The sequence below is a fragment of the Melanotaenia boesemani genome, chromosome 11, assembly GCF_017639745.1.
Source record: "Melanotaenia boesemani isolate fMelBoe1 chromosome 11, fMelBoe1.pri, whole genome shotgun sequence".
Lineage (NCBI taxonomy): Eukaryota > Metazoa > Chordata > Actinopteri > Atheriniformes > Melanotaeniidae > Melanotaenia > Melanotaenia boesemani.
In genome coordinates, this window is record NC_055692.1 from 34,834,900 (window position 1) to 35,123,257 (window position 288,358).

Sequence of the window (288,358 nt, forward strand, 5' to 3'; positions counted from 1 at the left end):
ATGATCCAGTGAGGATCATCAGTCAAATGTCTTCTGTGCAGCTGATGTCCAGTGTATGACAAGCCTTTAACTGCAGTAACAACCCAGTCCCCAGTAGGAGGCAGCAGCACACAATCTGCCACTGAATGCAGACGATGTGCTAACACAGCAGCTAATTTAATTAGCTTTGGTATGCTCAGGACTAAAGCAGGAGACGCCGCCGTCCAGTTCCACATGTTCATCAGCCAATCACATGGCAGCAGCTTGGTGCATGTAGTCATGTAGACGTGGTGAAGACGACCTGCTGAAGTTCAAAATGAGCATCAGAATGAGGAAGAAAGGATTTAAGTGGCTTTGAACATGGTTGTTGGTCTGAGTATTTACTGGGATCTTCACACACAAGCATCTCCAGGGTTTATAGAGAATGGTCTGAAGAAGAGAAAATATCCAGCGAGCAGCAGTTGTCTGGACCAGAATGTCTGGCTGATGTCAGAGGTCAGAGGAGAATGGACAGACTGGTGGGAGATGATAGAAAGACAACAGCAAGTCCAATCAGCACTGGTTCCAACCAAGGTCTGCAGAACATCACCTCTGATCACACAACACGTCCAGCCTTGAAGCAGATGGACTACAGCAGCAGAAGACACACCGGGTGCCTCCTAGGAACAGGAAATAAATTTAGCTTCTGTCTTCCTGAACTAAATCGTCTTGCTGGAAGTGAGAAGGTGGTTTTCAACCATCATTCATCAATATTAAGAGTGAGTCAGCAGATTTCCGACTTTCTTTATCAGCCTATCTGTTACTGGTTGTGGGCTGATGATCACATACGTTTGGGGCAAAATGTGTTCGTGGCAGCTTCTGTGTAGGTGTTGATGGACAATAAAACACTCTGTAGGATTTTTTTCTTATTATTTAGCCTACACATTAAATGCTGTACTGATGCATCTGTTTGCTTCTTTATCAAATTATGTAGTAATTGTGGACCTGACTGAATTATGTTAAAGAAAAACATGTTCTTCTCTCTTTAGTTGAACCTGGTTGAGATCACGTCTCCAGGAGAGAAGAGCGGCAGCAAACAGAGACACAGCTTCTACTTTACTTCTACTTTAACTGGAAATCCTCTCATCGGATCATCTCTCATGTCTTCTGTTTTCTTTCTCCATCAAACACAAAGTAGAAAATGCTCTAATATTCTTCACGTGATGGAGACACTAGTGGTTTTAAGTTTAATATTTGACATTCACATTTAAAGAAGTTCAGGAATTAGTGGTGTACATGATCGTAAATGGGCCGGTCTGGACCAAAGTGGCAGGGCCTATTTTTTGTCCCAGTCTGCCTCTGGTGGTCAGTGGTGGTGACTGGGAATTGACCACGAGCTGCTGCTGGTGGTGCGCTCATTCAGCCCAGTTGTGTTTCACCTGACACCCACTGACCCCGTCAGCAGCTGACTGTTAGCAGGTGGTGGTTGTGGGCTATAGCTGGAGCCTGGAGAACTGACCAGCTGAGGAAATCCAGGATCTGTGACATGGCAGTGGCTGAGCTGTTGAACGAAGTGTTACCGGATAAATCACCTCCCTTATGTTTAGAAAAACATGCACACAGCTGTCTTTTAGGTTTCAGGTGATGTTAAAGATGATCATGCATTGTTTTAATGCTGCAGCCAGAAAACGTGGAAAACCACACAGCTGGGTCTTTTAAAGGTCCGGTCCACCCAAAAACATCAGACCTGATTCGTTCACGCAGACACACACGGCCTTTAGTTCCATATGAAACTCTGGAGTTCGTAGCAGGAGGAGGCGGGAGATGAGGAGGACTGGGTTTTAAGCGTTTACAGCATGGACACGTTTTATGAATCCAGCTCTTTATGATTAGTCATACTGTAAAATATCTTAGATCAGGGGTGTCAAACATAAGGCCTGGGGAACATAAGCAGCCCTTCAGATGGTCCAACCCGGCTAGAAGGATGAATTTCACAACTTTATTATAGTAAAAGTAAATGTCATAATACACTGAAAGTAACTGTCGTGTTTTAATAAAAAAAACCTGTCGTATTTTAATAAAAGTAATTAATCTTATTCATTCATTCTCTGTACCGTTTGGCCCGTTATGGGTGCAGGTAAGCTGGAAAGGCAGGTACACCCTGGACAGGTCACCAGCCCATCGCAGGACCAACACATAGGGGACAAACAACACACACACACACACACACTCCTAGGGAGAATTTAGAGTCATCAGTTAACACGCATGTCTCATGTTTTATGTTTTAATAAAAGTAACTAATATTGTGATAAAAGTAACTTTTATTTTAATATAAAATAGTATAATAAATATAACCAATATTTTAATAAAAGTAACTAATAATATATTAAAAGTAAGTGTAATATTTTAATAGAAGTAACTAAAATTATATTAAAAATAAATTAATGTTTTAATGAAAGTAACTAAAATTATGTTAAAAATAAATTTATTGTTTAAATAAAAGTAACAAAAATTATGTTAAAAATAAATTTATTGTTTTAATAAAAGTAACTAATAATATATTAAAAGTAAGTGTAAAATTTTAATACAAGTAACTAAAATTATATTAAAAATAAATTTAATGTTTTAATAAAAGTAACTAAAATTATATTAAAAATAAATTTTATGTTTTAATAAAAGTAACTAATAATATATTAAAAGTAAGTGTAATATTTTAATACAAGTAACTAAAATTATATTAAAAATAAATTTAATGTTTTAATAAAAGTAACTAAAATTATATTAAAAATAAATTTAATGTTTTAATAAAAGTAACTAATAATATATTAAAAGTAAGTGTAATATTTTAATACAAGTAACTAAAATTATATTAAAAATAAATTTTATGTTTTAATAAAAGTAACTAATAATATATTAAAAGTAAGTGTAATATTTTAATACAAGTAACTAAAATTATATTAAAAATAAATTTAATGTTTTAATAAAAGTAACTAATAATATATTAAAAGTAAGTGTAATATTTTAATACAAGTAACTAAAATTATATTAAAAATAAATTTAATGTTTTAATAAAAGTAACTAATAATATATTAAAAGTAAGTGTAATATTTTAATACAAGTAACTAAAATTATATTAAAAATAAATTTAATGTTTTAATAAAAGTAACTAATAATATATTAAAAGTAAGTGTAATATTTTAATACAAGTAACTAAAATTATATTAAAAATAAATTTAATGTTTTAATAAAAGTAACTAAAATTATGTTAAAAATAAATTTATTGTTTAAATAAAAGTAACAAAAATTATATTAAAAATAAATTTAATGTTTTAATAAAAGTAACTAATAATATATTAAAAGTAAGTGTAAAATTTTAATACAAGTAACTAAAATTATATTAAAAATAAATTTAATGTTTTAATAAAAGTAACTAATAATATATTAAAAGTAAGTGTAATATTTTAATACAAGTAACTAAAATTATATTAAAAATAAATTTAATGTTTTAATAAAAGTAACTAATAATATATTAAAAGTAAGTGTAATATTTTCATACAAGTAACTAAAATTATATTAAAAATAAATTTAATGTTTTAATAAAAGTAACTAATAATATATTAAAAGTAAGTGTAATATTTTAATACAAGTAACTAAAATTATATTAAAAATAAATTTAATGTTTTAATAGAAGTAACTAATAATATATTAAAAGTAAGTGTAATATTTTAATACAAGTAACTAAAATTATATTAAAAATAAATTTAATGTTTTAATAAAAGTAACTAATAATATATTAAAAGTAAGTGTAATATTTTTAATACAAGTAACTAAAATTATATTAAAAATAAATTTAAAGTTTTAATAAAAGTAACTAAAATTATATTAAAAATAAATTTAATGTTTTAATAGAAGTAACTAATAATATATTAAAAGTAAGTGTAATATTTTAATACAAGTAACTAAAATTATATTAAAAATAAATTTAAAGTTTTAATAAAAGTAACTAAAATTATATTAAAAATAAATTAAATGTTTTAATAAAAGTAACTAATAATATATTAAAAGTAAGTGTAATATTTTAATACAAGTAACTAAAATTATATTAAAAATAAATTTAATGTTTTAATAAAAGTAACTAAAATTATATTAAAAATAAATTTAATGTTTTAATAAAAGTAACTAATAATATATTAAAAGTAAGTGTAATATTTTAATACAAGTAACTAAAATTATATTAAAAATAAATTTAAAGTTTTAATAAAAGTAACTAAAATTATATTAAAAATAAATTTAATGTTTTAATAAAAGTAACTAATAATATATTAAAAGTAAGTGTAATATTTTAATACAAGTAACTAAAATTATATTAAAAATAAATTTAATGTTTTAATAAAAGTAACTAATAATATATTAAAAGTAAGTGTAATATTTTAATACAAGTAACTAAAATTATATTAAAAATAAATTTACTGTTTTAATAAAAGTAACTAATAATATATTAAAAGTAAGTGTAATATTTTAATACAAGTAACTAAAATTATATTAAAAATAAATTTAATGTTTTAATAAAAGTAACTAATAATATATTAAAAGTAAGTGTAATATTTTAATACAAGTAACTAAAATTATATTAAAAATAAATTTAATGTTTTAATAAAAGTAACTAAAATTATGTTAAAAATAAATTTATTGTTTAAATAAAAGTAACAAAAATTATGTTAAAAATAAATTTATTGTTTTAATAAAAGTAACTAATAATATATTAAAAGTAAGTGTAAAATTTTAATACAAGTAACTAAAATTATATTAAAAATAAATTTAATGTTTTAATAAAAGTAACTAATAATATATTAAAAGTAAGTGTAATATTTTAATACAAGTAACTAAAATTATATTAAAAATAAATTTAATGTTTTAATAAAAGTAACTAATAATATATTAAAAGTAAGTGTAATATTTTAATACAAGTAACTAAAATTATATTAAAAATAAATTTAATGTTTTAATAAAAGTAACTAAAATTATGTTAAAAATAAATTTATTGTTTAAATAAAAGTAACAAAAATTATATTAAAAATAAATTTAATGTTTTAATAAAAGTAACTAATAATATATTAAAAGTAAGTGTAAAATTTTAATACAAGTAACTAAAATTATATTAAAAATAAATTTAATGTTTTAATAAAAGTAACTAATAATATATTAAAAGTAAGTGTAATATTTTAATACAAGTAACTAAAATTATATTAAAAATAAATTTAAAGTTTTAATAAAAGTAACTAAAATTATATTAAAAATAAATTTAATGTTTTAATAAAAGTAACTAATAATATATTAAAAGTAAGTGTAATATTTTAATACAAGTAACTAAAATTATATTAAAAATAAATTTAATGTTTTAATAAAAGTAACTAATAATATATTAAAAGTAAGTGTAATATTTTAATACAAGTAACTAAAATTATATTAAAAATAAATTTAATGTTTTAATAAAAGTAACTAATAATATATTAAAAGTAAGTGTAATATTTTAATACAAGTAACTAAAATTATATTAAAAATAAATTTACTGTTTTAATAAAAGTAACTAATAATATATTAAAAGTAAGTGTAATATTTTAATACAAGTAACTAAAATTATATTAAAAATAAATTTAATGTTTTAATAAAAGTAACTAATAATATATTAAAAGTAAGTGTAATATTTTAATACAAGTAAATAAAATTATATTAAAAATAAATTTAATGTTTTAATAAAAGTAACTAAAATTATGTTAAAAATAAATTTATTGTTTAAATAAAAGTAACAAAAATTATGTTAAAAATAAATTTATTGTTTTAAGAAAAGTAACTAATAATATATTAAAAGTAAGTGTAAAATTTTAATACAAGTAACTAAAATTATATTAAAAATAAATTTAATGTTTTAATAAAAGTAACTAATAATATATTAAAAGTAAGTGTAATATTTTAATACAAGTAACTAAAATTATATTAAAAATAAATTTAATGTTTTAATAAAAGTAACTAATAATATATTAAAAGTAAGTGTAATATTTTAATACAAGTAACTAAAATTATATTAAAAATAAATTTAATGTTTTAATAAAAGTAACTAATAATATATTAAAAGTAAGTGTAATATTTTAATACAAGTAACTAAAATTATATTAAAAATAAATTTAAAGTTTTAATAAAAGTAACTAAAATTATATTAAAAATAAATTTAATGTTTTAATAAAAGTAACTAATAATATATTAAAAGTAAGTGTAATATTTTAATACAAGTAACTAAAATTATATTAAAAATAAATTTAATGTTTTAATAGAAGTAACTAATAATATATTAAAAGTAAGTGTAATATTTTAATACAAGTAACTAAAATTATATTAAAAATAAATTTAATGTTTTAATAAAAGTAACTAAAATTATATTAAAAATAAATTTAATGTTTTAATAAAAGTAACTAATAATATATTAAAAGTAAGTGTAATATTTTAATACAAGTAACTAAAATTATATTAAAAATAAATTTAAAGTTTTAATAAAAGTAACTAATAATATATTAAAAGTAAGTGTAATATTTTAATACAAGTAACTAAACTTATATTAAAAATAAATTTAATGTTTTAATAAAAGTAACTAATAATATATTAAAAGTAAGTGTAATATTTTAATACAAGTAACTAAAATTATATTAAAAATAAATTTAAAGTTTTAATAAAAGTAACTAAAATTATATTAAAAATAAATTTAATGTTTTAATAAAAGTAACTAATAATATATTAAAAGTAAGTGTAATATTTTAATACAAGTAACTAAACTTATATTAAAAATAAATTTAATGTTTTAATAAAAGTAACTAATAATATATTAAAAGTAAGTGTAATATTTTAATACAAGTAACTAAAATTATATTAAAAATAAATTTAAAGTTTTAATAAAAGTAACTAAAATTATATTAAAAATAAATTTATTGTTTTAATAAAAGTAACTAATAATATATTAAAAGTAAGTGTAATATTTTAATACAAGTAACTAAAATTATATTAAAAATAAATTTAATGTTTTAATAAAAGTAACTAATAATATATTAAAAGTAAGTGTAATATTTTAATACAAGTAACTAAAATTATATTAAAAATGAATTTAATGTTTTAATAAAAGTAACTAATAATATATTAAAAGTAAGTGTAATGTTTTAATAAAAGTAACTAAAATTATATTAAAGATAAATTTAATGTTTTAATAAAAGTAACTAATAATATATTAAAAGTAAGTGTAATATTTTAATAAAAGTAACAAAAATTATATTAAAAATAAATTTCTTGTTTTAATAAAAGTAACAAAAATTATATTAAAAATAAATTTATTGTTTTAATAAAAGTAACTGTTTTAATAAAAGTAACTAAAATTATATTAAAAATAAATGTGATGTTTTAAAGTAACTGCAATATTTTAATGAAAGTAATATATGAAAGGTAACTGTGATAATATTATAAAAATAACTAGTATTGTAATTAAAGGAACTGTAATATTGTAATAAAACTAACTAATATTTTGATTGACGTTACTGTAAAAGTATATTCAAATTAACTAATATTTTAATGAATATAACTGTAATGTATAATAAAAGTAACAAAAATGTTAATAAAAGTAATTGTAATATTAAAAGTAGATGTCATTTTTTTAAATAAAGGTAACTGTGATAATTTAATAAAAGTACCTGTAATAGTATAAATAAAGTAACTAAAATTTTAATAAAAGTAACTGTAATATTTTAAAAACAATAACTAATATTTTAATAAGAGCAACTGTAGTAATTTAATAAAAGTAACTGTAATATAATAAAGGTCACTGCCAGTAACTGTCACGTATAATAAAAGTACCTGTAATAGTATAAATAAAGTAACTAAAATTTTAATAAAAGTAACTAATATTTTAATAAAAGTAACTGTAATATTTTAAAAACAATAACTAATATTTTAATAAGAGTAACTGTAGTAATTTATTAAAAGTAACTGTAATATAATAAAGGTCACTGCCAGTAACTGTCACGTATAATAAAAGTACCTGTAATAGTATAAATAAAGTAACTAAAATTTTAATAAAAGTAACTAATATTTTAATAAAAGTAACTGTAATATTTTAAAAACAATAACTAATATTTTAATAAGAGTAACTGTAGTAATTTAATAAAAGTAACTGTAATATAATAAAGGTCACTGCCAGTAACTGTCACGTATAATAAAAGTACCTGTAATAGTATAAATAAAGTAACTAAAATTTTAATAAAAGTAACTAATATTTTAATAAAAGTAACTGTAATATTTTAAAAACAATAACTAATATTTTAATAAGAGTAACTGTAGTAATTTAATAAAAGTAACTGTAATATAATAAAGGTCACTGCCAGTAACTGTCACGTATAATAAAAGTACCTGTAATAGTATAAATAAAGTAACTAACATTTTAATAAAAGTAACTAATATTTTAATAAAAGTAACTGTAATATTTCAATAACTAACTAATATTTTAATAAAAGTACCTGTAATATTTTAATTAAGGTAATTGTAATATTTGAATAAAAGTAGTTGTAATATTTTAATTAAAGTAATTGTAATATTTTAATAACAGTAACTAATATTTTAATAAAAGTACTTGTAATATTTTAATAAAATTAACTGTAATATTTTAATTAAAGTAATTGTAATATTTTAATAACAGTAACTAATATTTTAATAAAAGTACTTGTAATATTTTAATAAAATTAACTGTAATATTTTAATTAAAGTAATTGTAATATTTTAATAAAAGTAGTTGTAATATTTTAATTAAAGTAATTGTAATATTTTAATAAAAGTACTTGTATTTTACATTTACATTTACATCTAAAATATTTCCAAGGCAGGGGGAGAACTTGTTTGTTATGTTTCTGACGTAATAGATGTGACTTGGATTACTACACATGTGTAAATGTACACGTATGTACATTTAGGATAACTTGCTCTGGTCAGAATGTGAAACACTGGATTTTCCTCCCCAGACTTTACAGGTTTGTAAACTGCAGGTTGCACTTCCATCTGCAGGATGATCTCCAGAAGATTCTGACTCCACTCTTGGAAAGAATTTTATTATCAAAAGCAAAACTTTTACACTGTTATAAATGGTAAAACACCTGGAAGTTGTTTCTGGACCAAGAAGTACAGATTGTGAGGTGGAGATGTGCCCTGACTTAAACAGCTATAAACACGCTTGCAGCGTTTCTCCAACACCTTCTGACGCAGGTGAGCAAGTCCTGCTGAGCGGCTTAAAACGCTTCAGACTGTCATGGCAGCTTCCAGGTTCTGGGCTTTAGTGTTTGATTTCTGGTAAATATTTATGTTTACAGCAAACACAGAAAGGATAGATTGTGAAAGAGTTTGGTAAAATGGAGACGGCGTGTTATGAAAAAGTGGTTTAACCCTGTCAGAGGAGAATCTTCCAGATTCTACCTTCATGCTCTTTCCTTGGCACCTCTGTGTTGCTCTCCAGGCCCTAAACTGTGTTCAGACGGTGAGGAAACAAATTATCTCATCAATATCACGCCATTAAAATAGATCTAAGAATTTATGATGGTTTATTCTGTTGATGAGTGTGTGTGGTGTGTGTGTTATTGGTGTACATCTACAACTCTTGCTGTTTTGACCTAATTAATAAAAAATAGGACATCAAGTCAAAGCAGTCAGTGGATTTATTAGAAAAGTTTGAGTTCATTTTGCTTCCAGACCGAAAAGAATAAAAAAAGGTTCATTTGTCCTTTTTACAGATAAATGTTGATGAACTTTTGGGAGCTGATGGCGGGAAATCTGTAAAAGTAACAGCCCCAGGTCGAATACTGTTCACACACTGCATAAAAATGTAAATAAATACAGAATACAATTACTTCCAAATCTCATCAGCCCAAATTTTATTCCCAGTATAACATAAAGAACATATCAGGGATTGAAACTGAGGCATTTTATCATTTCATGGGAAATATGAGCTCATTCTGATTATGATTAATTTTATTTAGTTGTTTTTATGACTTGAAAAGTGAAGATGTGGAAGTTACCCAGCTGGAGAGCAGTCACATGACACTTATTATGAATCCTTCATCCTCATCTAACAGGTAAACTATTGAGAACATGTTGTCTAAACACTAGAACTATAGCGAAAGGTGGATTACTGCTGAGATGAGGTCAGTATGGAGACCAGAACAGGTTTTCCTTTGAACTAGGTTCCTCACACCCGGAGTTTTGTTTAAGTTCAAGTTTATTTGTGAAGAACATGTCCTGCAACCCCAGTTTGTGGGGTATTTCTGTCTTTTATCAGACGTGTAAGTGTTTGTTTTCACAGCAAGGTTTCTAGTTTGTTGCACTTAGAAATGTAATTTTGCTCTCTCTCAAAACTCTGCTCTCACACTCAAAACGTCTCTTCTTTCTCTCTGATCAGTCGTTCCTCCGTTCAAAGCTCTGCTCTCACACTCAAAACGTCTCTTCTTTCTCTCTGATCAGTCGTTCCTCCGTTCAAAGCTCTGCTCCCACACTCAAAACGTCTCTTCTTTCTCTCTGATCAGTCGTTCCTCCGTTCAAAGCTCTGCTCCCACACTCAAAACGTCTCTTCTTTCTCTCTGATCAGTCGTTCCTCCGTTCAAAGCTCTGCTCTCACACTCAAAACGTCTCTTCTTTCTCTCTGATCAGTCGTTCCTCCGTTCAAAGCTCTGCTCTCACACTCAAAACGTCTCTTCTTTCTCTCTGATCAGTCGTTCCTCCGTTCAAGCTCTGCTCCTCTTCTCTTCGGGTTGCAGGCTTGAATCTCCTGCGCTCCAGCTTGCTCTCTTTCCCTCACACTCAGACATTCTGCTCTCTAAACTTCTGCTCCTGGATATTCTGTCCTCTCTCTCTCTCTCTCTCTCTCTAGATATATATATATAATTTTTTTTTCTGCAATTAAAGGAAAAATCTGTTCAAATTTTTTAAATGGCAAAACATCAACAATAAACTATAAGAAAAAATTTTGTCATAAAAAACTAAACTATGAATAAACATGTTGCCCTCATGTTTGCTTAAATATTTAAAATTTGTGTTTTTGATTTGATGTTTATATGAAAATATCATTCATGTTTAAATTCATCTATAGAATTTCATGTTTTTTTATAACAAACATATTTAATATTATTATAATTTCATTAAAAGTGTTGAACAGGACGAACTGAGTCTGAACCCCCACGTCTGTATAATGTGTAGAGGATTTTTTTCTTTCAGTCTTTATCCATATTTTGTTTCTGGATTAATCCTCTCAAATCGATTAGTTTGGCCTGTCTCGGGATGAATCGAGCTTCAGATGATGTAAAGTGCTTCAGTCAGCGCTCAGCTCCGTCCAGCATGTGTGGTCCTTTCAGCCTCTCGTGCCCCCCCAGCTGTCTTTGTTAAAGCCCGGCCGTCTTTGCTCCGCCTCAGATAAACGTTCGTTTCTGACTCCAGCTGTGAAACGCCTCCATCATTTCATCACATCATCAATTTGAGATATAATGAAGGATTCAAAACGCAGATTAATCATTATATTCACCTGAAAAAAAATTAATCTTTCTTTTAAAACCAACAAGGATGTGGTGGAATTTAGACAAACTAATTAACTAAACTTGTTTAGGCTTTGAGACAAAGATTGAAGTTTTCTTGGGTCGTCATTCCAGTTGGATTGTTTTATCACTGGATGCAAACCAAACTAGCAAATTATAGCTAATATTTTTCATAAATCTTTAATAACACTATATAAAAACAATAAATGTGGCTTTAATAAAAAGTAGCCTGGTGTAGAAAGTTTCCTACATGAGTAAATAAAAGTAAATAAAAGTAGAATCATCCTTCTGGAGTGACAGGAAGTCAAACCACATCCCGATGCGCCACGGTAACGGTAGAAATATTCAGTGTGTGACCCAGCAGTGGTGAACGATGGGGCAGCTTGACAAATCCAGAAATATATCAGGTTTTGTGGGTTCACACCACCAGACATGATCTATTACCTAAACATGATCCAGAAACCTGGAAGTCTGTAAAGTCCAAAACCAGAAAACCAAACTGACTGGATTTCAGACTCAAACATTCACGTCAGCTTCAGAATTCAGACACGTTTAAATTATTGATTTATTTAAAATTTATTTTCTTATATATAAAACCAAATCCTTAAATTGTTCCTCTAAATAAGATAAACCACAGGAAATACATTTAGTTACATATTTATTCATATTTGTTAATATTATAAGCTATTGTCATCATTTTTATCTTTCTCAGTACCAACCTCGTAATGAAAAGCTTTGTGTTTGCATGATCTTCACTCACTGGAGAAATCATTCACACTCGACTCTTTTCTTCTGGCATCAAGTGTCTAACAAATGTAAAATTTATGAAAAATAAAATAAAAACCACTTGATGAGAACTGGAGAAATTAAGATTGACTTTTAGTCCACATAAACACCATCATATAAAAACAGAAGCACTCAAAGAACGCAGACCTCCATCAAGCCTTTTTCTTTTTTTCTGCCAGTGACTGTTGGCATTGTTTTAATGACACAATGAGCCCCACCCCCCTCATCCACCTCCAAAACCTGATCTCTTCTTCTTCAGTCTATTTCCACTCCATTTAGTCCATAACTTTTACTTCTGTTGCTGACAGACAGACAGACAGGCAGACAGACAGACAGACAGACAAACAGGCAGACAGACAGACAGACAGACAGGCAGGCAGGCAGGCAGGCAGGCAGGCAGGCAGGCAGGCAGACAGGCAGGCAGGCAGACAGACAGACAGGCAGGCAGGCAGGCAGGCAGGCAGGCAGGCAGGCAGACAGACAGGCAGGCAGACAGACAGGCAGACAGGCAGGCAGGCAGGCAGGCAGGCAGGCAGACAGACAGACAGACAGACAGACAGACAGACAGACAGACAGACAGGCAGACAGGCAGGCAGACAGACAGGCAGGCAGACAGACAGACAGGCAGACAGGTGGACGGACAGACAGGCAGACAGACAGGCAGACAGGCAGGCAGACAGGCAGGCAGACAGACAGACAGACAGACAGGTAGACAGACAGACAGACAGACATACAGACAGATAGGAAGACAGACAGACAGACAGACAGACAGACAGGCAGGCAGGCAGGCAGGCAGGCAGGCAGACAGGCAGGCAGACAGGCAGGCAGGCAGGCAGGCAGGCAGGCAGGCAGACAGACAGACAGACAGACAGGCAGGCAGGCAGGCAGACAGACAGGCAGGCAGACAGACAGACAGACAGACAGGCAGACAGACAGGCTGACAGACAGGTGGACGGACAGACAGGCAGGCAGACAGACAGACAGATGGACAGACAGGCAGACAGACAGACAGGCAGGCAGACAGACAGGCAGGCAGGCAGACAGACAGGCAGACAGACAAACAGACAGACAGGCAGACAGACAGGCAGGCAGGCAGGCAGGCAGGCAGACAGACGGACAGACGGACAGACAGGCAGACAGGCAGACAGGCAGACAGGCAGACAGACGGACAGACGGACAGACAGGCAGACAGGCAGACAGGCAGGCAGACGGACAGACGGACAGACAGGCAGACAGGCAGACAGACAGACAGACAGACATACAGACAGACAGATGGACGGATGGACGGATGGACAGACAGAGAAAACTGAACTTTCTATTGATGACAGATAAAAATAATTTAGGAAAACAGATCGTGTGAATCTTTATTTGATTTTTTTTCTTTTTTTTCAGGAAAGAAAACACAGGAAAGATAAAGAAGAGCTACATGACTTTCAGGCTTCACAGAGCCTTAAAAAGTTCATCAGTTAGTTAATCAAGACCTTAATCTGGACCAGTTCAGGATAACAACACTACGTTCCAGTTAAACTCCAGCTAAACACTGGCAAAGAAAACATGTTCAAAATAAAGATTTACAGAAAGACAGAAGTCACTTTTCAACATTTGTCATTGTAAAACAGTCTGAGAGCTGCAACATCTGTCTGTCTGAGACGTGGACTGACAGAAAATCAATGTTTTTTTTTATAGTTTTAACATGTTTCTATGAAGATTTTACAAAGTGTAATTCTGGTTGCTGCATAATTACAATTTCTCCAAAATCTTTTTTCCACCATTGTCTTTAAAACCACATCTCCGCCGTGTTTGATCCCACTTAAAATATACAGAATAGACACATTTCTTTCTTTCTGGAGGGAAACACAGTCCAAAACAATCTGCCACATCTTCATGTTTTTAACAAAGTCTGTGGCTCCAGAGTAAATAATAACATCTTCTTTATCAGAACACGTTTAGTGGATGAAACCTATTTTTAATTCAGCTGTAATTAACGCTCATATTAAATCAGTCAGATTTTCTCTGGAGGACAAAATGTTGAACACAGTCCAAAACAAGGGAGGTGAACCTGAACGCATCATGTGAAGCAAAGTTTTCATCAGACTCATGGAATGACAGCAGATGAATGGAGTTCAGTTACAGACTCACATCAGTCTGGACTGGTCCAGACTGGTCCAATTAACTAATGACATTTGCGTTTTAAAATTGATATTAATTGATTGATTATTCCTGTCAGAGCTCCTGAATAAGCCTATTTGGGAAACATCTCTAAGTTATTTCTGTTCTGTCATTTTAGGATAAAACAAACATATAAATAAATACTCTCATGGCTCTTTAAAAAAACAACATAAAAATAGTTTATCTGTTCTGTCCCACCAGCTGAATTCCGATACAAATAATACAGATACATTTTTTCAAGAAACTAAAATATATTTACACAACATTATTTGACACAAATAAATAAAATCCTTTTAAAAATGACCTGTTTAATAATATTATTATTAACTCCCTTCCATCATTCACATCTGCACTCAAAACCCACCTGTTTAAACTGGCATACGCCCTATAACCCATGTATACTGACTGTTTTGTGTAATTTTTATATCAATGTCCGTTATCTCTTTTAACTCTTATGTAATTTATATTTTTATTGTCTTTTTATTTATTTTTTCTTTTTGTGTACGGTGACCTTGGGTGTTTGAAAGGCGCCAAGAAATAAAATGCATTATTATTATTATTATTATTATTATTATTATCAATAATAATAATAATAATAATCTGTGAGGTTTAACACATCTTCAGTGTTTGCTTCTGGCTACATGTCAACGTGATTGCCGCCATATATGACCATATATGGGCACCGGACTTCCTGCAGCCCCGGAAAATACTTCGCTCGACTCTGTGAAGCTGCTTTGCGCACAAGCGCGCGCAGCATAGCAGAAACGAACGTGAACGCGCGTGCCTTACATAGTATTTAAAGCACGTCATGGCAGTCAAGTTTCTGCTCAAGACCGGGAGTAAAGACAAGAAAGTAAAGAGGAAAACTGCCTGGAAACCAGTCTGCTGTAGACCTGAACCGTCTCACAATTTCTATATGAAAACTGATCAGTGATTAATCAGGAACTTAATTTATTTGATCATCTCAGAGCCAATTTAATAAGTCAGAGTCAGACTTCGTTTGCTGTAAAATGAGGATACTGTTCAATATAGCTGGGGGGTGGGGTGAGGGAGCTGGGTTGAGGCTTTTAAATGAAATCCATCAGGCCTTGTGACATAAGAAGAAAGCAGTGTTTGACTCTTCATCCTGATGTTCCTGTCCAGCAGTCCAGCTCAGCCAGGAGAGCCTGTTGGCAGGTTATAAAGCAGCCATGGTTGCTTTATATGAAAATAAAGTAAAGAAGATTAAACATGCTTAGGTGGAGAAAGCATGTGTGGAGCCTTTCTGCAGCATCATAACATGTAGCATGTTTAGGTGGACAAAGCATGTGTGGAGCCTCTCTGCAGCAGCATCAGAACTTGGAGCCCTGTGGCCTCAGCAGAGAGGGGTGGGCCCAGCTCTTTCCCGCCGGACAATGCCATTATTTCAGCTCCACTGATCAGGAATGTGGGATTTCACAGGCCGCTGCTCCTCCAAGCGTCCACCGCCGCACCTCCACTCAGGCCTGGTCCCAGTCTGTCCTCCTTCTGCTCAACAGCCCTCCAACACATGACAGGAAAGTTGTTTTATATGAAAATAAAATAAAGAAGATTAGACATATTTACAAAACATGTGTGGAGCCTCTCTGTATTGAATGGGTCTTCAGGGAAAATAGGTTGGGAATCCCTCAGCATACCAGGCAAATGCTTGGGGCCCCAAGCCAGAAGGGGGCCCCCGAAGACTGACCAACTTTGTATTACTACAGAGCAGTGACAGTGTAATAACAGCGGTCCAGCCGGTGCAGAAGTTCCTGAACGGACCCAACCTCCACTTGTCCTTTCTTGCAGCAAGTAGTGATGTATGGGTTCTACATGAATAAACAGGTGGAGCAGGCTTATCAAAATGAAGAGATGTTTTCTGAATGACTGTGAGAAAAGATAGATAGATAGATAGATAGATAGATAGATAGATAGATAGATAGATAGATAGATAGATAGACAGATAGATAGATAGATAGATAGATAGATAGATAGATAGATTCATACCAATGTCTGGGTGAATACTCGATTCTGATTTGCTGGAGGGTGTTCATTAAAAAGTAATAATGGACACCTATGAAAGAAATTCCAGTCAAATACACTTATTGTTGTAAATTATTGCGCTGGCTAAACGGTAGTTGGTAACCGTGGCAACAGAAACTCAGACGCTGGGTTGCAGACACGCCAGATCATGTCTGTGACGGTGCATTGCTTTGAAAGCAGCTTGCAGGCTTATTGGGCTCCATCAGTCCAGGAGAGACGAGAATGGAGCAACATTCTGTCGTCCTCCAACGTCCCAACCAGCAGTGGTCAGAGTCCACAAACGTTAAATCTCCGTCCTTCAAACGCCACTATGGACATGCCAGTATCCTTATGAAATGTCACGATCAACGGCAATGTTGTATTTAATTTTAAATATGTTGTGGCCTGTCTTTCTGTCTTGATTACCTTACTTACATACTTGATACAGAGTGAATGGTGGATAATATAAAACTATTTAGGATAGACTTACTTGATACACATTTAATGATCAGAGTGAATGGTGGACATGCAATAAAAACTTCTTGCAATAAAAACAGTTTAGGAAACGATCTGTGGACTTTGTTTGAAACAAAATGTTGCATCATCCTCTGGACACATACAAGCTGTAAGAGCTGCACCTGCCCACTGAAATGTTTAAGTCACGTAACATAACGTTAAGCAATCATCTCCCTTCCCTCCACTGATCGGGTCTAATGCGACAGCTGCGACCAACCAAGCTGCAGGTTCTGTGTTAGAACCGGTTACCTTGGCAACGCGTCACAACGAAATAGTCCACTCAGCCGCTTCTTGTGAATAACTTAGTATTTTAATGGTGAAAAACAACATTAATGTAGTAATAATTGATTTAATATTTCTTTCTTTCGTATGTGACCATGGTCCACCATGGACTTCGTGGAAACAACTGGAGTCGGACAGTTCGCGCCTCGGTATTATCCATTAATTTATGATAATGGACACCTCGTTGGGCATTATCCCTTTCATACAGTGATTAAAATACTTAATCAGATTAATCAAAGCTTTAAAATTGATTAATCATGATTAATCACAGCTTACAAATTAATCATGATAAATTACCATTCACAACTATGCCTGAAATCTGCCTGTTTTTACTGTATTGTATCAACAGAAAGAACCAATACTACAAAAATTTACTGTTAACCCTCTTTCCCTTGGGTTAACGTCAGATGTCCAATGGTCAGTAAATGCAACATGTAATGTACTTCTACGTGTTCTTAATCATCTCTACCATGTTCTAGATCAGTGGTTCCCAACCTGTTTTCCTCTGGGACCCCCTTCATGCATATACTAAAATGCCATTGACCCCCTGCTACACCCTATGGTGAAACCATGCTGGTTTTATGCTTTCAAAAGTGAGATTCTCACCATAAATACTTAAATGAACAACACACAGCCTTACTTTTACTCATTCAATAGGGACAATTTGTGGACATTAATCATAATGGCTACAATGTTCAAAGCCTCAGGGACCCCCTGTGCTCTTTGAGGGACCCCCTTGGGGGTTCTGGACCCCAGGTTGGGAACCACTGTTCTGGATCATAATTCCGAATTCATACAGCATCATCTCACCAACCGTCTCCATGGTGATCATTTCTGTCCTAAATCCAGCAGATGAAACGACTGAAGTTAAACAGCCAACACTCATGAAGAAATTAATAAAACTGATGATCTGGATAAAAACAGCTTTTTCCTTTTATCATTGAAGTGTGAGTGTTTGTACAGCAGTGATAAAAATCCCACAGCCTGCCCCTGCAAAGGTGAAGTATAAACCCTGTCTACCACCAGCAGCTACTGTGTTAGAGAAGGTCCTGCCAGCAACAAGACTTTGGGGTAAATATGTGATGGTGTGAACCATGAACCTCTAGTTTCCTCCTTCTCAGCTGAACTTGTAAACTAATGCAACAAATGCAGATCAGCTGACAATCAACAGCTGCGCTGCACAAACTGAGATGACCAGAGATCCTCTAGAGCAGACACATTGCTGCAAAACACAGCTGGGCTGTCGCGAGTTTAAAAAAGAATGTGGGAAAAGTCCGTGGGTTGCTCCATTTATTCTCAAGTCCATCCATAGAGCCACCTGACTGATCTTCTCCTCATGCATCTCTACGTCCCGCTGTCATAACAGAGAAATGATGGCTGTATGGGGCTTGTGTTAATTATATTACAAATTTCAATGCATTTAATAAATATAAAATTTACTCATTTATTTATTAATAAATAAATTAGTTAATGCCATTAACACGTTATTTTAACAGCCCTATATATGTGTATATATATATATATATATATATATATATATATGGACATCCAAAAGTTTCTCCAGGTATCTGCTGGAGCCACTTCTCCAGTGTTCCAGTGTGGGGGACACGGCTCTGATGACCACTGGTACTACTGTTGCCTTCACCTTCCAGGCTTTCTCTGAGTCCGGGGTATTTCTCCAGTTCCTCGTGTTCCTTTTTCCTGATTATTCCGTCATTGGGGATAACTACATCCATCACTATGTCCGGTTGGTTGGCCACCACCATTTTGTCGGAAGTCCCACAAGATCTTAGCCCTCTCATTCTCCACCACCTTGGGAGGTGTTTCCCATTGTAACCTAGGGGTCTCCAGTCCATATTCTGCAGATGTTTCTGTACACTATGCTGGCTACTTGGTTATGGCGTTCCATGTATTCTTTGCCTGCCAGTATCTTGCTGTGAGGTGCCAGATTGTTTCAGGGGCTTCTTTGCACAGCCTGCACCTGGAGTCCTGCCTGGTGTGGTAGATCTGGGCCTCAATTGCCCTGGTACTCAAGGCTTGCTCCTGAGAGAGAGAGAGAGAGAGAGAGAGCGAGAGAGAGTGAGAGAGAGACTAGATTCACCTCTGGAATTACTGCTCTATAACACAGTTTCTGATCTGTGAGACCTTTATTCTGTCTGAGAAAATACAAATAAAGAACCTTTTATAGAAATGTGTTTTAATTCAGTCCAAAACTGAAGAGTTGGTTAAGCAGGACCTGGTCTACAGTCTAAAACGGTCTAAAATGAATCAGCATCGACTCTGAGCAAAACGTTTTCTGTTCCCACAAGAAATCAGAGCAGAGGATGCTGTAGGTCTGGGCTTATGGTGAACTCTCCAGGTCCAGGCTGACTCCCCAGATCTGGGCTGACTCCAAGTAGGGCTGATTGTGGGCTGTATGTAGGTCTGCAGCCCTGGGTTTAGAAGGAGGTGAGCTGACCAGAACCGGACCCTCCATCACGTGACCAGAGGCTGCGGACTTTGTTTTCACCTCTTTTAATAACAAATTTGTGAATGAAAAAAAAAAAAAAAAAGAATTTGTGTTCATTGTTAAAATTAAACTTTCCAGTGACGTCCCCTCTGTGTGGGGACCAATCCACGAGTTGATGAGATAAATTTCCCACCAATGACAGCAGACACCAGGAGATCAAGGAGCCAATGGGAAGCTGGCATGCAAATAAGAATTTGTCTCGGCAGGAGCTGAATGTCAACTAGTCAAAGATGGAGTCCAGAGCTGTGGAACCGTGAGGTTGCCAATGGACGAAGTAACGATTTTGTAACCGTGGAGCCGTTACAACCCCTCGGTGGGAGCGCACGCACGTGCAGAAGAAAGACTGGACCGACCCAGACGGCTTAATGTGCAGAAACGGGCCGCGGAGCTCCGGTTGGGCTTCTTGTTTGTTGAGCTGCAGCTACGGACCGGCCCTGCCTCCGCCAGGTACCGTCCACCACAACCAGGACCAGATCCAGGAGCAGTCCCAAGACCAGGGCATGCGCCGGGGATCACTGCTTCTGCAGGGTGGGGATGGCGCACAGGGTGGGTCTTACTGCGCGCGGGGGCTTTCACGAGCCCCCGAAGCTGAAAACTGTATAGCGTCTATTGTGTGTGTGTGTGTGTGTTTAGGTTATGTATGTGTGTGCGTGTGTGTGTATGCGCACGCGGGAGCGAGGCCGATAGAAGTGATATCGTGCACGCGTGCATGTTGATAAAAACAGTGTTTGTTAGGTGGGAAACATGCGAGTTTATTTATTTATTTTTAATGTAATCATTCTTTATTCCTCCCGCCAATCGAGATAACAAACCCAAGTTAATAAATGAGGTTTCAGACCCGGGGACACCCAGGGGTCCACCATGGGGGGCCCCAGCAGCTGTCCGTTCATTAGAGGTTTTTATTCCTGTTAGGAGATGAGACAGTTTAATCATGAACAACGTGTTCCCCATGTTTCTGAAGGAATCTCTGGGTGATTGGTTTGTTTCTTGAGTTGGATTATATAGGGAAGAATCAGTAAGCCAGGCCTTAAAAAGAGTCCATTTTCCAAGGCTTTCCAAACCGTTTTCCATCAGGATTCCTGAGGAACATGGATTATGGAGAAAACCTCCTTCATCTGGGCAGGATGAAGCTCTTAGCTCCCGTTTGTTCGTGATTAACAGCCTGAGTATGTGGCCTGCTATGTTCTGGCCTGAGAGCTGCTGGAGCTGTGACTGCTCTCTGGTCATATAATGATTGTAAAGGTTTCTCCACATAGGAAATGACAAAGCCCCCTCCCCACCACCTCCACCACCTCCGGTTTCCTAAAAGAGGAGGTTTCAGATTGCTCCTTTGGCCAAAGGGACAGGAATAGAAGGTATTAAATGAATGTTTCTGGTATTGTATCGCGGAATGTGCTCTCTGCCCTATAGACTACATGTTTTCTCTGGTTTCCTCCTGTTGGCTGTCAGAGTTCGTATAGGAGGAGGTTGCCTCCCTCTTTCTCTTTTCTTTCTTCCCTTTAAATGTATGCATGTGTGTAGGTTTGTCTGATGCTGAATGGATGAAACTGTAGGAAATGTGAGTGACCATCAACATCCTCTCATGGAGTTTGCCTTTTTATTTTGCAGAGATAAAATGCTTTTCCCCACATTGTAGTCCAATGTAAGCCTGTTTGGATGTTTCACGGCTGCTTCGTTCCCTCAGACGTGTTAATCAGGATAGTTTAGTGGCGGCTCCTGTGGCGGCCCCGGCCCCTGCTACTGTCTACATAGTTTAGAGTGGATGGAGCTGACGGACGGACAGAGGAGCAGTCATGTTGTCTGAGGCCCTTTTTCTGTTGTACTACTGTGAAATCAGATGAGCAGTGCAATATTAAAAGGGCATTGGCCAACCACCCCCCTTCCTTCAACCCCCCACCCCCCCTCACACTCACACACACACACACACACACCACCACGACTTTCCCTTCTTCGTATTTAAACATGACCAACCACTAGTATTCCTGGTTTAGCTCCTGCTAGCTCGCTGCAGTTTAGAAGGAAAAATGAATAAAGTCTTAATAATGTGAGATGACTGGGATCATGGTGACATACCTGCCTTCATTTATATGTTAGAAACTGACAGAGGTGGTGATGTCACGTCCACCATGTGCAGGTTAGGTTAGACAACCCAAAGTTTTTCTTCTCTTTATTTCCAATATGCCGCTGCTCTTCATTGAAAGTGCTGAAGTGTAAAATAATCAGGATTGTGGTAAAATAAGGAAGTTAGATTATTAATTGTAGGGATTTTTCTGATTTCATGTCAGCAGTTCTTTAGTAATAAAGTTGGTGTGTGAAGCTCTGACTGTTGAGCTCAACTCATCCCTTTGTAGTGATGGTATGTGTGCAGAGCCGTGTGTGTGTGTGGTATCCCTGATCTCCAGCGCGTGCGCGTGTCGGCCTGCAGAGGTCAGCTGCTTTGACGATGTTGCACTACTGTACCATCCGCTAAAGCAGTGCAATAGTATTGTCATAGCATTCGGCCTTTGTCCTACACGTCAGCAGCCAGAGGAAGATGCTGGACGTAGAAAAGAAACCAGATGAGGGCAGACTGAGTTTATAGGATTTACTGGTGAACACGGCTTGTTTCCCACCCATCCTCCCAGTTCTCCCACCTCTGGAGGACCAGTGATCCGATGCGGGCCGCACCTGTGGGCCAGAACAGAAACATCTGGGCTGGTTTAGTCTAAATTTAAATTAGATTATTACATGGGGGGAAAAACAAATAATTTAAAAACATGATGTTGGATTTTATTGAGCATCAATTATTAACACAGTGGATTTCAGAGGAATAATTAACTCTGAGATCTGAGCTTGTTTCTCTAAAATCTCCTCTGAGTTTACAGGGTTTTTTTCTTACTGAGAAAAATGTCCTAAAATTTAAGATTATTTTAATTATAAACAATTAAAAAGAAGTCAGTCTGAGGATTTGTTTTGTGTTAAAATATCTTCAAGAACCTCTTCATTAAGACTAATAACTTTGGACATTTTTCTTTTTTATTTCTACTTGCAGTGTTTTCTTTTTTCTTTTCTTTTTTTTTTTTTAACAAACAAACATGCAGGACATAAATAATTAACTCTGTTTATTAATGCTTTATATGGATGTCCAGTGTGTTAAAAACAATAATATTTGCTAATTTATTCTGCTGTACGGATTATGTGGAGGGGATTTTGAATTCAGTTAAAATTGAACTGAATTAATTGCTTTAATTTAAATGAACTTATTTTAAATGAAATGAAACCAAATAAATAATATTCAGAGACAAATCAACCAGTATAAACAAAAAAAAAAAATTCTGAAATGAAATAATTATTTTTTGTATAATAACAGATGAATAATAAAGCTGATAAAACTAATATTAACCATTAAATTAACTAAAAATGATCAAAATCAGCTGCAGTTGTTGTAATTCAGTCATCACTGCAGCAGGAGCAGATTGAAAACAACAAATAATTAGTAAATCTATTTCTAGAGAACCATCAGGCTCCAAATAAAGACATTTTAGAATAAAATGTCTGAGTATCTACAGGTTTCTCTAGCAGCGCAAATACAGTCTGAGAGGAATAAACATTAAAAACCAGCTGTAAACAAACTGGACTGGATTTCTATAAAATGGGTTCATTTATAAACAGCTGCAGTGAAGACATGTTTAAAAATATTAAACATAATATCAGATAATATGTGGAATAATTAGTCTGTGTTATAATAACGTGATGTGATCAATAACCTGTTACATTTGTTAAAAAGTTTAGGACAAGATATTTCACTCCATCCTCTTCAAACTTTACTAAATGTTTATTTTCTTTTTGTTTGGATGAATAAAATGTAGGACCGCAGGAGGTCCCCAGGCCGTAGTTTGGGCAGCAGAGATCTTGAGACAGGAAGAGTGTGTGGCACTTGTGTTGAGCTCCATTATCAGGCTGTATTTTAGCCCGGGAGATATACAGGCCTCCTGAACCACGCCTCCAAAAAAAGGAACATTCTGTTCACAGAAGGACTCAGGTTGTCTCCGTTTGCATTGCACACCACGTGAGATTAAGTAACTCACTTTGAAGTCAACCTGCACAACTTTTCTCCTTCTCCAGCTAGATTACTACACACTGCCCCACATGGAAATAATTTCATATTTTCATTTATCCCATGTTATCTCCTGTTTATACATCAGGTTTTCCCTCTGATTGAATCAGGAGACGGTGACTGAGTGTTAATATATATATATATATATATATATATATATATATATATATATATATAATACAGTGTTAATAATCATTTAATCATGTGAAAGCTAGTTCAGACAACTTCCATAGAAATGATCAGAAAACATTAAAATATTTTAATTTTAATTTTAAGTGGCTCGTGTTTTTAAAAAGAAATGGAGTTAAGATTAAAATAAAAAAAAACCCCACCTGATTTTCAGTTTAAACGTGCTGCTTTGGCGCAAAGCGGCGTGTTTGTGGCTGGAAACGGGACGGCCGGCGTAGAGGAACGTGTCGGCCTCATGCTGCCGTCCTTTTACCGTGTGTGCGCGCGTGCGCGTGCTCTCTTTCAGTCAGCTTTTCAAAGCATAATTTGAGCGTGCAGGCTTGAAGAAGTCACCGTGTGGGTGGGAAAAAAATGGGGCAAGTTTCCTATTTGGGACAGGTCGTAGGGGGGATGGGGCTCCTCGTGAGGAATGTGGAGGGCAGGGTTGCTCCGAGGGAGGAAGGGGAGGGTGGTGGGAGGTTTGCTCTCATCGTTCTCATTTACTGCTTTTCCTCTGTGTGTGTGTGTGTGTGTGTGTGTGTTTGTGTGTGCGTGTGCACGTGGGACTGTAGCGTCATATTCGGCCGCTGTTTTGCAAGCGACTGTGAAGTTTTCTGTTTCTTGTGTCTTTAAGGAGAAAAGCGCTGCAGGGGAAGGAATATCCTCCTGTTCTGATGCATTGTGTTTGCTAGCCGAGTCGTGCATGTAAACAAAGTTTAATCATGTAGAATGATCCATAAATCAAGGCAAATACGTGAGATGAGATGGTGGATTTCATGTCTAAAGAACACATGAAGTAGTGAAAGAGGAGTGCTTTTATTGTAAAGGTGGAAGTTGTCCTATATTAACAGCTGTGAACTGCCACCAGGCTGCAACATTAACAGGAAAGTTGGGATTTCCAGCATGTAGAAGCTTGTCCTCACCTTGTACTGGCAGCCAAATACCAGAGCAGAGAGGTCTATATGCAGTTCAGCCTATAGAGACAGTCGGTGGGAAGGTGTTGCACTTAGAGCTGATAACATCACATCCAACCCCAGGTGGAAAGACACCTGAAACACTACTAACAGCCTCATCAGACCTCACCCAGTTGGATCAGATGCATTCAGATACAGGACATCTTTTCTTCTCGGATCAGCATCATGGAGGGCGTCTCTGCCTGTTTTCCTTCAGGACCATCTTCACGCAACAACCAAAAATCTGTTGTAAATTTAGTGGCCCTTCTTTATTCACTTTGTGATTTGGTTTCCAAAGTTTTCAGTCTCCAAAAGGCCGGTTTCCATGTGGACCAAACGTCCAGATGATAAAAAACCTCAACTTGTCTCTGTGGACAATTTAACATTCACACAAGATTTTACAGCGTCCACGGTTTTACATTCTAAACAGTTTTACAATATCCACGGTTTTACTTCCTCCACAGTTTTACTTCGTCCACGGTTTCACAGCGTCCACGGTTTCACAGCGTCCACGGTTTTGCTTCGTCCACGGTTTTACTTACATCACGATTTCACAGCGTCCACGGTTTTACTTTGTCCACGGTTTAACTTCCTCCACCGTTTCATATCGTCCACGGTTTTACAGCTTTCACGGTTTTATTTAGTCCACGGTTTCACAGCGTCCACAGGTTTACTGTGTCCATGGTTTTACAGCGTCCACGTTTTCACAGCGTCCACGGTTTTACTTCTTCCACGGTTTTACAGGATCCACGGTTTCACACCGTCCACGGATTTACTGTGTCCACGGTTTTACTTTGTCCACAGTTTTACTGCATCCAAGGTTTCACAGCGTCTACAGTTTTACTTCATCCACGGTTTCATATTGTCCACGGTTTTACAGCGTTCATGGTTTCACAGCGTCCACGGTTTCACAGTGTCCATGGTTTTACCTCGTCCACGGTTTTACTGCGTCCACGGTTTTACACCGTCCACGGTTTTACTTTGTCCACGGCTTCACTGCGTCCACAGTTTTACTTCATCCACAGTTTCATTGCATCCCCGGTTTTATTTAGTCCACGGTTTTACTTCCTCCACTGTTTCATAGCGTCCACAGTTTTACTTCCTTCACGGTTTCACAGTGTCCACGGTTTTACTTTGTCCACGGTTTTATTTCGTCCATGGTTTTACAGTGTCCACGGTTTTACTTCGTCCATGGTTTCACAGCGTCCACGGTTTTATTTCTTCCATGGTTTTACAGGATCCACGGTTTTACTCCGTCCACAGTCTTACTTCTTCCACGGTTTTACAGGATCCACGTTTTTACTTCATCCACTGTTTTACTTCGTCCATGGTTTTACAGCGTCCACGGTTTTACAGCTTCCACGGTTTTACTTCGTCCACGGTTTTACAGCGTCCACAGTTTCACAGTGTCAACGGTTTAACTTCCTCCATGGTTTCATAGTGTCCACAGTTTTACTTCGTCCATGGTTTTACAGCGTCCACGGTTTTACTTCGTCCATGGTTTTACTTCGTCCATGGTTTTACAGCGTCCACGGTTTTACAGCGTCCGCGGTTTTACTTCGTCTACGGTTTTACAGCGTCCATGGTTTTACAGCGTCCACAGTTTTACTTCGTCCACGGTTTTACTTCGTCCACTGTTTTACAGAATCCACGTTTTTACTTCGTCCATGGGTTTACTGCATCCACGGTTTTACAGGATCCACGGTTTTACTTTGTCCACAGTTTTACAGGATCCACGGTTTTACTTCGTCCACGGTTTTACAGGATCCACGGTTTTACTTTGTCCACAGTTTTACAGCGTCCACGGTTTTACTTCGTCCACTGTTTTACAGAATCCACGTTTTTACTTCGTCCATGGTTTTACAGCGTCCACGGTTTTACAGCGTGCACGGTTTTACTTAGACCACGGTTTTACAGGATCCACGGTTTTACTTCGTCCACGGTTTTACTTAGACCACGGTTTTACTTCGTCCACTGTTTTACAGAATCCACGTTTTTACTTCGTCCATGGTTTTACAGCGTCCACGGTTTTACAGCGTGCACGGTTTTACTTAGACCACGGTTTTACAGGATCCACGGTTTTACTTCGTCCACGGTTTTACTTAGACCACGGTTTTACTTCGTCCACTGTTTTACAGAATCCACGTTTTTACTTCGTCCATGGTTTTACAGCGTCCACGGTTTTACAGCGTGCACGGTTTTACTTAGACCACGGTTTTACAGGATCCACGGTTTTACTTCGTCCACGGTTTTACTTAGACCACGGTTTTACTGTGCCCACGATTTTAGGTGTCCACTACTTCAGCAGTCCATACAATGTCCACAATCATGTGAACATTGTCTGGAAGGCTCTGAAGTCATGTCTTCAAACCTCATCATGGACTTTAACAGAGCAACTTGTGAAAGGTCCTGATGAAGGAAATAAAGGCGGTTTTACTGAGTGGAGTCGCTCTAAATATTCCTAAAGTTCAAATCTCAGATAAGGTGTTGATGTTAATAAAACCTACAAAGATTATTGGATCCATTTTAAGCCGAAATACGTCTCAGAAATTCCTACAGTGGCGTAGATTCAGCTTGTTCAGCTGCGTCTCCGTGATGGACATGAAGTTTTCAGCATCTTCGCCTCCCTGGGAGAGTTTAAAAACCAGATCTTCTGCCTGATTTCCAGCTGCATGAAGACACATGTTGTCCCACATGGACATCATCTGGATGTGTGATCCAGAAATCTTGGAGAGAAATGAGGAGCTGTGGTGGAATCAGATCAATAACATCACACTGTTTAGTGTTTACTACAAGGACAAAGTAGAATCCTGTTCTAGAGGAAACTTCAGTGTTCTGGCTGCAGGTTTCTTCTTGCAGCTGGTAAGTGAAGCCGTTCATAACTCAACTTTACATCCTTGTTAGAATATAGTTCATATTTACATCTCATGCGCTAATCCTCCAGATTTCTGCATAAACACTGAACAGAAGCTGGAATTTAAAAGATTAAATCACAAAATTCATCAGAAAATTTCATAATATTTATTTTCTCAACCGCCCAGGCCTAATTTAGAGGGGCTGAACAGTCTCAGGTGGGGGGAGGTGTTTATATTATTTAGTTCAGTTCAAGATTTTATTGTTGGTTTTCACTGATGCACATTATTAAAAAGAAAAAAAAGAAAACCAGCTAAATTAAATTGTATTCCCCGTCATAGTCCAAGCATAAATAAATAAATACATAACTGCTAAATATAATCAACCTAATAATTATTAGCTTATGGAAAAAATATGTTTTTTTATTATTAATCTGAAACAAGATGAATAATTAAACATTAAAAATATTTGCTGGGATGTTTGAAAAAAACAAAAAAACAAGCGTATAGTTCTAAATTAAGGAATAGTTTTTATTATATTGTATAATTTTACATTAACGTTGATGTTCTATTTGAATGGAAACCTGTGAGAAATTCTATTTTTGTTAGGCTTTTATTTGGTTCTGGAGTTTGTAGAAAAGATGAAGGCCTTAAACCATGAAGAGGGAGGAATTATAAAAATGGAGAGATTTGTCTCTTTTTGTTGTTTCTTCAAAAATAATAAAATTTTTATTTTTAATGACATTTTATTTATCAGTTGTAATAACAACTAGTTTAATTAGTGAAAAAAGCAAAGGTCTGTGTCTTTGTTACCCACCTTTCTCTTTCTATAAATGTAGATCTAATATTATTATATTAACATTGCATTAATCTTTTTTTAACATTGTTGTGACCAAGTTTTATAATTATTTAATGATTTAAATAATGATTTTAATGAATTTAGGTTTTTGTTTAAACTAAATCTGCCCTCATCATCATTAAATATAAAAATATGTGGTATATTAACTAGATATTAACCTGCAATCTTACATGTAAAATAATAGCTGGTTTATTTAATATCACATTTATCGAATAGAAGATTTACAAGGAATTCTTGTTGTTCATACAGTACAGATGGAAACTTGTTCAGTTTTCAATTCAAATCAATGGGTTATGTATAAAAATAATTCTTATATAGAAATTATTCCTGTTTTATTTTTGGTATCTGTAAGAAAATATTAGTTATTATTATTAATTATAATTATTAGAAAACATTATTATTAGGCAGTTGAAATACTAAATAGTAATCCTGTCAGATGGACATAAAATTAAAGGATTGTTTGTGTAATAATTTATTTTTCTCTAAAATTACATTTAGATACAAAAATAGAATCATATCAGAAAAAAAACCAACAAAAAACAAGAACAAATTTGTGACCCAAGACTCTGCTGTGGCTGATTTGTGGTGAAGATATGAAATAATAAATTATTCTTCAAATGTTGGTAGAATATATATTTTTTTTCTTTATTTTTTTTTTAAATTAAAAGCAGCTTCTTACGTTTTTACATTTGACATTATTTCACATTTAACTTCTTGAACTATATTTTACATTTCAGGCCTGCATCTCTTTCTAAAACAATTGGGACCTTCGGGAGGCGGGCCTGTAAAATTAGACCGGGGAGGGGGCAGCGTTACAGACAGGTGTAGATTTTAAACTAAAGTCTGGTGTAAAAAGTCAAGAAAATGTGTAAAATCTAACATCTGATGATGTTTTTCATCAGCGTTGCTTACTGAGGAGCATCCTTCATCCTTTGTCTTCGATTCCTGCTGAACAAACACGTCGAACCAGAAAAACATCGTTTTTATCAGAGTTTCTTCATCATTATCGTCTGTTTAACTTCGGTTCTCACATCTAAACAGTCTGGACAGACAGATGTTATCACCATGGAGACAGATGATGCTGAGCGAATGCTGCATCATCATCTAGAACATGGTAGAACTGATGGACAACATCCAACAGGAGGACACTGTGTCCATAATGTCTCTTTACAATTTAACAATTTTATTATAAAAGCAAATGAATAAAATGATAAATCTGTGGAAATCATTAGAAATGATAAGTGGATTTGGAAGTTTTTTTTTTTTAAATCTCATTTAAAAGACCGCTTTATGTGTTTCCTCAGATGGTCGTCCACCCCTCCCTTTATCCAGCACTGTCTCTGTCTCCATAAATCTCTTATCCTAGACACAAATTGATGGACGTGAGGGTGGACGTCCTCCATACTTAATCCTCTTACTTCACCGAGTCTGCGCATCTAATTTTGTTTTCAGAAAGCGCAACTCACATGGTGCGTTTCTTGATGTTTTAGGGTTTTATTTAACTGTATCTTTCATTAACAGGGGACCAGAAATACACAAATGTAATCTGATTACAAACTGAGTCCATAGATCAAACCTGATTAACATTTCTTATCAATTAACTTTGTAAATATTTATTTTAAACTGTAAAGAGACTTTATTGACACCCTGTGTATTACATGCTGCATTCACTGACACTCGGACATCTGAGGTCTACCAGGTAAAAGTCAGTTTACACAGATTCTTTGTTCGAATATTCTATTTTTGCAGCACCTGGTGGTGATTTTAGGCAAGACCCCAGCTTTGGGGATTAACCCTCTTAACGCCTGAATTTATTTATAATCTTTATAAAATAAAATGAATACAGGGAAAAAGCCCCAAAACAAGACAGGAACAAAATAAAGTCTACTTTAATCTTAAATACATTAATTATAATAAATGAATAAAAATTATAATAAATAATGTAGTGATAATTACATAAATAAGAGTGAATTAAATCAAATAAATAGGATAACTAGATAGATATAAATAAAATTTAAAAAAAGGCCAGAAGTGGTTTGATGCAAATTTGGGACACCAGGCGTTAAGTAACTAAAATAAATCTTAAATTAATTTGTAATATTGCCTCTCTGGGCCAGTACCCTGTTATCCGTACCCCCTTCTTCCTCACGGTACCCGTACCCTCTTCTTCCTCATGGTACCCTCTTCTTCCTCATGGTATCCTCTTCTTCCTCATGGTACCCTCTTCTTCCTCATGGTACCCTCTTCTTCCTCACGGTACCCGTACCCTCTTCTTCCTCATGGTACCCTCTTCTTCCTCATGGTACCCTCTTCTTCCTCATGGTACCCTCTTCTTCCTCATGGTACCCTCTTCTTCCGCAGTCTTTGTGTTGTGGATTTAAATTGTGTGTTGGGCTGTCGGAGGTTGTGGATTATCCCAGATGTCCCGAGGTGGACTGGGACACTTCCGTCCCACCTGAAACTCCACCTAACATTAATACTGCTGTTGAGATGAGTGACGTTTCCATGAGAGAAGCGAATCCAGCTGATTTGGTGTTGAGTTCAATAGTGTGTGGATCTTTTTGGCTCCTCAAAGAAAAATGGTTGGAGGTGTTTCAAGTTGAAGGTAAAGTGTTGGATTCAGCTTCACACACGTCATCTTGCACGTCAGCTCAGGAAAATCAGTCCAAACTGAGGTCTCGTGATGGATATAAAGTCAGAAAGGTGATGTGTGCATGCTCAGTATTTTGGTCTCTCTGTGGTGGAAGAGCAAACCAGCAGCTCCAGTTAAAGTCAAGCTGAGCAGTATTATGATGGGTTTACCGTCCTTTCTTCTGCTGTGGCTCCTCTTTCTTGGGGTCAGTTTGGCTCAGTAAGTCTGGTGTCCTGTTTACCGGGCTGCTGCCAGGTCATGCAGAGTTTAACCCAGCTTTCTGCATCCTTTCAGCCTCTACGCAGCGCTGGAGCTGAACCTGTGCAGCAGCATTGAGCAGCTCTCACCTGGATGATGCCTCTGCAGAACTTTGTCAAGCCTGTTCATGTTTTCATGAACCTAAACACACAAGTTTTTTTTTTTTATATAGAAAATGACAGCTTTTTTTTCATGATTTAAATCTGCAAATTTGTCAGAGAAAACATGTCGTTACGGAGGTTTTGTCCAGAACAGTGTAGTTTAAATCGGACTGAACATTATGGAGGGTGTTGGGAACGGTGGCAGGTGTAGTTTCAGGTTACCCGTCTAACGTGTGCTGGTTCCAGGCTGTGATTGATCATTGATCAGAAACTCTTGCAGGGCAGCAGTTTTTTTTCATTTAATGTAATTTTTTATTTTATCTTACTTGTTCAGTTTGGTTTTCTACGGAAGCGTATTGCTGTCATGGAAGAAAATAAATTTTCGAGCACTATCACGTTATAACGTGATACGTATATTGTACAAACGTGTTACCTATATTGTACAAACGTGATATTATATTGTACAAACGTGATAATATATTGTACAAACGTGATACCTATATTGTACAAACGTGATAATTATATTGTACGAACGTGATATTATATTGTACAAACGTGATAATTATATTGTACGAACGTGATAATATATTGTACAAACGTGATAATTATATTGTACAAATGTGATAATATATTGTACAAACGTGATATTATATTGTACAAACGTGATAATTATATTGTACGAACGTGATAATATATTGTACAAACGTGATAATTATATTGTACAAATGTGATAATATATTGTACAAACGTGATAATTATATTGTACAAACGTGATATTATATTGTATAAACGTGATAATTATATTGTACAAACGTGATATTATATTGTACAAACGTGATAATTATATTGTACAAACGTGATAATATATTGTACAAACGTGATAATTATATTGTATAAACGTGATAATATATTGTACAAACGTGATAATTATATTGTACAAACGTGATAATATATTGTACAAACGTGATAATTATATTGTACAAACGTGATAATTATATTGTACAAACGTGATAATTATATTGTACAAACGTGATAATTATATTGTACAAACGTGATAATGGGTCTTTGTCAGGTGACGTAGCGCCTCCGCTAGTTCCCAATGCATTGTGGTCCCGAGTGTATCCGGGAGAAAAACTCTGGTCGACTCAACGTCTTAGCTTGCTGAGCTAGGCAACACATACAAAGTCAAATGACAAAAGGGGAAATGAATATGACAACAATATTCGATGTTTCCCACCCGGAAAAGAAAACATGGACAGCAGGTTGAGGAAATAACAAAGAGGCGTCGAATAGCCTCGGTCGCAGCATTGAGATGGAAGGACATCACTTTTCCCATTGCATCCCCCTTCATGTGCTTGCTCCTGGGATTTCCATACAGGTACGTAAGGTTCTTGTTGTTGTAGTTTATAATAGTGATGCTGAATATGCTATCGTTTGCTTCTTAAAGTCACTGTCTCCCTTTTAGCTAACCTTAGTTAGCTTCCTAACTAGCCTCTCTTGTAAACAAAGAGGGAGGTCGGTAGAGATCGTTTCATAGGTGTTTTTTATTCCAAAGAAAAACATTGCTGAGCGAATTATTATAAAACTAAAGGTAAGAAGTAAGCATAATATGACACAAAGTTTTATGTATGCGATTTCCACTTGTGATTTGAGAGAGCAGATGGTAGTAAAGCAGGCCAACAATATACTGTTTGTCTATTTAGTAGTCTAAAGCTCATATATATATATATATCCATCCATCCATCCATTCTCTTCCGCTTATCCGGAGTTGGGTCGCGGGGGCAGCTGCCTAAGCAGGGAAACCCAGACTTCCCTCTCCCCGGCCACATTCACCAGCTCATCCGAAGGGATCCCGAGGCGTTCCCAGGCCAGCCGAGAGATGTAGTCTGTCCAGCGTGTCCTGGGTCTGCCCTGGGGCCTCCTTCCGGTGGGACGTGCCCGGAACACCTCACCAGGGAGGCGTCCAGGAGGCATCCTAACCAGATGCCCGAGCCACCTCATCTGGCTCCTCTCGATGTGGAGGAGAAGCGGCTCTACTCTGAGCCCCTCCCGGATCACCGAGCTTCTCACCCTATCTCTAAGGGAGAGCCCGGCCACCCTGCGGAGGAAACTCATTTCGGCCGCTTGTATTCGAGATCTCGTTCTTTCGGTCATTACCCACAGCTCATGACCATAGGTGAGGGTAGGAACGTAGATCGACCGGTAAATCGAGAGCTTTGCCTTTCGGCTCAGCTCTCTCTTCACCACGACAGACCGATGCAGAGCCCGCATCACTGCGGACGCCGCACCGATCCGCCTGTCGATCTCTCGCTCCATCCTTCCCTCACTCGTGAACAAGACCCCGAGATGTGTAAACTCCTCCACTTGGGGCAGGACCCCATCGCAGACCCGGAGAGAGCACTCCACCCTTTTCCGGCTGAGGACCATGGTCTCGGATTTGGAGGTGCTGATTCTCATCCCAGCCGCTTCACACTCGGCTGCGAATCGCTCCAGTGCGAGCTGAAGATCACGTCCCGATGAAGCCAACAGAACCACGTCATCTGCAAAGAGCAGAGACCCAATCCTGAGGCCACCGAACCGGATCCCCTCGACACCTCGGCTGCGCCTAGAAATTCTATCCATAAAAGTTATGAACAGAATCGGTGACAAAGGACAGCCTTGGCGGAGTCCAACCCGCACTGGAAACGATTCTGATTTACTGCCGGGAATGCGGACCAAGCTCTGACACCGGTCGTACAGGGACCGGACAGCTCTTACAAGCGAGTCCGGCACTCCATACTCCCGGAGTACCCCCCACAGGAGTCCCCGGGGAACACGGTCAAATGCCTTCTCCAAATCCACAAAACACATGTAGATTGGTTGGGCAAACTCCCATGCCCCCTCGAGGACCCCAAAGAGGGTGTAGAGCTGGTCCACTGTTCCACGACCGGGACGAAAACCACACTGCTCCTCCTCAATTCGAGGTTCGACTATCCGACGGACCTTCCTCTGCAGCACCCCTGAATAGACCTTACCGGGGAGGCTGAGGAGTGTGATCCCCCTGTAGTTGGAGCACACCCTCCGGTCCCCCTTTTTGAAGAGGGGTACCACCACCCCAGTCTGCCAGTCCAGGGGGACTGCCCCCGATGTCCACGCGATGCCGCAGAGGCGTGTCAACCAAGACAGCCCTACGGAATCCAGAGCCTTAAGGAACTCTGGGCGGACCTCATCCACCCCCGGGGCCTTGCCACCAAGGAGATTTTTAACCACCTCAGCGACCTCAGCCCCAGAGATAGGCGAGCCAGCACCAGCTACCCCAGACTCTGCTTCCTCATCAGAAGACGTGTTGGTGGGATTGAGGAGGTCTTCGAAGTATTCCCTCCACCGCCTCACAACGTCTCGAGTCGAGGTCAGCAGCCCCCCATCCCCACTGTACACAGTGTTGACGGAGCACTGCTTTCCCCTCCTGAGCCGCCGGATGGTGGACCAGAATCTCCTCGAAGCCGTCCGGAAGTCATTCTCCATGGCCTCTCCAAACTCCTCCCACGCCCGAGCTTTTGCCTTAGCGACCGCCGAAGCCGCGCTCCGCTTAGCCCGCCGATACTCATCAGCTGCCTCTGGAGTCCCACAGGCCAAAAAGGCCCGATAGGACTCCTTCTTCAGCTTGACGGCATCCCTTACTGTCGGTGTCCACCAACGAGTTCGGGGGTTACCGCCACGACAGGCACCGACGACCTTACGGCCACAGCTGCGGCTGGCCGCCTCGACAATAGAGGCACGGAACACAGTCCATTCAGACTCAATGTCCCCCGCCTCACCCGGGACTTGGTTGAAGCTCTGCCGGAGATGGGAGTTGAAACTCCTTCTGACAGGGGACTCTGCCAGACGTTCCCAGCAGACCCTCACAACACGCTTGGGCCTGCCAGGCCTGACCGGCATCCTCCCCCACCATCTGAGCCAACTCACCACCAGGTGGTGATCAGTTGACAGCTCCGCCCCTCTCTTCACCCGAGTGTCCAGGACATGCGGCCGCAAGTCCGACGACACGACTACAAAGTCGATCATCGAACTGCGGCCTAGAGTGTCCTGGTGCCAAGTGCACATGTGGACACTCTTATGTCTGAACAAGGTGTTCGTTATGGACAATCCATGACGAGCACAGAAGTCCAACAACAAAACACCACTCGGATTCAGATCAGGGGGGCCGTTCCTCCCAATCACGCCCCTCCAGGTCTCGCTGTCATTGCCCACGTGAGCATTGAAGTCCCCCAGCAGAACGAGGGAGTCCCCAGAAGGAGTGCTCTCCAACACCCCCCCCAAGGACTCCAAAAAGGGTGGGTACTCTGAACTGCTATTTGGTGCATAGGCACAAACAACAGTCAGGACCCGTCCCCCCACCCGAAGGCGGAGGGAGGCTACCCTTTCGTCCACCGGGGTAAACCCCAACGTACAGGCGCCAAGTTGGGGGGCAATGAGCAGGCCTACACCTGCTCGGCGCCTCTCACCGGGAGCAACTCCAGAATGGAAGAGGGTCCAGCCCCTCTCGAGGGCAGTTGTTCCAGAGCCCAAGCTATGCGTCGAGGTGAGTCCAACTATATCTAGCCGGAACCGCTCAACCTCGCGCACCAGCTCAGGCTCCTTACCCGCCAGAGAGGTGACATTCCACGTCCCTAGAGCTAGCTTTTGCAGCCGAGGATCAGACCGCCAGGGTCCCCGCCTCTGGCAGCCGCCCAGCTCACAATGCACCCGACCCCTATGGCCCCTCCCGTAGGTGGTGAGCCCACGGGAGGAGAGGCCCATGTCTCCCTTTCGGGCTGAGCCCGACCGGGCCCCATGGGCAAAGGCCCGGCCACCAGGCCCTCGCCTCCGTGCCCCACCTCCAGGCCTGGCTCCAGAGGGGGGCCCCGGTGACCCACGTCCGGGCAAGGGAAACCTTGGTCCTTGTTTTTTCATCATCATAAGGGTTTTGTGAGCCACACTTAGTCTGGTCCCTCCTCTAGACACCTATATATATATATATATATTCGGTGGTGACTAGCTGTCCAAATGAAACCGATCTTGTGGTTGCAGGAAAACCAGCATATGAAGTGCACCAGCCTGATCCAGACTGGACATCATCCTTGCATCGGAGGCACCCATCAGTTCGACCCACCAACACTGTGCGCCCTGCAAGACAAGGCAGACGGGAGCAGATGCAGAAAGAGGCAGACATCAGAGAGCTACAGACGGAGAATCCATCTGACCCGAGTGAAGAGAACAGTCAGCAGCAGAGTGAGGAAGTAACAACTCACTACACACATCAATGATCTCCTCATGATTAGACTACAACAGCAGTTCTGGGAAAATATGCTTTTGTATAATTTTTTTTATTGCGATTTCAATAATAATACCAATATTGATCAATAACTCCACTGTTATACAGTATAGAAACTCACTACACACATCAACAGTCTCATCATGATCATGCTAGAAAACAGCTTCCCAAAACAGTCGATGTAGTGTGACCTAAAGGTGACCCCTGGGGCCTCATTTATCAACCATGTGTACAAAAGGTTCCAAATTTCTACATAAGGTTCCAAATTTTTGCGTAGGACTAAAATTTTTAATGTTGTCCTGAGTACAAAAAAAATCCGGATTTATCAAACGTGGGTGCACACAGCTGTAAGTACTCTCTGTTCTAAATCACCATGCCCGTACCCAAGCATGGTCATTTGCAATCAGAAAAGCCCTCATTTAACCATATATAGAGACAACACTTCGCTTTAGAAGTGAAAGAGAAATCGCTTTCGTTTCTCCTCGAAGTGGTGGAGAGAAAGAAAGAAGGAATTGCTGCCAAAGATCTCATTAAAATAAACGTGAAAAAAAGTAAATAAACGCTGCAGAGAGAAATTTGAGCACTAACTACGTCTGGATGAAGAGGAGATTCTTTGTCATTTAAGAAAAAGAAAAAAAGAAAATGCTTTGTTGCCCCATTCAAGGAATGAAATAGGATTAAGAAAAATATAAATCTTTTAAAACCCACAGCACTTTTAAAACGAGCCGTATATGCTGCTGTCAGACAGAACCAAGAAAACTTCCTCCTGAATGTTTTATTATCATGACGATCGGCTGGTTTTAGATGTTTATAGAGACTTGCACACATATTTCACCATTATTCCCAGCATCATTTCTTGCATTATAGCCGCGCTGCTGTCATATAATTCCAGACTGAAAAGCGTGTTTCAGTCCAGTGAAAAGATGCATCAGTTATTGATTATGTAACACAGCTCCGTGATGGACAGGGACCCTGTCCCAGTAGTGGGACAAAAATAATGACTGACAGATGCAGCAGAACCTGCAGAAAAGATGCTGTTTCCCTGTTCTACTGCTAGGTTTTGTGCTTACGCATGGAAAATGTGCTTATTCGTTTCTTAACGCTACGAAGATCTTAGCATGTGCTTCAATTAACACATTTTTCAATGCACAAGTACAAGTTGATAAATCCCATACTTTGCTGAGAAATGCTCGTACGCACGCTTTTAGCACAGTTCCGTGCGTACGCACTGTCGATAAATGAGGCCCCTGGTGTGTGTAATTGAGAAGCGCTTAGATGGGTACTTTAACTTGAGTAGAATCTAAGTAAAGATACTCTCACTTCGTTCGAAATTCTCAGTCCTTTTCCACCTCTGTAAATCAGAAACCGGTGTAGACAGTCTTAACAAATCAAACAAACATGTTCATTTTTGTTTTCTTTATGCTAATGTGTTCATTTCTGCCTAAAGGTTTTGCACTCCCGACGTCTGAGTGACGCACCAATGAAGCCCTGGTCTACAGCATGATACGACTACAGAGGACTGTTGAAACTGCTCTCCATGTTCCAGTGTTGATTGACTACTATGTATTTTTTGTGTTGTTGCTGTCTTTTCATTGTCACTTTCAGTGTAAAAAAAAAGACAAACCAACCCATTTAAATTAAACTGTCATGCCTGTTTTGTTAGCACACATTTCCTATTACTGGTGCCTAATGTGCGAGATGAACATCATAGATTCATTTTATTAAGCACAATGTAGGAGCTATTTATTACAACACAGTATTAGTTAAACTTTTTGGCTAATTTAGTTTAGGTTATTTTTGTTATTTATTTTTGAGAAAATATTTTTGATTATATAGCAATATTTATTTGTTTTTTCTGTTTAATCACAGCCACAGGCAAATGAAAGTTTATAAATAGGTCACCTGGGGTGACCGGCATACACTGGGGTGGCACAAGGTTTTTACCATCATCAACATCATCATTGGATAGCGTGGCATAGCATAAAGAGGCACGTAAAATGTTTGCTTGCTTGCTGCGCAAAAAATAAACATCTTTTTAACCTGAATGGAACCTCATGGAAAATGGATTTGATTGATGCGTACGAAACCTGCCCAATAGTGCCCTTTTTGGAACTTTTGAAGTTACTTTTGCACAGAACAGCCACATTAAACATTTTAAACATGTTCAAAAACTTTTAAAACCTTGGGTTTTACAAAAAGTAAGGCAACTGAAGACAATCCTAAGTGTAAAAGGCATTCCTATGCCTTCTGAAAAGGCTTGACTGTGTGAATCACTAGTGTAACTGCTCATACTCAATTCATCATATCTTGTCTAAACAACAGTAAGGCACACATACAGTACCGAATTTATCCAGCACTGCAGCTTCTTCACCTTCACAAGGAATAATCATGTTTACAGGGATGGTTGCTATTAAGACCTTATACTCAGATTTGCATACAAAAAAGGCACCATCTCATTGGATGTTCTAAACACGGTGTTGGGGAAACAAGTGAGCTGAGTGTTGCGCAGGCAGATCCAACTGCAGGTGCATAAAGGTTATAAGAAGCATCTGAAAGGGAATGAGAATATTGTTTTAACTGGGCATGAGAGGAAGCAAGAAGTGGAATAATGCCACAAAGATAGCCAGGTAGCGCAGAGTGTTGGTGGGTTGAACTGATGTGTGCCCCAGATGCAAGGATGATGCCCAGTCTGGATCAGCCTGGTGTATTTCATACGCTGGATGTCCTGCAACCACAGATCGGATTCATTTAGACAGCTAGACACCACCGGATGCTTTTACTAGCATGCTCCCGTGACATTTCATACAAACATGTACCATGTATATGTGCATTGTACATATACATAGACACACACACACACACACACACACACACACATATATATATATGTAAATTAGCCATTGTGCAAGGCTTCACTGAAAGCAAACAAGCGCAAAGCATACATCCGCAACCGCAATCATCTACGATCAAGTTTATAATTTCACGTTTATACAATATAATTATCACGTTTGTACAATATAATATCACGTTTGTACAATATAATTATCACGTTTGTACAATATATTATCACGTTTGTACAATATAATTATCACGTTTGTACAATATATTATCACGTTTGTACAATATAATTATCACGTTTGTACAATATATTATCACGTTTGTACAATATAATTATCACGTTCGTACAATATAATTATCACGTTCGTACAATATAATTATCACGTTCGTACAATATAATTATCACGTTTGTACAATATATTATCACGTTCGTACAATATAATTATCACGTTTGTACAATATAATTATCACGTTCGTACAATATAATTATCACGTTCGTACAATATAATTATCACGTTTGTACAATATATTATCACGTTCGTACAATATAATTATCACGTTTGTACAATATAATTATCACGTTCGTACAATATAATTATCACGTTCGTACAATATATTATCACGTTTGTACAATATAATATCACGTTTGTACAATATAGGTAACACGTTTGTACAATATACGTATCACGTTATAACGTGATAGTGCTCGAAAATTTATTTTCTTCCATGACAGCAATACGCTTCCGTAGTTTTCTCCTTAATGCCCAGATAACATAAATAACATTTCTTATTTTGGCCTTTCCCCACCCTGAAGCAGCTCTAACTTCTGTTTGACCCGGTGATCATTTATCTCTTCTAATAAGCTTCTATGCCTGTTTGAGACCTGAAAAGTCCCAAACACAAATTACCCCCACCGTGCAGCTTCTCCCATCGGCTGGAGATGAACAACGGTTCTTGATGCGTCTGAAGGATCAGAGATGACAGAATTCCACCAGATGGATGCTTAAATGATATCTTGACTGCAGAAAAAAAATCTGGAGACCTTCCATTGTTTTTGTGAGCAATATTGTTTTTAAACCGATTTTTGACCAGCCAGAGATCTTCTGCAGGTCTTTGCTCTTTAAAGACTCGACTTCTCAGGAAGGCTGTTTTTAGACCAAATTATGGTCACAAATTATGCCACTTTTTCAATTATAATATGATATAATATAATATGATATAATATGATATAATATAATATGATATAATATGATATAATATAATATGATATATAATATAATATAATATAATATAATATAAAAATATTATGTCTGAAATATGAGGTCAGATAATTGAGTAATAACATATGGTCACACCCTCTGAGGAGGAGGAGGAGCTCTTCATCTCAGTGTTTTTCCTGCTGCCATCTTCAAATGTTGTGTTTGAATGTTGGAAGGTGTCTTTTTTTGTTGAACCTTTTTATTTCTTTGGTGTTGAACCTTGCAGACAAAACCCTATCAATATTGCTTCTGCTTTCACTTGCATCAACAGAGTAGTGCAATATTGCTTATAGGGTCTTGACTCTAAGGGATGGTCTTCCTCTTGTGGTCTTCCTCCTGAAGCAACACAGAGACCAACCCGGAGCTGCTGGACCCTGCAGACTTCATTTAGGTAATTTATAGTGATGTTTAATGTTATGTTTGTTTGTGATGTTTCGTGTCCTCATGTATGGTCCTCTCTGTGCCTTCAAATGGCCCCTCTGGGACAAATAAAGTGTTTTCTTTCATTTGAATGAAACTTTTCTAACTGCTGTATTGCCACAGAAGTAAAACTGCTGCTGTATGGTGCAAACACAGAATGTTATCCTGGCCATTAACGTCATCTCCGGATGTTGCTTTTGCAAGGCAGGTTGTCTCTTTGATAGACCCCAAAATGCCCCCCAATACCATCAGAAACGAAAAGTTCTGCACATGTCAGCTAATGACCCGTTGATTTGAGTCAGGTGTGTTGCAGCAGGGAAACTCCTAAAACCTGTAGGACAGTAGCTCAGAAGGACCAGAGTTGGAGATCTCTTTTCTATGGGTTGACCTCCAGCCACCAAGGTCCAGGACTGTAGAGTCCTAGAATCCTGCATCAGACCAGAATGGGACAACATTCCTCTCCTAAAACTCCAGCAACTGGTTTCCTCACTTCCCAGATGTTTCCAGACATGTTAGAAGAAGAGATGCTACACCATGCTGAACACCACCCTACAGACATGTTAGAAGAAGAGATGCTACACCACGCTGAACACCGCCCTACAGACATGTTAGAAGAAGAGATGCTACACCACGCTGAACACCACCCTACAGACATGTTAGAAGAAGAGATGCTACACCATGCTGGACACCACCCTACAGACATGTTAGAAGAAGAGATGCTACACCACGCTGAACACCACCCTACAGACATGTTAGAAGAAGAGATGCTACACCATGCTGAACACCACCCTACAGACATGTTAGAAGAAGAGATGCTACACCACGCTGAACACCACCCTACAGACATGTTAGAAGAAGAGATGCTACACCACGCTGAACACCACCCTACAGACATGTTGCTGCAGTCAGATTCACACTGAGATGATATTTCCCATGAAATGGTAAAATTTCTCAGTTCCAGCATCTGATATGATGTTTATGGGAATAAACTTAGGAATTAAATACGGCTTGATGAGATTTAGATAACATAGAATTCTGGTTTTATTTACGTTTTAAACAGAGACTTGGCTTTTTTATAAGTGGAGTTGGAGCAGTTAGAATATTAGAAGAGGACTATTTAATCAATCTCCCAGTTCTATTCAAGCTTAGCCTCAGAAAAAATGGAAAGCTGATTTGATGGCAGGTGTTTGTAGATATGGCAAAAGATCAGGACCAAATATAAACATATATGCTGGGAGTCTGCTACCGTAGCAGCTTCATTATCATCACATGGCTCGAAGGTTGTGCATGTATGACAATGGAGCTGTTTGTGTCAAGAAAAAGTGACCTGTGCCCATTTTTGTTGCCCTGACAACAGCATCTTATGTGTGTTCCCAGATGCAGGTCTAAGCTGGACTGTACTAACACCTGTGTCTACTTCAGAGTTATTTAGAATTTCACACTACACCCAACAGCCAGAGATCAGCGGCTGTTTGTGATTGTGAAGATTGTGAAGACCAGACTGAATCTTTTCAGTTTCTTGTTCTTTTTGTCATCCAACTGTTGGTGCAGTACAACTTGCTGTGGCTCTGCAGTCACATAAACCAGAAGAAGTATTACGTTTGATCCAACCAGAAACCTCAGATGAATCCAGAGACCGTCCCTACGAGAAGGACTCCAAGCCTTCAGGTTGGACTTTGGGACACCGGACAGCAGCTACAGGACGCTCTGTGCTTGACACTCTTTCCCTGTTGCACTACTGTGGGAGCTGCAGCAAGCAGTGCAATAATGAAAGGGCATCAATCAGGGCTATGTTCGTCCTTCACCCTGCTCCACCCTGGCCTCTGAGCCAGGGATCAGCAGACTGGACCAGAACCCGCCCACCTGCCTTTCACTGCTACCTCAGCATCTTCATCTTGTCATCTTTGAATTCAATAAAACGGGCATTAAATAAAGCAGAGGAGTTTGTGTTTTATCTAGGGGTGGGACTTTAATGTGTTAATTACGATTAGTTAATTAATAAAAATTGACGCATTTAATCACAGTCTGTGTTCCAAACAAAGCAGAACATTTGTCAGCGCACGCACAGTTTCCAGTTACAGCGACACACGTCGGAGCCTGGGGGCGAGTTTTCAGACCCCTCTAGGGATTACGTTTTTTAAAAAGTGACTGAACAGATCTAGAGACTTTTCCTGGTGATATTGGAGGCTTTTGAGACTGACGTGATAGCGCGTAACTCAGTCCCAGCTCCAGCCTGCAGAGCAGCAAATGTTCACCTCTATGCTCCATGACCAGACTCAAAGCTGCTGCTTTTAGTTATTACACCAAAACACATTAAAAAATCTCATCAAATTCAAAAGAGTGGAATAAAATAAATAAAATTAAATACATTAGGGACAATTTATAATCAATAAATAATATAAAAATAACTGGATGAGAGTAAATAAAATAGTAAATAAAAAATACATATTTCTTCAATAATAAAGCATCCAGGTTCAGACTGAGTCTAATCAGGGTTTTATTGAGGCGTCAGCATGGTTTCCTCCAGCTTTGCTGTGGTCTCTGGAGAAACTGGACCAGCGACACAGAGAGCTACTACACAAACACTCGCTCTTCAGAGCTGGGTGGTCACATTTACATTTCCTCTGCTCTGGGATTCATGAATGGGACCCCCCCACTGCACTCCCAGCCTCCTTGGACCCCTCCCCCATGCTCATCCTGCTAGTAAAGCCCATTTAAAGGTCTGGAGCAGGACATCTCTCACTGGAGTAAAAAGATGAAGAAGTTCCTTCAGAAACATAAAGACGATTTGTTGGACTCTGACAGCGAGAGTTTTGCTGCAGTTAATAGGCTCTGGACGCGCTCTTCCATGATCTCTGCATCGCTACAACAATAGTTGATCACTACAGGCTAAGCCAAAGCTTCTAGACACCGAGAGGCTTTAATCCAGTATGAATAAACTTTACACGTCTTTTACCTTCCTGTTGGTGAATGAGAGCCCTCAGACACTGTTCACTGCAGTAAAATACAGTTTATTATTCATTTTCTTCTAACCAAAATATTTATTTTGTTGTCCAGTACAGATGGGAATGCACAGAATCAGTTTACAGCGAGGGATGGGACTTGTTTAATTAATTAGAGGCTTTTGTAATTAATTCATCATTGCCCTTTTATTCAAATGGACTGTAGTGGACGACTGAATCAAATAATAGACACAGGCATTAATATTGTAAGCTCCAGTGATGTCTGGAAAAATGCATTTAATTGCATTTAAATTCCAAACAGTAGAAAAAGAAATAGAAAAGGCCAAAAATTGACAGATCTAAAGTTAAAAGTGTCATTTTAAGTATTTTAACATCTCCAGCTGTTCTCTGAAGACTCTACAACAGGTTTATTTTAACTTTTTAAAGGTTTTCATCAACACTTCATTAATGTGTTCAAATATCTGACATGAGCCGGGCGGGACCATGAGCCGGGGATGGGACCATGAGCCGGGGCGGGACCATGAGCCGGGCGGGAACATGAGCCGGGCGGGACCATGAGCAGGGGATGGGACCATGAGCCGGGGCGGGACCATGAGCCGGGCGGGACCATGAGCCGGGGATGGGACCATGAGCCGGGGCGGGACCATGAGCCGGGCGGGAACATGAGCCGGGCGGGACCATGAGCCGGGGATGGGACCATGAGCCGGGGCGGGACCATGAGCCGGGCGGGACCATGAGCCGGGCGGGACCATGAGCCGGGGATGGGACCATGAGCCGGGGATGGGACCATGAGCCGGGGCGGGACCATGAGCCGGGGATGGGACCATGAGCTGGGGCGGGGCCATGAGCCGGGGATGGGACCATGAGCCGGGGCGGGACCATGAGCCGGGGATGGGACCACGAGCCGGGGCGGGACCATGAGCCGGGGATGGGACCACGAGCCGGGGCGGGACCACGAGCCGGGGCGGGATCATGAGCCGGGGCGGGACCATGAGCCGGGCGGGACCATGAGCCGGGGCGGGACCATGAGCCGGGGATGGGACCATGAGCCGGGGCGGGATCATGAGCCGGGGCGGGATCATGAGCCGGGGCGGGACCATGAGCCGGGGATGGGACCATGAGCCGGGGCGGGATCATGAGCCGGGGCGGGATCATGAGCCGGGGCGGGACCATGAGCCGGGCGGGACCATGAGCCGGGGCGGGACCATGAGCTGGGGCGGGAGGGGCCTAAGTCAGCACCTGAAGAGTAAACGTTGCGTGCTTTCATGTCCGTCTCAATACACAACAGAGACAAAGATCTCTTGGTTTGTTGCTAGTCGAAAATAAATCAACAGAATCACTACAGGGGTCTGAAAACTCGCCCAAGCTATGACGTGACAGGTGGAGTTTCTGCTTCTTTTTGCCCCTCCTTGGCTTTGACAGTCACGCTTCAAACTTGCTTCAAGGTTTACAAGAAATGATTGACAGGACCAGGTCTTGGTCTCCCATCAGCTTCACTAAGCCTCTCGCTTCATGCTGAGCGTTGACTCGAGCAGTTTAAAGGCTGCTCAGGGAGCCAACTTTTCTAGCTTAACTTTTCTTTATTTGTTCACTAGACAACCAGAATAAACCGTTTATTGCTTCTGCAACTGCTGAGAAACAAGTTATAATTTACCAGCAGTGTGATGAAGAAAGTCTACAAGTTATGGAAACCTGGTAACTGGAGCAACATTTACAAGCTATTATTACTCCTTTACCTGTCCACTCAGAACACTGCCATGAATTCGACCAATCAGATGAGTCTCTACCTAAATCCTCTGGTTTTCAGGAGGATGCCTCCCTGGCAGAAAGCCTCATTCTGAATTCATTACAACCTATATGGACTTATGATATGTGCTAAATGAATCTACAGGTAGTCAAGATTAAAACCATTCCATTTAACACCCGGATTTCTTAAAACAACCAAATAAAAGCTTAATAAATACAATAAAAAAAACAAAGAGAAAAAGACTATATAATAACCCACTATTTAATATTAAATAAAATAATAAAATAGATGAATAACAATGGTCAGTAAATTAATTATTTAGCTATGAATACATTAATAAAAGTAAATTAATTAAAATAAATGGATTTAATCAATAAAATAAAAATAAGTAGAAAAGGAGTGAAATGAGAGAAAATGCTCTTCATCTTGAAATGGCCAGATGGTGGCGTGGCTCGGTGGGTAGAGTGGTTGTCTTGTAGCCTGAGGGTTGCTGGTTCGATCCTCAGCCTGCTGAGCTCATGTCGAGGTGTCCCTGAGCAAATTGCTCCTGATGGGTCGGGTTGAGCGCCTTGCGTGGCAGCTTCTGCCATCAGTGTGTGAATGTGTGTGTAAAAGTGCCTTATAAATACAGACCATTTTACCACTGAAAGTAATTTTATTGCTTCCAAAACTTAAAGCAACTATTTGTGTGGCAAAGCTGCTTCCAAAAATATTGTAGGTTTGTGGTTTGTTTATATGTTCTTTACTTAAAAAGTCTTAAAAAAAATAAAAAAAAGTCTTAAAAAAAGAGTTAAAAAGAATAAAGAAACTAAAAGTTCTCCTTATGAGTAGCATGATCAAAGACTAGTGTGCTCTGTGGGCTCCACAGCAATGATTACAGTAACAAGAAACTTAAGCTTCATGGATGGCTTGTTAAGCCAGAACCAATCACAGGCTGGAGCTCAGAGCAGCCTCTTCAATTAAGCTAGTTAAGCATTACTACCTCATAGTTCACTAAATTAATATTTTACCAGCATTAACTAAAGGGCTCGAACAATTTGCATTAAACCGATAATCTGTAAAAACTTAGAATCAGATTTCTATTATTTTTATTTGAACTGTTTTAATTTCCGCACCATTAAAGTTTGAATTGTTCATTTCAGCACTGCAGTTCAATCAGGCCTGAATCCAGACGAACCCACATGCTGCCTCAGTGAACGCGTGGCATGAAAAGGTTCAGACAGGTAGACAATGAATGGAAGAAGATGGCAGCCGGCAGAGTTGATGTGAGGTGCTGGCAGATTATTGACTGACCAGCTCCGGTCCACAGCAACCAGGACCAGAACCTTTAAATAGTAAACACATGACAGGCAGCACCTTAGTTTCACTTCAACACAAAGCAAATATTTATATTCTGTATTTTCCACAGCAGAGTAAAGTAAAGACGTCATGATGTTTCTGCCACTTAGTGAAACACATGAAGGAGCTGTGAGAAGTTCCAGCTTCCAGCTCTGCATCGTCCTCAGGATAAATAATGTCTAATTAAAGGCAGTTTTTCAGCAGCTTTAAGTGTGCTAACAACATCACTAGAGGAATATCAGAAATTCTTCCTTTATTTTAAAAAGTCATTCTGCAGTAAATGATGTGAAATGCAGCATGTCCATGTTGTCCCGTTTTATGTCAGAAATAATTGTGTTACTTCTAAATCATCTTGAATTATTACATGTCCTTATATTTATGTATTTAACACCTTTATGGTGTCCAACAGCCTGTTTATCCATGTTTATAATTCATGAAACTATCTGCTCACCACGTTTCATACACTAGTGAAATATGAGTTTAGAGATTATCTTCATGTCTGTGTGTCAGCTCACAGCTGTGTGTTCGGGATACATGGATGTTTTCATCAGGACCGTCATTACTGAACATGAGCTTCATCCATGAGAGGAGCAGGTTGGTCCTCAGGTTTCTCATACTGCCTCCAAGTGGCAGAAAAAACGCTACAACATGCACAAGCTCCCAACGCAGCAACATGGAGCCACAGGAGGACTTTTTACCTGGAAATGATGAACAGCGACATTGTCTCCAACATCTTTTGGCTATAAATGGAAATGAAGATCAGGCTGGTGGAGATGTTTAATGTCACAATGACCGAGATACAGAAAATAAAGTTCAGAAAAGCTCGTCAGCTTTTCTGCACAGAGATTTATTTATCTGGCCCCAGGATGATCAGTTCTCGTGTTAACTGTGTACTGACCCACTCCAGGTGCCTCCGAGACCAGAGAAGTCAACGTCACTGGATTATGACTATATTCATAGTTCTGTCCTATTTTAATGTTCAAGGCGTCTGTATATAAGTTGTTGCGTGACCGTGTGGTTGATTTTAGATATTAATGAATAATACGTTGTTTCATCTGAAGGACTGGAAATAACAGTTTTTTTTTAACTTCTCCTGCGTGTGCACAAGCGTAGCTGGTCGAGAGGGAATCTCTGGTCTTCTCTCATCTTCGTCTCCTGTTCCGTTCATCCTGACGGCTGTCGGTGACCAGCTGATCGGCTTTTCTCTCTTGTAGCTGAGGAGGAAACCAGCCGTTCATGTTTCACGCCATTACATATTTACCCCAAAGTGTTTGTGGCAGGACCTTCTCTAACACAGCTGGCTGGGGGTTTATGCTTCAGCTATGCAGGGGCGAATCTAGGAAAGTTCTGATGGGGGGCCAGGCAGGAGCACTGACCAGGAAAAGGGGGCACAAACGAGACCTTTTTTTAGGTCTAGATTTTATGAAATATTGAACTGATTATTACAACTAAAATGATCATCTAACATAAAAAAGTTAAGAAAAACAAAAACAGCAGGTTTTACTTTGGGTGAAGCTGCTGTAGGACTTTTATCACGGCTGCACAAACACACTTCAATGATAAGAGGAAAAAGCTGTTTTTATCCAGATCATCAGTTTTATCAGAGTTTCTTCATCAATGTTTAACTTCAGTCGTCTCATCTGCTGCTTTTAGGACAGAAAGGATCACCATAGAGACGGTTGGTGCGATGATGCTGTATGAATTCTGATCTAGAACATGGTAGAAATGATTTAGAACAACATGTAGAAGTACATTACATGCTGCATTTATTGGCCATTGGACATCTGATGTTTACCAAAGGAAATCTCAGTAAATATGTGCAGCACTGTTTGGTTCTGTTGATACAATACAGTCAAAACAGGCAGACTTCGGGCTTAGTCGCGAATGGTGATTAATCATGATTCATTTGTAAGCTGTGATTAATCTGATTAAAATTTTAATCATTTGACAGTCCTAATAAAAACTGAAGATCATCCATCAGAGACTTCTGTGGATACTGCTTTTAGATAAAATCATAATCATGTCTGAAATATTGTTTCCTTATTTTACTCTTTTTTTTAATCTTATTTAATGTACTTCAGTAAAAGCCCTAAATTTTCTCCAGACAATTATTCTGGAATACACCACGGGCCGGAACTGTAGGAATATTCATTTAAAGACTGTCTGCAAATAAAGAAAAGTCAGTTGGTTTATGTAGTTTTCTTCCCATCTTAACTTTCTGGGCTGTTTTTCTGTTATTCAGCTTGTAACGATACCATGAATCATGTATTACTGAAGGTAAAACCTGAGGTGATGTTGGACTGGAACATTCTGCTGATTAAACAGGAAAACAAAGAAATATTTATTGCATGCTGCCTGTAATGTAACAGTGAAACTAAACTCAAGACTTTTTTTTTTTTTTACCTGAGGCTGCTGTGGCTGAGTTTAAAGTGAAGAATTGAGTGGATTCACACTTATTTATTTTCTGGAAAATGATTGTGAAGACTTGCAAACATGACATTTTGTTTCAGGTAACATGCACAGGACTTTCTGCTGAATACAATGAACTATGAACTATGAACCTCACATGAGCCCAGATTCAAACTCCTCCACCGACGTTCTTCACAGCTTCACTGTCCTGCCTGCCACACAGTCGTATCAGCTCTCTTTTAGCCATGAAGCTAAATGAAGCTAATGGAAGTTTTACGTGCAGCTCTACCAAGTGGAGACTGTAAATAAAAGTTTTCAGGTGTTCCTGCTGATGATGGGCACAGCTTCAGTATTTCATGCTGCAGTCAATCACTGGGACGGGAAATATGTCATGCTTCAGAGTTTACCCAGCCATCACAGGAAATACGAATTTGTTTTTAATGACTTACCTTCATTTAACTAGGCTAAAAAAAAAAAATCATTTTTTAGGAGGAAGCATCCTGAAAGCAGTGGTAAGGAACAGAAAACCTGGACTAAAGAGTTGGTTTTCTGCATTAATTTCACATTTCACACCTGGAGATTGTCCATTTTTTAAATAAAGTCAGTAGTCCCATCAAGAAATCCAACTCTGAGCCAAGAGTAACCTCGTTAGATTTACTCTGGAAAACCCTCAGACCTTTTTGATGTGAACACTACTTCATCACAGACAAAAGGCCCATATTTACGTAGGTAAGGGAGCATAAATGGGCCTTAGAAGCAGCAATAGCTCCGTTTCCATCAGATTATTCTAATTATGATTTCCCAGATTTGAATTAATCAGACTGAATGATTTGTACATCTACCTCGGTAGGTGTGGTCTGGACAGATGTTACTCTTGTAACATGCTAACTAAACCAGCTAGACCAGGCCGACCTTTTAACACGTCTCTTCATCTCCACTTAAGAACCGTTGTTGGACCAAGTCAGCTGATCTGTTTCAACCAATCAAATGCAGACATGTTAACGTCTAATGAATGTAGTTTAAGTGTGTTTAGACCTGATTAAACAACCAGAATCACAAGGTGCAAACAAAACAAGCTCACTGATGACGTCAGAGTGATGTCATCAGAGGGTGCAATTTAATAACAGGACGGCTGAACTGTGGAGTTTCAAGGATCCAAAGGAAAGTGGGGTGTTGCATCATGGGAAATGAAGAGTCAGCTGTTTATAAACCTGTGTTATGGACCGCCGCCGGTCATCGATCCAGACCGACTGCCGACCGACAGCCGCCGGTCACCGATCCAGACCAACAGCTGCTCGTCATCGATCCAGACTAACCGCTACCGGTCACCGATCCAGACCAACAGCTGCTCGTCATCGATCCAGACTAACCGCTACCGGTCACCGATCCAGACCAACAGCTGCTCGTCATCGATCCAGACTAACCGCTACCGGTCACCGATCCAGACCAACAGCTGCTCGTCATCGATCCAGACTAACCGCTACCGGTCACCGATCCAGACCAACAGCTGCTCGTCATCGATCCAGACTAACCGCTACCGGTCACCGATCCAGACCAACAGCTGCTCGTCATCGATCCAGACTAACCGCTACCGGTCACCGATCCAGACCAACAGCTGCTCGTCATCGATCCAGACTAACCGCTACCGGTCACCGATCCAGACCAACAGCTGCTCGTCATCGATCCAGACTAACCGCTACCGGTCACCGATCCAGACCAACAGCTGCTCGTCATCGATCCAGACCGACCACTCTTGGTCTCAGCAGCAGTAACCTGGTTGTTTTCTTTAAAAAGTGTCAAAAACAGCTGCAAATTGCAAAAATATATCACCAGTTTTGTTGTGAAATCACTGGTTCTCCTTCATGAAACTCAGCCAATATCTACAAACTTCAGACCCGCTATAAAACCCCACAACAAATAAGGTTAACATGTCCAACAAGTCCCGGTGATGCTGTCAAAGCTCATCGTGGTGGAGTGGCTCCTGACTGGGCTGGATGAAGACGCCCTCCATGGTGCGCCACCAGTTGTGCTGGTTAGGGGAGCTCATGCCGTGTACCTCACGCTGGCCTCGGATGGGGTGGCCGTACTGCTCGCCTGTGACACTCAGGAAGACGTCGGTCCCCGTGTGTTTGAAGCGTACAACGTCATCGCGCTCCCAGTGAGCGCTGTCACACTGAACCGTCCACACATCCAGATCATCACCCTCACCGTTCTCTCCAAAGGCGCTGACCTCCTGTAGGAATCATTCACATATACTTTAAATAAACAACATTACAGTCAAAGAGAGAACAATGACGTCCTAAAAGTTTTTCAGCAAAGCTAAATCACAGAGTTGCACAAAATAAAAAATAAAAACAAAGTATATTTACATTTTTAACAAAGTTACAAAGAGGTGTGCAAGAAGGGACGAGGGGGGTCTGACTGACAGCAGCTCATTTCTGAGATTGTCTTAAAGAAAAGTAAAATGAATCTTTGACTTGAGCATCAGCAGAAATGATATTTATGAGGGTCTGGAATCCTTTTCACCTGTCCACTGATAACAAGCTGGATGCTCCCTCTCCTCTTCAGTCTGCAGGACACGCCGTCCATGCTTTCCACAAACCAGATCACACTTTCATCCATCTGACCACAGAACAGGTTTCCACTTTGCCTCGGACCATTTAAATGAGCTTTGGTCCAGAGAAGTACAGTTGTTCTGGATCCTGTTCACATCTGGCTTCTTCTCTGCATGATGGAGCTTTAACCTGCATTTGTGGATTTCAGGATGGAGTTCTTTCTACTTTATATCTAAAATTAGTCAGGAATCAGTAAGTCATGTATCCTGCATGCTCTGGCTGCTGTTTCAGATCTCTGATCCCTCTGAGTATGAGACGCTGCCGTGATCTAAGTTCTATTAAAAGTACAGATTAAAACACCGAGTACTACAGTCTGACCTGGTTATTAGACAGTGGGGAGCTGAAGCGGTGTGTGTGAAGGTTTCGACCAGTCTTCATGTGGGTAATCCGGATGGCCTGACCACACCTGATGGCTGACCCCCGCTGACATGGATGGTTGGGCTTCCCACGAATCTGCCAGTAGCTGTTGGCATCGTCTGCACTCTCCACTCCGGTTACAGACTGCTGTCCGCTGCCTACACACACACAAAAACATGAATGAGAGCCAGACTCGGCTTAAATATATAGACAGGAGCTAAAGTTTCTCTTGTATAGCAATGAAGGCCTTGGCTTTCCAAAAAATATGTTTCGTGTAAAAAACATGGCTGCCAGCAGATGAACTAACCAATGAGGATCTGCACAGTTTGGCTCATTTCTAACAAAAAAGCCTAAACCCCTGAACAGCCATGAAAAAAAAATATCACAATAAGTCAAACACAACACTAAGAGAGCTGCTCTTTCAGGAGTTTCTTGGTTCTGTCTTTGTTTTAATTAAACCTGCCATGATTCAAAATTTTGGATGTGTTCCTAAATCTACCAGCAGGGGGCAATAACGAGTTGAATTATCTTCCTGGTTAAGGATCAATAATTTCAGATCCTATGTGAATGAGGCATCATTAGGTGCAGAGGTTGCTTGAAAGTACTGAACATATCATATAAGTTATATTAACTAATAACATATTAGTTATTATATTAGTTATATTAAAAGAATAAAATAACTGAACTGAAAGACGTGAACTTTAGCTTCACTGGGATCAAACTTCTCATCTTCTGTTTGTCCGTGTAATGAATGTCCTCCTTCTTCATTCTGAATGAAGCAAGTTTCCATAAATATTTCATATGAACCGAGTTGCTGAGCACTAAACTCTGTCACCAAACAACCATGTGATAGAATCTGGAACCATGAAAACAAACTAAACAAAAAGTAAGGCAATCTGGGTTTGGTGGATTATTTCTTCCTTTAATATTCCCACAAGGTGCTGAATTAAACACGGTCGGAAAGCCTGATCAGCCATTTTTGCATCGAGGTTGAACTTGGAAGGATATTGCTTCTGTGGACTGATCAACACAGCTAAATGTGTGTGTAATTACCAAACATTTAACCCAACACTGGTGGATCAGCTTGGCTGTGAGGAACAAGGTGCCGTCACACAAAAAAACAGATTCATTATTAAAGGGAGAAATAGTTAATAAAAACAATAATTTCTTTACCTTAAGATTATATGAATAAATAAAAGAAATTATAACAATAATTCACAATTATATAATCATCCAAACCCGCCTTTTTATTGCTAATCCGCCCAAATAAATGAGTTATTTTAAACCAGTTTTCTGTGTGTGGTCAGACTGTAGTTTAGTCTACATGTAAAAACAAAATGACCTGTAACAGATTCACCACCTCCCCCACCTCACCTAAAAACTGAGGAGGATGTCACAGTACAGGGTTGTTAACATAATCTTTCACAATCTAAATCTGTCAGATTAATAATCCTAGCAGAAAACTATCTGTATTTTTTTTTTTTTATTTCTCTGACAATTTCAATCTATTTATTTAGTTTAATTGAATCAAATTCGACCACTCAAGTTATTAAGTACTCATTCTTATTTACAATAACAGCCCGCCATTTAATTCACCAGTCTCACAAATGAAAATCGACGTGGCTGTTAAATCGTTGGTGTTTATGTGATGCTGGGGCTCAGGAGCTGCAGCAGTTACCTGAGCCGTACTTGACATCGTGGGAATGCAGGCGGACGTTGTGTCTGGTGTTGAGCAGTTTGACCAGAGAGCCGCAGGTCACGTGATTCAGCTCCGACTCTCTTCCCTCGCAGTTCAACCACAGCAGCAGAAAAAGGAAAGCCCTCACAAATCCGCGGAAAACCTTAACAAGCTCCATCTTTGTGTCTCTGCTATTCGGCACACGAGCAGCCTCCACAACCTACAGCAGACATACACACTTCCTGACTTTGCTTCTGGTTTCGACCAATCACAGCGTGACAAGTCCTAGAATCCGGAAGTGATTGTCGGCATATGATTTGTCAGCGTACGGTGATGTGTTTCTGTTTGTATCGATGATTTTGTATCGTTATGTCGTTGAGTCAGATTGAGAAGGATACCAGTAGAGTTTATTTCTTTAAAGGGTTTCGGTCTAGATGCGGCTTTGCTGACTTGAACGTACGTCAACGTGCCGCCAAATTGACCATGGCCACTCTCCGTAGGACTGCACGAGGGAAGGAGTCGCAGGCATAGACATAATAAAGAATGCTATCATGTCGCAGGGCCACTGAATTTTTCCTGTCGATACACCATCATAACGTTATAGTACTTTTACATCGATACTGATACGTTTAGGCCCTTAAAGAAAATCGCATGATGGTGTGTATTAGTATTTTTATTGCAAGGGAATTTTGAAATATGAACAAAGAAAGAAATACATATCAAATTACAATAAAACATGTTAATAATTAAGTAATATCAAAATAATTTAAAAAGATTATAAAATACTTAGATTACAAATCAGTATAAGATTAACTGATTTTTTTTAAACTGAATACTAAAATAAAACAACAGAGACATGATGGATAAAATAAAACATGATCTCAGAAGTGAAAACAACGTACATGTATCAGCACTGTGCTAACCTACTATTCAAGACGGTACTAAATCTGATATTTGACTGTCAGATATTGAAGTAATGACTCCAGAGTATTGACACAGCCATCCCTATGTGGAAAAAATGTCCTTTTAACAGAAAGGAAACCCCCAGCAGACCCAGAATCAGGAAGGAAAACCTCCAGCAGAACCAAGATAAGGAGGGAAAAACTTTAGCAGGACAGTTGTAACACTACCATTTCCACTACGTAGGGATAATTAAAAAAAAATGTTTTTGATTTAAGAAAGTAATTTACTTCACCAGTAATAAACTTTGTTCAGTACTTAAGCAATTGCAGATGAAATCACAGTGAATTAAATTGTAGTTTCTTAGTGGAAATGTGATGCATTGTTCCCTGCTAATTTCAAACCACCATGCTAACTCAGTTAGATGAACAATGGCTGGCAGGTGTGCATGTTGACGTTTTTAAAGTGATGGAAACCAACACTGCAGATTCTGAGACCTCAGATGATAAAAACGTTGTGTTGTTCCCCTTGCAGTCTATGAACCCTGCAAGGCTGCTAACATTCATCTGTAAACATTGTGATTCAGATGAAACATCGTAACACAGTTTAATGGTGAAAAACCTGAAAGTGTAGACTAAACAGTATCCAGGTGCCCCCAAAATGGCGGAGAAAGCTATGGTGACGGCATGTGTGCGTTCTTTACCCACACGCTATCACACAAATACAAAAATAACAAAAATAAGTTTAAACATTATTTTACACCTGTTTTATTTCATTTTTATTCTTTCGGTGATGATAAGTTACCGTCCACGGGACTGATGCTGTGGAATAGTCCAGTCAGTGTCTCCAGTGGAAAGTGTTGAGTGGGACTGACCGTTAAAAGTGATGTGAGTTATGTTTTTAAAGGCAGTAAAGTCCTGTTTGTCATAAACATCTGCAGCTTTAATCAGAGAGAGAGAGCTGGGTGTATGGATCACGGGCTTGAAGGCAACACATTGTCCAGCAGATGGCACTCAAAGATCAATAAGTCTTCATCTCATTTAGCGGCGCAGTAATTGCACATGCAGATGGTTTATTATATATTTCAGAGAATATAATTATTTTCAGTATTTCACGTTCAATTTATTCATTTTTAGTCAAATTTCTGTCTTCCAAAGAACAGGGAGCACTATATTTATAGGACGAATGCTGGAAATGCAGACAGACATTTAATGCTGTGACAGAAGAGCCATGAGAAAGAAGGAGACTATTTTTATCTGATATTATTTGCTGTTAAAGATTTGATACATTTGAGTCAATAAAATAAAAACGGTTGATGATGAAATAAACCTGAACATGCCTAAATAAAATGTAAATATATTTATTTTGTGTTCGAGGAGGTTTTTTTATTAGATGGGATGACTGGTGACTTTTGATATGCAGTGAGGTGAGTGTGTGATACACTGAAGGTCATAGAGGAAGGATCTAAATGATAACGCTATCAGTCTGTTAGCTGTCATGTTAATAAAACACGAATCATCTATCTTATCTTATTTTATATGAGGTCCTGAGATCAAGGTTGATCTGCTTTGTATTCTTCATTTTTACCTTTCACCACCTTCAAAGCTCGATCACAACGCAACACACTTTCACCCTGAACACACTCAGCAATAAAATAAAAACTCATGCTGTCATTTTGCTGATGTGTTACAAATAAATAGAGCTTTAGTTGGCTTCCATCCATCCATCCATCCATCCATCCATCCATCCATCCATCCATCCACCCATCCATCCATCCATCCATCCATCCATCCATCCATCCATCCATCCATCCACCCATCCATCCACCCATCCATCCATCCATCCATCCATCCATCCATCCATCCATCCATCCATCCATCCATCATCCATCCATCCAGCCATCCATCCATCCATCCATCCAGCCATCCATCCATCCATCCATCCATCCATCCATCCATCCATCCATCCATCCGTCTGTCCATCCATCCATCATCCATCCATCCATCCATCCACCCATTCATCCATCCATCCATCCATCCATCCATCCATCCATCCACCCATCCACCCATCCACCCATCCATCCATCATCCATCCATCCATCCATCCATCCATCCATCATCCATCCATCCATCCATCCATCCATCCATCCATCCAACCATCCATCCATCCATTCATCCATCCACCCATCTATCCATCCATCCATCCATCCATTCATCCATCCATCATCCATCCATCCATCCATCCATCCATCCATCCATCCATCCATCCGTCTGTCCATCCATCCATCATCCATCCATCCATCCATCCACCCATCCATCCATCCATCCATCCATCCATCCATCCATCCATCCATCCATCCATCCATCCATCCACCCATCCATCCATCCATCCATCATCCATCCATCCATCCATCCATCCATCCATCCATCCATCCATCCATCCATCCGTCCATGCGTCCTGAGAAGAGAAGAGTGAAACTTTCTGAGTCTTTTCAGCATCAGCCTGAGATGTTAGCACCACAATGTAAACTCACTTCATTTTAAACATAACGAAAACACCTTTAATGCTCACCTGAAAGAAGCAGTCAGAGACAGCAGGAAACACGATGCAGATGTTACACCTGCTGTCCTCTCTTTTGTCTATCCTCACCTCCTCTGCTCACATCTCTGGTGAGAAGAATAAAATGGTGGGATATATGAATAGAGAAACTTGGAGGGGGTTAATTGGCTTTATTTTCCTGTTTTAATACTTGAACACGTTCTTGTTTTCTGTTCTATTTTTTTCTCCTTCCTTTTTGTTTCACATCTGTTTGCAGCTGGCTGATTACCTGAAGACATTTTCACCTTTTCCCGGCGTTCAGCCCCCATTTACCACTTTGTCTTTGTATTTGTATGACGCTTTTAGAGTTATTTGTTCCCCTCAGTTTCATTTTGTTTGATGATCTTTGTCTGTTACTGCTTAATGAGTCCTGAAATCCTTGTTTATGATGACTCTGATCATTCTACAGTCTGAATCTGTGAAAATTGTTAAGCTTCATCAAAACAGTAGAAAATGTTTAAAGTGACCATTTTAATGTATATTCATCCCAGTCCACTTTAAAATGAGTTTTCTGTCTTATTGCGATATATGTGTGAAGATGACATTTTGTATCATTTTCAGCATTTTCTCCATCCATCCGGACCATCCAGTCCTCCATCCATCCGGACCATCCAGTCCTCCATCCATCTGTACCATCCAGTCCTCCATCCATCTGTACCATCCAGACCTCCATCCATTTGGACCATCCAGTCCTGTATCCATTTGGACCATCCAGTCCTGTATCCATCTGGACCATCCAGTCCTGTATCCATCTGGACCACCCAGTCCTCTATCCATCCGGACCATCCAGACCTCTATCCATCCGGACCATCCAGTCCTCTATCCATCCAGACCATCCAGACCTCTATCCATCTGTACCATCCAGACCTCCATCCATTTGGACCACCCAGTCCTCTATCCATCTGGACCATCCAGACCTCCATCCATCCGGACCATCCAGACCTCCATCCATCCGGACCATCCAAGGTTAAGGGAGTTCTAGATATGGTTTATGTACAACTGGAGCCTCTGGAGGATCCTGATGGAGAGGTTCACCAGCAGCTACAGATACCTGGTGCTGCTCATCAACTGATCTCTGAATATGATGCGTTTTCCTGATGGAGACTTTCCTTCATTCGCCTTCATCTAAACCAACCCGTTTACTCTCTGAATCACACACTCAGGTTTTAATGGTACCATAATCTCACTGAAGATTTCCTGAAATGTCAAATGTTTTAATTCCTTTATTTAAATCTTTTCATTTCCAGGAAGGTCCTTATTGTTCCCCAGACTGCATAGAAACTGGGACTGTCTTCATGATGTGAAACAACCCCCTTCAGTAGTTTCCTTTTAATGAAGCTCACCTGGAAACTAAAGATCAAATCTGTCTGAGGTTGATGTCAACCTCAAACAAAAAATAAAAAAAGTCACCCAGTCCTGTTTCCCTCACCTCCGCACCATCAGTAAAATCAAACCTGTCCTCTCCCGGCTCGATTTAGAAAAAGTTATCAATGCTCTAGTTTTCTCCAGACTCGACTACTGCAATTCCCTCCTCTCCGGTCTTGACAATAAATCCCTCTCTCGCCTCCAACTTGTTCAAAACGCAGCAGCTCGGCTTCTCACTGGTTTTAGCAGAAGACAACATATGACCCTGTTTTAGCCTCGCTGCACTGGCTCCCTTTTTTAGAATGGATTTTAAGGTTTTATTGATTACTTTTAAAGCTCGTTTAGGTCTGGCACCCACATTACAGAGTTACAGACACCCTATGAGCCTCCCCGCAGCCTTAGATCCTCAGGCAGGTCCCTTTTAGCTGTGCCAGGGTCCAAACTCAAGACCAGAGATGACCGAGATTTTTCGGTCCGAGCCCCTCGACTCTGGAACGACCTGCCTGAGGAGATAAGGCTGGCACCATCAGTATCATCTTTTAAGTCACTTCTTAAAACACACTTATGTCGACTGGCCTTTTTTATAAGCTTTTTATTTATTATTTACTTTATTTCTGACTTATTTATTGTCAGACTTCTGTCTGTCTGTCTAAATGTACTCATGCATGTTGATTTTATTACCTCACTTTGCTGTGTGCTGTTCAGCACTTTGTGTTTTAAAAGTGCTATACAAATAAAGATTATTATTATTATTATTATTATTATTATTATTATTATTATTATTATTATTCCTGAGGGTTGCAGGCAGGAATGACCTCCAGTACTTCTCTGTCTCACGTTGGGCTTGACGGTAATTAAAACATCTCTTAGGCTCGTTGCTTCAGCTGTGATTATTACTGAAAATCAGATGAAGGACACAGTGAAAGTGTTTTATGGTTCCACCATAAAGTAGGTATATAAACCTGAGACAGACTGAAGGTGGACTCACTGAAGAGCAGCAGGACGGTAAGACGACTTCTCCTTTTACTTCCACCCAAATACCACTGAGCCGGACAGTCATCCTACCTGAACATCGATTATGTTAATCTCTCCTGTTAAGCTTCTAAAAAAGCAAAATTTTTAGTTCTTAGATTTAATCAATAGTTATATATTTAGCTATATTCATCTAAATGAGTCAGTTGTAGGTAAGTACGTTTAAATGTTTGTTCGGTAGAATAATTTCTAATTGACTTTATGGACATGATCAATTCATTTATTGGGACAAAACCAGTTAAACTGGTTGAAAAACTAAAAATATCTATAATTTTGTGAACTATTTTATTGCAAATAGTAAAATAGAGAAAACGTTTGTGGCTCATTTAGAGAAAAAAAATGACTTAACTATGTAAAACAGCTGCTGTAAAAGCAAACATACATCATTATTATCAGAGTTTGGTTAAAAATAAAGTTTATGAGTCCACGCTGGATTTCAGGTCTTCTGATTGAATTAAAATTGAACTTGTTAAATCCATCCTAGCTCCACTTAATCTGTCTGTTTAGATGTTGACTGTTATGACATGACCAGTGTGAGTCTGCAGTAGTTTAAGTTTAGAGGTTGGTGTGTCTTCTGTTTTATGTTGTGACAGAGTTAAAACTGTATAGTGTTTAATGTACTTATTCTCCATCTCCAGCATTCATGTCATTCATTCTGCAGGGGACTGAAGGTTAAATCATCATCTGTGTAAAAGGATTAGTAGTTACCAGGAAATCATTACAAACACCTCTAGTGTGGAGTTAATAGCTTGTGTTTGACCTTCAGATGAAGCTGTCAGTGTTGTTGCTGCTGGCCCTGCTGGGCCTGTCCTCAGCCAGCCTGCAGGAAATCATCAAGAAGGGTGTCCAGCACAGAAAAGGTAAACCTGTTTGTGGAAGTCAGATAACAGTTGTGTATTTCATGCTAAACATCTGTCTATATTTGATAAAAGTTTGTGTCGTGAAGCAGCTTTTTTTGTCTCCTCTGAATGCAGTTTCCTTGCTGAACCCTGAGCTGGAGGACCGGGTACCAGAACCAACTGATAACATCATTTTGGGACCCCTGTCTCCAGCTGACCTGGAGCAGCAGCAGGATCTGCCGTCGTCCTTCCTCTTCGGTGACAATGTGAACCTGGAATGGCTGACCTGGGACGGCTCCCTTCCCAATGGAGCTGTTTCCATCTACAATGGCTATACCAAGCGCACCGACTACGTCTGCAAATACAAGTGTGAAGCTGGCTTCTACAACCCAAGCCTGGGCCCTTACTGCCGCTATCCGTATGGAGACCGGGAGTATTATGCTCCTGAATTTGAGCTCCTGACCAACAAAGACAACTTTGAGTTCCTGGAATGGAAAGAAGGGTCGTATGGTTCGGTGCCACAGCATTCAGTCCGGACCTGCACAAGCACTAGTATCTACGTTGGAAAGAACAAGTATGGTCTGGGAAAGGTTGTTCCTCAGTTTGAGGCTTTCTTCCTGCCCTGGGAGGGTGACGAGTACTGGTATAAGAAATACCAAGTCTTGACCATTAACAGGGACGTCTACACTCAGCACATTACTGATGTCAAGTATGCCATTGATGAGGTTGCCATCTTCCAGTATCCTCCTGAGACAATGCGCATCTCAGGAGTCACCAACAACGAGTGCCAGGCCATTGTGAAGAGAGTTACCATCTCCAAGACTTCAGAGGTGGAGACCACCTGGAATATCGGCCGAGCCACGATGCTAGGCATCACAGGAAGCATCACGGCCAAGATCCCCCTCATCGGCTCCGGAGGCATTGAGCTGAGTGGCGAGAAGACGCTGCAGTTCTCCAGAGGAACGACGGTGGTGGAGTCGCTCAGCCACTCCGTGTCTGTGGAACTCACGGTCCCACCAAACCACTCCTGTAGGGTCCATATGGAGGGGCGCAAGATCAAGGCTGACATCCCCTACACGGCGAGGCTCAGTAGAACGTACCAGAATGGGGAGACCCAGTGGACGTCCATCTCTGGGACGTACGATGGCGTTCAGATCGGGGAAGTTCGGGCTGTGGTGGACCGCTGTGAACCTGTGGCTGATGCCAAACCCTGCCCCTGAAAGACTGAAGAAGACACACCGGATTACATCTGAAACATTTATGGTCATAAAAATAAATGATGTGTCACAATAAATAAAAAATGTCAAAAGTATTCTGTGTGTGCTGGTGTCTGAAAAGAAGCTGTAAATACAGTTAAAATGACATTTTTAAGTATTTTATCAAGAATTTACTAATCACACATTGTTCATTAGCTGCCTTTAAACATGGTTAACAGTTCAGTGGTTTTATTCCCTTTATTTTTCCATAAATTTGACATACAGTTTGCTCCAGAAACGAATAATCCTTACTTTGCCATTGTTACAATAAATAATTAAAATACTCAACACATTCGATGTGGTTCAAAGAAAATCCTGATGAATGTACAAGGATGGATAAAAATAAAAAAGCAGGCTGAATGGTAAGCTTTGACAGGACCACGTGTTACATTTTACCGTAATTACACAGAAATATTTTATTCAACTGGGTGTAATATACATATACATATGTATATATATATATATATATATATATATATATATATACATATTTAATGTTATTATTATTATTAAGATCCTGCTGACTGGAAGCACTGGATAGCTAAACTGGTTGAGCAGGCAGCCCATATGGAGGTTGAAGAACCAGTCAGCCTGGGTCTGAGTCCCAGTTTGTGGCCTTTTGCTGCACACCACACCCTCTTCCTCATCACGCTACTTTGATAAAAAGCCAGTAATGTCCAACATTAACCAGCTTACTGGGGTGTCCTGCAGAGGTCTTGATCAGTTTGTATACTGAGTGTATATCTTCATAAACTTTGATTTAATCACTGAGCATGCCCTTTAAATAGAGAAGTAATTCTATAATAAAAATAAAAAATAAAATAATTATTTCCTTTTACTTTAATTCACTAACATTCAGACTTTGTCTTTATGAGAAAAAAAATGTCTATTTCAACTTTCTAATCACCCTCCAGTGTTGTGTGAAACAAAAATGGTCAAATAAAGTTTCCCCATCAGCTGATTTAATGTCTGCTTCTCACTCTTTGTCCATCTGAAGAGAAGTCACTGAGTCTGATCTGATGGTGCGTGTCGCTCCGCTGAATGCTGATGCAGCTACAGGTGGTGATGGAGCAGACTTAAAATGACCTTTACACCGCCTTCTTCACACAGTCCTCAGTCAGACACACATAAATAAATTGATAATAACTGTCTGTCTCAAGGAGGCTCACAGATGGCCATGACCTCAGTGATTATCAATGAGAGCACTGTGTGAGAAGAACAATGTCCGTGTTGAGCTGCTCCTCCTCTGGTGTGATCTTGGCAGCTGGTGACGTTATACAACAAGGCTGCCTTAATCAGTGACCCAACTATAAGAGAAGATCCAATCAGTTTGTTCCCTGCCTGGGCTTATCTAACAAACCAGTATCTTGTCATCAGTGGGGAGCGAGAACACAGCGACACTTTGGACATCATGCAACTCTGAGTCGCTTCGTAGATACGGGACACAGAGTCCTGGCAGATTTCTTTGTGAAGCAGTTTTAAGTGTCTCATCAAAGAGAGTTCTCCATGCACGGATCAATAAAACATCCAGATATCACAAGCAGCAAGAACTGTTTGGTTACACCACCCAAAAGATGTATGTACAAGTTTCCAGGTCAAGGACTGGAGCATCCACACACATACCTAGTTATGTAACGTGTGGATCATCATATTCAGGACATGCAGCTGGAAGACATACAGTCCAGAGCCAGCTTCTGTTTTACCTTCCACCTCTGAATAACGTTGCTTCCATTTATCACAGTTCATCACAGAAACACCAAGTGAAGGAAAAAGTATGTTTGTTCCTTCCTGGAGAAACTTTTCTAATCAGTATGAAAGTGGACTGATGTTGTCATGGTAGCACACAGTCGTCACAAACTCTTCTATTATGTTTATTTTCTGGCTCACGTTTCACTCAAATTGTGATAAAGATTCAATCATATCATATAACATGAATGGACTAATGTTCCTCACTTGTGAATGACTTTAAATAAAAAGCAACAGCCTCACAGCAAGAAGGTTGGTGGTTTGAGCCTCAGCTGGGGGGTGGGGGGGTGTTCCAACGGTGGTCTTTATGTGTGGAGTTTGGATGTTCTCCCCGTGTGCTCTCTGGGTTCTTCGGCTTCCTCCCACCATCCAAATGCAATCATATTAGGTTTATTAGTCACTAAATTCTCCCTGGGAGCGAGTGTGAGAGATTGTTTGTCTCTCTGGTCCTGTGATGGACTGGTGACCTGTCCAGGTACCTGCTTCTCACCCGCTAAATGCTGGGTGAAACTGCAGCTAAGCAGTATAGAGGATGGATGGATGGATGGGTGGATGAATGGATGGATGGATGGATGGATGGATGATTAACTCAACTAGTTGTGAGTCAGAATATAGTTGTTGCTCAAAGGGTTCAAAGAAAAAAGAAATATACAAACAAACATTTCTACTTTAATACAGTCCTCATTTAAATTCAGCATTAGAGAAATTTGTGTAACTTTAGCTTTCTAGGTGTTTCCAGTTCAGTTAGTGTGGGAAACATGTTTGGTTTTTGGAGGTGATGTGGTCCGCTGGTCTTTCAGAGCAGATACCTCTAATAGCAGCTAAAGCAGTTTACAGGTGAGTACTAAACAGCTGAGAGGAGAATTATCTGAAGCTATAATCCTCAGTAAAATGTAGGATTGTCCACCATGTTACTAGGATTATTTTTTATCTTCTCTTCATTGGCTCCCTGTTAGAATTTAAAGTTCTTCTCCTCACATATAAAGCTCTTAGTGACTAAGCTCCACTGGATCTGAAAGATTTCAGAGTTCCAGATCTTCCCATCGGAGCTTCATTCTCAGACTGCAGGTTTACTGGAGGTTCCTACAGGAGGCAGAACCTTCAGTTATCAGTTATCCTTCCCTCCTGGTTCAGGTGGAGGTTTTCCTTCCTGGTTCTGGTTCTGGTGGAGGTTTTCCTTTCTGGTTCTGGTTCTGGTTCAGGTGGAGGTTTTCCTTCCTGGTTCTGGTTCTGATGGAGGTTTTCCTTCCTGGTTCTGGTTCAGGTGGAGGTTTTCCTTCCTGGTTCTGGTTCTGGTTCTGGTGGAGGTTTGCCTGCTGATAATCAGAATGGAGGATTTAATCGAAAGAGAAGATCTGATATGTGGATTTTCTGTAGATCATAAACCGGTCAGCTGAGGGAATGAGCTGCAGCTTTTTATTGGGGGCAATTAGTCTGCAGGCGGTTTTAAAACTCAGCAAATCTGCTATGCAGCCTCACTTCAGCGGGAACCTGGCAAGGTAAAAAAAAAAAGAACACTTCTATTCATCAGATTGAAGTAGGAGCTAATTTATTAACAATTCTCTGTATGATTGCCTGATTTTCTTCTACACTGAATTCACTAAATGAATATTCAACCACTTTTGGATCATGTATGTCAAGGAATCCAATTCTTGATCTGCTACCTTGGCTATGCTTCTAGTTTGGCTCAGATCCTCGGGTGGTGTGCTGGAAGGGCCCCAGTATTTATCTTACTTCTGTTAATTCAGCTCTGTGATTTCCTCTTGATGTTTAACATCTGGGTCATTTAGTGTCAGGTGTAAGTAATCAAACCTGTGTTTATAATTTCCTGTAACTTTGGATAATTCACATGGTTTGAAACATTGTGGTTTTTCATTGTTTTCTAAAGCGGTTTTTGGAATTAAACTGGTAAATAATACAGTAATTTTAACTTAGAAAGCAAGAAAGTATGAAATATGTTTTCCTGAATGGGTGTAACCATAGACATCAAAATGTTGTTTTTGTTTGTTGTGGCTATAAAACTGTTCATTTTCATCGTGATTGATTAATAAATGTAGTGATTAAAAACAGAAATACTTTAAAAAATAATAATTTTCTTTCTGTTTATATGTCAGGTTTGGTGTGTTTTATTGGTTGCATCTTTCCATTATTCGCACTAATGATGTTTTCTGTGTATGTGCAGATGGGGTGGTGTGTCGTTGGTGTCCTGGCAGTGCTGCAGCTCTCCTGCTCGGCTCTGCAGCCTGACCCCCTCCTCTACATCTCCCATGTGCGGGACAGCCAAGAAAAACCCAACAGTGAGTGTCTCAGGGTATCTTCATCTTTAAACGGAGCCTGTACTGTAATCTGTGAACAGTCATGTTAATGGTTTGTATAACATGTGCATGGATTCATACAGGACAAAGGTGAAGCCAGGACATAAAAGAACAACAACTGTACTCTCATGTTTGTAAGCCAGATAAACAGTTGTTTCTACAGATTTATTGAACTTCACCCCAGTACAGTCTACAGTAATTTGGAATTGGAGCTGTAGATCCCGACTTATTCCTAGTTCAGCCCCTCTTTCCTCTCTTTTTTTTTTTTTTTTTTTGGGCTTGCAATGACTTTATGTTCTACCAACTACTCCAAGTCTCTCAGAGAAGCATGGTCACAATTCTACTCCAAGAAAATATTAACAAAAGACAAACTTCTTTTATTGGTTTGTATTAAAGACAAAAAGATAGCATTAGCATTTCGCACTAACTTGTATTTTTTTCTTAGATTCTCTAAATCTGAGTAATTTGTTGTAAAAGTCTAGCCACCTCTACATTTCTTCTCTTGTCTAGAGCTATGGCTTAACCCTGTGCTGGAAAATGTGGTTCCTTCCCGTGAAGTCATCAACCCTCCCACAATGAGAGAGACTCCAGAAGCCGAGACGTCAGACTCCTTCCCAATGTTTGGTGAAAACGCAAATCTGAAGTGGGTGACATGGGATGGTGTCCTCATAAATGGTGCTGTAGCCATCTTCAACGGTTACACAGAGCGCACTGACTATGTGTGCAAAGTTAACTGTGAGGCCGGTTTCTACACACCCAGCAAAGGGAACCTCTGCCATTACCCTTATGCAGATAAAGAGTATGCATCCTCCAAGTTCGAACTACTGGTCAATGTGGACAATTTTGAGTTCCTGATGTGGGTTGAAGACTCATATGGCTCCGTCCCTCAGTATGCCATCAAAACTTGCTCCTCCTCAGACATCTATGTGGGCAAGAACAAGTATGGACTTGGTAAAGTAGTAACCCAACACAAAGCTTTCTTCCTCCCCTGGGAGGGTGATGAGTACTGGTATAAGAAATACCAGGTCCTTGCTATAAACAGAGACAGCTACAGCCAGCACATCTCACACGTGGACTACGCCATTGACCAGATGGAGCTGTTCTACCATCCTCCAGAGGCCCTGAAGCTCACTAGGGTTACCAACCTAGAGTGCCGAGATGTGGAGAAGACAGTGACTTTGGAGAAGACTGAGACGACGGAGAAGACCTGGGGCATTGGGAGGGAGACCCGGAACGGCTCTGTGTCCACAATGACAGCCAAAATTCCCATCCTCAGTGCTGGGGACGTAGACTTCACCAAGGAGCAGACGGTGACATTCTCAGAGGGGACCACCATGGTGGAGTCCATCAGTCACTCAGTGTCCGTGCAGCTACTGGTCCCACCCAACCACTCCTGCGCCGTGAGGATGGATGGACGGAAGATGACGGCAAATATCCCATTCACAGGCAGGCTGAGCAGGACCAACCACAACGGAGACACCCACTGGACATACATCACCGGCACCTATGATGGTGTAAGCGTTGGTGAGATCAACGCTGTGGTGGAGAGGTGTCAGCCAGTAACCGAGCCGGCGCCCTGCTCCCCGACACCGTGATCAGTCTGTTCAATTTACCACAAAAGAGTCACGATAAACTTTGCTTTTAAATAAAACAAGTCAAGGTGTATCTTTGTTGTCCTTTTACTGAGAAGTTTAAGGCCTAAAATTACTGTTGAGAGCCATTTTAAATGATTTTTTATTTTATGCCTGTCCAGGCGTCTTTCATGATCTACATTCAGTGTTATAGCAGAAACTACATTAACAGTTTTAATAATTTTGACATCAACATTTTAGATTTATGCTGAATGTTCAGTAATGATATCGTTTCCTCTTTCTCCTCCTGCAGTACCTTACAAAACTATATACTATATAACCAAAATTATACAGAAATAATGACTAACTAGATGGAATGAGTCTTGGTAATAAGTTGGTGGTGAAAATATGAAAGTTCTGATCTCCTGCCCCGACAAAACTGCAGATCACTTCTACCAGTGGCCTGCAAAAAGAAATTGTCCACCCTTTAGATAATACATGAGCACTCCAGTGGATGACAGTAATTAAAACCTATATTTTAAAAAAAAAATCCTCTGCAAGAGCATCCTGGCCAAGACAACAGCATCAACACAGTTACACTTGGAGGCATTTGGCAAAAATACAAGAATCATACAAAGTTTACATGAAATTAAAACTGACATGAATGATACCATTACAGACGCTGCTGATCTGAAACAACTCAACGAAACGTTATGAAAGGTTCTTGTTGAAATCTGTATTAGCTTTAAAACAGAACAAAATTCAGATGAGCACCAATGAAAAGGAGACCGAAGTGGTGTAAGAACAACCAACAGATGAGTCTGGTAAAATGAAGGCATCTTAATTTTATAATCATAGATGTCCTGATGGCTGTGATGCACTGGCGACCTGTCCAGGTGTACCCTGCCTGTCCCTATGTGCTCGGATAAGCTCCATCTTCCCCGAGACCCTTGAATTGGAATAAAAGAAAGTGGATGAATGGTTGGAGGGGTCCTGATGCACGCTAGAGGAAAAAGTAAATACAAATAATACAGATTCAGATGTAAAGTAAATGTGCGGGATTGTAGAAATCCTGAAAAATAAAGAAGTGATGATATATTTAAATCTAACAGGGATTTTTGTCACATCAAATTTTGAACGGTAGAGAAGGTGTCAGGCTACGGATCGTTTCAATGTCACAAAGCAAAACGCTACATCACATATAAAATTCTAAATAGCATTCACTAATCATAGAAAATAATCACAAATATATACAGTTTCCACAAGTTATAGTGATAGATGATCTTTTCAAACAACCCAGAATCAGCAATACACAGATGTAAAAATACACGGTAAAATCTGACAAGTTACTTTTACTAGACTCAAAGGAATATAAAAATATAATCCCTGTCAGAACTGCTGTCAGTTAATGGGGTTGATATATATATATATATATATATATATATATATATATATATATATATATATATATAAAACTTAATGTGATCAAATCTGTGTAAAGTACAGTTGATGCCTCACACAATGTGTTCAGGCTCACATCACTGAGATGAACTGGTGACTCGGGTGGTCTTGGGGGGGTGGGGGCCAGCGGCCAGCTGAGGAGTTGGCTGCTTGGGAGAGAGATCTCTCTCCCGGTTGTGCCCCTCCCCGAGTCCCTCTCCTCCCCCTGCCACCCCACATCATACACACCACACATAGGGCTCTGTGGGGCGGCTGGAGTCTGTGGGTTTGGCTGAGGGGTCCCCACCATATCCCCCGGTGGGGACATGTTCTTGTGCCTAGCCTTGGTGTTGGGTTGGCGTGGCCGGCGATGGTTTTGCCTGGAGCTGTTGGGCCCCGTCGGGTTCCTGGGCAGGGCTCTGCTGGGGGGAATGGGTGGCATTTGGGCCTGTGGGGTGCCTGCCCTCCGTGTGGCCTGCGTCGCAGCGCCCAGCGCCTGCTGGGCCTGCTCACCATCACCCTGGGCTACCCGGTGTCCCGGAGTGGGCCGCTGCTCTGTCTGCTTTGGCTGTCCTGGCCTTGGTGCTCTGTGGACCTGCTTGGCCTTTGAGGTCTCGGGCTCCCCCTGTCCCCTGCTGATGCTCGGGGTGCGGCGTGATCACGGCCACCTTGCAAACACACATTTCTTACTTGTTGCATGGCCACACACGTATGTTCACACATGCACACTCACAAACGTGCTCGTCTCTCCATCTGCTTCTGACTAGATGTTGCTGATGTTTGTGTGTTGGTACGTTTCTCTGCTGGTATGTTTGATGACTACTGTACTTTTTCATATCATCATTATCCTATTTGTTTTTTTGTGATGTGTTTTAGGCAGCCTTGGCAACTCTTATTTCCACGTTTTAATCCTGTCCTTTTCTCCCTATTTTTCCCTCTTCCTCTATCTCCCTGTCAAGTTCGGCACTGACATATAAAGACTAAAGAAAATAAGATTACAATAAAAATAATAAAAATATCAAGGGCAGCCATGTATATAACATGTCTCCCTTGATAGAGCAAATCTGTCAAGCAAAATATGGCACACAGACCACCGTTCTGTATGTTAGGATACTGGACAGGACGGGGTAAAGAAAAAAAAAAAATTTTAAAAATTAAAACAGAATATTTGACCAGGTCCAAGCATGCAGCAAAGCTCTTTCATGATCCCATATCTCCCATCCACATGTCAGTGACAATAGTTTTAGACTTACGGAAGCTAACAAGCATTTTGTGTCAGTGCATCTGCTTATTCATTCAGAAAAAAATACAGGTGTAAGAAATATAAGACAGAAAGAATGAAGGTGAATTAAATTGTTAGAGTAATGAAATGCAGTTTAACCTTCCAGAGATTTCACATATCACTGCAGAAGAAGTTTGTTATAAAATCATGTTTAATTATCTGGCAACATCTGGTCTTATTTATTTATCATTAATTTATTTATCTTATATTTAATTCCTTTTTCCTCCGCATTCTCTACCGGTTGGTGGCGGTAATGCGCCATGACGTTCTTTGCCAACCGCCAATCAACCGAAGAAGAAGAACGAGTAGCAGAAGGAGAAGGAGAAGAAGAAGAAGCTGTTCTTTTAACATCATGACATTAAAGCTCTCACGTTTCAAGATTGAAAACATTTCAGAAATTTTCATAATATCTTAGTTGTACGCGATTTAGTTGTAAAGCTTCCAGTGCCGTTTAGTATGTTTTAGGCTTTATGGTGTTTTGACCTGCCAACAAAGTACAGTAAGCTAACTGTGGCATGCTAACAAAGTTTAATAAGCTGAGACAAATATTAAATAATACCTTTGCTTTTTTGACTACTTTTCTACAGACTGTTAAGTCCAGTACCAGACTAACATGTCTTAAAACTGAGCTTGTGTACTGTGGGTATAAGCGAAAGCGGTAATTTGACAAACGACCTTTCATAAATATACTTTAAAAAGTAAATTAAATATCATGCTCTGACTTATGGGACGAACCCAAGGAGCGCGGGTTTTTTGTAAATTCTGTCGACATTTGTTACACTGTTTTAGGAAATTTTTACATTTGTTCGCGATGAGGAGATTTTTAATGAAAGTCGTGAACAGAGTTTTGATGATGGAGCCGTTTACAGCAGCGATGGGCACCGAAGCGCAGATACACACACGCGCCCGCCGGAAGCTGGTGAGTGTTTTCAACCCCATGTGGTCCACTGTGTCTGCCTCACTGTCATGTCTGGAAGGTTATTATTCTCATAATTAAACTTAAATCAAATATCTCAGGAAGTCCAAACCCTTACAGAACTCATAAAAACAAACCAGCTTATGGATTGAAATGACACTCTATAAATATAAACTTTCTCCTTTGTTTACATGGATGGCCACGTTGGTGATATTTTACTTGGTGAAATGTTTGTGTTTTGTCAAATGCAAAATAAAAATAAGGTATGAGTCCGTGTCTGAAGATTTGGCTGTGAACTATAAATCAGGCTCATTTTATCCAGGGTATCTGTAGGTGATCCTTGTAAAGGAGAGCTCTCTACAGGAGGCTCATATATTTGTTCCAGGCTGTAAATAAACATGGCAGGAAGAAAAGATGAAAAAAAAGAAAATAACTCTGGCTGTGTGGACACTGCTGACTGTGTGAATGTGTACATTAATAAGCTGATTATATCACTGCCATGTCAATAAAGCTCAGGCAGATAGATTTATTATTCTGTATGTCATTCAGTGCACAGAATAATAAATGACCTGAAAAAGTTTCTTTTTAAATCAGATGCAGCAATTAAACAAACTGAAAAATCATTAAAACCAGTAATTAAAAAAAAAAGGATTTAAGATTGAATATAATGCTAAATAAAATAGTTTTAGTGGTCTAGTGGTTTTAATTAAAGGGATTTTCTAAGGTTTGTTGATGTAAATGTAAAATATATATTTGGTGCAGTTTTGTGTGTTTGGCAAGCTGCACTCATAAAGTATGACAAACAGGCAAGGATGTCTTTTTAAATCCATTTTCTATACCACTCAGTCCAATTCAGAGTTGCAGGGAAGCTGAAGTCTATCCCAGCAATTAGCAGGCGAGAGTCCGGTACACCCTGGACAGGTCGCCAGTCCATCGCAGGACCAACATCCAGAGACAAACATTCACTCCTAGCGAGGATTTAGACTGGCCAGTTAACCTAACAAGGAAGTCAGAGTACCGGAGAGAACCCACGCATACACGAGGAGAACATGCAAACTCCACACAGAAAGGCCACTACCCCCCCACCGAGGCTCGAACCAGCGACCTTCTTGCTTTGAGTTGCGGAGCCAACCACCACACCACCGTACAGCCATTAAATTTGATAAATAAAACTGAATTAGTTCCAAATGTTAAAACGTGAGCGGAAACAAGATTAATAGAAATCAGTCTGATTTTTGAGGTAACTTAAGCATTGTGGACAGACGAGTAAAGATGCTTCTGAGTGAACGTCTACAGGATAGTTATTCAGATTGAAGATAGAGGGTCTCTGTGTCCACCAGCAGTTAGTTTGTAAATGCTGCTTCAATGTGTGTTAATCTCCTGTTCGGTTTCCAGCAGAAGTTGCCATGCAGGGCTCCAGACGAACTTCTTTTAGGAGGAGAACAGCGTCCCCTAACTTAAATTTCTAGGAGCGCAAGCAGAAAATTTAGGGGCGCACACTGAAATCACCTTGCAAAGCAAATATTCACATTTCCTCTCATTTTCACTGTATTAGTGATAAACACTTGGACAATAAATTCAGAAATGACCATGTTTACAGTTAACTTTTTTTGCAGTTGACATTACATTAAAAAACTCGCATAGGTCGCATTATACAAAACAAGTAGACACAGAACTTGTCAAATCAAATCAGATTTGATTTGATTTTCACTTTGTAGTCGATGGTATGACTGGTCCATGTAGTTCCTGACAATAAACAGCTTCAGGGACTGATGCTCCTCTCCAGCCACTGTTCCCAACGCCTCAGTAAGAACAGCCGCTATTGGCTGTCCTAGAAGTGGCTGGAAGGCACTAATTAGCATAACCGGCCTGGTACATATGGTTGTAATTGATGCTGCCAAAAATTGATAAAAAAGACAACCTAAAAATGTTTAGAACAGCTAAAATTAAATACGTAATAAAAAAAATTAATTATTCTTTCAATATTTTCTTTATTTTTTAGTTAAATTTTTTAAATGTATTTAGGTTTTTTAATTAGGAGTCTAACATGTCACAACACTTAACTTTTTAAGTATTTTGTCCTCACTCTTCATTAACAGACGTTACTGTGACGGTAAACCAGCAGGATCCTCCAGCAGCAGCTTTTACGTTTCATTTCCAGCCTGGTCATGAAACAGAGCTGAACGTCGTCTGAATGCAGCTGCTGCTGCTGCGAGAAGACCAAGCCTCGTATGAGAGGGTCTGCACAGCACCGCTCCTCACTGGGAAGATAAACTCCCTTCATTCACGTCACTTTCCAAAAGTCTCCAACAATACCAGAAAAACTCGCTAGATTTGTTGTTAGTCGCTTTTTAAAAAGAAGTTGATAGAGGGTCTGAAAACTCGCTAAATATAGGGCCAAAGTCGCTAAGTTCCAACACTGAGGGATGATAAATTCTGCCAAGACCCCCCCTTTTCCACACATAAGCCAATCACAGTGGTCGTTCGTCCCCGCTCACACGCACATTGGCTGACGTCTTCTTCGTTGGTGTTCGTCTCCTTTTCTTGTATTGAAGTTAGAGTCGACAATCCAGCAGCTAATTTACGCATTACTGTGAACTGCTGGACTTAAGACGGGAGAAGACAAAATAAACTCAGTCTGGAGCCCTGCCATGGTGATACAGTCTGATAAGAAGTAAAGCAGGTTCTAAAAACATCCAGGACTGAACCTTAGCTAAGCTAAGTCACTAGTCCTGCTTCTGTCTGCTGAGCTCAGGTTTTGGTCTGGGTGTCTTTGTGTGTGTGTGTGTGTGCGTGCATCAGGTGGTGGGACTGGGCAACCGAGGGATGGAGGGTACCAGACACAGTGTTGGCATGGCGATCCTCAGTGCGCTCGCCGCCCGGCTTGGTGTGGCAGACCGTTGGCGTGGTGACAAGTATGTGTCTGGTGATGTCATCCTGTCAAAGATCCAAAACACACACATGGTGCTGCTCCGTCCCAGGCTGCTGATGAACGTGAACGGCGTGTCAGTGGCCAAAGCAGGTCAGTGGTCTTTATACGAGCTTCTCACCACTCACCTAACTCATCACTTATCTCACTCATCACTCATCTGGGATCCAGAAAGAAGTGAAGCCCAACATAGTCTACGATAAGAAGAGTGCATCCTTCACTATAAAACCTCCTTCATCTCCATGGAAACCAGCAGGACCTTCATGGTTCATGTCAAACAAAGGCAGAGTCATAGAACACATTAGCAGTTTTTTAGAGCTGGAATCAAACTTTTCACCACAAAACAGCAAAAGTAAGACCTGGTTTCTGGTTCTGGCTGCTAGCTCCAGACGTCTCTGGTACCAGCAGAGTCTCTGCTGTCATGTGACTACTTGTTGGTTTGGTTTGCTTGAAGTGGAGAAATTAGCAGAAGCTAACGTTTTTTTCTTTTTTTCTTGGTTGCACCAGTGCTCCTAACTTTTCACATGCCTAAGTGTACAAATCTAACTTCTCTGAATGTTAGTATGTGTCCGGACTTTAGGAAGGATTAGAAGGCCAGAGCCAGAGGACCTCAGTGCAAGGGTTTATAAGGTAAAGCAGGTCTGAAAGATAAGGAGGCCCAGAACCATTTAGGCATTTATAAACTAGTAAAAGAACTTTAAAATTGGGCCTGAAACAGGCGGGAAGCCAATGCAGTGACCTTAAAACAGGTGTAATATGGGCCTGCCTTCTGGTCTTTATGAGCACACGTGCAGCTGAATTTTATAGTAAATGAAGTGCTAAAATACTCTTTTTGGGAAGACCAGAAAGCAGAGCATTGCAGTAGTCTATGTGACTAGTGATAAAGGATGCGTTAGCGTCGCCGTGTTGCCCTGAGAGAGAATAGGGCGGACTCTGGTGATTCTTTAAACTGAGGAAATACTGTTTTTGTGGTATTCTTAATATGTGGATAAAACTAAGGTCAGTCAGGTCCAGGAGCACAGCGTGTCACCAGAAAACCAGTCGCCAGCGTGTTTCAGCTGCGCCAGGAGGCTGTTCTTCAGAAGCGATAGGGAGGCTGCTGTAGCCGCGTGTAAAAGTAAAACAAAAAAAAGTTAATGGCTGGTTGAGCAGCCGTTAACGTGGCTCAATGTTGTCATGAAAAGTTGGGATTAAATGTTAAGCTGGGGAGGAAATTTGCACCTTTCAGTTCAGCAAAGCTGCTTCATTCTTGTTCACAAAAAAATGAAACAACCATCGGTGTCTATGGGTAATTCTAAAGGCAATCATTATTAAATATTATTACATTATTGAATTTGGGTGCATCTAAATGTTTTGCTGGTGCAACCAAACTAAGAAGTTCGATGCACCAGTGCTAAAAATTAGCCTGCAGCTCTGCATGTAATGCTTGGTAGTCTTTTAGCTGCTACATGTTAGCATGGCTGCTTCCTGGTGTGTACAAACATCTTCTGTACTGTAGGGCCTCATGCTGCTTATTCCTCTGCTGGTTAACACGTTAAGTAATAATACTGTTTTATTTGTGGTAATTACACGGTACTTTCTCCTATCTTAGATATAATGTCCTGTTTGGTATTTGGCAGTTTGGTGACCTGATTTTCTTTTCCAGCTGCTAAATACAACATCAGGCCAGAAGACATCTTTCTGGTCCACGATGAAATGGACAAACCTTTGGGGAAAATTGGCATCAAACATGGAGGAAGCCCCAGGTGGGTGTTCAGTTTTTTCTTTATTCAGTCAGAAAACCAGAAATGGAGAAAATGAACAACCAATTCTTCAACTTTAACTTCAATCAAAACATGAGAAGAGCCTGGATGCCAGTTTAGTTAAATCTCACACAGAAATAATTATTTATCTGCTACTGGAGCTGCCAGGGATGGAAAAGAAGCAAATAAACAGTAAACACAGAGCTTTGCTGCAGGCGACTAGAAAAATAACCTGATGCAACATAAAACGTAACAGCGTGACCACGTCAGGAGTGTCACACATCACTTTAAGTGTTTGTCTGATATAATGAAGTTATACTGAAAACTTTACTTTCACTTTAAAAAAGTTTGTCCAAGTTTCTCTGAAGGACTGAAATAAGAAGAAACTGTTAATGAGAGACTGTAAACATGTTCATCAGGAGTTTTGATGTGCAGGACGGACACGTTTGACAAATGATTATTTTTCTGCTTCCTCCTCCTCTTCCTCCTTCACCACAGAGGCCATAATGGCGTCCGCTCATGTGTGGACTGTCTGCAGACTGACGTAAGTTGCTGGACTCTTCATGTAAAACATGAGCCGAGATGTTTTTCTTCATTTTTTACTCAGATCTGATGTTGATATTTGATCTAATTGGTCGAGTGATTTCCATTTTACGTCAGCTTTAGGGTGTTATAAAATAGAATAAAATAGAACTCATTTGGAGAGGGAAAAACAGACTCAGGACCAGACTAAAGCAGAAACACCAACCTCTAAAGGGCAATTTCACTAAAGTGTTAAGATATTTTTTGGGAGTCACAAGATGAGTGGAAAGTATGTGGATGTTCTTGTTGAACTAAAGCAGGTTAAAACAAACTTTGCATTTGAACATTATTGATGAAAATAAAAAATGAACCGAGCACAGAGAGCGTGCATCACCGTGTCTTTAAACTGTCTCTGGTCTCGTCCTGCAGGTGATGCCCAGACTTCGGGTCGGGATCGGTCGGCCAGCAGGGAAAACATCTGTGGAACGTCACGTTCTGAGCCGGTTTTCCTCCGAAGAGCAGAAGGTTCTGGACTCGGTTCTCGTCCAGAGTGTGGACCTCCTTCTCTCCCACCTCTCCCAGCCGGACTCCCAGTCCCCCAGCTCACCAGCAGGGGGCAGACAGGCAGCGCCGCAGAGGGAGTCCGAGGCCTCGGCTGAAGCTGCAAACCTGAACTCTGCTGTGAAAACACTGCCTGAAGGATCAAACCTGAATTATTCTTCTTGATTTGACCTAAACTTTTAGAAGAAATGTTGCATTAAGAGACTCAAATAGAGAAGAACATGAAAAGATTAATTTATACAGAATGAATTTTTCAGTCGATTTGAAAAATAATTTTGTGCTCGTCTCACTAAAGGTAAACATGATTTTACATTTGTATAAATCACATATGCCTGTTATTTAAAAGTGTTTCTCATACTGCAGGAAAAACAGTCGATCGCTAAATGCGTCACTTTGTGTCACCATGGAGGAGACGCTGAGCTAAGAGACAATGATGCATGTCTCTGAGCTCATGATGCGTGAATATCCTGCAACACATAATGCATCTTTCTGATAAACATAAATACTTATTTATGACAACAAGGTTTGCAAATGACCCCTAAAAATGTTTATCCATTAGCTCATATTTTCCTTTATCACAACTTTACATATTTTGTAACAGTTAAATTCCACAATCCCAGTCCTGAGTATACATCCTGAATCAGAAGAGCTCAGGACAAGACAAAAAGTAAATATTGCACAAACAAGAGGAGGAAATCAAAACTAGTGATTCTTTGGTTTATTTGGACGTTTTTGGACAAAGTGTTTCAAAAATTTTTTTACATCTATTTTGCGTTTTGGTCCTGCAACACGAGCAGACAACAAATACTCCAAATACAATAAATGGAATAATATGGACAGAGACTCTTTGTTAACAAGTGGGTGAGAAACTGTTTTATTTACGTGTCTCCGATGCAGAACGTCATTAAAAAGTGAAAGTTTCTGGGCTGAAAGAACCGCATGAACAAGGTATTACTACAGGAAACCTTTTCTTTTACGATACAGTTGTATTCACACACGTCCCTTCATCGTGTAAACACAGTTAAAAAGTAATGTGGATTTTAATGAATGTGATTTAATTGGATGATGGCATGAAGTGAAGTGGATTGAAATGTGCTTTAAATTGCTTCTAGGTGACTTGTGGTGTATTAGTGCTACACAAATAAAGCTGAATTAACAGAATTCAAACTGTTGAGCTGAAAAAAGAACCTATGTTAATCTCAGAGGCATCTGGGATGGACCGTCACTCACTGGAAACCTGGATTGTGGTCAGACCAGTCCGTATTCCAGATGTTTGTCGGAAAAAACCGAGCAAAAGGGCCATCCAGACTGTTGTCAGCAACAAGTCCAAAAGCCCTGTTCTGTGGTGGTATGGGGTCTGATCAGGGTTCTACGGCGGTACGGGGTCTGATCAGGGTACTGCGGCGGTACGGGGTCTGATCAGGGTTCTACGGCGGTACGGGGTCTGATCAGGGTACTGCGGCGGTACGGGGTCTGATCAGGGTACTGCGGCGGTACGGGGTCTGATCAGGGTTCTACGGCGGTACGGGGTCTGATCAGGGTTCTACGGCGGTACGGGGTCTGATCAGGGTTCTGCGGCGGTACGGGGTCTGATCAGGGTTCTGCGGCGGTACGGGGTCTGATCAGGGTTCTGTGGTGGTACGGGGTCTGATCAGGGTTCTACGGCGGTACGGGGTCTGATCAGGGTTCTGCGGCGGTACGGGGTCTGATCAGGGTTCTGTGGTGGTACGGGGTCTGATCAGGGTTCTACGGCGGTACGGGGTCTGATCAGGGTTCTACGGCGGTACGGGGTCTGATCAGGGTTCTGTGGTGGTACGGGGTCTGATCAGGGTACTGCGGTGGTACGGGGTCTGATCAGGGTACTGCGGTGTTATGGGATCGGTTCGGGGTTCTACGGCTGAGATTTAAAATCATGGAGAAGAAAACTGAATTGTAAACCATCCTCCTGTTCAGAATAGAATATCTTTATTGTAATTGTAACATTATGAGATTTGAAAATGCCATCCAATCAGATACTTCACATATAAAATTAGTATAAAACGTACAACTAAAACAACAATAATAATAATAATAATAATAATAATAATAATAATAATCACAGAGTCTCAAACCAGATACTTTCACTACTTAGTTGTACTAACCAGGTTAGAACAGTCTGACTTTATCATCATTACACACCAGGCATTTTTCTCATGAAGTTATAATCAGACATTTTGCTTCCACATGGTCATTTTGAAACGATGTCTGACAGCTGGATCCATTATTGATCCAGATGAACAGTTTGGATTATTGGTCGATATGGATCAGTAGATTATTACAGCGTAACTATTATCCATCTTCATCTCCTCCCACAGCGTCACATCATGCTGCTACCAGGTTAAAGCTGGAACTGTTTTGCACAGAAATAGTTACTTTAGTGCGGGGCTACTCACTTCGAGCCTGTGAGGGCCGCAGTCCTGCAGGCTTTCAATGTTTCCCTGCTCCAACACACCTGATTCAGTTTAAATGGATCCAGCAGCTTAGGAAGATCTACACAATGATTCATTAATTCGAGTCAGGTGTGTTGGATCAAGGAAACACTGAAAACCAGCCCTGTTTTTGCCATGTTTAGGACTAATCCCTTATCCGGGATTTTCATTGCTTGCACACTGCCCAGGGGGAATATGTTCTGCCAGGCCTCGAGTGATTGCTTCCTCAATCAGGATCAGTCTTTCCACCTAAGCATTCCCTGATTGCTCCATATCCTCATCTGTGCTCAGTCCTACTTAAACTCTCTCCAGTCTCTCCTTCCTTGCCAGATTATTGAGTCTTGTGGATGTCCAGCGTTCTTCACATGTGCTTGTCTGACCATTTTCCCTGCTGATGGAGACATCCCCACATCATGATGCTGCCACCACCATGCTTCACTGTGGTGATGAGAGGTGTTGGCTAGAAGAAGAACCAATGTTTCTCTTTGTCTAAACCCATGCAGATGGCAGAACATCATGATTTTTGGACGGGAAACTGCTCCCAAAAGACAATAACAAACTTTGTATTGTATTTTATAAATTTATTTATTTATTTATTTATCTATCTATAATAAACACGATTTCAATTTAAGCTATATATATATACATAATTAGTGTTGGGCAACGATTAAAATGTTTAATCACGATTAATCACATAACGTTGTGATTGCAATTAGTCGCATTGTTACATGCAAAATGTCTCTTTCCTTTAAAAGAAGACCTACAGCTATATAAAGAAAATGCAGTAAATTTTGGTTTACAAACTTCAGGGGTCTCCAACCTGCGACTCTGGAGCTGCTTTTTTTTTAACATCATTTTCCACAAATATCTACATCCCTTAGAAGAAAGTCTGTTTATCCTGTTTTTATAAAAGTTTTATGTTTTTATTTATTTTAAAACCTAAAAATGGAAATAAAAATGTGGTTCTTCAAAAATAACAAACATCCTATGGTGGCTCTTCATTAAAAATATATATTAAGTTTCCTTTTTTAAAAGTCTGGTAACATCTGCGTCTCTAAAGTAGTTTTATTTAGCTGGCTGAGGGAAAAATGTCTCTTTGGATTGGAAAGGCTGCAGACCCCTGCACTAAACACATAAACAGGTTTAGCAGCAATTTTCAGATAAAATATTTCTTCATATATAAAATCAAATATTTATGAGAAAGAAGGATGAAATGTTCAGGATTTACTAACTAAAAGGTAAAAAGTCAGCAGGATGGATTTAAAGCTGTGAAGCTGCTTCCTTCTAAGCACAGAAGGAACAATATGTGATGAATATCAGCATCAGGTGAACAGACAGAAAGCAGGATGAGAATCTCACAGCTTCTAGATGGTGAGGAGAGAGAAATATTCACAATATGCACAATAACTTCCATCCATGCACCTTCACTGCTTCATTATCCACATTTCTGGATATAATTTCTCTAAACTTTCATTCTTAGCTTGACTGTTTAGCTTCACCTCTGCACCTGCAGCCTCCGCTACCGGGAGTTAAGGGTTAACATCTCGTTTCCAGATGTAGCGTCAGGTTTGTAGATGTAACTCTAAACATGTGTGGTATCTACAGAAAGTCCAGAATCTCAGCTACCAGCTCAGTAAAACCATTTCTATCACCAGCAAACACAGTTAAAACAACAATAATTAAAAGACCAGGTACACAAAGTCTGAAAAACATGTAAACACAGATGATGTTTCCCCATGAACACGAACAAACGGCTCCTCTACTGAAAGCTCACATCTCACAGATTCCACAGCTGGAAGTTTCATCTTAATATGACCAAGATTCACCGAACCAGAGGCAGAAGAAGACCCGATTTATGCTGCACGTTTGTAAAAGTACAAATTACCTTTGCTGTCTTGCATAAATTAAAAGCACATAAATAAATAAATAAATAAATAAATAAATAAATAAATAAATAAATAAATAAATAAATAAATAAATAAATAAATAAATAAATAAATACAATACAATAAAATGTTTCTCGTCTTTTGGGAGCAGTTTCCCATCCAAAAAATGATGATGAAATGATGTTCTTTCATCTGCATAGGTTTAGACAAAGAGAAACGTCGGTTCTTCTTCTTTCTTAAGTTCCAGACAGAAAACGTCTCTTTATTAATCGTAGCGTTAATGTTAATATACATATATGACAACCAGATCTTTTAGTTTGGGAGATAATGAGCATCATATGGGGCTTCAGAGGTTTGAATAGATGCACTATTTTCTTCTACTTGTTGTTTAAAGCTTTTAAAATCTGTTATCTTTTGTCATTTTTCCAGTTTGGACAATTTTTAGCAGATTTGTGACAAAACCCCATATAAAACCAAGTGAATTTACTGGTTGTGAAGAGAAAAAAAGTGAAAACAAAAACGAGGTAAAAGCTGTACGGGTGGGTTCAGTCCTGTGCTGGAACTGAAGCTTAAAGTCACAGTAACATAAACACTCTATTGATGCTAAGAACTCCACCACATTTATTTCTATTTTATTTTAAAATGGATAAGAGGGTGATTTGATATTTAATTTGCAGTCAATAGTAGCTTTAAATTTTTACGATTTTTAATGTCATGATTGTTTACATGGAGCTCTTTTTAGTTATGTGACTGAGCAGGAGCTTCCACTTGTTTGTCTCCCCAACATGCTGCTCCCCTGACACACTGTCCTCTCCATCTTATCCTTTCTGATGTGGCTTCTTTGACTTAAAACATATTGATTTCCCCTTCTGATTGTCACACTGATTACATTCTTAATCAGTTAGGTGTCTTTAATGAGTAGCATCCTGACAAGAGGCGCTCTGCATTCTCACACTGCAGAGAATGCCAGTAGAGACATGCTTCAGTGGGGGAGGTGGTGGTTAGAAAAAAGCCAGAAAAGAGCATATAAAGCAGCGGAAAGAGGCTGACGAGCTGCTGAATGTGGGAAATCAATACAAAGGAGGCCAGTAGATTGGGATGGAGGGCTGAAGAAGAAAAGCAGGCCAGAAACAAAAGGGGGGCAAACATTGTTTAAACCTGATTTTTGTGAGGCCTTCTGTCCTGCTGCAGCTCCAAGTCACAAAAGCTGCAGGGACACACTTGTGGACATGCTCACGCTCTGAACACCCCTCACCCTCCTAAAACCGCCCATCTTTCTCTGCTTTGACCCCATTGAGTCACCCTTCACCCCCATCAGGCCACTTTCTCAGCACCCCCGTCGCTGGTCAGCTTTAAGAGGCTTCGCCAGCAGCTTTACCAACTTTTCTTCTGCAGGAGTCAGAGGTCAGCTGAAGGCTGGACACCCAGGCTTTTAAAGTAGACCCAAAATTTAATCAGGAAACACAATCACCAAACCTCCCCCAGCACTCTCTGCCCGTTGGGGGGTCTTCCCTCTGCCCCCTGACTACAGTGGTGGTGGGAAGGCTAATTTATATCTCTTAAAGTTGTAAAGCTCTGAACAATATTTTTGGCGGAGTTTGCATTACAACTTGTCTAAACATCTAGAATATCTGAACATGAACTGCATGGGTTTTACTATTCAGCCATTTCTCCTCATTTTTCTCATCTCGCATCTCCTAAATCCAAACTCTGAGTTTTGATGTTGTACTTTATAATGTTTATATGTTTAGTCTTTAATCAGCATAAGCTCCCACCGCAGTGCTGCAGCAGAGTTCCTGGGAACTTTGGTGTGGAGATATTTCACCCCTGAAGCAGCTCTGATCGGAGAGTTTTTCTGTTTGCGTTCAGGGTGGGGCTTGCAGTGCTGATGTCTGGTTGGTGGATCTCCACGGATGTTCACCCTTTAATCCTGACTGTAGATTGTAAAATCCGTTAAATTTAGGTGGTTCTTTGGAATAGTTACAGTAGTTTGTAAAACAAAACATTCATGCGTGTTGTAAACAGTTGTGGAGACATATTACATATTAAAGGAAAAAACGCATTAGTTTGGTAGAAAGCAGCAGCAAATTTAAAAGAAGACAGCTAACACAAATTCACTTCAAGAAAGTACAAAATTAAAGTTAATGTCAAATGTGGATTTGTTTAGATGTCGTACTGTATTTGTCTGGTCAGGGTTTCTGATTTTATATGTTAAGAAACTCTGATTTCTAACTTCAGGACACAGTTAATATGTGCACACTGTAAAATTAGCTTTAAAAATCACATTTCAGTTTATTTCTCATTAACCAAACACTAAACATATCTGTCCACATCTAGTTAAAAATATATTTATAATTATATATGAGTTTAATTAATCATCCTTGTGTAAATCATAAAATCAGTTTGCAGATGATTTATTAAAATGATCCCTCTGCTGAATGTATGAAAATATTAGAACTGGATAGAGGATGGATTTATGGTAAATAAGATAATGCTGTGATGCTAATGGGGGGGTTGGGAGGGGGCAGCATACAAGTTAATGAAAATAATAATGTCATATATTTATACACAGAAAATAAAGAGTAAAGAGCGAGAAATAGAGGGAATTACCCAATGCACCATGGGCTGTCCCCTAGTGGTCTAAAGTGGCAGCATAACTGGAGTATTAACTTGATAAATTAGCATATTTTCCCTGGTTTAGAGTCATGCTGCTTGTTGCTGTCTTTCCTTTTCTTTCGTTTTCCTCTCCACTGTGTCCTTGTGCAGCTCAGGATGGCGGATTGAATGAAGAGAAGTCTTTATGGAATCCATTGGTTTCAATAGCGAGGTAATTATTTTATGAACTGGTTTATATGAACACAGTTATAATGAACTAAACTAATCTGTATTGTAATCACTTTGGTTTAATCTGATTATATTTAAACTACAGTGAATTTGATTGAATTGGACTTTATCCATTTTCTACAGCTTATCCAGAGTCGGGTCGCGGGGGCAGCTGCCTAAGCAGGGAAGCCCAGACTTCCCTCTCCCCGGCCACATTCGCCAGCTCAACTGGGGGGATCTCGAGGCGTTCCCAGGACAGCCGAGATATGTAGTCCCTCCAGCTTGTCCTGTGTCTTCCCTGGGGTGTCCTTCTGGTGGGACGTGCCCGGAACACCTCACCAGGGAGGCCTCCTTCCCGACCAGATGCCCGAGCCACCTCATCTGACTCTTATCGATGCGGAGGAGCAGCGAATCTAATCTGAGCCCCTCCCAGATCACCAATCTTCTCTCCCTATCTCTAACGGAGCGCCCGGCCACCCTGTGGAGAAAACTCATTTTGGCCACTTGTATTCATGATCTTGTTCTTTTGGTCACTACCCACAGCTCGTGACCATAGGTGAGGGTAGGAACGTAGATCGACCGATAAATAGAGAGCTTTTCATTTTCGCAGAAATCGGCTGCGAATCGTTCCAGTGAGAGCTGAAGATCATGGCCCAATGAAGCCAACAGAACCACATCATTGGCAAAGAGCAACAACACCTCAGCTGCATCTAGAAATTCTGTCCATAAAAGTTTTGAACAGAATTGGTGACAAAGGGCAACCTTGGTGGAGTCCAACCCTCACTGGAAACAAATCTGATTCACTGCCAGCAATGTGGACCAAGCTCTGGAACCGGTTGTACAGGGACCGGACAGCTCGTACAAGGGGGTCCGGCACTCCATTCTCCGGAGTACTCCCAAAGGAGTCCCAGGGGGACACGGTCGAACGCCTTCTCCAAGTCCACAAAGCACATGTAGACTGGTTGAGTGAACTCCCATGATCCCTAGACTTGGTCCACTGTTCCACAACCAGGTCTAAAACCACACTGCTCCTCCTCAATCTGAGGTTTGAACATCTAATGGATCCTTCTCTCCAGGACCCCTTAATAGAACTTTCCAGGGAGGCTGATGAGTGTGATCCCCCTGTAGTTGGAGCACACCCTCCACTCCCCCTTTTTGAAGAGGAGGACCACCACCCCAGTCTGCTAGTCCAGAGGAACTGTCTCCAAAGTCCACAAGATGTTGCAGAGGCATGTCAACCAAGACATCCCTACAGCATGCAAAGCCTTAAGGAACTCCTGGCAGACCTCATCCACCTCTTGGGCCCTGCCACTGAGGAGCTTTTTAACAACCTCAGCAACCTCAATTCCAGACATATGAGAGCCCACAAGAGGATCCCCAAACTCTGCTTCCATGTCAAAAGATGTGTCAGTGGGATTGAGGTCTTCAAAGTATTCTCTCCACCAAACCTCAACATCCTAAGTTGAGGTCAGCAGCGCCCATCCCCACCTTTCGGTGTTGATGGAGCACTGCTTCATCCTCCTGAGCCGCTGGATGGTCTCTGAAGCGGTATGGAAGTCCCTCTATCTGAAAGCCAAAGCTTGGCTGAAACTGTCTCATGCAGCAGGACAGTGATCCTAAACACAGCACTAGATCTACAACAGAATCAAGGTGTTAACATGGTCCAAAGTCCAGAGCTCATCCTAACTAGAATGCTGTGGTGGGACCTTCAGAGAGCTTCAGAAACCAAAGCTGCAAACCTCAGTGAACTGAAGCAATGTTGGAAAGAAGAGTTTCAAGGTTCAAGGTTAGCTTTATTATCCCCAGTGGGGCAATTGGTTTTGTGTGGACAAAATTTCCTCAACCATGAGATTAATAACATCATCCAGAAAATCATTACTGCAACTTCTTGCTGCAGAAGGAGCTTCTAGCTGCTGAATAGTGGGCTGTAATTACTTTTCACACACACTGATTTTCTGTGTTAGCTTAGTTTTGTTAACATATTTATATTTATCTAATTTTAGAACCTGTTAATCCAAGATAACTACACTTCATGGCCAAAAGAAGTTGCCATCTGGGTTTACCTAAGTAAATACATACGAGCCTCCTATTGGATAATTATCTTCCAAGAAGAAATGTGATCAGAAAAAAATCTTGATGGTGAATGATGGTGATCAGTGATTACTTAAATGTTTGGTGAAATCAAATCGGAAAAAAAACCCCCAGCAACTTTAATAGTAAAAGTAAGAACATTTCCACAGGAATGATGTGAAGGGAACTCAGGGGATTGGGACTGAACAGCTGTGTAGCCATAAGACAAGTACTACTCAATGAGGCTGACTGGAGAAAAGGCATCAGTTTGCTGGGAAGCATAGCGATTGGTCCCTGGAGCCATGGAAGAAGGTCATGTGGTCTGATGAGTCCAGATCTACCCTGTTCCAGAGTGATTGCGCATCAGGGTAAGAAGAGAGGAGGATGAAGTGATGCAGCCACCATGTCTAGTGCTACTGTACAAGCCTGTTGGGGCAGTCTATGATCTGGGGTCGCTGCAGTTGGTCAGGTCTAGGTTCAGGTCTAGGTTCAGGTGTAGGTTCAGGTTTAGGTTCAGCAACACTATGTGTCCAGAGAATGAGGTCAGCTGATACCTGAATCTACTGAATGAGCAGGTTATTCCTTCTTCCCTGATGGCACAGTGCCAGGATTCATGGGGCTCAGATTGTGAAAGAGTGGTTCAGGGAACAGGAGACATCATTTTTGCACATGTATTTGCCACCACAGAGTCCAGACCTAAACCCTATTGAGAATCTTAGGGATGTGCTTGAGAAGGCATTGCGCACCGGTCAGACTCTCCCATCATCAATACAAGATCTTTGTGAAAAATTAACGTCACCTCTCTGGCAGGGAAGGAGCCTGAGCTGGTGCGTGAGGTTGAGCGGTTCCGGCTAGATATAGCTGGACTCACCTCGACACACGGCTTGGGCTCTAGAACCACTGTCCTTGAGAGGGGCTGGACCATCTTCCATTCTGGAGTTGCTCCCGGTGAGAAGCGCTGAGCAGGTAATGCAACCATGGATGGAAATAAATCTTGTAACATTGCAGAAGCTGATTGAAAGAACACCACTGCGAATGCTGCTGGAATCAAAACTAAAGGAGTATCAACCAAATACTGGAGTTTGTGACCTTTGTTTGGTGGCGTCTTCTTTTGGCCAGGTAGATTTATTTTGTCTTCTTGACACAGTAACTCTTAAAACCAAAAGATGATACTTCCTATTTATCATCATAAGATTTATTTTATTTGGCCAATCACGGATCCATCACAGGTTGTTGGTTCATGATGGACCTATGACCTGTCCAGGACTTGTGCAGAACTTTCACCATTTCTCACCATTTCATCTGAATCAGATGTGTTGCAGCAGTAAAAAATATAAAACCTGCAGAACTCAAGACATCTAGAGCTGCTGACCATTGGTATAAAGGCTAGAAACAAACTTATGTTTGTTGTAATCATCCTCCTGTATTTGCTGACTTGTGATGTGTGAGGAGGAGTGATGTTTTATCATATTTCATTAGGAGTCACTGAGGTGCTACAGAAACCTTCATGTTGTGGCTTTAATGCCTTTTATATTCTATCTTTTTCTATAGCTGGAGTGTTCCAGTGGGGACATGTTATCCATCTGAGACCTTTTAGTGTCAGTACAGTTTCTTTAGTTCATGAGACTTTCGAGTTTTTCTCTTCTAGTATCACAGAATGGACTAAATTCATCCTGTTTTTTCATGCAGAACCATGTATTACAGTGAATCTGCTCCTGTCTGGGATTCCTTTTTTATTCTTCTCTTTCCAATGAGCAAGCATTAATAATGTTTCCTCTTCCCCTTTCATAGCCATAATCTCTAGTGATCTTGGGCCTCCCATACTAAATTATTCTTACAGGGCCATGAAAAGGCAGCAGCAGGACCTTTTAAGAGGCAAATGAGCAACCAACATGCAGCAAAGTTCCCAGCGACGGATATGTTAACTCATGGCACAAAGCAGAGCAGGATGGAGGGAAACTGCTGACATGTCGGAGGAGAAGGGAAGGAGCCTGTTGGGTGATTTATCCTTTAATCTCTTGTCTTACTGTTTACATTTCGCTTAAGCTGATAGTTTCTTCTGAGCATAACTCTAAAAGTGAAAAAATAGAGACAGCAGTGATTTTAAACACTGAACCATTGAACTAAACCTCTTTCTGTAATACAGGAATCTTTGAGCTTTGGTCCAGAGAAGACGGCCCTGGTTCTGGATCCATTTCACATCTGGCTTCTTCTCTGCATGATGAAGCTTTAACCTGAATTTGTGGGTTTCAGGGTGAACTGTGTTCACAGACGATGATTTCTGGACATCTTCCTGAGTCCATGCAGTGATTTCCAGTAGAGAATCATGTCTGCTTTTAATGCAGTGCTATCTGAGGACCCCAAGATCACCAGCGTCCAGTTTGCCCTCCAGCTTTGTCCCATGCACACAGAGATTCCTCCTGATCCTTTGAATCCTTTCATGATATTGATATGATATTATACACTGTAGATGGTGAGATCTTCACAGTCTTCACAATTTCACGTTAAGGAACATTTCTGGATTTGTTCTACAAGTTTTAGACCCAGTTTGTCTGAGACTGGCGAACTTCTGTCCACCTTTACATCGGAGACTCTTCCTCTCTGAAATGCTCCTTTTATACCAGTCATGTTACTGACCGGTTGCCAGTTAACCTAGTTAGTTGTTAAAAGCTCCTACAGATGTTTTTTATTTGTACCAGTTACTTTTCCAGCCTTTTGTTGCTCCTGTTCCAACTTTTTACAGACGTGATGCTGCATCAGATTCACTATCAGCTCACATTTTCCATGAAATGATAAAATGTCTCAGTTTCAGCTTCTGAAATGTTGTTTATCTTCTATTTGGATTAAAATATGGTTGATGGGATTTAGAAATCATTGCATCCTGACTTTTGTGGAGTTGGGGTTTTACTGCAGCCTGCAGTTAAATTCTTATTTCTTTCATCTTGTAATAAAATAAACACCATTAAGAAGGACTGAGTGTAGGTGTAATGAATAAAGCTCTGGAAATTTTGATTTCCCCGAAGAAAATCTGCATTAGACTAATTTGAAACTTATAAAATATGAAAGAAAAATAAGAAGTTGTTTAGCTTTTACAGAGATACTGACTGGAACGTCTGAATGGATGGCACCATGGCTTGGAGTGGATTCAGATAACTATTGTTTGTTTTTATTTGGACACTTCTCTGAGGGTTTGGATGATCCTACAAGCTTTAACCAGCTGAAAATGTTTCTAGTCATGAGTCAAGATATTTTCTACTGTGGACCACTTGTACATATTTTTATGCAGATTACTATTCTGTAGATAGAGGGAGAGAAAAAGAAATAAATGGACCGGTTCATGTTTTGGGAGGAAACAGTAACTAACAGTAAATGTGTGAACTGATCGTCGTCTAAACGATGAACTGCTGTAACTTCTAAACCTCCACACTCATTTGCTTCATTTGCATGACCTCTGTGGCCTGTATTGATCTAATAAGGGCAAATCAATTAGGTGTTAGATTGGAGCAGGATTCCATTTGACTGAAAACTTGAAATATTTTATATTACTGACAATTTTTTCACCCACCGGAAAAGTATTCTCTACCAAAGAATGAGATGGAAACGTGTCTCTTAGTTTAGTTTAGCTTAGCGTGTTGAAAATGTTAACACAGCACCTTCGATTTAAAGCTTCGTGTTTCTGTTTTCTCAGCAGTTTGTTTACATGAAAATCACAGCAGGTTTTATTTGTCGAAAAGATTCTGTTAAAATAGAAACGGAGTCTGTTCAGGAAAAGCAGAGTTTATATAATTCTCATCAGCTACAACTTTTGGATTTCAGTTGTGTTTTTTTATGTAATTGATCCTTTTATCAATAAGTCTGATTGGGTTTGAAGGACTGATGTTAATTTATTTCTCAGGCTCCACTTTTATTTCCTGTTAAAAAACACTATAAGTTCCTTTTGCTTATTGTAAAGAGCTACAAATAAAATGTGATTGATTGATAGATAGATAGATAGATAGATAGATAGATAGATAGATAGATAGATAGATAGATAGATAGATAGATAGATAGATAGATAGATAGATAGATAGATAGATTGATTGATTGATGTTTGAGGATGGTTTTGTTCGTTAAAAGTCCAATTTTCTGTCAAACTCTTTTTTTTTTGCTGTTTTTCATAGAAGCAACAAAAAACCTTGAATAACTGATGTCTGCCTAAAGATTCTGTATTAAATTAAGATTCTGTATTAAATTAAGATTCTGTATTAAATTAAGATTCTGTATTAAATTAAGTTGTCATGTACGTGTCTGGTTCATCAGTCAGGAGCCTTTTTTCTGCTTTAAGAGATTCAAATGTCAAGTTTAACAAAGAAACAACATTCCTCACTTTATAAGATTACAAGAAAATCTGAGAAGGTAAATATAATGAAACTTGACCAAGATCCTTCAGTCCCATAACACTCAATTAATAATAACTAAATATTACAAAATAATAATAATAATAATAAAAAAAAATAAAATAAGGGAAGATCAGATAAAAGAAGAAGAACTGAATCTTTGTTGTCCTCACCTCTGTGGAACATTTTTTTGTTCCCTTTTTAATGTGATCATGAATTTTTGAGACCTGAGTGTAAATAAAAAGATAATCGCTTTCTAAAATTTCAGTAGTGAAAATGAAGTATGCTTAATATATTTTGACCTAATATAATATCCATTGTTGTGTTTTAATGTTATTTTTCTTGACCAAATTCTGTATTTTTTGTTATTTTTTCTGTTTTATCATTTTTCGTGTCTGTTTTGTTCTGTTCTCAGAAGAAATCAACCAGCAGTGAACGGGACTGAAACAAATCTGGAAAATTGGTGCCAAATAAAACGGACTTGAATTTTACTGAATTAAAGAAGAAAAATTAGAAACATGAGTGAAAAAGTTTATTTTGGTTCCATAAAAACTTATTTCATGTCAGAGGCTCAGCTCTGGAACTGGACGCACCTCGTTGTTTATTGTTGTCGTTGTTTATTGTTGTTATTGTTTTCCCAGCATCACATCATCATGACTGAGGGAGGCTCAGTGGGCGCGTGCGCGTGTTACAGTGTTCATCCATTTGTAATCAGAAATAAAGAAAGAAAATGAAAAAAATGAGCGCCTTGTTTCTTTAAGAGGTTCAACTCTCTCTCTCTCCCTCTCTCTCAGTGCAGATCCATTACTTCTCCTCCTCCTCCTCCTCCTCCTCCTCCGGGTACAATGGGCATCTATCATCACCCCCGCGGTGCGCGTGTATGTGTTTATTCAAATGTCAGTACCAAGAGCGGAGCGGCTCCAGTTCCGACCCCTCTGTCGGTGACACGGACGCACCGGCGCTTATTGTTGAAGGAGCCCCAGAAAAAGCCCCGCAGCTTCGCCAGTAAGAGGAGGAGGAAGAGGAGGAGGAGGAGGAAAGCCGGAGGAGGGACGGAGCCGGTAGCAGCGGCGGTAAGCCCTCCGCTCGCACCCCGTCCTCCCAGCGACCAGCCGGGGGAGGATCCAGCCTCGCTGCCCACCTCTCCTCTTCCATTAGCATCTTTTTATTTTCTTCTTTATTTTTCGTGGAGCAGCACCTCCTGCTCCACTTTCCCGTCCTGGAACTGCGCGCGGATCAGCAGGTGCAGCATACAAACCAAAACCGGCTTTGACATTTTTGGAGGTTTTGCAGGTTTGTGGTGAGAAAAGAACAAGCAGTAGTTTTTTTTAGGTTTTCCTGGGGGAGGAGGGGTACAAGGATGGAGGGATGAAGGAGAGATGCGTCGTTATAACAGGTGCAGATATGGCGGAGCGGAGTTTGGGGGCACAAACAGCTCTGGCTCGTGGGATTGTGACTCTAAGTGTGTGTGATGTTGGGAAATATTTGGAGAAGATGGGATGTTTTCCTCCCCAGTCGCTGCTTGTTGGATTGTTTCTGATAAACTGGAGGGAGTCTAATTAAGTGGATGTCAGACACGCTGCAGCTGACCTCACGTGGAGGAGAAGACTCACTCAGAAACATTTTCTTCCCTCTTGTTTTTCTTTCCTGGTGTTAAGGTTGACTTTGTTTTGTGTGTTTTTGTTTTTTGAGCTCTCGCTGCTGATTGTCCAAACGCAATTCTTGTGAAATCTCAAATCCAAGCCGAGAATTGTGCCTGGACATCTGTTGCTGGACGCTCCTGCCCTCTCACCTGGATCATCACTCTTATTATCTTTTTGTTTGTTTGTTTGTTTGTCTGTTAATTTATTTTTTAAACATAGGGTCGTTTTGATTGTTTAGGAGATTGTGGACTCCACATGCGTCCCGGGGCCTTCAGAGGGCCACAGATGATTTAGCTCGTTTAACTTCAATTCTTCTGAGTTTTTGGTCCCTTTAACTGAGGCAGAAATTAAATGAAAGGACTGGAGGGAGAGGGGGAGCCCAGTCCAATAGATAAAGAGCAGTAATGAAGTATTTTACAAACTGTGGTATTATTTGGGAGTTGTTGGAGTGAAGCTTTTCCCAGGCAGGCCCAAGCCTCCGCAGCTCTCAGCGGCTTTATTGCCGCTCCACTGGTGAGCTTTTGTTGCCGCCTTTTGTTGCCGTTTTGGGGATTATAATTTGCATAATTCTTCAGGAATGTATCATTTTAATTTTGTTTAACAAACCATGACCTTTTTCAAGCCCTTTTCCTTTAGAAATAAAAAACGCCATTACAAGCCAATAAAGGCAAAATTCGTTTGTCCTGATTCTACTGTTAATAAAGAATAAAGTTTTAATCATCACTCAAGAATCTGAATTCTTTTTCTCGTGTTTTTCCTCATGTCGTGATTTATTTTTTCTCCCCAATTTCTCAGATTATTTTCTATTTAAATTTAATTTGGCAGATCTAAAGAATATTTTATAGGTTAAAAGTTCTAAAAAATACATAAAATAAAGAGAGAGAGAGAGAGAGAGAGAGAGAGAGAGAGAGAGAGAGAGAGAGAAGTGAACGACTTTAATCAGTTTTTTGGGGATGCTTTAAGACTTGTGGCGTTTTGGTTGCTCTGTTTTCTTGATTGATTCCAAATTTATTCTGGGGAAATTTGTAAACTAAAAAGAAAAATGCAGGTTTATTTCCAATATAATATTTAAAATAAATAGTTTTAATAGTTGGAAACTAAATGCATTCACAAAAACCCAGTTTTTATTTAGTTATTTATTATTTTCTTCTTATAAAATCCGGCCTGATATTGTTTAAATATCAAACAAATATGATATTTCTTTGTTTGAGATTTTTGTGCTGTGGTTAAATGCAGAAGCTGTTTGCTTGTTTTGTTTTTTAGCCGCAGATCAAGATCTTTCATAAATGCTGAGACACAGGACTGAAAAGGCATCGGCTCCAGCATAAACCAAGCGCTCCTTTTGACTTTGGCCTCCTTTAGGTCTGGGACATGGTCTGTTTGATTTTCACACCACAGCGTCTCCTCGGCTCAGATGAGTGGGGTCTTGTCAGACTAATTTTCAGCAGTAATCCGCTCTCAGTGTGTTGTGAGGAGGCAAGCTGCTCTGGGATGGAGCTCAGAGGATTAAAACCCAGAGGTGTGTGTGTTTGCTTGGTCCACGCAGCACCACCCAAGTAGAAGTAAAAAAAAGGTTGTCTTTGACCTGTCACTGAATGCTTCATTATGACAGGATGAGAGAGACCCTGCCCCATCAAGATGAAAACACAACTTTCCTTCATTCAATACCAAACTATAAAATCTGTTTTCCACATCTCTCTGAGAACGGAAAGTTTGTTTTTATTTACAGCTTTTAATGTAACAACAGGCAAAGATTTTTATACACGAATCTGAATCTTTACCAAAATGAAAGAAAAAGCCCCAAAAGAAAAAGATATGTTTGTGCTCTAAAAGGGATCCTGTCTTTTGGGTTTAGATCTCTTTTCACATTAATTTTTACCTTCACCGTTAAATATCTGGACAAACTTAAAATTCAGAAACTCAAACTTGACTTTGTGTGATCATTTTCGTCTAATTGAGGCAGAAAAACAGATTCAAATGACTTTAACAAGAGAATCCTTTAATTTGTTTCTGGTATGATGGAGCTTTTTTCTTTTTTTATCTGATCAGCCTGAGAAATTAAAACCTCTTCTGCAGATCTGCTGATGTGGCTGCAGCTTTACTCCTGGCAGCAGAGAGCTCCTACGGAAGAATTGATCAGTATCGACGCTAATATTGATGACAAAGATATCTTGAGGAAACAATTAGGAGCGGCGTGTAGTGACTGCAGAGATCATTACAGCATTTAACCTGCTGTCGTCTGCCTGATGACGTCTGGACTGATTGATGATCCCTGAAAGCTAAAATGTGCAACTGATGCTTAAAATGATGAAGATCTAAAATGCTGAATAAGAACTTGAACATGTGTTGTATGAGGTTTACATGTTTGTTTTGGGGGAACTACGTGAAGACAAATGTGACTGCTGCACGTCGATGCATCGTTACAACGTTTGAAGACCTTTTCTCTTCCGGTTCCATCCTCCATGGCGTCAAGCAGCACCCGTCTCACTCCTTTCTGCTCCAGGTCACTTGCTTCCTCCGTTGTGTCCCACCTCCTGCTCTTACCAACATCACGACCACCACCTCCACAGTCACATGACCTGGGCTGTGTCATCACACGCACACACAGAGAGGATGAAGATAGAAATGAAGGGAGGGGACGGGATGTGGGCGGAGGAGCATCACAGGGGTGACGTCACATCACAGCCCCCTTCCCAGCATCCTTCCCTCCCTCCCTCATCCTTTCCCATAAGACACACATTTCTACTGCGCAAATATCATCTCAGGCATCTGAGAAACACACATGAAAGCTGGAAATGACCAAGTTATTTAAAAATCTGCTTCCATGTGTTTGTGCATCACCTTCTGGACACTAAAACTCCCCGTCGCTGAGTTCTACTGATGCAGGTCGAGGTCGTTCATTCAGGTTGTGTGTCCTACCAGCCCCACTCTGTTCCTCAAAGTTCACACATTCACGCGCTCTTATACACAGCCCAACAGCATCATCATCATCACCCATCATCTCCTCCAAAATGTCCCCGCCGCTCTGTCTGGCCTGCCCCCGCATGCAGGGAGGACCGGCCGCCATGTTAGGCCCAGAAAGTACCACATCTTCTTTATGACTCTCTCTCACACACACATAAACACACATGCCACTCTTCAACCAGCTGCAGACGTACAGCTGCAGGGACGTGTTGACATCACCGCCTCCTCACAGCCAATCATCTTCTTTGTTTATTTTAAGCAACATTTGCTGGTTGGTCCAGATGGCCGGCGGACATGTTGGCCGCTTTTAGCAGGAAGTGTGTGTGTCAGCTGTTCCTGTAACCAGGAGCAGAATGATGGTACATGGTCAAGGTATGAAGAGAAAACACAAGACGAGCGTTTTCAGACGCGCTGCGTCGTCTTCTGTTTCAGAATGAAGCACTTTTATTTATTTTAATTTAACCAAACAAGCACGGATGTGTTGACGTTCCACTAAGAGCAGCATCACAGAACAAACATGTTTATATGAAGCATTAAGAAACAACTAAATAATCTTTGAAGCATCTTTGATAAAATGTGCATTTTTTTATTGATTTGGTCTATTTTTTAGTCTTTAGTTGTGCTCAGTATTTTCTCTGTATGTGGCAGAAATGAAATGTCTGCATTTGGTTTCCATTTACTGCTTTGAAGCGAATAAACTTATTGTGGTTGTGTTACTTATGTTTGTAATTTAGTTGTAACAACAGTTTCCCCAACTAGAAACAAACCTTAAAGAGCAAAAAATAAAGAATATTTTATTAAAACTTCAGAAGAAAAACATGTTTTTTCTCAACAAGCAGCAAATCTTCTTTGCAAAAACAAACCTCAGCTGACTGCTTTATTTCTTCTGTGCATGGCTACCGGAAACTTTGATACAGGGTGAACTTATTATGCTGCAAATCTTACACTTAGGAGTTAATGCTGAGCATAAATACAACTTTCTGAGCTCTACAGCTATGCAGTCAAGCCAAGTAACACCAGTGGACACAAATTCATCAAATTTAGTGACGTCTTTAAAAAGTCCTGCACAAGAGTTGTAAATCTGACCCAAGTGTGTGCAGAACTGAATTATTCTGCTGTCACTGAGAATAGAGAAGCAAATAATATAAAGAGAAGTTGTTTTTTATGTATATGGTGTAATGATTTTTTTAAAAAACGGGAATCTGAAAACTCTTCTGTTCGATGTTGTTAACCAAAGGAAAACGTGACATCTGCCCTCAGTGTGAAGAGCTGGTGAAGCTGCGTGTTCAGTCAGATCAGTCGGCTGCACAGAGCAGCTGCAGAGTTGCAGCTTCTCGTCTCTTTCAGCGTTATTACCATAATTTGTGGTGGGAAAGGAATCACTCATCAATCAGATGTGTTGGGAAAATGACCACGTCAAAGACCGAGGGCCCGATGCTTGAACGGCGGCCTCATTGGGGTCAGCCGGCTGCTCGGTGTGTGTGCATGTGTGTGCGTTTTGTCATTAATCACTCCAGGTTTGAAGAGAACGAGGGCTGTCACTGCCTTTATCCTGCCCTGCTCTTCATCCTCCTCCTCCCCCACCTCCACAGCTAGTGGCCTTCGCACCCCATCTGACCATCGCACTAAGGCCAAGGTCAACATGACTCCCCCCAAAATCTCATCTCCCATCCCCTTTGTTCGTTGTCCTGGAGACTCGACTGCCTGAGCCTACTCTTCCACCATGGAAGTGTGTGTGTGTGTGTGTGTGTGTGTGTGTGTGTGTGTGTGTGTGTGTGTGTGTGTGTGCGAGTGGTCAGGACAGATGCTAAAATAACAGATTATCCCACAGCACGCGGGCCAGACCAGGACATTGTTTCTAGTCTGCTCCGTGGTTTTAGATTTGTTGTTGCTCTCTGTGACTTAGTCAAACTACTTCCTGTTAGATTGTTTTTGGTTTTCTCTTTATTTTTATTCTTTATTCATGCGTTTCAAGAGGATGTTATGTTATGTTATGTTATACGTCTTCTACCCTCTAGTCAATTTATCCCATAATGAACCAATAAACGTACAAAACCGAGAGTAAATAAGGTTTCATTCACACCAAATAATTTGCTTGACTTGGCAAGATTATATGTTCTTCCAATCTTTAAATCTTCCAAAGACCAGAAAACTCTTCTTGTCCTAGTTTGCTTTCCCACTGCACTATTCAAACGAACCAGACCTTTAAAATAATGTATTCCTGTCCTCTCCAGAGGCAGCAACACACCAAGAATTACTGGAGGAGCAGACGAGACAACCAACGAAGAAGAAAATGGTCCATCTGTTGGTTAACGCAGGTCAGCTTGTGTTTCCATCAGAGGAAAACATGGACCTGCATCAGACCCTTGCGGTCTTGGGTTGGTCAGATGTCTATCAGGACTTTTACTGAGTTCTTCCACGTCTGACCACAAGACATTAGTCCTGACTGTCATGCCACATGACACATGTTTTGGTTGTGTTTACCCACTGTGCTTTTTGCATTAGTGGGTAGTGCACCATAAAATGCGTTTTTTGAACTTTTAACAACATAGTATTACTTTATTGTAATGAAAACCACCTATGCTGTTGTTAAAATTTGTATCACTTTTTTTAAATATCTTCAAACTTCAGGATTTTGTGGGCCCAAAATGACTCAAATCGTAGCAGCGGCAACTTAACAGCAGCACTTCCTGCAGCTGCCGCTAGTCTCAGGGGCGGAGCCAGAAAATATTCACTGGGGTGGCCGAGATGGGTTTCTGGTTATCTTATGGTAACATACATGTCCCACTTCAGGCTGAGTCAGTGTGTAAAGCAAAACTCTTCTGCAACATCATGCGACGGCCCGGATGAAAAAGTTGTGAAATGCAGTTTCTCAGCATCGTGATGCTGCTGAGCTGCGACGGCTCCACATGATAAATGTCAGTGTGCCATCAAACGTGTCAGGAACCCTGAGTTATGGGATCAATCGTGCGACTTTAACAACAACATGATAACAATGGTGATAATAAAAGAAGTTCAGCTCTGTATTTAATCCCTGCAGGTTGTGGCAGAAGATTAAATAATATTTTGGTGTATCTAGTTTTTTTCTTATTTGCAGATAAAGTAAAAAGAAGTTTACATCATACAGCAGCTGCACATTTTCCAGACGACCGTAACAAGATGCTCAGCTTAGTTTTTGGTGATTAGCAGCATTATGAGCTGGTTCTCTGTGCATCATCAGGAACACACAGAAACACCATTTATTTATTTATTTTTTATCATAGTCTGATCAGTCAATACACACATACATATAACACACACCGTCTCCCCTCCTGTCTCCTCCAACCAGCGTTCATCACCCTTTTATTATTATATTTTATATTAATAACATTTTAAAGGATTTGGGGGCTCTAGTGGGCTTTATTTTAACAGTTGCTGGACAGTAAGGATGGGTCGGAGAGACTGGGAAATGAAATGCAGCAAAAGGTTCCAGGTCGGGACTCGAAGGAGCTGCAGGCTCTGTACATGGGGAGCTATAAAAATAATAATATCTTTATAGCCTTTGTTGCTAATATATTAAATTTCTCAACCCCAACTTCTGGATTTTCTTTAGCAACTTCCACTATTTTTCTACTTCATTCATTTTAATTTTCATTAATTAAACAGGGTCAATATGATTTCACTTGTTTCTAATACAGAATATTAAACTATGAGCTGAGGCCTGGATTGTGACTCTTTAGGACATTTACAGCATACAGGACATAAATAAATAAATGCAGTTTTCAGAAACATAAAGCCAGCTGGACAGATGGAAAATATAATATAAACACCTGCAGATACTAAACTTTTATAAACTTTAGAGATGCATTATCTAAATCTCTCGCCAACAAATTCTAACTTAACATTATTATCTTGACAGTTTAACTGCACACAGCTTTAATTTGTGTTGTCCAAGATAAGCTTTTATATTCAGCCTCTCGACAGCCAGGAACTCAACATGAGGACAGACTGAGCCGAATTAGCTTCAGTAGTATCTCCACTACTTACCTCTGTCTCGATCTCTTTTCTTTTTGCCTGTTTTTCTTCTTTTTTGTCACAGACAGAAAACTTCTCTTCATTTTGATAAATTCTCTCTCTCCTGTTTGTTTACATATGACACATCACAACATGCAGCAAGCCTGAGGGGTGGAGGCGGGGACCATGTATGGGGTTCTGCTATGGCGTGTAGTTACACTTTATGTCTTAAACTTCCTGTCTTCCTGTGCTAGGGTTTGTCATTAAAATCGTGTTTTTATTCTTCACCTGTCTGCCACTTTCCCTGTGAGATCTAAAGCCCTTTTCACACTGGTCACAAAAGCCGCTGACGCCTGCTAACATCCGGGTTTTGAGAGCAATGTCAAAGTGTTTTCTCACCAATCAGTCGTTTATCAAATGATTGCAGTAGTCACAGGTTTTTAACAACTCCAACTCAGTACAGGATCAGTAAGAGCTGTAACACCTGCAGGTACGCTAGCTCTCTAGCAGGTTAACAAAACATCCACCCATCTGAGGACTTTTGAAACAAATGGTTATAGTTACCTTCATGTTGTGATGAACCAAGTTCAGCTGACAAATGACAGTCAAGTATTCTGTGTTATTTTAACACCTTCTGACCTATTTTTCTTTTTCTTTTTTTTCAGAATAGAAAACAATTAATAACAATCAGTAAATATCTGCAACCGAATGTTTTGTATTCTTTGTAGCCATTCAGATCACAGATCAGCTTTCTCATTACAAAACTGATCATACATCAACCGTTCCTCCTTCATCTCGTTCCTCTCCACTTTATCTGGCTTGAATTCATGCTTTTTGGTATTAATGAACATTTAAGAGCTCTTCTCAAATTAGAAATGTGATGAATTTCCAACTTTTTTAGTAAAAAAAATAAAAAATCTTAAGAATTACAAAATAACCTCAAAGGGAGTAAAGATAGCTGCCACTGAGACAGTCCTAAAGAAAAGGACAATAGACGCCTCTGTAATGAACAACTACAGACCGGTCTCTAACTTTTATATCCAAGATCATTGAGAAAGTTGTCTTTAACCAGCTGAATGACTTTTTAAATAAAGGTGGAAATCGTGGTACATTTAGTCCGGCTTCCGACCTCGTCACAGCCCTGAAACAGCTCTGATCAAAGTGTGAAAGTGGAATAAGTGGAAATTCATCCTTTTTAGATTAAAGAAATTAAAAAATGTCTTTGTGAAGAACCAGAGGTGTAATTTCACCTGACGTCACACATTGTCTGTGTGTGTTGATCTCCAGCCCCATGTTCAGTGTCGTGCCTGAATGAGTTCACTTAACGATGGTTCATGAACTTGTTCGTATTTTGGGTGAACGTGAACTGAACGTTCTGTATTTCTGCCTGATGAACAATTTTGTGAGCGCGCTCATTCTGGTGTGTGAACGGCGTTCTCTCACAGCTGAACTTTCTTCAAGAGAGTACCAGATTTCCACGGAGCCTTCCAGGAAAAATCCCAGCTAAAACACATCGTAAACAAGCCTTAATATCAGGGTGAAAAACACAAATCTGGCATCACCAGCCACCACAGAGCCGCACCGTGCACGCGTCATCAAATCGTGAAACATAAAGGCAGCAGCACCACTGCCTCAATGCATCTTCGTATGATCACTTAAAATCATTGTTTGAAAAGGTCAGTGATGATCCAGCAGGGAGAAATCTGGCCTTTTTGTGTAAACAGAGATCAGTGTTTACCAAACCATTCCGTCCCAAGTCAGGTCCCTTGACAAATGGGACTTTTGACACCCTTGGGCACCCAAAATACCTATTATCTATTAATATTATTAATTATTATTATCTCACTCCCCATAATTCCAATCCAAAACATCACTTCACCTCCACCTGCTGACGTGGCAGCCTTGTTGAGACATGTTGGCCGTCCACCAACCATCAGGACCTCCATCCATCTGTACCATCCAGACCTCTATCCATCTGGACCATCCAGGCCTCCATCCATCTGGACCATCCAGACCTCCATCCATCTGGACCATCCAGACCTCCATCCATCTGGACCATCCAGACCTCCGTCCATCTGGACCATCCAGACCGCCATTTATCTGGACCATCCAGACCTCCATCCATCTGGACCATCCAAACCTCCATCCATCTGGACCATCCAGACCTCCATCATCTGGACCATCCAAACCTCCATCCATCTGGACCATCCACACCTCCATAATCTGGACCATCCAAACCTCCATCCATCTGGACCATCCAGACCTCTATCCATCTGTACCATCCAAACCTCCATCCATCTGGACCATCCAGACCTCCATCCATCTGGACCATCCAGACCTCTATCCATCTGGACCATCCAGGCCTCCATCCATCTGGACCATCCAGACCTCTATCCATCTGACCCATCCAGACCTCCATCCATCTGGACCATCCAGACCTCCATCCATCTGGACCATCCAGACCTCCGTCCATCTGGACCATCCAGACCGCCATTTATCTGAACCATCCAGACCTCCATCCATCTGGACCATCCAAACCTCCATCCATCTGGACCATCCAGACCTCCATCATCTGGACCATCCAAACCTCCATCCATCTGGACTATCCACACCTCCATCATCTGGACCATCCAGACCTCTATCCATCTGTACCATCCAGACCTCTATCCATCTGTACCATCCAGACCTCCATCCATCTGGACCATCCAGTCCTCCATCCATCTGGACCATCCAGACCTCTATCCATCTGGACCATCCAGGCCTCCATCCATCTGGACCATCCAGACCTCTATCCATCTGTACCATCCAGACCTCCATCCATCTGGACCATCCAGACCTCCATCCATCTGGACCATCCAGACCTCCATCCATCTAGACCATCCAGACCTCCATCCATCTGTACCATCCAGACCTCCATCCATCTGGACCATCCAGACCTCTATCCATCTGTACCATCCAGACCTCTATCCATCTGTACCATCCAGTCCTCCATCCATCTGGACCATCCAGGACTCTATCCATCTGTACCATCCAGACCTCCATCCATCTGGACCATCCAGACCTCCATCCATCTGGACCATCCAGACCTCCATCCATCTGTACCATCCAGACCTCCATCCATCTGGACCATCCAGACCTCCATTTATCTGTACCTACCAGACCTCTATCCATCTGGACCATCCAGGCCTCCATCCATCTGGACCATCCAGGCATCCATCCATCTGGACCATCCAGACCTCTATCCATCTGGACCATCCAGACCTCCATTTATCTGGACCATCCAGACCTCTATCCATCTGGACCATCCAGGCCTCCATCCATCTGGACCATCCAGGCCTCCATCCATCTGGACCATCCAGACCTCTATCCATCTGGACCATCCAGACCTCCATCCATCTGGACCATCCAGACCTCTATCCATCTGGACCATCCAGGCCTCCATCCATCTGGACCATCCAGACCTCCATCCATCTGGACCATCCAGACCTCCATCCATCTGGACCATCCAGACCTCTATCCATCTGGACCATCCAGGCCTCCATCCATCTGGACCATCCAGACCTCCATCCATCTGGACCATCCAGGCCTCCATCCATCTGGACCATCCAGACCTCTATCCATCTGGACCATCCAGGCCTCCATCCATCTGGACCATCCAGACCTCCATCCATCTGGACCATCCAGGCCTCCATCCATCTGGACCATCCAGACCTCCATCCATCTGGACCATCCAGGCCTCCATCCATCTGGACCATCCAGGCCTCCATCCATCTGGACCATCCAGGCCTCCATCCATCTGGACCATTCGCCTTCATCTGAACCAGTCTGTTTTCTCTCAGAATCACACACACATGTTTTAATGGTGCAGCGATCTCAATAAAGTTTTCCTGAATGTCCAATAATTATTAATTCCTTCCACAAGACACACTTTTTATCAGCAGAACGACCCACTGCATTAAAGGTCTACCTGAACGGGCTTACCTGCAATCAGTGAAACAAACAGAAAAACTAAAACCCAAATGTTTCATTAACAGAAATCCTGCATGTAGAATCACCTGGATCACAGTGTAATGAGGTCAGGCCTCTGCATGCAAACATGAACTGATTTGAGCAACATGTGGATGTTGTGGGGTTTGTGGTTTTACTCTGCAGGTCCCCCTTGGCGGGGGGCTGCAGGAATGTTAAGAGAGAACTGGGTATGCCGCAAATGACTGCACACACAAAAAGGTTTTAACTCTTTGTCACAATTTTCCTCTCACACTTTGGCCTGCAAGGGAAAAAAAAAAAAAAAAAAAAACACAGCACAAGGCCCCTGAAACTGCCCCCCTCACCACCCTCAGCCATGACCCACCCACTCCCTGCATCAACCTCCCTCCCCTCCTCCTTGGCCCCTACCTTTCTCCTGACCCCGGCCGGGTACATAAAAGACCCATCAGAAGTATCACTGGCCACATTTACAAGTGAAAGAGCCCCAATAATGGAGCGGTTAGGGAGAAGAATGAGGGGACGGAGGGGCACTCACAGATGTGGAGGTGGTGGGGAGGAGGAGGAAGGAGCAACGTCCCATTGTTGCACCCCCCCTTCAAACACCTCTGATGGAAGGACGGAAACAGGGAGGGCTGGAAAGTAAAAGTGGCTTTGACCAGATTTGTGATCCAAAAAAGGAATAACAGACAAATAAAAGAGCGAAAGAGGTAAACAAGGAAAGATGGCGTCAAAGAAAGAAAAATAACCTCTAATTGTTTGGTTTCTTAGTATTCCACCAAAAAAAAAGTAAGATAGAGGCTGATCCACTTTTTCTGCTGAAAACATGTAAAGACGGGCAAAGCTATCACACAGATGTGTGTGTGTGTGTGTGTTGGGGGGGGGGGGGGGGGGGGGGGGGGGGGTGGTCATCCTGGCTTATTTGCATGTTACATTGTCCAGAAACAGAGATGACGACAGACAGCAGCAACAGCAGCTGGAGTGGAGAGGCCTCTGATCTGACCTTTAACCTCTCCTCTTCCTCACACGGTGGGAAGGACGGTGGAGGCTGAGTTGATGAAGTCATCACTAGAGGATCGGGGTGAGATGTGGCATATATAGCAGGACACCTTCCATATGTCCCACTAGGACTGGGAGGTCTTTGCTGGTTTGCTGGAGGATCCTTCCAGTCGGTGCAAAACCTTTAACATTTCTGAAGAAACTCAGTCACCCTAGAAAAAAGAGGTGAAATTAAGCTCAGCTGAACAGTGAAGCAGCCACTTTGGACGGAAGTTAACAAACAACAGAGCAACCGTCAAATATCAAATGAAATAATTAAACAGATCTAGCAGCACGACAAAAGGATAAAGGGTACGTCATTTTATCAACTCACTTTAACAAGTCTTGATACTTCCAGGACTCGTCAACAAATAAAAGTAATCTAGTCTACAGTATTATCCCAACATGGTGGTACTCTGTCATGTATACACCTAACAATCTAAAACCATCTATTAGTTGTAGATAGAAGGCACAATTAAGGTAGTAATTTACTACTTGCAAATGTGTTTTTAAAGCACACTCAAATAACAAGCAATATGGAAACCCCAAACTTTACAAACATTCATATTTTACATACAGATGTTTTACCTTCAACTTCACTGTTCTCACAGTTTTCTATCTTTACAAGCATGTTCTGATGCAGCAGCAGCCAGAAAGCAGAACTCTTCCTGCTTTCTGGTGTGTTTTCCAATCATTCCTCTAACTAACTCTAACTCTTTTAATGAATAGTGTCCATTACTATTTAAAAAGCTGTTTTATACTGTGTTCATGGGTGAGGATGGTATATTTAAATCTAAATATTTTTTTAATTCATCATCTTTTATCTATCTATCTATCTATCTATCTATCTATCTATCTATCTATCTATCTATCTATCTATCTATCTATCTATCTATCTATCTATCTATCTATCTATCTATCTATCTATCTATCTATCTATCTATCTATCTATCTATCTATCTATCTATCTATGCACCATCTTTGTGTAATAGGGGAATTCTTCCCTCTTGTGGTCAAACTTTGTAACTACAGCAAAACTCATTTAAATTGTTCTTCAGTTTCATTGCACTGGAAATCTAAAAAAAATATAATTATTCCAGAATTCCAGGTCAGAAATAAATTAACAAATGAATAAGTTAATAAAAGTAATTGTTTGGTAATTTTTTCAGATAAAATCCAAATCAGATTACTGAATTTCCCACATAAGGCTCATTTTTTGAAAGAAACTTGCAACCGTTCACAACAGAACAGCATTTCTTCATTTCATGAAATTGCAAATGTCTTAGTACATGTCTCAAATGTCTCAGTGCATTTTTGCAAATGGTTGTGTACAAGTAGCCTACAGTTAATACAACAAGCCCACATTTAGCACATTTAGCACATTTTCGCTGATCTAAACTGATGAGTTGATTCTCATGGTTGTTCTCTCCAAAACATGTCAGCAGGATTTCAGTGTGTAAGTCATCATATGAACAATACTCAAATACTCAACTGTCAAAATAAGTCACGAACATCATATATGAATCTGTTGTGGATTAAATCTATGGCCAAACAGAGAGCAGCACGTGGGTGGCCAGGAGGATGAGGATGGTGGCCAGGAGAGGGAGGGTGACCACAGCGACCAGTGAAAGTGAAAATTTACAGCACTGTAGGCTAGACATGATTTTTCTTGTTTTTTGTTTGTGTTTATATTTTGTACATGTACAGAATACTATATACACTTTCTTTTTATGTACTCTAATGTATGGAAGTTACTTTATGTGTGTGAATAAAAATGGTTACAGCTTCCTTGGCAGTATGAGTGCAGTGTGTGTGTGATGTCAAACTTTGGAGGCTGCTCTTACTGTGAAATCCTTTTTGGCAGCTTTATACTGTACATAATTGTATTCTGTTAGCTAGAGCTCTGCCATAGCGACAAAACATTTATGCAGCTTGACTTGCAGTGCTTACACTATGCTGAAAGGATGATGCATTTTGGGGGCACTGAGTATTTATTCTGATCATTTTCATGCTTTGGTTCAAGTTTCACATGTTCTAAACACAAACAATGTCCTTTTCATTAGTTAGTTTACAGTACTGTTATCAGGTCAAACAAAGAATAAACGCACACACACACACACACACACACACACACACACACACACACACACACACACACACACACACACACACACACACACACACACACTTGTCCAGTATGGGCAGTCACAAAGCTGAGTGACCAAATGCTTTGACCCTTCTTTAGGTGTCTTTCAGCTGTTCCCAGCCAGTTTCTATTTCAGCTCTACAAATATTGCTATCATACAGTGAATACATATTTTACCAAAGTCTAATCACAGTTACATCCCAATGAAAGCAGGGGAGTATAAACAAGCAGACGAGTGTGGATCCTTCAGCTTGCCAGTTTACAGTGAAATGGAGGACCAGCCATACTCTTTGCCCCGCGAGACGGAGGAGAAATAGCCAAGAAAAGAAAAAGAAATAATAACTGGGAGAGAACGAGAGTACATCGGCGAAGCATTTACCAGATGGAGGCAAGATTTTGGTCCACCATTCAGGAGGGGAAAGCAGTGCTCCATCAACACTGTGTACAGTGGGGGCTGGAGTGAATGAAGCCGAGAAGGAGCCTGATTTGACCTGAAAGACGACACAAGGGGCACAGCCAAACCTACCAGACTTGCTAAGTTTAACTTATGGGTGAAACACTTAAAATGGGGCCCCAGCTCAGTGTCTCTTACAGCAATGTAATTCCTTGTTTTATCCATGACAACAGCGATGCCATGTTTTGGTCGTTCAAGCTTCCAGTCCACTACAGCGACTCCTGCCGCAATGTTAGACCCACTGTGTGTTTTTTTAATGTAATTAACGCATGTTAACAACACTGCAACAACACGTCATCAGTAGGTTAAAACTAACCTGTCTCACACCGGTCTAAACCCAGCTCACGTTCCCTATTAGTGGGTGAACAATCCAACACCTGGTTGTCCTCTCTTGACAACCAGGTATGCGTATATGCGTGAATTCTGCACGGTAACTTTTCAACTTATCTTGCTCTTAATCATTTTAATGTAATTTATTATTTTATTGTGATTCCTGCTATATGATGCTGCCTTTTACTATTTCTTAATATCTGTAATGCTTTTGTTTTATGTAAAGCACTTGGAATTGTCCTGTACTGTCAAAAATAATGCGTTAACAGCGTTAATTAATTTTAGTGATTAATTGTGTTCAATTTTTAACGTAATTAACGCATGTGCAGCATGACAAGCCCCATACATCCATCATTTCTCTGTCATGATGGTAGACGTGGAGAGGCACGATGTAAAAGATCAGCCAGCTGGCTCTATGGATGGACTTGAGAATAAACAGCATTAATGGAGCGACCCATGGACGTAGCCTTTGTGGAGAATGTGGATGTAAATGATCTGTACTTATACAGCGCTTTACTGTACCTGGAACGATACCCAAAGCGCTTTACATCATACATTACATTCACCCATTCATACACACATTCACACACTGATGGCGGAGGCTGCCATGCAAGGCGCTCAACCACGACCCATCAAGAGCAATTAGGGGTTCGGTGTCTTGTTCAAGGACACCTCGACATGAACTGGACTTGGCCGAGGATCGAACCGGCAACCCTCGGGTTACAAGACGACCGCTCTACCTTGCTGAGCCACGCGCCCCTGTGATGTATTAACACAAAGTCTTTTCCCGGTGAGAGGGTTCCACACCCGCACTTTTCCCGCATTCTTTTTAAAACTTATCCTGCGTTTTGCACTAACATGTCTGCTATAGAGGATCTCTGGATGTCTCCGCATTTGTGCAACAGCTGCTTCTCCCTCTCCTCTCATGTTGCTCCATGAATTACGACGGCTGTCGGTTATCAGCTGATGGGCATTTCTCTTTTGTTGCGTGTGTTTATGGATCAGCTGGGAAGAAGGAAACTAACGGTTCATGGTTCACACCAGCACATATTTACCTCAGAGTATTGTTTTTGGCAGGACCTTCTCTAACAAAGTAGCTGACGACAGAAGGTACATGTGGAAAGTATTTCAGCTATGCGGGGGGCACAAATTAGACCTTTTATAGGTCTAGATTTTATGAAAAATTGAACTGATTATTACAACTAAAGTGATCATCTAATGCAAAAAAGTGAAGAAAAACTTCCCAATGTGTTTTATCAGCAGGTGTTTACTTTGGGTGATGCTGCTGTAGGACTTTTATCACGGCTGCACACACTTTAATGATAAAAGGAAAAAGCTGTTTTTATCCAGATCATCAGTTTTATCTAAATTTCTTCATCAATGTTGCCTGTTTAACTTCAGTCGTCAGTGGTTTTCTTTATCTTTGTAATTAATACAAAAATGTTTTAATTCAGAATTATGAACTAGAACATGGTAGAGATGTTTTAGAACAGCATGTAGGAGTACATTACATGCTGCATGTACTGATCATTGGACATCTGATGTTTATCCAAGAGAAGGTCAGTTAACAGTAAATATTTGCAGCATCGGCTTGTTCTGTTGATACAATACAGTAAAAACAGGCACATATATATATATATAGTATTTTTTATTATTAAATTTAAGTTTTATTTAACCTTTAATTAAACACTGAGACCAAGAGTCTCATTCTTCAGAGCGACCTGTTCCAACACTTTGAAGAATTGGTTAAAAATAATCAATATCAGTACAGAGAAGGCATCATAAATAAAAATAGAACTGCATGCCAGCATGGGAAAGAAGTAAAAAAAAACAATTAAACTAAAAATCTTTAAGAAGCTATTATTTATTCATCCCTGAATGGAAATAATAATAATAAAAATTACAATAACACATTTTATTTGCTGGCACCTTTCCAGTCAACCAATGTCACCTTATGTTTTTATAAATTATGAATAAATTAAATCATGTAAAAATATACAAATTTTTATATAAAATTAGTATTTAAAAGATTAACTATCACAACTATTTAACTCATTACATTTATCCATTTTTTAATTTGTTCAGTCTTAAAACCTCTGTTGTTGTTTATTGTGCTGACACTGTTGTACAAAGGGTTTCTTTATACATAGGGAGGAAATCTTTTTACTGTAGCGTTTACTTCAGAATGACAGGAAGACAGGATTTCATCAATTTAGTCTTTATTTCAAACATGAACAAAAAGGCTGAAAACAGAAACCCTTTCAGCAGTGAACAGATGATCAGCTAACAGTGACTCAGCAATAAATCAGTGGTTTCTTATAATTAGTGACCATTTGATTCTTTGTAAAATAATATTGTAGTAATGATGAAGAAAGGCATATATATAACAATTTCAGCTACAGCTACACATATTCTAGTTCTGTAGATTTGCTGCTGTCCTTACAGATCTTCTCTCAAACGGATCAAGTGCACGGCTCTGAATAAACACGATGACATCCCACTCATGAGCTCAGTTAACAGAAAAGGGGACTGGAAAATAACAACTGAGATTATGTTAAAATTATCAATAAAATTCAGTATTTTTATTATTTTATCAGAAACAGAAAAATATTTCTCTCATTATTACCTTATGGATTTAATGATGAGAAGATATTAAGCATCATTCATTGAGTGAATAACTAATCCTAACCTGTTCCATGATTAAATTTGTGAGGAAAAAAGTCTATGGCATCAACCCAACCCCCTTTAAATGTACTTTTAAACCTAAATCAGTAAAAACAGAGAGATTAACTTGAAGTTATTATATTTTAGATTTAGATTATTTTAGATTGCTCTGTTACTTATATTTAAAGAACAACCGTATTTAACATTCATCTGGAATAAAAGGAGCCACTTAATGAGAACTGGGTCTGTTTGGAGTTGCTGCTGAAGCTGCCAAAGATACACTTCCAAGAAATCCAACTGTCCCCAGGGCTGCTAATTGTACATTCTGCACCTGCAGGGGTGAAAACATTGAGACACAATGACCACACGTCTAGAAAACAAAGCACTTTTATAAAAACACATTTTAAGTAATTTGAATACTGTACTATTATGGGAAGAAATGTCAGGGTCACAGCACTTTATAAAAACAAAACTTTCCCTCTCAAATATATATAAAAAAGAACATAGATGCTTAACTTTATATACACATTTACACATACATACATACACATACATACACACACACAACCATATATATATATATATATATATATATAAATATATGTATGACGGTCCACGTTGGAAAATGTAAAAATGTTTAATTGGTAGGCATGGTGTGGCCGTTACTGGTGTAATAAAGACAGATAGTGGCAGCAGGTGGTAGATACTGTCATCAGTGTCAGAAGGAAGACATGCCAGAGATATCGGAACATCTGGCTGGTTATCTCAGTCAGTAGAGCCTCCATCTGTCGTGCGGTAGACCGAAGTTCATTACCCGGAGTTGTGAATCACTTTGGAAAACAGCTTCTGCTAAATGACAGGTATGATTCTGGTAGCGGTTTATTTAGTGTAAAATATTTCTTTCTAGTTGATGGGTGTTCCAGCTGGGTGGGCGGTGCTCCAGCTGGGTGGGCGGTGCTCCAGCTGGTGGGCGGTGCTCCAGCTGGGTGGGCAGTGCAGAGGGACACAATCATCGCTATTAACCAGGTGGACAAGGAGCTGTGGGAAATAAAGACCGTCTGGACAGAAATGAGGACAACTAAAAAAAGCATTGTGTAAGAATAAATAAAGGAAATCCTCCTCTTGAGTGTTTCATTAGCGTAGCATCACTTCTAGACCTCCAGCCTCCAGTCTGGTCCCGCTCTGCTGGAATGAAGGACCAAAGCTACTTTCCACACTGATGCTACATGCTGGCAGCAGACTGACTCCTTATTTATCTGGATGGGTTTTATAACATGAAGTATTGTTTCACAATGACAGAACATGTTTTAGTGGTTGAGCTTCTTATTAACATCATCTCCCTTTTTCCTGAACATCCTGGTTTTTTTTTTCCCGCAGCGTGGCTCTTAGGAGAATTAATATGGAATGTACGTCTTTATTTTTTTCTGCAAACAACTTTAATATCTAACGTGATGTGAAAGGTAATAGTGGATTGCGCATAAATGTCTCACATTTCACATTTTTTCCTCAGTTTTATTCTGGACCGTTGTCACAGTTTCCCGTTTTCCCACATTTTGTGCGTACACCAGGGTCAGAGTTGCCGTGGAGGTAGGAACATTTTCCCATCAAGTTTGGTTCTTAAAAATCCCAAAAGTTGACTATATTTTATGGAGGAGGTAGAGTGACACAATGAATTAATTAAATACATCATTAAATAATTACTTAAATGTCTCATTAAATAATTAAAATGACAATTAAATACATAAATATGTTATTAAATGTATCATTGATTCATTAAAACACAAATGAATATATGTAAAAACATATATAATTATTTCTTGGTCCTGTGTGGCAGAGCATCATAAATTTATTTTATCTGTCAACCTAGCCCATCAAACTCAGTTATTTAATGAGACATTTAAGTAATTATTTAATTATATATTTAATTAATTCATTGTGTCACTTTACCTCCTCTACGATATTTGGTTTATGCCGGTTTTTGTTCCTACTCATAGTTTTATAAATAAGGCCCCTGGTCTCCTGAACAGTGGTCCAAAGTACTCTTTTCTGATGAAGCAAATTCTGCATCTCATGTGGAAATCCAGGTCCCAGAGTCTAGAGGAAGAACTGAGAGGCAACAATCCAAGACCCTTAAAGTGCAGCGTGAAGTTTCCACAGTGGGTGGTGATGTGGGAGCCATGTCATCTGGTGCTGGTCCACTGGGCTTTATTGAGTCCAGAGTCCACACAGTGTCTACCGGGAGGTTTTAGAGCTCTTCATGCTTCCTTCAGCAGAAAAGCTTTGTGGAGATACTGACTTTATTTCCAGCAGGACTTGGCACCTGCACACACTGCCTCAAGAACCACAACCTGGTTCTCATTGTGTTTGATCGGCCAGCAAACCTCTGCTGATCTGAACCTCGTAGAAAATCTATGGACCTTTACCAAGAGAAAGATGAGACTCATGAGACTGAGCGATGCAGAAGAGCTGAAGGCTGCTTTGAAGCATCCTGGTCTTCATTCCACCCCAGCAGGACCGCAGGCTGATAACAGCCATGCCACTTCCGCATGGAGGCAGGAATTCATGCACAATGGGTTTAAACAAAGTTCATATGCAGGACTAGACTCTGCAGATGGTCACATTTCTGTATTCAATATAATTTTTTATTGATTTCATGTAATCTAATTTTCTGTGATTATGCATTTTGGATTTTCATAAACTGTAAGCCATAATCATCAAAATTATAATGAATAAATTATTGAAATATCTTACTTTGCATGTAATGAGTCTATTAGTTTCACCTTTTAGATTGAATTACTGAAATTAAGTTGTGTGATATTCAAAGTTTTGGATTTTCAGCTGTGAAAATCATATTCAGTATAAGTGAAAGTAAATAAAAAGATTTTTAAAAATTACTGAAAAGAAGATTATTTATTTGATTTTTTTTTGTAACTATTTGATCTACGATTTGCAAATAAAATGCATTTATTTAAACCATCGGTAAACTTATTCAAACTCATTTCCCACCATATCCAGAAGCTGTTTTAAGTTGTCTCCACTGCAAACGAAAGTTGTATCATCAGCTAATAAAATGCACTTCAGCAACTTGGAAAGAAGACACAAATCATTAATAATATAAAAAAATAAAGGGCCTAGTACAGAGCCCTGTGGCACCTCACATGATACATGTAATAACTCAGAATCTGTATTATTAACATGTACAAATTGATATCAGTTCGCTAAATAACTCTGTAACCAATCAAATGAAACTCCTCTGATTTTTAACCATGTAATTTATCAAGAAGTAAATTATGATCAACTGTGTCAAACTCCTTCTGCAAATCCCAAAGTACACCAGCTGTATTCTCTTCTTTCAATTGCATCTGTTATCTGTTTAATACAATTAATTAGTGTCAGTGATGTGTTATAATGTCTTCTAAAACCATGTTGTTCTTCACTCAGTAGAATTTACTTATCAATTAAATCATTTAGTTGTATGGAAAATATTTGTTCCAATATTTTGGAGAATTGAGGTAACAATGACAATAACAGTTTCTTTGATGAGCATTGATGGCCATTCATGCTAATTATGTTTTTAACCACATCAGCATTGGCTGAAGCTCCAGTGGAGTCAGATATTTCTTTACCAATATTAACGAAATATTAATTAAATTTATTAGAAATCAAACTACCACTCTGATTAGTTTGTTCCAGTCATGTGGTTTCCAAGGACACTCTCAACAAAAATGCTCTCAGATCTGCAGAAATCCTCCAGCTATCAGCATCTCTGATTCTGAAGAGAAATATTTGTTTCTGGACATGGTCAATGCCCATCTATTATATATTCATTATATATAGTTATTTATATAATAAGTGGTCAGGAGGTGGTGTTTATGCCAGTGATTACCAACCCTGGTCCTCAAGGCACAGCCGGCAATTGGGAATATTGAACATGTTCAATATTTCAGATTTCTGAGGAACGCCGACAACTCATTCATTGTGACTGCGTGGATGGTGATGTGGGACGAAATGTAACCAATCAGAGGGCGAGCTGGCTGGGGAACAAGGAAGTAAATAAAGTCCGTGTTCACGCCGTCTCCAGTCTGTTAATTTTTCAGTTCTGGCTTTTTCTGTTAACAATAGTCCCAAGACCTCCATCATTCCCTCGTCCTATATATCCTCCTCCATGCTGTGTGTTGTGTTTTCCGATTGTTGCTTTGTTTCTTCTTCGTTTTTTGCCGGTTGTTGCTATGGTCGTTTGTCCGGCTCGGAGGACTAGATTGTAGACGAGTTGCAGGACAGCATCGTCATGTGTGTGTTGTTCTGTGATTACATTTTAGGAGCACACCACACAGTACAATCAAAATGATTTGTTTTATCTTCATGCGTGAAGTCCCAACCAGATAAAAAAATCTCATAAAATAAAAAAAAAAATCGTGTGTGTACCAGGCCTTAGATGTTTGTGCAACACACCTGATTCAAATTTAATGGTTCTCTGACAAGTTCTGCACAAGTCTGCTAATGATCCATTAATTTAAATCAGGTGTGTTGCACCAGGGAGACATCTATGACCTGCAGGATAGTGGGCTTTGAGGACCAGGGTTGGGAATCACTGGTTTATGCAGCATTTTTTTTTTCTTTTCTATTGTTTGTTTTTAAACTTTTTTTTTTTTTTTTCATTTTTGCAGTTACAGTTCAATATGTAAAACAAAATGTTTGTAATGATGGTTGTGGTATAAATGTTTTGAAATATTTCATGTACTATATGGTCTGAGCTGTTTATTTTCTGATCATTGATTTGCTGAAAAAGCCTTGAGAGGATATGTTTTATTTGTTGGGAAAAATACATCCTTGCTTTATACAATCAGGCCTGCTGCATGGTGGGGTAGTGGTAAGCCCCATTGTCTTATAGTTAGAGTTGCTAGTTTGAACCTTGGATTGGTTATGTATGTCCACCTGTTTTGGTAATGTTTGGGATCTCTGGGTTATTTAGGGGTTGTGAAATTGCCTTGTTTCTCCATAATGGAATGAAGACTGCTTCAGCATAGGCGTTGTAACCCTGCACTAGAACAGTGGAGGTGACAAAAGGGTCCTGGCATGAGTTTTGCAAACAGGATACCCTGTCTGCTCTGGAGAGCAGCTTCAGGGACAGACTGATCCATCCTCACTGTGCGAAGAATAGATACCACAGATCTTTCCTCCCTGCTGTTGTCAGACTTTACAATGAACACATGGAAACTGTGTTTACATATTTATATGCATACTCACTGTCAGACCAAATACTGTACATATTATTATTTATTGTATGTGTGTGTTCTTTTTGATATCACCTGTGTGCTTCTGCTTACTGCACCTGTACTGTTGCAACAAAACAAAGCAGTTTCCCCACTAAGGGACTAATAAAGGTTTCTTATTCTTAGTCTTATGTCTTTTCAACGGACTTGTGCTGGGAGGGGTAATATATAACACTCACTCTCCCTAACTATCTTCTTATGGATGCTAAAAGTTATTTGGATGATCCAGAACCTACAGCACTTCATTCATCTTAGACACCCTGATTTGCTTTTCAACTCTAGCGTAGTTTGTCGTACCTGTGTAGACACTCGCTTGCCATAGCGCAGATATGTGGCGTGGTGCTCACAGTTGTTGTTTTTGATGTCATACTCCACATGTTTTCCAACCCATTTTTTGGCCTCCTGAAGAATGTCATTAACTGGGCGGGGTTTGTATGTTTTGTCCTGGTTGTTGTTGACTTTCCAGTCACTGGTTCCTGCCACGTTCTCCAGGGGTTCTTCCTTCACAATGCCCGTCTTTCCTGGGAAAGTTACGCCACTGGAGTCTGAACCTCTTTCTTTAAGAACAAAACATTGTAGGAAAAATGTGTTATTCATTGTTATTATACTGTTTTATTTGCTATCTACATAGTCATTTTTAATTATTCTTGTTTAACTATAGTATTAATGTGTCAGCAGAGTGCATTCCTTAGGCAAAGACAGGTAACTGGAATTTGCCTGCAGTCATGTTACTATTTTAATCATGAATATTTTCAGAATTTTTGCAGGCAGAGGTGAAGTCAGAGGGATGAATAAGAGCAAGAACCTAAAAATGTTATACACAGCCATTAGTCAAAGCCCCGATTCAAGGGTTAACTTTAGCAAAGTACATGAATCAGAATCAGAACCAGAAAGGGAATTCATTCATTGCAAAGTAAGTTTGTACATACAAGGAATTTGTCTTGAAGCAAAAACAAGAAAAGCAAAACAAAAAGAACACACAAACAACACAAACAGTATTTCCAGGAGTATAAAAGTATAAAAAAAAACTGCCCATCTATATAAAAAGGTCTGTCTGTTTAAACATGTATAATATAAACATAAATAGTGTGTAGATAATTGTGACGATATACAAATCCAATGATTTCTGACTTTCATCTTACCAGATGGAAAAGGTTCTCATTCAGAGCGCATCCTTATATCCTAGTAGTATGGGTTAGTCTCATTTTGGGTTTTTCAACTTGCTGGTGAAAAGGTGTTTCCTACACCTGTTGTGGTACACAATGCTGTGCCCCTGGAACCTAATAACCAGCATGATTCAGGCCTTGTTGTTTATCCTGCTTGCTGTGACTCGTGCTTGTTCTCAGGAGTCTGAATGTGTTGACCTTTTTAATACTTTCATAGTATCAATGGGTTGAAACTGTCGATGCTTCAGCAGTTGAGCCTGAGAGCTTAAGTGTAAAAGGTGAGAAAAGTGAGTGAACTACTTTACTTGAGTTGACCTTGTGTGACCCTATTCCAGCTGAAAGTCCCCAGGGACTTGGTAGGGAGGAGCTGGTAGCATGTCAGAGGGCTGATCTCTCTTCATGCAAATGCTTTTCAGCTATTAAATCTAAAGAGGCTCTGTGTTCAGCTGATGTTTGTTTCTATCGATTAAAGGTGACATTCTTATATGTAAGTGAACTTCTTTTCCCAATCATCCTGATTGGTCATCATCCTACTAAGTGGTTATCCCCACTGCACACACTCACAAATACTGGCTTTGGCTAATGACGGTCATAGTTTATGGTCTTTGTGTCAGTGTTTTTTCTGTTCCTTAGTTTTCTTTCGTCTTTGAATCCTTTCTGTGTTTTGGTTTCTTGTCTAATTGTATATTCACACCTTTGTTTGTCCTGTGCTCATTGCAACCTGATGTCTGGCCACTTAGGTATTACAAAGACATACAATAGAATACTGAAACACTTCTTTTTTGGCCTGGTTTTGAAATCATGACATGAAACTCAGACATGAAATATTGTCATAAATGCCGTGTGTCAACTAGTTAAACCCAAATAATTACTCCAGCAGCTTTAGTTCCTGTGGTGGGAGAACCATTTGAGACTGTGTGGGCCCTATACGAAAAGTTAAAGTCCGGTCATCAATATCTTTTGACTCTTGTGTCACCACTCATTTTCCTGAGACGATACCTTGCCTTCCCTCAAGGCTAAACAGTTGAATTAGTGACGTTCTGCACAACTTTTGGGTCACCAAATATCCAATCACAGTGTTTTTCAGTTTAGCACAGACTTTATTTCAGTCAGAAACATACCACATAAGTTTGAACAGATGAGCATGGAGTCTGCAGAAGCTACAGCAGGGTCATGAGATAGCCCACGGAAACCGCTTTCACTCCACTGAAGATTTACATTAGACTGCTGTTTTTGGGATCTATACAGTGTTTTAGTACTGACCAGCGGGCTTGACAGTGGTTGACAGTCATGATTTTGTTCCTTAAACTAATCAGAAATATCTAGCTGTTAGCTTACCAGTTGTAAATGGATGGTAAACACTGTCACTGCTATGAGTACCTTAACATTACTTATAAATTTCATTCCAAAGACATGCATGTTTTTTTTAAACTTTATTTTTAATCAAGTTTTAGTTTTCTTTTTCATGACAAATACGAAACAGAACAAGCAGACCACAACCAACAAACATTCAGTGTATCCAGGTCTGATAATGGTATATTATATGTGTGTATATATCTATACATATATGAGAAGAATAAACAAAGAGGCATATAGACAAGGTCAGGACAACCAAATGAAATAGGGAGCAGTAACAGCATACATACAAAATTGTACTGGATTAAGGATTTGGAGGAGCTAGGTAAAGATCCCAGTTTTTCCAATACTTTTTAAATTTATCAACAGCAAGTGTTAATGAGAAGGTCAGTCTTTCCATGGCATAAATGTCCTTAATGATGTCTATACAGTCTGACAGTGTTGGAGGATCCTCACATAACCACTTGCGGGTTATGGCTTTTTTCGCCCCTGCCAGCAGTATCAACAGAAGATATCTGTCTGATTTTCTCAGACCTTGCGGCAGGTTACAAAGATAAATCACAGTGAAATCAGATAATAGTCCCAAACCAGTTATATTTCTAATTTCTTTTATCACCATCGACCAGTAGGGTGTGATCTTAGCACAGCCCCCAAAAATGTGAAAATGTCCTGCTGTCACTACGCCACAACTCTGCCAACATTGAGCTTTAGCAGGATTTTTACATTGCTTACTTGTGATATTAGGTGTAACAAAAAAACATAGCATGTTTTTCCAGGTAAATTCCCTCTACAGACCTGAACAGGAAGTGATCATTGCCGCTTTACACAAATTCAGCCAGTCATCTTCAGTTATTATCACTTTAGCTTATTTTTCCCATCTGGCTTTAATACATGCTGTAGAAAAGTTCTTTGTTGTTTGTAAGCATGAATACAGCCTAGATATCTGTTTCTTTGGGGCATTTCCTTCACATGAATCAAGAAGGATTTTGATTAGGTCTGTTTCCTCCTCATCAGCAAACTTGATATGTCTGTCAAAGTAGTGCCACAGCTGGAGGTATCTGAAGAAGTCTTGCTTTTCTAAATCATATGTTTCCAAAAGCTGCTGGTAACCTTTCAACACGTTTTTATCTAAAAACCACCATTTTGTAACCACTGTTTGAATCTCCCATCTATAATTGCAGGCAAAAATTCTGTATCGTGTGCTGGCCACGTCAGGATTCTGGCACTCCTCTCAGTTCTTTTATGTTTAAGTATTTTGAGCCAGGTGTCTATAGATACTGTTATCCAGGTAGGCAACAAGTGCGTATCTAAATTTTTTTAAGGAGGGGCTGATCTCCAAGCATTGATTGAAGAGGTGTCTCAAAAAAAGACAGATCTATCTCTTTCCATTTTGCCTCGTTCGCTGGATCACACCAACCAATCAGCACTCGTAATTGTGCAGCCCTATAGTAATTCTCTAGGCATGGTAAGGCCAGTTCACCTTCCTCTTTTCGTAATTGCAATGTCTGAAGTTTTATTCTAGGTTTTTGTTTCCCCCATATAAAATTTGAGTTTATCCTATTCCAATCATTGAATTGCGTGGAGGGTACAGATATTGGTAGGGCCTGAAATAGATAAAGGGGCCTTGGCAATAGATTCATTTTTATTATGTCTATCCTATTGTACAAATTCATTGGTAATAAAGACCAACGTGGTAAGTCAGCCTTAATATCTGAGGTTAACATGGTATAATTTTGTTCAAAGAGTTTGTTTAAATCCTAAGGTATTTTTACACCTAAGTATTTAATAGTGTTGTTTTTCCTATTAAACTTGAACATATTTTGAATGTCGTGCGATGGTTGATAATTAAATAAAAGGATTTGGGTTTTCTGTAGATTTAGTTTATACCCAGAATATGTGCCAAATTTCCTGAGTAGGGATAAGAGATTGGGTAAACTGACTTTAGGGTTAAACAATGTTAAGAGAACATTGTCAGCGTATAAACAGACCTTATGTGCTGTGTCCCCTATGGTGATACCTGTAATACTTTCGTGATCTCTAATGGCCTGCGCCAGAGGCTCAATAAAGAGCGCAAAGAGAGTTGGGCTGAGGGGACATCCCTGCCGACAGCCCCTCTCTAGTCTTACTGTATCAGATAGGTCACCATTTATTTTAATTTTGGCAGAAGGTGAATTATACAAAGATTTCAAACAGCCTACAATTTGGCTATTAAAGCTTAATCTGTTCAAGACTAAGTAAAGATAACCCCAACTGACAGAATCAAATGCCTTTTCGGCGTCAAGACTAACAGCTATTGATTCTATGCTTTTCATTCCGTCTACAAGGTGGAGGGCGCGTCTCACGTTGTCATGAGTTTGTCTACTTCGAATGAATCCTGTTTGAGCTGTGTCTGTTATTTCTGGGATAATTAATTCAAACCTCTTAGCTAATACAGTCGCAAATATCCTGTAGTCAATATTTAAAACAAATATTGGTCTGTAAGAGCCGCATGCTGTTCTATCTTTTCCTGGTTTGGGAATCACCAAAATCACAGCCCGTTTCCAGGACTGTGGTGTCTCCCCACCTGTAAGGACATAGTTGAAGCAATTTTTAAGGTGTGGAATTATTAGGCGTTGGAAAATTTTGCACCACTCAGCTGGGTAACCATCTTCACCTGCCATCTTGTTCCCTTTAAGTTTTGAAATGGCCTTACTGATTTCCTCCTCTGTTATTAACTGAGTTAGTCTTTTATTCTGTTCTGTTCCTATTGATGCTAAATCAAGCGAGGAAAGAAAATCATTTACTGCTACCTGGTCTGTTACACAGGGTTGCGTGTATAGTTGAGTATAATATATTACAAAAGATTTCTGTATGTCTTTAAGATTATGATATACCTTATTATTAAGTGGGTTTTTTACTTTCTGTATGAATCTATCGGCCTGCTGTTTACGTATCCTCCAAGCAAGGAATTTCTTAGATTTTGGACCATTTTCATAATAAGTTTGTTTAATAAACTTCGATCTCTGTTCTACCTGGTCCTCTGCAGTTTGTTTAACTCTTGCTTTATTTCCATGATGTGCGGTAATATGTTACTGTTATTACTTTCCATGTGTTCTTTTTCTAAAGATTTCAGTTTCATAGTAAGGTTTCCTATATAGCTCTCCTTTTCCTTTTTCTTGTAAGTAGACTACATTATCAGTTTACCCCTCAGAACAGCCTTTGAAGGTCCCACAATATACTAGGACTGATGTCATTATTGTCATTATATTCCAAGTACTCTTTAAATTCTTTTTCTACCAAGTTATGGAATGTATCATCATTCAGTAGACTAGTATTAAGCCTCCGTAATGTTTCTATACGGTCGTTATCCAAGTGAAGAGTTAAGTGCACCCCTGCGTGATCAGAAATGTGTCTCACTCCTATGTCACAATGTTCAATTTTATGTCTCTCAGCTTTTAAAATAAAAAAATAATCCAATCTAGAGTACGTCAAATGTGAATGTGAAAAAAAGGTATAATTTCTGTCCAGTGGGTGCAAATCTCTCCACACATCTATCATCCCCATTTCCTTGAGCATTTTCTTGATATGTATTGCTTCAGACTGTGTCTGATTTTTAGCTTTACTGGAAGTGTCCAAGGAAGGGTTTAAACAAGTGTTCCAATCTCCTCCACATATGAACACCCCTGACATTTCTGTTGCGATAAGATCAAAAACTTTCTTAATCAGATGTTTGTCTTTACCTGGTGGCCTGTATACATTAAGCAATGTAATTTCCTTATGATCTTATGTATTCTTTAACCAGTATGTAACGTCCCTCCTTGTCATTGATTTGAGAGGTGAATTGGAAGTTAACCTTGTTTGATAACAATATCGCTACTCCTCTGGAATTGCCTTTCATGAATGAATACAGATTTTTAAACTCCATTTTACATATTTTTTCATGCTCAGTGGCGAAAAGGTGTGTTTGCTGCCAGAAAACTATATCGTGTTTTTCACATTTCATTTTAGCAAGGGCTTTGCTTCTTTTAATGGGGTTATGCAAACCGTTGACATTAAGTGTAATTATCTTATATTTATGTTTGACCTCCATCCGTGACAAGGCATAATCTATACATATAAAACTCTAGATGCACTGATAAACACAAGTCTGCAAAAGAAAACAACAACCTGTCTGAACAACAAGCACACTTGACTTCCAAGTCATAGGTGTGAGTTCACCTTCAAAGTTGGGAGGGGAGTCCCTAGAGCCCCAGGGGGCCCCTCTCAGTGCTGCACGTCTCCATCTCCTGTCCATCGTAGAAGCGCCCGGAGAAGCGTAAAATTCTCCAGATGAACGGTCATTTGTAATATCCCACATTTCTCAGAGGAAAACTACGTGATCTTCTGTCGGGATTGTGTATGATTGTCAGGCGAGGCTTTCACTGCGCTTGAATCCTTTCAGCTTCTCCTGGATGTGTTTCGTCTGCGCCTCTCTGTTCCAGCGTGGTGTCGCGCTTACTGTTTCCCTGGGGGGTTTCCTCGGCTTGGGCGTGGGGTTGCGTGTCGCTGCTTTCTCCGTTCCCTCTTCAGTTATACCCCTTTTCTTCAAGTCGTCTAATGCATCTTGCGGGCTGTTGTAAATCACCGGGCCTCTATCATAAAACACCCAAAGTCTGGCAGGGTACAAAGTTTGAAAGCGGTGCCCCTTTTCTTTCAGCGTCTTTCTTATATGGTTATATGCTTTCCGCTTCGCGAGGATATTGCTCGGGTAGTCTTGATCAAAGTACACACGTCGTCCTCGAAACTGAATCTCTCTCTTTTCCCATGCCGCGCGAAGCACCTTCTCCTTCGTCTTGTACTCCAGAAAACATATTACAATAGATCTGGGATTAGAGTTTGGTGGCGGCTTGGGGCTGAGTGAGCGGTGGCAGCGCTGCATGTTAAGGGTAGTGTCAGTAAGAGACAATTCAGTCTTTATGAAGTTTTCCATAAACTCTTGTATGTTATTTCCTTCAGCCTCCTCGGTGACCCCATGAATACAGACGTTATTCCTGCGTGAACGGGCTACAAGGTCTGACAAACATGTTTGGAGCTCCTCCTGAAGCTTAAGAGTGTGGTCCAGTACGTCTCTGTCATCCGCGCTGAAGTCCTCCATTTCGGCCACTCGCTGCTCGGCCTCCTCGACCCTGTTTGTGATTTCTTTCAGATCCGCCACGATGTCATTAAGGCGCTGTCCCATTTCTCCTCTGAACTCGCTCATTTCTGTTTTAAGGAGTCCAATCTTGTCAATAAATTCCTTTTTTACATCCGCTTGAACCTCTTTCAGTTCTGCAATAATGTTAGCTTGGAGGGCCTCCATAGCCTCGTGCTCTCCTAGCTTGCTAGCCCCGTCAACTTCTTTCGGTGAAAATACAGTGTCTTTCGCGTGTTCTTGCAGAGTTCCCCTTGTCTTTCTTTTATTACCCCCTGACATACTACTGTAAACTTTAATATCAACAATACAAGCTGTTTATTGTCAGGGGGAGTTTAGACCGTTTAGGAGCAAGTAAGTTATGCTGCCGCACGCTTCCTCACCATCCCGGCCCAAAGACATGCATGTTATGTTGAAATGTGATTCAAATTTCTGCAGGTGGAGTGCTAATGGTTGTTTGGCTCTGTGTGCATGTCCAGAGTGTAACCCACCTGAAAGCCAAAGTCAGCATGGCTACTAGTGATCATTTTGAAAAAAAATTCATCTTTTTGGTCCCATTGAAATGAAATTAAACTGGACTTTAAATGGTGCATCATCCTCTCTTTGTCACTGTTTGGGAGAATAAAAATATTAAAAATGAATGTTGTTCCAAATGTCTCTTCCAGTGTTTACCAGTATATGTTCCTAAGTTATTTTTTAAAGACCTGGACCCATATATCTCATCCTTTATTTGGGCAGAAAAGGACCTCAAGGCAAAGTATTCTGCAGATATCAAAGGAATGCTGGTAATATCCAAAAAATCTATATGTGCTGTAACTGTCCTGGTCCTGACTGGTGTCAAAAGGAGGTTCGCTCTTGCAGTTCTGTCTTATTGGCAACTCTAATGCTTGCCTCTTTTAATTCCTATCACTCAGGCAACACCACCAACTCAGTGGTTATGTCCACTTTGAAAATTTTGAGGCAGTTAACGTGCAAGTTTAAAGTTTTCTCTGCTTCATCGCGGATATGTCACGGCTGGTGTGTGAGGATCCAAGGAGAAGGGAACGCGTTGAAAAGTCAAAGAACACTTTATTGTCAGCTATACAGATGGTTATGGTGAGTTCGCTTGGAGGACGGGCTGGAGCGGGCAGACAGAGTTCTCGGTACGGCAGGCGAGATCCAGATCGGAAGCTTGAAGGAGAGAGAACAAACACAGGTAAGCTTTTGGTTTTGCTATGACAGAGACTTGACTTCGGGCTCGACTGGTTACCACAGAGAGTAGTATAATCCAGCGAAGACTGGATGTCCATCTGGGGTTTATATGTGGGATGAGTGATGAGCCTGATGTCCTCCAGCTGCGCTGTCCTGATAGCGGTGTCAAACGGTGTTCCAAATAAGGTCATCCGGAAGTATGAGATGTGAGGGAGCGTGGGCCATGACAGGATACCTATTTGCGATAACCTTTTCAGTTGACTCAGCTTTTGTTCTGTGGAAAGAGGGGTTTGTCTGGATTTAAACATCTTTTTAGTGACAGGACCTTTACCTCTTTTGATAATCTCAGATCAACTAAATTCATGGTTTTTGGAGGCGGTGGGGTTCATCATGACATTCAGTTGTATTTAAATTAAGTTGAAAATGAACAAGTTTACAATACAAAGTTTTTGGAGGTAATTATTGATTACAAACTATGTTGGAAGCCACATATAGATTACATCCAGCGAAAATTATCCAAATCTATTGCAATACTCTATAAATCCAGAGAATTATTAAATAAGAACTGCCCCTTGTATTATACCAGTTACTTATAATGCCTTACATGTCATATTGTGTTGAAATATGGGGAAATGTATATAAAACGAATATAGAACCAGTTATAAAACTTCAGAAAAAAGCTATTAGGATAATAAATAAAACGGGTTATTATGAATCAACTAATAAACGTTTTATACGTTGTAATGTCTTAAAATTTGTTGATATTGTATTTTTGAAAATGAATTGGAATTGTCTTTCGAGTACTGAATAATAGAGTTCCAAGTAGCATTAAATAATTTTTTACACTAAGAGAAGGAAATATTAGTTTGAGAGGACTATTTATGTTTAAGATTTGTAATGTAAGGACAAATGTGAAAAAAGTTGTGTTTGGTAAGATGTGAGCTGAAATTGTGTGACAAAAATGATTTGTGGATGATTACAAACTGTTTATTTAAAGAAATAATTTAAGTTTGTAAGTAGTATGTTGCAGGACCATTGCTGATTAACATTTAATTCATTGGGGGAAGATACTAGGATAGGCATAGGGCAGTCAGCATTCAGTAGATTTCTGTTAAAAGATGAAGGCTGCAGGAGTGTGTGGTTATCTTTAGAAGGGCTGAGTAGCAGACAAAACAAGAAATACCAGTCATGCTGACACTCACACCCATGAGAAGCTACCTTGGGACAGCTAGTTGTAGGTGGTACATAGAGTATAAGAAATCACAGCATTAGGGAATAGATTCAGATTCTTACTGGTTTTCACAGCGCTTGCTTTGTGCTGAGTGGAGTCTCCAGATATTTATCTGCGGGGAATTTCTCATGTAATCTCTTCGCTTCTAAATAAATATCTTGAAATCTGAATTGATCTCAAGTGGTTTTTCTCCATCAACGGACTCGGGTTAATCAGGGAATTCCAACAATATATATCTCAACATACTTTTATTCAATAACTGTGATATGAATTTTTAACACATTTCTGATATTTTGATGTACATACAGTGATTACAGTGTTTCTGGCTTGTCAGTGATTGAAGCCGAACAGAAAGAGCATTGGCTACGTAAGTGATGACGTACACCACAGACACGGAGACCAACCAAGCCCAGCAGCAGTTGGCTGTGCTCAGCATGAGGTAGAAGGCTAGGCTAGGCTCTAACGTGGCAGGTTTTAGCTACAAAATGAGTGCTCATGACTGTAATGCAAATGTGACGGAAAAAGCTTCTACAAGCAAAGAGAATGCAGATTAAATAGTTAATAAGAGAGTGACTGACTGACTCTGTGGTACGGAAGTGGTTTGGCTCAGTGTCACCAGTGTCCTGTTCGTTTTCACTCCCCTCTAGCGATTTTGTTTTTAAGCAACTAGCGACTTTTTGTGGTATTATTGGAGATTTTTGGGGACTGTAACGTAGTTTTACTTTTCTCAATGAGGATCTGGTGTTACGCAGACCCACCCCCCTCACCTTGTCCTCACCTCACGCAGCAGCTGCTGCATCAGAGCAGGGAATCAGCTGTTTCATCACCAGGCTGGAAATGAAACGTACAAAGCTGCTGCTGGATGAGCCCACGCTGCCTTACTGTCAGATATTAATGTCTATTAATGAAGAGTGTGGACCAAAATATTTAAAAAGTCAAAAAGTGTTGACATGTTCCAGACTAATTAAATATAATATATAATTAAAATATAATAATAATAATAATAATAATAATAAAAATTACACTTAATAAAATAAACTAAAAAACAAAGAAAATATTGACTGGAGAATTTAGTTTTATTTTATTATGTTTTGCTGATCAGGCAACAGTGCATCTGAAGCGTTTCCACTCATAGAATACGATGAATTAGAAGATGAAGCATCAGTTGTTGCTCAGTCTTTTTTTCTGTTTATTGCAGCAGTTCTGAGCACGTTGAGTTTTAAGCATAGTTGAAGCACCATTGTTAAAAATATTTAAGAATATGTTGTAGTTTAAAGTTAAAGATATTAATATTGAGAAATGTTAAAAGTTTAATTTGACCTTTGATGGTAATTTCAAATGTCTTTGTTTGAAGGCTAATTTAGCCTTGTTAAATATAAATAAAAGGTGAACATTAATTTATTGTACAGTTTTTATTAAAATGTTATACTGGAGAAGTTTCATAGACTTGGCAAAATAAGTTTTAGTTTTACAGCATCTGTTGTGGGCATTTTTTGGCAGTTCTTCTGAGGCTTTTATATTGTTTATATCGATCCCGAAATTATATCTTAACGACCAAAATTAAGAAATATATTGTGATAAAAGTTTTGGCCATATCATCCAGCCCAAGGCATATATAAGCTATGAGCTATGAGCTCCAGCCTAGTCCTTTTTTGGTTTTTGAATGGTATGTAATTGATGTGGTTACATTTGACTGTGTATACCTAACCAACATAACGAAAGATTATTGATTAATTGACATTAAATCTCCCACAATCTCATTTATTTAGGTATTTCCAAGTCTGTAATTTTGCATGCTGTAACCTCTCTAATTTTCCTTATTTACTTCCTGACTCTTGTTGAAACTATCCTGTCCCTCCCTTCAGGTCCTAAATTCAATGTCTTTGGCAATTAGATTGGTGAGATGATGATTAATGAATTCTCAGTTATGATCCATAACATGGTAGATATGATTTAGAACAACATATAGAAGTACATTGCATGCTGCATTTACTGACCATTGGAAATCTGATGTTTATCCAAGGGAAGGTGAGTTAACACTAAATATTTGTAGCATTGCAGCCCTGCCCGCTGGCAACAGGAAGTTATTCATTCTCAAGCCTAAATCATTTTAATTTATCGGAGAAATGTTACTATACTGCCTCATTTCACTCACTCATGGGCTGCAACAGATGATGATGGTCTTTACACAAACTGAGGTGCTGCTTTGACTATGACAGAAACGGTGGACACAAAGTTGTCGGGGTTGCTGCATAGACAAAGCACCCCCTGAGTAAGTGTGAATGAGTAAGTGTATCCAAATATTTGACACTATTCAGAGCAGTGATCACTGACTCCGGACCTCTTGAGCCAGTGTCCTGCAGGTTTTCTTTATCAAAGTTATGCAGATGATACACAACTTTATGTGTCTCTGGCACCAGATGACTGCAGTCCAACAGACTTATTGTGTCAGTGTCTGGAGCAAATAAACACCTGGATGAGGGAGAATTTTCTACAATTAAATAAAGACAAAACTGAGATTATTCTGTTTGGTAGCAAAGAGAAGAAGGTCAGCATTGGTAAACACCTGGAGACTCGGGCTCTTAAAATCACCAACCAAGTTTGTAACCTGGGAGTGTTGATAAACTCAGATCTGACTTTCAGCAGCCACATCAAAGCTTCACTAAGAAGCTTTTTACCAGCTCAGAAACATCAACAGGATTAAAAGTTTAGTCTCCCAGAAAGACCAAGAGAAACTCATCCATGCATTCATCTCCAGTAGGCTGGATTACTGTAATGGTCTTTTGACATGACTTCCTAAAAAGAGCATTAAACATCTGCAGCTCATCCAGAACGCTGCTGCTAGAGTTTTAACCAGGACTAAGAGATCTGAACACATCACACCAGTTTTAAAATCTTTACACTGGCTTCCAGTCAGTCACAGAATAGATTTTAAAACCCTTCTGCTTGTTTACAAATCCCAGAATGGTTTAGGCCCAGAATACATCTGTGATATGTTCAGAGAATATAAACCTAGCAGAGCTCCTAGGTCCAAAGACTCTGGTCAACTAGTCCAGGCCAGAGTCCAGACCAAACATGGAGAAGCAGCATTTAGCTGTTATGCTGCAAACAAATGGAACAAACTGCCAGTGGAGATTAAACTTTCCCCAAATATAGACATTTTTAAATCCAGGTTAAAAACGTTTCTTTTCTCATGCGTCTATGCATGAAATCTGCACGGTAACTTTTTTTAACTTATCTTGCTTTTAATCATTTTAATGTAATTTATTATTTTATTGTGATTATGTGTTGATGCCTTTTACTATTTCTAAATATCTGTAATATCTTTGTTTTATGTAAAGCACTTTGAATTGTCCTGTACATGAAATGTGCTGTACAAATAAACTGCCTTGCCTTTATGTCCATACTGCAGTACACCTGAGTCAAATGATGGCTGGTTCAGAACTTGACAACAAGCTGTTGGAGAACTATTTTATTTGAACCAGGTGTGTTGCAGTAGAGATGCAGTGAAAACCTGCAGGACACTGGCTCAAGAGGTCCGGAGTTGGTGCTCCCTGCTTTAGAGTATAACATATATAAATACTACATACTATATAAATACAAATAAGAGACAAAACAAGCCTTTAATTGATATAGACTTAAATCACACTTGTACTGTCTGTAAAGCACAACCCAAAAATATTAAAGCATTTTGTAGAAAGATTGAGGGAAAAGTCTCACCAGTCACTACAAGATGGTTAATCTTGCCATGACCGACGTACACACCCCAGTGTTTAAAATAACCACGATCAAACTCAATAAGGTCCCCGGGCTTTGGTTCCTTTTCGCATTTGGATAAGAAAACAGAAGAGAAAAATATTTAGAACTTGCATTTGTAATATTTGCAATACCCTTAAAACACACAAACACACACATAAAATGATGGTTAAATGCATATAAAGGATAAAGTCTGTAATGTTATAAAGAGTTACAAATACAGAGAAAAAATGTGTAAATTTCAAACCACGTCAGTGTTTCTTCCATCTGTAGAATCTGAACTGGTGTCATCTGAAAAAAAGAAGAAAAAACTCACAAATTTCCATTAAAAGGTCAGATACTATTCTTCACCCACATAATTAATCAATCTAATAGTCGTTCTCAAACTTTTTGAGGCACAACCCCCAAGATAACATGGTTGGTGTTTCAGGTTGACCACAGATTAATCTTTTTACATTAACAGGTTAATTTTGACAGCCCCAATAAAAGTCAGTGATGAATGTAGGCTTTATTTTTATTTATTTACTTTTACAAAGATCAAGTGACTCCCTGAAATAACTTTGGAACCACCATGGGGGTTGGGACTCTAGTTTAAAAACCATGAGCATGTCTTTTCAAGCTGAAATGTTTATGCACCGCATGTGTCAGTCTCCATTTAAAGTCCCACAAATATACAAAACCAAAGGAATTTCTTTCATATAGTGTATGTTACAGTCAACTTTAAACAATAAATACAAGAAGAATTCTCTTCTTCATGCAATAAAACATCTCTGTGACCAAAGTTAGCTGTAGTGCTAACCTTTAAAAGTAAGCTATATTTTGTATTGGAAATTAAGGGATAATAGCAAAACAGATAATAGAAAAACAAAATTTTCTTTTAATCTTTGTGTTCTGTTACACTGTGTGTGTGAGCAGAGCTGAGAGACAGATCAAAACAGCTTTGTCTAAAATTTAAAAATTTAATGGACTCACAAGAAATCAATGCCCCCATGATGTAGCTAAACTTGAAAATGAACAGAATTCAGAAGTTGAATTTCTGGGTTTTATGGAGCTGAAAACAGAGTAAACAATGCATAGTTAGAATATTTTCTCACAGATATTAATAATTTCTTTATTTCAATAAAAATATTCCACAGAAAGCTATTTGAGCCTCAGTTTTTCATCCCTGCTTGATATCAGACATTAGTCTTTATCATGATTTGAACATTTGTTTGCGTTAGTTCTTCTCCGTATTCGGATTCTAACTAGTTAGACAGTAACTATTACTAGTTCCAACTCATCTACTTTTTTGTTATTAATATTATTTTGTTACATAAGGCATTTGAAGTCTTTAGTTTTCACTTAATTACTTGATATCAGGCATCAGTGTTCTCCACTAGTTGGTATTTTACCAGCTCCACAGGAGGTGGACATTTGGTTGCATTAACTTGCCATTACCCTAGTTGAACACATTTTAGGGTTAATTTATGCTCCTTTTACATACTGTCTGGTCCATGTACGACCTGTGCTAGAGATTGGTCCGTATTGCCGTCAGTGATTCAGATGATGCAGCAGTATGGAACATCAGTATCAAATATTGTCAAACTTCCCTACTCACATTCTGGTAATGACTTTCATGTACTCCATTACATTTACTTGAGTAACTTTTTGAAAATAAAATGTACATGACTGTCCCTTGTATGTTGTTATGCACTGCAAACATAATTTCCCCTTTTGGGACAATAAAGGAACTGAACTGAAGCAAAAGACCAGAAGGATGATGCAGTTTCTTCTATGTCCGCCAAAACAAACTGACATTTCAGCTACAAAAACCCAATGTCTAACCTGAGGAAACATGTAGCTGGAAATTTTGCCTAAACTCCTTTATTTGTGTAGTGAGGTGGATGTTAGTCTTGTTGGTAACAGAATCCCAGTGTGAAAAAGGAGTCTTTCATATCGCCCCTTTTAGGGCTTTGAATCAGACCACTATGCATTTTCTGAGGAATTTATTAGTGTTAGCTACCATATGCTAATCAGAATCCTATAAAGTTTCAATGGTTAGTGATTGAATGACTGAATTAGCATTAACTACCATAAGAAAATCAGATTGCAGACCATTGTCAGCTTTCATCATTGATCACATGACTGGCACATTGGGGTGGCAAAAATATAAACAAAAAACGGAGTCAGTTAACATCCTTTTAAATTTTATTTTAGACATAAAGTCATGGATGGCAGAGAACTTCTTATAGCTCAATCAGGACAAAACTGACGTTTAATTATCGGTCCTAAGGGCAAGAGAGAGATCATTTTATCAAAATTACAACATTTTAACCCTTCTCAGTGTGTGAGAAATGTGGCTGTTCTTTTCAAATCTGAGCCGGATTTTACTCCACACATCAGAAATATAATAAAAACTGGATTTTATCATCTTAAAAACATTTCCAGAGTCCACCCATTTCTCTGTCTTGCCAGCATAGAGGTGCTGATGCTTTTTTTTTTTTTACTTTAGATTACTGTAAAGCCCTGCTCTCTGGTCTTTCTCAAAAGTCCATCTCAAACCTACAGCTACTTCACAACTCGGCGGCACGAGTTCTGACGAGGACCAGAGGGCAGGAACACATCACACTAGTTTTAAAATCGCTGCATCTTGGGCCCTCTTACTTATCAGACCTTCTTTTAAATTATGAAACCTCGTGGGCCCTTAGGTCCTCTGGTTCCGGCCTTTTAGTTGTTCAAAGGGTGAGGACTGAGACATACAGCGAGGCTTCTTTCCATTGTTACAGTCCTCGACTGTGGAACAGTCTGCCAGAGAACCGCAAGGCTGCAGAGACCATAGATGTTTTTAAAAAAGAGGCTTAAGACCTACTGTTTTAGCTTAGCTTTTAACTAAATTCTAAGGGTGAATCCCATTTCACCCCTTAGCCCTTCCCCTTCGTTTTGCGCATTCACGTGAAGGGGTAGGGGTGTCCCAATTCCTTTTAGGACAGAGGGGTAGGGGTAAGGGGTAGGGCCAAGGGGTGAAATGGGATTGGGCCTAATTGATCTTTATTTACTTTACAAAATTTTATATCACATTAATCTCTTTTCATTTTACTCAACTGTATTTCTTCTTATTTATTTATTAATTTATTAATTTGTTCATTTATTTATTTATTCATTTTTAGGTGCTTTGTGTATGCTTGCTTTGTGTGTGTTTGCGACCTTGTGAAAGATCATAATATATTAATTGAATTGAGCTTAAATTTTTTAATCATGTAAAGCACTTTGTATTGCCTTTGGCATGAAAAGGGCTTTATAAATTTTGATTTGATTTACTTTACGCAGAAGCAGATAAGGTTAAATTCTGTTATTCTGAGAATGGAAACCTGGCTTTCCTGTTTTGCTAACCACAGCCCTTCCTTGCACATTCTCAGTGATATAACTACTTGTGCTTTTTAGAGTCTGACTCATACAGCTGACTTGTCGACAGTTTGACTGTCATATATTCTGAGCTCTTAATAAATATTTAATTTGATTCTCACCGATTTATGTGATTCTTGATAACTAAAAATCCGTCAACACTGGCAGGGATTTAAAGAAAGATAACATAAAGCCAGTCTGAAATAAACACAGTCATCAAGTTTCTACTACGACAACAGTTTATCTTTATTCATTTATACCCCTTTGGTTTCACTTGCACTTTCGACAGGTTTATATATTTCTTTGTTAGAATAAGGAAGCATAACTATTTATGGTATGATGAGAAACAAAATCAGTATTTGTTGACAGGGATCTGTATCTAAATGAACACAGATACTGGATGTGAACAGCTTAAAGTACAAACAGTATTACCACATGGGATATTGGCATCACATGTAAAAAAGTTCAAGAAAAAAAGTTTAACCAGATGAACTTAGAGAATCCATAAAGGATAGACAGTTACTAGGATACAGTTGTAAATTTAACCCTGTTTCAGGTACTTTTTGGTTTATTTTATCGACTAAAGGTTAATGACAGATACAGCATTGAAGCTATAGGCTATTTAAAATTTTTAATATGTCAACATTTTAGAATTGCCATTAAATTTGAAAATAAACACCTGAGTTAGACTTTTTTTTAAATAATTTTTAACAATTAACAATGGTTTATACAAAATCAATTTAAGTATTAATATACCTGTAGGGATCTCTAAAAATTATCACTGTATTTTACTTTAAGTTATAGCCCCTCCTTCCGCCACCCCGCCCCCCATAGATTCCTTGAGCTCCCAAACCCCTCCCCTTTTGTACTGTACTCCTGTAGAAGTGAGTGCCATCATCATTTCATTTCATTATTCAGATCCATCCTATTGTTTCTTATTCTTTTTGTGTGATTTTTTATTTCTATCATCAAAACTGCTTCTATCTGATGACATGATAATCGTAGCACACCGATGGTTGTGAAGAAATATTCAGCGGTTCATCATCCTTAGCTTAAATTTTGTTTTGTTTTAATAGTGGGCAGACTTACACTGTGTTAGTTTATTTTTCTTTACTGTCTTCAGGTATGTAAAGATAAATCACAACACAGAAATTAATGGTTAAATTAAGATGCTGCACCTTTTCATTATGAAAGTACGTAAAAGATTACTGAGATGAGACACTTTTAAAAACGACCTAATGGCTGACACAGATGTCAGCGTGTTGTGTGATAACTCTGTGTTCTGTTGTTTTGGTGACAATTTGTTTGCCTCAAACAGAGCTTTTATTCCAACCGTGGCATCTTTTTTCCCCACGAACTTTTGTTTGTTCTCATATCAGAATCCTACATAACCAGAAAGCAGCACATACAGTTTACTGATCCAGCCGAGCTGTACCGGTAAAACACACAGGTTGGTTTCAGAGAGATCACAGGCTAACACCCTCTAAAAACATACCATGACTAAAAGTGACCTACCACACAACGCAAAACGGGATCAAGTTTGTCCAACACACTAAACCATTTTAGGAATAAAAAAAGCTACGACATGCTTCCTTTATCAACTCCAGCGTTAAGAAATGGTTTTATTCATTTGTCACTGTTCGTTAACTAGCCAAGTCTTTATCAGTGGTTTTTATAACAGTACAATGTTCAGCCTGCTATCATTTGTACATGTGCATACAATCCTGAAAGATGCTATAAAGAAAACTTCTACTTTATATTTTCTATTTACCAAGTGTTGCTTGTTGACTTAGCAGCTGCAGGTGTTCCAGGACACATTAAGACCAAAACTAAAAGAAAAAACTTCTCCAAGTGAATAAATAGGCAGAGCAACTGTGTCACGCCCATGAAGTATTTGATTAAAGCTGCTACAGATTTGGAAACGTCAGACCTATTGTACCTTTCTTCTAGAACACACCTATCCATTGTCTCAGCTGATCCCAAGCCAGCTGCACCCTGTTTTTGTGCCGCATCATCTCAACAAGCTCCTCTGCTGTGAAACCGCTTTCAGGAAGTAACAGATGATGAGATTTTAAAGAGAATGCTTTCATTTAAATTACTTTAGGCCAATAACAGAAAATGTAATCTTTAAAAACATATGTATTACTTATAAAAAGATTAATTTAGTTTGATATATTGATATCAAGGATCTTTCTTTTGTTGTTGTGTTTGCGTTCTGCAAACAGATTTTCAGTGTTAAACTCAATATAAATGTTATTTTCTACATCAGTTCCATTAAGTTTTATTTGTATGGCTCAAAGACAAAAGTAAAGAGATCAAACTCTGGACGAACAGCTACCAACACAACCTGTGGAGACAAACGAGGTGGGCGGTCTAAAATGAAACAGAAACATCCGATCCACATATATCCATCTGTACTTTCTGTTTGACTTTGATTTGATTCATAAACTACAGGAGAAATATGTTAACTAAACATTTACAACTAAATAAAGAACTTGTGAAGGAATAAATTAATAAAATGAGTACATTTTTGTGCCTTTAAGTCTCATGCATAAAGTATTAAACATGGAGATATAAGCCAAACATAACTAATATTTAAAAGGATGTGAACAAACAGGTAAGACAACTGCAGCACATTCACCAGGATCCACTTTCTTTTGGGGGAATCTACTTGTCTAAAGTAGGAATTTTTTTGCTGTACAAACAGCATGACAACTCTGCATGAATGTGGCATTTGATTTACAGAAGTTAAAGTAAACAGGCTTTCAGTCCTTTTTTTTCCTCCTCTCCTCGTCCTTACAGGAAAATATGGCTGAATATATTTCTTCATATGAGCTCAAGACTTAAGATAGAAACCAAAGCTACATTGAAAAGAACTAACAAAAACAGGGAATCAGCACTGGCTGGCATCTTGAAATTGTTTAATTGTTAAATGTAATTTATTATTATTATATTATATTGTGTAATTTCACAAACTACTGTACATACGTGTGTGTTGTCATAGCAACTGTTATATGAAGTCCACTCAGCTCCCTTCAAAAGCGATTTTTGGAGGGATTTTGTTTGATTAATTTGCACCAAAAAATTAATAAATAAAAAAATAATAAATAAAACAGAACTTCCAGCCAACTGTGCAGGTCTTCATCAACTGTGGCAAATACCAAGGAGATACTCTGTTCTCAGCTCTGCAAAGGCCTGAATCCCCTCAGCCAATAAATCAACAAGACTGGCTATGGATGCCGACTCAGGACTGGGACCAGCACCAGTCACCTCCTCCACATGGATGACATCCAGCTGTACGCTAAGAGTGAACCAGACAACGACTCACTGATCCAGATCACCAGGATCTACAGCAGGGACATCAGAATGCCATTCAGACTGGAGAAATATGGCAGAATGGTAACAAAGAGAAGGAAGGTAGTCCATACAGAGAGCATTGCACTCCCAGAGGGCAGAATAACATGTTGAGGAGAGGTATAAGTACCTTGGCATATCACAGCCTGACAAATGGCAACTACGAGGAGACCACGAGGAAAGCTGCAGCAGTCAGATATCTGCAACGAGTAAGGAAGAGAAGCCAGTGGCAAGAAGAAGAAGATCTGGGCAATTAACAACTACATCTGCCAGAGATGTTGGCTGATTTGTCTTCCTCTGACATTTCTTTGTAAAGGCTTAAAGAATAAAGAATAGTCTTTCTTAAATATTGATGCTGATGTTTATTTTTTTCAAGCAGAATTGCCCTGATTAAATGTTCCCACAAAGAATACACCAGTGTGTTAACGGCTCAAACTGGGATAAGAAGCCAAGCCTTGATACAAAGGCTGCAAGCAGGTGTGTTCTGAGCGAAGTCTCAGCTGCAGCTGGGTCATTCCAGAATTGGAGGACAATTTGGGCATGGAAACATAAAAAAAAAAAAAAAACTATTTATTTGAGTGTTTTTTGTCATGTATTTTTGAAAACAGCATTATAAACAAAAAAATGTATTCATCCAGCTTAAGCATCAAAAACATGCTTTTTATGAGATGTTTTATGTGGTTAGTTAGTTAGTTAGTTAGCGGCCATGCTTAGTACAACCCGGTTATGAATACTTAGGAACCCCAATATATATATAGTGCACTTGTTGGGGGGGGGGGGGGGGGGGGGGGGGGGCGTGGGTCTGCCCCTGTCCCCATCCTCTCATTCCCCGTTAGGGCTGTGGGTACTTTCTAGGGTTGGTGACGGCTCACTGGCTGTGGCTCCTGGATGGCCCGGTCGTGGGGGGCAGCCTCTCCTGGCCTGTCTTGCCCTGGGGGGCCTCCTGGGGAGCGGGGGTGCCTAATGCCCCTAGAGGCTCATCATCCAGAGGGAAGTTTGGGTCCCTCTGGACGTACATCCCCGGACCCCTCTTACTTCCCGCTCTCTCTGTCTCACACACACACACACACACACACACGTACATAGGGAGTTGGGAGGCGTGGAGCCATGCGGGGGTGGAACGGAGGAGACCATTCAGTGGTCTCCTTGGATGCACCCCGTGGCGACTCGCCCCTCAATTTTAATTGCACCGAGAAACCAAAACACAAGAAACACAACACACAAACAAACACCTGGGGGGCATGGCATGTGGTGCATGTCGGGCGGGGCCACTTAGGTGGCCCGGCTCCCGGCTCATTGCAGTCACTGCCCCTCAATTTCAAGTGCACACAACACACACTACATAAACAGTCAGGAGCAGGGAGGGAGGGGAGTGATTGTGGGTGCGGCGTGGGGGAGGGTGTGAGTGTGGGGTTAGATAGGGTGCAGATTGGAGTAGGTGGGGAGTGGGGGGAGGGGGCCGATAGCACCCTGGTTCCCGGGTGTGTGGCTGGAACATCGGGGTGTGTGCTGGCCTGCGCCGGGTGGCTGTCTGGGGGGGCCTGGTCCTCTTAGGCATGTTGCAGGCCCTCTGCCTTTGGGGGGTGGGGCGGCCGCCTCTGGGCTCCTGGGGCCCTGGGCCCTTCGCTTGGGCTGCCCTGGGTGGCCCGTCCCTGGCGGGGCCGGCGGCTGCTGGTCTTGGCCCACTGGGACCTGTGCCCCGGGACCGTGGGGGGCTCTTGCTGGGGCTCTCCTCTGCCGCCCTTCGGGTGGGGCTGGAGTCGTCTTTGTGGTGGGGTGGCTTGGGTTGGTGCTCCGGGTCTGCTGCTGGGGGCCCAGGCCTCTGGCCCTGGTCTGCCTCTGGCTTCCGTGGAGACGTGGGCTCATTTGCATGATCTCACTCATCACTCTTCATCACTGATCACTCCTTGTTCTCATCCTCTGCATGCTGACACAGTCACTGAGTTGTCCAGTGGGTTTTAATACTAAGCGATAATTATTTTTTTTTATTTTTCCTGTGAGTTAGTATCTGGTCGCTGTTATGTCTTTTTTGGTTATTATTTAAAAACTCTTAATGACTTGCAGCCCTGTTTTTTCTGTGTGTGTGTGTTTCTGTTTTTGTAAAAGTTGTAGGAAATTTTCTGGTGTGTTCATGTACAGGTGTAACAGTTTGTTGTCTGGTGATGGTGTGGATTGAAGGGTCGTTTCCTTCTGTCTGTGATCTTTTTGTCTCCTTTCTTCTTTCCCTTTTGCTCTTTTTACTGTCTTCCTTCGTTTTCTGTCCCCTCCGGTCAGGTCCAGCAAGATTACACAGATTCCGTGATTCAAAGTAAATAAATAAATAAATGAATCACATTAGCAAGAGGAGCCTTACCCATAGGCCTCCCCTTGGCAGAGCAAATTGGTTCAGCACGATACAGTAACCAGATTATCATTTTGCTGCTACACTCTCAGAACAGATGTGTTAAAAATGAACACATCATGTGTTCATTTTTAACACATCAGTGTGTCTAGTTAAGGACAACACATCTTGTGTTGAATTTAACACAATCAGTGTGTAAGCACATTTAACACACACTGTGTGTTAAATATGTCAACACAAAGATGTGTTAAAAAAATAACACAAAGATGTGTTGTTTATACAAAATTCTATATTATTTTCTTATATAGAACTTATGCTTAAAACCCACCAGAACACTCACATTTGCATTAAATTCAAGTGACCTTTATTCAAAATAATTCAGTCACGTCGTGGAATAACAATTCATGGCAAACATTCAAATTAAAAACTGTCCAACATTAAACAACAATGGGATAACCTGTAAATGATCAATGCAGGGGATATCAGGTCACACCGTCATGACCTGCAAGACCATAAAACAGTTAGAACCATTAACTATCCTTTCCCAAATTTACCGGTAGCTACTGGTAAAGCAGTTAAAAGTAATGCAAATTCATACAATCACTTTCTATCTTGGATTTATATATAGTGCATTTCCACTGAAAGATGACAGCAAGTCTAGAGGTCTGATGTCCGCTACATCTTTTACATTTATCATTTCATACTCATCAGTCCTCTCCACCACATATGAAAATAGATGATCATCAAAATATTTCAGTTAAAATTTTGAGAAAAATTAGCACTTCTTCCTTTTCACAATTGGGAACCATGTGTATAATCTCTCCAAATAGATGTTCCCCTCTTACAGCACGGTTTAAAGCAAGAACACAACCAGTTTTATATGTCTGACCAAGCCAACAGACAGAGTGAGCCACATGAATTGTGTTGTAGGTGCCAAAATCATACCCAAGTTCTTTCAGATTTTCAATTAACAGATTACTTTTTTCCAAAGATCCAACCATCACTGGAAAGGTGTTTGGTTCAGTCATTGTTTTCTTCAGTGGATCACAAAATTTCCAATTATACATACTTTGAACTTGATTCTTGTAAGCCAAAGTCTTAGAAATATTTATGAAATTACACACAACATGAGCATGTCTTTTCAGGGGACCATGCTTACTCTCAAATCTCATACACCATAACTTCAAAAGTGGGCCAAACTTTATCATCATGCGCCAATATAAGTCATAAAATGATGTTTCGGGGTGAGTGGTCTGTCTGGATAAAGAATCTTGAACAAATTATGATGATCTATAACCAACTGTTTTAAAAAGACAGAGTCCAATGCTGACAACTGGAGCAAATACTATGCTACAGATTTCTCGGAGGAGAAGGAACAATTTCCAATGTTGATCATGTTCATTTACAAAATCTCCAATTAGGAAGGGTAAAAAGAGCAAAAGGCACCACATCTGACTGGCTGTTTGTCTTATGGGATTATCTGATGTTCTCAAATTAAGAATTACACTTGGTTTGTTTTTTCATTTGTAAAACCATATTCAAAGCTTACCAATCTGTCATTAAACTGCTCTAATGTGAAAAACTTTTCATTATAGATGAAATGTTTTAACATCAGTTTTACTTCAACCAAGGCAACACCTTCTAAAATGTCATGCATAATGTCAACACAAGAATTTTCAGTCACATGAAAGTAATTCAGTGAGTTTAAACAGGAATCCTCTTTTATGCCTGTTGAAGTTGGATTGTTATGCGCAACATGTTCTTTATAGTTTACTTTGTTTTGAAATTCCTGGTGATCATCATCAAATACACACTGGGCCGCTTGTTTATCAGTAAGACAAAAATGGCAAAACCTGTTTGCTGAAAAGCTTTCTAAAAACCCTCCAAGTGAATGGCAAGCAAGATTATCAGCAGTCAAAAGGCAGACAGTACTATGAAGGAGAGAAATCTGACCCTCAATTTCAACCTTTATCCCATCTGCTTCAAGAGATCGAATGTCATCCAACAAAGGCGCTAATATTTTGTCAAATCCATACACCTCCCTGTCTATAGAATTGAAAAGTAGACAGAGGTGAATGTTTGCAAGGGAGGAGTTGAACTCCACAGGCAGGTTTCTCAAGCAAAAGTAAACAGCTCCCATTTTGTGAACTTTAGTTTTTGACCCCAAAGGATTAGTTGTTTCCAAGTCATCAAAATATATTTGGATTTGTAGATCATCGGGATACCTGCTGTACAATGTATGATTTGCAAACTGTGTGCCATCACAATAATCACGCATTTTACCATCAACACTTTTGTTTGATTGCTTATATAGTTTCTGCATCTTTTCACTTCCAAAGAGAAACTTTATGGTATCAATAATGGAGATATACTGACAAGTGTCTGCAGCCAGTACTTGAGTCAATTTTCACTGCTTTCTCGCTGTGTCACCTCTGTATCCTAAGAAAATTTCTACAGGCTTCACAAGGGAGTGTTTTTCAGAAAAATATTTTCACATTTTGTAGGGCGTATCCACCTCTGAAAACATATTTTGTGCATTTTCAAAATCTTGCATTAAAGATTGGACAGCTTCATCATCATTTGATATAGTGTAGCTATTAATCAAAGAGGCAGTTTTCTCCTTTAAAGAGTCCAAAGTCTTCTCCAGCAGTTCTTTGGTGCACGTAATGCTTTTCTGTACATCAGTTAATGTGGAATTTGATGAGGAATACATTTTTGCAACATATGATGCTGCAGTCACGGTAGTCAGAGAAATGAAGACCCATAGGAGTGTCCAAATCAGCGTCCAAATTAGTTTCAGAAGTATCCATAGCATGGGAGCAAGATGGCATAGAAACATCCTCCGATACATCACTGAAACTGCCTTGTTCAAAATGCTGTGGGTTAGCAACTGGAATGTGTTCCCTATTGAGATGTCTGGCATACGAATTGAAGTTATGGTATGTTCTTTGACAGTGGTTTTGACTACATACAATTGTATAGTCCTGCCCATCAGAAATTGCATGAACTTGACGAAGATGTCTGATTAGCGTCCTTACTCTGTTTGAAATTGACTTCTTGCACTTAGGACAGGTGTACATGTTAATTTATACCAATGCCTGAAGCTTGGCAATTAACTCCAAAACCTTTGACCTCTTTGCTCCTGAGATTGGCATGTCATAAACATGCTCAAAAAAAGAATACACTGAGTCAAGTTGGATAGGGTAGGCTACGTTGCAAACCCACAACATTTTGAACAACTTGTCCAGGGCGCATGTCAACCCTTCATCTTGAAGTGGAATGGCGACTTTGTCATTCTTTGCCACAATTATGTACTGAGCTGTTGTACTGGGATGTCCTATACACACAAGCTTGGGCTGGTGGACTCCCACTTCTGCTCCTCCGGCTGCTGCTTCTAACGATCCTTGTAGAAGACTGGGGATGCTTGTTCCAGTCTGAGAAAACACAAATGTTAAATGTTATTTTGAAAACATAAAAAGTACTTTTGTGTGACAATAGTTTGTTTATAACAAGTTTGTTTTGCTACGAAACATGAAGCTAGTTAGCCTAGCTTGCTAATGTTAGCGCACCAGGCATGTGAGCTAACCACAGATTCCTGAGAAGTTCTGTTTTTCAAGGCTGAATTTTTACTTTTTAGAATAGTTGAAAATGTCAGTGGGGTTTTCAATAAGAGAACCTGATGAACACACACCATTCAGCTGCTGTCAGACTGAAACAAGTCCAGACACCAGCTGAATGTGTAAATATTTTTTTTTATTCTGGCAGGTTCATCAAAAAGTATTATGTCTTGAAAACTAATATGTAAGTAGTAACTAGCACTAAATAGTAATAATGTGTGCATTTATTTATTTATCTATCCATCCATCAAACATTGCATGTCACACATCACACCACCGAAGTAAATACTCAACCTGTTTTGGAATCGCTGGGTACTGTAGCATTAATCTCTTTACCCAACACTGAAATAAGAATCAAATCATATCAAAATGTGGTTTCCAAACCAAAGCAGATACCGGCATATCCTTTGTTCATTATTACCCTTATATTACCATAATATTTCATGATTTATATTCAAATAGTTAAACAGTTAAAAGGTTAAGTTGAACTAAAACATGACTGAGTGTGTGATGATTCAAAGGTCAAAGTGCAGGACCACAGAAGAAAAATACAGTTTTCTTACCGGTTTCACTTCCAAGATGTAGGACAGGGCTGATTTGACACTGCATTTTGTCCACCCTTTGTTTCTCCCTGATGCAGTCGGAGGTAGATAACGGGTGAGTAACTTAAGGGCTCTGAAGCAAAGTGACTCTGCAAAGAGCAGACAGACATATAATTAGTACTTCCAACTGTGACATAAGCTGTCCAACAAACTGCCATAACAGAAAAAGCAGTGCCCACAAGGGTGTGCTGGGTGAATTCAGACCCATCAGTAAAAATAATTACAATTTGTTTTTGTTTTTTTAGTTGTTCAAACCTTAATGGGAATATGAATTGTGTGTATTAAAATTACACAATTTGATATTGTATAGTATGGTCATAAAGCCCTAGAATTCCGCTCAGACACCATGTCTGGAAAAAAAGACATGGCCTAGTGCCAACCAAATACAAACAATACACTGACGTTGTATATGGTATACATGGAAAGTAACTACCATCGATCTCCTCACCAGCCGACAGGTCACTGGGGTCATTTTCCTTTTCAAGCGTAGCCACTTTCAGGACTTTCGGAAAAATATGTCCTTCCCATTTTCGAAGGAAGAGGTCTTCCTTGCCCGGAAACATTCTTGCAAACTCTGCATCAAACTGAAGAGCAACTCATAGTAGCTTATGTTCACAAATACCGATTAGACTTTCCTAGGACATGGTAACAAATACTGGAATTCTTCAATAAAGTGGTGTTCCCCTTTCATACTGAAATGAGTTAAATACATCATTGAAGCATACATAAGTGTATTTTCTAGACTTATGATGCACAATACAGTATGCTGAATACTTACTAAATATGGCATGTCTACAAAGCGAGGGTACTGCTGGAGAATCTCTGCTACTGTTGGTGACTGGCTTGAGATCCAGAGCCTGCGGTTGTTGAAGGTTTTCTCCATGCCCATTTTGATAGATGTGAGGTTCTCAGGAGATGGTCTCATCCTTTTGATAGCCGTTATCCAATCCTTGGCAGACTCTTCGTCCCCTTCTGAAATCACTTGTAGTGTTATAGCTACTCCAGAAGCCTCACAGGCCCTCCCGCGTTTGCGATAGCGTCTCTGATCTTGATAAAGGTTTCTCCGCAGGTTCCTCAGTTTCAACTCGATGAATCCACAGTGGGACACCGGATCATAAAGGTGCTCCTGGAACAATTTGTTTAAAAATGTGGAAAAACATGCATGCACAAACATCAATATCTCAAAGCACAAAGTCCTGTTTCATTTTAATTCACATCACTTTCAATGCAACTGAAAGATAACACAACTCAAATATCAAGGGAGAAATAACATGGGGAAAACACACCAAAAACAATTACTCACTCTCTATTACCTCTAAAACAAAGATATCTAATTTTAACTTATCTCTAACTACTCTAAAGGCATTATAATGAATCATACAGTAAACTTAAGTAAATATTCCTATGGAAAACTGTAATCCACTGAAAGACATCTGCTCACACTTACAAATCCTTCGTTCTCTTCTTGTATCTTGATCTTTAATGATGGGAAGATTGTTGTTATGCTTTTAGCCAACATCAGTTTGTCAGCATTGGAGGGGTAACTGAAAGCAAAATGGAGGATTTTGAGCCCAGAAAAAATGGAAACTGCAAAACTTGTAATAGAGAGTACATCAAATTTTAGTATTATGTTATACCACTTGTAACACATTTTCTTTAGAACTGCACAAGGTTACAGGACCTCTCACTCATCTATCAATCACCTATCTATCAATCTAACAATATTCCAGGTTATTGGAGAAAATGGTGGTCTAGATGAATGACTTGGAATAAACTCACAATCCTCGTCGCTCAACCAGGTCGCTGACACCTGTTCTCACAAGGAGTTTTCTAGATGCCAGAGAGAGATTCCAGATTTTTCATATTCGGCAAGTACACTTGGGGCTTTGTTCTTAAGTAGCACCACCAGACTGGCTGAATCAAATCTGTGCACACTGTCAGTTTGTCCATGGCATTTCTGTGTAAGCAGATTACACAGCACATATTGTATTACACATGCCCCCCTCCATATATATATATAAAATATAAAATATATATAATAAAACAACAACATCTGTAACCAGTAGATATTGTAAATACCTCCAGTGGACCACTCTGACAAGCTTCACTAGCACTCAGTGGTTCAGTCTTTAAAAGAAAATAATGTCACTGCTAGAATGCTAATTGTGAAGACTGTGTAACTGTAAACACAATCATATTGAGGCACAAGACATTCAATAAAGTTCCATGAGTCACAAAACTTACACTTAAAGGGACTACTCTGACATGTAAAGGTATATTTTGGAGTCATTTTAACACAGGGTGTAATGGATTGTGAGACCAAGTAGAACAAGAGAGGCTCTACCTGGTCTCGCACTGCATTATACCCTGGGTTAAAATGACTCAGAAGTATACCTTTGCATGTCAGAGTAGTATGACACTAATGCACTAATATCAGGCCATTATCTATTACTGGTATATGCATCTCTCAGACACGTACCTCCCACTGACCACCTGCATCTTCAGTGTATGGTTGAACCTTAAAGAGAAGTTAATGTTACTAATTGACCTGGAGGTGCAGAATTCATACAGAACATGCACAGGTTCAGGTTGGTTTTGTGTCATTTTAGGAAATAAAGTAACAACGTTTACCTGATTTTGATTTGCCTCCATACATTCAGCTTGGATCCCTTGGATTGACAGGAAGATGTGATATCTATCCAAATCCTTTAATTCCTCCTCATTCAATTCAGTGTCAATATATTCCATGAAATCAGTATTATACTTTAACAACCTGTCAAGCACGCAGCCAGTTTGCTGGGCTAGGATTTCATCAATTAGATCCTTGCCACTGTTAACATGGGCAATTTTTTTTAGCAATCTCTGTCTTATCTTTAAAAATGGTTACAAGGACTTTGCTGGGTTGCAGGTTATCCCGTGTGTTCTGGATAAAGAGGAAGACATAGTTAGAATAAGATCATTTGAACTATCAAAACTTTACGGTGGCCCAGAGGTGTCACAACAAATAAAAGCCGCAACACAACAAAATAAGTCACAACACTACAAAATAAACCGCAACACAACACAATAAACCACAACACTACAAAATAAACCGCAACACAACACAATAAACCACAACACTACAAAATAAACCGCAACACAACACAATAAACCACAACACTACAAAATAAACCGCAACACAACACAATAAACCACAACACTACAAAATAAACCGCAACACAACACAATAAACCACAACACTACAAAATAAACCGCAACACAACACAATAAACCACAACACTACAAAATAAACCGCAACACAACACAATAAACCACAACACTACAAAATAAACCGCAACACAACACAATAAACCACAACACTACAAAATAAACCGCAACACAACACAATAAACCACAACACTACAAAATAAACCGCAACACAACACAATAAACCACAACACTACAAAATAAACCGCAACACAACACAATAAACCACAACACTACAAAATAAACCGCAACACAACACAATTAGGCACAACACTACAAAATAAACCGCAACACAACACAATAAACCACAACACTACAAAATAAACCACAACACTACAAAATAAACCGCAACACAACACAATTAGGCACAACACTACAAAATAAACCGCAACACAACACAATAAACCACAACGGAAGTTATCTTTTTTTTTTTTTTTTTTTTTTTTAAGATTTTACCACCGGAAGTTAGCTACACCAAGTTTCAGTCCAAACAGATGGGAAGTTGGAGATTTTAGGAAGCAGCCGGAGAAGTAAGTAAAATACTGTTTGTTAATAACGTTTATTAATTTCGGCATGCGCTTTTATGAATGCTTTTAACTTTTTATGTGTAGATTAAGAGTCATTGCATGTTCGATGTATGCACACAGTCAGTCGCAGTCACTCCTTTCACAACAGAGGTAGGCTTTTCAGTTGTAAATACTTACAACGGACTGAAGCGGTCTATGTCAACAGTTCACATTACTACCTCGAACAATGACTCTTAATTTACACATAAAAGTTAAAAGCATTCATAAAAGCGCATGCCGAAATTAATAAACGTTATTAACAAACAGTATTTTACTTAATTCTCCGACTGCTTCCTAAAATCTCCAACTTCCCATCTGTTTGGACTGAAACTTGGTGTAGCTAACTTCCGGTGGTAAAATCTTAAAAAAAAAAAAAAAAAAGATAACTTCCGTTGTGGCTTATTGTGTTGTGTTGCGGTTTATTTTGTAGTGTTGTGGTTTATTGTGTTGTGTTGCGGTTTATTTTGTAGTGTTGTGGTTTATTGTGTTGTGTTGCGGTTTATTTTGTAGTGTTGTGGTTTATTGTGTTGTGTTGCGGTTTATTTTGTAGTGTTGTGGTTTATTGTGTTGCGGTTTATTTTGTAGTGTTGTGGTTTATTTTGTTGTGTTGCGGCTTTTATTTGTAGTGTTGTGACTTATTTTGTTGTGTTGCGGCTTTTATTTGCTGTGACACCTCTGGGCCACCGTAAAACTGTCTACAGACATGAAAAGCAGTAAAGGCGCTAAAATCACACCACTGCGAGATCCACGTAGCTCTCCCTGACACCGCGGCGGATAGAGCTAGCGCTTTCACAAGGGAGATAACCAGAACCAATTCAAAACCGAAGCACCGTTAAAACACACCACAACTAGTCCCACTTTAACGTTAGCTGTTCTCGCCGCGGTGTCTGAAGAGCTATTACCAGGGAGGCAGCAGCAACTGAAAACAACACTACCGGACGGAAAAGCACCGTTAAAACACACCGCCAGCACGACCTTAAAGTTAACTCTTTACAATGCAAAGCAAACAATTCACAACCAAAGTAACACACCAACCCGTGCTTGCAAGTTTAATGGACCAAAACAGTCTGTCCTTTTCCAAATTAAATGGCGCACTTGTACCAAAATGCTGGTTAATGTTAATAGGTGCAAATTGAGATGTCACTAGTTAAGTTACCTACTATTATTCGTTAACATTTACCGGGTTCCACGCCGAGTTTAAACGAGCGACTGTTTAAAGTTGAGAGTTGAATTTAATGCCGCTTAACTTCGTCAGTATGGTATAAAGAAATAAACTTAAAAACCACACTGCAAGTCTGTCTTGTGCTAGCTAGCTTAAAAGCAGTCCCGCTGAACAAAACGTAAAAATTGATCATGAATTCCCTTAAAAATACAATTTAGTTGGTGAATTAGTTACATTTCAAATTTACCCTGACACTTTACAGTTTGATGAGATACATTAAGATAATTTATTAATGGATACTTACCAAAGCTTAACGGTGCACACCAAGTGACGAAGCCTCCATCTTTTTCGTCTGTGGTCCAGAAGGAAAATAATTGAGAAAGGAAAGGACGCCCCCTTCCCGCCTAAGCCTGCTAATACGTGGGTTTACCTGGGCTGACGCACAGGGGCCTACTGAAGAGATTAACTGTTTAAATAAAGGTCGAATCAAAATTTGAAATCCCACCATGTAAAATAACACAGGTTGTGTTAAATTGTCCAATACAGTAAGTGTGTTAAGATTTTTAGGCTTCTTTACACATTCTGTGTTGAAATCAACACAAAATGTGTTAAACATGTGACAACACATTTTTTGTGTTATTTTTTAACACATCCCTTCTGAGAGTGTATGATGCTGGACAGGACAAGTTAAAAAAAAGGAACCCCAATATATATAACATGTGTCGTCCATTGGAACAGTACACTAGTCTAAAAACATATCTTTCTTCTTTACATTCTGCAGATTCAACAAAGGCCTTATACTTTTAGCCTAGTTACTTGTGATGGATCTTTTCAGTGAAGCTTAACAGCAACAGTTAAAAATATAAACAGATGTTTTAACACTTTAAGGCCCGACCCGTGAAAAAATGGTAAGAAAAGTCTGATTTTTTTAATATGAGGTGTTTATTTGGTCCTTTAACAGACTGTAACAAAAAAAATTAACCAATTTCTTTGGGGATATTTACCATTTATAACAATGTGATATGTAAAAATTATTACAGTGTGTTTTCTGCTTCATGGTACCTATTAGGAGGCAGAAGACAAGTATCAGATTGTCTTCAACAGGATAATATCATACTTCGCATGAGTTCCTTATCATTTTAAAATCTATTTTTATGAAATACAGCCTGGGTCACATAGTCATCTTTGTCCTGCTAGAGATGGAAATCTTCAAGTTGTCTCATGCTTCACACAATTTGCTCCTTATTAAAGGAAAGATGAGAGTTAATTATGTCGGCCATGGCTGGTTTATTTCAAACATGTTTCAACATTTACACACTTTACATGATTACATTTAATTTTCCTGTTGGAGAAGGAGAAGGCAGAAATATAAATTTATTTGTTGTACACCACTTTTACTGCATTCCATCCACTTTCTCCACAATTTTTACAATTTCAGGTTCATCCAGCAAACAAAATATCAGAAAAACAGAAACACAAAACATTGCATTAATAAATCTGCACACTGTGTAGAATTCAAAGATCTGAAGAAAAAGTATTGTAGTTTATTCACGGGACCTGGTCCAGTGTGGTCCAGATGCCAGAAATGACATAAAAAAAAACAGTTTCACAAACCAGAAACTGTGTTTTCGTGAATGTAGATGATGTTTAGAATATCTCAGTCCAGGTTTAAGGAGTCTAAGTTCGTAGTTTTTTTCGCAGGACCTGGTCTAATGTGGTCTAGGTTGAAATATTCAGTATAATACTACGAAGCGGAAGCTAACTTCAGCGCCATGGATGAGACGCACTGAATGAATGGATTTGGCTTCCAGGAGCTGCGGTAAATGTGTGTGTGGTGTTCAAAGCATCACTAGCTGAACATGGCTCAATCATCAGAATGTGGCATCAAAAAGAAATGCAGTATAATTCAGATCTTATTATAAAATGTTCGCGTCTATTTTTGTGTATTTATTTCTGCTCAGACAAAATCATCACTGAGATTCTAGGTTTTTTTTTTTTTTTCTGCGTTTACTTTCGCTTTTGTTTCCGTCTTGGCATCAGATCAGGTGTTTTTTTACTGTAGTCTGTCGGTCATTGATGAGACATGCTGGTTCGGTGCAGGATTGTGACTCTTTGCTGACCTTTCTGAGGTGAGTTTCTGTCCGCCTGCAGTGACTGAGCTGCTTCAGGTGACTTCAGGCTCAGTTCGTGGAGGTGCAGTTAGGAGCGGATCTTGTCATGTGACTTGGGATCAAGCAGTTCATTGTTTTTACACGTCGATGACGGTTCCGCCATGTTAAATTTCTCCAGATAAAACAAAGCAGGAAGAAATCAATGGAACAAAAAGAGAAAGGAAGAAATTAGATGTTGGTAATCAAAGGATGGCAGACGGTTTCACATGGAAGGCAACATGCGTGCCAGTAAATAACACAACTCAAGCTAAAATAGATAAATGAAAGGCTAAATATAAATATCCTCCCAGTCGTTCACTTTTCATCCACCCCTCTGGCAGGCGGAAGAAGAAGTAGTTCCTACCTATCCTGAAAGTTTAGTTTTATAAATGTTGGTATAGGAGGAATATAATCCTCCCAAAGCTCCGATTAGTCGGTATTGTTCTTGATGTGTGTTTCAGTGTGAGAAACCACTCAAATGCAGTTATCTGTCTGTCTGTCTGTCCGTAGCTTCTGCCCTGCATGTTTTAGTTCTTTCCAGCTCCAGCACACACGATTCATATTAACTGAACTGTTTGTCAAGTTATTTGCATCCTGCTAACGAGCCATTCATTAGAGTGAGGTGTGTTAAAGAAGGATTCCTCTAAAACATGCAGGGTGGTGGTCCCCGAGGACCAGGATTGAGAAACACTGTTTAAACCATGTGACCCAGTATATTCAAGATAGAGCTTTATTGCAGCTGGTAACAAGCCAAACAAGACACGTCTTCCCTTCTTTGTCACCTCTTCGTTTATTTATATTTTTCTTTATTAAAAATATAAATAAAACTTTTTAATAAACAAAAATAATTTGAAATAACAAGATGTGAAATCACGGTAGCTCCAGAGCTGATGTCAAATATCCAACCTAAAACTGGTTTAACTACGGTCAAGTACTGGTAATGTATGAGGAGACTGATATAATATACTCACTGAATAAATAAACCAGATTTGAGTGTAAATGAGTAAAAATTTAGTTTCAGAGAACCTGACATGTTTTCTTTCTTCTGGACAGAATCGGAGTTTTCCAGCAGCAACATCATGGCGACTGCAGAACCTGGTGAGCCCAGTCAGACTCACACACACACACACAAAGTCACACACAACCTGGACCAAAGTACAGTATAAACACTGTCAGAGCTCCAACTTTACTTATCAGGAAAAAATAATTAGTTTTTCTAGTGTTTCTTAAAGTGTTTTTGTAAACTTTACAATATTTTACAAGATGATTTTTGTTCAAAGATTGAACTGATGTTGTTTCTATGAAAAAATAAGTGACAAAAAAGTAAAAAAAAAAATGTTTAAAGTGGGATTTGACTGGTGCGGAAACCCTAAAGTTCAGTGTTACGGTGCAGTTGGGAAAATGACGTAAATTATTACAAAAAGCACTGTTTTGGTTTTATTCTCAGACTGGATTAACAGCCAAACACACACAGAGCAATCTAACATGGCTAAATGATGGGAACCAATGAATAATTAAAACATTAATCTGTCTAAAGTAACTGCCAACATTTTTAATGAAATAACACCTTCAATCTATTTAAACACTATTTTGACTCCATGAACTTTTTACTAGCTGATCAGTCTTCTTCAGACTAAAGTGGTTCTGTGTTTGTTCCTCTCTTTTACTCATCCCCATAAAAGATTCCTTGGTCCTTGATCCTCCTTCATCTTTAACATCAAAATTACCAGATATTTACAGGTTTTCCAGTGGCCAAATAAATATTCACAGACATAACAATCTGGCCAGTATGAGCCACAGACAGCTTCTACCATTAACCAGCACCAGAGTGGAACCAGTTTCCGGCCCTGGAGTTTTATTTTTAAGACCAGCTCATCTCTTTCTGATGTGGGTTAAACTGGATAAATGAAACATCCGTTCACTGCTTACAACCCTGTAGTTTTTATTGTGAAAATAAAGACATTAATAAAAGAAATTTATAGTAAAGTTTTCTACACCGTCGTTAGTTTCTCTTTATGTCTGAGTTCATTTTAGATTTGAGCCACTGAAATGTTTTTCATTAAGTCCACAAATAAAAAGAAAATGTGATTTATTCAGAAATACACACGTCTGCTACAGCGAGACTTTAATTCTGATGTTTCCTTCGATGTTAAATAGAATAACTAAACGTCTCTCTGTGGTCAGCAGCTACACTGGCTGGACTGGGACCAGTCAGTTTACACTGTTTTAAACAACATCTCAGTTATGTAACATGGACGAGTTTTTCTGCGTCACTCTGAGACAAGATGGTCTTCATTTTGGTAATATTACATGGGTGGAAGAAGGTGCTCCTGGAAACCAGTTTACTGGAAACCTTAACAGTGTTTAGGCGTCTTTTTAAAAACAAATCTTGTAGTTTTCATGTTTTCCAGCTGCAGGATTCCGGACTTTGGTAGAAGGTTTGTGGAAACCACTTTCTGTAAGCTTCAGCTGAGTTTGTTAATATTTTTACAGGTAACGATGATGTTAAATCCCAACACCGCAGCAGAAGTCCCGACTTTCACCGTCCTTCCTGTGAGTGAAACCGAACGCCATAAATACAAGCTCTCCAGAACTTTAGTTGACATGTTTTGAGAATAATTGAGAAAACTTTTGACCACAAACAGAAAGGATGAATATATGATTTATTCATGAATTTGCTTTGGCAATAAGAGCAAAACAACATATTTTAAAAACATACATCAGGTTTGCTGTAATGTGCATTTTTCTGTTTAAAAAAGAAACTTGCATTGATGACGGTTCTGCATCACAGTAATAATTTTCCTTTGAAATGAATTAAAGTCAGGAATTCAGGACAGGATTTTCAACAATTAATAAATGGAAGCAATCAGTAGGTTGATTATCATGTTTTAACACCTTTACCTCAACCACACCATCACTGATCCATCTCTGTGTCCAGTTTCAGATCAGCCTCTGAAGCGCAGCAGCAGCTTTGACATCCTGCGTCCTAACAGTGAGTCCCACAGCCAAAGTCAAGATTAATCAAGCTTTTCATTATTTACACATCTCATCCAAAAGAGAAGCTGCCCGCCCTCCCACCTCTGCTGGGGAGGCTGGGCGGATGTTATTGCACACTTGAATAATGACTCTGTGTGTTGTCTTTGTGGGTTTTATTGTGGTCGACTGTTACAAGAAGACATGAGGACACAGTAAGCACAAGCGTCCACCATTTTCAGCAGCCGACACAGCTCTGAACTACGCTGTATATAAGTTCACACTCAACACTGGGAACGTTGCTCTAACAACAAATTTATACCTCCTGTTATGTACAGATCCTATTTAGTTACAGGTAAATGTTACAAATACTCACACGTAGGGCCCGACCGATATGGATTCTTTGAGGCCGATATTGAATCCGATATTTGTCAGGAAAAATTTCTGATTACCAATTAATTAGCCGATTTTTAAAAAGAAATATATAATGAATAAATAACTTCATTTTTGGTTCATTAACGCTTACACCAACAAAAATATGAATTACAGGCAGAACATTTTACTGTTTCACAAAATTTTCTCCTTATGTTTAACTTTACGACAGAAGAATTTCCAGAAAAATACAGCAAAGCATTAAATAACTGGAAAATTAAAATATATAACCTTAAAAAAAGTCAATCTATAAATGAATTGTGTAAATGAATTAATTAAATACATCTTGTTTTGTACGTCTTGCTGATACAAATTAGAAGTAGGTTAAAGTACCGGCAGAAAATGTGGTTGTGTGGGTGTGTGTATGTGGAGAGGCTCCGGTCTGGGGGCCCCTCTGCTCTGGTCCGGGTGGGCAGCTGCTCTGTCTGCTTTGGCTGTCCCGGGCTTGGTACTCTGTGGACCTGCTTGGCCTTTGGGGCCTCGGGCTCCCCCCGTCCCCCGCTGATGCTTCGGGGTGCGGCGTAATCGCGGCCCCCTTGCGGGTACACATTTCCTCCTTGTTGCATGGCCACACATGCATGTTAACACGTGCATGCTCACAAACGTGCTCGTCTCTCCATCCGCTTCTCACTAGATGTAGCTGATGTTTGTGTGTTGGTACGTTCATCTGCAGGTACGTTTGATGACTATTGTAATTTTTTATATCATCATCATTCTAGCTTTCTTTCAGTATCATGTAGTACTGTGGTAGTTTATGTTGTTTTTTTTGTGATATGTTCTGAGCAGCATAGACAACTGTTATTTTTACATTTTAATCCTGTCCTTTTATCCCTTTTTTCTCTCTCTCTCTCTTCCTCTATCTCCCTGTCAGGTTCGGCACTGACATATAAGACTAAAGAAAATAAGATTACAATAAAAATAATAAAAATATCAAGGGCAGCCATGTATATAACATGTCTCCCTTGGTAGAGCAAATCTGTCAAGCAAAATATGGCACACAGACCACCGTTCTGTATGTTAGGATGCTGGACAGGACAGGGTAAAGAAGAAAAAAAAAAAAAAAAGTACCGGCAGAAAAACAGGTAAATATGAGAGGAATCAACCAAAATATTAAGGCAACATTGTTTTCACAAGCCCCCGGTAATATGTGCAATTTTCAAGAACAAAAAACTTAAGTACAAAATGTTTACATGCAAAGTGGCATTAAATCTCTAAAAAATAATTTCATAAAAAAAAATGTGTAAATCTATAAAAGTAATGAAATGTATCTTTAAACATTTGCCCTTCAGTCTTGTATGTAAACATGAGATAACTTGTATGGGGGATGCAACATATAAACAATATTAAAATAAAACTCTTTAGACGAGCCCTGTTTTATTATTCCTAATACTGCCACTTCAGTAGAGGTGGTTGTAGTGCAGGAAGCACAGTTTTTTCCCTCCTTTGAGGGTGCAGCGCTTTTCCTCGTAAATGTTACCAATAATGTTAATTATGTTAAGTTTTCTGTGCTGCAGTGAATTAACCTCCTCCCCTCTGCTTTCACATCTCTCCTAAAATACACTTCAACTTGCAGCTGATGGAGTGATGAACAGTCGTTCTGTACTCTCAGATATATTTAATACACTTACATTATTTCTGCAGTTACTGGCTACTCGGCTAATGCTATGCTAGGTTGGGATGACAACAGTGATGCTATTGTTAACATTGACAGGAGTGCTTTAAGCTAATTTAGCACAACTTTAGCAATGCAGCTTAAATAAAAAGCTGAGCGACACAACGAAGCACACGTCACTCATCGTTACACACGGCAAACTGAGTTAAACTGAAACTGGAGACATGCTGAGCAGTTAAATTCACAACATTATTATAAACTTACCTGTCAACAAGCTCCACTCAGCCCACTGCTGTGATGTAACCTGGCTGTAGCTACTAGCTACCCCTGTTGAAAAGATAGGAGGATGAATGTGGGATTGAATGGAGTCAGAGCTCCATCTAGTGGACAAACGCTGCAAGGACCTCATTATGCATCACTCCGACACTTAACAGCATTTACTATTTATGAGAAAGTAAGAATAAATCGGCGTATAATCAGCAAAACAACGGCCGATATTGGCCATTTTAGAAAGGGCTAATATCGGCCGTTTTAATCAGCCTGCCGATTAACCGGTCGGGCCCTACTCACAAGTAAACTTTAGTTCCACTAACACTGACCAAAAGTTAGCTTAGCTGATAGTTTTATCAAGCTAACAACATTTTTTCTCAACATTTTTATTAAAATTTTCTAAGTATGTAAATAATACAATGTTGAAAGGGAAATTTGTTAAGTATACAAACAGTTCAAATTAAAAACAGTAATCCTGTCTGTGTACAGTAGGGGAAAAATAATTCAAGCTAACAACATTAAGCAAACTTCTGTTAACTACACACATTAACAACTACAACAGCCAACTTTCCCACACTCTCAGGGACTCATCTGCTATCTACTACATATGCATCCATGTGTTATTTGTGAATATTTACCTGTTACAGGAAGACATGAGAACACAGTAAGCACAAGCATCTGCCATTTTCAGCAGCCGACACGGCAATGAACTAACGGTGTGGCACACTGAGTCAGGAGTGCTCACTGTATGAGACACACCCTCCTGTGGTTAAAATGGCGCTGACGGAAGTCGGCGGCCTCGCCAGTAGCTCCGTCTTCTTTCTCCTTATTTAAGTGTTTTTTGCACTTTTCTACCCTTTCCTTTTCTTTCTACACGCGTCTGCTGTGTATTTATATTATATCCTAAGGATATGGAGTATTTGGAGAGGCAAAGTTGTAGTAGAATCCTTGTTTATTCTAAGGAGAAGCTACTCGAACTATGGACAATAGGGCGAGCCGGCATTGTTCACCCCATACCTGCAGAGCTGCGCCGCCCGTATCGCGGCTGCCGAGCTGGAGCGAAGCTAAAGGCCAAGCTACAGGCAAAGCGGTGGAAATACAAGCCCGCAGTTCCTTCGATAGTTATGGGGAACGTAAACTCTGTGTCAAACAAGATCGACGAGCTGGCCGCCCTCGTTAAGACCCAGAGGACGTACAGAGAGTGCAGTGTAGTGTGTTTCTCTGAAACATGGCTGAGCAGCAGCACGCCCGATACCACCGTGGAACTACCTGGATTTTACCTGGTGAGAGCGGACCGGGACTGTAAGCTCAGTGGCAAGAGGAAAGGAGGGGGACTCGCACTGTATGTGAACAACAGATGGTGCCACCCTGGGCATGTTACGGTGAAGGAGACTGTCTGCAACCAGGACACGGAGCTTTTAGCGGTGAGTCTCCGACCATACTACATGCCACGGGAGTTCTCCCACACCATCGCCATTGTTGTTTACGTTCCTCCACGGGCACACGCTGACACCGCGTGTGACGTCATTCAATCCGTCGTTGCCAGGCTGCAAACACAACATCCAGACGCGTTCGTCCTAATATCTGGGGACTTTAACCATGTCACACTGGACAATACATTGCAGGACTTTTATCAGTTTGTAAACTGCCCCACCAGGCAGAACCGGACAATAGACCTCCTGTATGCAAACACTAAGGATGCATACACCGCCATACCCCTCCCCCCACTGGGAAAGTCCGACCACAACTTGGTCTATCTCCAGTCTCAGTACAAGCCAAAAGTACAGAGGCAGCCTACAACCACCCGCTCCTTCAGGAAGTGGACCCCTGAGGCAGAGGAGGCTCTGAGGGACTGTTTCAACTCCACAGATTGGAATGTACTCATTGAGCCACACAGTGAGGACATTGAGGGGGTTACTCACTGTTTCACAGACTATGTGAACTTCTGCAGGGATACTGTTCTCCCTATTAAGACTGTGCGCTGTTTCCCCAACAACAAGCCCTGGATTACCAGCGACATCAAGGAGGTCCTCAACAGAAAGAAGAGGGCGTTCAAAGATGGAAACAGGGAGGAGATGAAGCAGGTACAGAGGGAGCTCAAGATTCGCCTGCGGGAGGCCAAGGAGTCCTACAGCAGGAAGGTGGAGCAGAAGCTGCAGCAGAACAACATGAGGGAGGTCTGGGAAGGGATGAAGACCATCACAGGCTGCAAGAAGAACCGCAGCACAGCAGAAGGGGACACAGAGAGAGCAAATCAGTTCAACCAGTTCTTCAACAACGCCCCCTCTCTCCCAACCCGCCCACCACCTATCATCATCAGCCAGCAGGAGGACACAGGCAGCGCCACAGCACCCATCACCATCACGGATCAGCAAGTCAGCAGAGAGATGAAGCGGCTTCGCCCTGGTAAGGCAGCAGGTCCGGACAAGGTGTGCCCGAGATTACTCAAGGCCTGTGCTGCTGAGCTGGGGGATCCCCTCCAGCGGGTCTTCAACATGAGCATCAGTCTGGGGAAAGTTCCAACCCTGTGGAAGACATCCTGTCTCGTCCCAGTCCCCAAGAAGCCACACGCGAGTCAACCAGAAGACTTCAGGCCGGTGGCTCTAACATCACATGTGATGAAGACCCTGGAACGGCTGATGCTCCACCACCTCAGACCCCAGGTTCAACACGCCCAGGACCCCCTGCAGTTTGCCTACCAGGCAAAGGTGGGGGTGGATGACGCCATCCTGTACCTCCTTCACCGGGCACACACTCACTTGGACAGTGGCAGCGGCGCTGTGAGGGTCATGTTCTTCGACTTCTCCAGCGCCTTCAACACCATCCAGCCCACTCTTCTGAGAGACAAGCTGCATAACATGGGAGCGGACTCACATCTGGTCTCCTGGATTGTGGACTACCTCTCAGAGAGACCACAGTACGTTAGGCTGGGTGGCTGCACATCTGACACTGTGGTCAGCAGCACCGGAGCACCACAGGGCACTGTGCTCTCCCCTGTCCTGTTCACAATCTACACATCAGACTTCCAGTATGAGTCTGAGCTCTGCCACATGCAGAAGTACTCAGACGACACTGCCATAGTTGGATGTATTAAGGATGGACAGGAGGAGGAGTACAGGAGTTTGGTGGAAGACTTTGTTGGCTGGTGCAGGGCGAACCACCTGAAGCTGAACACTTCCAAAACCAAGGAGCTGGTGGTGGACTTCAGGAGGAACAGATCAGACCTGAGGCCCGTCTCCATAGAGGGTGTGGAGGTGGAGTCGGTCAGTTCATATAAGTACCTGGGACTGCAGCTTGATGACAGACTGGACTGGTCAGAGACCATCAACGCCATCCACAAGAAAGGACAGAGCCGTCTGTACTTTCTAAGGAGGCTGAGGTCCTTCAACATCTGCAAGAAACTGCTGCTGATGTTCTACCAGACTGTGGTGGCCAGTGTCCTTTTCTATGCTGTGGTGTGTTGGGGAGGCAGCATAAAGAAAAGGGACGCAGCACGGCTGGATAGAGTGATCCGAAGGGCAGGATCTGTGGTGGGCACAGAGCTGGACTCTTTGGTCTCAGTGGCAGAAAAAAGGACCTTGGACAAGATCCTGACCATCCTGGACTCCTCCTCTCACCCTCTGCATAGAACTCTGAGCAGGCAGAGGAGTGTGTTCAGCCCCAGACTACTGTCCCTGACCTGCTCCACCAACAGACTCAAAAACTCTTTCGTACCCCGGGCCATCCGGCTGTACAACATCTCGCTGAGGGCGCAGGGGTCACAACCACAACCATAGTCTGAATAGTTTTTATGGACATGTGCCTTTTTCTCATTTGGAAGCACATTTGCTCTTATCCCATTCTGTTAACACTGTCTCAGCAGTTTTTGCACATCCTGCACTTTTTCACTCATGCACCATGTTTGGCTACCACCGTCAACATATGTACATACTTGATCACCTGTACAGTATATATGTACATAGACCATAATAATGGTCTTCTTTATCTACCGTTGCCTCTATTTAATTTTAAATTAGTCTAGTTATGCTTAAGTACTAACCCCTAATGTCAAGTACTAACCTTTAATGTATGTATATGCTACTGGATGCTTGAATTTCCCTCGGGATCAATAAAGTATCTATCTATCTATCTATCTATCTATCTAATAGAACAATTACTCATTTACTGTTCAAAGTCTGTGTGAGAACATAAAATAAAATAAATAACCAGGGGGGTAGCTTGTGTTCCACATCTATACTCTCACAATGTTCATTTCCAGCTCGGGTCCTCTACCACAGTCCTGGGAGCTTGAGGGTCCTATGCAGTATCTTAGCTGTTCCTAGGACTGCACTTTTCTGGATGGCAATGTCTAATGTTTCTCCAGGTATCTGTTGGAGCCGCTTCTCCAGTGTAGTGATCAATGTCCCCAATGCTCCGATGTACACTGGCCTTCACCTTCCAGGCTTTCTCCAGCTCTTCCTTGAGTCCTTGGTATTTCTCCAGTTTGTCATGTTCCTTTTTCTTGATATTTCCATAGTTAGGGATGGCTACATCGATCACTACGATTTTCCTTTGCTGCTTATTCATTATCACAATGTCCGGTTGGTTGGCCACCACCATATTGTCGGTCTGTATTTGGAAGTCCTACAAGATCTTAGCCCTCTCATTCTCCACCACCTTTGGAGGTGTTTCCCATTGTGACCTAGGGGTCTCCAGTCCATATTCTGCACAGATGTTTCTGTACGCTATGCCGGCTACTTGGTTTTGGCGTTCCATGTATCCTTTGCCTGCCAGTATCTTGCACCCTGCTGTGAGGTGCTGGATTGTTTCAGGGGCTTCTTTGCACAGCCTGCACCTGGAGTCCTGCCTGGTGTGGTAGATCTGGGCCTCAATTGCCCTGATACTCAAGGCTTGCTCCTGTCCTGCCATGACTAGCGCCTCTGGGCTGTCCTTCAGTCCAGTCCTCTCTAGTCATTGGTAGAACTTGTTCATATCCACCACTTCAGCTATCTGTTGGTGGAACATCCCATGCAGGGGCTTGCCCTCCCATGGTGGTTCCTTCTTTTCATTCCCTCCAGGTTCCATTGCCTGAGACACTCACTTAGTTCTTCATCCCTTGGGGCCATCTTTCTAATGTATTCATGGAGCTTGGATGAATCATCTTGGATAGTGGCCCTGATGTTCACTAGTCCTCAGACTCCCTCTTTGCTCTTAGTGTATAGTCTCTAGACACTGGATTTGGGGTGGAAACCTTCGTGCATGGTGAACAGCTTCTGTTTTTAACATCTGTGGTCTGAACTCCTTTGGCCAGCTTATTATCCCAGCAGGGTATCTGATCACTGGCATAGCTGTTAATTGCCCAGACCATGTTCTTGCCATTGAGCTGACCTCTAAGGATTTGCCTTACTTGTTGCAGATATTTGGCTGTGGTAGCTTTCCTTGTGGCTTCTTCGTGGTTGCTGTTTGCTTGTGGCATGCCAAGGCTCTCCTCAACATCTGCTGTTCTGCTATTGCTGGCCTCAAGGGTGGTCTGCCACAGCCTCATTGAGTTTGCAATAAAGACTGTTGTTGTTGAGTGTTGTTGATCTTGTACAGCTTCAGGCATTCCGGGATCCATGTATGTAGCATTGAGAAATAGGCTTTATGGTTATCAATCCAGGCAACGCATAGGTTTGTCTTGTCTGGCTTTGCAGTCTCAGGCAACAGTTCTCTCAACCAGCAGCTGGTGTTTGGCTTCTCTGGTACCTTTACTAATGCCTTTCCTTTCTGTGTTTCTGTCATGTCCATCCATGTGCCAAGTTAGCTGCCCGACAGGAGCCTCCATGTTGTGGAGAGAAAGAGAAAGTTATTGGCCGATAGTCAGATGGGACTGTTCCCTTCAGGGGATCTTTCTGTGTCACTATTATGTTATGCCTCCTTCTGCCATATGTTTTTCCAGTATTGTTCAGTTTCCAGCCTTGGTGGGTTAGTGTGTGGTATTACCCTTCTGCTGGGAGTACACTTTAGCTGGGTTAGTGGAGAGCAGCTGTTTGATTTTCCTGGCCTCTATTTCTCTTGTGTATCTCCTCAGTCGTGCAGCCAATGCTTGGAGTCTTTGTTTGGCAGTTTCCAGAGCTTCAGGTATGGACATCTGGCTGTACCTCTTGGGTACCCTTTTTGTGGTTGTACCCTTCTGGAGTTCTGACAGTTGACTAACTTCCCTCCAAGTTGCCTTGATTTTGGCTTCCAACCTCCTTCTCCAAGGTGCCTCCTTCTTGCCCTTCATATTTATGTTATGTTGGTCAAGCATCTCCAGGATCACTGCTGCTGTACTGTATATCAACTCATTGGTTTCAGTGATGGTCACAGTAGGGATTGTTCTTAGTACTGCATTCACATCAGCTAGAAGACTTTCTCGTGGTACTTCAGTCATTCTTGCTAGTCAGTGTCGGGGTTGACAGGATCTTTGCTGTCAGGTCAGTTGCTCTCTCATTCATTTCATTCATCACTGGGGCTTGGTACCCAATCTCTGGGGAAGTTAACTCCCCTTTCTGACCTATCGCTCTGGCTTCCCCTTGCTGTAGCATGTTGTATCTCTTCAGTCTCTAACTGTGATAGCAGTTGCTGTTTGCGACTGTTGGAACACTGAGTTACAAGTTGTTTCAATGTCATTATAGTATGTAGGTATAGAAGTGTCCATATATCCACCATTCTCTTCATGTAATCCTGCTCCCTAGGGTTACTAGAGCATTCCAACAGTGCCTTGTTCACATCTCCAATGGCATGTATTTTGTGTTCCAGTAGGCCTTTCTTGCCATAGTATCCTGGTTCCTCAGTACCTGACGTAGACCTTGTTTGACCGGGCAGTGTCTGAGCCGGTATGTCCCTCTGTTTGATTGCACTCATGAGGTGAGGTTAGGGAGTAACGTTAAGGGTCTTGCCCAAGAACCAAACTGGAAGGTGTTAATTTGCTCCATTGTTATATATCCCCTGTGGGATTCGAATGTGGGCCTCCCGCATGAGAGATAGATGCCCTTCATACACACACATCCATTTTCTACCAGGCGGGGTTGCCATTGGGTGTGTGTGTGTGTGTGTGTTGACATTTCAGCTGCTGTTGAAATAGTGAGGTTGATCTCAGCTTTCCACCAAAAGATACACTAGCAAAGTGGTGAAAAAGACCAGAATTCCTTTTTGCAATGCAAGATGTCGCTCCATTCAAAGTGAATGAGTAATGAAATCAGTCTGTAACAGAATTCTGTGTCATATGGTTCAGATGATGATTTCATCATACATCTTGATGTGATGTGCAACATAAATCTGAACTGGTTTTCTGTCATCTGTTTTATTCCAGTGTCTGCTCTCAGGATTGTACTGGTGGGAAAGAATGAAGACAAAAAGGCCAAACTTTTTAACTTCATCCTAAAGAATCCAGAAAATCATCTTCAGAAATATGTCCCAGTGAAACACTGTGTGGCCTCCTGTGGAGAATGGGGAGACGCTTCTGTCATCATTGTGAAATCTCCAGATATGTTCACTTTGTCTGAGAAAATGTTGATAAGAGAAGTGAAGAGGTGCAAGAGTCTCTGCTTCCCGGGGCCAAATGTTCTGCTGTTGGTTGAGCCTTCTGAGTCTGAGAAAAAAAAAGAAAAACTGAGGTCTATCCTGAATTTGTTTGGAGAAGATGCCTTCAAATTTTCTATGGTCATCCTGGCAGAAAAGAAGAGTGAAGCAAGTAATCAGCTCATTAAGGAATGTGGAGGAAATAAGTATCAAATGTCTGAAAATAACCATCAACAACTAATGGAGAAGATTGAGAGCATTGTGCATAAAAACAAAGGAGCCTTTCTCACCATCGAAGGAGAGATAAGAATACTTACATCTGAACACATGAAACCATCTTTAAACCTGGTTGTGTTTGGGAGGAGAGGAGCAGGGAAGACTTCAGCAGTCAAGGCCATTTTAGGTCAGACAGAGCTTCCTTCAGCCTCCAGCTCATCAGAGTGTGTTAAACATCAGGGAGAGGTGTGTGGACGTTGGCTTTCCCTGGTGGAGATGTCTGCTTTGTATGGAAAGCCTCAGGAGGAAGTGATGGAGGAATCATTCAGGTGCGTCTCCCTCTGTGAACCTGAGGGGGTCCACGCCCTCATCCTGGTCCTACCTGTGGGTCCCCTCACTGATGAAGACAAGGGAGAGTTGCGGACCATCCAGAACACATTCAGCTCTCAAGTCAATGACTTCACCATGATTCTGTTCACTGTGGAGTCAGATCCTGCAGCTCCAGCTGTTGTTGACTTTATTCAAGGCGATAAAGACATCCAGGAGCTCTGTGAGAGCTGTGGAGGAAGATCTGTTGTTCTCAACATCAGCAACAACCAACAGGTGGCAGATGTGTTAAATGCTGTGGACAAAATTAGATTATCAAAGCATAAACCAACCAGTTTTACAACAGTAACATTTACACTTGCACAGATAAAAAAAGTTGTACAGCAAGAGAAAAACATCACCAGCCTACAAGCTAAACTTTCACATCTGAAGGCACTGAACACAGTCACAGGTAATTATCATCTTCAAAAACATGTCATAAACTAAAGCATACTCTGCATCTCACTCTTCTTCTTCTTCTCCTACAGATGATGAGCAGCAGCAGAGCTCAGAGAGTCTCAGGATTGTGCTGATTGGGAAGACTGGCAGTGGGAAGAGCTCCTCGGGGAACACAATCTTAGGAAAGAAGGTGTTTAAAGCTCTGCCGAGTCAAACATCAGTCACTAGAACCTGTCAGAAAGAGTGGAGTGAAGTGGACGGTCGTCCTGTTGTTGTGATCGATACGCCCGGTTTGTTTGACACATCTCTGTCTCATGAGGAGGTTAATGATGAGCTAGGGAAGTGCATCAATCTCCTGGCTCCAGGACCACATGTCTTCCTGCTGGTGTTACAGATCGGCAGACTCACAGAGGAGGAGAAGGAAACTTTAAATCTCATCAGGAAAGTTTTTGGGAAGAGTTCTGACAAGTTCACCATCATTCTTTTCACAAGAGGAGACTCTCTGGAACAGGATGAGCTGTCAATTAAAGATTACATTGCAAAACAGTGTGATGATTCATTTAAGAAACTAATCTCTGACTGTGGACAAAGATACCACGTGTTCAATAACTTCAGTAAAGACAACCGCACACAAATCAGTGAGCTGGTAACGAAGATCGACAACATGGTGAAGGATAACAAAGGCCGTTACTACACCAATGAGATGCTGCAAGAGGCTGAAGCAACGATAAAAAAGGAGGTGGAGAGAATCCTTAAGGAAAAGGAGGAGGAGATGAAGAGCCAGAGAGAGGAACTTGAAAGAAAACACAAGGAAGAAATCCAAGCAATGCGAAGAAGGATAGAAGAACAGGCAACAAAAACCGAACGGGAGAGAAAACATAGAGACAAACAGCTGAAAGAACTGCAGGAGGAGATCAACAGGCTGGCTCAGGAGAGGAAAAACGAACAAGAAATCCGAGCTCATGAAGACCGACTGAAGAGAAACGAAGAAGAAAAACAACACCGTGATTTACAACAAAGAATTGAACAACTGGAGCAAAAACTAAGAACTGAGTCTGAATCCAAGGAAATGATTGACAGAGAACTGGCAAATTGTAGACAAGAAATGAGAAAGCAACAGGAAACATGGGAGAAAAAAAGGGAAGAATTAAAGGAAAAACAAATGCAAGAAGATTTAGAGAAGCAAGAGACACTCAGGAAGCTTCAGGAGAAATATGAACACGAAAGGAAAAGATCTGAATGCGAAAGAAAAAAAGAGGAAAGAATGAGAAAAGAACAGGAGGAGAAAGAACGGAAAGAGTTAGAGGAGAAATATAGGGGAGAAATCCAAAACCTCCAGAGGGGTTTTGAAGAGAAGGCCAGAGAACAGGCAGAACAATTTAATGAGTTTAAAGACAAAAAGGAAAGAGACTTTGCAGCTCTGATAGAACAACACATGGAGGAAGTGTTGAAGCTGAAGGAAGCCGAGCAGCTGAAGCAGCAAGAACATGAAAGATTTAAGGATCTGTCAGAGCATAAAGAAAAAGATCTGAAGCAAAAACTGGATGAACTGCAGAGCAAACATAAAGGAGAAATGGTCGATTTAATCCTGGCGCTTCTCACCGAAAAGAAAGAAAACAAGAAAAGAATTAGGTCTATGCAGCAAACACACAAAAAGGAGGTGGAGAACCTCAGAAAGCAACTTTCTGCTGAAAACAAACGACAAGAAAATGAACAAATTGAAAAGTTAAAGAAAAAACACAGAAAGGAAATTAAAGACTTTGGCAAAGAGTGTTCAACCCAGAACAAGGAAGACCAGAGGATAGAAAGAAACAGGATGTCCATCAAGCATGACCAAGACGTGAATGATTTGAAACTGAAGCTTCTGAATCAACAGCAAGAAAACACGACAGATCAAGTCAAAGTGTTGGAGCAAAAACACCAACAACAACTGAACCAGTTCAGACAACAACTCCTGGAAGAAAATCAAAGAAATGAAAAAGAGAAAGTTGAAGAACTTCAGATGAAACACAAAAAAGAAATGAATGAGTTTAAACAACAAGCTGAGACCCCACATGGAGACGTAAACAGGGAAGAGCTGGATGAACTGCAGAAAAAGCACGAAAAAGAAATAAGCGAGCTGAAAGCAAAACTTTTGGCCCAAGAGGAGCAACAGTCCTGCTGCATCGCCTGAGGAAAGCTGCCGGTCTGGGACCAGAGGACCTGAGGAAAGCTGCCGGTCTGGGACCAGAGGACCTGAGGAAAGCTGCCGGTCTGGGACCAGAGGACCTGAGGAAAGCTGCCGGTCTGGGACCAGAGGACCTGAGGAAAGCTGCCGGTCTGGGACCAGAGGACCTGAGAAAAGCTGCCAGTCTGGGACCAGACGACCTGAGGAAAGCTGCCGGTCTGGGACCAGAGATGCACAGCATTCCTTCCAGCTTCCTTTACAATCACTCTGCACCTGAAAACTCCCTTTCAGACTTCCTGGTTCACCACATTCTTCTGGAGGTCCTTCTCAGATAATCTTGGAAGTGAATATATCATTTATTGACAATAACATTCCAAAATACCACTGTTGGTCTATAAAGCTTTAAAGGCTAGTACTAAATTACGTTTCAGAGCTTTATGTCCCCTCTAAGCTAGCTTAGCTCATCAGGTAAACGTTCGCTTTATGTCTTTACATTTCATACTCTTCAATGAAAAGCAGCTTTTGGCGTTAATGCACCTTTTATGTGGAATTACTCGCAGATCAGCTTTAATCAAATGAAACTCACCTGTTAATGCTGCATTTGCTGCCTTTTGCTTTTCCTGGATGTCAAACTTTGCAGTTGACTTATTGTGTTCTTATTTTATGTTAGGGTGTTCATACTCATGCACATGTTTAAAGCAGATTTTGATGATTTAAATAAAATTATATAAAAAATGGATCAAAAAGTCAATGGACTCATGTCCTGATTGCTTTGAAAAAAAAGCTGTCCTTGGGGCCTGGGGGCTGGTGCTCACTGGGGGCGGGCAGGGGGGCCACTGGGGGTCCGGGGCGGTTGGGGGGCTGGCCTGGGGCTGGGCGGCCGGGTTGCTGTGGTGGGGGCCGGGCGGTGGGGGGGGGGGGGGGGGGGGGGGCCCGGGGGGCGGGGGGCTGCCTCCCTCCAGCTCGGTGGGCCCTTCCTGGGCCTCGGGGGGGCTTGGTCGCCCTGGGCATGCCATCGGGGTCGGGCTGATCCGATGTCGGGCAGGTACCCTTGGGATTACAATGTGTGTTGGGTCTAAGGGAGGGGTAGGGGGAAGGGGGGCGGCGGGGGTCCTGGTGGGCAGTGGGGGGGATTAAGGCTCATGGGGGTGGAGTCTGCTCTCCTTCTCGCTCTCTCCCCTCCCGCCGGGGGCTCCTTCGGGGAGGATGGGGGCGCTGTGCCTTGGACCCGACCAGGATACGTGTGTGCAGCCTGGGGCTCTCTGGTCCCCTGGTGTGGTGGCGTGGGCTGCCGGGGGTGGGTGGGCGTTCGGGGCGCTCATGCGTTGAGCTCTTGGCGGGGCCGGGCCTTTGCCCCTCTTCCCTCGGGTGGTCTTGGGGAGGCGGGGGCACCTACAGCGGCCAGCTGAGGAGTTGGCTGCCTGGGACGGGGATCGCTCTCCCAGTTGTGCCCCTCCCCGAGCCCCTCTCCTCCCCCGCCACCCCACATCATACACACTACACATAGGGCACTGTGGGGCGGGTGGAGGCGGTGGGTTTGGCTGAGGGGTCCCCATTGCGGGATCCCCCGGTGGACCCCTGCGACTGCCCGCCCCACTAGATTTTAATCACAACCTAGACATCAATATACATTTAGGGCCTCGGGGGGATGGGCACATGGGCTGTGGGTGGGCGGACAGGAGCCACCGAGGTGGCCCTTCCTCCATCCCCTCCCTTTGTGACCTCTCTCCCCCCGATTTTATTTACATGTTAGACACTACCACATTTAACAGTACTGCACTACACACATAACACACACTCACACACACTGAGGGGGTCCTGCTGCCTGGCAGCAGTGGGACCCATCACCATCTCATGGCTCCTTCCAGTTTTTAATTGCATTATAAATAGCCCATACTCATGCACACACGACTCAGGCTGGGGGGCAGGGGGGCGGGGGTCTTCCTACGCCCTCGTGTCCCGGGATGCACTCGGGGCTGCGGGGGGTGGAGGTTCGGTGCCTGGGGGGTAAAGAGGGTTTTTTTTTTGTTTTTTGGAGGGGGGGGACCTGCGGACATGTTCTTGTCCCTGGGGTGCCTAGCCTTGGTGTTGGGTTGGCGTGGCCCACGGTGGTTTTGACCGCCCGTCGGGTTCCTGGGTGGGGCTCTGCTGGGGGGAATGGGTGGCCCTTGGGCCTGTGGGGCGCCTGCCCTCCGTGCGGCCCGCACCGCAGCGCCCGGCGCCCGCTGGACCTGCTCGCCATCGCCCTGGGCTGGGGGGGGGTTCCGGTCTGGGGCCCCTCTGCTCTGGTCCGGGTGGGCCGCTGCTCTGTCTGCTTTGGCTGTCCCGGGCTTGGTACTCTGTGGACCTGCTTGGCCTTTGGGGCCTCGGGCTCCCCCCGTCCCCCGCTGATGCTTCGGGGTGCGGCGTGATCGCTGCCCCCTTGCGGGTACACATTTCCTCCGTGTTGCATGGCCACACATGCATGTTAACACGTGCATGCTCACAAACGTGCTCGTCTCTCCATCCGCTTCTCACTAGATGTAGCTGATGTTTGTGTGTTGGTACGTTCATCTGCAGGTACGTTTCATGACTATTGTAATTTTTTATATCATCATTCTAGCTTTCTTTCGGTATCATGTAGTACTGTGGTAGTTTATGTTGTTTTTTTTGTGATATGTTCTGGGCAGCATAGACAACTGTTATTTTTACATTTTAATCCTGTCCTTTTCTCCCTTTTTTTTCTCTCTCTCTCTTCCTCTATCTCCCTGTCAGGTTCAGCACTGACATATAAGACTAAAGAAACTAAGATTACAATAAAAATAATAAAAATATCAAGGGCAGCCATGTATATAACATGTCTCCCTTGGTAGAGCAAATCTGTCAAGCAAAATATGGCACACAGACCACCGTTCTGTATGTTAGGATGCTGGACAGGACAGGGTAAAAAAAAAAAAAAAAGCTGTCATTTTTAGCTAACAAGCAGCAATATATCTCCAAATAGCTTAAACCTAGCAGTCCAAATGAGCCATGCTTAGATGTACAGCAAGCATCAAAGTATTATCAGCTCCTCTTTGATGACGTAGTGGGAATTTCTAAAATTAAGTCTTCACTTATTCCCATGCAAGTTTACACCCATCTGAAACCGTGACATCCTGCAAATCGGGCTCTTGGCTCTGCCAGCCTGGGCGTCTGGTGCCCAGCGGCTGCTGATCATGGCCGGCCGGGGCGTGTGTCCAGAGCCTGCAGGGAGCTATGGCAGACCCAACAACTTTTTTCAACTTCTGCACAACGGCATTAATTTCAATCAGGTATGTCGGCAGAGGGACGGTTTTGATTTTTAAAAAAAAAACAAAAAACAAAAAAAAAAAAAATAGACTGCAGCCCTTGAGGACCAGAGTTTGATAACCCTGCTCTAGCACTGTCATTAAAGACATTAAAATTAAGAAGTTAATGAACGAGTTCAACACTGCATGTCTATATTCAGCTTTAGTTACATGTCAGGGTGACGAGCAGAATAACCAGAGATGTAAACAAATGTTATTTTATTGGAGGTCAGACTTGAACAGTGGTTAAAACATTTCAGGTTACAATGAGCTATGTGATATGGAGAAGCTGTGTCATACAATCACAGCCGAGATGGCATCAAGGATTCTGGGAGGTGACATGGGGCTCAGGACCATCTGGGTGATCACTACTGTTCGAGCGTCTCAGGACAACTTCCCTAAAACTGGAGCAAGGCATTTTCTCGAGTTTATTTAGAACTGAAACTAGGATTCATCTTGTATGTGGCATGTTTTAGTCTGTTCACAAGACAAACCAGACACTGTTGAATAAGACAGCGACGAGCACATTAGCCACCAGCGTGGAGGAGAAGCAGCTTTAGAAACACTTGCGATGGACGATGGCCGGACCAGACTCGTCGTACTCGCGCTTGCTGATCCACATCTGCTGGAAGGTGGAGAGGGAGGCCAGGATGGAGCCACCGATCCACACAGAGTACTTCCTCTCTGGAGGAGCGATGATCTAAAAGTGGACAGTTGAGACAGACATGGTTTTCTTGGGGAGGTTTTAGAATATCAGAACATTTCTGTTTGGTCCTCTGCAGGAGAAAATACTGCACCTTGATCTTCATGGTGGGCGGGGCCAGGGCAGTGATCTCCTTCTGCATGCGGTCGGCGATGCCGGGGTACATGGTGGTACCTCCAGAGAGCACAGTGTTGGAGTACAGGTCCTTACGGATGTCCACGTCACACTTCATGATGCTGTTGTAGGTCGTCTCATGAATACCAGCCGACTCCATCCCTGGAAACAGAAGTGAGAAATCAGCTTCATCTGAAGGTTAAAGATGTTTGTGGTCTGGTGAAATATGAATCATTAAGGGGGCTGAGTGAGCATTCACGTAGCAGCCATGAACCTCCAAGTCTCCAAATTTGAAGTAGCTTCAATGTTTTCATTATTTGAGACTAGGCCATCTTTAGAGGTGGAGATGCAGCTACAACGTCATGCTCAGTTTATCAAGACGGACTGTTTTAAAATGACAGGTTCTCTTGACGCTTGCCAGTTTTATAAGAATGTTCAGTTCCAGTAACATAGCTCATGAAAATGATTGCATTAGAAGCATCAAGCACTTATTTGTAGTTTGTGCTGTGAATCGTAGTTTGAGTGGTCAGATTTTCAAAGTACAGTTATGTCCTCAAAATCAAAAAGGCTCTTTAATTACAAAACAAAAACCTTTCTACAAAGAGGGAAGGGCCAAGAGAAAGATGGAGTTTGACGTTAATATCAGGCCACACCTGAAACTCTGATCTAGTCGACTATTCTGACTTCCTGTTTCTACAGAACTGAAAGGCAGTGTTATCTGTGACAGACCGAGGAATGAAGGCTGGAAGAGCGCCTCAGGACAGCGGAACCTCTCGTTGCCGATGGTGATGACTTGTCCATCAGGAAGCTCGTAGCTCTTCTCCAGTGAAGATGATGAAGCTGCCGTCTGCATCTCCTGCTCAAAGTCCAGAGCCACGTAGCACAGCTTCTCCTTGATGTCACGGACGATCTCACGCTCAGCTGCAGTTCAGAGGGTTACAGGTCAAATATAAAAGAAGCTCCACAAATATTCAAACATCAGTTTGTTCGAAAAGAAGGGAGGGTGGGTCATACCCGTGGTGGTGAAGCTGTAGCCTCTCTCAGTGAGGATCTTCATCAAGTAGTCGGTCAGGTCTCTGCCGGCCAGATCCAGACGGAGGATGGCGTGAGGCAGAGCGTAGCCCTCGTAGATCGGCACAGTGTGGCTGACACCGTCACCAGAGTCCATCACAATCCCTGCAGGATAGATTCTAGTTAATGCTGAGCTGCTTCACTAAGACCACTGTGTTGTGTTTAGCTGCAGCTCAAACTGAGCTTTTGCAAGCTTTTGTATGGGGCATGAGCAACTGGTGTTCAAAATTTCCTTCGGGATTAATAAAGTACATCTTATCTTCTTTAGAAGAGTTTGACATCTGAGAGCTTTGGTCCACGTCCACTCACCTGTGGTACGACCAGAAGCGTACAGAGACAGGACGGCCTGGATGGCCACATACATGGCAGGAGTGTTGAAGGTCTCAAACATGATCTGGACCAGAAAGACATGAAGCGTCACTTTGCAACGTCTGTAAAGTTATTCAGACATGGTTCTTTCCAGATACAAAACCAGCAAGACACTGCAGCTGAAAACTCATTTCTGTTCAGGAGTTTCTGGACCAGTGTGGGTCAGTCTGATCTCACCTGTGTCATCTTCTCCCTGTTGGCTTTAGGGTTGAGCGGAGCCTCGGTCAGCAGGACTGGATGCTCCTCAGGAGCCACACGGAGCTCATTGTAGAAGGTGTGATGCCAGATCTGCACAACAGGACAGCAGCTTAGTGTGACCACAAAACAGACTTTAAAGTCAAAGATTTAATTAACAGCAAATAACTTGTCATATTACTTCTTAGTGATAGATGGATACTGTGATGCCAGATATTTGTTAGAACTCAAACCAATTAAAACTCCAGATCACACAAGAAATTTTTTTTTTAAAAATCATAGAACTTTGCTTTTGTCAGAGTGTCACACAGTGAATCCTGTAGAAAAGCCAGTTTGCACAGTCTCACCTTCTCCATGTCGTCCCAGTTTGTGACGATGCCGTGCTCGATGGGATACTTCAGAGTCAGGATGCCTCTCTTACTCTGAGCCTCGTCTCCCACGTAGCTGTCCTTCTGTCCCATCCCCACCATCACACCCTGCACAAAAATACCTTCAGTCACGTTGTTACACGTCCTGAGCTGCAGGCGATGCTCATGGTGAAGTGTGTACCTGGTGTCTGGGGCGCCCAACGATGGAAGGGAAGACGGCTCGTGGAGCATCGTCTCCAGCAAAACCAGCCTTGCACATACCGGAGCCATTGTCAACAACCAGGGCAGAGATGTCGTCGTCCATGTCTGAAAGGAGACCAGCATGTTCACACAACTCACATTTATCTTCAAGTAGCTCTAAGATGCCAAGACTTAAAAAAAAAAGAAAAAGTTTATCAGAAGAGCAATGTTCTTTGCTATGATGTCTCAAAGCATAACCTTTCCTCCTGCATTTATTACGTTTTTTTCCCCATTTTTCCCCCGCAACCTCTTAATTACCATCAAACAAATATTCATGGTAGTCTGTATGATAAGTAAAATGTAGAGTTCAGCTCAAACAGCAAGTTTTCAGCCAAGTCTTCACCTGAATACCTTTCCTTTCAACACAACTGACCATTTTTTCAGAGATGACAGGGCTAATCCCTGCAAAACTAAAGACTTTTAGCAGAACTTTAACCGGATTATTGTGATATTGCTTCTACAGAGTCCCTAGTTTTATGGGGTTCTTTTTTTTAGTGAGAAGATTTCTCCCTGGATCATACATAAGAATCTAGTTGTGCAGGAAATCTTTCACGTAATTCTTCTGGTTTTAAATCAAAACCAGATCTAACCATCCCTCCATGACCGGCCTACAACCTGCAGTAACTCTGAACTTGAACCTAAATTACTGCTGTCAACTCATAGAAGAGAGACGCTCTTACCTGTTTCAGGTGAGTAACGGGTGTGGCTGCCGGTGTGTATTTGTGCTCCAGCTGTGCTCAATCACTGTAACATCACCAGCTACCGCGCGCCGGCTTTATTCGCGCTCGCGGGACATCTGGCGTTGTCCATAGAAGGTAACGTTCTCACAGCCGGCGCTCTGATTGGTCCAGGTGTGCAAGATACGCGTGTGTCTCTGAGCTCGCTCCTTGATTGGCTACAGATGGTGCCTGTCAAGATGGATCCTGTTTATCCTAGTAAAAAAAAACAAACAAAAAAAAAAAAAAAAACTGTTTTGACTGAACTCTGGCAGGGAGGGAGGTTTCTGATCGCTCCTTCACAGAGAGCTGTTCCAGACTCATCTGAATGGACCAAATAAACCTGAAAAGATCTCCTACAAAAAACGAATATGCAAAAGAAAAGACTTCTTAAATCTATCCATCTGTGTATGTGTAGAACAGCAGATGATGGCAAGTCTTTTAGTTAAAAACTTCTCTCCAGTCAGAAACTGCAAACTGGATCAGATTCAGTTAACTGAAGCAAAGTTGTTCAGATGCACCTAAAATAGAAACTGAAAAGATCACATTCAGTTCAGAAATGGACAAACTAACATTTCACTGTATCCTAACTTTATGCATAATTAAAACAAAACTTTCTAAAATATTGAGGAGTGAAAATTTAGAGCACTTGCAGGTCTGCAGGTCTGCAGGTCTCTGCATGTCAGATCATGACCAGATGAAGCTCACTGGAACACCTGAGGCAAAGTTAAGACACGGTAGGAAAGACTGAGCTGCAGATCATGACAATCTAGTAAAAGTTGAAGTGGAAAAATTTCAGTTGACAGATATTTTCTGTTCAGTTAAAATCATGAAGTAAAGCAGAATTAAAGTTCCACAATCCAGCTGATGGTTTAATTTAAAACTAGAATTTTTAAGGCTTTATTTTTGTTTCTTGTGTTACAAAATTGGAATGTTACACTTTTTCCCTAAAATTCCCAGCTTTCCCAACTTCAGCCTGAAGTTTTCCAGGAATGTGATGTAAACTAGTTCAGGATTGGGTAATTTAGACTAAACACCTGCATTCTGAAATCTCCCGTATGTTAACGTACAAACATTAAAAAAAGTCCTGCTAAAGCTTCATAAATCACCGTTTGATGTTAAACAGACTGCTCTCACAAATGGCTCATATGATTTTTTTATGATGAAATCCTGATATTCATACATATCCTACAAAATCCTGAGCCCATTGAGTGTGTAGATCACACTCAGTGGGCTCTTAACTTTTGGTCAACCATGAGTGTGTAGATCAAATCCTGAACTATACAAATATGATCAGTAAAGGGTTGTACAGGTCTTTGTAGTCCACATCCATCGTTAAAGCCTGTTTTACCTTTATTTATTTAGCCAAACTGGACTTATATTAAAACCCAGCAGTGCATCATTTAATTACTTATGCACAAGAAAATGCTGAAAATATTTTATGTCCATTTTATAAACTATATTATTGTCTTCTGTGAATAGCTTTTATATTCCAGTTTTACTTTATTTCACATTATTTTTCAGCTGTTATTGAAGTACATATCTGATAATGTGTGATGTAACCCTGACTCTGACCCATAGACTGTGTGCTCACCCTAAATCCAGCATTTCAGGCCCTCTTTCAAGCTTATATATCAAATCAGGCAAACACTGGAAGTAGACCCTCCGCCATTGCTGAGGTGGCTTTTCTGTGCATGTCAGAGTAGAACAAATGAGAATCAAACGATTTTCTTAACAATATCGAGGAAATCTGGAAGGACTTGAGGATTTCTTGGCTGTTTGAACAGCAGTGGAAAACTCTCATTGTGGTAAAAAACAAGTGAATGTGATGACCATGGAGCTTTACTTCATTTAGATTACGGCTGTTTGTGTCTGTCTGTGTAACACTGAGGGGGTGGGGGGAGGGGTGGTGGTTGACGGGGTTTGTCTGCTGATCGCGGTGTTTGCATCAGGGTGGAACATCAGCCAATCAGAGAGCAGAGGAGAAGTGACACGTTGTCAAGGACAAAGAAACACTGGATTTTATTCCCAACAAGAAAAACTTTGGTCAGCATTGGTCAATCTGATAGAAAATTATAGGTATCCTTGTTGCTGACCAGTCCAACGTAAAACAACAGTAAATGTTTTCTATGCTAGCTGATGCTAACAGGCTACGAGACAAGGGCCACAGTGTCACTGAGAGTAAATGACTAATTTAGGAGTTAATGTGAGACGCTGTGACCAGAAAATAAAATCGTTCAGTCAGTAACACAAATAGATTACATGTACGTGTCCAGCAACCTAAACTAGTTAGAACTAAACTTTGCCAAATACCTGATAAAATAAAAAAATGAACCTTTGCAAAGGTTTGAAACTATTTCTTTACCAACTTTTCATAATAAAATGTGTTTCTGTCAGATAAAGCAGAGTTTACATTGATGCACTGATGTCTCACTAATAAGAAAAACAGAATAACGTGAGATCACCAGATAAGATCAGTAAAAACAGATCCCTGTCTAACGTTGTCACTCCAGATGTTCATGCTGCTGTTCATGTCAGCAGATGCAAAGTAATTCGGACCTGCCACCTCAGTAATGGTGGCGCCACAAGATGGCGCATCACAGAAAACGGCCCCCGGATTAGTCTGTATGAATGTCCTAGATTGTCAATGATATTATAACTCTAAAGCGGGACAACACCTGGTTAGGATGCGTCCTGGACGCCTCCCTGAGGTGTTCCGGGAACGTTATACTGGGACATAAAACTTTTAAAAACTATTTCAACATTTCACACTTTGTTTCAAATTTCCACAACAAATGATGACTGAACACTAAGGACCAGACTTTTCCTGTTATATGTTTTAGCATGTTTGAAGCACACGTGTGAAAGCTATATATAAATAATAATACAAATTTCTGTGTAATAAAGCTTTAAGAAAAACACATTTAGACTAAACAACCTTTTTAATTAGTTGTTAATGTTTAATAGTTTGGTGACGTAAGCCAAACTGTTTGGTATTAGGGTGAAACTAAACATTAATGTATATTATATGTATGTAATACACCTTTAAAGCTTTTAGCAAGAGACTTCAGCCTCTTCACAATCAGAAGTATTGATCTCCAAAGGGAAACTCTTTCGTTTAAAGCTTCATTAGTGATTAAACATTAGTTGTTTTTTGTTGTTGTTGTTGTTTTTTTGTGTGTTTTTTTGGTTTTTTGTGTGTAATGTAACTTTTACTTTTAAAATTTTAATTTCTAATAAAGTTTTAAAGTGTAACTTTTGAGCAACAGAAGTATTTGTGTTGGACGCTGAGTTAACAATTGCAGTTTAGTCTGGAAACGGTAACTTCATCTGGGGTCTGGAGCACCTGCTGGTCCTGCAAGTGCAGGTCCAGAACTGCAGGTTTGAATCTGCTGGTGTCCGGGTATGCAGACACATAGATGGCTGGATGGGTGGATGGATATTAGTGATGAATTGACCCAGACACACACACACACACACATGACACGGTCATCTTTGCCCGTGGGACAGATGCAAACGGTTTAATTGGTCCTGCTTTACACTGAACACAAAATCAACAAGATCCAAGTGATTATCTTAACTTTTCTTTAAGAATTCTGATCTTTAAAACCGTTGAGGTTGAATTTAAAAACCTGGCTGTCATTTTGGACCTCACACTTAATTTTAACAAACATATAAAAAGAGTTTGCTGAAATTCAGTACTGCTAACTTCAGCCATATCAGGAACTCATAACCAACTGAAGCTGTAAGTCCTACTTAAATGACCATGATGGATATTTTGTACTATATATCATCTGGCCAAGTATACCATTTTAAACCCACTTAAATCACTTCACAATCTGGCCTTAAAAATTCTAGATGAGAAGCTTATAAATATAAAATATTAAGTTTTGACAAGTTAATCATATACTCTGATGTCCGCTTGGTATACAAAATTATATATTGCTGCTCCTCCTCCTCTAAAGACCTGTATTCAGCCTCGCTCTGGTCTGCATCCAGGGATGATGTTCCAACAAAAAGGTTTGCCTTCTCCCAATCAGCCAATTCTACAAAGTTACCAAAGAGTGGAAAAGACTTCCAGACAGTCTAAAGACAATTTCAGGTTATTTCAGTTTCTCATGCGCTGTTAAAGATGGTCTACTTAGTAACCAGTCACGTTTGTATTAAAGGTACTTATCGGGTATTTAACTATCAGAGTTATTCGGACACTTTAAATAGGGTATTTGATCTTTAATTGTATTTTACTGTAATGCAGTTGCGTTGTATTTTTACGGTATTGTATTCTTATTGTGCTTTATACTTGAACTTTGTTTATAATGTTCTATCTTGGTTGTCTATTTGTGGACTGCAGATGGAAATTGGCTAAATGCTAAATCTGATGCAGCAATTTTTTTTATTTTTTCACAAATAATGACTGTACCTGCACATGGTCCTTTAAAAAAATAAAAAGAAAAGATGGCTTTATTATTGAACAAAACTTTCACAATTTACCAAAAAATTGTAACTTTTTTCATAACCTTCATGACATAAATTGCATATGATCCATAGTTTGCTGTGACTGTGAAAGTTTGACTGAAACCACGGACGGGAGGAAGGAATGAGGAAACACACTCTCCTCCTGTTGCTGGAAAAACGTAGCAAATGCACAAAATGTGCATAACTTCACGGATGAAAGTCTGCGAACAGTTAATGAGAATACATCGAGAAATTACACATCAACTTTATGAAATTAGTATAAATTATACCCTATTACTTTTTCTTTTTTAAACACTCTTCTTTTTGTCTCCGCCAAACTTTGAACTCCGTTTTCTCATATTTTAGTGCCAAAGAAACAGATGTTTCAGCTCTTTCAGAGGCTGCCTGTAAAAGACTTCCATGTTGATTCCTGGAGCTTCCTGGAGTTTAGGTTCACCCTCCACCGGATCTCTCTTTCACTTTTAATTCATCCCAGCTGACTCGAGCCACAGTCTCACTAAAATGAACTCGTACTTCTCTGTGTACATGACTTTTATACATGACAGAGTTGTTTCTGTTATTCAGATATTCATCTCCCACTGAATCAAATTTCTATAAAACTAAAAATATAAAACATTTTTTCTCAGAAGGAAATTTTGGCTTCACTTTTCCAGCTTTGCGTTCTCAGGGATAAACTTTCAGGGTTTCTGGGTGGGTCATGAATATGTTTCCCAGGTTTCTGGGGCCCGTCCTCCTCAGGTGTGACCCCGCCCCCTGTGCGTCAGACTGGTGCTTCTGTCCTTGTATGGACTTAACTGAAGTTCGCCAAATGACAGACCTGCTGCAGACAGGGAAGTCAGAGCCCCGAGGTTTTGCCTTAACTTCAGCTTTTTAAATTCTGTAACTGCTCATATTTTTACCTGATGGATGAAAGAGTTTCTCTTCATGTTTTACTCAGAAATGATGCAACACTTTGGGTTAAATGTGCTAAAATGTGATACAGTGAGCCTTTATATGAAGTGGTGAGCTGCGATTTAGAGGGTCTATTTGTTTTTTATCATCAAATGTGAAACCATGTTGGATGAAAACAGATCAAACATGAGCTGAGGTGTCAGGTGTTCACCCAACCGGAGGAGTTCTACCTGTAAATGTGTCATGTAGACGGCATCTTACTGTTTTCCTTATTTAGGCATAGCTGCTGCAGCGTTGCACTGCTCCACTTCTGTTTTACTGACTGTTCATATTTTAGATTTTATTCATTTTATGAAGGATTCATGAAGCAGCACATGACACAAATCTTTATGTTTTACACAAAGAGAGCATTTCAGATAGACATGCAATGCTATCATGGATTGATAACTTTATTAAGTAAAACCATTTGAAAAGATGCCCAGCATTTTTAGAGATTACATTTCCTAACTATAAACAAAGTTTCAGAGGCTTCCTGCAAAAGACTTCCATGTGTATAGATAGCTTGGTAATGAGGTGTAAATTTGGCTAAATATATCTCATTTTAACGTAATGAAAATTTCATATTAATCCTTTCTCTTGGAATCTAAAAGACAGATGTTTTACTTGAAGTCACACTGTTGCATTGCATTTACTTGACTGAAGACTTATCAGTGAAGACATGCATAACCTGAATCCTGAAATGTGAGGATCAGGGAGGAGATGTGGGAAAGATCAGTGTGGGTAGAGTTTAAAAACCTTAAAATGTTCAGGAGTTTGGAAGATAGCTGTGGACATCCTGAGTTTTCCTACTGAACAAACACTGTTGGCTGCAGTGACGTTAGCGAGCCAGCTCACCTCAGGAAGCTGCTTCAGATCTCTGACCTGTGATCCTCGCTCTGCAGTCAGGCACAGCCGACATTGTCCACATTCTCCGGCTGGTTCAGACCTGTCGAGGAGGCGTGTCAGTTGTTCTGCCAACCCGCACACTCCTCCAACCGATTAACATCCAAGAAACCGACACCAAAAAAGGGTGTGATCCTGTCATAGAAGGAGTGCCTGGGAAACTGTTCATGTACGTTCACTAAAAACAAACTACTTTTCATGAAAATCAACATGCAGAGACTTGAAACCTGCAGCAGAAAGACGGTTCATCATGTCTGCTTTATCTTGGCCAGAGGTACAGTTTTAAAGCAGAGAAGAAAATGTTGACTGTTGGAAATGAAATGCAGGTCTTCTGTGTCTACAAACCTTCCAGTCAGAGTTTTAAGATGCCACAAAAGTATAAGAATGTGGGAGGGGTGGTTTGATAAAATGCTTTAGTGTTTTTCTTTTTTTTTCACTTCTTAGTTAAATTCAGATAAACAACATATCCTGGTTGGGTTTAAGCAGTAACATCAAATCAGGACTATTTAGTCACAGCTAGAATGTGTTGTTCTTACAGTAAAACTGTCCCCTCCACGGATGCGACTGTCACACTTAACAAGTTACTCTCACATCTACAGAAGTTTTATATCCTTCCAACATATTTGGGGTAATTTATGATCTGCATGAATATGTCACATTTGATAGGACGACAGTTTTGTTAATTTGATCAAGAAATGCAGAATTATCACACATAACAGAAAAAAGTGAATGTTGGGTGTGTGTCTATCAGTACTTTAAACATGAACATGGTTGAAAATCTTTAATGTTCAAAAAGAGCTTTACATTGGATAATGGTGTCAAGATAAACTGCATATAAAAGAAATAAAATGGAAAAAGAGCTCAAACAAAGCTGTCTTTCATTCTCTTTCATTCTCCTTTTAATGAGGTTTTGTTGTTTCTTTTCTGCTTCCTGCTTTGTGTAGCAGTCCTGATTTTCCTGTTTTTCCTTGTTACCTACCATCACCACTAGATGTCCGCATTTACCTCTTTTCTTCTCTAAACCAGTGTTCCCACCACCGCATAACTTCCTACCTTAAACTCAGTGTTTTAGATTCGTTTTGATGATATAGAGAAATTCATTATGTGCATTTCTGAAGCTGTCATAGTCCTGCAGCATCTCATGGCTGAGATACAACACTTCATACACTTTTTTGTTTTACCAGCCAGGAGCATCACCGTACAGCTGAGTTTTGCTTTACACGCCTCATCACAATCCAGCAACTGGATATCAACACTGACCGTTTTCAAGGTGCATCATGGCTGATTCATCTAAGAAAACCAAGAGGACATTATCAGAGGAGGAGAGGAAAAGAAAGAGAGAAAGGAGAAAAGACACGAGTCAACCTCAGACTGATTTTTCCTGGCTGGAGAGATCTCAGAGAAGACACAGGGTGAAGATGATACTGGATTAGCTGTCATTAAGGGGCGCCTTAGAGAAGGCTTTATACCTTCAACAAAAGTAGCTTTAATTAATTTAGCTACTCTCTTTCTCTTCAGCTTATTCCAGTTATCTATCTTATTTATCCATTAAAGAATTAGGGCTGCCTCTGGCTCGCATACCTCTGACCAGAGATGAGATGACAGGTGTGATGTTGGTGATCATCTACAGTTGTTGTAGACACTGAACCTGAACTTTATTGTTTACTGAAGGCTGCCTCTGACAGGTTGGTAGTGCTAAATGGGAGCACAACCTTGTGTTTGGCTAGTTTGGATGCAACAGTGCATCCTTTGATGATCCAACATATCCATTCTGATGGAACTATTGATGTGACACAGAATGAGCTTGAAGGTCTGGAAGCTCATCTTCACAGCCGAGGTATTCTACATCCTCATAGCTGGACGTGTACATGAACCACAGTTCTTTTGACGAGTGCACATCCAGGGACATCGCATAAAGCATGTTATATATGCTGAGTCAACTCATCAGCAGTGGAAACTGTTGTAGCTCCCCTTTTGATATTTTCCTAGATCTTTGCTCTGGATGTTGTTTGATTTGGGATCCTGCATCTGCTTGTTTGCCTCATTGTAGACAGCAAATATATACAGTAAACATGACATGCAGTTTTAATCCAAAACACATCCGTCTGTGGCTCAGTTGCAGATTTTATTTTGGCAGGAAATCTTAGTATTTTTCCTGCAGGAAACAGACAAGCTCTTGTCCCCACGACAGCCAGTGCACGTCTACCTGTGACAGCAGAGCTTGATATGCTTCGTCCTCACATAGCTAAGTCAATAGACAAGTGGACCTGAAGGAAGTTGATCCCTTTGTCCACTAATAACCAAGGTATTAATGAGGTCTTCAGAAACAGTTTTACTGGCCAGTGCTTGCTGATGTATCAGGCAGTGGAAAATGGCACACCACAGTTATTTTCCTCAAGTCAGCTGTTAAGTTCCCAGTTTTTCTCCCTCATTGCTGCAGCATGTAACAGTCCCAGAATGTATTTTATTTGGTTTTCTTTGTTCACTGTCAGATCCCTGCCCATCACTTCCTCACCTGAACGACAGATTCTGACATTTAAACTCAACTAACAAATTACATGAAGTGTTGAAGATGCATCCTGAAAATATCCAAATGATGTGGACACTGATGAGATTCATTATTTGCAGCTGACAAATACCTCAAAGCTAAAGAATAAAGAGTAAAATCATAAGATGGAACATTTATATTTCTCCTTCACTCTTTCATTCATTTCACTTTCCTGTTGTGGCTTCAGGTCTTCTAGTTTGTTTAACTTTTAGCTGCCTCCATTTTCCTTCAGCAGTGTGTGGATGTTTCTTCTTGTTGATGTCTTTTTATCAGGGTTATTAAACGTGTGGTATCTTCCTCCACAGCCAGCGAGCAGCTTTTAAAGCGTCATTTTATTACCTCCTCCTCTCCCTTCAGGTAATCACCTCCAGTTAACAGAATGATGATCGAACTTCTCAGTGTTTCACCAAAGCCTTTTTTGATCAAATTGAATGTTTCCTTGTTTTCATCTGTGAGTCTACCGATCAGTAACACCAGCAGGAAGACACGTGGTCCTGGAGCCAGAAGACTGATGCATTTCATCATTAACTTCTTCACGTTTTAAAGTTGAGTCACAAAGACCAGGAGTGTCGACCACAGAGAAACCGTCCACGTCACGCTCTGCTTCACGACTTGGCTTGGTGACTGATTGTTAACTTGATCCAGTTTTAAACTCTTTTCCTCCCAGAAAGGTGTTTCCTGTCGAGCTCTTTCCGCTGCCAGTCCTCATCAGAACAGTCCTGAGACTCTGAGTTCTGCTTCCTGTAACACACCGTAAAGCCTGGAGCTAGTCACGGTTAAAAGCTGCCTGTATGAGGGAAAGCTGGAAGGTTCATGGCTGACCATGCTGTAATAGTCAACATCAACAAACACTTCCTTCATAATTATTGGAATGCTTTGATCTGCTTTGATGGTCAACCTTTTTATCACATCAAACAGAAGATTTATCGTCAGCACTACACACCACCACTGGAACAGGTGTAGGCATGATTAGTTTTTCCTGCTGATCTCATCATGAAAAGATTACACTTTTATTCTGACAGGACGTTTGATCGGATAAAAAGGGTTCCATGTAAACTGAATAATTACCAACTCTCCCTTGATTTCATCAGTAGCCAAACTGTTCATTGTGTAATGAACTGAATCAGCAGAACTTTTAACGTCACAAATATTCAAGAAGAAAAACAAAAACAAACAGAAAAAACCAGCAATAATCATTTTTGCACTGGTAGACAAAATGATCCATAATCCGTTCACACACACACACAACCAACTACAGACAAAGGTGTTGGCACAAATGTATTATAGTGTTTCTCAATTGTTTACACACAAATCCTGGAACTCGAGACACGAAGGCCCCAACATGCCACTCGTTCACCAACCCCTGAACCATTTCTGCTGAACTACAAGCACAAGTCCTGCTTTGCACTCAAACAGCAGTTCTAAAACACACTTTCTTCAAAACTACACTCAATTCTCTGCATTTGGCACAATTTTCATGAAGAAAATCTTTTTTCACTGTCATTCAAAATTCTAAAGTTATTTGCCCTCCTGTGCACACCGACTCATCACACGGTCAAACATCCGTCACGCAAGTTTATAATTAGCAGCAGCGCTTTAACGTAGAGCAACAGAGGTGTTTCGTGTATGTGTGTGTGTGTGTGAGAGAGAGAGAGTTGTGAGTGTATGAGGCATGCTTTCAGAAAATGTGCATAAACAATTGAGAAAAAACTGTAATTTAAAAGACTTTGTAAGGCAAACAGACTTAAATTAGGTTAAGGTTTAGCTTCATTGATGTTCTTTTCACAATACAAGGCCACAGACAAGGTGTGCCAGCACAGACTGCATTGCAGTACAACCACTTTGCCAGCAGATGCCACCCTTGTGCTCCATGAATGAAGCTTAGAGTATTCCAATACGATGATCCAAAAGAGTTCAGAGCTTCATAAAACCTCGTTTGGCCATCACTGGTGATTGGTTTGACTAAGCAGCTAAGAAACCATGTAGGGAAACTATTAAATGTTTGTAACTGCCTCTGGCTGTTTCTGTCTCCCAGGACGTGAGTGGTACATGGACAAAAGGTGCCCCCCCAGTTCATGCACCTTTTATTGGTTGCAGAGAGAGAGCTCAAGGTTGGAATTAGGTGAAGGGGGAGTTTATGGGGAATAACTGTATTTAGTTTTGGTTCATCATTGATTTGGTTATGTAGTGTGATTATTTGAGTGGCTTGGCTTTGTGTAAATATATAAATAGTCTCTGAAACTTTTGGTATAAATATTTCCATTATTTCTTTAGGAGGCTGTGGGAGTGCTATGGTCCAAATTAAGCTTGTCTATATAGTCAGTTTGAGTCATTCTTGTTGGTTGGTGTAAAAATGTCAACATTAATGTAACTTCATTGTCACTCCCAGGCGTTCTGACTCCTATGTAGTGATGGTGTGATGAAGCCCTGTGAATCTATCAAGTCTTTCCGGCCAATTTCTTTGTCAGCAATGTCATTTGTCAAAGCCCTGCTTAACAGCTTATTTGGGAGTGCTGCCATCTGCTGGTTATTTGATGTACAGCCGTCCTGTTGAAGTTGAAGTATTGTAAGGTCAGATTAAATTAATCTGAAAGTGTAAATATATCGATCCTGGTATACAAATCAATGATATTATATAAATCAACTAAATTAGTTTTTCCACAAGGTCTAAGATGTCAGGTAGGTCTAAGAGCTTTAAAAGTCAGCAGGTGAATTCACCTACTTTCAACACAAATGGAAGGACCTAGAAGAAGAGTGAGAATGAGAGGAGGAGCTCAAAGAGGAGAAGGAGGAGAAAGAGGTGGAGAAAGACCTGAAGAGGTGATAACACCTGAACAAGGAGCTCTGATTTTCCTTGTTGAATGACATGTTAGTGTAACTGATGGTAAGAAAAAATATTTTCAGTCTGCTGCATCAGTGCAAAGTATGTTCTGTGTACTATCTGTGTACTTTCCCTGTATAGCTGAAAGTAATCATGACAAATGTACTGGGGTTGTCAAAATATTTGTCATCTAAATTCTCTGCACTAAAACAATATTTCTGAATAGAATCCATAATTTTATTCTCTAAAAAGGTTCTTACAATTGTGTTTTGAATTTTTCATGGAAGTGTGTAATAGATTGAAAGTGTACCATTATTTTTGGTTGGTTATGTGAAGAATACGTTTTTCATATTTTTTTAGTTTAAATTTTTTTTTAATGGTTTCAGTTGATATGTTTAATTTCTGTGTTTCTGTGTCGAACATAACATCACTACTCTTATGGGCTACTTCTCATGTTTGACCCAGAAACTGCTCTGGTTTTTTTCTCTAAAGTAAAATCTACTGATTCTGTTTTTATTTTAATTTTTTAGGAAAATCATTAAATCGGATTTCTCAATTTTAACAATCTCTATAAAAAATGATTTTGTACTTTTTCTCTGAGTGATTGAAAATGTCTTGCACTTTCCCAATATCCCCACATGATGGCGCTGTTTCACTGTAAGCACAGCAGCGTGTCACAGGAAAGACCTTTAAATACTGTTTTTATCTAACGTTCTTTTTCTCTTTTGTTTTTAATTTTAAATTATACTTCTTATTTTCTGATGTTTCAGTGTTTCTGTACAGCACTTTGAATCACCCTGTTGTTGAATTGTGCTTTAAAAATAAACTTGCCTTACCTGTCCAGGGATGCAAACTCCAGTCTTCAAGGCCAACTGTCCCACATTTTCCTTCTTCAGCAGCCCAGACTCACATTAATGGCTCAGTAGCAGACTTGTGCAGACCTTGTGAGAGATCCATTTAATATGAATCAGGTGTGTTGGAGCTCGGAAATATTTGATACCTGCAGGATCGTGGGCCTTGAGCACCAGGGCTGGAAATCAAAACACAACTTAATGAATCAGATGAGACTAAATAATCTGTTCAGTCAGGTTTCAGTTGTTACAGTATTTCTCAACTGAACACTTGAAACTAGGACTGGATACGTTAACGTGTTAATTATACTTTATTTTATTTATTTATTTTGCTGGCTGCTAGCTTTGACCACAGAAACATGGCGTCCCTGCTGCAGTGGTGTGTCTGATGTAATCAGGAGAGAGCGGGTTTATTAAAATGAAGAGACGTTTTCTGTCTGGAACTTAAGAAAGAAGAAGAACCGACGTTTCTCTTTATCTGTCAAAACTCATACAGATGGACAGAAAATCTAGCAAAAGACAATGAGAAACCTTTTATTTATTTATTTTTAAATAATTTAGGCAAGACAGCAAAGGTAAGACATGTTTTCTGACTTTTACAAACGTGCAGCATAAATCGGGTCTTCTTCTGCCTCTGGTTCGGTGAATCTTGGTCATATTAAGATGAAACTTCCAGCTGTGGAATCTGTGAGATGTGAGCTTTCAGTAGAGGAGCCGTTTGTTCATGTTCATGGGGAGACATCATCTGTGTTTACATATTTTTCAGACTTTGTGTACCTGATCTTTTAATTATTGTTGTTTTAACTGTGTTTGTTGGTGATAGAAATGGTTTTACTGAGCTGGTAGCTGAGATTCTGGACTTTCTGTGGATACCACACATGTTTATAGTTACATCTACAGACCTGACACTACACCCGGAAATGAGGTGCATGGATGGAAGTTATTGTGCATATTGTGAATATTTCTCTCTCCTCACCATCTAGAAGCTGTGAGATTCTCATCCTGCTTTCTGTCTGTTCACCTGATGCTGATATTCATCACATATTGTTCCTTCTGTGTTTAGAAGGAAGCAGCTTCACAGCTTTAAATTCATCCTTCTGACTTTTTACCTTTTAGTTAGTAAATCCTGAACATTTCATCCTTCTTTCTCATAAATATTTGATTTTATATATGAAGAAATATTTTAACTGTTGGTGTTTAAAGAGAAAACTGCTGTTAAACCTGTTTATGTGTTTAGTGCAGGGGTCTGCAGCCTTTCCAATCCAAAGAGACATTTTTCCCTCAGCCAGCTAAATAAAACTCCTTTAGAGACGCAAATGTTACGAGTCACTGGTTTCCAACCTAATGACAGGAAAAATAGATGTTAAAATATTTACTTAAACCAAAATTTTCTACATTTTTGTTATATAGCCATAGGCCTTCTTTTAAAGGAAAGAGACAGTGTAATAGTGTAACAATACTATTAATTGCAAATAACTGCAAGTCCTGTGATTAATCGCGATTAAATTTTTTTATTGTTGCCCAGCATTACTTGAAAGGCTTGAAATGTGCTCTTATATTCTCACATCTTTGAACACTAAACCCATTTTTCAAACTTTAAGTTTCCCAGTCCTTCACACAAACTAAACTTTGGTCACATGGTACTGGTAAACCATTCCCTGTTAGCTTCATACGCGACACAACCAAGGTAAGTAAAAACTGTGTAAAATGTTATGTTGCTGTTGTTCAATCATTAACATGGGTGAACATCACATGACATTTAGACCAGTTTCTGTCAGGAGTTGTTACCTTATATGGTCATGTATGAGCTTCAGGTGGCCTGGACTGTTTAGATGATGTCATTGTGATTGTATAAGTGGTTGTGATCCAGAGCTGATATTCCAGGACACCACACCTCACAAACTCCACCTCCTACAGAGGTGTAGGTGACTTCTGGTCAGAGGTCGGATTTATTGGAGTGATACTGTGTGCTGTATGAGTTAATCATCCTCTTAGAAGGAGCCGGTGATATCTGCAGAACAAATCTTTCCTTTAACCAGCTATGGAGGGATGTGGGGAGCAGGTTGGATGGTAGACTACATGCTGTATCTTCAACCATTCACATGAAACAGCATCACTTGGCTGGGTGAGAAATGACCCATCGTTCAGGCTACAACATGTTTTCCAACAGCAGTACTGAGACTGTCTTCCAAAACATCTCAGACAAAAACAAGCTTGGGAAAACTGCTCATCTCTGTTATAAGACAAGCCAGGTATTAGCCTCAGCTGTAATATGAGTACATTAAACCTGTAAGTTTCATATAAAAGAGGAAACACGAGAAAAACAAGGTAATTTTTATATAATGTTCTGTGTATTATTCTAATCAACCTGGAGTGAGAAAGTGCTTTCTAGGAGAGCTTGCTGCATGATGTAATGCAGCAAACAGAGTAGTACTACTGGAAACCATGGGGACAGTGCTGAGTAGTACAGCTGACGTGACCAATTAGAGGAAAAAAGAAGAAGAAGAAGCTATTGCAATATCATGTCTGCACAGACCTCCACAGTCTGCTGCGCTGCTTCTTTTTGTCTCTGTTTTGAGAATGCCCACGTGCTTATTGACCCAGTTTCCAGTTGGAGGGCAAAAAGCCGGTGCCCTCCACTGTTAGAAGACGTGAAGTTGACAGCAAGTTACGCTAAATCTAAATCTCGCCCTGAAATATTATTAAATCAGTATGGTTAACACATGTAGCGCTGTAGGCTGCACAAATACACGAAAGAAGGATAGTCATGTCAAATTTAATAGGTTTCCAGTGGATGTAAAACGCCGAAAGCTGTGGATAACAGCCATGAGGAGAATGCGACTGGATATGAATTCTTACCCAGCTTTGCATGTGCAGTGGGCAGACACTACGTAGCCTTTTAATTTTTCCAAGCAGATCCAGATGCAGCCGTTTCTTGTCGGTTATCTTCTGCGATGGCATTATGGCACACTTTAAGAAACACACTACGTTCATGCGTTCATTGCTGTGGTACAATATCTGCCACACATGTCCAGACACAAAGAAGTTATGGCCATGTAGTGACTTGTATGCCTTCATCGCCTCTGCTGTATAAATTCCTGGCATGTTAATGAGGTAGTTGTAGATATCGCCATACTGAACTGGCGGCCATTTCTGAGGACTGTTAACCCATAGATCGTCAGCTATTTTAAATGGGTCTGTAAGCTTTTCAATTCAATTCAATTCAATTCAATTCAATTCAATTCAATTCAATTCAATTCAATTTAATTCAATTCAATTCAATTCAATTCAATTCAATTTCTTTATTGTCCCCAAAGGGAAATTGATTTCGCAGCCAAAACACACACATAGGACAGACATCACATGAAAACATCAGCAAACAAAATCAGAACCGAAGGCATAGGCTATGTCAAAAAGAGAGATTCTCACAATTCAAAACATTAAATGAGCTTAAAGAACATTAAATGAGCTTAAAATAAGTTAAATAGAATCACAGCTAAAAACAAAATAGAACAACTCTGTCACTTTAGGCCATTGCTGTTAAGTGATTGAACAGCAGTAGGGACAAATGACACTTTAAGTCTCTTTGTCCTCCTCAAAGTGGCCTTGAAGCGACGGCCAGAAGGTAATAAAATGAACACATTCTGGAGAGGGTGGTTCGGGCAGGCTAATATAGAACGGGCTTTCCTCAACACATTTTTATTAAAAATGGCCAAAAGACCCTCCTGCTGGGATCCAGAAACTTTGCCAGCAGCTTTGACTAAGCGACCTAAGCAGTTTTTATTTGCCAAACTCAGGCTCCCTAACCAAGCTAAATACAGTTAGCTTAGCACTGTACCTTTTGCGATCATCTGCACAATGATGATCTAAATAAGTAATACCTAAATCTTTAATTTTCATTATGTGAACAGATATACTTGTACACTACAATGTTTTGGTCATCACGAAAGCAAATCTTTTTGACATCCAGTGTAGTGCGCATGCGCGGGATTTCCAGAAGTAAATAATAACATTCAACGTGCGTATAGTATAGTATAGTATAGTATAGTATAGTATAGTATAGTATAGCACAGTATAGCATAGTACAGTGTAGTACAGTATAGTATAGTATAGTATAGTATAGTATAGTATAGTATAGTATAGTATAGTACAGTGTAGTATAGTATAGTAGAGTATAGTGTAGTATAGTGTAGTATAGTACAGTATAGTAAAGTACAGCATAGTATAGTATAGTATGGTACAGTACAGTACAGTACAGTATAGTATAGTATAGTATAGTATAGTATAGTACAATGTAGTATGGTATATTATAGTATAATACAGTATAGTAGAGTATAGTATAGTAAAGCATAGTATAGTATGGTACAGTACATTACAGTAGAGTATAGTATAGTATATTATAGTATAGTATAGTGCAGTATTGCACATTATAGTAGAGTATAGTATAATACAGTATAGTATAGTATAGTATAGTGTAGTATAGTATAGCATAGTATAGTATAGTATAGTATAGTATAGTATAGTATAGTATAGTATAGTACAGTATAGTATAGTATAGTACAGTATAGTACAGTATAGCATAGTACAGTATAGTATAGTATAGTATAGTATAGTATAGTACAGTATAGTATAGTGTAGTATAGTATGGTACAGTATAGTATAGTATAGTATAGTATAGTATAGTATAGTATAGTACAGTGTAGCATAGTATATTATAGTATAATACATTATAGTATGGTATAGTTTACTAAAGTATAGTACAGTATTGTATAGTATAGTATAGTATAGTATAGTATAGTATAGTATAGTACAGTATGGTAAAGTACAGCATAGCATAGCGTAGTATAGTATTGTATAGCACAGTATAGTATAGTTCAACATAGTATAGTCTAGTATTCTATAGTATAGTATAGTATAGCACAGTATAGTATAGTATAGTAGAGTATAGTATAGTACATTATAGTATAGTATAGTACAGTATAGCACAGTATAGTATAGTATAGTACAGTATAGTATAGTATAGTACAGTATAGTCTAGTCTAGTATAGTATAGTATAGTATTGTATGGCACAGTATAGTATAGTATAGTGTAGCATAGTACAGTGTAGTAAAGTATATTATAGTATAATACAGTATAGCATAGTATAGTATATTACAGTAGAGTATAGTATAGTACACTATAGTATAATATATTTTAGTATAGTATAGTATAGTACAGTATGGTATAGTATATTATAGTGTAGTATAATACAGTATAGTATAGTAAAGTATAATATAGTATAGTTCAGTATAGTATAGTACAGTATAGTAAAGTACAGCATAGTATAGCATTGTATAGGACAGTATAGGATAGTACATCATAGTATAGTATAGTACAGTGTAGTATAGTACAGAGTAGTATAGTATATTATAGTGTAATACAGTATAGTATGGTATAGTTTAGTATAGTATAGTACAGTATAGTATAGTATAATAGACTCAGTATAATTTGGCTGGGGTTGTTGAAAGATGACGCCAATTACTGACTACGGGAGGAATTTTCTAAGGTGCAGATGAGAAATTCGTCCCAATCTGAAGAATGTTTTTATAATTTGTTTTCACTTCGACCCAAGTACACATGGGCAGGTTACATCTGCTTATAATTTAAACAATACAAGTACTGGTTTCCAGTACTCTATTGTAATATTATTTTAGTTGGTATTCTTTCTTTTTTTTTTACCATATTAAATATAGATTAGGCTTTAAATTTAATAAATAGATTTTAGTATTTATCTTAAATCCAAACAGGTATTACAAAAAATTTATTTTTCATTTGGAAAAAGTACAAATGCATTACAAATTTAGGATTATAAATATTCAGGTAAACACTGATAATATTGTTATGACAAAAAAAAAACATATTTTGGAAGACGGAAATATGTGTTTTTGATATTAAATGAACAAAATGCTGTGAACAAATTTTTAAACAGTACATTTCCCACTACATCAAAAAGCTAAACAAAAACATAATTACATTAAAAGTGTAAAATTTAAAAAAATTGTTGACTTTACTCTTCTTTTTCTATAAAGATTTTTTTTTATCCTATTAACATTATGAATAAATTCAGAGAATACCTTTTTGTTTTACCAAAACAACAACAACAACTTGGAAATCAATAAATTGAAACGTTGATGTCAAAAGTTGGTGACATTTAATAATAAAGTTTTTTACTTTGTCAGCTTTGTTACTACCAAAATATCCATCACTTGTCCTTTGTGTTCCTATTAATAGAAATTAAACTGTCTATCTTTGATTAGTTGTTTGTGACATGGTGGTTGCTCAGTGGTGTTGAGGTTTGCAGACTTACTTCACAGCTGGAAGATCTGTAGTTTGAATCTGGCCCCGTGCCTTTTTGTGTTAAGTTAGCATGGTTTAACTAGGTACTCGGGTTTTCTTTCACAGTCTCAAAACATACATTTTTGGGGAACTAGTGACTAAATTGATTGTAGGCATGAGTAAGAATTTGCTTGTGTGGCTGTTAGTCTCTGTGGTGGATGGGCAAACTAGGATGTTCCCTCCTCTGGCCCGATGTTTGCTAATTTTGGCTGCAGCTGCCATGACCTGGAAAGGACAGCGCAGATATGGAAAATGAAGAAATACTCAATTTACAAGACTTTACACAGATAAATGAAATAAGTATCATCAAAGTTAGTAGCAACTCTTTGAAATGTGAAATGTTGTTAAAGCCGAGAAAACAAAATATCGCTCTAATTTTATGTTGAATAATGTCGAGCCTCATGTTTTTTTTAAAACACTTCTATTTTTAATCTGAATCCTTCCTCTTTACTAGAGTTTACAAATGAAACCGCAAAAAATATTTCTTCTTTTTTAATGACAAGGTTGCTGCTGTTAGGGCCGATATATCTCCCTCTTCATTGTGTGGTTCAGAGGTCACTGAGTACTATTATTCTGTCATTTTCAGCCTGTGCCATCGTTTGACCTGACAGGAATGGTGAACAAACTGAAACCCTCCTCCTGTCCCACAGACCCCTTCCCTCCTTGATTTTGTTAAAGAGATCTGGGACACCATTGGCTCCCTTGTCAGGGAGATAATGAACAAGAGCTTGGTCTCTGACACTGTCCCTCCCTCTGATGAAAAAAACCTGGCCTTGACACTATGGTCTTAGCAAATTATCGGCCCATTACTAAACTACCACTGGTGTCTAAGACCCTGGAGAAATGTGTGCCTGCTCAGCTGCAGCCATTTTTAGACACTGAGTCTGCACTTCTGAAGGTTTTTAATGACCCACTTTTAATGATTGATTCTGGTTGCTCTGCCATTTTAGTGCTCTTAGACCTGACAGCTGCTTTTGACACGGTAGACCATGCAACTCTTTTATCTCGTTTGGAAACCTGTGTGGGTGTCAGGGGGACTGCTCTCAAGTGGTTTAAATCTTACCTGAGTAGGAGGTCTTTTTCTGTTAGGCTCAGGGACTCCACCTCATCTTCTGCTCCTCTAAACTGTGGTGTCCCCCAGGGGTCTATCCTTGGTCCAATTCTTTTTGCCCTGTACCTCCTACCTCTCAAGGCGATTTTTAGAAAACATGGCACGTCCTACCATTTCTATGCTGATGATTTAATGTACATGCCAATCGCCAAAAACAGCCATTGCCTCCTGAAACCCCTACTCGACTGACTAGATGACGTCAGTGCTTGGTTAGCCCAAACTTTTTTCAAACTGAACGAGGGAAAGACTGAGATTATGTTATTTGGAAATATCCTCTTTGACTTGGAACCCCTCCAAAATTCTGTTCATCCCAAAGTCACCAGCCTTGGCGTCACCATGGACAGAGATTTAAAACAATGCTGTTTTAAATTTTTTTTAATTACCTTCGTCTTTTATCAAAAGTGAATTTTTTTATCTTTTAATCTTTTTGAACAGGTTGTGCATGCTTTTATATCTTCTCGCCTGGACCACTGCAACACTCTTTACTCATGTATCTGCAATAACACACTTTCCCAGTTGCAGTTAGATTAGATTTACATTCCAGCGCTCTGAGGTCCGAGGGCCAGTCCCAGTTCATGGTGCGTAAGATGAGATGTAAAACTAGAGGGGACAAGGCCTTCTCTGTAGTCGGCCCCAGATTCTGGAGCACTCTGCCCTTCCATGTCCGATCTGCCCCCACAGTGGAGGCTTTAAGTCTTGTCTAAAGACCCACTTTTATTCTCTGGCTTTTAGCAGAGAGTTGTGTGGTCCTCTGTGTCTTTTCATTTATTTTGTCTTTTCACTTGTTTTTATTGTTTTAATATTTTATCTTTTCATTATTTATTTATTTATTTATTTAGTTGATTATTGTTGATTGTTGATGTACAGCACTTTGGAGACTTGTCTATGTTTTAAAATGTGCTTTATAAATAAAGTGGATTGGTTTAGATTTATTAAATTTATGTGATCTTGCTGAACCTGACCAAAGGGGACAGAGAGAAAAAAGAAGAGAAGACAAAAACACAGTAGATAGAAGCAACAACACTTCAATCCAACCAAACACCAGACAATCAGCTGCTACACCTGTACAGAAATATAACAGAGGATTTCCTACAGCGGAGGCTAGAGGCAGACTAGGATGGCCCAGAACCCCCAAAAGGGAGAAATCGGATCAGCCATCCAAGATGAGGCATCTTATTTTTCTGAATGCCTACCTGCAATGATGACGTTAAAGGTGCTTTCTTGAGTTTGGTTCTCGTTCTGTTTTGTGGATTTGTTTGCTGTTTTTTGTTTATTTGTGCAACATAAGAGTTTTGTTAAAATTTTAAACAAATAAAGAGTTTGTATCAGAATAAATGCACAAAAGAAGGCAATTTTAAGGCTTCTCGTGAAAATGCTGAACACAAAAGGGTTTTCAAAATACAAGCCATTAATTTTTGAGAAGGTAAATTATGGGGCTACAAAAGATGCCAAGTTAAGAGCAGTTCGGGAGCCAAAATAGCCAGCTCTTTGGGAGCCGAGGCAAAACATCCCATCACTACTAGCCGGCCTGCTGCACTGAACTGTGGAGTTTGTACATGCGACAGGTGCTGTGGGCGCGCACACGGTAGAATGAATACCATGGCAAATTAGTTTTGTATCTGGATATGGTGTTTGCGTATTGATACTTTCGGAGTATCGACATTTTTGACAACCCTACCCAGGAGGACCAGGCACCCCCAGACACCCCTAGACAGCCACCCGGCATGAGCCAGCACCCATCCCAATGTTCCAGCCGCACACCCTGGGAACCAAGGCACCATATACCATTTCCCGGTCCTCCTACCCTATCCCACCCTCACTCTCACCGTCCTCCACCTCCATGCCGTACCCACAAATCCTACCTTTCACACAACCGCATCACACTTAAGCCTCCCACCATGCTCTGTGGGAGACATCCCCAGCGGACCAGAGGATAGCGAGCCCCAAATCTGGCCCTCACCATCATCACACCCTAACCAGATGCAGCAGACTGGGCCAGATCCCGAAGTCTGTCATGTTGATAAAAAGAGAATTTTCCAACTTTAAAGTCAGAGTCTGATAGTTAAATCACCTACTGTTGGTGCTTTTGAGTCAGATTTAATACCTTATAAAAATGTCTAACCTTGAATAAAGGAAAAAGGGGTGTCTTATAATTATTACTGAATTACTTCATAGAGAGACTAGAATATAAGGCAGTGACATGAATTAGAAAGCTGCCCAGCCTGCAAGTCACAAGACACAGAGTAAAATAAGTTTACAGTCAGACAGGATGTACAATACAAAACATGACTCGTGTGTTTGTTGGTGTAGCCTAGCAGATGGTTTATTGCATAACAGCCATATATACTGAATCTTTCAGTACCACTTTAAAATTGTAACGTCAGTATTAGCAAAGATTAACATCATGAACCACAAGGGCTCAATTTCAGACACAGCAGCAGGTCCATCACATAGACTGTATATAAAAGATGGACGGAGCCTCCGTGACGTCCACCGTAGGTTTCTGAAGAGCTGAATTGAAGCCCATTAGGTGGTTCCCACTGTCGCCATCTTGGCAGCATCACATGTGTCATCATTCCCAGAAAATCCAAAAATGGTCAAAGAGGTGGAGCTGAGAGGGGGACTGTAAAGGTGGGGGTGGATGACTGACACCCATCAAACTGCAAGCTGCCTGTAGCTAAGAGCTAACTGAGCTAACCCGGACCTAACGGTACCTAACCAGCTAACGGAGGTAGGCGGGCTAAAGCTAAGGCGCTCTGTTAGCCGGCTGAAAACCGTGGTTGTGCTGCAGTCTCCCTTCTTGCCGGGATATTGTATACCTGTCAATCAAAAGGACACGCCCCTAATTATGCCGAATTTCAATATTAAATAACATCCAAACGGATGAGTTAGAAAAAAATTCACCCCCCTCACAGTTGTCATGAAGGTAAACTTGACCTATTAATCCTAAAATGGATTTTTGTACCAGGCTTTAAACATGTTTATTTCTGCTGTGAAGTTGGTCTTTTTAACATGGGAGTCTATGGGGATTTGCTCTGTTTTGGAGCCAGCCCCTAGTGGATGAGGGGTGAACTGCAATGTTTTGCACCTCTGCATAGGCTTCACATTTTACCGGCAGAGGTGTCCGCCTGGTCCATCATCACGTCCAGATGATCACTGAGGATGTGAGACAAGATGAGCTCATGGAGGCAGTTCAGTTACTCACGTTACAATCTGTCATCTGTTGCTGGTTCAGGTGAAAGATGTAAGCTAAACTTGTGTTTTTCCAAAGTCATTCTAATGTTGTTGTTTTTGTGAAATGAAACAACAGTTTGGTCTGAGAAGGATCGAAAATAGTAGGAAAAAACACACGTAAAGAAAAACACAGACATTCAAAATTTCATAATTTGAACCTCGAATGCTTGCTGGTTCCTCCTTTTCACTTAAAGAAGAAAATAATCGTAGTGTTTCATGAATGGATTCCTCGGATTGCACAAGCTGAATGTCTTTCCCGGTCTTAACTAAGTGTCCTACACCAGCAAACTTTCTAACACTAGTTTGTTCCTGATGTTTGGAAAACCTGAACATTTTCGTCTTCAATTAAAAACAGCCAAAGTGACCAAGACCCCCCACTCACACTCAAACACCCTTCTACATCACACACAACCTTTATACCCCATTACAATGACGGACATGATCTGGCTCACAGACTGTTGACATACCAACTCACACACTCCACACTAAACGGACACAGCTGCACAGCTGATGCTCTCATATGTAAATGTGTGTACAGCCCACATTTTATATTATTTATCTTAATGACTTTGTTCCTTTGTTGACTTAGTGTAAAACTGCCTGTGTGCCTTTTATTGCTCCTCAGAGACAAATAAAGTATTTTGAATTTGAATTGAGTACAGTAGGGTACAGTAATTTAAAAACTACAGTAATCCACTGTAAATAACAATACACGTTATTTACAGTGTATGGTGTGTGGTGAATTACTGTAGAAATGACAGAAACGTTGAACACCCCTGCACACCTGGACCAATCAGAGCGCCGGCTGTTAGAACGTTACCTTTTATGGACAAGGTCGGATGTCTTGGAGCGCAAATAAAGCCGGTGATCTTTGGCTCCTGATGCTGCAGTGACTGAGTACATCTGGACACAAACACACACACCAGCAGACACACCCGTTACTCACCTGGAACAGGTAAGATCGTCACTCTTTTATAGTGAGACAGTAGTGGTGTGTGACACTGGTCCTGGTCCAATACCCAGTAAAACAGGGCCAGTATCTTTGATGCCGACACGGTACCGATGCTTCTCAGTAATTAAGGTGAATAAATCATAAAACTTTAAAATCTGAATGAATTTTCAGGACCTTTTAATGTTTTTATGATTTTTTGTCCTTTGGATTATTAATTAGTTAAAACCCAGAGCAAAATTTGAGCAAAGTTAAAAAGTAAAGAGAAAGAAAAAAAATCTGTTGACATGATGCTGGACAGGTTAAAGATGATAATAATAAAAACAGGTAAATAGTAGTAGTTTTACTCAAAACAAAAGAACAATTAAACCATTTTTTCTTTAGATTGTCATGTCCTAATTTATTTCTCAAATAAAGTGAAATTCTCTAAATTAGAATACCTAGAGGTATAAGCTATCTACCTGTCATTTTAAATCCAGTAATCATAGTATCTCTTTGTCAGTTACCATAAAGGGATGATATTCAAGAAGTATTCTGTATATCTGTTTCAATTCCAGGAAACATATTTATATAAATAACACATTTGCATATGATAAATGTGTTACATCAAGGTCTTTCCAGCATTTAATCATTTTTTAATTTGACTGGAATAACAATTGACCAGCTACACTTGGAAAAATAATTTGAACTAATGCAACAGATAACTAAAATATTACTTTCCCCTCTATTATTTAGGATATTCTGCCTCTGGGTCGGGGTTTATGATGGATTTCTCGGTTCCTTCCTTTCTCCGTTTCTTCTGTATTTTCTGTTACATGATTTTTTATCTGCATGTATAAATTAGTTGTGCTACCACTGTATCTTACAGCCTTTCTTATTAAAACCAGAAATGTTCCATGAAACCACAGAGAAAGTTTCCTCAAAGTTTCTGACTAGTTAAAGCAAATTTCAAAAGAAACCTGTTCAGGTGGGGAGCGTGTAAATACTTTAAACAGATGCAGGGAAAGGATGTGGTCTGAGCCTCATCGTCCTGAAAGGTGCTGCATCTGTTCAAAGTTGCTCTGACAAACATTTCATTTTTTAATCTTAAATGTTTAAACTTGGCATCTTAGAGCTACTTGAAGATAAATGTGAGTTGTGTGAACATGCTGGTCTCCTTTCAGACATGGAAGACGACATCGCTGCCCTGGTTGTTGACAATGGCTCCGGTATGTGCAAGGCTGGTTTTGCTGGAGACGATGCTCCACGAGCCGTCTTCCCTTCCATCGTTGGACGCCCCAGACACCAGGTACACACTTCACCATGAGCATCACCTGCAGCGTGACTGAAGGTGTTTTTCTCTTCCTGCTGTCGAAGAAGGCGGACACTTTTCTATTCCTCTTCATGCCCACTCTACCCTGCTACTTCTCTGTCTTGTCTGTCTATCTATCTGAGCCTCTCTCTGCACTCCCTTCTAAATTTTAACCATGGATCTGATCTGCTGGTTTCTCAATGCAGTTGATCAAATTTATTCGAGCCGCAAAACAGGTGTAGGGGAGCCTGCTTGTCCTGGTGGAAAGTTCGCGGCTGGACATGTGACCCCCCTCTTGGGGGGTGTGGAAGGTCATGTGTCTGTTGCTTTTTTCTGTTGAGGATGTTGAGGACTTCTTCACAATTGGATTCATGATAACTGGGTTTCTGCTATTTGGAGCCGGCGGTTTCCTGGTGCATCGCAAAATTCGGGCGCTGTCGGCAGCCACTGGCATGCTGCCAAGCTCTGAACACTCAAGACTAGCGTTACAGGAGCTTAATCGTCAACTGGATGCTATCCTAGCCCAGAATGGCATGCTGGTTATGATTCCTGAACTCGTCCGCAGGATTGACATCAACTTGGAGACGCTGTCGGCTCGGCTGGGTGGAAACTGACTCAGATTCAGATGATTAGAGTCGCCAGTGAGACCACTGAGAGACTTAAGGCAGACGAAACAAGCTCTTACCTGAACCAAACAATGCTGTTATCTTAATCTGGCTCCCCGGACTGGCCTTGGATGGTTGGTATCAACTTCCCCTGGAATGTTATGTAGACTGATGCTCTGCCCCCACCCTCCCACCTCCCATCTTCTTGGGCTGTGGAACTTTCCTGGATCGGCTCCCAAGGTCGTCCCATTCCATCATCAGGCAGACTGGAAAAATGAACTGGGAGAGAGTTCACAGGCTCGCTTACTTACACTTACTTACGCATACACTCACACACACACACACACACACACAATCACAGACACACCCTCCCCCATGAGTTCACCGCCTTCGTTGGACCCTTCCCCCCTCCCTCCACTTCTGGGCGGCAGGTTGGATTGGATGCGCTACTCATCCAATCACCCCCCCCACCCCCCCACCCCACCACCACCACCACCACCACTGTTGTGGTGTTGTTGTCTACTCTTGGACAGGTTGTACTGGAAATAATTTCATTGCACTTGTCGTAATGACAATAAAGTTCATTCATTCACTTTTGTGCAGGGTGTGATGGTGGGGATGGGACAGAAGGACAGCTACGTGGGAGACGAGGCTCAGAGTAAGAGAGGCATCCTGACTCTGCAGTATCCCATCGAGCACGGCGTTGTCACAAATTGGGACGACATGGAGAAGGTGAGACTGTTGTGCATCACATTATCAATCTATAACTGAGAAGACTGAGTGAAAATGTTTCGTTCATCCCAAGTGACTGATAACAGTGATCATTTACCAGTGTTCACAGTCTATAATCATTGTCATGATAATAAAGCATGAGTCATAACAGAAAACCTTCACAAAAGGCCTTGGAAGCATTATAGAAAGTCCTGGAACAACAAAGTTAGGATGAGCTTTATGTAACTGATGTTAACAAAGCCTATCAATCCTCCATGAGGTTTTTAATAAGCTAAGATAAGCAGTTAAAGTATTCCTGGCAACCAAGTTGAACCACTGTGGCCCCTGAGCAAGGCCCTGAACTCCCAACTGCTCCCTGGGTGCCGGAATCTGGTCTGGCAGGCTACTGCTCCAGGTTTAACTAGGATGGGTTAAAAGGCATTCAACATCAATGGCTTTAGTGGAAGTAACAGAATATCCACTGCAGTAATTAAGAAAATTTATTTAATTTGAATTTTTATTTACCTCAAGAAATCATTTGACACCATAGATCTTAACATTTGTCTTTAAAAACTTAGTAAATACAGTATCAGAGGGTTGGCACTTTATTGGTTTACAAGCCTTCTTCCTACCTTCTGCAATCAGACTTTACAACTCCTACCTCTGTCACAACTGTCTATTACACACCTGGTCTAATTCTATCTGTCACCTTTTGCACTCATCCATCACGTTGCAGTTATGTATCTTTGCATACGTTGAACATGCTAAATATATAGGGAAAAATATCTGTGTATAAATTCATATTATTATTATTAGTTTTATAATAATTACTATTACTGTTAATATTATTACTTTAGCTATTATGTCATTGTTATTAATGTTATTAGGGTCCGAGCCATACAAAGTATGGCAAGGCCCTATTGTTCCTGAAATGTTTATTCTCCTTCTAAGCGCTTCAACCCCAAATTTGACCCCCTAAACACCCATGAAAAGTTGTGAAACTTGGCACACACGTCAAGTCCTGCGTAACTCGGATATTATAAGGTCCGCATACACTTCAATGCAAAATTGGCTCAACAGCGCCACCTAGACACCCCAAAATTCCCCTAATGAATGGGGTCCCAAAACTCTACTTCGACGTAGGAAGACGAAACTCGGCACACACGTGTAACACCCCGAGTCGAGCAAAAAAGTCAATCTAACACCTGTTGCCATGGCAACGTGGTGCCCGCCATCTTGGCGTGTGCGGCCATTTTTTTGCCATTTTTGGCACTTTACACACATCGTATTTGAACGAACTAGTCTGAGGGGATTCGTGCGACTGACTCCAAACTTGGAGGGAAGCTTCCTGACAAGTTGGGGACCAAACGCTATTCAAATCTTTCTAATAGCAGAAAGCGTGTTACCGTGGCAACCGACGGAAAAACGCCTTCTCGCAATGAAACACGGTTTGCTCATATCTCCATAGAAAAACATGGGATCTGCACCAAACTTATCAGTATTCATACGTGTCACACCCCAAGTCCAGCAAAGAAGTCAATTGAACACCTGTTGCCATGGCAACGGGGTGCCCGCCATCTTGGATTTCATTGCCATTTGAACGAACTAGTCTGAGGGGATTCGTGCGACTGACTCCAAACTTGGTGGGAAGCTTCCTGACAAGTTGGGGACCAAACGCTATTCAAATCTTTCTAATAGCAGAAAGCGTGTTACCGTGGCAACCGACGGAAAATGACCTCGCCAAGAAACACGGTTTGCACATATCTCCATAGGAATACATGGGATCTGCACCAAAGTTGACAGGATTCATACCTGTGACACCCCAAGTCCAGCAAAGAAGTCATTCCAACACCTATTGCCATGGCAACCGACGGAAAATGACCTTCTCGCCTTGAAACACGGTTTGCTCATATCTCCATAGAAATACATAGGATCTGCACCAAAGTTCACAGTATTCATACCTGTGACACCCCAAGTACAGCAAAGAAGTCAATCGAACACCTGTTGCCATGGCAACGGGGTGCCCGCCATCTTGGATTTCATTGCCATTTGAACGAACTAGTCTGAGGGGATTCGTGCGACAGACTCCAAACTTGGTGGGAACGTTACTGACAAGTTGGAGAACAAACGCTATTCAAATCTTTCTAATAGGAGAAACCGTTTTACCGTGGCAACCGACAGAAAAAGCCTTCTCGCCATGAAACACGGTTTGCTCATATCTCCATAGAAATACGTGGGATCTGCACCAAACTTGATAGGATTCATACTTGTGACACCCCAAATCCAGCAAAGAAGTCAATAGAACACCTGTTGCCATGACAACGGGGTGCCCGCCATCTTGGATTTCACTGCCATTTTAACGAACTAGTCTGAGGGGATTCGTGCGACTGACTTCAAAGTTGGTGGGAAGCTTCCTGACAAGTTGGGGACCAAACGCTCCTCAAATCTTTCTAATAGGAAAAAGCGTGTAACCGTGGCAACCGACGGAAATATGCCCTCGCCATGAAACACGGTTTGCTTATATCTCCATAGGAATACGTGGGATCTGCACCAAACTTGACAGGATTCATACTTGTGACAACCCAAGTCCAGCATTGATGTCAATAGAACACCTGTTGCCATGGCAACGCACTGCCCGCCATCTTGGATTTCACTCCCATTTTAACGAACTAGTCTGAGGGGATTAGTACGACTGACTCCAAACTTGGTGGGAAGCTTCCTGACAAGTTGGGGACCAAACGCTCCTCAAATCTTTCGAATAGGAAAAAGCGTGTAACCGTGGCAACCGACGGAAAAATGCCCTCGCCATGAAACACGGTTTGCTTATATCTCCATAGGAATACGAGGGATCTGCACCAAACTTCACAGTATTCACACACGTTGGGTCCTTAACGCATTACACCACCTGTTGTCATGGCGACATCGGGTGGCGGGGTCCAGGCAGCTCGGACCCGATGGATGCCGCTTGCGGCTTTAATTATTAGGGTCCGAGCCATACAAAGTATGGCAAGGCCCTATTGTTCCTGAAATGTTTATTCTCCTTCTCCTTCTCCTAAGCATTTCGACCCCAAATTTGACCCCCTAAACACCCATGAAAAGTTGTGAAACTTGGCACACACGTCAAGCCCGGCGAAAATCGGATATTATAAGGTCCGCATACTATTCAATGCAAAATTGGCTCAACAGCGCCACCTAGAGTCACCAAAAATCACCACATGAATGGGGCCCAGGAAGTCTACTTCAACGTAGGAAGACGAAACTCGGCACACACGTGTACCACCCCGTGTTGACCAAAACACTCAATGTAACACCTGTCGCCATGGCAACGGGGTGCCCGCCATCTTGGCGTGTGCGGCCATTTTTTTGCCATTTTTTCCACTTTACACACATCGTATTTGAACGAACTAGTCTGAGGGGATTCGTGCGATTGACTCCAAACTTGGTGGGAAGCTTCCTGACAAGTTGGGGACCAAACGCTATTCAAATCTTTCTAATAGCAGAAAGCGTGTTACCGTGGCAACCGACGGAAAAACGCCTTCACGCCATGAAACACGGTTTGATCATATCTCCATAGAAATAGATGGGATCTGCACCAAACTTCACAGTATTCATACGTGTAACACCCAAAGTCAAGGAAACAAGTCAAGCAAACACCTGTTGCCATGGCAACGGGGTGCCCGCCATCTTGGATTTCACTGTCATTTCAACAAACTAGTCCGAGGGGATTCGTGCGACAGACTCCAAACTTGGTGGGAACCTTCCTGACAAGTTGGGGAACAAACGCTATTCAAATCTTTCTAATAGGAGAAAGCGTGTAACCGTGGCAACCGACGGAAAAAGCCTTCTCGCCATTAAACACGGTTTGCTCATATCTCCACAGGAATAAATGGGAACTGCACCAAACTTGACAGGATTCATACTTGTTGGGTCCCTAACGCATTACACCACCTGTTGTCGTGGCGACATCGGGTGGCGGGGTCCAGGCCGCTCGGACCCGATGGATGCCGCTTGCGGCTTTATTAGGGTCCGAGCCATACAAAGTATGGCGAGACCCTATTGTTCCTGAAATGTTTATTATTCTCCTCGTTCTTCTAAGCGCTTCGACGCCAAATTTGACCCCCTAAACACCCATGAAAAGTTGTGAAACTTGGCACACACGTCAAGCCCGGCGAAAATCGGATATTATAAGGTCCGCATACTATTCGATGCAAAATTGGCTCAACAGCGCCACCTACACTCAACAAAAATCACCACATGAATGGGGCCCAGGAAGTCTACTTCAACGTAGGAAGACGAAACTCGGCACACACGTGTACCACCCCGTGTTGACCAAAAAACTCAATGTAACACCTGTCGCCATGGCAACGGGGTGCCCGCCATCTTCGCGTGTGCGGCCATTTTTTTGCCATTTTTTGCACTTTACACACATCGTATTTGAACGAACTAGTCTGAGGGGATTCGTGCGATTCACTCCAAACTTGGTGGGAAGCTTCCTGACAAGTTGGGTACCAAACGCTCCTCAAATCTTTCTAATAGCAGGAATCGTTTCACCGTGGCAACCGACGGAAAAAGGCCTTCTCGCCATGAAACACGGTTTGCTCATATCTCCATAGAAATACGTGGGATCCGCACCAAAGTTCACAGGATTCATACGTGTGACACCCCAAGTCCAGCAAAGAAGTCAATGGAACACCTGTTGCCATGGCAACTGGGTGCCCGCCATCTTGGATTTCACTGCCATTTGAACGAACTAGTCTGAAGCTTCCTGACAAGTTGGGGACCAAACGCTCCTCAAATCTTTCTAATAGGAAAAAGCGTGTAACCGTGGCAACCAACGAAAAAATGCCCTCGCCATGAAACACGGTTTGCTTATATCTCCATAGGAATACGTGGGATCTGCACCAAACTTGATAGGATTCATACAGGTTGGGTCCTTAACGCTTTACAGCACCTGTTGTCATGGCAACATCAGGCAGCTCGGACCCGATGGATGCCGCTTGCGGCTTTAATTATTATTATTATTATATACCATTGCTGCTATAATCATATACTGTTATTATTACACTGTCACTTTTACTATTATTATATTGTCATCTCACAAATGCCCTTAAGAGTATCTAATTCTATTTTTCTACTTATCTACTTTATTTTATTGTGTTTTTGTGTATGTTGTGTACTATTCTGGAATTGCCTGTAAGACCCAAAGCCAAGGAAACACATTTATTTACCCACAAATGGCAGAAAGAACACAGTTTATCCATTTAAAAACAGGTAACTAAACTGCTATGACTAAAGCAAAATAAAATAATAATAAATAATAGGCCTAAATTACAGTCAATTAGTTCCACAAAACATTAAAAAGCTGAGTAATCCGTGAGCGGTGGTTGGGGCATTAAAATTTTCGACTTAATCAAAATTTATTGAGTTGCTCTGGGGATGATGAGTCTAAGGACCACAGCTAGGACTAATGATTTAGTTGCCACCCAGTGGCATGGACCACTCATTACAGTGGTCCTGGGCAAGGACATTGTATTTTTAAAGCGCTTCCCATGACACTCAGACGCATTACAATAAAATACAAGAATTAAAGTGCAATACATTTAAAATATAAATCGCCATAATAAAACATAAAAAACAGTAAATCAATTTAAACGATCATGCAGCAGTGTTTGACAGAAACCACTGATTTTATCTTTTCTCTTTATTAATACTGCAAATATATATAATAATCTTTCGTGAGGGAAGTACACTATACAAATGTATAAAATGCACTGGATAAGTCAATCCAACCATGAATTAGGTAAACAAAAGTATTGAAACAAAAAAACAAAAAAAAAAAACAAAAAAAAAACCATAAGGGGTTCAGTAAATAAAGATAAATTATTAGTGGACAATTAAATAAAGTATAGCTACAGAGCTGTCATTAAACCATAGTAAAAAGCCAACTTCAAATTGTGTAAATCAGTTATATATAGATCACATGAAAGGACTTTTCTGGAGAAAAAAATATTTTAAAAAGTGCACCACACATTGCTCTTCAGATCTTTTTTGTATACTTGTTTGACATTTTCCTTAGACACGAATAATATATGAAAAAATCATTTTTAAAACAAGCAAAGGAAGGTTTGTTATTTCTCTATATTCCCAATAAAATAAAAATGTTGATAACATCAGAGAAACTGGATTTAGAATAACTATGAAGTAGACATAATGTCAAAAGCCTAAAGGATGGAATATTGTATATCTTTAGTGACAACCACCTCTTATATCAACCCAGAAACTGTTTGACAGAGGGCAGGAAAAAAATGCTCTAAGGATTCTACTGCAACCTTACAAAAGGAGCATGGGTTCACCTTGAATTTAAATCTACATTTTAAAATGTCTGATACTGGATAGATTTTATTTATAATTTTAAAATGTGTTTCCTTGACTTTGCGTCTTAAAGGTAATTTTTTAAAATTAGACTGGGCTTTATCATTGAGAAAAGTTTAGAATCTGCTGTTTGTCTGATGTGTCGATCATAATGATGGAATATCTAAGATTTAAACAATGTAGTAATCAATTTCATTAAAATAAGTCGTCTGACTGCAATTTCTGTTAATCTTGGTTTCGGAAGAATGTATTGCAAACCATTGTGTAAGACAATAAGCAGGGTACAGGAATGGTTTGCAAATCTAAATGAATTCCATCTTAGGAAAATAAAAATTAAATTTGGTGGAAAAATGGTAAAATATTTCTATCTATGTCCAGAAAGTCCATTACAAAGACAATGCCTTTTTCATATCAATTCTGTTTAGATATTGGCTTCCTATTAATGGTTATCACTGTATTATTCCATAAAGTGGAATATGGGTAGAAAAGTTGAGTGAAAATTAAAAAAAAAAAAAAAAAAATCATAAAAAAATAAATAAAAAGCTTTTAACAAATTAATTTTAATGGTAGCTACCAATGACTCAAAATCAAATGTGCTAATACTTCATTTTTCATATTATTTTATCAAATGTCTTTTTTTTATGTGTGATGAGTTTTGTTCCTCCATAAAAAAACGTAAAAAAAAAAAATAATAAAAATAATAATAGTAATAATAATAATAAAAAAATTATAATTATGAATTCTTATATTGGTATCTGAAATGTATAGTATGTAGTTATCACTGATTTAAATGTCTCCTAGTGAAAGGGAACAATCATTACAGTGGTCCGGACCATTACTGGTACCAGGTCAGTTTATGGAACAATCTGGATAAAGAAAGTAAAAAAGCAATTATTGTGTTTAAAAAAACGTTTTAAAGATACTGATAAGAAAATATAATGAACAATGTATATTTGTTTTACTTTGGTACCATGTAAATAATAAATAAAAAGTAAAATACAAAAAAAAAAAAAAAACAGCTATAAATAAATAAATTTTATTTTTATTGTTTAATTATGTGTAAACGGGGCAGATTATATCGGATTTTCTTCTTTCTGCTCTTTTTCATTCAAGTGTTTGAAATTTATGTTTTGATTGTTTTGTCAAAAAATAAATACTTTAAATAAATAAAATAAAATGTAATAGACTGGGAGAACATGGAGAAGGTGAGACTGCGATGTAGCACAGTATCAGTCTATAACTGAGAAGAAGTAAAATGACTAGTTTTACTTGCTGTTAATTAAATCTTTGACTTTAAAGTCTGTTTTGTGGTCACACTAAGCTGCTGTCCTGTTGTGCAGATCTGGCATCACACCTTCTACAATGAGCTCCGTGTGGCTCCTGAGGAGCATCCAGTCCTGCTGACCGAGGCTCCGCTCAACCCTAAAAACAACAGGGAGAAGATGACACAGGTGAGATCAGACTGACCCACACCGGTCCAGAAACTCCTGAACAGAAATGAGTTTTCAGCTGCAGTGTCTTGCTGGTTTTGTATCTGGAAAGAACCATGTCTGAATAACTTTACAGACGTTGCAAAGTGACGCTTCATGTCTTTCTGGTCCAGATCATGTTTGAGACCTTCAACTCTCCTGCCATGTATGTGGCCATCCAGGCCGTCCTGTCTCTGTACGCTTCTGGTCGTACCACAGGTGAGTGGACGTGGACCAAAGCTCTCAGATGTCAAACTCTTCTAAAGAAGCTCAGTTTGAGCTGCAGCTAAACACAGCACAGTGGTTTTAATGCTAAGCTGCTTCACTAACTAGAATCTATCCTGCAGGGATTGTGATGGACTCTGGTGACGGTGTCAGCCACACTGTGCCGATCTACGAGGGCTACGCTCTGCCTCACGCCATCCTCCGTCTGAATCTGGCCGGCAGAGATCTGACCGACTACTTGATGAAGATCCTCACTGAGAGAGGCCTCAGCTTGACTACCACGGGTATGACCCACTCTGTAATGACAATAAAGTTGAGTTCAAGTTCACTAGGGCTGCGTGATACCAGGAAAACATGCCATAACGTTGCCATGACGATATGATCTGCGATGAATTAAATTTGATGCCACTTTCATGTTTCCTCGTATGGCGTGTTGGTTATTTTTCTGTGACAACATTCTATATTTCTGTAAAGTCATTGTGTGGTTGACAGCTTTCCTCTTCTCAGTGTCGTACGTTGTTTCTGTTATATGGTGACTTTCTTCTCTGGATCATGATTCCCTTTTGTAGTGAATTACTTTAAGCAGGTGACGCGACTAAAATACTTTAAGACAAAAAGAGCTCCGGACACCAGCTTCATGTATATAAAAATGATGGTTTTATTACAAGAAGTGACAACTTAAACTGATTTGGAGAATCTGTGAGGTCTCTGGCCAATCTTTAGAAAACCCCCTGACTGACTGTATCAGCCTTTCTTATGTGGTTGACACAAACAGCATTGCTAAGCTCACATCTGGAACCAATCCTCAGAGTTCCTGAGATGCTGTATATGTACGTCCTCGACCTCGGATGGCAAACCCCGGATCATCGTGAGATTTCTCTGTCCATTCATCATTTGATTTGGGGTTACAAGCTGATTTGTCCCGATAATCAGCTCCGAAACGGTCGTAGCCAACAATCAGAACATTGAACATGTTCAATATTTCAGAGCCAATTTCTGAGGAATGCCGATGACTCGTACATTGTGACTGCGCGGATGGTGGCGTGGTACGGAATGTAGCCAATCAGAGTGCTAGCTGGCTGGGGAACAAGGAAGTAAATAAAGTCCGTGTTCACGTCGTCTCCAGTCTGTAATTTTTTTCAGTTCTGTATTTGTCTGTTAACAAAGTCCCAAGACCACCATCATTGTAAAATCACCGATTGTAACTATGTTTCTTCTTCTTTGTTTATTGCCGGTTGTTGCTATGGTTCTTCTTCTTCGTTTCGACATTTGTCCGGCTCGGAGGACTAGATTGTAGATGAATTGTAGGACAGCATTATTATGTGTGTGTTGTTCTGTGATTACATTATTGGCGCACACCACACACAAAACTGTTTAAACCTTTTTTTTTTCTATCTTCACGTGAGGTTTCGAACTGATAAAAAATACCATAAGATTAAAAAGTCGTGTGTGTACCAGGCTCGTTGCTAATATTATCTTTATATTACAGTGACTAACCTCTCCGGATGTGTTTTAACCTGAATGAAGGTGGATGTGGTGGATCCAGGGTCCTGGATTTTTATACCACAGATGTTCCAGTTTGCTACTCTTATATTGGTCCCTTTTTATGACGTTTTTAATACCCAACAGTAACAGGCTCTGCAGCAACAGCTGTGTCCACCAGTGCTGTCAACGTTTTAAATGATTGTGCACTGCAGGTACATCTGGGTGATGTTACAGTTACATCTGGAGAGATGACTGCAGACGGTTAATAAGACAGAGATCGCAAAAAAAAAAAAAAAAAAAGATTGTTCACGAGGCTCAAATCGCGAGTCTCAGACGAGTCTCAAGTCACCGGAAATGTGACTTAAATGCAACTTCAGTCCAAGTCCCAGACTCGAGTCCCCATCTCTGTAATTTATTAAAAGCAGTTTCTATTGGGAGACTATGTCAACTATGTCCCGGGTGAGGCGTGGGACATTGAGTCCGAGTGGGCTGTGTTCCGTGCCTCTATTGTCGAGGCGGCCAGCCGCAGCTGTGGAAGTAAGGTCGTCGGTGCCTGTCGTGACGGTAACCCCGGAACTCGTTGGTGGACACCAGCAGTAAGGGATGCTGTCAAGCTGAAGGAGTCCTTTCGGGCCTTTTTGGCTTGTGGGACTCCAGAGGCAGCTGATGGGTATCGGCGGGATAAGCAGGGTGCAGCTTCGGCGGTTGCTAAGACAAAAACTCGGGCATGAGGGGAGTTTGGAGAATGACTTCTGGACAGCTTCGAGGAGATTCTGGTCCACCATCCGACGGGTCAGGAGGGGAAAGCAATGCTCCGTCAACACTGTGTGCAGTGGGGATGGGGGGCTGCTGACCCTGACTCGGGACGTTGTGAGGCGGTGGAGGGAATACTTCAAAGACCTTCTCAATCCCACAAACACATCTTCCGATGAGGCTCTGGATGCTGTAGGGCTGTCTTGGCTGACACGCCTCTGCAGTATCGCATGGACATCGGGGACAGTTTCCCTGGACTGGCAGACTGGGGTGGTGGTCCCCCTCTCCAACTACAGGGGGATCACACTCCTCAGCTTCCCCGGTAAGGTCTATTCAGGGGTGCTGGAGAGGAGGGTCCATCGGATAGTTGAACCTCGGATTGAGGAGGAGCAGTGCGGTTTTCGTCCCTGTCGTGGAACAGTGGACCAGCTCTACACCCTCTTTAGGGTCTTTGAGTGGGCATGGAAGTTCACTGAATCAGTCTACATGTGCTTTGTGGACTTGGAGAAGGCATTCAACCGTGTCCCACAGGGACTCCTGCGGGGGGTACTCCGGGAGTATGGAGTGCCGGACCAGCTTGTACGAGCTGTCCGGTCCCTGTCAACCGGTGTCAGAGCTTGGTCGGCATTGCCGGCAGTAAATCAGAATTGTTTCCAGTGCGGGTTGGACTCCGCCAAGGCTGCCCTTTGTCACCAATTCTGTTCATAAATTTTATGGACAGAATTTCTAGGCATAGGATGGAGCGGGAGATCGACAGGTGGATCGGTGCGGCATCTGCACTGATGTGGACGCTGCATTGGTCTGTCGTGGTGAAGAAGGAGCTGAGCCAAAAGGCAAAGCTCTCGATTTACCGGTCGAGCTACATTCCTACCCTCACCTATGGTCACTAGCTTTGGGCAGTGACCAAAAGAACAAGATTGCGAATACAAGGGGCCAAAATTTGTTTTCTCCGCAGGGTGGCTGGGCTCTTTCTTAGAGATAGGGTGAGAAGCTCGGTGATCCGGGAGAGGCTCAGAGTAGAGTCGCTGCTCCTTCGCATTGAGAGGAGCCAGATGAGGTGGCTTGGGCATCTGGTTAGAATGCATCCTGGATGCCTTCCTGGTGAGGTGTTCCGGGCGTGTCCCACCGGAAAAAGGCCCTGGGGGAGACCCAGGACACGCTGGGTGGACTACATCTCTCGGCCGGCCTGGGAACGCCTCGGGATCCCTCTGGATAAGCAGTGGAAAATGGACGGATGGATTGAGTTTCTGTCAGATGAATCCGATTCATTAATGCTCTGAAGTCTAATATAAAAATCAGAATAACTGTCAGATCTCCAGATCAGATACCCTTATCAGTAACTGTGGACCACTGTCGGACTTCATCAGTCCAGATTTCCATGTTGCTATTAATGTCGGCAGATACAAGGTAATCAGGACTCGAAGCAATGGCGGTGCCGTAAAGGCCCATTCACGCAGAAGATGGACGGACACGCGGACAGACGGACACACAGACAGACAGACACACAGACACACAGACGGATGGACAGTTTTGTCCACAGCCATCCATTGCTTGATGCAGAAGATGGAGCAGTACCACCGGAAACAGCGGCGGCAGTGCTGAGCAGAGTAGCTAACAGCACAAGACACAAACCAGAAAAGAAGAAGAGAAACAGGAAGAAAAAAAAACATAACAAGAATGAAGACGAAGAAATAAACTGTAGAAATTGCGCAAGCTTTTGAAGGAAGGCAATGCAAGTGTTTAGGGCGTGTTGGGCTGAAACTGATGTGAAATCACGGGCGTGAACTCTAAACTCATCACTGCCCACTAGTGAAGGAACTGACTTAACAACCATGGCAACGTAAAAGATGCATGGAATTATGAGGACGGCAACGAAAAGATTGAAGATTGAAAAGGATGTCCCTATTTAAGTATGTAAGGGAGCATAAATGGGCTTTAAGATGTTGCAACACAAAAATATGTGCTGGATTCGTCTTTGTGGTTGTCCTTTCGGTGTCAGAGAAGATTTAACATACTTCCCTGGTGCTTGGAACAAGTATCCAGCTTGTGTTGAAGAGTTCTTGTTTTCCTAGTGTGTCGTCTTTCTTCTGACTAAAATGGTTTCAAATAGCTGACGTGTCTCAATATGTACAGTACATCACGCAGGCTACTAAGGCAATGAAGGTAGATTTTCTGTATATTGTGCAGCCCTAATCCACTCTCCCTTCTCCTCCCAACAAACAGAGGATTGAACATGTGTGGATCTTCTGTATATTTGACCTGTAACCCTCTGAACTGCAGCTGAGCGTGAGATCGTCCGTGACATCAAGGAGAAGCTGTGCTACGTGGCTCTGGACTTTGAGCAGGAGTTGCAGACGGCATCATTATCATCTTCACTGGAGAAGAGCTACGAGCTTCCTGATGGACAAATCATCACCATCGGCAGTGAGAGGTTCCGCTGCCCCGAAGTGCTCTTCCAGCCTTCATTCATCGGTCTGTAACAGATAACACTGCCTTTCAGTTCTGTAGAAACAGGAACTCACAATAGTCAACTAGATCAGAGTTTCTGGTGTGACCTGATTTTAAACATCAAGCTCTCCATTTTTGCCTTCCCTCTTTGCAGAAATGAGTTTACTCTTTTCCTTTTAGGGGTCAAGGTGGTCATTAAGTCCTTGTTGGGAGAAACGTGATTGGGTTTAGGACAGAAACTAAATTGAGATGCTTCTAAAACCGTCATGTTACAGAGTGTCATACAGTTAAAACTTATTGTGCTTTATAATTGAATGGAAAAGGGTGCGTGCTGTTAACTCCTGGATTCCTTCATGAGTCTTCATGAATCATTTCACACTCCTGTTTCCAGGGATGGAGTCGGCTGGTATTCATGAGACGACCTACAACAGCATCATGAAGTGTGATGTGGACATCCGTAAGGACCTGTACTCCAACACTGTGCTCTCTGGAGGTACCACCATGTACCCCGGCATCGCCGACCGCATGCAGAAAGAGATCACTGCCCTGGCCCCGCCCACCATGAAGATCAAGGTGCAGTATTTTCTCCTGCAGAGGACCATGTGAGCCACTGCAGCTCAGAATTGTCTCAACTCTAGACTGTGCTGGTAATGGCTTCCAGGCTCATTGCCAGAAATGTTCTGATATTCTGACTTTAAATCTAAAACTTCCCCAAGAAGACCATGTATGTCTGTCTCAACTGTCCACTTTTAGATCATCGCTCCTCCAGAGAGGAAGTACTCTGTCTGGATCGGCGGCTCCATCCTGGCCTCCCTCTCCACCTTCCAGCAGATGTGGATCAGCAAGCAGGAGTACGACGAGTCTGGTCCGGGCATCGTCCATCGCAAGTGTTTCTAAAGCTGCTTGTTCTCTGCGCTGGTGGTGAACGTGCTCCTCACCATCTCCACCGGTGTCTGGTTCATCTTGTGATAGACTGAAACATGCCACATACAAGATGCTCATCAACCCTGGATGGTTTCACTGAGCCATGTTACCTCCGATGAATCCCACATGACATCTGGCTGCAGGGGAAGGCTGCTTCATTTCTAAAATCTCAGTGTGTAACTCTTTAAAGAAGATTATTTAACCATGGTTAAACCTGAATAAAACACATTTGTTTACATGTTCTCTGCTGTGGTCATTTGCTGCTTGACCTTCATGTGTAAATGTAGTTACACATGCTGAATATGGACAATCACTGAGGAGAGCCCCAGCCAGAGGTCCCTGTGGCCCCCATTGTCCAAGTCCAAACTTTATTTATAAAGCACCTTTCATGCTGAAGGCAACACAAAGAGCTTAACATGAAAAAAAAAAAAAAAAATTCTGCATACCAAAAATAAAACGAGCCTTTACACATATCACAGTAGATTACATAAAAATAAAAAAAGAAACAGGCAAACTCTTTCACACAGTTGCGCGCAAACACATGCACATATACACACGTAAGGCAGTGCTGATTTGACTTCCTGTTGTCTTTCTATCATCTCCAACCAGTCTGCCCATTCTCCTTTGTGTATAACAGCAAATACACAAATAAGATCATATTCAATTAAAAGGTAAATCTAAAGTTTTATTTTTAAAATGTCATCACTCCCTGCTGCCTTCAGATCACCAGGAAGGCTGTTACATAAAAAAGGACTGGATGACGCTTCTCCATATTTGGTCTCAACTTTAGGAATAAATAAAAGATTAGCCCCTTAAAATGCATGCACCATTAAAACAATGTTATGAATGAGTGAGGCATCTAGTATTGTTCTAGATATTTATGGCAGAAGGTGCATAAAATCTCTGGTCCAACTTTCTAAGATCACATGTGGTAAAGGATGGGAACAGACAAAATATTCCCTCAGAATCACAAAGTTCAGTAAAAAAAAAAAAAAAAAAAAAGACAGGGACACAAATAAAGCCAGTAAAACCAGCTTAGGGACACATGACAGTGGTCAGCTGACAGAGACCCAAAAACAAACAAAAAAAAAAACACTTTAACCATCCAACCATCCATTTTCTTCCACTTATCCAGAGTCGGGTCATGGGGGCAGCTGCCTAAGCAGGGAAACCCAGACTTCCCTCTCCCCAGCTACATTCACCAGCTCATCCGGAGGGATCCCGAGGTGTTCCCAGGCCAGCCCGAGAGATATAGTCCGTCCAGCGTGTCCTGGGTCTTCCCCAGGGTCTCTTTCCGGTGGGACTTGCCCAGAACACCTCACCAGGGAGGCGTCCAGGAGGCATCCTGACCAGATGCCCTACCCGAGCCACCTCATCTGGCTCCTCTCGATGTGGAGGAGCAGCAGCTCTACTCTGAGCCCCTCCCGGATCACCGAGCTTCTCACCCTATCTCTAAGGGAGAGCCCGGCCACCCTGCGGAGAAAACTCGTTTCAGCTGCTTATATTCGCAATCTTGTTCTTTCAGTCACTACCCACATAGGTGAGGGTAGGAACGTAGATCGACCGGTAAATCGAGAGCTTTGCCTTTTGGCTCAGCTCGTTCTTCACCACGACAGACCAATGCAGTATCTGCATCACTGCAGACGCTGCACTGATTCACCTGTCGATCTCCCGCTCCATCCTTCCCTCACTCAAGAACAAGACCCCGAGATATGTAAACTCCTCCACTTGGGGCAGGACCCTATTGCAGACCTGGAAAGAGCACTCCACCCTTTTCTGGCTGAGGACCATGGTCTTGGACTTGGAGGTGCTGATTCTCATCCCAGCCGCTTCACACTCGGCTGCGAATTGCTCCAGTGAGAGCTGAAGATCATGGCCCAATGAAGCCAACAGAAACACATCATCTGCAAAGAGCAGAGACCCAATCCTGAGGCCACCAAACCGGATCCCCTCAACACCCCGGCTGCGCCTAGAAATTCTGTCCATAAAAGTTATGAACAGAATCGGTGACAAAGAGCAGCCTTGGCGGAGTCCAACCCGCACTGGAAACGATTCTGATTTATTGCCAGCAAGTCCCTGGGGAACACGGTCAAATGCCTTCTCCAAGTTCACAAAGCACATGTAGATTGGTTGGGCAAACTCCCATGCCCCCTCCAAGACCCTGAAGAGGGTGTAGAGCTGGTCCACTGTTCCACGACTGGGACGAAAACCGCACTGCTCCTCCTCAATCCGAGGTTCGACTATCCGACGGACCCTCCTTTTCAGCACCCCTGAAGAGACCTTACCGGGGAGGCTGAGGAGTGAGATCCCCTGTATTTGGAGCACACCCTCCGGTCCTTCAATTTGAAGAGGGAGACCACCACCCCTGTCTGCCAGTCCAGCGGAACTGTCCCCGATTTCCACACGATGCTGCAGAGGCGTGTCAGCCAAGACAGCCCTACAGCATTTAGAGCCCTAAGGAAATCTGGGTGGACCTCATCCACCCCTGGGGCCTTGCCACTGAGGAGCTTTTTAACCACCTCAGCAACCTCAGCCCCAGAGATGGGAGACCCAGCACCAGCCACCCCAGACTCTGCTTCCTCATCGGAAGATGTGTTAGTGGGATTGAGAAGGTCTTTGAAGTATTCCCTCACAACGTCCCGAGTCAGGGTCAGCAGCCCCCCATCCCCACTGTGTTGACTGAGCACTGCTTTCCCCTCCTGAGCCACCGGATTATGGACCAGAATCTCCTCGAAGCTGTCCGGAAGTCATTATCCATGGCCTCTCTAAACTCCTCCCATGCCCGAGTTTTTGCCATAGCGACCGCCGAAGCTGCGCTCCGCTTATCCCGCCGATACCCATCAGCTGCCTCTTGAGTCCCACAGGCCAAAAAGGCCCAACAGGACTCCTTCTTCAGCTTGACGGCATCCCTTACTGCTGGTGTCCGCCAACGAGTTCGGGCGCTTGGTGGTCGGGCCTTTGCCCATGGGGCCCGGTCGAGCTCAGCCCGAAAGGGTGACATAGGCCTCCCCTCCCGTGGGCTCACAACTTGCAGGAGGGGCCATAGGGGTCGGGTGCAGTGTGAGCTGGGCGGCTGCTAGAGGCGGGGACCCTGGCAGTCTGATCCTCGGCTGCAAACCACTCTAACATGCGGTATAAACAAAAAAAATGATTTTTTTCTAGGTGTTACTATTGAGATGAGGACTTTTCATTTATAGAGTGGGAAGAATGGAAAATGGGATTAATTTTTGTTTTGGGTGAACATTTTGTTTCAGGTTATGTTCTGCAGAGAGTGCGGTGGCGTGGAGGCGAAGCGTGTTCTGTTGTGACAGAACATTCCTTCTATTTTTTTCTTCCATAAATAAATTACATTATTGGTGTCATTTTCTTCTATTTCTCTACTTCTCCCTCAGCAGGTATCCCTGACCTCTCTTTTCTGTCTTCTCCACCCCAACTGGTCCAGACAGATGACTGTCCTGTCAGAGGTTTTCCTTCCTGGATCTGGTTCTAATGGGGGTTCTCTTTCCTGGATCTGGTTCTAATGGAGGTTCTCCTTCCTGGATCTGGTTCTAATGGAGGTTTTTCTTCCTGGATCTGGTTCTAATGGAGGTTTTCCTTCCTGGATCTGGTTCTAATGGAGGTTTTTCTTCCTTGATCTGGTTCTAATGGAGGTTCTCCTTCCTGGATCTGGTTCTAATGGAGGTTTTTCCTTCCTGTTAAAAGGCAGTTGATGGAGGACTGAATCAATGAGATTTGTTGGCTTCCTTAATTATTTTTTTTATGTTTTTTGTATTTGAACACATTAAGAAGTTGGACTAATATGTTTAATTAGATCACAATTTTTAATGGCTTCATTAATTATGTATAAACTGCCTTGAGATGACTTTGTTGTAGCTTTATTCATTCTGTTTTTTTTTTGTTTTTTTTTTAACTTGTGCTTTTCCTTTAGCTGGATGGGTTAGACGAGCTAGGCCCTCTGGGTTCACAAAGGCTCCACGTTTAAGTTTGCAGTGAGGTTTGTTGTGTTCACGATGTGAGAGTGGTACACCTGGACACCCCCCTGTAGGCTGCCCTCCACTGGGGGTTCCAGACAGTCTAATTTTTCTTTCTTTGTTTTTAGGTATTCAGCTTTTAACCTTTTTAACTTGAATATTAATTAACACATTTGTGTGATTGATTAAATTTTGACAATTATATACAGTTATATATTACAATTATGTAATGAAATAAGAATTTAATTCAGCCCCCACGTCTGTCTGTCCAACAGGAGCAAACCTGTGTCCTTGTATTTCTTGGGGTCCTACACTCCAGGTGGCGTTGTCGGTCATCCAAGTTCCACAATTTTAAATAAAGCATTAATAATTTTTATCTTCAATCTCTACAGTTTTTACTACACCCCTCATTGAACAGTACTACTCCGCCACAACAGAACAGAACAGCAAGGCTGCAGACAAAGCACCCCGAGGCATTTATGGTCATATCTGGGGATTTTAATCATGCTTCCCTGGACTCTACCTTGGCCTCCTTCTACCAGGCTGTAGACTGTCCCACAAGGAACAACAGAACAATAGACCTGCTGTATTTCAATGTGTAGGAGCCTTGTGGTCAGACTTGGAAAGTCTGACCACAACCTGGTTCACCTACAGCCACAGTACACCCCCCTGGTCAAAAGGATGTCTAAAACCACACGCTCAATCAGGAAGTGGTCACCTGAGGCAGAGGATGCCCTGAGAGACTGCTTTGACATCACTGACTGGGATGTACTGCTGAGACAACATGGTGAGGACATAGAGGAGCAGACTCACTGTCTGACGGACTACATCAGCTTCTTGCTGGACGTAGTCTCCCCCAATAAGACTGTCCGTTGTTATCCAAATAACAAACCTTGGATAACACAAGATGTCAAAGCTGCCCTCAACAGGAAGAAGGTGGCTTTCATGAACCATGACAGGGAGGCAATGCAATTAGCACAGCGGGAGGTGAAACAATGCCTGAAGGTGGCGAGGGACACCTGCAGAAGGAAGGTGGAGGATATACTGAGTGAGAGCCGTGTGAAGGAGGTCTGGGATGGTGTCAACACCATCACAGGCTTCAGATCAAAAGCCATAACAGCGGGGGGGACAGTGGAAGAAGCAAACAGGCTGAACATCTTCTTTAATCGCTTTGACCAGCCCACGGTCCCCCCTCCCCCACTGCAGTACACAACCTCCCTGACTTCATCCCCTGTGCAGCCACCCTGCCAACCTCTACCCCTCCCCCCATCTCAACACTCTCCACACATAACAGCAGAACAGGTGAGGGGAGAATTGAGGAAGCTCCACCCATGGAAAGCAGCAGGCCCTGACAGAGTGCCTCCTCATCTGCTTAGGACCTGCGCTGCTGAACTGGGGGAACCACTCTAGCATGTCTTCAACGACAGTCTACAGCTGGGGAAAGTGCCTACCCTGTGGAAAACATCCTGTATTGTTCCAGTTCCAAAGAAAAACCGCCCTGGTGAGCTGAACGATTACAGACCGGTTGCACTTACATCCCAGCTGATGAAGACGATGGAGCGGCTCATACTCAATCTCCTCAAGCCCCAAGTGCAACAGGCCCAGGACCCCCTACAGTTTGCCGCAGGTGTGGGTGTGGAGGATGCTATTCTCTACCTCCTACACCGTGTCCAAGTACATCTGGATAAGGGGAGGGGCACAGTGAGGATCCTCTTCTTGGATTTTTCAAGTGCCTTCAACACAATCCAGTCCCTGATGCTTCTGGACAAACTGAGGGAGATGCAGGTGGACCCCTGCTTGGTGTCCTGGATTGGTAACTACCTCACAGAGAGACCGCAGTACGTCAGGCTAAAGGACATCACATCTGACACTGTTATTAGCAGCACAGGAGCACCCCAGGGGACGGTGCTGGCCCCCCTCCTCTTCACACTCTACACCTCAGACTTCTGTTACAACTCAGAGCTGTGTCACATCCAGAAGATTAAAGTATTTCTATTCTATTCTATTCTATTCTATTCTATTCTATTCTATTCTATTCTATTCTAAACAATGCCCCATCAGGAATCCCTGCATCCTGAGGAAAGAGCAGCCCAACAAATTCCTTTGTTTTTCCAAACAAGGACAAAAAGAGGTGACCTCGGACATCACCTTGACTCCAGTCACAAGGTGGACTGGACAGTTTTTTAACAGATTATCTTCAAACCCACATACCTGCAGAGCACCGAGGTCAGTCATCAGTTGTTTGCAGATGTTCTGAGATCCAGATTAACACATGGAGATGTTAGGGCCTGAATCAGGATAACGGACGACCTATCCATATACACACCACTCCGCTGCTTTAGAATGGTAAAATGGTAAATGGTCCGTATTTATATAGCGCTTTTCTGTACCAGGATACCCAAAGCGCTTTACAGTATACAGCACATTCACCCATTCACACACACATTCACACACTGATGGCGGAAGCTGCCATGCAAGGCGCTCGACCACGACCCATCAGGAGCAACTAGGGGTTCGGTGTCTTGCCCAAGGACACCTCGACATGAACACGACTTGGCCGAGGATCGAACCGGCAACCCTCGGGTTACAGAACGACCGCTCTACCTTGCTGAGCCATGCCGCCCCTAAAACACCACAATACATGCTCTCATGCTGTTACTTGTTCATTTTTTGGGTTTATATACTTTGTCTCGGCTCCATATTAGTTGTAAAATCTGCTAGACTGTAAACACATTGTCCAGTTTGGTTTCTTTTAAATATTCTCTGTAAATGCAGTTTGACCTTTGTCGTGTTGGCTGATGGATCAACGACAGTTTTTTGAAAGTTCGAACATCCCAAAAACTGCATATGAGCCTGGAACTCAGCAACTACCAGGAATAAAGAAGCTTTTTGGATGAGATGAAACATCAAAAGCAAAAATCCAGATGTAAACTACTGAAGCTCAAAGAGATGAACGAAAGTCCAGATGTGATGTAAGCACATATTTACTCAACCTGATCCTCCAGAGTTCTGTCATGTGAACATTAATCATATTCAGTGCTTTGCTAACAGCAGGGAAGTAACGTTGCAAGAGCAGCAGAGAGCATCACGAATTTAAAACAGGAGACTTAAAAAAAAGTAGAAAACAGAAAAATAGATTTCTGTTTTTAACTCTTTATGGGACTCTCACTGAAATACTCGGAAATGTACATTTTCAAGCACAGAGAAGTGTTTTAATATTGGAGGATATTTCAAGACTTAATACAAAAACAGTTATACATCAGCAGGTGGTCAGTGCTAACAGTTTGTATGTGAAGACCGAGCTCAGTGGAGTAGCTGGGATGTAGCCTGATCTTTAATCGTGTGGAGAGCTCAGTGTGGTTCTAAGATTTCATGGACCAGCATGCTAAGGCATTTTGTATGTCCGGTCAAGTATACAAATATATTCAGTCCAACAAAGGCTTAAGAGCTACTTGTGTTAGCAGGAGGAACTTTGGTTACATGTATTTCACAACTGCCCTCCATAATATTCATGAAGACTTTCGACTTTGGAACAAATAAAGATTTATTGCTCATTGAAGACAACTGTCCTCCAAGCAGCTTCGTTTTGTGTCATAAAACTGATTTATATTGCTTAGTGCTAAAGTTTTAATCGTGATTAATCGCATGACATGCTGCGATTAATCGAATTGTTATGCGCAAAATGTCTCTTTCCTTTAAAAAAAGGCCTACAGCTATATAAAGAAAATGCAGTAAGTTTTGGTTTACAAACATCAGGGGTCTCCAACCTGCAACTCTGGAGCTGTAAGTGTCTCTCTGGACCTTCCACAATGCCTCTAAATACGTGGCTAAAATATTTTTTTAAATCTATCTTTCTTGTCATTAGGTTGTAAACCATGGACTTTTTTTTTTTTTTTTTTTCCCACTTAATTTTCCACTAATATCAACATCCTTTAGAAGAAAGTCTGTTTATCCTGTTTTTATAAAGTTTTATGTTTTTATTTATTTTAAAACCTAAAAATGGAAATAAAAATGGTTCTTCAAAAATAACAAATATCCTATGGTGGCTCTTCATTAAAACATATATTAAGTTTCCTTTTTTAAAAGTCTGGTAACATCTGCGTCTCTAAAGGAGTTTTATTTAGCTGGCTGAGGGAAAAATGGCTCTTTGGATTGGAAAGGCTGCAGACCCCTGCACTAAACACATAAACAGGTTTAACAGCAGTTTTCTCTTTAAACAGCAGCAGTTAAAATATTTCTTCATATATATTTATAAAATTACATATTTATGAGAAATAAGGATGAAATGTTCAGGAGTTACTAACTAAAAGGTAAAAAGTCAGCAGGATGAATTTAAAGCTGTGAATCTGCTTCCTTCTAAACACAGAAGGAACAATATGTGATGAATATCAGCATCAGGTGAACAGACAGAAAGCAGGATGAGAATCTCACAGCTTCTAGATGGTGAGGAGAGAAATATTCACAATATGCACAATAACTTCCATCCATGCACCTTCACTGCTTCATTATCCACATTTCTGGATATAAATTCTCTAAACTTTCATTCTTAGCTTGACTGTTTAGCTTCACCTCTGCACCTGCAGCCTCCGCTACCGGGAGTTAAGGGTTAACATCTCGTTTCCAGATGTAGCATCAGGTCTGTAGATGTAACTATAAACGTGTGTGGTATCCACAGAAAGTCCAGAATCTCAGCAACCAGCTCAGTAAAACCATTTCTATCACCAACAAACACAGTTAAGACAACAAATAATTCAAAGACCAGGTACACAAAGTCTGAAAAACATGTAAACACAGATGATGTCTCCCCATGAACACGAACAAACGACTCCTCTACTGAAAGCTCACATCTCACAGATTCCACAGCTGGAAGTTTCATCTTAATATGACCAAGATTCACCGAACCAGAGGCAGAAGAAGACCCGATTTATGCTTCACGTTTGTAAAAGTCGGAAAAACATGTCTTACCTTTGCTGTCTTACATAAATTAAAACCACATTTATTAAAAAAAATAATAAAAAGTTTCTCGTTGTCTTTTGGGAGCAGTTTCCCACCCAAAAAGCACGATGTTCTGCCATCTGCATTTTGACAAAGAGAAAGATCGGTTCTTCTTCTTCTTTCTCAAGTTCCAGACAGAAAACGTCTGTTTATTTTAATAAACCCACTCTCTCCTGATTACATCAAACGCACCGCTGCCGCAGGGACGCCATGTTTCTGTCATCAAAGCCAGCGGCCAGCAAAAAAAACAAAAACAAAAAAAAAACAACGCCTGATTAAAAAAATTAACGCCGTTAACAAAGCATTGCATTAACGAACGATTAACACGCCCAGTGCCTAGAACTAATATATATATATATATATATATATATATATATATATATATATATATATATATATATATATATAACTATAGATATATATATAACATATATATATGTATAAATATGTATATATTAGGGCTGTCAATTGATTTAAAAAAAAAACTAATTAATCTCACAATTTTCTGTTATTAATCTTGGTTAATCATGATTACATATTGTTGCATTTTTTAAATTAAAAACACAAGACTGCAAACAAAAATAATTATGTTCATGCAGAATAACCACAAAGAATGTGCAATTGAATTTAAAGTCTGTTTTTAATATTATTCTGTAAACTTGAACAGCTTATCTCCTGTGATGTAACAGTTATTTGTCATCAATGACTAATAGTCTTCTTCCTTGTATATGCTGATATAAATAATAATCCACCCAGGCCTAAAGGGTAAAGTGCAGGAATAAAAAACTAAAAAAGTTAATAAAAATAAGACATCAGCCAGCTTACAAGGCAATACAAACTGAAAATAACTGTAATTTATAAATGAGATTTACTACAGTATGTGTCCCATAATCATGCTCTTCTTTAAAAAAAAAAAAAAAGGCAATGCAAACATAACAGAACATGGAGAAGTGTTGCTGAAAGTGCAGAATGTTGAATATTTTTCACTAGTGATATCCCTTCCTTACACTTACATGCCGGCTATTGCTTCTTTACTCGGAGCCAGTTAATGAGGCTGACCAATCTGTTAACATTATCAGGGGACAAGGAAGCTCGCTTCTTTTAAATGACATGGCCTGAGAGTGAGAACAACCGCTCACAAGGCACTGTAGTTGCAGGGGTTGACAAATACTTGCGTGCAACAGATGCCAGTCTGGGATGTGCTCCTTCCCTCTTTAACCACCATTGTAGTGGACAACCTCCCATCTCCATTTTGGGCTCTGCTTTATAGCGATCCAGACAATGCTCGACAGACTCCTCTTCCTCGGTATCTGAAGAACCCAGCAAGCTGATGGACATCCTTTTCTTCTTTGGTGATGGTTCCTCTGTTGTGTGAGCAGATGTTTGGGGTTCACGAGCCTCCCCCATCATTAGGTCATGTATTGAAGCCCACACCTCACTCCTTTCATCTTTGGGAAGACACTTCAAGTCTTTGAACCTTGCATCAAGGGTGGTGGCTATCTTCAGCCAGGTAAGGTTAGTGCTGTCCCTTCGTCGAGCTAGGTCAGTGGTAAACACCTTTTTAAATTTCACAACATAGACTGGGTCATTGTCTGAAGGCTCCATCCCTCTGAACAAATGGCGCAAGGCTGGCAACACCAGAGACATACTGCTCCTCGCCCAGCAGTTAGAGACATATCTGCAATAACAAGCACAAAATGTTTTTTAAAAGTCATTTTTATTAACTACTTTTACAAAAAACTCACTACATTCCAGTCTGTGTTACCAACCCATCTGAGAACAGAGCTAGAAAACAGATGTGTAATGACAGACAGGCAGACAAAGAAAGAAAGAAAGAAGGCACACACAGGAAGATAAAAACAACAAATAGGCCGTGTAATATACCTGCAAGGCTCAAGTAATTCTTCCAGCTTTTGGAGTTTGGAAAGCTCCTGGTCAGTCAACATGGCAATCTTGCTCTTTTGCTGCGCCAGGGAAGTATCCAGGGGAGATTTATTTCTCTGAATCCGCTTTATCATCTCCAAGGTGGAGTTCCACCGTGTGGAAATGTCCGGGACGAGTGATTCTTCCTTAATTCCGTGTGCAATTTGATGTTCCTTTAATTCCTGAGGGTTTGCTGGACTGTGCTTAGAGTGTCCAACGATTTTGCGACATTTGGCAAGAACACGTTCAAATCCGCCATCTTGAAGGGAAACCGTGATCGTTCTCTGCAGAATGTGGGCAGTGCAGGGCAAGCGTTCGAATGAAAGCAGTCTCTCGGCTGCAACCATATTACGAGTGCTGTCGGTGCCAAGGGTAGTCAACTTCTCCTTGATGTTCCATTCGTTCGCAACTTCTAAAAAAGGGTCAGCACAAGTCTCAGCATAGTGTCGTTCTTCAGTTTTTCTAACAGTTAGAACAACGGATTGCAAAGTCCAGTTATCAATAAAATATGCTGTAACATCCAGGTAATTATCGTTGTTCACTGAAGTCCAGTGGTCTCCTGTCACAGCGATATCACTCGCTTGCACGAACATGCTGGCCCACCGTGCCCTCTCGCCCTCATACAAAGTGTGCAGTTTAGACGTGATTGTTCCTCTGGAGGGTGGATTATAAGAGCCATCTCCAGATGCAGCGCGAATGACTTCTGTCAGACCGTCATCCTCTACTATGTTAACTGGTCGACAATTTTTAGCTATCCAGGTAACTAATGAAGTGGTTATTTTTTCACTCACGGGTTTTGTTATGCGGCCTCGAGTACCACACTCAAGCAGTGTTGTTTGGCGAGGTCCCGTAGAATTACATTCACTTGGATGCTTTGCTTTTAGGTGATAAGTTAGAGATGAACTACTTCTATGGTAACTAAATTCGGCTTTGCAAAGTCTGCAGATTACTCTCGTTTTATCTAAAGTGCCATCTGGCAACTTCTTGAAGTGGAAGTTTCCGTCCAAAAGTCCTTTGTTGTCATCTTTACCCATATTTTAACAACTGTGTAAAGCGCGGTTTGGAGGATGCTAGCACAGAGAGTGCAAAAAAAAGCTTCTTCTTCTTCTTCCCTTTTTTAATGGCGGGTCGCAAACAACTTTTAGGTGCATACCGCCACCTACTGTGAAAAAACTCCCTTAGTCACCACAGGAAGTAAACAAAACTGCGTTAATGTCGTTATTAATGTTTTAACGTGTTAAATTTTTATATTAATCTCCAAAATAAACGCTTTAAATTTGACAGCATTAGTTAGTGCTGTGTATATATATATATATATATATATATACACAACACTTTTATTTTTCTCGTGTTTCCTCTTTTATATGAAACTTACAGGTTTAATGTACTCATATTACAGCTGAGGCTAATACCCGGCTTGTCTTATAACAGAGATGAGCAGTTTTCCCAAACCTGCTTTTGTCTGAGATGTTTTGGAAGACAGTCTCAGTACTGCTGTTGGAAAACATGTTGTAGCCTGAACGATGGGTCATTTCTAACCCAGCCAAGTGATGCTGTTTCATGTGAATGGTTGAAGATACAGCATGTAGTCTACCATCCAACCTGCTCCCCACATCCCTCCATAGCTGGTTAAAGGAAAGATTTGTTCTGCAGATATCACCGGCTCCTTCTAAGAGGATGATTAACTCATACAGCACACAGTATCACTCCAATAAATCCGACCTCTGACCAGAAGTCACCTACACCTCTGTAGGAGGTGGAGTTTGTGAGGTGTGGTGTCCTGGAATATCAGCTCTGGATCACAACCACTTATAAAATCACAATGACATCATCTAAACAGTCCAGGCCACCTGAAGCTCATACATGACCATATAAGGTAACAACTCCTGACAGAAACTGGTCTAAATGTCATGTGATGTTCACCCATGTTAATGATTGAACAACAGCAACATAACATTTTACACAGTTTTTACTTACCTTGGTTGTGTCGCGTATGAAGCTAACAGGGAATGGTTTACCAGTACCATGTGACCAAAGTTTAGTTTGTGTGAAGGACTGGGAAACTTTCCACCTGGAAAGGTGATTATTACTGGTCTGAAAGGGAGACGGTGAGCTGGTGTTTACAGACACTGTCAGCAAACTGCCTAGATTTTCTTTAAGTTGGCTGTTCAGCAAAAAGCAGCTAAAATCTTCTTTCAAATATTTTAAAACAGTTGTGCAGCACACTGTCATGTAAGCAATAAAAAAGTCCAAAGTAAGGTTTTTTTCTCTCTTTGTCTCTTCCCATTTAACCCTGCTAACAGGTTTCTCTCAAAGACTTGTAATAAGCACAGAAGTAAAACACAGTTTAAAGGGGAAAGTAGTTCTAATGTAAGAATGAAAGAGTCTAAAACAGTCTAAAAACATGCCGGGAACTACTTATATATTTAAATGTAATAAACATTTTAAAATGCTAACCAGCTTATTTTCTGTCAGAACTCTTTTCTTGCTGAAATAAAAATTGTTTCGCATCCAAAGTGATAAAAAAATCAGCTTGTTATCATCTCCACACGTTCAGCAACAGACTGATTCCAACTCGCTGCAAAACAACATAATTCCTATCTGTGGGCATTAAACTGCGTAACTGCAGTAAATATTTATTTATTTATCTTTTATAATGTATGTCTTTGTTTAATTAATATTTTTCGCTTGTATTATTGTTTAGTGCCTTACACTACTGCTCACTTACACTTTTTTTCTTTTCTATTTTGTATTTCCTTTTCTCTCTGTGTGTTACTGTACTGAACTGTTTTTAGGAGCAATGATATGCAAAAGTTTCCCTCTGGGACAAAACAAGAGTTTCTGATTCCTTAATATTTCTCAGAAAAAGGGATGTTGTTTGTTTCTGGACAAAACTTGTAAATATCAAAGTGAGAAGAATTCCATTAAAACTTCCAGGTCTTTAGCAGCACCAATGCAGAGTACAATGAAAGTATAGAACATTAGGAATGGGAAGTAATTCCAATTAAATGCTAGAAAATACAATAAACATGACTTAAAAACAAACACACAAACAAAATAAACATTATCATTCTCTCAAAAAGTCATGATTTTTAGAGATTGTGGTTCCACACTGCCTGTAGATCCATAATCAATTTACAGAAAACCAAGCAGGTTTCCAGCGTTCAGGTTTGTTGTCGCCCTCTTGTGGACAAATGATGACATTACAATGACAATATTTGACAAGTTAGCTAAAATGCTAATGGGCAACATATCCTGTACCATCTTTCAAAGTAAAACAATTTAGCAGAAACATGTTTACTTTTTCTTTTCTTGATGTCACCACAGACTAAACAGAGCTAGAAAGAATACTAACTAGTTCATTTAGTGTCAGAAGCCTTCTTGCTGAAAGTGAAGTTATTTTATGCTCCACTTGCAACAAACTTAGGTGGTGATTATTTCTAAAGAAAGAACAGGGCTTCTTCTGCCCCCTTGTGGTTACAATTAGTAATTACAACAAAAGTCAAGTTGTAGGAAATTATATTCTAACATAGTTAATTGAACAGTCAGTACTTACAGTTAAATGCTGGAAAAAAGTGGATACATTAAAGGAAAAAAAAAGTATTTAAATTATTATTTGAAAACTTAATAATGATAATAAATTATTTTAAAAAAAACATTTGAAACATGTAAAAACACAAATTTGGTTAAAGAAAGAAAAATTAAACAAATAAATAGATAAATAAACAACAAATGTGTTGTTTTATTTTAATATTTAAAATTGCACTGATGATAAGTTTAACGTTTACATACAGGAGTAGATTCACAGAGGACTAGAATCCTCTGAGCATGCCTCCTCCGGCGCGGGAAGTTCTCTTCTTGAGGAAGGAATAAAAGTCCAGCAGTGAGACGGACCTGAAACTCTGCCAGAAGTTAACTGTTTTAGTTACAGCATCAACAACGTGGTTCACCTTCAACACTGTCTTACACAACCCGTCCTGATGTATAACACCATGCAAAAATGTCCATTTCTGCACAATTTCTGTCACTTCATCCTGCATTCGCTTTGAAAGACCAACATTTTCCCCAGTCACACTTAGACAACCATCTACTGTCACACCTGCCAGATTGTCCCATTTCAGTCCTAACTTGTCCAACATGCATTTGCCTCTGTGATTAAGTCATTACTAGTGGTGTTCCTTTCATTGACTTCGTGGCTGCCCAGTTAGTCCACGTACGAAGATGAGAAGCTGGGCAGTGTCACGCACATCGCAGCTCTCATCCAAAGCCAGAGAAAACAAAGTCTGCAGCTGTGTTCTTCAGCTAAAGTTTCCAGCGATGTCCTCAACCCGCCTCGTCCTGCTTTGAGAGTGAGACGTTCTCAAACGCGTCTTTTTTCTCCGGACATATCAGTGCAGCAGAGTCCAATAAGCACAATGCCTCATTTTTCTGGTGAGTAATGACAAACTTGTCCTAATGGCTGCATCTCTGGTGGTGTGAAGTTTGGTAAAAAGTCCTTGCTGGGTTTAGTTTTGCTAGCAACACATCAGACACCCTTGTGCTCTTTTTTAGACAGATTTTTGTATTTTGTATACCTTTAATTTCTATGAAGTACTTGTCAGTCCCTGTCTTGTTAAAAACTCGGCATTCGTTATCAACTTTTCTTTTCTTAACGTGAGCTGACATCTTGAGGGTAACCTGGAGCATCACTTGTCGCTGTTCACCTTCACTCAAAGCTCACATCACACACATACGTCAATACAGAAGTAGAACAACGCTTTTTAAAATAAAAGCAGCACAGTTGTATTGCACAAACAACATTGATATTTCTAAAAATGTATCTACGTTGTAATTTATGATGCGGGCCGGACAGGGACGCACAAAGGACCGGATGTGGCCCCCGGGCCCAGGTCTGGTTTAAAATATGAAATTCAGTAAGGAAGAGGCTAAAACACAGGGATGCAGACAACTTTTGATTGAAACATTTTATTGAATTATTTCTCTCTTGCCTCTTCCTCTAACAGCAGTGTCCTGGACCCAGACGGCACTGCCACATAAATGCCTCAGTGCCACTGCTGGCTCGGTAGTTTGATGCCACAGTGACCTACGGTGAACACACATTGGCTGTTCATATGAAAGCAAACAATATTTATGTTTATATGATCTTCATGGGTACTTTGCAGACTCTTATCTAAAGTGATGTACAATCAGCTACGTCTTAGTCTGCGGTACTATCGTAATAGGCCGGTTCTGTAACCAGCGTTGTTTCCGACTCAGTTTTCAGATCAAGGATCATTTCGTTTACACCTGAGACACAGCAATGCTTAATCTGGAGGTTCAACAACGATGAATAAACATACAGAAACAATAGCATTATTCATTTCTAACACGTATAGCCTATCTACGTCCGCAAAACTGGCTAAAAACAATCTAAAATATCTTATAGCCCCTTCAGTGATCACTGTATAATAGAGTTGACTATCTCAAATTAATTAATTCCAAATTAGAGACCTTATTTTGGAAATTCAAGATGACGTAAACTTGGGCTCACCAACACAAAAATGGGAATTTCTAAAATTCTCTATCAGGAAATACTCTATATCCTTTAGTAAAAAAAAATGAAAGAAGAAAATAATAAAAAGGAATCTGAATTGGTTAAAAAACCTTCTCACTCAATACGGCAAAGAAAATTGGAATGAAGTGGATAAGAAACTTGTTAGAAAAATACAATTGCAATTGGATGAGTTATATACCAAAAAAGCTCAAGGTGCATACATAAGATCAGAGCTAAATGGATTGAAAAGGGGAAAAAAATTCCTCCTACTTTTGCAAATTAGAGAAACAAAGACAGGAAAAAAATATAATCTCCTCTCTTATAACTGACGGAGATGAGTGTTTTGATCCAAAACGAATATCAGAAGCAATCTGGAAATTCTATAGTAACATCTACACATCAGCCTATAGTAAATGCAATCCTGAAATATTATTTTAAAACAAATGGATCCCTAAAATTGATGACTCTTTCAGAGACGTTTGTGAGGAAGACTTAAAAATAGAAGAATTAGACAACGCCATAAAAAAGATGGCATTAGTTCGTTCCCCTGGAACAGACGTATTACGGCAAATTTCTACAAGCATTTCTGGGATGAAATTAAAATGTTACTTTCCAATCAAAGAATGCATTAACAATGAGGAACTGATTAACAATGGAGCAAGGTTTAATTAAACTGCTACCTAAACCAGGTAAAGACAAAAGAATATTAAATAACTTAAGACCAATAACTCTCCTAAACACAGATTACAAGATCCTTACATCTGCTAAAGCAGCCAGATTAAAAGAGGGGTTACAAAAAATAATCAGTCCAACTTAATCTGGTTTTCTTAGGGGAAGATTAATTCATAATAATATTAGATTAGTTCTGGAGATCATTGATTACAAACATCTAATCGAAGAAGATGGATTCATACTCTTCTTGGATTTCTACAAAGCTTTTGATTCTGTCGAACATACTTTTATTTATGAAACGTTTAGGAACCTGGCATTTGGAGATAAATTTCTGAACATCATTCTTATTTTACACTCCGAAATTTACAGCTGTAACTCCCTCTCAAAGGGTACATGTCCTCGATTTAGAATAGGAAGAGGGATAAAACAAGGATGTAGCCTTTCTCCTCTCCTATTTATCACTGTAGCTGAACTACTAGCAACTCTCGTTTAAAATTCAGAGGTTAAAGGATTAAAGGATTAAACATAACTGGTCAGCATTTGTTAATAAGTCAGCCAGCTGATGACACGACCCTGTTTCTTAAGAACAGAGAACAAATTCCTATTGCTTTAAAAATTATAAACCTATTTTCTAAAGCAGGTTTACATCTGAACCTGGAAAAATGTGAGTATACATGGTTGCCCTCATGCATCATTATGGAAAATTCCTGTAAAAGAAGAAGTAAAATATTTAGGAAACCAATCACAAAATGTCCAGATTCCAGAGTTAAAAACAATATTCATAACACTACTGAAAAGTCAAAAACCATATGGCTTCAAAGAGATATGTCTCTATTAGGCAGATCACTCTTAATTAAAATAGAATCCATATGCAGGTTAATTTATCCTGCTTTTTCATTGGCCATTACCCCAAAGACAATAAAAACAGTAAATAAAAACAATAAATAAATAAACTTTGACTTCATTTGGAAAAAGAAGCATCACTATATTAGGAGAGGTGATTTATTATTTATTAAAGGATTTTGATGAAGGGGGAATAAGAGCAATCGATTTTGAAGTAGTGAATGGTATCTTAAAAATTAAATGGATCCAATCTTTCTTAAAAGAGGACCATGAAATATGGTTTGCATTACCATCTTTGGTCTTTAATAAGCTGGGTGGACTAGATTTTCTATTGAAATGTGACTTTGAAATATTGAAACTCCCTACAACTTTCAACATTTCACCAGAAAGTCCTGCTTTACTGGAAGATGTTGTTCAAGCACAATTTTAGCCCACAGAACATGCCTATATGGAACAATAGAGTGATCACAAATAGAAGAAAATCTGTATTGTTTTCAGATCAAGGACCATTTCGTTTACGCAGTGCTTAATCTGGAGGCTCAACAATCATGAATAAACATATGGAGCCTATAGCATTAATCATTTTTAACACTTGTAGCATATATGGCATTAGAATAATTACACTGAATGGCGTGTTAAAATGCTTTTTTTCCCCTGCTTGAATGACCGTTGAGCAAGACTGTCTTTCCCACTTACTTTTTGAAATCATACTGAGCTAAATTATATTTTATTCTGTTGGTTAGTAAGTTGGCAAAACTAACTAGTTATGAGGCACACCCCAGGGATGTCTAGGTTTTGTAAAATTTAGTTGAAAATTTGTTTAATCCCATGGTTGTTTCTAAAAAAGTACATGTGTGCTTAGATGAGGTTGACAGCTTTGTCTGTCACAAAGGAGATAAATTTATGAAAATAAGCCTTTAAAAATATATTTAAGCAGTTTTACACACTATTGTGGGAAAAAAATTCTTAAGGCTGCATGTGCATGAATTTATGTTGTATGACTCATAGGTGCTATGGGGATGGCAGATTTTTTAAATATGCATAAACTTTTATCACATGCAGAAGTTTTAGCAAAGGCATGGTCAGAAATCCATTGATATATGGTGTGTATACAATACAAATTACTTTGTGTATTTTTTTTTCTTTCAGCGTTTCACGTGACAACCTTGAATCTCTAAAAGTCCTTGTTACAACTTTTAAAAATAAGAGATCTGTAGAAAGATTCTCCACATAAACACACTGTAAGAAAAAAAACGGCTAAAGATACAGTAAAATACTGGCAGCAGGGTTGCCAGCCAGTTACTGTAATTTTGACAGTAATCTTGTTAAAACACAGGTTTTTACTGTATATACAAAATATTGTAATATAGTGTATTTTTACCTCTATATATCGAAAATTCTACAGTCAATTACCCGATTTGTGAATTTACTGTTTTTGTCTGATATGAATAAAATACCTTGGATTAAGGACATTTGGTTAATTTCCAGTGTTAATGAAGGCTGACTTATGAATATATTTAAATAAAACAAGGATTTCCACCAATTTTGAAAAATTAAAAGTAGGAGCACACACACACACACACACACAATATCTTGTCAAAAGTGCAAACATTTATTCAAAAATAATTCTCCTTTTCCCCTCTGAACCCTGGGAAAGCATAGAAATTGTACTGACCTTCTATATTAATATTACCATGAAATAATTGAAACCATTATAACCATCAACAATTATAATGCAAACAACAACTCTAAAAAGTGCAAATATAAATCCAGTTTCTCAGTGAACAACATTTTAGGAAGCAAGAACACGTTAATAAAACAAAAGAAAAAAATATTGGGGTAGCGTGTAGTTTAACTCCATGTACAGGTCTTTGGCGCAGCTGTTCCAAGTTCAAGTCCCGGCCTGCTGCCTTGCACTGCAGGTCATTCCCCGATCATTTTCCCCCAAGAACTAACACTGAATGATTGAAGCAGTCATTTAAAGGTCCCATATTATGCAAAATTCACTTTTTAATGGCTTTGGAACAGTCATACTGGTCCCCCCGCATGTGTAGGAGACCCGTAAGTGTGAAACTCTTTCAGGCGCTCTCTCTCCCCCCTGCTCCACCTCTAGGGAAGTAAGCGCTGAAATGAGCTTGTTTGAAAGCGTGTACGTTATGACGTCATAAGGGACAATAACCACTCCCCACAGAGCGATGGACCCGCCTACCGGCTCTCAAAGCCCGCCCTCTAAAAATCACCTAGCGCCCAGTGTTTTTCCCTCTTCGGCAACCCTCGTTAGCGGACATGGCTAAGCGACAGAAGCACTGTTCTGTTTGTGGCTGCATAAATGAACACGAAAACGTTTTTTTACTTCCATCCACTGAACCCACGAGGACTGAGTGGATTAATTTTATTTTTGGAGGAAATGTACCCGGAAAACTTCCAAAGGTTTTGCATGTCTGTGGCCAGCATTTTCAAGAGGACTGTTTCCACAACATGGGGACATGGAAAGCAGGCTTCGCCAACCGTTTGAAGCTGAAGCCAGGTTCAATACCAACTGTCCGTGACACAGCTGGAGAGGTAAGAGCTGGCAGTTATTTTATCGTTTCGGCCTTATTAGTCTGATAGCTTGAAAATATATTAGCACTGTTGTAAATGTAGCCAAGTCACTGTTTCTACTGTTTGTATCCGGTGCCATTGTGCATCAGATTGATGAGCGTAGCTAGCTGTGTTCTCCGTGCGTCGCGGTTTGGGTCGGGATATTACTATTGATTTCAGTTACCATGTAACCAGGGGTAACTGTCTGCGTTTGTTTATCCTTCACTACGCTGTAATCAGCGTCTAGTAACCGCTAAGGCCTAACCTGTCAATCACCTCATGACGGGCGATGCGATGGGCGGAGCCAACAGCTGAGCTGCTCCACCAGGGTTCCGCCCACCATAAACGGCACATTTCTGAAGCTGCTAAAAAGAGGGAGGTGAAGAGAAGCCGCTGCACTCAAACTGAGGGTCGATTTGTCCATACCATGGCGGAAATATTTCATTTAGATATTAATGAATGGTCTCAGATTGGGAATAAAGTGTATAATATGGGACCTTTAACATGCGAGATGCTGAACGATCTTAACCTTTCAGGAACAAATCCACTGAGAAAGAATTTTCTAAAATCCACTGAAGTAAAAGCTCCAGGACTTCCCATGTTCTTCGATAGACGGAGATGTGACTGGAACAGACATTAAAAAAGGAATATAGTTAGAACAAAGAATGTATAATATGTAACAGCAGAAAGTTAGCAAACCATGGTATGGAATTAATAAAAAAGATGGAAGATTCATTTGTATCACGGGGGAAGGGCAAAGATAACAGAAAGACAGACATAGAAAGAGAGCGAGACAGACTGGTGAGAGGAAGAGAGACAGACCATCACCATCCAGTTATGAATGCTCATGGTGTCTCCTGAAACAATGAATGCAAAAGACAGCATTAGTTTTCACAAAACAAAAAAAAAAAAAAAGAAATAAAAAAAACAAAAAGTTTGTTTCTGTCTGATGTTAATCGTGCAAAGAAAGATCCCTTCTGAAGAAAACGGGGTTTCTTTTGAAGGATCTTTCTTTGCACGATTAACATCAGACATCGAAAACAACATCCAAATATTATGTGCTATTCTCAAAACTAATGCTGTACACTGTTTAAGAAGAGGTAAAGTTCAAATTAACGTAATGTAACTTATGTCAGACTTACCTAGTACAATGAGCCGTGGACTCGGAGGCAGGTCGTGTTGTTTGAACGTCTGCCGCTGTGGCACACCTCTGTCAGTTACCAATACCAAAACATATATCACCTAAAACAAGAGAGAACTACAATGGAAATATATGGCTATTAAAAAAGGCACTTACAGCAGTAAAGATCAGAAGTCCATCTTGATTCTCTCTGAAATGTGCCAGAAGGAGCTGGATAACCAAGGGCCCAACTTCTTCTCCTCCAGTGGACAAGATTTTTTTTTTGATGGCTTTATTTGTTGGTTTGCTCTTGAAGAAGTCAATGAGCACTCTGCCAAAGTCCTGCATGGCCTGGCTGAGATGTTTGTGTGCATTAATACTAGTAAGCTCCTCAAAATGTGCAGCCAGTGTTACACATAGACTCCAGGGAGACAAGGGCACGTTAACAAGGGTTTATTCAATGAATAGTACACGGAAGATAAACATACTGGTACCGGTACTGGAGGAGGTAGTAGGGTTGAAGAAACCGGGAATGGAGAGGGAGTGAGTCCATATGGTGTGTAATTTGAGGTCCAACAAGGAGTAACTGAGATGGTGGAGTATATAAGGGCTGGAGAGTCAATGGGGAACAGGTGTGACAGGTTGGGTTAATGCTGATGAGTGGATGAGGAACTGGTGTGGAGGATCAGGGAAGTGAGGAGTGAATGGAGGAGCGGCAGGACAGGGGAGTGCTGGAGGAGTGGCTGAGTGACTGTAACAGCCAGGTGCTTTTGCACAAACAGGTACTGTATGGCCACTGCTTTTTTAGTTCTTTAATTGGAGGGGCTTGTTTATCATTGATGTGCTTTCTTTGCAGGTAATATGTTTCCTTCATTAAGACACAAACTTCACATCTGTCAGCTCCACTTACTCCATATTGTTGATACAGATTTATCAAAGTTTGTCTTTTCCCCTCTAGTACGTGCTCATTGTCCACAAGTGGTGGCTGCCACTGTGTACATCCATAAGTAGCTGTTGGTCCCTGGCAGTGTGAATTTCCAAATCCATCTGATGTACCACTTGTCCATCGTCTGCGTGATAGTGTTGTTTCTATTTACATTTATTACATTACATTTACTTGTTTCAACAGGGAATAACAACTAGTCTCATTCATTGTGTCAGTATTGTCATAATCAGAAAAGCTTTTTGAATACTGTTTGACGATTTTGAGAGCAACAATAAGGCATTGCGCTTTGCTTGGGTTCTTTTCATATTTCCTCATTTCATCCACAATTACACGAATCATTTTCCGATGATAGGGGGGGCTGGTCTTTTGCCATTTGCTACTGCACTTAATAATTCCCTTGACATTTGGTCCCAGGGGATCTTAAACGACTGAGGCCAACTACTGGTTGTCAGGGTTATTGGGTTTACAGCGTCCAAGGTGATGGAAGAAGACGAAGATGGTGACTTTGTTGGGGCATCAGCAGAACTATTATGGTCTCCAGCTAAAAAAGGAAATACATTATAAGTTTTGTGTAACGAAAAATATATATGTATCAAAATTAAAATCCTGAAAACTGTTCATTTTAATAACCTGTTTTAAAGCTGTCCAGCAGCTTTCAAATCTAGATGGGTGGGAGTATTTCTGATAGATCCACTCCAGGGGCTCCCTCCAAATATCTGAGATCATCTGTGGTTTCCACACCCCAGCTAGTAAGTCTCTCCAATAACTGTTCCATCTTCACTCCAAGAAGACCAGGAAGTGCTTTTAAGATGATCTTCTTTATGTCACCCATCAAGGTTGTTGACATTATTCTAGAGAAGGAAGAGTGTCTAGCACAGAGAAACCACACAATGTGTACAGGGGCAAGGGATAGTAATCCAAGAGGCTTTCTTGGCCAACACAGCACAACCTCTTTGCAGGTGTATTGGAAAGGCAATGAAGACCCTGATCAATGAGTTACAGAGTTATAAACTTCTGTGAGGAAGTACACAGAGTCACCTTGAATGAGAATAGCCTTGATTTTTCCAAATGTGATTCCCTCATCACTTTCATCAAGAGCAAGACACATGTTTTTCTTGTATTTGGTCCCCTTCACTTTTGCCTCATGTGAAATGAGTGCATTTGACTTAAAGTGGAGATGTACAACAGCATCTCTGATGTCTTTATTGTGATCTGTTGGGACAAAATCAGTCCCCCTTTCAACAACAATACTAGGTGGGAAAAGACTGCCAGCACTTAAATAAGCTTGAAGAAGTTGATGCCTTTCAGCTAGAGTGGAGCATACGTTCTTAAAGTTGTGCAGCTTTCCTGCACACTGTTTGAAATACAAGTGTTTACTTTCAAATCAGAGTGTCCACAGCCGAATGAGTGGCCCAAAGTGAACTGTTAGTTCTGGATAATGAGAAACATAATGGTGCTTTGGCCTCAGGATGGTCTGGAAATAATTCGGCTCGAAAATACAAGTAATGCTCTATTAATACTTTTAAATAGGCAATCTGTACAGAAGGAATAGCTGAAGCACAAGTGAACTCCACCATCTGTCGCATGTGCAAGACAAGCTGCCACACTTCATTGTCAGCTTGATGTTTAATTTTGTCTCCAATCAGCACAGGAAGCAATCTCAACAAACACCAGTTCTGAACTGCATGCCCTCCAAGTTTCTCACTACCAGGATTCAACTCGCATGGTTTATCGCAAGCATCATTACCTAGGTATTTGAACTGATTTATTCTTCGATTCAGTTCTACATAGGCGAGCTGTTTGTCAACTCTGACCAGATGTTTAATGCATAAAGCCAATCAATGCATGGAGGCAAGCCAGGATTGCAGACATGGAAGTTTGACAGCTCATTGAAAAGTGAATCAAATTTGACCCCTTTTTTCTGTTGCACATCATCTGTCTTGATGTTTCCTTTGTAGGACTGCAAAGTCCTGTGTGGTCCTTTGGCAAGGGGATCAGCTGCAAAAGATGCTTTGTCAATTTCACAAAATCTGCAGAAGTATGTACTGTTGCTGAAATTTTCAGTAAACCCACCAATAGCATGAGAGCCTAGGTTATCTCTTGCAATGGCTTTCCGAAAGTCACCACTGGGCAACTGGATGCCACTCACCCCAAGGTCTTTGAGATCCTTCACCAGCTGTCCCAACACCAAGTCTTGTCCAAAATGCCTAAAATCCTGCTCTCTGCAAAGGAGGACAAGTTGCATGTGATCAGTGGTTGATCTATTGTGAGGCAAAATGCCTCATGAATGTTTGCAGCCACATCCCAAGACAAATGGGATGTGGCTCAACATAGTTGAAACTTTATTTAAATACAGTTTTCTTCTCTGATCTGTTTTCAGTATTTCAGTGTTGCAGGTCCGGAAGAGATCATCTGCTTTAACTTCATCTATCCCTGTTTTTACCTGCCTCAGGAAGTCCAAGTGAGAGTAGTTTTTCTTGTAGGTTACTTAACATATTTAACTGACTGATGTCATGTATTTCCTGGAATCCTTCAATAACAGTTTGAATCACATATGCTGGCAGTAACAACTTTGCCTGTAGCTTTAGATAGAACAGGGCCAGATTTTTTTAGCAACATGCCATCATCTGCATTTTCAGATGGGAAAATATCTTGTTGTTCCATCACCAACTCACTTGAGGCAGCAGCCTCACACTTGTCCTCAGATTGACACACAACAGGCTCCTCACTCACACCTTGGCTGTCCTTTGTTTCTTGGACAATAGTTTCCAGTAGACTGTGCATTGTCTTTCTTTTATGGCATCTTGATAAATGTGATGTGAATGTTGACAAAACAGAAAATGTTTTTTTGCACTGTTTGAATGGACAAATTACTGCTGTCCCTTTTTTCAGGTGTGTTTTCAAATGTGAAAGAAAGCCTCACAATGCACAGCACAGTAATCAATATGACACATCAAATCAGTACTGCATGGCTGTGCCACAGACACAGATCTGCATCTAGATGCAGGTCGAATCAGATGATATCTGTATGAGTGTGACTTAAAAGCATTGAAGTTTTGAAATACCATCCTGCAATTAGTCACCCCACATGTGGCTCATATAGGCAAAAACCGTGCCAGAGTCATGTGAGCAAAACTGACATGGGATCATTTTCGATCTTGTCTTCAACCTTGGAATACCAGCAATCTTTGATTCACAATTGGTGAACCTTGCTAAGTGGAGGCAAACATAGCATTTCTAAATCGCCACACACCAAACTCAAACTTAACCACACCAGACAATGCTCATCTTGTGCGCTATACAAAAAAGCCAGGATGGGGAAAAAAAAAAAAAAAAAAAGCACTGTTCTCTCTTTTTCTAGTGACAGATCATCTTATAACTGTTGGCCTACATTCAAACAAATCGACAAAATATCTCTGGGAGCTAATTAATGTATGACCCCTGCTAACACTGGAAAGAGAAGATACATGAACACATGAAGCAGACTACAGTTATAAAAAAAAAAAAAATCAAGATCACACTCCTCGCTATTAGCTAAACCCTGACTACTGCGATCAAGTGAGCTGAATTTTGGACATTTGTCAGGGATCACAAACACAAAGTGGGCTTATAACAAAGAAAATCTAGTCATCAAGTACACTAAAAAGTTAAATAAATTTTTTATTGGTCAGCTTTGCGCATGTTCAGTTCATTTTGTCAAATGTCACCACACTGAAAAGATCAGTCCACGGTGCTATGTTGTGTAATAATATCTGTGTAATTAACTAAAAGTCAGCTAAATAGGAATTCATTTTCTGTGAGGAATGATCAGTTGCATAAGTGTAGTAAAATAACCGTACAAAGCCGGGTGCTAAATTAACATCCATGAATTACACGAGAAATGGGAATGTACACAGGTTTTTTTCGTAGATTTAAAACAATGTCAGGGTCGTAATTAAACCGTAAGGCACAGGAGACACAGGATTCCTTCAGCTTTGAAATAGCCTTTTTAAGGATACCAAAAACATTTCGAATACTATTTGATCCTGCACATGAAAGGATTTAACAGCAATAGTAAAGATTCAAACCGGACACATTGGCATAATTTTTTAAGAAAAGCATATATATATATATATATATTTTTAAATAGATAAATGCTCTTTATGTGGCGTGAACTACCAAGCTAACTCTAGCAAAAGAAAAAAAAAAACTGAAAATGAGTAATATGTTGCTAATGCTTCCTATATTAGCGCTAAATGTTATCAAACCATAAGAGTAAAACTTTTAAATAATTAATTTGGTTTAAATAGGTCACTTACCCAGTATAAAAGTCGTCTGCTGCTTTCTCCGCTGCCCGCCAGAAGTACTGGTGACCGTTGACATCCCATAATGCAACTGTAGTTTTAAATTTACAGTAAAATGCTGCACATCATCCAGTCATCTGTTACGGCCCCAGGCCTGTACACCTGTGAGAACCATGCAAATCTGCTGTGCCAGAGCAAGGCGAGGATTGGCTAATGCTCCACGGCCACGTCCCCTCCCTCTGATGTCCGGATTAGACGGCTATGCACCCGGACGAAGCAACGATGGCGACCTGGAAGACCTTCTCTGCTATAAAAGCTGCTCAGAAACAACCTGTCAGGGCGGCTGTGTGGTTGTGTGACACCAGTGCGCCTGGGTGGCTTTGTTTGTGAATAGTGAAGAATTTGGTTGGTAAACATATAGTTAATATTGGCTTTGATTGTGCTGAGCTTTTCAGATTGCGTTCTTGGTTCTGGTGAAAAGACTCACTGTTAATTAGTTTAACCGCTTTTGTTGTGGCGGAGTTTTTGGTTTATTTATTGATTTGTGTTAACCTGTTTAGAAATTGACGCTCTCATTAGGAGACGCATTTTGAGTTATCTAGGTTGGTTCTTTTTGTTTGTTTGTTATCTTAGTTGTAGGTTTATAGATATTCACAGACTTTATCTGGAGGACTTTTGTTTTTGGTTATTGTAGAGATTTTTACACCTGAAAAAGGACACCTTTTGTTTACTAGTTTATAGATATTGCCGGGTTTTTTCTTTTATAGGAATCCTTTCTGTTATCTTTAAAGATCCTAAGGTATTTTGTGAATATTTCTGTTATTGTTTTATATATTTTGTGCTGGAATAACACTGCTATTCTTTTTACAAATCTCTGGACTCCGGACATTTGTCATTTGTTACTTTTACATTGTCCCTAGCCAAGGGGAACGTAACATCGTCCAATTAAATGCCGGGCGCCCTTTCAGAGGATTTAAGTTCACAGCATAATGCTGTATTATTGGAAACCAGTCGCTTACTGTAAAAATCTGGTGTATTTTTTACAGCAATTGCTTACAGTGCAGTGTCGAGAATCTCATAGAACAAAGTCTTGTCCAGCATACTGGCTGTGTACTGGACAGGTTTTTAAACACTGATTTCAGGGAGTATATTGATGTTGATATGAATGTAGCCATGAAGGACTTTGATAGATTCCATGTCTTCTTGTCGGCTGGAGGACCTGGAGAACAAACCGGTCTACGTGAGAATTATCAAAATGAGGTAGTTAATGTTGCTCAATGAAGTGTTTAAAAATGTTCAGACATGTATAAACTGAATTATATGCAGATATAGCAATAGGGCTGGGCAATATATCAAGATTTTCAAATATATCAAGACTTTATCAGACACAATATAGAAGGAGGGATGTTACGCAAGCTGATTATTGCTGCCAGCTGAAACCAATCCCCTCTGAAAACCTCTACCCTTGGTGCCTGACTGGGATTCGCTAGAATGGACACACCACCACCTTCTCCCTTCCTGTTGGATCCTGTGGCTCCAATCACAGTTCCAGAAGGCGCTCTCCAGGAAATAAAGCCTGAAGCCACATCTCACTCATCGGGCAACTGTGTGACACAGACAGTTTGCTCCTGGCCTTTAGAACTGCGGTGTTTTGGTGAATTTGTGTCATGATTTTGGATTGTGTGACTCATGGTGGTTAGTATTTGTATAGTTAGACATAAGACCTTTGATCGTGTTTGGACTTTTGGTTTGTTCTTGGATAGCTGACGGTTAGTCGTGATCCTTTTGTGTTAATTGTTAAATATCAAGCCCTTTTGGCTTTGCTTTCAGTTGTTTTTCTAATTAGTAAATCATGGCATTGTTTTAGTTTTAGTTAGTTGTAAATAGTAGTATATGCTATAATAGTTAATTTATCAGAACCTATTTTGTTTATTGGAACTGCTTCCTCACTTTATTAGCCTAGTAGGCCAGTTTATTTTTCAAGTGTTAGATGTTCTTGGTTTTGTTTTCAGACTGGCTGGTTTTGTTTTAGTTAGTAATGGTTTTGTTGTGTTCTTTCGTTTGAGCAGTTTCGCTACCCCCAGCATCTGTCATTTGCCACCATTCATTCATGTTCCAATTTAAAAAGCACAACAGACAAAATGCTTTGCTTCATCTCTGTAGGAAACCTTCAGCGAAGCATTTACACAAAATTTCTCTGATTTTAAAGAACTTTTCAAATCTCCATCAAAAGATACGAGAAGTTTTAAAAACTCCTTGTTGACATGTTCAGACAGATAGAAATACAACCTACAAAACAAAAACAATGTACAATATACAAATGTACAACTAAATTAAAAAAGTAAAATAAATGTGCAAATACACACACCATATACAAATCAAAATGAAAAATATACAAAACTGTAAAAATCAACTAAAATAAAAATAAAACAAATGTACAAATCAAAATGCAAAATATACAAAACACAAACAATACAAACCCATACATAAAACTAGGAGGCAACCCTAATGAAGTGGGGTGAATGTGTGTGTGTGTGGGTGGGTGAGTGTGTGTTATTCTTAACATTTTTAATAAGAATTTCACAGCCGATGGCAGCGTACATAAACTTTTAGGGGGTTGGTTGCGTTCCCATCCATTACACATGCAAGCCTCAGACTGAGCCTCTGGGCCAGCGGTCGTCTTCTCTCCTTGAGGGCGACCCATGACCTGGGACTCCTGAATATAGGCACGGATCTGTTGTCCAGGGACGCTCCGGTATATCGGGAGTGGACTCTGCACACAATAATTATAAAGAGATTTGGGCCTGTTACAATCGAGCCAAGGTGGATTTGTTCATGTTGAGGGAAAACGCGCAGTGCCCTCTGTTTTATTCTGTGAGCAACATGGACGTAGAAACACTAGCGCACCCCTGACTGCACTGGCTTCTTTACGCGTTCCTTCCACCATACGCGTGATTTCCACCATAAGGAGTGCTCAAGCCCCCTCCACTAGATCACCGTATGACATTGAAGTGGGCAGTGTTCGAGGAGTAGTATCATAGACACAGCCACATTTCTTTTTATTGTCTGGTGGGGGTAATTTTGACATTCTTGCAGGATCTAAATGACAAAAAGAAAGCCTTCACCATGGTTAAAGTTTACTTGGCAGCTATCTGCCTGTCACATAGGGTTTGGGAAGCAGACAGCGAGATGGCTGGTCTGCCATTTTATGAAGGGTACGTGAAAGGGGCAGATTTGAAACACGTTTTTCTCAAGACAGCATTGTTATTGGCTCTGGCGACGGCTAAACAGGTTAGAGACATCCATGCACTTTCGGTGCACCCGGCATGTGCCCAGCTTTTTCTGGGCAGTGTAAGGATGATTTTGAGGCCCATATGCGTCACATGCGTTATGTCTAGTCCATGCAGTGCACACTTACATGAATAGGACAGGGGGTCTCAGGAGGAGCGATCAGTTGTTCGTGCAATGAAACTGGTTTTGTTTCAATGGTGTGTGGCTCAGAGAGGTTTGATGGGTAGAAATAATTAGGATTAGTCGTGTAAACACCTTAAATTATTGCATCCAGAATCATCAGATATTGGATGATACGTACATAAGATTTTAGCCTTCCATGGACTTTTTTAACTGTGTAAATTAATGATATTTCAAGACCCTCAGGACATCCCCACAACAGTGTGGCTGACAGTAATTAACTTTTAATCAATTTCATTATTTTGAATACAATTACTTAAATCATGAATGCCCAAGTAAAATTCATATCTTAGAATGTATGTCTTTAAAAAGTTTATTCAGAAGGACTTATTCTGTGACAACTATTCTTGGCAACTTGGTTAAACTGGTACCTTCAGTCAAGTATATTGTGTGTGGCTGACAAGGTTAATTTATCAGATTGACTTTAAGCATTGTGCCACATCCCGTTGGTGATACAAGATTTTATTTAATAGGTATTTGAATTATAAATTTTCTTTTATTTACAGATTGTGACATGTGACCTGAACAAATCTGACATTTTTATACCAAGACTCAGACGGACTAAAAGTGTGGTAGTAAGTTAAAATGATAAAACGAGGACTGTCTCACTTATTGTTTAGACCAATCATGATTCTTTTTTTTTTCATTTGCAAAAGCTAGCAACTGTCAAAAACCAACACATTCAATTTAGTATTTTAATGTATTTATCCATTTCATTAGCATTCATCTGTTTTTAACATTCGCTTTCTCTTTGTTTCTTTTTTAAGATACAAAATATAGATCTTAGAGACTCTTGTGACTTGTATGATTCTGATTCGGATAGTGCTGATGAATACATTCCAGGGTCCTGTGAAAATGGCACAGACAGTGATGGAAGCTTGAAGCTTAATCATCAAGAAAAACTTGTAGGTAGTGAATGGTTACTGGATTGTCCAACTTCAACAAGTTCCCATGTCTGTGATAGCACAACAGACAATGTGACAGCTGTCAGACAAAGAAATACAGAAGAAGCGACTGAAGCAGATGAAGAACCCTCCTCTAGTCAAACCACAAATGTTGACATAGTTGTCAGGGCTTGCAATAAGAGAGGAGGACAAAGAGTGTACAACAAGAGACATTATTGCCTGTATTGCTCTAAATCCTATGCTAAAATGGCAAGACATTTAGAGCATGCACATAGTAATAAACCTGATGTAGCTAAAGCGCTTAGCTTTCTTAAAGCTTCCAAGGAAAGGAAGAAACAATTGGATTATATTCACAACAGAGGAAACTATGCTCACAATGCAGCTGTTATGGAGTCCAGAAGAGGAGAACTAGTGCCATTTAAGCGGCCATCTAAAGAGATGCAAGGAAGTGACTTTATGCACTGTGCGTATTGTCAAGCACTCTTTACAAGAAAGGTTCTTTGGCGACATATGCGTAGTTGCAAACTCAGACCTGGATCAGAACCCCCAAAACCAGGAAAGAATCGTGTTCAGTCCTTGTGTACGTACAAGTGTAACGGCTGACACAGGGATGGCTGGACACAAGCGCAGGTTGCAGGTAAGATGATTTAATGAAGGTGGTCAGCAGAATGAAAGCACCAGCAAAGGCAAGACTAGACACTGAAAGAGGGTAAGCAGAAGGTATATATAGGGCTGTGTCCAGGTGAAGACTATTAGTCTGATGAGGGCCTGCAGGTGATCCTGATAATGACAGCTCCCGGTGCGTTGTGGGTGGTGTAGTCCAGTCCTAATACTCGGGAGATGAAGAGCGGGCCGGAGGAAGAGGTGCAGCCCTGACAGAGCCCCCCCTCTGAGGCACGGCTCCCGACGTGCCACACCGGACACCCGGAGGACGGCCGCGAGGACGAGGGGCAGGGCGATCCGGCCGAGCCCGGTGGAAGTCCCGAACAAGATCCGGGTCAAGGACGTCCTCCCGGGAGACCCAACTCTGTTCCTCCGGCCCGTAACCCTCCCAGTCCACCAAGTATTCGAGCCGACCCTGACGACGCCTGGAGTCCAGGAGAGACCGGACCGAGTACGCCACAGAGCCCTCAACCTCCAAGGCCGGGGGAGGGTCATCCGGCGGAACTTCATCGGCGAGGGGACCCTGGACCACCGGCCTAAGGAGAGAAACATGAAAGGTAGGTGAAATACGACACTGAGAGGGGAGCAACAGAGTGTACGACACCTCATTAACCCGGCGCAAGACTTTGAAGGGTCCGATGAAGCGGGGACTCAGCTTCCGACAGGGCAGGCGAAGCCTCAGGTCCCGAGTCGAGAGCCAGACCCGGTCCCCAGGGCGAAAGACAGGGGCCACTGAACGCCGACGGTCCGCCTGGATCTTCTGATGGCGGATGGCACGTCGCAGCTGGTGGTGGGTCGAGCCCCAGACGCGCTCCGCCCGACGGAACCAGTTATCCACAGCAGGGCCCCCCTCAGGATCAGGATGCCAGGGACACAGAGGGGGCTGACGGCCCAACACACAGTGGAAGGGCGTGAGGCCCGTGGAGGCATTCCGGAGGTAAGGATAACGGTCTAACCATCGGAGGGAGGAAGACCCGTCACAAAATCCATTGCGATGTGGGACCAGGGACAACGAGGAATGGACAGAGGATGCAAAAGACCAGCAGGACGTAATCGAGATGTCTTGGAACACGCACAGACAGGACAGCCGGCCACAAAGTCCCGCACATCCCGGCAACAGGAGGGCCACCAAAACCTCTGGGACAGCAGATGAAAAGTCTGTGCTACTCCAGGATGACAGGCCAGGCGGGAAGAGTGGCAGAGGACCAGGACCTTAGAAAGTAAACGAGGAGGGACAAACAAACGGCCAGCGGGACATCCGTCAGGTGGGGCAGCACCTGCCTGGGCCTGACTAACCTCCTCCTCCAGCTGCACACGGTTGACGCCCAGCCTGACACGAGTGGGAAGGATGTAAACCCCGACCTCCTCAGCATCTTTCTCTGGAGGAGCAGCCTGGTGGGAGAGAACATCAGGTTTAACATTCTTGGGACCGGGACAGTAGGCCAGAGAGAAATTCAACCTATTAAAGAATAACGCCCAACGGGCCTGGCGAGGTGTTGTTGACTGCCAACAGTTCTCTATTACCAATGTCATAATTCCATTCGGTAGGTGACAGGGTCTTGGAAAAATGCGCACAGGGATGCATCTTGCAGTCCTCAGCACTGCGCTGTGAGAGAACCGCCCCTACTCCAGAGTCGGAGGCGTCCACCTCCACTATGAACTGCCGGGAGGGATCAGGTGTGCGCAGGATAGGAGCCGAGGTAAACTTAAGTTTGAGCTGGTGGAAGGCGGATTCAGCCTCTTCAGTCCAGTTATAAGGTTTCTTACCAGAAGTAAGCTGGTGGAGTGGAGAGGCGACAACACTGTAGTTCTTGATGAATTTTCGATAGAAATTAGCGAACCCCAGAAATCTCTAAAGCTGCTTTCGATTGGCAGGTGTGGGCCACTCACGCACAGCAGAGACCTTAGAGGGATCCATCTCCACTCCTCTCGCAGAGATAATACTTCCCAGGAATGAAACAGACGGTTGATGAAACTCACATTTCTCAGCTTTAACAAACAGCTGATGCTGTAGGAAACACTGTAGGACAGTTCGAACATGATATATGTGCTGCTCGAGGTTGTGTGAGAAGATGAGGATGTCATCTAAGTAAACAAAAACAAATCAGTTGAAAAGATCACGTAGGACATCGTTAACCAGAGCCTGGAAAACAGCGGGAGCATTAGTCAATCAGAAGGTGCATTACCAGATATTCATAGTGACTGTTGGGTGTGTTAAAAGCCGTCTTCCACTCGTCTCCTTCACGGATGCGGACCAGATGATAGGTGTTGTGTAGATCCAGTTTGGTGAATATAGTAGCTTTCTGTAAGAGATCCAGTGCTATAGACATGAGGGGTAGAGGATAACGGTTCTTAACTGTAATATCATTAAGTCCCCGATAATCAACACACGGCCAGAGCGAGCCGTCCTTTTTCTGTACAAAGAAAAACCCTGCTCCGGCTCGAGAGGAGGACGGACGGATGAGTTTGGCTGTGAGGGATTTGGAAATGTAATCTTCCATAGCTTTCTTCTCAGTAGCAGACAGGGAAAACAAACGGCCCCTGGGGGGTACGGTACCGGGCAGGAGATCAATGGCACAATAGTACGGACGGTGTGGAGGTAATGAGGTGGCTCTGGTCTTGTTAAATACCTCCTTTAGGTCCTGGTAATGGTCTGGTACCTTCGCGAGACATGGATAACTGGCCTCGGTGGTTCCTGCTGCTGTGTCGACTGAAGGGGGAAAAGAACGGAGACAAGACGTGAGACAATTGGTGCCCCAATTAATTATTCTGCCTCCCCGCCAGTCAATGTGAGGGTTGTGTAGTTGCAACCAAGTATTGCCAAAAATGACCGGGACCTGTGGTGACTCAATAACCAGGAAGCGAACAGACTCATGATGACAACCGTCAAATACCACCGGAACCGGTTCAGTTCTCAAAGTCACTTTGTGTGAAAGATGGTCGTCTAAGGCTCGGATTTGTACAGGTTCAGACAGAGAGGAGAAGTGAAGACCCAGTTGTTCGGCCAAATTCACATCAATGAACTCTGAATCAGAACCAGAGTCAATGAATACGGAGAGTTCATGTTCCTGACCTGCTGCATTGACCTGGATGTGAAAAACTGGACAGGAGGCAGACGGATCCAAAAGTGTACGGCTCAACAGGGTCCACCCGTTCCCTGCTAAGCCTGACCTTTTACTGGGCAGGAACGGACTATATGGCCTGACTGGCCGCAATACGAACAGAGTCCATTGACCATTCTCCGATCTCTCTCAGCCTGAGATAGCTTAAAACGACCAATCTGCATGGGTTTGGGATCCTGTGAAGCAGTGGAGGCGGGCCTCTCGGAGGTGGACAGTGGAACCAACCCGAAGAGAGCTCAATGATTGGTTGAGCCTTAAATCCTTCCTCTCTCTCTCCTTCTCTCTCTGAGCCGCTGGTCGATACGAACTGAGAGGTCAATAAGATCGTTGATGTCTCTTGGCAGATCCCTGGCGGCGAGCTCGTCCTTGATGTGGTCGGATAAGCCATTATAAAACGCATCAAAAAGGGCAGTTGCTTTCCAGGTACTATCTGCCGCCATGGTACGGAAGTCTATGGCATAATCAGTAACAGTTCAGTTAGCCTGGGAGATGGTAAACAGATTCCTAGATGCCTCACGTTCGGGTCGAATCGGGTCAAAAATCCGGCGCAGCTCCTCTGAGAAACTCTGAAATGACCGGATGACTGGTGAATCTCTCTCCCACTCAGTTGAGCCCCATAACTTGGCCCTTCCTGATAACAGGGACAAAACAAAAGCCACCTTGGCTCTTTCTGTGGGGAAAGAAGATGGTTGCAGTTCAAAGTGCAATGAACACTGCATCAGAAAAGCCCTGCACTGACCTGGATCTCCAGCGTATCTTTCCGGGGACGCCATGCGAGGCTTGAAACTCGTTTTTACCGTCGGGGAAACATTAGGCGAATGGGTCACAGTGGAATCAGGAATAGTCAGCATGGCGATCCCTTTAGCCAGAGTCTTAACTTGTGCGATCAGTTCGTTCAAACCTGCTTCCTGTTGACAAATGGCACTTTCAACTTTGATTTGCCAATCCCTGGGATCTGAGGAGTCCATTGTGTGGCCAGATCGTTCTGTCATGACTTAGGCGGTTGGACTCAATAATAATCAGATACCCAGGGATAGGTATGAGGATGTTTATTGTACAAAGCGAAAATGTGAGAAGTCTGTGGGATATACGAGAACAAGAGTTAGGAGCCAGGTAGGTTGAGGTGACGTAATTGAATGATTGAAGTTAACGTACCAGCCGCAGTAGTCCGTGTCTGATTCTATGAAAACTCCGGGATAGATAAGGGGGGAGACCGAAGGATGACCACTGGCTGATGAGGGAGAACTGCTGAAGAACAGTTAGTGTGGAAGCCACAAACAAGGAGCAAGGGTGCCGGGTATGGAAAACAGTGGGCGGAGCTTCCGTTATTCTCCTTTAGGGAAAAAGGGTTAAGTCTGTTATCCAATATCCAATCCAATATCCAGTATCCAATATCCAGAATTCAAAAACCAGAATCCAATAAACAATCCAGTAACCAGAATAACAAAAGACGTTACCAGACAGGGGCAAGGCAGAATCAGGAATCCAGGTCAAAACAGGTCGAGGGTCAGGAACAGGTAGGCAGGCAGAATTTCAAGGCTGGAAGAGTACAAGCAAAAAACCAAGATGATCTGGCAGGGGTGAGTTGTCACTGGCAAGTATATAAAGGGCTCAGCGCAGGTGGAGCGCATCAGCAATCAGTGAGCGTGGAGAGGAGGTGCTTTCAGGGCTGCGGGAAATCCAAACTCTATCAGACTGATCATGACAGGACTTTGCATAGGAAATTAATCAAACACTGGAAAAAGCAGAATATGGTGTTCAAACCAGACATTTATTTCAGTGTCATGTGTCAGAATGAATGAAATGTATGCTGTAATGACTGACTGTGAGGACCCGGAAATTCAACCACACACAGCAGAAGGAATACAAAGAAACCACATTTACTGAGCAAAGGGGCAAGAGTACGACAAGGCTTAAAGAAGCCCTCTAGTTCTGGAGGGGGGAAGGAGGGGAGCTGAAAAAGTCCAAAATCCAGAGTCAGGGTCAGAAGGCAGGCAATGGTCAGAACACAGAGGCAGATGGGGTACTTATCCAAGACAATAGGTGAGGCTCAGGGTCCAGAAGCAAGCATGGGTCAAAATCCAGAAATCCAAGAAACCAGGCAAGAGGAATCCGACAAGGGCAAGGCAGAAGGGGTAATCCAAGGACAAAAACAGTAGGCAATCTGAAGACAACTGAATGCTGGATTTCATCTTGGCGAGATGCTGTTGCTGATAACCTGGCAGGGAAGGAGAGACTAAAGAGAGATTAAGTAGTGCAGACAAACCAAGCAGCAATTTGGGAAACCCAGGTGGGCTGAACTGGACTGATTAGCCTGTCAAAGCAGGAACTATGGCAGAGGCAGAGTAGCAAATAAACCCAGGTGACCTAAATCTACTGATGAGCCCAGGCAGGGCAGAGAACATGACAGTATGCAAGAATATAAAGAAAAGTTAATTAACCTGTGGTGTTAATTAAACTAATGTTTTGGAAACTGAAAAAGGATCTCTGAATCCTAAAAGAAAAGAAGAGAGGAAAACTGAATCTCATCTGTTTAAAGCTGGAAGTTTAACTAAGATGTAAAAACTACTAAGATCACTGACGACCAACCATTCCTTGACAGACAAGCAGAGGAAGACCCGGCAGGACCAGTCCGGTTCTGTTTGGACCAGAGGCGACTTACAACCACTGTGGTGACTCTCAGCTCCAGGGGAGGCCTGAGGAGGTGGTAGCTCCGACTCATAGCTTCCAGGGAGAAAGGAGGTTTGTCCCACGTGATGGTTCGTAGGCTTGGGTCTGAAGGCTGTGCCTGCTGGGGCGGTCTCGTTTCGCCGCTGTATTGGTTATGTTGCAGGTGGTGGACAGTGATCTGGCTTGCGGTGGTATTGCACAAGATTAAGAGTCCAGCTTTGGATCAGTCAGAAAACAAACTCTGTAGAACTGGTTCTGAAGCGTTTGTCAGCCTGAGTTAACCAGTTATCCAAATTAAAGATCAAAATTTAGGATCAATATTAAAAATCCAAAAGATAAAAACAAAACAAAAAAATAGAAGCATTAGCTTAAAAAAAAGGAATGAACTAACAGAGTTAATCCATCCAAAAAGGAACAAAATCAATCATGCATCTTGAATGCAGGCCCAAACTTTAGTATCTGTGGTGATGTTCTTCACATCACGGCAACTTAATTCTCCAGCATCATCTCTCCACCTCTCTTTGGAGAGACTTCTGTAGCAGTCCTGTGGCTACTCTGAGTCCATTCCGGGTCTGTACAAAGGGAGCAGGCAGCATGTCTGAAGACCTTGTTGTCCACCGAAAATTCATCAGAAATCCTCTCTCTGAACTGACTTCTTTGTTCTAAGTTCAAAAGTGTTAGTGTGATGACACCGCCCATGGGTGGATGTGGGACCATTATTTTGACCAATAAGCATTCAGGACTTTGGTGGTCAGCTCAGATAACAGACGTAGGCTGGTCTGATCATTTCACAAATGGTATCAAATTAAACATTTTGTGAGTATGTCTCTAAGTTATTAAAGTCCTAAATTAAGCATCATATAACAATAATCACACAAAGTCAATAGTTATCATGAAAAGATAAACACATTAATAAAGTTTCAGATCACAAATTAATCAAGCTTGTTGATTAAACCTTGTACAAAATGAGAATGATTATATGCATAGTATGCACTATCAAAATAAACACACACATATATATTTACATATATATTTAAATGAACATTTTAAAATAATAAGAGCAGACTCTTTACTCTTTAAACAGACAAAGAGATTCCTTTCTGTGGTGCGACAGAGAAACATTAAATCACCTTATTACCCTTCTGAAATGTGTGAGAAAAACAGTTCTGAATGGTTCTATCAGTTGAAGGGAAACCCAAGTTTAGAAGGTAACAGCTACAAAGTGGACAAAGTTCTGGGTGATGAGTTACATCTGAAATCCATAAAACATTTAGTTTGTTATAAGGCAAATCCTGGTAGATTTATGTTGTAGATTACAGTTCAGAAATTTCCCAGGTCTTTGATATAACTTAAACAAAGTACTCCCCCAGTTCAGGTTGGAGAGTTGACCTTTCTTGACCCAGTGGAGCTGAAAACCAAGTCATAAATCTGAGTCCTGGGTTTACCAGTCAGATCCTCCCTTTTGGAGTGAGATGAAAATATCCTGTTGGTCTGTAAGGAGAATGTTTAATTCAGTCAGGATTAAACAAACGTTCAATCTTTATTTTGAAGATGCTGGAATCCGCTACACTGATTAAATCAAAAGTTCCCTCATCAGCATTTAACCTGGACTAATGAAATGTTCTTCACTCTCACAGCTGTGCAGCTACTTGTGTGTTGGACAGGGAACGATGTGGACAGGGACAGATGTGGACAGGGACAGATGTGGACAGTAAATGTGGACAGACTGTTGTAGCCAAGCAGCCAAAGTTTTAAAATATCAATAAAGTCAGCGTATTACATGTGTAACTTAACCTTAGCAGTCGGCAACATTATTAGGTTGTGTAGCTAGGTTAAACTACAAAAACCTGTTGGCATTACATCCTATATGAGAAAGTTAGTGTTTCTACGCCCATCACGCTTTCTTGAGGTGCAGGCAAAAAAAGCCACAGAAAAAAAGCGAGTATGCGTGTGTACACACAATAAATATTAAGTGCATACAAAAGTTCTACATTACGTTCTACATACCATAAAATGATCCACCAACATTCCCAGGTGTTGAAGACGTCTCTGTTTTCTCACATTTTCCCATTTAGCTGCAGACAACCTTAAAAATAAGCTCATGCAAGTGAGATCACCACAGTTGTAGACAGCATGATTTCTCAATATTTCCGGGTACAGCTTGTTGCGGGTATAAAAGAGAAATCGGATTGGGCCTTAATAATAAAACAACAAACTAGTGCAACATTTCCAGGTAGGAGGTAGCAGCCTCCCAGCTCATCATTACAGCTACATAAAAGGCTCAAGGAGAATCTTAACCAGTGATTATCATGTTTTCTTCAGATAAAAGTTTACCCCTAAACTACACGCCAGTTAGGCTACTTAATGATCTGGGGTCTCATTTATAAAACTGTGCGTAGGATTCTTACTAAAAGTGTACTTACGCCCAAAACCGGAAGTTGGCGTACGCCATAAAATATTCTGATTTATAAAACCGTGCGTACGCACAAGTGCAAGCAATTTCCCCTTTATAAATCACACTCGTCCTTGAAGTTTGCGCAGGTGAATTTGGCTCATGTTCCGCCCACTACACACCCACTTTCCACCATAAATGGTCAATGCAAAGTACCTCAGCGTGTATTAAAATGAGCCAGCTGATCCATGTTGTGATCCATGAACAACGGCAACCGCAGGGAAGCGAACCAAAAAACGCAACTTCACAGAGGCAGAAATCGATGCATTAGTGAGTGAGGTGGAGAGTCGAAAAATTATTTTGTTTGGTAGCCACAGTAGTGGCGTGACAAATAAGAGTAAGTGTCGTGAGTGGCAACACATAGTTACCTCAGTTAACTCTGTGAGCGGGACAGAGCGGACCATGGCGAGATCAAAAAGAAACCATCAATGAACTGAAGGAAATCAGAACAACACTGCATAATTTGTGTGACATTATGTTCGACATTTCAAACACATTAAAAGAGCTTGTGAAAAAGTGAACCTTATTGTCTGCTTAATCGCTGCATGACCTCCTCACGGAGCCATGCCCCGTGTTGGAACTCCCTGTGTCTGGGAGGGGGCTGTGGGTGAGGGTCGGCATTCCGAGGAGGAGGGAGGCCAGGAGGTAGTTGGATGCCGTGCCTCAGTGCCAGGTTGTGCAGCACGCCACACGCCCTCATGATCCTGCACACCTTTTGGGGATGATACAATAATCTACCCCCTGACGCATCCAGACACCGCCACCGGCATTTTAAAAGGCCGATGGCGCGCTCTACAGTTGAGCGCGCACGGGAGTGAGCGGTATTGAACAGGGTCTCCTCTGCGCTCTGGGGGTTTGGGAAGGGGGTCAGGAGCCAGCGCCGGAGGGGGTAGCCACTGTCCCCTGCATTTCAATGAAACAGTGCATCAGTGGTCTGCATCTGGCTAAGCTGGTTGTCAATATAAAGTTATTGTCTTACCAAGAAGCCAGCCATCACGTACAGCGCCTGCCTGCAGTCTCTTCTCTACACTGCTTTGCGCTAGGATGTAATAGTCATGTGTAGAGCCAGGCCATCGTGCAACTACATTTGTCAACATCATGTTGGATTGACATATGACTTGAACACTGATAGTATGCACATGCTTCCTATTGACATACATGAATTCATCGACATATGGGGCCCTTATAGCAATATGAGTGCAGTCAATTGCGCCGATTACATTAGGAAAACCGGACATTGCTGCAAATTGCCTTTTAATGTCGGCCTGTTCTCCTGCAATATAGAGAAATTGGATGTGGAAGAGTGTAGCAGGACGCATAGACAGCGGAGACGGGTTATGAACTCTTGCCGGGTTGAAGTCATGCACGCTGACCAGTGAGCCGAAATCACATCTGCGGTCATACAGCCAGAGCGCAAAATTAATTGGAGACATGGTGACAGGACCCCACGCTGCCACAAGAGGACTCTGGATGCAGTGTGTTGTTAATTCCCCACCTCTCCATCTGTGTCGCCAATTCCCCCAGCCTCCAAAACCAGCGTACACATGGGTCAGAGCTGCCGTGAAAGACCGCACATTTTCACGTCAAGTTTGTTTTTTATAAATCACAACCTTTGCGTGAAAAGAGGCGTACGCCAGTTTCAGGCCCCATTTTGTGCGTACGCAACGGTTATAAATGAGACCCCTGGTCTTTCCTTTGAAACTGAAGATTCAGGATATTCAGCAGCTCAGTAATGTCCACGAGAAAAGCCAAGTCAGAAATCCAGGCGCTTGAATGTTGTTTGTCGTTGTTGCCTGAAATGCCTTAATCTTCTCGTGCAGTTCAAGAGACATCATAAAGCTTTCCCCCTGCTTAGCTATCGGACCTCCTGCACAATGTCTCCATACTGTGCATTCATCTCATCCAGGAGAGCTCGGAACTGACGAAGTGAGAGCACCTTTGATCGAATGTTATTCACAACGGCAGTCACATCTTGCATCGTTTTTCAGACCAAGGGATTTAGCGCACAGTTGCTATTGGTGTAAAATACGATGGTATTTCAAAATCGACTGTCTGACACAAGTGCGATGAGGCCCGTTCTTTTACCGACAATAGCCGGGGCTCCTTCAGTAGTGATGCCACATAGGTTTTCCTACTTCAAGCTATTTTTGTCCATAACTTGCTGTACTGCCATAAAAAAATCCATGCCTTTTGTTGTTCCTTTCAGAGTCTCAAGGCTCGCTAGTTCCTGACACACATCAAAGTTCTCATTAACGCCTCGAATGAAGACTAGAAGTTGGGCCAAGTCGGTTGTGTCCATGCTTTCATCACAAGCGATGGAGAAAGCAGAAAAGCGACTAACTCACAACAATTTGGCCCCTAACGTCTTTAGCCGTGTCCACCTATTAAAAACAAAAACATGACAGTTTGCAACCAGAGATCACCTGAATCCAGGTTTTTCTAACTTCTTGACCTCTCTGGAATTGTACTCTTGGGTTATGAAATCAAGTAGAAGAAACAAAAACACACAATTTTTCCAAATTACTCTTGGAAACAGTTTATTTATGAATAAGAAGTTAAAGTGAGTAAAAACAAGTAAAACCATCACTGTTCCTAAATACTCTTATACTTTATCTCTAAAAAAATCCAAGATTTTGTTTCATCAGGAGATTAAATAATTTCTTTTGAGCTAATTCTGAACATAAAACATCCTTAAAAAATTCAGGTTATTGATGATATAATCATGCACAAGACAATTTTACACGTTTTATGTGATTTAATGTTACAATGTGATAATCGGTTTAGAGATAATAGGTCTAATTTAAAATGAAAATGTTTGCTTTAATATCTGTTAAAATATGTGTACATACGAAAATAGCTCTGCATGCAGCAACCACATCACATTACATTTCATAGTCCAGAATTTATTTTAAAACCTCATCGTATGCTCTCCCACAAAAATAACAAAAATCTGAAAATAGTATAAAGTCAAATAAAGCTGAACACATAAAAATTGTTAAGCATAAAAAAGAAAAAAATCTTGTAAAAGGACACAGTGTCAATGTCAGCAACTTAAATTCAGATGTTAATGTGAGAAAATTAAATTGTTTTGAATTTAAACCAGACATATTACAGAAAATCAGCTCAAATTTGACTCATTACAAACTTATGTTAAAACTGACACTGAAAACTTTATCTGCCAAAAAGTAATAAGAATGAAACACAAAAGCCAGACAGATGTGAACACAGCTGTTTTTGTGTCTGTGTGGGGTCGAATGCGAAACTGTGATGATGTAAAATCAGTTTGCAGTTTAAGGATGTTCAGGATGTGGTACAAAGTTTTACTACCACTTTGCTTTTTAATTTCTTTAGTTCTTCCTCTTGTCTTTTCTTCAGCTCTTCCAATTCTTTCATTTGTTTTTCTTTCTTCTCTTTTTCCTGCTGTATTTTATTTTTCTCAGCAACTTCTTTTTTTAGTTCTTGCTCCTTCTTCTTCACATCATCTTTCAGCTCTTCCTCTTTGTGAGATGCGAGTTCATTTAACAGATTGTATTCGTCGCCGTGTCTCTGTTGTTCTTCTTGTTTTTCTTTCTCATGTTTCTCTTTCAGATCCTTCAGTTCATCGTCATGTTTTTCCATCAGAGTTTTCAGATCTTTTTCATATTTCTCTTTGAACTCATTAAACTCTTCAGCCTGTTTTCTGGCCTCCTCTTCGTATGTCTTCTTCATGTCCTCCATTTGTTTCCTGTACTTTTCCTCTAATTCTTGTCTTTCTTTCTCCTCCTGTTCTTTTCTCTTTTGATCATCAGCTTTTCTTTTCTGTTCATATGTCTCTCTCTCCTCCTCAAATTCCTTTTGAAGCTTGTTTAGTTTTCTTTTCTCCTCTTGACGTCTCTCTTCATCTTCTCGTTGTCGGTTGTCCCACCACTCTTTCCGTTCTTTCTCCCAGACTTCTCGTTTTTCTTCCATGTCTTTTCTGACCATCTCCAGTTTTTTGTCAATTGTCTCCTTTTCTTCTGATTCGGACATGATTTTTTTCTCCAAAGCTTCTCGTTCTTGTTTCCACTTCTGCTGTTGAAGTTCTTCCTCCCCTTTTCGTTTCCTCTCTTCCTGTTCTCTAATTTCCTTTTCTTTTTTCCTCTGTTCACGTTCCTTGTTGATGCTTCCTTCCATTCTTTTAAGTTCCTCAGCTTTCTGTTGTCTTTCCTTTTCTATATCTGCTCTCTGTTCTTCCATTCTAATTTTCATTTCTTCCTTTTCTTGCTCATGTTTTGTTTCAAGCTCCTCCCTCTGTTTCTTCAGCTCTTCCTCCTTTTCTTTCAGGATTCTCTTCATTTCTTTCTGTATCGCTGCTTCAGCTTCCTGCAGCATCTTGTTGGTGTAACAGCTGCCTCCATTTTCCTCCAACATGGTGTCGATCTTTCTTATCAGCTCACTGACCTGTGAGCGGTTGTTCGCATCGCGGTTATTAAACACGTGGTATCTTCCTCCACAGTCAGCAATCAGCTTCTTGAAGGAATCGTTACATCCAGTTTCTATGTATTTTTCAATGGAGATTTTATGATGCTCCAGTTCATCTCCTTTTGTGAAAAGAATGATAGTGAACTTTTCAGAGTTTTTACCAAAAACCTTCTTGATGAGTTTTAAAGCCTCCTTGTCTTCTTCTGTACACCTACCAATCGGTATCACCAGCAGGAAGACATGTGGTCCTGGAGCCAGAAGACTGATGCATTTGGCCAACTCCTCATTAATCTCCTCCTTGGACAAACTATCATCAAACAGACCAGGAGTGTCGACCACAGCAACAGGACGACCGTCCACCTCACTCTGAGCTTTCTTACAGTTCTTAGTAACAGAGTTTTGGAAGGATTTGGATTCAAACTCTTCTCTTCCCACAATGGTGTTTCCCGAAACACTCTTCCCGTTGCCGGTCTTTCCGATCAAAACAATCCTGAAACAGTCGGAGCTCTGCTTCTCTTTATCATCTGTAAAACAAGAACATGTGGAAATGAATTGGTTAACAAATTTAATTTAATATCCAGTAACAACAAAAGTTAACTGGAGACAAACTGAGACTCATTAATGGAAAAAACATCTTCGGCTTCAGTATAGTGTCTGCTCCTATAAGAATGCTTAATCTTCACTTTCTCATGAATCTCATGAGCACCACTTGAGTAAACTATAACAAACCATCTGTTTTGACTCTGTGCAAATCCAGTGTCCACACAGCTCCGCTTGGCACAGCAAAGCTAAAGCACCAAAAAAGCAGCAACACAGCAAAGCTCGCAGTTCAGATATTTCTATGTTCCAAAACTGCCCCTAAGAGGCAGTGGGCAGTGGCTGTGGATACTCATTAGAGAAGTATTTACACGGAGAAAGCAAAGCACCTCGTTATCTGGGTGTTCAGGTCCTTTATCTCTCTGATCGAGTACTATGGCTGCAGACTTGACCAGGTACCGACCCAAATTTAGTTGGTACTCAATAAGCCTGATCCCATAAAGGGATACAACTCAACATCACTGCATGTTTGTGTGTTGATTAAACAGGAAGTTCTGCAGTTTATTGTACTGACAATGAACTTCCCAATAGTTGTTGTCAGTAAACATTAACAATTATTGTTCATTATAAACATGTTGATTCATATTTGTGAAGAATAAAAATGTAGAATAAATTTTAGCTTTATAATATTAAACAACATTAGTTAATATGCATGCTAATGTAAATTAAATGTATAGTAGGTAGGATGAGATGTTTAAATGTGGTCTTTATGGACTGTTTTCTTCTCATGCCTGTTGTACAAGGATAACATTTTCCCTTCGTTTTTGTAATCTATACAAGATGTATAACAGTCATTCCTTTCCTCATGGGGATCCTTCGCATCAGGAGCTTTGCCTACATCAGGCTGGGAAGACTGAATCTGCAATAGGTAAGCAGCTTGGTGTTAGCTAGATGGCCTGTGGACATGGCATTGGTTGCATTTGAAACTGTAACAATGTTTTCTTGTCCTGTCCCTTTTAAATAAATAAATACAAAGAAATCAACTGTGGGATTAATTATTAGTGGCCTAGCCAGTCTCCAGATCTCAAACCCCTAGAAATGCAGGAGGGGAAGGTGTCACTTTGTACGTTAGCCTAGGGTACTTTGTTTAGTTCACTGCTGGAGCAAACCAGACGACCGGGATGAAATCTCCCTGGACAACAGGGTAAGACCAAAGAACAACTCAGAAGGTGAAAGGCAACGAGAAAAGCAAATGGCTGGGCCTCAGACTCTGATTGATGGTGACTTTGGTGTGAAAGACGTGAGAAATGTATGTGGAAAACTTACAAAGTACTGTGCTTTCCCAAGAATATGGTTTCAGTTCAGATGTGAGAGACAAAATTACACAAATAGTGGCTGCACAACCAACTGTGGAAAACCTCATACTGCATCTTCAATTCAGTTCAAATCATTTCAAATCTTTTATTGAATTGATGGCTCGAAGGTAATAAAAAATAACTCATTCTGAAGAGGCCGCTTCAGGCAGTTCAATATAGAATCGGCCTTCCTCACAACATAAGGCCTTCCTGCTGGAATCCAGAAGCTTTGCCTCATAATTGAGGTGATGAAAATTGCAGGACTCTTATCTTTTCAAGTGGGAACACTTACACAATTGATGGCTGACTAAATACTATTTTGCCCTCAGACCCACTACTGAAAAAGAAAAACCTAGACTCGTCTCTCATGAGGCCAATATTAAACCTCCCCTTTCTTAGTCAGATTCTAAAAAAAACTGTCTTCCAGCAGCTACACAACTTCCTGACACTAAATAACTGTTTTAAAGTTTACCAGTCAGGTTTACGGCCACACCACAGGACTGAGATGCTCTAGTTACGGTCTTTAATGACATCCACCTGAGCACAGATAGCGGGAACATTTCAGTCCTGGTACCGCTGGATCTCAGTGCTGCATTTGACACGGTCGACCAGAACATCCCACTAGACCAATTGAAAAACTGGGTCGGATTTTTTGACCCTGCAATAAATTGGTTTGAGTCCTATTTAAAAGACAGGGACTACTTTGTGTCTATAGGTAACTATAAATCTGAGCGAACCAAAATAACCTGTGGAGTTCCCCAAGGCTCCATCCTGGAGCCACTGCTGTTCAACATCTACATGCTACCACTCACTTACATTATGGAAATTACTAAACATGTTACCACAGTTATGCTGATGACACACACCTCTACATAACCATCTCACCAGGAGACTACAGTCTGATCCAGACTCTGATCAACTACATGGATCAGATTATAGACCAGGGGTAGCCAACGTCGGTCCTCGAGGGCACCAATCCGGCAGGTTTTCCAGATTTCCGTGCCCCAACACACCTGACTTAAATTAACGAGTCATTGTGGAGATCCTTATAGGCTGTTGGATCCATTTAAATTGAGTCAGGTGTGCTGGAGCAGGGAAATCTGGAAAACCTGCCGGATTGGTGCCCTCGAGGACCAACGTTGGCTACCCCTGTTATAGACTGTATGTGCCAGAACTTCCTTCAGCTAAATGAAGACAAAACTGAAATAATAGTTTTTGGAACAAAGATTAAAAGTCAGTTCTCAGCAAAGTTCAAAACTAACAACCAAGCCAGAAATTTGGAAGTAGTCCTGGACTCAGACCTGAATTTCAGCAGTTATATTACAGTTGTAAAGTCAGCCTGTTCTGGAGGATTAAAGGACTGATGACTCAGCAGAATAAAAAAAAAAAAAAAAACTGGTCTATGCATTTATCTTTAGTAGACTGGACTACTGTAATGCTGTCCTCACAGGTCTCCCTAAAAAGTCCATCGGCCAGCTGCAGCTAGTCCAGAACGCTGCTGCTCCAGTTCTCACTAAAACCAGGAAAGTAGATCCTAGAACTCCAGTCCTAAGATCTTTACAATAGCTTCCTGTTTAGGACCAGAATTCAGGATCTTCTGGTTGGTTATGAAGCAACCAGATCCCTCAGGTCATCAGGGTCAGGTCTACTTTCTGTTCCCAGAGTCAGAACTAAACGTGGAGAGGCAGCGTTCAGCTTTTATGCTTCTCACATGTGGAACAAACTCCCAGAAACCTGCAGGTCTGCTGACTCAGCAGTTTTGCATCAGGGTTAAAAACTTTTCTGTTTGCTGCCTTTTATCAGAAAAGCTGTTAAATTCCTCACACTGGAACTTTATTTCTTGCATTTTATACATTTTATTATAGCTTTTTTTCTTTTAGTTCTTTTCCTTTATTTTATTTCATTTAAAGGTTGTTTTTATTGCTTCCTGCACCCTGCTGTCATGCTTTAATGTTTTATGTAAAGCACTTTGAATTGTTTTGTTCAATGAAACATAAATAAATTTGCCTTGCCTAAGAGATGCGTTTTATACATCTACATAATTGAATAGAATCTAATCAAAGTCACAACACCACATACTGAAGTGTTTATCTGACCTTCACATAATGTTCTACAAACTAAAATAAAGTTGTTTGATGCAAATCCCTGCAAGAAAGGACCAAATTAATTTTAATATGGGTTGCAATTAAAATGAGAAATGAAAAAAAAGAACATTTCCTCTAACATCACAAATTCTATGTAGTTGCAATTAGCCATAAGATTTTTATATTCAAAATGTGCTGTGTAACAATGATTTATGACTTTATCATTCTTTCTGTCATTGTCCACAGTTTTTCTTCAAGGTTTCATTAAGTTTATTATTATAAGTAGTGGATTTCTTGTACTGAAGGATTAAAGAACATTTCTGTTTGTAAAAGCAGATTGCTTGGTGTAGACAATATAGATGTAAAGTAAATCTGCCAACAGATATCTTCATCTTTATAAAATCCTAGAAATCATTAAGTAAAATAGACCTGTAGTCAGTTTAGCAAAAAGACCAGATTTTAATATCAGTCACTGAATAAAATTATTTGCAAATATAAACTTTTGCTTGTTTAGATTTTCTACCCACTCAATTATATGATTGTGCTAATAAACGTCTATCATAAGTGCAATTAAATACTTGTCAACTAGTTGCTCCATGGACCAATTTTATGTCCCTACCAATGTCAAAATCATAACTTTGCCCTTGCTTAGAACCATCCAAAGGGATTAATAAAGTATTTCTATTCTATCTTTTCCAGTGTCATCATGATGCAGCAAAGCAGCCAATCAGGATGACTTTATCCCAGCCTGTGATTGGTTGGAATTGAGGAACATTTTTAACTGCGTGTTGACAGATTTAATCAGACTGTTCACTGACAGCATGTGTACATGTGTGTGGCAGCGAGCAGAGAGAACAATGTGGGAAAGATTAATAAAACTGAGGAAAAGTTTTTTCTACACAGAAGCAAACACTTTTGTACAAAAATATTCTGCTCATAATGCAAATGTATAACATAATGCAAAAATCATTTGTCTGTGCTCTGAATGTCCCTCTGTTGCTTAGCAGTGAGGAACAACAATAACATCTTACAATTCAAGTGAAAAGAGCAGAGAGGTACAGAAAAAGTATTTACCTTTAACCCTGGTCTTTGTCCTGGCCTCCTGTAGTTCAGCCTGTAGCTGTAAAACCTCCTTCATTTTGTCTAATGTTAAGGTTTTAGTTGTAAAACCATGAGGTTTGTTACTATCAGGAATATTTGTTTCCACGGCCTCCAGCAGCTTCAGGATCTGCTGCTTGTTCTTGATGTTGAGAACAACAGATCTTCCTCCACAGCTCTGACGGAGCTCCTGGATGTCTCTGTTGTCTCTGATAAAGTTAACAACAGCTGGAGCTGCAGGATCTGACTCCACAGTGAACAGAATCATGGTGAAATCATTGACTCGAGAGCTGAATGTGTTCTGGATTATTTCCAACTCTCTCTTGTCTTCACCAGTGAGGGGACCCACAGGTAGGACCAGGATGAAGGCGTGGACCCCCTCAGGATCACAGAGGGAGACACAGCTGAATGATTCCTCCATCACTTCCTCCTGAGGCTTTCCATACAAGGCAGGCAGCTCCACCAGGGAAAGCCAACGTCCACACACCTCTCCCTGATGTTTAACACACTCTGATGAGCTGGAGGCTGAAGGAAGCTCTGTCTGACCTAAAATGGCCTTGACTGCTGAAGTCTTCTCTGCTCCTCTCCTCCCAAACACAACCAGGTTTAAAGATGGTTTCTTCTGCTCTGACATCAGGGAGAGCTTGATGCATTCATTTGCTGTTTCTTCAATCTTCGTCATTAATGATGTATAGTTATCATCACACATGTTGTAGTATCTTCCTCCACAGTTGGTAAGGAGATCATTAACAGAGACATTAATTTCATTCTCATGTGTTATGATGACCATTGAGTATTTAAAGGCATCTTCTCCAAACAAACTCAGAATGAACTTCAGTGTTTCTCTGTGGGCCTCTGTGAAAGCTGAAGGCTTCACTAACAGCAGCAGAACATTTGGTCCAGGAGGACAGAGACTCAAACAATGTCGCATCACTTCCCAGATATTTTCCACAGCCAGACTGAACATGTCAGGAGTTTTCACAACTGTTACTTTTTTTTCTTCCCACTTTCCAAAAGAGACCTCACAGTGTTTGGTTTGAATGAAAGAATGAAATTGTTGCCGTCGCATGATCAGGTTACCAAGTTTTATCTTTTTGTCGTCACTTTTTCCCAACAGCACAACTCTGAAGGCAGATGCTGTAATGGAGCAGAGAAATGATTTAATGACTGAAACAGCTATTTTCACATTAATTTACATTATTATGACCAAATAATCAACATGTTGCACAAATTTATACAAGTTACAGGACTTGGCTCTAAACGTAACCCCTTCAACCTGGTAAGATAGGGAAAAAAATAACTGTCAGTTTTCATTTGTATCCATCGTCGACACAAAACTACAAGCATTTCACACATGAACCGCATGCGCTTTACATGTTCTACACATTTGGATCACATGTAAATGTTCCAAAACCACGTTTGTGATTTTGTTTAAAGGTTATGTTACTCTCTGTTGGATAAAGCCTGTTTCAGAAACATGACCTGTTTATTGTCTAGCTATGGAATTACTCTGGACATCCCTCAGCCTATGGCAGCATAACTAAGGGATGGCTAACCACCACTAACTATAAGATTTATCAAAGGTTTTAAGTCTCATCTTAAAGGTGGGGAGGGTGACTACCTTCCAAACCTAAATTGGGAGCTGGTTCCACAGAGAGGAGGTCTGTTAAGGTTCTGCCTCCCATTTTACTTTTAGAACCTCAACCACCAGTAAATCAGCAGTCTGGGAGGGAAGTTGGATGTTTAAAAAATATGGAACAAAGCTCTTTAAGATCCAGTGGAGCTTGGTCACTAAGAGTTTTATATGTGAAGAGAAGAATTTTAAATTCTGTTCTGGATTTAACAGGGAACCAACGAAGATAAGATAAAACTGGAAAAATGTGAGGGGGGGGAAGAAAAGCTTTTTTGTGTAAATCAAAGTCAGAACATAACAAAAAATAACACAATAAAAACAATACAGATAATGTATTATTAAATTCAAGAAAAGACATTAACCATGTGAAATTAATGCATTATTTTAAAGTTCTACTAGTTTGTGCAAAGATAAACTCTTCATGGTCTCGATCAGTGTTGTCAGACAGAAATAGAAAACACTCAAATAAATTTAACACCTGGTTGGTGTACTTATTTACATAAGAGTCCTTTTTTCCACAGTACTAGAGAAGAGATAAACTAAACAATGGAACTGTTGTGTTTCCTGCTCGGGTGTGTGGCAATGGTGGGCGTGCCTGTTTCCCTGGCAACCTGGATCTTCACCTGCACCTTATTCTGCAATGTTGTTGATTTACCTAGTGGTAACAGCTCTCGGCCAGCTCAGCTTTTCTTGTCCATCTTGTTCTTCTGCCTGCCTAATTTGGTTTTGCTTTGCTTTGCTAGAGATCCGGACTTGCCTGCCTGTTACACCCTCCCCACCAAGCTTTTGCTTATTCCCAGCTCTGTGTCTGCACTTGGATTCTGATTACACCCTGAACACACAACAGGAACAAACAAAAAAGTTAAAGGTACAGTGTGTAGCTTATTTTGCTTTTTGTAAGCAAAAATCAAGTATCGCTTTCATAAATACATATTTTACCAAACTCTAATCATAATCACATCCAAATTAAAGTGTTCTCATAGCTTAGAATGGCTTGTTTATAAATACATAAGTGGTGGTGCACCCAACTGCATAGCCATCTTTGAATATGGTAGCTGAAAGGGAGGGGAGCAAAGACGACCCTGGATCATTCAACTTACCAGTTTACATTAAAATGGGGGACCATCCATACTCTTTGCCCCCAAAAATGGAGGAAAAAATAGCCAAGAAAAGAAAAAGAAATAATGACCAGGAGAAAACGAGAATGTACTTTGGAGGAGCATTTACCAGAAGGAGGAGAGGGATTTCAAAATGTGGAGGTTGCAGCTTTCTGCTGAATAGGTAAGTTAATTCAATCTAACAGGGAAGTTTATTTTGGCGTTATGTTAGAAACAGGGCAGGGTAGTCCAAAAACTACTTTATCCTCCCGTTTAATGCTGGGCTTACATCAGAAGACTTTCAAAAGATTTGCAAAAGACTCTAGAAAACTAACAGGTCACATCTGCTCACATTGTTCTGTCGGGATTCCACGTTTGATATTGTCGCAGACTAAGACTAGGGAAAGACTGACATGAAACAGAGCAGGTTACCACCTTAAACCTAACGATGGAGATGACGGGAGCGTGCTGTGACTCCAGTAACTAAGATTTCCTAAAGACTTTCATTTTTAGTCTGCAACTCTGAAAATCGTTTGGTGTAAGCCCAAGTCGGATCATTTACTGTTACTTGCTATATAAAACGGCAGAACGGCTAATTTGTTAATTAGTCTACAGTAGAAAAGCTCTGCTGCAAGTTTTCAGTTGTTGTTACTCTTCACAGAAGTCATACCAGTAGGAGACCGTGCGCTTCTTTCAGACGTATTTTCTGAGAGCTTTCCCTCATGTTTCATAATTTATTTCAGCTGATTTGTCAATGGGGGTGGGGGTGGTTGTCCTCCTTCTGGTCATACAAAATACACTAAAGTAATACCAGTTTATCGTCATGATTTTTTTTTACTAGAACCGCAAGCATTCTTTCGCAAAATATCTCTTAGATAATAATTATTTTGAATCAACATGTCGCCCACCTCCCTCGATAAATTAGCTGAAAAACATTATACTAAACACAGTGTTACAGCATGGGATCTTCCTTTTGCAAGGCCGACAGGTCCACTGCCCTGCTTTGACTCCCTCTTTCTCTCCCTTCATCAGATGATCTCTGAGTCTGCAAGTAATTAAAACTATTTCACACGATAACATTAGCTGTTAGCCATAGCTTGGTACCAAATACATGGAGGGCATGCTTGTAACTTATCGGCATTAAAAAACAACAGATTTGTGTATCGTTCTGTACCTCATCACCTGATGGGACACTCGAACTTCTGTGAGATGTTGACATTTTCACATTTATGACTCTCTGTGGCTTCCATAGTTGTAATAACGCACCAGTAGAGCACTACTCGGCTACTTGCATTACATTAGCGCACCACTTGATGGGAGTCATTCTTACACATTGGGTGTAACCGTCAACCGTTTTACATGCTCTCTGACCCTAACCCCAAGGGTGTCACAACACTTGTATCAGGCTGGCTATATCTAATTTAGATACCCTCAAAAAATATGTCTCAGTACAACCTCTGTGCATGTTGTTCCTTTCATGTTCCTCAACTCTTTGACTGATATGGCTCCAATCCTACATTCCAGTTATGAAGGGATTGTCCACGGTTGTTTTGGGAAATGTTAAGTTGCTGCACAATACACTGTATGGTTCTCTTCATAGTATGTGAGCCATTTTATATTCCATGCTATCTTAACATTACTTCACTTAATAATCTTAATTCATGCAGTTAGCTAATTAATCTTATAATTAATAATACCACATTTGTGATTGTGACTGTGTGCTTTGCTTAAATTTGGTGTTTGACTATTAGAATTAGTATTTTCTTCCAACAGTGTTAAAACTGTTTGGCTTTGTGTTTAGATTTTGGTTTACTGACTTACAGTCTTAAACCATTGCAAAAAAAAGCTGGCCCGTTATAGCTTACATGGTGTATGTATGTCACTTGAGGTGCAGATTAATCTGTGCAAACCTACGCATATTTTTCTTGTATTAGGAGTTACCACTAATGTGAAAAGTCTGCAACCAGCCCACAGCAAACCGCTGAGACCGTTGAGGAAACGGTAACTACCGCTACAGAAACGGTAACTACCGCTACAGAAACGGTAACTACCGCTACAGAAACGGTAAGTGCCATTGCAGGAATGGTAACTGCCGTTGTAGCGAGTGGCTGGCCTGGATCTTAGCGTTTCTCCATTTCTCTCTCTCTCTCTCCCCGCCACCACCCTCCCCTCGCCCTCCCTCTGCTTGTAGCCGTTGAGAACAACTGCACAAAACTGACGTTACTCCATCTGCGATCGACTAGTTTTGCCTCACGTCAGGTCCCGGATGTGTGGCACAAAAGTTTGAATTTCAGATCTGAATTTGTATTTCAGATCTAATTTTTGAATTTCAGATCTGAATTTGAATTTCAGATCTGAATTTTTCAAATACAAAAGTTTCAACTTTACCAATATACACATTAACAAAAACAAAGATTCAATATCAAATATGGTCATTTGGATTCAGTTTTTTAAAGCAATTATTCAAAAAGGCATATTCAGATTCAAATTGAATGATTCAAATTCAAATATAAAGAATTCAGATTCGCTCCCCAGTGGCACAAAGCTTATCCCGTACATTGTAGCACTTGGTTAATCTTTATTTATACTACATTTAAAAGCATCTTATATTGAAAGTGATATTGAGGAATGTTTGTGATTAATTAATCGTGGCAATTAATACCCCAATTAATTGTGAACATATTGATGCACTGCAGTTCACCTACCGGCCTGGCATCAGAGTGGAAGAAACAGTTATCTTCCTGCTACACCATGCTCTGGTTCACCTGGAGAAGCCTGGCAGCAGAATCATGTTGTTTTTTTTTTTTTCTTTTTGTCCAGTGCCTTCAACACGATCCAGCCCATGCTCCTGAAAGCCAAACTGGAGAGGGCTGGGGTGGACCTTCATCTGGCAGAGTGGATTCTGCATCTCACAAATCAGCCCCAGTTTGTGAGACTGTAGACTGTGTGTAACCTGCTGACCTGCAGCGTAGGTGTCCCCCAGGGGGCGGTGTTGGCCCCATTTTCTCTTCATCCTCTACACTGCAAACTACACAAACATTTGTGTTCTGCAGATGACTGCGATCGTCAGACTGATCACTGAGGATGACGATGTGGCCTACAGAGAACTGATAGAACTTTGTAGACTGGTGTCAGCAAAACGGGGAAAACCAAGGAGATGGTGGATTTTCATAGACGCCAGTCTGTTGTTTCGTCACTGGTGAACATCCAGGGAACGGACATTCAGAGAGTGGACCCTTATAAGTACCTGGGTGCTCACCTAAACAATAAACTAGACTGGACTCACAACACAGATCCACCGTACAGGAAGGGTCAGAGCAGGTCTATCTTATGAGAAGACTGCAGCCTTTTAGAGTGGGGGCACTCCTGGTGTGGTGGTAGTACAGCCTTTCTGTACTATGTGGTCTGCTGGAGCAGCAGCATCAGAGAGAAGGAGAGGAAGAAGCTGGACAAAGGGATCAGGAAGTCCAGCTCTGTCCTGGGCTGTTTTCTGGACTCAGTGAAAGGGGTAGATCAGGGGTATTTCTAGGCATAAAAGCTCTGTTTCTTTCTAGTTTTGCCAGGACCCTTTTGTCACCTACCCCTGAGGCGTTGCCAGACCCCATTTACTGGGGTACGTGCCCCAGTATAAATGCTACGATTAATTTTCGACAATAAATATTTATCATACATTAATTCAGATAATTCAGATGGAAGAATATATATATTTATTTAAAATGCGTAGGAAGAGCTTTAACTGCAAATAGAGGATCCAGCTCAGGGACACATGCTGTCACTGCATGTCACCGTGCACGAGCAGCAGGTGAACCACACACACGTCACGCAGCTCTCTGTGTGTTGGGTGAACGCACAGCGCAGTTTGAGGTCTCGTAACATCACAAAAACAGTCCTATATTATATTATTTTTATCAATGGAAACAAATGACCTTATACTAACTAACTAACTTTAATCAGGAATTTCTTCACCCGAATGAGAAAAAGGGAGGTAAGACTGCGGTGAAATCAGTTTTAGGTTGGATATTCAACAGATATTTGCACTGGAGCGACTACCGTCTTGTTTAGGGACCATCAAGAAATAACAGGGTTTCCGTGAAACGAAATTCTCAAAAAGGACATAAAACAATATTTTCATACTAAAGAAAAACGGAGTTCTGAAATAAACAGAGAGAAATAACTATAAATAAAAACATAATAGTGAGCTCATGTTCTTCCATGTTGCAGTTCAGTTTTATTAGGCAGATCTAGTTTTTCTACTCTAGAATCTGAGCTTTTTGTGGTTGAAGCAGAAAGAACTGATTTGATTATTTATCCAATCCAACTTTATTTATAGAGCTCTTTTAAAACAACATAGTTTACCAAAATGCTGTACACATCCTTAGGCTTAACAACTATTCCAGATATCATACTGAATGATAAAATTAAATATACTATAAAAGCAATAAAATGACTAGTAACAGTAACACACAATAAAATAAAATTAAAATTAAATTAAATAAAAACAAAAAAACAAAGTCAACAACTCAAGCTATGTTAAAAGCAAAGTTTTAAGACAGGGTTTAAAAACAGAAAGAGACCCAGCCTGCCTAAGGTGCAGGGGCAGTGCATACCAGAGTTTGGGGCCAACAACTGAAAAGGAGTGATAACCTCCGGATTTCATCCTAGATTTTGGGAAAACTAGCAAGGAGTGATCTGCCGACCTGAGAAGGCGTGCAGGAGTGTACGGCTGGAGCAGGTCGGAGAGATACTGTGGGGCGAGGCCATGTTGACATTTGAAAACAAATAAAAAGGATTTCAAAATCAATAAGGAATGGTACCGGTAATCAGTGCAAACAGTTTAAAACCGGTGTGATGTGCTTCTGTCTTTGGGTTAAAAGTTAGTTAAAAGGCAAGCTGTAGCGTTCTGAATGAGTTGTAGTCGGGCCAGAGTTGACTAAGACTGACATAACGTGTGTTGCAGTAATCTAGGTGGTTTGTAATAAAAGCGTAAATTAAAATCTCAAAGTCATGATGACAAACAAACGGCTTGGCTTTAGACAATTGTCTTAACTGAAAGAAGCTGGATTTCACAACAGCGCTAATCTGTGCATCAAATTTCAGAGCACAGATGCCAAGGTTTATGCCTGCTGTTAAGTCCAACAATATCAAACCAACATGGTGTCCAGATTCTGTCGCAAGGAGCACATCATTAAATAACTCTTAGCAGCGTTGTTTCAGTGCTGCGCTGAGTTTTAAAACCTGACTGAAATGCCTCAAGAAAATGGTATTCCACTAAAAATTATTTTAGCTGGCCCTAAATCACTTTCTCCAGGACCTTGGAGAGAAAAGGACGTTTTGAAAAAGACCTGAAATTCGAAAAGATAGTGGGATCAAGACCATGTTTTTTAATGAGGGGTTGTATTACTGCATGTTTAAAAGTAACTGGTACATTCCCAGTAATTAGGCTACCATTTATAATTTCCAAAATATGTGGTGTCATGAGAGCTTCTTTAAGAAGCCTAGGTGGGTCTGGGTCACCTGGAGAACCCAAGGGTCTTGTGACCTACCAGCTCCCCCCAAAAAGATAGAATGATAGGCTCAACACTATTCAAAACGTGTCAGAGAAGGTAATTTTTTTTTTTTTTTTTTACCCTGTCCTGTCCAGCATCCTAACATACAGAACGGTGGTCTGTGTGCCATATTTTGCTTGACAGATTTGCTCTACCAAGGGAGACATGTTATATACATGGCTGCCCTTGATATTTTTATTATTTTTATTGTAATCTTATTTTTTTTAGTCTTATATGTCAGTGCTGAACCTGACAGGGAGATAGAGATAGAGAGAGAGAAAAAATAAAAAATAAAAAAAAAATAAAGGGAGAAAAGGACAGGATTAAAATGTGGAAATAACAGTTGTCTATGCTGCCCAGAACATATCACAAAAAAACAACAACATAAACTACCACAGTACTACGTGATACCGAAAGAAAGATAGAATGATGATGATATAAAAAATTACAATAGTCATCAAACGTACCTGCAGATGAACGTACCAACACACAAACATCAGCTACATCTAATGAGAAGCGGATGGAGAGACGAGCACGTTTGTGAGCATGCACGTGTTAACATGCATGTGTGGCCATGCAACAAGGAGGAAATGTGTACCCGCAAGGGGGCAGCGATCACGCCGCACCCCGAAGCATCAGCGGGGGACGGGGGGAGCCCGAGGCCCCAAAGGCCAAGCAGATCCACAGAGTACCAAGCCCGGGACAGCCAAAGCAGACAGAGCAGCGGCCCACCCAGACCAGAGCAGAGGGGTCCCCAGACCGGAACCCCCGGCGCGACGGAGCAGGGTCACCGGGCATCCCAGGGCGATGGCGAGCAGGCCCAGCGGGCGCCAGGCGCTGCGGTGCGTGCCGCACGGAGGGCAGGCGCCCCACAGGCCCAAGGGCCACCCTTTCCCCCCAGCAGAGCCCCACCCAGAAACCCGACGGGGCCCGACCGCCCCAGGCAAAACCAGCGTGGGCCACGCCAACCCAACACCAAGGCTAGGCACCCCAGGGACAAGAACATGTCCGCAGGTCCCCCCCCCCCCAAAAAAAAAAACCTCTTTACCCCAACCCTTACCCATTCATCCCCCCCCCCCCCCCGCCCTCCCCGGCCCCCCAGGGAGTCTAGGGCCTGGTGGGCCCCAGACCCGACCCTCTCCACATACACACACCCACACAACCACATACATTCTCCCTGGGGTCTCACCAGCCCCCCAATGCGGCACCGAGGGCAGCCCCCAGGGCAGATGGCGCCCATCAGCACCCCACACAGGACTCCAAGCAGGCACCGAACCTCCACCCCCCGCAGCCCCGAGTGCATCCCGGGACATAAGGGCGTAGGAAGACCCCCGCCCCCCTGCCCCCCAGCCTGAGTTGTGTGTGCATGAGTATGGGCTATTTATAATGCAATTAAAAACTGGAAGGAGCCATGAGATGGTGATGGGTCCCACTGCTGCCAGGCAGCAGGACCCCCTCAGGACTCCTTCAGTGTGTGTGAGTGTGTGTTATGTGTGTAGTGCAGTACTGTTAAATGTGGCAGTGTCTAACATGTAAATAAAATCGGGGGGAGAGAGGTCACAAAGGGAGGGGATAGAGGAAGGGCCACCTCGGTGGCTCCTTTCCGCCCACCCACAGCCCATGTGCCCATCCCCCCGAGGCCCTAAATGTATATTGATGTCTAGGTTGTGATTAAAATCTAGTGGGGCGGGCAGTCGCAGGGGTCCACCGGGGGATCCCGCAATGGGGACCCCTCAGCCAAACCCACCGCCTCCACCCGCTCCACAGTGCCCTATGTGTAGTATGTGTGATGTGGGGTGGCGGGGGAGGAGAGGGGCTCGGGGAGGGGCACAACTGGGAGAGAGATCCCCGTCCCAGGCAGCCAACTCCCCAGCTGGCCGCTGTAGGCGCCCCCGCCCCCCCCCAAGACCACCCGAGGGAAGAGGGGCAAAGGCCCGGCCCCGCCAAGAGCCCAGCGCATGAGCGCCCCGGACGCCCACCCACCCCCAGCAGCCCACGCCACCACACCAGGGGACCAGAGAGCCCCAGGCCGCAGACGCATCCTGGTCGGGTCCAAGGCACAGCGCCCCCATCCTCCCCGAAGGAGCCCCCGGCGGGAGGGGAGAGAGTGGGAAGGAGAGCAGACTCCACCCCCATGAGCCTTAACCCTCCCCACTGCCCACCAGGACTCCCGCCGCCCCCCTTCCCCCTACCCCCTACCCCTCCCTTAGACCCAACGGACACATTGTAATCCCAAGGGTACCTGCCCGGCATCGGATCAGCCCGACCCCGATGGCATGCCCAGGGCGACCAAGCCCCCCCGAGGCCCAGGAAGGGCCCACCGAGCTGGAGGGAGGCAGCCCCCAGAAGGTTATTGACGGGTCATGAGTCGGAGGGTTTATGAGGGACCTAGTGCTCTCTATTTTATTAACAAGGGGAGGTTTATGGGTATAAGGCTCCTCTTGATAAGCTGATTTATTTATTTATTTACGTTTTTTATTTACTTTGAATTATGGAATCTATGTAATCTTGCTGGACCTGACTGGAAGAGGCAGAAAAAGGAGGAAGACAGCTAAACAAAGCAAAAGGCAAAAGGGAAAGCAGAAAGAAGAAAGGGGAGAAAAACATCACAGACAAAAGGCAACGACCCTTCAATCCGCACTATCACCAGACAACAAACTGCTACATGTGTACATAAACACTCCAGGTTTTTACAAAAAAAAAGAGCTGACAGTAATCAAGAGATCCTAAATAAAACCCAAATCAAGAAACATATTACAAATGTACCACATTAACAACCGAAGTACCAGATACAAACTCAAAGAAAAAAACAAAAAGTGTCTGTTAGTGCATAAACTGGACAACTCAGTGACTGTGTCAGCATGCAGAGCATGAGAAAGAAGGAGTGATCAGTGACGAGGAGGGGTGAGTGTGATCATGCAAATGCAACCATGGAAGCTAGAGGCAGACTAGGGTGGCCCAGAGATCTGGGCCATCAGCAGCAATCCCGGAGCACGCATCTAAGCCAGAAAGTCTGCGAACTCACTGATAAAGTCCTAATTATACTTGTAAACAGCGCATAGCACCCAATGAGCCGTGCCCAGTGCAAACAAATTCACCTCAAAACTTGAGTTAGGCAATGTCATTGAGAGTTGTTTACAGGCAAATTCTTCCTGTAGACAGTGGCCATGCCACCCCCATGGCCTGTCACCCTTGGGGAGCTAAAATATGCACAGTCAAGAGGCAAAAGTTCCATAAAAGCAGAGGACTCACTGACCACCATCCAAGTCTGCGTCACACAGGCCAAGTCCCACTGGTGACACAGAAAGAACTCCTTTAAAACAACTTGTTAGACAGCGATCTGGCGTTCACCAAGGCTATCTTAGTCGTAGCTGGAGCTGGGGACGCAGTCACCAAGGCTCAATACAGCGCCCGCAGATTGCAGGGATCCGCTCCTCACCGGCAAGGTAGGGACACAGGTAGTGGCTCATCAGCACATCCACATCCAGGCCGACCAGGGAAACCAATGAATGCCACAAAATGTAGTGATGGCAACCCGGTCCAATTTTCAGACAGAAGCAGGCTAGAGGCCTCAGTTTCACCAGCCTTCTGTGATGTCTGTGTTTGTTTCGTGAAGGTGGAGCTGACACATGGCACAGGTATGCTGGGATCCCAGAGAGGAGTGGAGGACAGCTTCTGTGTCCATCTTGCTAAAATCTCAGCAATTTTATAGAAAGTGATCGTAGATTTAGTAAGTCTGGCGATCATACACTAGCAGAGAGTCGACATGATAAGACAAGAGATAATCCACAAAAACCATAGAAAAAAGCAAACTGCGCAGAGACAGACGGCAAGCTGCACACAATGGCACCATCTTCTTCAGACGATAAGCACAACTAATGCCAGATTGCAATATCCTGCATCGGATGGTTATACTGTAGTATACAGAAATGTTGGTTTGTCTACACAAAGTAGACAGTGTAGAGGTTAGTGTTGTAGACGGAATATATAACATGTGCTATAAACCGTTTATATCGTTGTACAGTTTGACCATTCAGATCATTTCAGGAAAAGATGGTATAATATTTAAAATCCCAAATTATTTAAGTTATTTTAAGTCAAATATTTATGTTATTTTTCAGTTTAAAAAAAAAAAAAAAACTGAGAAATGAGTTTGATTAAATTTCAGGAGGGTGTTGTAAATATTTTTCTTTATATTTCCTTACTCACTCTAACTCAAGGTTATAATATTTGTGGCTTGCTTTATAACTTGAAAACAGCTTACTTATGTTATCTACTCACTCCAACAGAGCAGAATTTCCCAGTAACCCAGCATAATAGATTAAAGAGTAGCTTTTGCATGAACAGTGAGAGAAAATTCAGAAGGGAGTCAGGCCCAGAGACAGACTGATAACAGAGCAGGATAACAGAACAGGGAGGGTTGTTTTCTCCTCAGCTCTGACCCATCCCAGAAGGAGGAGCTGGAGGAATCAAATTCCCGGAAGGAGGAGGGACTACACCTTTGCAAAAATAGTTAAAACTAGTTAGCTAGTTCAAATAGACGGGTCTTTTTTGGCTGAACCGAAGGACTCGACACTCTGTGTATTAGCGACCAGCAGCTAAGACTAACAGACCTCCTCTCGAGAGATATGTATTGTTTTCTTATTACTGGCTAAACAAAGAATTGTCAATTCTACTTCATCTCTGGTGTTTTAGCCTTCTTTTACCAAGTGGATTTCTGAACACCCTCCCTTCTTGATGATTATTTACAGGTGAATAAATTCTTAAAAACTACAAGGGGAAAAGTCTTCCACGTCAAAGATGCACTTTGGTGTAGCTGCTTTCTGAAACTCGCCTTGCATCTTGCCAGTGAGCTGAGCTGCTGTCTGTCAATCATTTCTGCCTGTTCATCACAACCCACCCATTCTCTGCTCCTTGAACACCCCAAACCTCCCACCCCAACCCTTGCAGTTTCAGGCATTTTCAAATTCAGCAGTGGGTATAGTTACGCAAAAAGTAGGAGGTGTAGTTGCACTTTAAAGGTTGAAATTTACTCACCGCCAATTGAAGAGTTTTCCTCAACCACTAGGAACTGATCAGGGTTTTTAATTCCTTGGATACCTGGGAAGATATATACACTTAAAAAAAGGCATCTATAATGTGAACACAATTGTCTCTGGACTTACCAGCATCTGTAACAGCAGCCATGATGGAACCTGTTGTGTTATTTTGTTTGTGGCTCTGATCATCAACTGGTAAACTGCCTGTTGTTTCATGGAACACTTCATAGCTCACATACTCTTCTTTGTTCTCTTTAAAGATTTGCCCGAAGCATGTTAGCAGCTCTGGAAGTTTAAGGTTCTTCTGCATTAAATTTCCGTATCTACATTTTCTGATCATCTCCTGTAATGGAGGTTTTTGGAGGTATTTTTCCATCAAACCTGAACTCTGCTCTTTGGGTGTTAAAATCAGTATCACTGAATGATCAAACGATTGATCACTGAAATTTTTTAGAACATTGTTGAACCTCTCTTTGTGTTTGTCAGTGAAATCTTCAGGCTGCACAAGCAACAGGAACACATGAGGTCCAGGAGCAGAGGCACTCATACAGTCTTTTATAAACTGTGTCTGTTCCTCTGCTGTTGTAAAGTCCAGATCTGGAGTGTTGATGACTGCTATTTTTTTCTCTTTTTGTGTTGTGCTGATTCGGAAACAGGACTTAATTTCATCTTTGAAAGCCTCCACGCCCAGAATGAACCTCCCCACTGAACTCCTCTCAGACCAGCTGTCTCCAAGTACGACAACCCTCAACTCAGACACTGAAATGAAATGAACATAAAGAACAAATTAACTAACAGAGAGGGCGCTCAGTTCAGTTCAGACTCAGTTCAGTTAAACTCACTGTTGGATGGTAGAAGTTCATAGCTGCTGTCGTGGTCCAGAGACTGATAAACTATAAAAACAGAAAACAATGATTAGACCAATAGTTTCTCATTTTGGTATAGATAATAATTATTTTAATATAAATTTTAGTATCAGAGCTAGGTATTTTTTAAAAAGCACATGTTCCTGTTTTCATTCATTTCGACCCACTGGTTCTACAGGAACGTGCAGTGATTTATGGATGGACTAGAGAATAAACACAGCACTGATGGACCGACCCATGGACGTCACCTCCATGGAGAATGAGGATGTTTTAACACACACTCTTTTCCACACCTGCATTTTTCTCTTACTTTTTTAAACTTATCCTGCATTCTGTACCAACGTGTCTGCTCTAGAGGATCTCGGTGATCAGCTGATCTGCTTTTCTATCATTGCATTAGTTTCAACACACCTGACTCAAATTAAATGGATCCAACAGCCTATAAGAATCTGCACAATGACTCATTAGTTTGAGTAAGGTGTGTCGGTGCAGGGATGCATGGAAAACGTGCAGGATTGTGGCTCTCGAGGACTGACACTGGCCACCCCTGATCTAGAACATGGTAGAGGTGACTTAGAGCAACATATAGATGTACATTACATGCTGCATTTACTGGCCATTGGACATCTGATTTTTACTCAAGAGAAGGTTAGTTAACAGTAAATATTTGTAGCATCAGCTCATTCTGTTGATACATATAATATAATATAATATAATATAATATAATATAATATAATATAATAATCCAAGGTGTGTCCACTAATTAACATCACAGGTGTCTACAATCTTGTAATCAGTCAGTGGGTCTATATATAGGCTACAGGTGGTCACTGTGCTGTTTGGTGACATGGTGTGTACCACACTCAACATGGACCAGAGGAAGCAAAGGAAAGAGTTATCTCAGGAGATTAGAAAGAAAATTATAGACCAGCATGTTAAAGGTAAAGGCTATAAGACCATCTCCAAGCAGCTTGATGTTCCTGTGGCTACAGGTACACATATTATTCAGAAATGTAAGATCCATGGGACTGTAGCCAACCTCCCTGGACGTGGCCGCAGGAGGAAAACTGATGACAAACCAAAGAGACGGATAATACGAACGGTAACAAAAGAGCCCAGAAACACTCCTAAAGAGATTAAAGGTGAACTTCAAGCTGAAGGAACATCAGTGTCAGATTGCACCATCCATCCTTGTTTGAGCCAAAGTGGATTTAATGGGAGACGACCAAGGAGGACACCATTGTTAAAAACAAACCATAAAAAAGACAAACTACATGTTGACAAGCCACAAAGCTTCTGGGAAAATGTCCTATGGACAGATGAGACAAAAATGGAACTTTTTACCAAGACACATCAGCTCTATGTTTACAGATGGAAAAATGAAGCATATGAAGAAAAGAACACCGTCCCTACTGTGGAACATGGAGGAGGCTCTGTTATGTTCTGGGCTGCTTTGCTGAATCTGGTACAGGGTGTCTTGAATCTGTGCAGGTACAATGAAATCTCAAGACTATCAAGGATTCTAGAGAGAAATGTGCTGGCCAGTGTCAGAAAGCTTGGTCTCAGTCGCAGGTCATGGGTCTTACAACAGGACAATGACCCAAAACACAGTTAAAAACACCAAGAATGGCTAACAGGAAAACATGGACTATTCTAAAGTCGCTTCTATGAGCCCTGACCTAAATCCTACTGAACATCTTTGGAAGGAGCTGAAACATGGTGTCTGGAAAAGGCTCCTTCAAACCTGAGACAACTGGAGCAGTTTGCTTATGAGGAGTGGACCAAAATACCTGCTGAGAGGTGCAGAAGTCTCACTGACAGTTACAGGAATCGTTTGATTGCAGTGATTGCCTCAAAAGGTTGTTCAGCAAAATATTAAGTTAAGGGAACCATCATTTTTGTCCAGGCCTGTTTCATGACTTTATTTTTTTAAATAATTCTGTTGAAGCATGGTTCATGATATTTTTATTTAATATTACTTTTGTCAGATTTAAGTTATTTCTGTGACCATTGTGAGTTTTTCTTTCATTAACTGAAAGGTACCAACAATTTTTTGTCCGTGTGTATATATCGTCTGGTCTGGTGGAGGTGGAGCCTGTCCTGAAGGGAAGGTGAGGTTCTTAAAAGCTGCAGCTTTCTCAATGATGCTGGGAGCTCCTCCCAGTTGCGGGCAGGGAGGTGGAGGCTGATAAGTTAAGGGTTTGCAGACCATAGCCAGTCCTCTAATTAGACCCTTCCAGCAGGGATGGATGATGAGTGCTTTATTTATTGATTTTTCTTTGCAGAATCATAGAATTGAGTGGATAGAAAATTTGAACAAGCAGAAGTTTGTAACACAAAATATTCTATTCAGTGGCCGACATTTAGATCAGGTCTTTTTGCTAAACTTAATGGTCTATTTAACTTAAAGGTGTCATCACCTAGTCTTTTCATGTATTCACTGTCCTCTAAGTGTTTTTGAATATTTTTTTGCAAACTTATTAAACAAAGAAAAAATCTAACAGAACTTGGTCTGACCCTTTGCTCACAACTTTGTCTCATGAGAGTTCATGCAAGCTTTTGACTAATGCTAATGAGGTGCGTGCTGATTGGCTGCAGGGAGACTAAAGTGGAAAGAGGGGCTGGTCCAGTGCGTGCACAGTGCGCCCGACTCCAAAACATCAACAGCTTAGTGATGGCGAGCGAACCTGACCGAGCAGCAGCTTACAGAGTTCAGCCATTTATGTTTGAACCAGACCCCGAGCCTGAGAGGGAAGATACCGAGATGGTGGAAGAAGCACGATTACAACCAAATGTTTATAAAAATATACGTAGCAGAGCGCTTCACCCCACTTATAACAAAGAAAACACGGGGCTCATTTGTACATTGCAGGGGGTTAAACTTTTAAGCTTGTCCGTTAGCATTAGCTAAGGCAAAGCATGACTTTATATTATATCATTCCACGCCTACAACATGAATGGAAGAGGGGCTGGCTTATTCAAATAACCACCTGGGATAACGAACTCCCAAAAGCAAATAAAAATTTCATGTTTGCCTTCAGGGAAGTTAACACCTCAGTCCAACACCAATACACGTTTTAACTTGAAAAAGTGTAATTTTCGGGTGATGACTCCTTTAATAATTTCTGAGATTTTATGAGATGAAGAGATCTGTTAGCATATGTGCTTCACATAAATATTGTCCACACCCCAGTGCAGACACTTTCATAAACAAAAATGTTCTTTAATCACTCTACAAAAGATCCACTGTTTATATTAATAAACTTAATGAAACCTTGAGGGCAAATGTGACCATTAACAGAATTTTAAAGTGATAAAGCATTGTTACACATCATCATCCTTAGCTCCAGTGATTTTGAATAAGAAATAATAATAATCTTTATAAGAACACTTTGGTTAATTGGAACTGCGTAGAGTTTGTGATGTTAAAGGGAATAATAATTATTTTAATTTTCTCTCATTTTAATTGCAACCCATGTTAAAATTATTATGATCCCTTTATTAATTTGCAGGAATCTGTATTAAACAGTCAATCAACATTCTATTTTTTTGTCTGTAGAATATTAATGAAGGTCAAATAAACACTTCAGCATGTGGTATTATGACTTTAATTAGGTTGGAATCAGTTATGTAGCTCAAGTAATATATACATATATGTGTGTGTGTGTGTGTGTGTGTGTGTGTGTATTACATGACAAAACAACTGACAGTGTCAGACTGAACTCACCAGGTTTTGCAGCTGCCATGATGTCAAATCAAGAACTTAACTGGAGACAAAGCACCGAATTCAAGACCCTGATAGAAGAAAAATTATTTTAAATATAAAACAGGTTTCATTTGTAAAATATCTGCAATTTGAAGCCTATTTGATACTGTGATGATTGGCTATATTTACAATACTAAAAACGTAGGATATTTTTAAATAGATCTAATTGATTTAACTTTTGTTGTGACAGAAAAACATTTTTTAAATAAAAAAGTTTTCAGTCACAAATCAACAGTAGCACAAGATGGAGCTTCAAGCATAACATTGGGTTGTTCTAACTTAAAAGTGATGTTCTGATTTTAAACCTTTAACAGAGGAATGTAAAACATGATGAACATGTAACGCAGTTGCAATCAGACATCTCAGCAGTCATTTAGGCCGCTTTAAAAAGTTTAATAACTTTTGTTTTGTCTGGGCTTCTTCCTGGTTTCACTGCAGTCTGATCTAAAATGGAGGTTCACTGTTGATCTAACACTTGATAGTAGAAACCAGACTGACATATAGAAGAAAATAAGCATTATTATTATCATCATCATCGTCATATTAACATGATTAGTGGGCTGGAAAGTCTCAGAGATGTTTCTAGATGAGTCCTGAACATTTCGGGAAAATCTGATTACCTGACCTGACTTAGTAATGATTATTAGAAAATCTTTGATCATTTTATCAATAAATATTAACCTGCATCAGCCATAGATACTTTATGGCAATTTAATCTGTATTAATCTGTATTAGCCATTTTAATCACTCACCGTTTTAATGCTGCACCACCGGACAGACGCAGGAAGGAAAGTGAAAGAAGAGATCAGCGCTTTTTTTTAATGGGCGGTACAGTTTCTATTTAACGGAAGTGTGGAGCTGTCACCCAAATAAAAAAAACATGGGACCTTATGACAGCTCCACACTTCCCTACCTAATATCTAATGACACTTTCAGACACCTGACCTGGCGGAGATCCGCCATAAATCAACATTTATCATATCATTAATCAGCCACTGATGATCATTAGCTTTTCTAACCCTTTCATGCATGAAAGGGTTAGAAAAGCTCCGATCGTTTTATCGATCGATATGTGACTGTTAATTTAATCTGTATTTCCGTGATTCTGATCACTCACCGTTTCACTGCTACGCCACCACACAGACAGATGCACGAATCAAAGATCGCCTTCAGAAAATAAAGTCAAGCCTCGCCTAAAGTTACCTTAATCCGAACAGGTGATATTGACCTCTAAAATAATTTGTGCTACAAGTTTACATCAGCTAATCAACTCTTTAGATTAAATATGAGGATAAAAAAACGAACAAGTTTAAATTATTTTTATTTATTTCTCTGATGGTGAAAGTTCAATTAGCCTATAAAACGAAAGTAAAAACCATCAGCACATATTTCCATGTTCACCAGCAGAGATTAAAAACAGAAATAAACAAATAAGCTTCATCATTAAAGAAGATTACCAAAGAATACCAGGCACTTTATCAGGTAAATAAATCTACACAACTTGTTTATGCAGAGAGCTTGTGTTTCTGTCTTTTTAGACCACAGAATGATTTGTTCCTGCAACAGGGTAATATGATTTATTTAACTTTTGGGCAGCTGATATGCTACATGTGCTTCCATAAGCCCCTTTCTGACTGTATGAACCTTTTGAAGTTCCTACACTCTTAGAAAAAAAGTGCTGCCTAAAACCATACAAGGTTCTTCGGCTTGTCCTCATAGGAGAACTTTTATTGGTGCCTATTAGAAAACTTTGTAAGGGTTTAAACTGAAATCTTTTCAGACGGTTCTGACTAGAACCTTTCATAAAGGGTTACACTCAGAACCCTAAGTAGAAGGTTCTACCCAGAACCCCCTATGGCAGGTTCTACACTGAACCCTGCAATGATGTGGTGGTTCCACCAATAACCCTTAGTGGGGGTTATAGCCAGAAACCTTTTATATCCAGATTTCATCCAAGGTTTCATCCAGATCCCACACAGAGAGTTCCACTGAGAACACTTTTATTTTCAAATGGTCTTATCTACAACCCACATAGACATCTGTCATGAGGATTTCACCAGTAACCCTCTTGTCTTTTAATGGTTATAGATAAAATAGATGCAACATTTCAGGCACAACGATTGAATAACATACACACTGTATGCTCCATCAAAATAGTTGAAATTGAAAAAGCATTCAACTACATCCAAATCTTTTTTATTCAAAAATCTTCACACAATGAGAGATGAGGAGGGCATACTCTCTGAGGAGAGGTTATGTCAGTCCTGTGGGGAATAAAGGTGAGCATAGACCAGTGGATTAACCAATAATAGACAAGCCAGGCAGCCCAAGATGTTCTTGTTAGATGGATGAATAAAATCTCCAGCAATGGTGATATAGATAGGAAAGACAGAAAAGTCAATCAGTAGCATCCATAGAAGACATAATTACTACACCAGATGAATTAAATAGCTGTCTACCAACAGTAATGGATGGTTCAGAGAGAATAATCGGAGAATAGGCACATAGTAATAGTGGAACATCCTGAAGAAGCTTGTTTTCTAACTCCTGCAACACCAGCCTCCACCAGCACACAATCAGATGGAAGTGAGAGGACCTCACGAAGTTTTAACATTATTTTATGTTGGTAAATTTGAACATCCTCTCAGTAAACACATTTCAGGTTTGTAACACAAACAGAAATGTTACATGACACATGACAGGTCCATGCTGGTCCACTCCAGTGTTTTCCTATTGGACTGTGCTGCTGTGCCGTGGCTTAGATGTTTTAGAAATTATTTAATTTTGGTATATTTACTTGGGGATCTATTTTCGCCACATTCAACAACAATTTGGGTTCACTTTGATGGTATAGTTAAATATGCTTTAAATAGCTTCTTTGCATTGTAGTTTTAATAGGACAACGGGGACACTGCAAATTCATGTCATCTCACCCAAAAAGGCACTTGCAAAGTCATTAAAACCCTTTTTTTTCCAAGCCGGTGGCACACATTGTCTTTAATCCAAAGTTAATAATTCATCTGCAAAAAAACACAAAAGAAACAAATGTTAATCTTAAGATATTCTACCTTTCCCCATGAAAATTCTTAGTTAGTCATGCTTGGTAAAATAAGATTTAATTTACCTTGATTCTCTGAGTAACACTTAACCCATCTCTTAATCCAAATTCATGCACAGGTGCTCACATGAGTGATCATTACTGGTATGTCACACCTGTTTTGCCAATATGGAAACCAACACTCAGCTCCCACATGGCAACCAACCGGGCAGCCAGCTCCCAGGCCCCACATGCCAAAAATCATATCAAAATAGATTACAGTACAAAAATGCCCCTCAACCTTATCCCATGCAAAATTAATTCTACATTAGACAGACACACCTATGAATATAGTTTTCGTTTGCAGCAAAGGGACCCCACATTTGATTATTTGACTTTTTAAACCTAACTTAATGGTTCTTTTTTTTTTTTTTTTTTTTAACCCTACTGTTACACAAGGACTCCGGGGAGACAAGGGAACGTTAAAGTTTATTCAGTGACTGGTATTCTGAAGAGAAACATACAGTTACCGATACAGGGTGAAGAATCTGGGAACGGAGAGGGAGTGAGTCCATTAGGTGTGAGGTTTAAGGTCCGACAAGGAGTAACTGAACTGGTGGAGTATATAAGGGGTGGAGAGTCAATGAGGAACAGGTGTGACAGGTTGGGATAATGCTGATGAGTGGATGAGGAACTGGTGTGGAGGATCAGGGAAGTGAGGAGTGAGTGGAGGAGCGGCAGGACAGGGGAGTGCTGGAGGAGTGGCAGGACAGAGTATAACATTTTTTGTTATGCTGTTCTGATAAACCTCACTCATGAACCCATATGTGCTGTGGTGAGTCAGCTTTAAATTAAATGAATCTCTTTTTCTTAATTAATTGGTTCAACTGCCTAGCTGCCTGCTTAATAGCAGTGGTACACATTGTTAAACACAGCTTTTCACTTCTATATCATTTGGCACTGATATTTAGGTTATTATGTGATTATACTTCCTGTTCTTTTTCTTTTTTCCAGAGATGTATTCCATAATTGAATGTATTCAAACCCAGAAGGTGGAGCTTGTGCCCACACTTTGGCCAAGTGGTGGCTGTTAGCTATTAGCCTAGTTCAATGAGGGGTATAGCCCTCCACCAGGCCATCAAAAATGAAACTGTACCAGACTACAGCTGGGATCAGTGAGAGGTCTGTATTATGTTTACAACTGGTAGGTTTGCAATTTTTCTGCTTTCACTATTCAACAATATGTTTTGCCTAGGACTGGTTACTTTTCACTTGGGTTTGATTATAGGGAGACCTGTTATATAGTTCATGGTGTTGTTATGTCCCCAGTCTAGGGAAGAAGAGACGCAACACATGAGTGGACGTTTAACCATTTATTGCCTTGGATATCAAATATCTCATACTCAGCGACACGGGTGTTGGGAGTAGCAGAACTGCTGAAAACAACAAACATAACACAAACAAAAGGAGGCCTCCCCCACAACAACCGAAAGGGGGATTAACTCAGTCTCAGTTGCTTTACGCAAGTCAAACAAAACAAAACGCAGCAGTTCCAATAAACTAATAATGGGTCTTCTAAACCCCAACAACACCAACTACTCTAGCCCAACACTTAACAGTCGCTAACCCAAAATCTGTCCCACTCCGGTAACAATACAAAAAACTAAAGAAGCAGCTTCTAAAGCTGAATGTATAAAACAAAACACACGAGAGGCTACACCACCAGCAACCAACACTATTCTACTCTCTACAAACGAAATCGCCTCTATGTCACACAACCAAAGGAAACAGAAGACAGTTCTCGCTCAGCCGCTTCTTCTCTTCCTTCCTACACCTGCGCTACCCTCCCAACGGGAGAATGTTGCAGGCCTTTATTTCCGGGCGGCGAGTAGGGTGCAGCATGATTGGTCAGGGCTTATCCAATCTCAGGGGAGGAGACGAAGGTGTGCCAGACGCAGCCACTCAGAAGCCCAGCTCCGCAGCAGGGATTGTCATACCAGATGAGCCTCAGGTGACAGCAATGATCAGGGGCCGTAACAGTGTTCAGTGTTGACAATGTGCTTCTCCACCTCTACCATCTCCATGTCTGCCTTTTTGTAAGCTATGTGATTGTGATGTGACTGTTGTCCTCTGTCCGCTCCTGAATCACGTTCTCTGTCCACCACTGACCGTGTCCTCTGTTCACCCCTGACGGTGGCCTCTGTCAACTCCTGACCGTGTCCTGCGCCGAGTCCTGACCATGTCCTTTGTCAATGTCTGAATCGTGTCCTCTGTCCACGCCTGAATCGTGTTCTCTATCCACCCCTGACCATGTCCTCTGCCCACTCCTGACCATGTTCTCTGTCCACCCCTGATCGTGTCCTGTGCCTACTCCTAAAGATGTCCTCTGACCACTCCTGACTATGTCCTCTGTCCACCCCTGACCTTGTCCTGTGCATACTCCTGATCATGTTCTCTGTCTATTCCTGACCATGTCCTCTGTCCATGTCTGAATCGTGTCCTCTGTCCACCCCTGACCGTGTCCTCTGTCCATGTCTGAGTCGTGTCCTCTGTCCACTCCTGACCGTGTCCTCTGTCCACCCCTGACTGTGCCCTCTGTGCACTCCTGACCATGTCGTCTTTCCACATCTGAATCGTGTCCTCTGTCCACCACTGTATTGTGTCCTCTGTCCACTACTGACCGTGTCCTCTGTCCACCCCTAAATCGTGTCCTCTGCTCACTCCTGACCGTGTCCTCTGTCCACCCCTGACCGTGTCCTGTGCCTACTCCTGATCATGTTCTCTGTCCACTCCTGACCATGTCCTCTGTCCACTCCTGAATCATGATTTTTGTCCACCCCTGAATCATATTCTCTGTCCACCCCTGACCGGGTTCTCTGTCCACTCCTGACCGTGTCCTCTGTCCACCCCTGACCGTGTCCTGTGCCTACTCCTGATCATGTTCACTGTCCACTCCTGACGATGTCCTCTGTCCACTCCTGACAGTGTCCTCTGCTCACTCCTGATTGTGTCCTCTGTCCACCCCTGACTGCGTCATGTGCCTACTCCTAACCATGTCGTCTTTCCACTCAAGACCGTGTACTCTGTCCACCACTGACCATGTCCTCTGACAATGTCTGAATCGTGTCCTCTGTCCACCCCTGTATCGTGTTCTCTGCTCACTCCTGACCATGTCCTCTGTCCACTCCTGACAGTGTCCTCTGACAATGTCTGAATCGTGTCCTCTGTCCACCTCTGTATCGTGTCCTCTGTCCACCCCTGAATCGTGTTCTCTGTCCACTCCTCACCATGTCCTCTGTCCACCCCTGAATCGTGTCCTCTGTCCACCCCTGACCATGTCCTCTGTCCTCCCCTGACCATGTCCTCCATCCACCCCTGACCGTGTCCTGCTCCTACTCCTGACCATGTCCTCTGTACACCCCTGAATCGTGTTCTTTGTCCACTCATGACCGTTCCTCTATCCACCCCTGATTTTGTCCTCTGTCCACTCCTGACCTAACTTGCGCCTACTCTTGACCGTGTCCTCTGTCTACCCCTGAATAGTGTCCTCTGTCAACCCCTGACCATGTCCTTTGCTCACTCCTGACCGTGTCCTGTGCCTACTCCTAAACATGTCCTCTGTCCACTCCTGACCGTGTCCTCTGTCCACCCCTGAATCGTGTCCTCTGTCCCTACTCCTAACCATTTCCTCTGTCTTCTCCTGACTGTGTCCTCTGTCCACTCCTGACAGTGTCCTGCTCCTACTCCTGACCAATTTCCTCTGTCCACACCTAAATAGTTTTCTCTGTCCACTCATGACTGTGTCCTCTGTCCACGTCTAAATGGTGTCCTCTGTCCACCCCTGCATAGTGTTCTCTGTCAACCCATCACCGTATCCTCTGTCCACTCCTGACTGTGTCCTGCGCCTACTCCTGAACATGTCCTCTGTCCACTCCTGACCGTGTCCTCTGTCCACCCCTGAATCATGTCCTCTGCTCAGTCCTGACCGTGTTCTTTGTCCACCCCTGACCTTGTCATCTGTCCACTGCTGACCATGTCCTCTGTCCACACCTCACTCTGTCCTCTGTCCATATCTGAATTGTGTTCTCTGTCCTCCCCTGACCATGTCCTTTGCCTACTCCTA

At 40.7% G+C, this 288,358-nt stretch overlaps 10 protein-coding genes and 1 long non-coding RNA gene across 19 annotated transcripts; 5 read left to right on the top strand and 6 right to left on the bottom strand.

The window, feature by feature from the left end:
• Nucleotides 1-50,058: 50,058 nt before the first annotated feature.
• Nucleotides 50,059-54,927, bottom strand: sdf2l1 (stromal cell-derived factor 2-like 1). The gene is made up of 3 exons (XM_041999936.1): nucleotides 54,676-54,927; nucleotides 52,959-53,155; nucleotides 50,059-52,258 (listed from the first exon to the last, which is right to left on the bottom strand). Exons 1-3 carry the CDS (start codon nucleotides 54,851-54,853, stop codon nucleotides 51,980-51,982), a joined length of 654 nt encoding a protein of 217 aa, XP_041855870.1. The 5' UTR covers nucleotides 54,854-54,927; the 3' UTR covers nucleotides 50,059-51,979.
• Nucleotides 54,928-59,098: 4,171 nt separating this feature from the next.
• LOC121648420 (natterin-3-like) lies at nucleotides 59,099-62,677 on the top strand. Its single transcript, XM_041998499.1, has 3 exons — nucleotides 59,099-59,345; nucleotides 61,337-61,430; nucleotides 61,545-62,677. The coding sequence occupies exons 1-3, from the start codon at nucleotides 59,271-59,273 to the stop codon at nucleotides 62,627-62,629; spliced, it is 1,254 nt and encodes a 417-aa protein (XP_041854433.1). The 5' UTR covers nucleotides 59,099-59,270; the 3' UTR covers nucleotides 62,630-62,677.
• A 3,062-nt stretch (nucleotides 62,678-65,739) lies between these two features.
• LOC121649046 (natterin-3-like) lies at nucleotides 65,740-68,321 on the top strand. The gene is made up of 3 exons (XM_041999576.1): nucleotides 65,740-65,799; nucleotides 66,594-66,708; nucleotides 67,237-68,321. Exons 1-3 carry the CDS (start codon nucleotides 65,740-65,742, stop codon nucleotides 68,319-68,321), a joined length of 1,260 nt encoding a protein of 419 aa, XP_041855510.1.
• A 2,999-nt stretch (nucleotides 68,322-71,320) lies between these two features.
• Nucleotides 71,321-78,733, top strand: ptrh1 (peptidyl-tRNA hydrolase 1 homolog). Its single transcript, XM_041999612.1, has 5 exons — nucleotides 71,321-71,938; nucleotides 74,738-74,957; nucleotides 76,510-76,609; nucleotides 77,105-77,150; nucleotides 77,558-78,733. Exons 1-5 carry the CDS (start codon nucleotides 71,744-71,746, stop codon nucleotides 77,852-77,854), a joined length of 858 nt encoding a protein of 285 aa, XP_041855546.1. The 5' UTR covers nucleotides 71,321-71,743; the 3' UTR covers nucleotides 77,855-78,733.
• A 6,272-nt stretch (nucleotides 78,734-85,005) lies between these two features.
• Nucleotides 85,006-109,934, bottom strand: LOC121649071. Its single transcript, XR_006012062.1, has 3 exons — nucleotides 109,924-109,934; nucleotides 105,598-105,602; nucleotides 85,006-85,164 (listed from the first exon to the last, which is right to left on the bottom strand). It is a non-coding gene; the product is annotated as an uncharacterized LOC121649071 (long non-coding RNA).
• A 22-nt stretch (nucleotides 109,935-109,956) lies between these two features.
• Nucleotides 109,957-134,857, bottom strand: LOC121649070 (phospholipase A and acyltransferase 3-like). Its single transcript, XM_041999613.1, has 6 exons — nucleotides 134,826-134,857; nucleotides 130,621-130,702; nucleotides 129,898-129,951; nucleotides 129,615-129,714; nucleotides 116,099-116,358; nucleotides 109,957-110,859 (listed from the first exon to the last, which is right to left on the bottom strand). The coding sequence occupies exons 2-6, from the start codon at nucleotides 130,639-130,641 to the stop codon at nucleotides 110,758-110,760; spliced, it is 537 nt and encodes a 178-aa protein (XP_041855547.1). The 5' UTR covers nucleotides 130,642-130,702; nucleotides 134,826-134,857; the 3' UTR covers nucleotides 109,957-110,757.
• Nucleotides 134,858-139,073: 4,216 nt separating this feature from the next.
• LOC121649140 lies at nucleotides 139,074-148,529 on the bottom strand. 6 transcript variants are annotated; one of them, XM_041999740.1, is made up of 9 exons: nucleotides 145,577-146,067; nucleotides 145,425-145,463; nucleotides 145,025-145,072; nucleotides 144,725-144,902; nucleotides 144,393-144,489; nucleotides 143,724-144,071; nucleotides 143,379-143,529; nucleotides 142,907-143,034; nucleotides 139,074-142,160 (listed from the first exon to the last, which is right to left on the bottom strand). In XM_041999740.1, exons 5-9 carry the CDS (start codon nucleotides 144,462-144,464, stop codon nucleotides 141,813-141,815), a joined length of 1,047 nt encoding a protein of 348 aa, XP_041855674.1. In that variant the 5' UTR covers nucleotides 144,465-144,489; nucleotides 144,725-144,902; nucleotides 145,025-145,072; nucleotides 145,425-145,463; nucleotides 145,577-146,067; the 3' UTR covers nucleotides 139,074-141,812. The 6 variants fall into 6 exon arrangements, with proteins under 6 accessions (XP_041855674.1, XP_041855673.1, XP_041855670.1 ...); XM_041999739.1 differs by having other exon boundaries at nucleotides 144,387-144,489; XM_041999736.1 differs by lacking the exons at nucleotides 144,725-144,902; nucleotides 145,025-145,072 and adding an exon at nucleotides 148,224-148,529 and having other exon boundaries at nucleotides 144,387-144,489; nucleotides 145,577-145,868.
• Nucleotides 148,530-149,959: 1,430 nt separating this feature from the next.
• Nucleotides 149,960-166,776, top strand: LOC121649138 (golgin subfamily A member 4-like). Of its 2 annotated transcripts, XM_041999734.1 has the most exons (7): nucleotides 149,960-150,048; nucleotides 151,123-151,167; nucleotides 152,563-152,622; nucleotides 153,008-153,061; nucleotides 162,669-163,871; nucleotides 163,948-166,032; nucleotides 166,099-166,776. In XM_041999734.1, the coding sequence occupies exons 2-6, from the start codon at nucleotides 151,149-151,151 to the stop codon at nucleotides 166,029-166,031; spliced, it is 3,420 nt and encodes a 1,139-aa protein (XP_041855668.1). In that variant the 5' UTR covers nucleotides 149,960-150,048; nucleotides 151,123-151,148; the 3' UTR covers nucleotide 166,032; nucleotides 166,099-166,776. The 2 variants fall into 2 exon arrangements, with proteins under 2 accessions (XP_041855668.1, XP_041855667.1); XM_041999733.1 differs by having other exon boundaries at nucleotides 163,948-166,776.
• Nucleotides 166,777-169,534: 2,758 nt separating this feature from the next.
• LOC121649111 (actin, cytoplasmic 1-like) lies at nucleotides 169,535-173,215 on the bottom strand. The gene is made up of 9 exons (XM_041999683.1): nucleotides 173,071-173,215; nucleotides 172,332-172,456; nucleotides 172,130-172,258; nucleotides 171,765-171,875; nucleotides 171,528-171,612; nucleotides 171,162-171,323; nucleotides 170,877-171,068; nucleotides 170,128-170,309; nucleotides 169,535-170,030 (listed from the first exon to the last, which is right to left on the bottom strand). Exons 2-9 carry the CDS (start codon nucleotides 172,452-172,454, stop codon nucleotides 169,887-169,889), a joined length of 1,128 nt encoding a protein of 375 aa, XP_041855617.1. The 5' UTR covers nucleotides 172,455-172,456; nucleotides 173,071-173,215; the 3' UTR covers nucleotides 169,535-169,886.
• Nucleotides 173,216-197,229: 24,014 nt separating this feature from the next.
• Nucleotides 197,230-218,403, top strand: LOC121649112 (actin, cytoplasmic 1-like). 3 transcript variants are annotated; one of them, XM_041999685.1, is made up of 10 exons: nucleotides 197,230-197,311; nucleotides 198,469-198,593; nucleotides 199,805-199,933; nucleotides 207,625-207,735; nucleotides 207,888-207,972; nucleotides 208,101-208,262; nucleotides 212,497-212,688; nucleotides 213,056-213,237; nucleotides 213,418-213,569; nucleotides 218,393-218,403. In XM_041999685.1, exons 2-9 carry the CDS (start codon nucleotides 198,471-198,473, stop codon nucleotides 213,559-213,561), a joined length of 1,128 nt encoding a protein of 375 aa, XP_041855619.1. In that variant the 5' UTR covers nucleotides 197,230-197,311; nucleotides 198,469-198,470; the 3' UTR covers nucleotides 213,562-213,569; nucleotides 218,393-218,403. The 3 variants fall into 3 exon arrangements, with proteins under 3 accessions (XP_041855619.1, XP_041855618.1, XP_041855620.1); XM_041999684.1 differs by lacking the exon at nucleotides 218,393-218,403 and having other exon boundaries at nucleotides 213,418-213,790; XM_041999686.1 differs by lacking the exons at nucleotides 197,230-197,311; nucleotides 198,469-198,593; nucleotides 199,805-199,933; nucleotides 218,393-218,403 and adding an exon at nucleotides 207,485-207,489 and having other exon boundaries at nucleotides 213,418-213,787.
• A 37,420-nt stretch (nucleotides 218,404-255,823) lies between these two features.
• LOC121649594 lies at nucleotides 255,824-282,021 on the bottom strand. Its single transcript, XM_042000541.1, has 7 exons — nucleotides 281,951-282,021; nucleotides 281,160-281,227; nucleotides 277,409-277,459; nucleotides 276,693-277,325; nucleotides 276,565-276,627; nucleotides 263,228-264,388; nucleotides 255,824-258,701 (listed from the first exon to the last, which is right to left on the bottom strand). The coding sequence occupies exons 2-7, from the start codon at nucleotides 281,176-281,178 to the stop codon at nucleotides 257,038-257,040; spliced, it is 3,591 nt and encodes a 1,196-aa protein (XP_041856475.1). The 5' UTR covers nucleotides 281,179-281,227; nucleotides 281,951-282,021; the 3' UTR covers nucleotides 255,824-257,037.
• Between the last annotated feature and the right edge of the window lie 6,337 nt (nucleotides 282,022-288,358).

What these genes read in the sequence shown, in the direction of transcription:
- sdf2l1 (XM_041999936.1), bottom strand. Translation starts at nt 54,853, where the DNA reads ATGGAGCTTGTTAAGGTTTTCCGCGGATTTGTGAGGGCTTTCCTTTTT. An exon ending in CGATGTCAAGTACGGCTCAG is followed by an intron (nt 53,156 to 54,675) that starts GTAACTGCTGCA and finishes GTGTGTGTGTAG; the next exon opens with GCAGCGGACAGCAGTCTGTA. An exon ending in CCCCACTGTCTAATAACCAG is followed by an intron (nt 52,259 to 52,958) that starts GTCAGACTGTAG and finishes TGATTCCTACAG; the next exon opens with GAGGTCAGCGCCTTTGGAGA.
- LOC121648420 (XM_041998499.1), top strand. Translation starts at nt 59,271, where the DNA reads ATGGAGACTTTCCTTCATTCGCCTTCATCTAAACCAACCCGTTTACTC. An exon ending in CACACACTCAGGTTTTAATG is followed by an intron (nt 59,346 to 61,336) that starts GTACCATAATCT and finishes TTTGACCTTCAG; the next exon opens with ATGAAGCTGTCAGTGTTGTT. An exon ending in GGGTGTCCAGCACAGAAAAG is followed by an intron (nt 61,431 to 61,544) that starts GTAAACCTGTTT and finishes CTCTGAATGCAG; the next exon opens with TTTCCTTGCTGAACCCTGAG.
- LOC121649046 (XM_041999576.1), top strand. Translation starts at nt 65,740, where the DNA reads ATGGAGGATTTAATCGAAAGAGAAGATCTGATATGTGGATTTTCTGTA. An exon ending in TTTCTGTAGATCATAAACCG is followed by an intron (nt 65,800 to 66,593) that starts GTCAGCTGAGGG and finishes GTGTATGTGCAG; the next exon opens with ATGGGGTGGTGTGTCGTTGG. An exon ending in CAGCCAAGAAAAACCCAACA is followed by an intron (nt 66,709 to 67,236) that starts GTGAGTGTCTCA and finishes TCTCTTGTCTAG; the next exon opens with AGCTATGGCTTAACCCTGTG.
- ptrh1 (XM_041999612.1), top strand. Translation starts at nt 71,744, where the DNA reads ATGGGACGAACCCAAGGAGCGCGGGTTTTTTGTAAATTCTGTCGACAT. An exon ending in CACGCGCCCGCCGGAAGCTG is followed by an intron (nt 71,939 to 74,737) that starts GTGAGTGTTTTC and finishes TGCGTGCATCAG; the next exon opens with GTGGTGGGACTGGGCAACCG. An exon ending in TGGACTGTCTGCAGACTGAC is followed by an intron (nt 77,151 to 77,557) that starts GTAAGTTGCTGG and finishes CTCGTCCTGCAG; the next exon opens with GTGATGCCCAGACTTCGGGT.
- LOC121649070 (XM_041999613.1), bottom strand. Translation starts at nt 130,641, where the DNA reads ATGGGGGCATTGATTTCTTGT. An exon ending in ATGGAAGAAACACTGACGTG is followed by an intron (nt 129,715 to 129,897) that starts GTTTGAAATTTA and finishes AAATGCGAAAAG; the next exon opens with GAACCAAAGCCCGGGGACCT. An exon ending in GCAAGCGAGTGTCTACACAG is followed by an intron (nt 110,860 to 116,098) that starts GTACGACAAACT and finishes TCACCCCTGCAG; the next exon opens with GTGCAGAATGTACAATTAGC.
- LOC121649140 (XM_041999736.1), bottom strand. Translation starts at nt 145,444, where the DNA reads ATGCAGGTGGTCAGTGGGAG. An exon ending in ATGCAGGTGGTCAGTGGGAG is followed by an intron (nt 144,490 to 145,424) that starts GTACGTGTCTGA and finishes TTTTGCTTTCAG; the next exon opens with TTACCCCTCCAATGCTGACA. An exon ending in TTGTAGACATGCCATATTTA is followed by an intron (nt 143,530 to 143,723) that starts GTAAGTATTCAG and finishes GTTGCTCTTCAG; the next exon opens with TTTGATGCAGAGTTTGCAAG.
- LOC121649138 (XM_041999733.1), top strand. An exon ending in CGACTTTCACCGTCCTTCCT is followed by an intron (nt 152,623 to 153,007) that starts GTGAGTGAAACC and finishes CTCTGTGTCCAG; the next exon opens with TTTCAGATCAGCCTCTGAAG. An exon ending in TGACATCCTGCGTCCTAACA is followed by an intron (nt 153,062 to 162,668) that starts GTGAGTCCCACA and finishes GTTTTATTCCAG; the next exon opens with TGTCTGCTCTCAGGATTGTA.
- LOC121649111 (XM_041999683.1), bottom strand. Translation starts at nt 172,454, where the DNA reads ATGGACGACGACATCTCTGCCCTGGTTGTTGACAATGGCTCCGGTATG. An exon ending in CTACAGCTTCACCACCACGG is followed by an intron (nt 171,069 to 171,161) that starts GTATGACCCACC and finishes TCTGAACTGCAG; the next exon opens with CTGAGCGTGAGATCGTCCGT. An exon ending in CTTCCAGCCTTCATTCCTCG is followed by an intron (nt 170,310 to 170,876) that starts GTCTGTCACAGA and finishes TTCTGTTTCCAG; the next exon opens with GGATGGAGTCGGCTGGTATT.
- LOC121649112 (XM_041999685.1), top strand. Translation starts at nt 198,471, where the DNA reads ATGGAAGACGACATCGCTGCCCTGGTTGTTGACAATGGCTCCGGTATG. An exon ending in TTGGACGCCCCAGACACCAG is followed by an intron (nt 198,594 to 199,804) that starts GTACACACTTCA and finishes ACTTTTGTGCAG; the next exon opens with GGTGTGATGGTGGGGATGGG. An exon ending in ACAGGGAGAAGATGACACAG is followed by an intron (nt 207,736 to 207,887) that starts GTGAGATCAGAC and finishes TTTCTGGTCCAG; the next exon opens with ATCATGTTTGAGACCTTCAA.
- LOC121649594 (XM_042000541.1), bottom strand. An exon ending in TGAACTTCTACCATCCAACA is followed by an intron (nt 277,326 to 277,408) that starts GTGAGTTTAACT and finishes ATTTCATTTCAG; the next exon opens with TGTCTGAGTTGAGGGTTGTC. An exon ending in GGCTGCTGTTACAGATGCTG is followed by an intron (nt 276,628 to 276,692) that starts GTAAGTCCAGAG and finishes ATATCTTCCCAG; the next exon opens with GTATCCAAGGAATTAAAAAC.